The sequence below is a fragment of the Maylandia zebra genome, linkage group LG7 (genome assembly GCF_041146795.1).
Source record: "Maylandia zebra isolate NMK-2024a linkage group LG7, Mzebra_GT3a, whole genome shotgun sequence".
NCBI classification, from domain to species: domain Eukaryota; kingdom Metazoa; phylum Chordata; class Actinopteri; order Cichliformes; family Cichlidae; genus Maylandia; species Maylandia zebra.
The window spans coordinates 21,811,430-22,099,787 of NC_135173.1; the positions used below are offsets into that span (position 1 = coordinate 21,811,430).

A 288,358-nucleotide genomic window follows, 5' to 3' on the forward strand; every position below is an offset into this window, starting at 1 on the left:
CTTCTCACTCCAAGAGCTCACAGCTTAGTACATTCGTAACAGGTGAGTCATATAAATGTGTACCCTCTGCACAATTTTCATGAAAAATGAAATTAAGGACAAAAAAGCTTGATGGACCAATCTGTAAATGCTTTTCTCCCCCTCCTTTGGGCATTTTGACATCTGCATTCATTTACATTCTTATTTTGAAGCCAGCTCCAAGTCTTTATACGATTGGCATTTTTAGTTCTCTGTTGGTAGGTTGGTGCTTGGTTCAGCCTGTTCCAGATATACTTTGATTGGATAACATGACAGTACACCAACAAATGTGGAGGTAAATGGTTGCAATTATGTCTCAGGCAGTATAATTTTGTAGTGAAACAATTTTAAATTTAAGAACAAATGTTCAAAACACAAGGTATAGGTCAAATTAATTTACAAGGAGGATGGAGTGGCTAGAATAGAACTAAAAAACCAAAATAATTCCTGGATATTTTTAATTTGGGGTTGGGATACAGTTGGTCTGTGCACAAGTATCACTGTTATCACTGTTTCTTCTGAAACAGCATTGCTGTTTGTTACTGAAAAATATAACAAAAAATATAAAAATTTTAAAAAATACATAAATATGCTATTTTTAGGTACTTTCTAGATTTCAGTTTTTCAAGCTGGACAGTTAAATTTAAGCGAATCTGACATTTTGGTGTAAAAGCAGAAAATCTGAACCAGCCAGTAGATCCCAAAGGTAAAGCTTGGCCAGTTTATGTTTGCTTGGACAGGTATTCAGTCGGTTTTCTGCCAGTCTAATAATCAGTGTTTGCTCTCAGTGATACTAGACTGGATAAATGGAAAAGGACAAATTCTAGTACTTCCAAAAATCCTATCAACCTAAATACAGGCAGAAACCAGCCCAAAAACACTATTTTCACTTCACAAGTATCCCCTAGTGCTGTTGAGTGCTTAGGGTCAGTGCAGAGCTGCTTCCCTCACTGCTGGCAGTAGGAGAAAACAGTGTAGTGTGATTTATGATGTTAATCATTAGCGGGAGAGCAGTGGAAGCATAGGGGGAGTGGAAAGAAGCTGCAGTGCTTGATGGAGTGTGTCCCCTCTGCTTGAGCCAAGCCCACAGTTTGCTCCATGCAGAGTGGCTGAGCCGACTGCTGTCTGCTATAGCTGGATAGACAGCAACTAGTGGGATGCATACATTTATCACAAGACTGTAGTTAAGACCATTGTTCTTAAGTCCAAATAACATTTAGTGCTTGATTCAATCCAGACATTTAACCAAAAGGGCCCAAAGCCTATTAGGCTGTATTGATGAACAACATAGTGTTCAATTCATTCATTTTAATCTCTCTGACAGCTGTTAGAAAACACTCAGTTTGATACCACTGAGTTAAATTTGTCAACAGCCATTCATAGTTACAGCAAGTGTGATTCTCAGTTAAAATAAATAATAAAAAAATAATAATAAATACAATTTGATTTCTTCTTCTATGATTACTATAGGTACTTTAGTCATTCTTTACCCTTTTATTGGTTTTTGAGGACATTTTTAAGTCATTTGTGTTTTAGGACACCCTCAGTATAAATGTTCTGGCCTCAAAATTGTATTAAGACAATTCCTGGATGAAACCATGACATTATCCCCGCTGCTGCCTGCTCCTGGGAACCAGATGAATGCAGAATATCTGTTTCTCCCTTTTCTTGTTCAGTGTCACCAGGATCAGATCATCATTTTGTTTGTGTGTATATACATTATTGTAGTATTTATCTCTAGCTACTAAAGCACATAGATATAATTTAATGCATTGGTAATATAAAAACAGTGATTGACAACTTGTGTTTTTTGCTGCAGGTTTGCATGAATAGTCTCCATTTGGGCCAACTGCATAAAAACGCGCGAGAATTAAGATATATAAAAAGTAAAATTGATGACAGATATGATGGCTGGAAGCCTTCTGAATCCCTTTTAATAGCAGGAGACACATCAGTGCTCGGTGTGCTTTCTGACTACTTGATACTAAACTGGCAGAATCCAAAGAGGAAAGCCACCCAAAATTTAGCAATCTCACCAGCAAATCCCACCATCTCTTTGTCAAATACCGAAGAGGAACAAGGTCTCCATAGGAAGTCGGCCGCTTTGTGAAGCATGACAAAAGTTCTGGATGGGGAGAGGGGAGCATTTCATATCACACAAGCTGTCAGAAGTTCAAAGAGGGTTCAGAAAGGAGTCAGACTTGATATGACGGGAGCTTTTGGTGCAAACAGACCTGAGACTCTACCTTACGTCTCACATGCAGCAGACATCTCCCTGTCTTCTCAAATGGCAAGTCAAATCGCTGGAATCTCCCGTCTGATAAGTTTTTGTTTTTCCTTCTTTTCCACTGCTATAATATAATATAATGGGCCGCTGCCTTGGCTTGCCAACGCTGGCAGTTCAGGGAGACGAGTTTGTTTAGGAGAAAAGATGGCTGGAGTTCATAACCCGTATTGCACAAAAATAACATAAAATAGGAATCTGTAGGTGGCAAATGCTTTCATGGTTTAAGTGACTCTCTGGTCTCAAATTCAAATCAATGCTGATTTCTCAGTCACTGCTTATTATATTGAGAATCCCATATCCTGTAGTGTGCTCCTTGTCCTTCAATAAATAATACTGAGGCTTGAAATGACTCAGCTGTGACAAGTCTTATTGCTGTCAGCTCTTTTTAGAATTCTCTGCAGGGTTATATGTTCGTGAATCAGTACCCGAAGCTGGACAAAACTGACAAACTGTTCACGAATGATCCATGGAAGTGTGGGCGCATTGATTTTGTTTATGTGTTTACCATATGGATGATAGATGTGGGATTAGGCTGTATCATGAATCACATCAGTGTCTTCTCAGTAACTTTTGAGATTTGAGCACCTAAGACTGTTTTCTGGAGAGATTCTACTGGTGCTAATGGATTCACAAGATAAAAGTAACTGAACAGAAACTGAATCCTCTACAGCATACATGCATAAAAAAAATCTTTTAGGATGTAAGGCAAAAGATAGCCTATGCTACTGAATTTTTGGAACAACGATCCTCTCTATAACATATGTGATCACATAAGTGATTATAACCTATTTTAATATAGTGGTACTTTAAATAATACCTTGTTATTATATAAAGGAAAACACAGATTATCCCAACCATGTTTCAAGTTCTTTAAAGCCACACAAAATCACCTGCTGCATTTTGCACTTTGCACTTAAATGGTTGTTGTTGGCACTGCCTGCTTTTGCAGTCCTCTGTCAGCAGAAAATAATCACACAGATTATTACTGCAGTATTGTTATATAGCCTACTTTGCCAACAACTGCAGACATCTCCTGAGAACACTGATCATCAGCAGACACGAAGCCATTTGCTCACAGTTTACTTTAACACATTAACTTAGAAATCTGCAGATCAAGTTTGCAAATATATAATACACTATAATACACAGAATACACTTGTGATATGTAAATACTAGGGGTGCAACGATACACAAAATTCACAGTTCGGTTCGTTTCGGTTCGATACTTTGGTGTCACGATTCGATATTTTTTCGATACAAAAAAATGTTTATGCCTTTTTAATTTGTCATTTATTAAAATTATAAATATATATTTTAAATCAAAATTACAGTTTTTAAATTTAATGTTGCTGAAACAACAAAATAATAATAATAAAAAAAATCTATCTGATCGAGAAATCACACAAAGCTATACTATACGCTTCTTCTGGGCTATATTCTCAGCAGCACGTTAAAAATATCAGGTCCCCATAAGGAGAATCATGTGCTAACGGCTGTCTAAATGACTCGGGTAAAGTTTGTAGCATGCGTGCTTGTTGTTTTTGTCTGCTTCCACTTGTCTTTGCACTAGGATGATGTCGGCATAAATGTGCAGTCATAGTCGTTGTTCCCACTCGTGATGTCAGCGTTAATCTCATTAAAATGACATTAACGCCATAACACGGCAAATCTCCATTAACGAGTTACCGCGGATCACCCCGTGCGTGGGGCTGGACAGCATCAACACATTAACAAGCTAACTGCGCTAACGCACTAGTTCCCACCAATTGAGCATTGCGTAGCACATCTGACATACTGTTTTACTTTTGTCCATGACGCGCTTACCATCAGAGTCATGCTTCACATGAAAACTAAAATAGGTCCAAAGGCCAGATCTGAATGAGGGTGGGGGAGGTTCAATTTCGGGTAGCGTTGAGGCAGTTGCCATGTTGCAACGAGCTTAGCTTCTGTCTTGCTAGCTTGCACTGCGCTCAGTGGATCTGCACTCGACAGTCCAGCCTAGGTGGAGTAGTCGAACGCAGATCCACTGAGCTCTCAACACAGACAGTATCGTCAGAAGAAAAGTTGATAAAATAAATAAAAAAAATGTTGTATTGTTCGATACATATGCGTACCGCACCGAAAGCACTGTATCGAACGGTTCAATATCGATACGAGTATTGTTGCACCCCTAGTAAATACCAATGTATGACAGGCCATGGCTCTTTTTGCAATTCCTACCTGATGTTTAGCTGTAAATATAGGCTCAGTTATGATTGGTATGGTAACCCAATGACCTGACTAAGTCAGCGTGGCCTTGCTGGAGCAAAGCAGTGTGGATCAGCATTGAAGTACAGCTAAGCGGGGCAACCTTGTAAAAATGAACTGGATCAGAAAGGAAGACCGCAAACATCACGAGCCTTGATCTTGTAATGGAAATGCTTTGCAACAGTGCACCACATGTGAGAAATATTTTCAACAACAACACACCATTATAGCTCGGGAACATTTATTTTCAACACTTGTGGCACCAGTTTAGCATTGTCATTGAATTTATCATGCAATGCAGTCAGGATGTTAGGGAGTGAAAGAGCAAAACAAGTGCGCTGTTAGGTTGATCAGACTGATCAAGGTCATCAAGGTCACTGATGTTGGCTTATCACTGAAACAAGTTGTGTTTTGGTCCTGTAATAAATGTAATGAAGGATTTTTTGGAGAGTGCTGGTGATCCCGTTCTTTCACAAGGTCATTTCTTTCCATCTAATTATCAGTCGTTGATCAGACGATTTATACTTGTAAAATTTGCTAATTTAAAGTGTAAAATGTAAAAGTAAAAACGAGCCTCAGTGCCTCTTGTATTATACATATTACATCAATGTATTATTAATCCTAATTTAGTAATGTGAAAAGCATTTTTTTCTATTGCAGCTGGCTTAGGTAATTTGAAGTGTTTTGTATGGTCATGATTTCTTTGATTTTTCATAAAGTTTTTAGAAATACTGAAACATCTCCATCACAATTACCCAGAATCCCAGGTCACACCTTTACAAAGCCTGTTTTATTATTTAAAAAATTCACTCTTACCCTTTGCTCCTCAGGGTTGCTCTTAATCGTTTTCTGCTCGCAGAGCTACGAGACACTGCTGCCTATTTGTTTTTAATGAAACCACAACATAATTTATTAAAGAAAATATTGCTGTTCACATATTATATGGGTTTTTCTATGCTATGCACTCTTTATCGGTTCGCCTTGGGTACAGTAGGGAACACCAGCTGTATTTATTGCATTGCCATGGTAACTGGTGTTCGGCCAGACAGCAGGAAGATGTCAGTCAGAATGCAGAACTATACCTAATGTTATTCGCTGAACAGGCTCGATCATTTCCTTGCTGACTTTTCGCTGCTAACATGTGACTTTACTGAATCCATCTTACAGCTCCGACCTCAAGCAATAATGCTGTACTCAAAGCAATCTCAGCATAAAAAAGCTTCATTGTTATGAGCTTGCTCCACATTCAACAAATTGATCTGTGAAATACATTACAGAAGAGGGTGTACCACCTGAAGACATGAAACGTTTTCACCGTCTTGATTACTGATTATGCCTTGATTAGCAGGGAGATTAAAGGGGGTGTGCTTGTGTGTGTGTGTATTATCAGCCCATGTGTATATCCATTTCAGTAGACACTATTGCTGTAATTAGCAGATGTGACACTCTTGGGTGCCTCTTGTAGTTAGATTGCTTAGTTTCCTGCATCAGGAGAGCACCATGGTTGGCACAGTGGCTGGCTGCTTCCCAGTGGATTCAGAGGTTAGCGGTGCTTACAGCTTGGTCCTTCAAGTGAGGCGGAGGGATGTGACATACAGATATTATGAAGACAAGCGTGCAAAAAATTAAATGTGCATATTAGGGGTGCAACGATACACAAAATTCACGGTTCGGTTCGATACTTTGGTGTCACGGTTCGATATTTTTTCGATACAAAAAAATGTTCATGCCTTCTTAATTTGTCATTTATTAAAATTATAAATATATATTTTAACTCAAAAGTACAGTTTTTAAATTTAACCCTAACCCTTGTGCGTGTTTTTTATTTTGACAGCGAATGCACACCTGCGGACCACTTATGTGCAGCCCTGGTTATTTAGCTCGTCATATTGCAGCCACAGAAATTCTTTTGTCCATGAAACCATAAAGCTGCACTTTCTTTTTGCCTTATAGTCTGATTTGTCATAACTTCTCCGTTTTGTGGTAAGCTTTTCTTTGGCTGTCACTTCTTCACCCTGACCTGTCTTATTTGGCTCAGCAGAACTAAAATATATATCTGTCTGTGAAGGTTCTCAGTCATCCAGGTCATTGTAGTCAAATATAAATCCTGCTGCTTTTACAGACGCACTCACATAAGCTCAGCGATTCTCTGCGCGATCAACCTCTCACATGTTTAAGCTTGCTGCGGGAGATTTCACTTGTCATGTTTGCATAGTAAGCTAACGATTAATAAGACGATGTCAGAGGAATTGGTGCGCAAATTATCATCACTCACAGATCAGTGCTGTCGCTCTCTATACACAGTTCGCGCGATTGCAAAGTGAAAGCAAAAAAACAAGCGCAAATTCAAACACGATTTCAATATGTCACATATTGACAGTGGCTCACCGATGCCAATGACATAATTACCCAGCTACATTTCTGAAAGAATGCAAAAGCATTGACATATATTTTTCCTTCCTACAATAGCCCGACGGGCAGGGCAGAGATAGATTTTGGTACCCCGACTGAAAAAATCGCTAGCCCCAGGACGTCGGGCTAGCGATATTGCAAGCCCTGTATCTGATTGAGGAATCACTCATCTTTGGAAAAGAGAGTTTATTACAGAGAAATGTCTCTTTCCAAAATAAAAGCTATACTATCCGCTTCTTCTGGGCTATATTCTCAGCAGCATATTAAACATAAGGAGAATCATGTGCTAACAGCTGTCTAAATGACTCGGCTAAAGTTAGTAGCATGCTTGTTGTTTTGGTCTTTGCACTAGGATGATGTCGGCGTAAATGTGCAGTCATATTCGTTGTGTTCCCACTAGTGCTTTCAGGTTAATCTCGTTGAAATGACCTTAACGCCACAACACGGCAAATCTCCGTTAACGAGCTACCGCCGATCGCTCCGTGCATGGGGCTGGACGGCCAACACGTTAACGAGCTAACTGCGCTAACACACTAGTTCCCACCCATGTAATTGAGCATTGCATGGCACATCCAACATACTGTTTTACTTTAGTCCATGACGCGCTTACCTTCAGGGTCATACGCCACATGAAAACCAAAATAATTCCAAACACCAGATCTGAATGAGGGTGGGGGAGGTGCCCTGCGCTCTTCCTTCTGACGATGCTGTCTGTGTTGAGCGCTCAGTGGATCTGCGCTCGACAGTGCAGCCTAGGCGGAGTAGTCGAACGCAGATTCACTGAGCGCTCAACACAGACAGCATCGTCAGAAGGAAAGTTGATAAAATAAATTACAAATTTTGTATTGTTCGATACATATGCGTACCGAACCGAAAGCACTGTATCGAACGGTTCAATATCGATACGAATATCGTTGCACCCCTAGTGCATATATATTAATGTATATATTTACTGCAAGAGATTGGTCTTGTTAATCACTTGTAACTTTGTTAATGGCAATGTTGCATGGCTGTTGTCATGCAGTGCAGACTTTGCAGCTGAAATACTAATACATTGTGAATACAGAGTCTCTGTGGCTTGAGTATATGACCTTATCTCTGAGTTTTTAGAGGTTGTATGTGAAATGCTTTGCCCAGTCTAATATTTTTGACCAATCCATAATTTGCTAAAAAAATGTTTTTTATCTGAAAGTAAAAATCCTCATGTTTCTAATCCCATGAGTGATACCCTGATCATGTTGCATCCTTGTGAGATAAGAGAAAAAAAACTCCCACTGTCAACCTTATCTGCAAGTCAAGTGTCACTCAGGTTTCCTGTGCTGTGTAGCAGCTGTACCGGTAGTATCTTTGCGCATATGAATTAAGGCCACCATGTGTGAGACATCTAATCTGTCTGATCATCCTGCTTTACAGCATTGATACGGAGACTCATATTCAATTATTATACATTGTGCTGCAATGTTGTCATCCACTTAAAAATCCGTCTATTAATTTGGGACAAAAACAACTATGCTGTGTCTGTCACAAATGCAGAGTATGTATCAAACAAGCAGCATAGTAAGCCTTTTACTTTGTTTAGAAATTGCATAGTGCAAAGCAATCATCAAGCTGAATGTACTCCACCAGTTCAATGACTTAGCTACTCTGTGCATCTTAGGGCTAAAAGATAATGGATATCCTAAACAGTCATGACAGAAGCCCTCCATTCTTTGTCATGCTGTGAATAATGTGCCAGTGTTTGGTCCATCAGCTGTGTAAGAGCTAAATGGTGCTGCAAGTATCAGTTTGATAATGAATAGTGACTGTCAAATCTGTCTCAGAAACTTTGTTGAGTGCTCATTACTTCAATACCAATTAAAAGGGAGAACTGTGGTTGCTGATAGTCCAAAACAATGTGTACATGTTACATGCTACATGACATCAAATCCAGAAGACACATGCTTGCAGGCTACCAAGCCCACAAATACCCAGTACAGATTGCAAAAAAAAAAATTCAACAAGCTTTTCTGAAAACTTTCTAACTTGGTTGTAACTATATTTACCATTTTTAAATGGACAAAGGCCACAACTTTGCATCCACTCAAACATGAGTAGGCTTTGCAAAAAAAGTGGTTAATGATTATACACTCTGCCATCCATCTATTTTCTCAACCACTTGTCCAATTTAGAGTTGGGAAGATGATGGAGCCTATCTAATCAGTCATGGGATGAGAGGCGGCCCTGGACAGGTTGCCAGTCTATGGCAAGGCTAACAGAGAGAGAGACAGACAACCAATCATACCTATAGCCAATTTAGAATCACAGATTAATGTCTTTGCACAGTGGAAGGAAGTTTCTAAAAGTTGATAAGAGTATCCACTTTCATTGAAATTCACTGAGATTGCAGTCATCACTGAAATCTGATGACATATGGAGACGAAGGCTTGTGGAGAACATGCCAACTCCACACAGAAAGGCTCCAGGAGTGAACTTTTTGCACCACTTTGTCACACTCCATTTCTATTTTGTTCAATATTTGCAAATTATTGTTCTTAATAGCAGTTTGTTTATAATTGTTTGCTATATTCCAAAATTTAATGTCTGTAGGCATGGGACATCAGATTGCAATGATGACGCTGGAATCCTATTGAATCTTGATGAATCTTGACATTTAGATTCAAACTGCATCACAGAGAACGCATCCTACAAATGTCATGTTTTCCAATGCAAAACAAGATGACTGTATTAACAAAAAGCCTGATGTTTTTTAGGCTGGAGTGCAGATATGTTTAAAAATAGGTCAAGTTTGCCGGGTCATATTTCTCCATTAAACCAGCCAGTTGGCTTGGCACTTGATACCTGTGTCAAATGTGAAAAACTGTGAGATGAGTAACGCTTTATCACACAGCCGTGCTTTTTCGATTAAAAAACTCAAACTCTGCAGGTAGGCAATTTAAAGCAACACTAAGCAAATGCACCTGTTTTATCAGCTACACTCAACAATGGACTAACCTAAAAATGAGACTACTGAACAAAATGTGCAGTACAAATTTAATCAGGCTGGTAACAGTTGAGAAAGCTAGACTTACTAATGTCACACATTTTGCCTCCATTGTCTTTATGATAATGTTGTTAATTTCTCAGTTAACCCCTTTTTTTTGGAAATATACTTAAGCCTTTAATGACTATAGCAACAAGTGCTGTGAAATAGTAAACAGGCTTTCATTCGTGCCCAGAGACTGGATTCTTGGATGTACCCCTTTTTCAGGTATTGTCCCTCCTCACTGTTTCTCTGACCCTTCTCATTTTGAATGTTTGTATAGAAATGTTGGTTTCCTTTAAAGCATTTGAAGATCTCTTCATACTGAAAAAAGACCAAATGAAAAGCTGCTGATAACCACATCTTCCTCAGTGGTACTACAGTGCAAGTTAGCATTTGTAAATGAGCATTGTCATCCATGCTAACATTGCAACCATGTTGTTGTGCATGCTGATATAAGCATACGCCAGTGTTGGGCAAGTTACTTTGAAAAAGTAATTAATTATAGTTACTTTTTTTGAAGAAGTAACTAGTAACTGAGTTACAATATTCTAAAAGTAATTAATTACTTGAAAAGTAACTATTATGCTACTTAAAAAAAAAAGTTTAACCCTCTGGGGTCCAGGGTATAATTGGCCATTTTTAACTACTTTCGATGTTCCCTCTACATTTCACCTTTAAAAACTATTTACTTTGCCTTGTTTGGTATCATTCTTTTAAGCACAACCTCGCCTGTCTGAATTTACAGTTATGTTTTCATTTTGACATTTTTTGTATTAACACAATTGATCTGAAATCAGACAAAAAACAAAATCCGAGTAAAAAAGGTTATATTTTTTACTGTACACAAACATGTTTATTGAATCACATTTCATAACTTTAAATGCAAATATAAATTGCCAATTTTAAAATCATATGCACAAGTTTTGCAAATAACAAAGTTATTTGCAGCCATTTACTTTTTACCCTTTTTTAAAATAACCATTTCAAACTGTTTACATAACAATCAGCTGTTCTGCATTCAATAAGATGCCACACAAATTATTTGTGCCACTCCAAAAAAATAATTTCTGGCACTATAAAGGAGAACATCACAGCCTGATACCTGCAGGTCTGACAGCAGCAGGTGTATCACCGCTTCTGTTTTTTACCTGGAGACAGCAGTCGCCTCATTGTTCTGACACACAACACAAAACTATCCACAACACTACACACTAACTACACAAGACAACACATTAACTACACACTACAAACACGCTAAACGTCACAAATCTCTCACATCTCAAAACTCTCTATCTTTTTCTGCTGTCTTCCTCTCTCCCTCTTTCTCTCTCTCTCTCTCTCTCTCGCCGTCACTCCTAAAACTTCCCCCTCTTCCTAAACAACCAAATGTCATGTTGCCATATAAATTTTGATTGGTCGACATGGTACATTTTTCAACCAACACGAAATGGCTGTTTTCTGTTTTGTTTTTAAATTTTTGGGTCATAAGCAGAGAGTGCTTGCTGGCACTGTCCTTAGACGTTAAACATGATGAAACTATTGGGGAAAAAACGCCGCGTATATATTGTTTATCATGACTCTGGTTTTACGTGGCCTATCAACACAATTTAAAAACTGGTATATATCACCTTGTTGCTTTGTCATCTTGAAGTGGTCATGTGATTGGCTTACCAGGACTACTTTCTTCTTCCTCAGTCAAACAGCAGCACTCATGCGATTGTTTTGCCCCCTACCTCCAGGTACTTAAAGCTGTAGCGCCCAGATTACTTACAGCTACTTCCGTGCAACTGATATAAGGTGTGGGAAGCTGAACACAGCTTCAACCGTCTGTTTGTTGAAAAATAGCAACGCGACTGCATTTTCTTGTTAGTAACGGTAACGGCGTTGTAAAGACAGGAATAGTAATTAGTTAGATTACTCGTTACTGAAAAAAGGTAATGCCGTTAGTGACGCATACACATTGCATACTGGCATACGCATTGCCGCTATACTGCTAGGGACCATTTTTCATTTATAGTTAGATGTAGTTGCAGCAACTATGTTATATTGACTAATATATATTTTATTTAATCCCTTAACATGTACATTTAACTATTATTTCATTAGCTACACGTTGCTAGTGCCAAGTTGGAGCCTCTTTTAGTTTTACTACTGCCTCAATTCTACATGTTGCTGGAAACATGCCTCAGTTATTTTGGTCAGTATTGACATCATAGTGTTACATGCTGCAGATGCCGCATATTTGTCAGCTGTGGATCCATAATGGGAATATCCTGTTCCACCACATCCCACAGGTGCTTTGCTGGTCTGAGATCTAGTGAATGTGGCAAACTAGCAATTGTTTTTTTTTCTTATTCTCTGTAAACTCTAGACATTGTGTGGTAAACTCCCAGTAGATGAGCAGTTTCTGAAGCCTATCTTGCATCAATAACCATGCTGCGTTTACAGTCAGTTAAATTGCTTTTCTCCTCCATTCTGATGCTCAGTTTGAATTTCATCGGGTCATTTTGACCATGTCTAAATGCCTAAATACACCGGGTTTGCTCACATGTGATTGGCTAATTAGATAGTTGCACTAATGTGCAGTGAGCAGCTGAAAATATGTACCTTGAAAGTAGCACCAAGAATTAAAATCAAAACTTAAACAAAAGAAGCTGAGACCTCTTGTTAGCCAATGTAGTGCAGATTGGCAATGCTGCCTTCTTACAGAAGTGGAAAATGTGAAATGAAAAAACGGACACTGAATGAGACAGTGTGTCTGCCAACATAGTCTGTACGAGGTCGGCACTTGATAGCCAAGAATTTCCAACTGCTGCTAATCACATCTTTTGTGTAAGCCTGAGAAGGTTTGGTGAGTGAGTACTCCAAAGTTTTATAGCACACAACAAAGTTTAATTTTGTAGTATGCTATATATGCAGGCAGTGTATTAGATTGCCTAAACATCTCTGACCTGTCAGGTCATGAACACAGGACCTCTGTGGTATCTTGTAGCGTCTGAGAGTCAGACGCTGATAGCATATATTTTAGATCATGCTGATCGCTGGGTGGTGCATTTGAGAAAAGTACTTGTGCCATCACATCTTACAGATGCTTCAGTGATTGGGATCAAGAAAGCAACTGTGTTTGAGGGTGGTACTTGTTAAAGTGCAGATTTGTCTTTTGCATACTATTGTTCAGTGTTTTACTGTAAGAAACAATCACTGCCCCCCACTGAGATCACCTTGAGTACAGTAATCAGTGAAGTGTTCAGTTTTTACAATTTATATCTATGCTGATAAATACTGACTCGCTTGTTGGTGCCAAAGCCTATAAAATCAAGGGCCTATTTAATCACAATCCTGCCATATTAGTCTTTTCCTAGCCTTAGCCCTGTCTCTGCTGAAGAATGGCTGGTCGTGCTTAGGGTCATCCTGCAAGGCCTCTCATAAATTCTACCTGCGTTACCTGTCTTCTGGCACTTGCTTGATAACACTCATTATTGCTCAACGACCTGGAGGCAAAGCTTCACTTTGGGCATCATCACCTTCGAAACTCAGCATGGGAAACTGTCCTCCTTGCAGTTCACCTCTGCTTTTAAAAGCCATAAACTTATGCCTGACAAGTTAGCCAGGAGACAAGAATCACAAGCGGTGATTATTTGATATTGTAAAGTGAATTACATCCTCTACCATCCTCCAGAGAAAAGGAAGGTTTCCAAAGGACCAAAGGGATGTATCAGTGCAGTTTATGAGGCTCCTCAATCACACAGAGGAGTGGTTGAATCTCAGATCAACCCGGGGCGACAATGAAAGTTTGAAGTCTAAGTCAGTGGTGAGATGAAATAATAAAAGGAAATGGAAAAAAAAGCTACCATCTTCTGTGATGTAATTTTTAAACTCTGCAGTGATTATTGCAGTTCACAATGATAAATCGAAAGGGAACGAGTATTCATGATAAAGTAATGAACAGGAAACTGTAGACTTTGAACAGTGCTTCAGTGTGTAGTGTTCGATGAAGCACCTTTCTTTCATGTAAACACTCTTCTTAACGCACTCACACTGGAATATATAGATGTTCAACTGAGAAGAGAAACCATTTCAACGGTCAAATAGAGTGAGAGTGCCTTAGGAGGCTATTCACACTAGTGCTGATAGTTGTTAAAACCCTGTGTGCTTCACTTCAAATGGGTTTAGAACAGCTTGCGGATGTGAACAGGGCAATGGAGCAACACCATAATACACTCTGGGATGTTCACCTCAGGCAAGCATTCTGTGATGCTAAGCATCTCTCTCAGAGCTGCCAAAGAAAGTCCATTGATTTCTCCCTTTGTTTGTGGAGTTGGTTCCATTGTGGGATTTGAAAGAGAAACAGAACTACCGAACCATTCTCAAGGTGAAGGCTCCCCAACAGCTAATGGTTAAAAAAAAAAAATCAATCAATTAACATGTTTCTTTTTTCTAGCAGCAGCAACTAAAACATGCCTCTCAAGGCTTTTTAAAAACTGGGTCAAACTAAGAAGTAACATCCCAGAGCTGGATGCCGTGGACAAGAGGTCTGCAAGCCCACTTGGCTGAATTGTTTTGGGGTTTTTTTCATTAGAAAATAGCATGACAGCTTATCATTTCAATTTTAACTTCATTCAGCTGTCTGGGTCATATTGTTAACATCAGCCATCGTCTATTAAAAGATTATCCTGATTGGAGCCTGTACTGTACATCACAGTCTGCCCCAGTGATACACACTTATGGCTGGCTGTATCAGGTTTTTATCAAAGGCTATGCATTCATTTGATTCAGTTTTCACCTTAGCAGTTGAATTAAGGTAATAAATACTGCAGCTAAAAAGCTAAGCTAGGCATCAGGAAACTATAATATGCTAATATACAGTGTCCTGCAGGATGCCAGTGGGATTCTTGTAGTGTGAGAAAAAAGGAAATATTTTAATCAGCAATACAACTTCTATGAAAAATAATCATTGCTCACTTTGTTCACTGCTGATGCTCTGCATTAACACAACTGAAACTTAAACAACTGCCATTTTTATGTATTTTTGTCTCAGTGAGTTACTCAGAAAGCCATGCTGTCAGCTTAATGGAGCATGGAGTATTTGATAACTTTGATAGTTATCATTCCGGAAGCAAACATCTGTATTTACAGTAGATATTTATAGTTACCTATACAAAAATGCCTGCAATTGCTGTTTGGTAGTGTGCACTCTCCTCTTAAAACCAGGTGTTTGGTGTAGCTTAAGCAGTGTTTTTGTTAACAATACTAAGGTGCATTAGATGTTTTTTCTGGGTGTATGTCTTCCAGCCGTTTTATGTCCTTGTTTTGACAATGCTTTAAGGGCCTCTGTAATCTCACTGTCACATTTTTCACTTTAACAAATTAAGAACATTTCTGTGCAGCTGCACTGGTTGCCTGTCGTAATAGACATTTCTTCAGCAAAAACTATGTCAGCATGACATTTGTGGGACCTATTAAGCTTGCTGATATAGACAATCATAGCAAAATGGCAGTAAACAGTGAAGATTGGTGTTGTTGGTTTAAATTCAGTTCTAAAGTGAGTGCATAGGAAAAGTGTCAATCAATTCAAATTTTTCCGTATCCTTAGCAAAGACGTGGACCATCTGCTCACTGGTACTAAAACACAGATTTGGTTTTGACTGCTGATATCTGCAAAATAAGAATCCCAGTTATAAAAGAAATGTTTTTCTCACTCTGCAAGCTAAATACATAATATTTAAATGTACTTTTTCCGAATAGATTTTATATATCATACCTATTTCAAGATTACTATTTTCTTTTTTATTAGGATTTAAGAGGAAATAAGTGGAATGCCTCATCGATATTATTAAATATATTATACTTATATATTTAATTCCAAGTTTGTGGTGAGTGATCTACAAATTCAGCCTTCAGTAGGTCTCCTTTAGAAATCCCTTATGATATTATAGATTGCAGGACTGCACTGGTAATGAGGGTGTTAAATGTCCTCTTTTACATGAGATATGTAGACTCCTTCACATCCTGCTGTGGTGTAAATGTTCCTAGGCCAGTGTGTCCTTGATCTGCCCTGCGGTCCTGTTCCAATTGGCTATTCTTTGAATATCACAGCTGGACCACACTGAATGGCTCCTTTAAATACGAAGAAAATATGGTTTAACCATAAAAAGTACATATTAATGAACATCAAGGAAGATGACAATATCATCTTGTTAACATTTTGTGTAATAAGTAATGCAATGTATGATGTGAAAAAATGGACTCTATTCAGAATCAAAAGTCATTGTGACTAGATTGGAGTCAAAATGTTTGGCCTTGCTACCCACATAAGCTCCAACTCTGCCCAATATGCAGAATAATTTTCAATTTCTGTGAAGAAGTTAACCGAGGTCACGTAAACATTTGAGCTAATGATCTGAAAGCTAAAGCTCGGACCAACCATCCTACTCTAAAACAGCTGATCAGACTAGGCCTGTGAAAGTAAAATGTTTTGCTCTCCTTGTTCAATAAATGACAAAGCCTATGTAAGCTCAAGCGTTTTCCTTCTTTGAGACTTTTCTCTTGATACAGCCAATGTTTCAACAATTCGGTCTTTGCTGTTATCTCACTGGTTCATGAATACTCCTTTGAGAGGCATCGAGGATTTTGGTAGAAAGTAATATTCTTCTCAGACGACACTGATGAAAGTAATGCATAAATAATCTTGTCTTGTATTTGTAGCTTCTGCTTAGGATGTGTAGAAATTAAAATGCTATCACTCCTTATAAAGAAAAAAGCCGTATTTGAGTCTAAGCTTTGCCGCGGAGTAACTCTTCTTGAATTGACATTAAAAATTAGTTTTGTGCATCTGCTTCTCTGAAGATGAGACCACGTTCGATTCATAGGGTGTCAGCGTAATTCTTTGATAGGAAAAGATTAAACTGGAATTGACACCGAAACTTTGAAGCTGCAGGAAAGCCATGATATCCTTTTGCACCTCAAATATGATGAGCATAGGTAAAATTGACAGACAAATAAAAACACTGCATTGCTAATGGACATATAAAAACATACAAATTTACCAAAGATTATAGCTGTAAAGTGATATCGTTAATGTAATGGTCAGGGTAGCCATCAGAAAAAAGCACATGCATGACTTCCAGCCAAAGTCATCTATCTCACACTGATTCTGAGTATTTAAACAAACTAAAATAACCGTTTTTGAATACAAGTCAACTAAAACTATCCATTTAATGTAAGTTAATAACAGAGCAAAATTTCATCATCATTCATCCATAAATTGTATGTGAAGCTTTGTGGATCCTATCACACACTGTCATTGTTTCATACAGTATGTGTAGCTCTCTGCACATGTTTCTGAGTAGCTGGGCCCTGGGGAACAGTGCATATGTTACATGGCGTGTGTTACCAGCCATATATGACCCTGTGCATAAGAAAGGGTGAAATGCAGCAACCCCTGCGCACCCAGACAATTGCAAATCTGCAAGCCAGGCTCTATTTCATGTTTGCTTTGACCAGGGCACTGACCATGACATGCTGGAGATATTGATGTGACCGTTGGGTTTTTTAGGATTATAGCTTTACAAAAGAAATTTTATATGTGTGTGTGTGTGTGTGTGTGTGTGTGTGTGTGTGTGTGTGTGTGTGTGTGTGAGAGAAACAGTCGCCTTTTTGGACTGTTTTTTTACACAATATCCCAGTGAGAACTGAGGAAAAACATTTTTGGGTGATTTCTTGCCTCTTTGAAGCTAGAACAAGCCACCCAAACACATGAAATATCATTGGAAAGCCCAGGATGTCCTCCACATCAGGACTTAGTAGGATATGTCAAATAAGTGAAAAGATGTAGACCAAAAACAAATGTCCATTACAGAGGACGGCTGGTGTTCAGAGACGCAGACATAGTGCCACAGACATAGCAACACAGACATAGCGCCTTTAAAAAGTTAGGCGTACCGGCACAAAAGTTAGGCGCACACAAATTTTATAATAATTGATATAATATAATGTGTTTTTCTGGATACACTGTGCTTTTTCAGCATTCAAAGATTGATGACACCGTGTCAGAGCACTGGCTATGAATTTCAGAAGGATCAGGCCTTAACTTAAAAGTTAGCAATAGTTCTTTTCCTATTACAGCTACATCCACTTCTGTCGTGCCTAGGCTGCTCACTAGGGCTGGGTATCATCACTGATTTCTATAATCCATTCGATTCCGGTTTTCAAAGTCCCGATTCGATTCAACTTAGCCTCAGACAGTCAGAAATATTATAATTCTGATCCTTTATCAGTACTGACTTCATCAGAATTGTGAACATCACAGCAGATGCCTTTGTGTGAAAGTAACTGAGAATAAAACACAGAAAAACATGAAGGAGATTTTCCTGGTCTGGCTTTTTATAGCAGATAACCTTAAAAATATTCTACAATGTTCTGCATATAAAGTTTAAATTTCTTCAGTATTGAATAACAGAAAAAATAGGCTTTCTTGTCCGAGGTCATTTAAGTGAAAAAAAGAAAAGAAAAAGACAGCAGCCGACAGCGCTGTAAACAACGGTAGACTGGTGGGTAATAAGCGAATACAGAAAACAGAGATTGGAGACGGGAAACTGTTCTTGAAGTACAGAGAGAGAGAGAGAGAGCTAGCTGTGCATGGAGTGTGATTTTAATAGTCGTGGAAGCAAAACAGCAAAATTCATGACCACATTGATCAAATGTGAAGCGCAGTTTGCTGCTTCTTTTGCTGCTGGCTCGGTGAATTTTGGTTGGAGAGACAAAACCTGCAGCTCAGAATCAGCGCAAAAAGACGTAATCACAGCGCGTACCGGACGCATCAGGATCGCTAAGCTCCGGCAGCGTGTACCTCCCACTTCCACCTGCACTTTCAACTGGACCACGGCCAATCAGAGAGGTCCCGCCCCTGACTATCTCTGATTGGTTTAGTCCACGATAGGGGCATAATGTGTGTCTGTTGTTGACCACAGGGAAGGTTGCAGATTTTTTTTCTTTTTGCTACCCGAACAGTTGGTCGCACAGGTGCAACCAAATATTTTTTTTTAGTCGCACCACTGAAAAATTTGGTCGCATTTGCGACCAAAGTGGTCGCACTCTAGAGCCCTGCATAGCAACACAGACATAGCAACACAGACATAGCGCCACGGACATTGCGCCACGGAGATAGCAACACAGACATAGCGCCACGGACATAGCGCCACAGACATAGCAACACAGACATAGCGCCACAGACATTGCGCCACGGACATAGCAACACAGACATAGCGCCACAGACATAGCGCCACAGACATAGCAACACAGACATAGTGCCACGGACATAGCGCCACGGACATAGCAACACAGACATAGTGCCACGGACATAGCACCACGGACATAGCAACACAGACATAGTGCCACGGACATAGCACCACGGACATAGCAACACAGACATAGCGCCACGGACATAGCGCCACAGACATAGCAACACAGACATAGCGCCACAGACATTGCGCCACGGACATAGCAACACAGACATAGCGCCACAGACATAGCGCCACAGACATAGCAACACAGACATAGTGCCACGGACATAGCGCCACGGACATAGCAACACAGACATAGTGCCACGGACATAGCACCACGGACATAGCAACACAGACATAGCGCCACGGACATTGCGCCACGGACATAGCAACACAGACATAGCGCCACAGACATAGCGCCACAGACATAGCAACACAGACATAGTGCCACGGACATAGCGCCACGGACATAGCAACACAGACATAGTGCCACGGACATAGCACCACGGACATAGCGACACGACTGACTGGGGAGACGAGAGTGACTAGACGAGGAACACGAGGAAGGCAAAGTAACAGAAACCTAAATTCGAGGAACTATGAATATAAGCAGAACATAAGCAGAAAATAATGAGACTGAAATAATGAGACTCATAACCATGAATGACAATAATCAAGGAATATAAATTAACCAATAAACACAAACCCCTGGATCACAGACCGAGTACCGTGCCAAAGTGAATGTATACATGTTTTGAACATAAGAGGAATCTCCTCAGCACCTGAAAACTGTTTTCATTTACAATGAATAATCTGGGGCGTATTTGCTGTGAGGTGCTAACCATTGCATCGCTGTGCCACACTCTTCCTGTGTTTAGATATTTTCAGTCTTTTCCAGAATGTCTGCAAATTGTTGCTGTTCTTTGTGTTTTTCTAAAATCATAGTTTGCTCTTCATTTGTAAAATATGGCACTCTGCTGCTACTAGACCAATTCAGGGTGGCAACAATGACACTTTTATGTGAATGTGCTCATAGCTAGGCTGGGAGACCAAGGCCTGATTTAGCAAGCTGATAAGCACCTTTGTGTGACTGCTTAGCATGACTGCTGATGTTAGGGTAAGTGAAACCAGATCACAGGAAGATATTCTGCAAATATTACACTAGCTTCGTAGTGCATGACCCTGATAAGATAAGCCTGATGGACAGGAACATATAGGCGGTATAGTATGGGAAATGTGGTGTAGCTCATGACACCACCAACACTGTATCTGTTCCATGTAAAAAGGCCTTTGGCACTTTCCCAGTCAGTTTCTTTGTGAAACAGGTGCAATGAAACACTTTTTTTCCTTCATATTTTTCAAGAATATGCAAGAGGCTAAAGGGTTGTATATGAACTTAATTTCACCTTGAATGCATGACAATTGGAGTATTTTTTTAATTCAGCGTTGAAGCCCAACAACTACTGAAACACGAGGGAAACAGTTATCGCCCTTATCTGTTATCTAATGAGTCACAAAGAATTACGTTACAGTACATGTTCAGTGTACCAGAATGCCCCGACAATGAATGTAGAGCTTGAAGCTTTCTTGCCCTATTTTTGTGTCATCGAGCCACTGCTGTGTTATCCAGAGCCATTCCACCTGTCTGTGGCATCAAAATGCCGGACTTGAACTGACATATTGAGCGCAAGGAAAATAGGCTCTTAACTCAGAAGCATATCTGAGAAAGTAAGAGTGATGACTTCAGAGTGGGAGGGAAGTCAGCAGAACTGTTCCCAGAAGTGGGATATCTAAGTTTATTAAAGTGCTGCAGCTCTACTCCTGTCACACAGATTCTTGGAAAAATACAAAGAATGTCAATGCTGATGCCACAGAAAACAACAGCGCAATGCATTATTTAACAACTAATTCAAATAACACAAATAATTCATCAAACAGTCTTGGTCACTCTTGCCAGATCCCTTTTGATAATCCTTTCTGTCTCACCAGTTCAGTAATTTTACTTTGCCTGTCTGTTCTTTTGTGAAACATTCACAATCAAAGGCACTTTGTTCATAATAAACAAGGGTGGAAGATTCATTGCGGATGCCAACAAAGAGATGCTTGTTGATGTTTTGACTGGCACTGAATATTTGCATCCATGGTGTGTGGCTGGTTTGGTTCATGCTGAAAGGAGTGGATTGATCTGAGAATTGCTAACTGAGGTGTCTGTTCCTCTCTGCCCAGCTGATGCACACAGGCTAGCACTGTTGTTTGAACAAAGCATCCTGTTGAGACTGGTTTAAGGAGTCTTAATCAGGACAAAAACAAACATTACTTACTGGAGTAAATGGTTTGAGTCTTCAGGAGCATGTGTGAACCTAAAATGTTGGAATATTCTGTTTTCAAGTTGCAACTTTATGCACTGTTAAGAACACACAACAACACACAATTTTGTCCCATTTCTGTAGTTGAATATTTGAAAAATATCAGAGATAACACAGTTTGACAGACATAAAATAGTATTTTGCACCAACAACGTGATTCCCAAAGAGCTATTAGCTGAAAACATGGCACACCTCAGCAGCAGTATATAGTTTTTCCTCCACTTGTTCAGGAAATTGGAAACGTGGCGGTCGAAGAGGAATAGGCAGGCCTACAGAAAACTACCTAGCGGAGAGAGTTGCATCTGACACTCTAGTTGAGCCATCTACTGTTCAGAGAATCCTCGTAAGAAATGGTCTCAATGGACAGCCAGCTGTCAAGAAGCCACTCTTAATGAAGAGGAAAGAGAGGGAAAAGGCTGAGGTATGCCAAATTACACAAAAACCAGACTGTCAGTGGTAAGGTCAGATCTTATGAAGTGGTAAATCAGTTTGGTTCAAACTGAAATTTTTGGTTTTATTTGTCTGAAATATTTATGGAGGAGCTCAGGAGGAGGGTACACGAGTGGGTGTCTACAGGCATCTGTAAAACCACCTAAAGAATGATAAGAAAGCTTGCCTAAGAGAGATCATGCAGTGTTAAAGAAAAAAGGCAGTCATACCAAATATTGATTTTCAAGTGTATTAGAATTGTACAAACTGAGTTTTTCTTTCTTTCTTTAGATGTTTCAATAAGCTGCTGGAACTCGTCCCATTGAAGAGTACTATAGAATACAAAGTAGAATTTATCGGTCAGTCACAACATTAGTTTGATTTTTAAACTTTCACTGTTGTCTGACCAAAAGGTTTTACGTTTTGAAAGCTTTTCCTCCATTTAACTGGAATCTCTTTGGTCAAATAATTTAAGAATAGAGCGAATTAAAAAAAGGCGTATAATATTTTATTTTATAAAATGGATAAAACCTCCAACCTCCAAGGTGTTGACTTCACAGACAAGTCAAGCAGGAAAGATGGAAAAATTGGCCATTTTCAAATTACCAGTAGTTAAAATCCCCTCGAAAGTTAGCATGGCTCTCAGCTGAAACTGTGACATCTCTCTACTATTGTCTCACTACCAGCCTCCTTCCTGGAATTCAATTTGACAGAATATTGCTGTGTGTGTGTCAGCCTATAACAGCGCAAGTGAAATTATAAGTGTAGAATCGGTGGTGGCTCTCCTGTCATTCATAGATTGGAAGACAATAGACAGATGATGAATGATGAAGATAAATGTCATTCCTCCCTGCCAAATGTCGCACTGAACAAATGAATTCCAAGAGCGCTTCTCATCATTTCAATGAGCTTTCCCCCGCTATGTTTCGGCATAAATCATGTTAACCTTCTCATTTTCAAGTTCATTCATTTTTAAGGTGCTCTTCCTCCTGTCTCAGTGGCTGTGGGCCTTGTGGATGCATCAAAGGGATCTGATTGCAGAGATTCCATTAAACTCAGACTGCAGAATATTGTGTCATTTTCCCAGGAATGCCAACTCTACCAACCATCATAACTCAGAGCTGTCATTGCACTGCTCTACACAGCATGCAAATAATAATACCTGGTCAAGGCTTATGTATATATGGAACAAGAGTGTGAAGCACCAGCAGTATAATACTACTTTATATTCAAGGTTCAAGGTTCTTTATTTATCTTTATTTATTATATTTATACATACCATGAAATTAACACCCACATATGGAATATGTGATGCTGTAAGATCTCCCTTTACACTTGTTGTGGAATTTTTGTCACTCCTACAACATAACCTATGTAAATAGCTGACACCATTGCCAGCATTCCTTCTTGAATGTGGTGCAGCACAATATGTGTTAATTACATTGTGATCACATCCCAATGCTATATATATAGTTACTAGTCCTTATTTTGATTGATTATTGTGATTATTGTTCTCTCTCTGGTCATTTGCCAGAAAATAGTACCAGAAATGCATAGGACGAATTGCTGTATTAAACAGAGGAATCACAATAGTTGGGGCCTGCGTGGATAATCCTTTGCACATCAGGTTACGGCTTAGTTACAGCATAGGTTTCGTTGTAGGCTTTTAGATGGGTGGAGTTTGAATTTAACACAGAACCATAAATTCCGTCTAAGTGAGCTCACAGTGCTTGGAACTTAATCAGTGTCTTTTTAAAGATCAGTGATGTCCACTTCCAGGTATTTGTCATGACATCATCTGTACAAAGTTACAATTTCATGGTTATGATTAGAACATTTATGGGGTAATAACAATTAAACTATGCTTCAGATTTGATGTCTAATACAAAGTTTAGGGAAACATTTTTGTTTTTTATTTTTGTTTAAAAAACAAATATTGGTGATTTTATTGTGAATTTTAGCAAACTGAAATCCTATGACGAAGAAGTTATCTATATTTTACATTTCTTATTAACATGTTCTAATTATGTCATCATTAAAAACAGATTTTTTTTTGATAAATGTTTCGTAATTTTACTTAAAAATGTATCACTGGTTAGTCTCTAAATCAGTCACTTTGCGTACTGCACTTACTTACGTGTCCTAAGAAAAACAACCCCACCAAATCAGTCCTCAAAACTGGAACTTTAGTTTCTTTAGTTTCCCGAGTGTTTACTAACCTAGATCATTAGAGCAATTTTTGCTTTACTGGCTCTTCATTCTCACTGGATATATTTTGTAAGATAATATTAAAATTTGTCTTGATGCATGCTCAATCATCCAGGTAAGTAAATCCGAAAAGGTTGATTCTGTTCATCTGGACGTAACGTTTTCAGTGGGAGAAACATTTCGTCACTCATCCAAGTAACTTCTTCAGTCTCAGCTGACTGCAGGTTTCCCAACCTTATAAACAAATTTATAAAATTTGTACAATGACTGAAACCAGCCCACTGAATGAACAATGGGCTGGGAGGTTAGTTACTTGATCATTAATATGCAAATTGTCATGACCATTGATCAACAACCACTGATCAATGGCCATGAGAACCATTCACAGAGAGTTGGCTGCAATCACAGCATTGTAAGATGGTGAAAGATGTACCCTTAGGCCCCCTTTCTTGATTCAAAGATGGTCTTTCCGTCTTCATGTAAATGGCCTTCTTGACTCCGCGCTCGAACCAGCTTTCCTCTCTGTCCAGGATCCTCATCCTTGAAAAAGTGTCCACTGGCCTGTAGGTGTGAATGGACTGCAGAGTCCTGTCCTGACGAGGTAGCTCTTCTGTGTTGTGACATCCGCTTTGCCAGAGGTTTGTTTGGTTTCCTCGATGTATAACTCATGGCAATCCTCCTGGCACTTCACAGCGTACACTACATTACTCTGTTTGTGTCAGGGGACTGGATCGACTCGGGGTTCACCAGTTTTTGGCGCAGCGTGTTTTGGGGTTTCAAAGCCACAGAGACGCAGTGCTTAGAGAAAATGTGTCTCAATTGTTCCGATACTCCTGACACATAAGCGATCACTAGAGGTTTTCCTGGAGTGGCAAAACAAAATATTGTAAATAATGCAACGTGTGCTTAAGTTTGAAACACTAAATTTCAATTGGTAAAACAAACGAGAAAGAAAAAAGATATTGACATATAGGTATGTGTGTGCATACATATATACAGTGGGGCAAAAAAGTATTTAGTCAGCCACCGATTGTGCAAGTTCCCCCACTTAAAATGATGACAGAGGTCAGTAATTTGCACCAGAGGTACACTTCAACTGTGAGAGACCGAATGTGAAAAAAAAATCCATGAATTCACATGGTAGGATTTGTAAAGAATTTATTCGTAAATCAGGGTGGAAAATAAGTATTTGGTCACCTCAAACAAGGAAGATCTCTGGCTCTCACAGACCTGTAACGTCTTCTGTAAGAAGCTTTTCTGTCCCCCACTCGTTACCTGTATGAATGGCACCTGTTTGAACTCATCATCTGTATAAAAGACACCTGTCCACAGCCTCAAACAGTCAGACTCCAAACTCCGCCATGGCCAAGACCAAAGAGCTTTCGAAGGACACCAGGAAAAGTATTGTAGACCTGCACCAGACTGGGAAGAGTGAATCTACAATAGGCAAGCAGCTTGGTGTGAAAAAATCAACTGTGGGAGCAATCATCAGAAAATGGAAGACATACAAGACCACTGATAATCTCCCTCGATCTGGGGCTCCACGCAAGATCTCATCCCGTGGGGTCAAAATGATCATGAGAACGGTGAGCAAAGATCCCAGAACCACACGGGGGGACCTGGTGAATGACCTGCAGAGAGCTGGGACCAAAGTAACAAAGGTCACCATCAGTAACACACTACAACGGCAGGGAATCAAATCCCGCACTGCCAGACGTGTTCCGCTGCTGAAGCCAGTGCATGTCCAGGCCCGTCTGAAGTTTGCCAGAGAGCACATGGATGATACAGCAGAGGATTGGGAGAATGTCATGTGGTCAGATGAAACCAAAGTAGAACTTTTTGGTATAAACTCAACTCGTCGTGTTTGGAGGAAGAAGAATACTGAGTTGCATCCCAAGAACACCATACCTACTGTGAAGCATGGGGGTGGAAACATCATGCTATGGGGCTGTTTTTCTGCCAAGGGGACAGGACGACTGATCCGTGTTAAGGACAGAATGAATGGGGCCATGTATCGTGAGATTTTGAGCCAAAACCTCCTTCCATCAGTGAGAACTTTGAAGATGAAACGAGGCTGGGTCTTCCAACATGACAATGATCCAAAACACACCGCCCGGGCAACAAAGGAGTGGCTCCGTAAGAAGCATTTGAAAGTCCTGGAGTGGCCTAGCCAGTCTCCAGACCTCAACCCCATAGAAAATCTGTGGCGGGAGTTGAAAGTCCGTGTTGCTTGGCAACAGCCCCAAAACATCACTGCTCTCAAGAAGATCTGCATGGAGGAATGGGCCAAAATACCAGCTACTGTGTGTGCAAACCTGGTAAAGACCTATAGTAAACGTTTGACCTCTGTTATTGCCAACAAAGGTTATGTTGCAAAGTATTGAGTTGTATTTTTGTTATTGACCAAATACTTATTTTCCACCCTGATTTACGAATAAATTCTTTACAAATCCTATCATGTGAATTCATGGATTTTTTTTTCACATTCTGTCTCTCACAGTTGAAGTGTACCTCTGGTGCAAATTACTGACCTCTGTCATCATTTTAGGTGGGGGAACTTGCACAATCGGTGGCTGACTAAATACTTTTTTGCCCCACTGTATATATCAGGAAATCAATGGGGATGTGGCGTACAACACTAGAGGCCAACTCCAAGCCCATAGCACAAGTCACCATCATGTGCGGGATTTACCAAGGAGATGCTCTGTCCCCACTGCTGTTCTGCATAGGCCTGAACCCCCTCAGTGAGATCATTAACAAGACTGGCTATGGATACCGACTACGGAACGGAGCAGTTGTCAGCCACCTCCTGTACATGGATGACATCAAGCTGTATGCCAAGAGTGAACGAGACATTGATTCACTGATCCACACTACCAGGCTATACAGCAATGACATTGGAATGTCGTTCGGACTGGAGAAGTGTAGTCGGATGGTAACAAAGAGAGGGAAGGTAGTCAGAACTGAGGGGATTGAACTACCAGAAGGCAACATTGCAGACATAGAGGACAGTTACAAGTACTTGGGGATCCCGCAGGCGAATGGGAACCATGAAGAGGCCACTAGAAAAGCTGCAACCACCAAGTACCTGCAGAGGGTCAGGCAAGTCCTGAGGAGTCAGCTGAATGGTAAGAACAAGATCCGGGCCATCAACACGTACGCCCTGCCCGTGATCAGGTACCCTGCTGGGGTAATAGGCTGGCCAAAGGAGGAGATAGAAGCCACTGACATAAAGACAAGAAAGCTCCTTACCATGCATGGAGGGTTTCACCCCAAGTCCAGCACCCTGAGGCTGTACGCTAAGAGGAAGGAAGGGGGCCGGGGACTGGTGAGTGTCAGCACCACAGTCCAGGATGAGACAACGAACATCCAAGAATACATTGGGAAGATGGCCCCAACTGACCGAGTGCTCAGTGAATACCTCAGGCAGCAGAAACCCAAGAAAGAGGAGGGAGACGAGGAACCATCATGGAAGGACAGGCCCCTGCACGGTATGTACCACCGGCAGATAGAGGAGGTGGCTGATATCCAGAAATCCTACCAGTGGCTGGACAAAGCTGGACTGAAAGACAGCACAGAGGCACTAATCATGGCAGCACAAGAACAAGCTCTGAGCACAAGATCCATAGAGGCTGGGGTCTATCACACCAGGCAAGACCCCAGGTGCAGACTGTGTAAAGATGCCCCAGAGACAATCCAGCACATAACAGCAGGGTGCAAGATACTAGCAGGCAAGGCATACATGGAACGCCATAACCAAGTGGCCGGCATAGTGTACAGGAACATCTGTGCCGAGTATAACCTGGAAGTCCCGAGGTCAAAATGGGAGATGCCCCCAAGGGTGGTGGAGAATGACCGAGCTAAGATCCTGTGGGACTTCCAGATACAGACGGACAAAATGGTGGTGGCTAACCAATCGGACATAGTGGTGGTAGACAAACAGAAGAAGACGGCCGTAGTGATCGATGTAGCGGTTCCGAATGACAGCAATATCAGGAAGAAGGAACACGAGAAGCTGGAGAAATACCAAGGGCTCAGAGAAGAGCTCGAGAGGATGTGGAGGGTGAAGGTAACGGTGGTCCCCGTGGTAATCGGAGCACTAGGTGCGGTTACTCCCAAGCTAGGCGAGTGGCTCCAGCAGATCCCGGGAACAACATCGGAGATCTCTGTCAAGAAGAGCGCAGTCCTGGGAACAGCTAAGATACTGCGCAGGACCCTCAAGCTCCCAGGCCTCTGGTAGAGGACCCGAGCTTGAAGGATAAACTGCCCGCAGGGGCGTGCTGGGTGTTTTATACATATGTATATATGTATATGTATGCTAAGATACAGCGCAGTCCTGCGCAGTATCTTAGCTGTTCCCAGGACTGCGCTCTTCTGGACAGCGATCTCGGATGTTGTTCCTGGGATCTACTGGAGCCACTCGCCTAGCTTGGGAGTCACTGCACCTGGTGCTCCGATTACCACTGGGACCACTGTTACCTCCAACTCCACATCTTCTCAAGCTCTTCTCTGAGCCCTATGTATTTCTCGAGCTTCTCGTGTTCCTTCTTCCTGATGTTGCTGTCATTTGGAACCGCTACATCGATCACTACGGCTGTCTTCTTCTGTTTGTCTACCAGCACTATGTCCGGTTGGTTAGCCACCACCATTTTGTCCTTCTCTATCTGAAAGTCCCACAAGATCTTAGCTCGGTCATTCTCCACCACCCTTGATGTTTCTGTATACTATGCCGGGCATACAAGGTTATGGCGTTCTATGTATGCCCTGCCTGCTAGCATCCAGGCATATTTGAGACCAACAATCAATTTCGGTACATAGGATTATACATTGTTAACCAGATTAATTTAGCAGGACCTGGTATTTAACTTTCAGTTTGTGTTCTTAATTTTTTCTTGTTTTCTTTTCCTTCTTAACGAGTGTTTTTCAGACAAAGCCAATCAGGGTTAAACCAGAACTAAAACTGGATAAGCTGAGTTATGATGAAGTTTGTCCAGGTTTATATGAAGGAGTTATACTATTTATACTCTTTTACATCTTTCATCTAATTACACAGAAATCTGCCAAACTTAATGTGTAACTAAATCATGTTTGTGAGTAGGTTGAAACTAGGCTTTTGTTTAAACTGACACATCAGTAGACAAAATAACATCAAGGTAAATATTCCCAAACTGTTGTTTTGTGAAAGTTTATTCATTTGATTTTAAATTAGGTCAAACTAATATTCACATTTTAATTTATTACACATTTGACTTTTACGTGTTTTTGTAATTTGCAAATTATGAGAAATACTCCTCTATCCTTGATGTTTTTTATAAAAGGCTTTGCACAAATAACAGACCTTCTGTTTCAGACTAACTGCTTATTTCCCATTGGGAGCTACAATTTCCTGAATAAATCTTCAGTGGCTTAATACATGTTTTGATTTAACCCCTTATATTTATAGTATAAATGCGATCTGTCCAGTCAAAAAGAAGGTGAAATGAATGTCATAAGTCTGTGACAAATATTCTAATATCAGAGTGGAAGCTGTGAAAATTAATTGTCTACTTCAAAAAAATAAAAAATAGATGATCAGACAGATCATCTGGAGATCTGGAGATTAATGACTGACAAATTGATGGTGGCTTGAAAACCTCAATACCCCCACGGTTTCCCACTTAATCTACTAACATGCAAATGTGTGACTGATCAATACCACAGAATATTTACTTCGGCCCTTTTTGCTGATATTGCAACTGCTTGAAACATCAGGAGCTGAGAGGACCTTATTTTCAGTACAGACTTGTAAGCTGCAGTGTGGAGATAAAAAAAGGGTTTAAGAACTGAACTGGCTGATACATCTGCTCTAGACAACCTCAAAATGACCCATGAACCATAATGTAGTAAAGATGTCAACTGGTAGATGTAAGCACAAAAACAGCTCCCAGGCATTTTTTGATGAAGCAAAAAGAAAAACAGTTTTGACACATATACTTTACCAATCCTCTTTTTCTTCTTCACCCATAATGGTCTGTTAGAACAAGTCACTTACTGAAACACATTCAAGAAACTGACTTTAAATCAGTGGTAAATAGTTGTCGGTGTTGCTGCGATAGCGGTGCAACATGTGAGTCAATGACTAATTTTAGATATACATGTAATCAATTCAAAGATACTTTTATACTTGATATTTATTGATATAATGTATTTGTATTCATGGTTTTGTTTTTGTACAATAAAACTATTAAAAATGTGAAGGCAATACTATGATTGAAAGGAAACAAGTGGAAGTCAGGGGACCTAAATTAGAATAATATATTAATAAACTACAGCTGCCTACTATAATGTATGATTACTGCATCCCTCTGCATGTTGCTATGGTGAATCAAATATTGCTCTTGATGAAAGATATGCAATTGACTGTAGATGCAGAAATGTCTTTTTTTGTTTTTCAAATATGAGTCACTGAGGGAAGCATTAAAATTTTATTTTGTAAAACTGTACAGATATGGAGATGGATTCGATTCATTATTCACTTTTAAAGATGACTTTAACGGAAACTACCCACAAATCAAACCAATTATGAGAAAAAGACATTAAGAGATGCAGCAAGTGTTTTGCAGTATTGAAAATAACCATAAGTGGCGCACACACACACACGAACATATGAAACAATAAAGAAAGAGGGCTCCATTCTGCTCATTTTAACATATTAGTTTAAATATAAATTATATGATTGTTAATATAATATATTTCAGATTTTTTCACTAGAATAGCATGTATGAATCATAGCCCAGAAAAAAATAACAGATTTACAATACTTGCACTTGATGTTGCCCCTTAGTTCAACCACTGCCTTTTAAGGCTATACTTACTAAAAGACATATTTCTTTTGATGGTTCACCTACTCCTAACTTCTGCAAACAGAAACCAGTACTTTTGAGCATGCCTTCATTCCCACATAACAGTTAGAAGGTTCTAAGAAAAAAAGAGAAAAAAAAAAAACGGAAAAAAACAAACCTGTGAAAAAAAAACTTATTTCTTGTTCTTGGTCGACATTGTTCTTTCTTACAACAGGAACAATACTTTAAGCAGAACATTTCTGTTAGGTGAATATTGCCTCATTACATGTGTATTAATTATGATTAACAGTGTCTAGTACAGTGTTACTTCACTAAAAGCTGAACAGAAATATAAGAGGAGCATTCCTTAATAGCAGTGATGATGGTTGTCCCACTTTTTTCCCATGTAAGCTAATTCTTTTTGCTGCCGAAGCACAGTGACTTTAGTCCGTGCTTGTCCCCAATGACCAACCATATCGCCCCTATTAGAACAGCTTACAGACTTATACCCTTTAAATCAACCATTTTAATCTTTCAGTAACTAACAACAGGGTTAGGAAAGTGGATAAGCACCAATCCATCTGTCAATCTCACGATCCACTCATATCCGACTCACGAACATTCGTGAACAATATACTAAAATATCTCTGCTTGAGGCAGAAACTCATCCCTAACCCAGAGCGAGCTTTTTTGTCATCTTCCAAAACTTGGAGAGTACTTGTAACAGAGCGATATAAATATTTCTGAGTCAGAGTGAGCTCAAGCAGGTGGGCGTGGGTGATATACTCAGAGCTCTGTCTGTTCCAGAGATGACCACAAAAAGTCTCATCACCAGAGTCTGGTGACCAGACTAAAATTAAGACAAAGATGTGGAATTCATCGGTGCATTTCCATCACTGTTATGCCTCAGAGTTTTCAGGAGAACACTTTAAATTGATGGAGCTTGATGCAGTCTATGGCCAATGACCCATGCAGACATGTATTGACTGGAACGGTGCTATTGGAAAGATGTCAGGCTCAACAGAAACAGTTCTGGAAAAGTGTCTCCCCCCTAGAGGCTGCCTTGGTGGCTTCATTAAAACTTATCATGTATGTGTTGGATTTCTGTGTTGGATAACTAAGGTTAGTCCAAGAACACTGTGATTTTTGTGCCCAAGGGTTTTCTTATTTCTTGGCCCTAGGCTACATGTTAGAAGGACAGGGCATGTGCTGTAATGCATTCGATTAGGGCTGGGCGATAGAACGATAACGATATGTATCGCGATATAACTTTTACTCGATAGAGAAATTAAGCTATTGCGATAGACCTCGCCGCTCTTGTCCTCAAAAAAAAAAAAAAAAAAAGGTCAGCCAATCCAAATTAAGTAGCGCAGAGCCGAACCAATCACAGCCGCAGCGTCACGTCGCGTGACTTGTTACGTACAGCACAAGTGCCAAGCCGCACGTGTGTTTGTTTGGGAAGCAGCCAGCGGGTAATGGAGCCAGCGCGTAATGGAGGAAATGAGTGTGCCGACTAGAAAAATCAACCGAGCGTGACCGAAGAGAAAACAGATGATGGTTCCAATGCCGGAGAGATTGTCAAACAGAAGAGCCAAAGAAGTTCCGTAGTGTGAAGGTATTTCGGCTATTTCAAGTCTGACAAAAAACAGAGTAGTGTGCACTGTAAATTGTGCCGAAAGCAAGTCTGGAAATACAATAAACTGGTGCATGCGTCACACTGTGCGCCACGTTATTGTTTCGGTGAAATTAATTTCTACAATACTGTTACTGTTAATTCTACTCTCTGCAGTGTTTAAATGCTTACATATACACACAGTTACTGTCCCTCCACACATACAACTCTGTTCTGCTTCTATGCCCCAGCTTTGTTTACTTTTTCCCACCGAGGCTTCTAGACTTCTGATTGGCCAACATTTCGGCACGGTTAGGAATCTAGCGCCACCTGCTGCTTTGGCATGTTCATAGCAGCGTTTTCCTTCATTTCTGCCTTTATGTGTGGACGGGATTATTTTTTAAAACGAAAACGGAAAATCTCCGTTTTCAAAAATACCCGTGTACGTGTGGACGTAGCCTCAGTCTCTGACTGGAAGCGCTAATTCGTCATTCGGCTTTTGTCAGACTAAAGTAACTGTTAAAACTGTTTGAAAAGCTCAGCTATACAACAAGGAGAGATTGAGAATTTCCTTTTAGCTCTTAGTTTATTTGATATTGACAAAAGTTAGTCAGTTTTGTCTGTTCTTCTGTAAAACAAACTAAGATTTATTTTTAGAATTAATATTTTGTTTCTAAGTGGAATTGACAGTTTAGTCTGTTTTGTTTGTTCTATTTTGAAACTTAAACGCTTTAGTGGCTGCCTTTTGTGTAGTTTGCAATATTTGCCTTTATTTATCTGAAAAAGTCTCATGTTCCTTAAGTACATCTACCCTGTTGAACTTATTATGGGAAATAAATATTTAAATAAAAACAAGCTGCTGATTATTTCACATTTTACTTGTGAGCAACGGCACATTTAAATCTTACAAATATAGTTATTTGGCTTATATCGTGATAGATATCGTTATCGCCTGAAATGAAAAAAACATATCGTGATATGAAAAAATCTCATATCGCCCAGCTCTACATTCGATATTACTTTTTTGTGCTTGTACTACAGGCTCAGATTGGAACACTTACAGATCTGTTCTGGTGGAGCTCATTTAAACACAGAGGTTAAATATGCATCCACAACAATTACAACAATCAGCAACACAGTTTATATTTTCTGCCTTTTCCCATTTTATAAGACAGTACGCTTGCTGATTTCCTTTTTAAAAAAAAACTTTTATCAGTTAATGTCATATGTATACATTTTATAATAATCCCATTCTTTAATGTGAATTCTGTTTGACAGAATTACAGTTTATCTGCATAATTATTTATTTGTTCCTCACAGTACAGTGTTAGCAAATGCTGTAGAGAACTAAACAGCCCAAACAAAGACATGGTTCTGTGTTTATCATTCCAATTTGGATATGAATTTAAACATACAGGAAAGCATATGCAGCATATATCCATTCGCTTCCGCTTCTCCTTTTCAGGGTCGCGGGGTGCTGGAGCCTATCCCAGCTGTCATAGGGTGAGAGGTGGGGTACACCCTGGACAGGTCGCCAGTCTGTCGCAGGGCCAACACACAGGGACAGACAACCATTTGCACTCACATTCACTCGCACATTCACACCTAATGGCAATTTGGATTTTCCAGTTAACCTATCCCCACAAGCTGCATGTCTTTGGACAGTGGGAGGAAGCCGGAGTACCTGGAGGGAACCCACACAAACACGGGGAGAACATGCAAACTCCACACAGAAAGACCCTGGCCTGATGTTGGAATGTGCAATGAGTTGCAGCATATGTATCATAATAAATTTTATTATTGAGTCTACCTAAAACACTGTGAAATTAGAATATTGCAGTTTCAAAAGCCACCTAATCTGTTAAATCTGTGGTGGCAAGCAGAACTGGCATAACGCCTCTCACTTCACCCAGACACTGGAATATCAAAAGATAAGTGTAAAGTGCATTTAGTTTCCACAAAAGTGTAAAAGTCTTAATTAACCTTAAAGTTAACACTTTTCTGTGAGCTCCAGATCACTTTTCCATAATCAAGTGATCTGGAGACTAGCTGACAAAAACTGACTCACGGTTGCCTTTTCTACATGTAATTGAGTGCAGGGGACCATGAAGTGGACAGCCGAGTGTCAAATGCTTTACCACTAGTGGGAATACTGTTTGTTTTAGGCAAGGTTGTAAACTGGGAGCGGCATGGATGAGACATAATTAAAACATCATCATCAAGTTCACTTCCTAAAATTTACACACAGTTAACCGCTCTATTCCAGATGAGACATTACAATGACTTTGTACTTTGTAGCTGGTGAGGTGAAGACTTTAATTTCTGGTCTGACATTCAAACATCTTCATTCTCACATAGGACTTTTCCAAAAGTTTTGTGTTGTATTCCTTATCTTTTGGACAAATAGACATAGCTTATTACATGGCAGTAGTCACTTTTTTTTTTCTACATGTTCTTCAACATTATGTGGGATTGCTGCAATGTATATTCTTATTCTTTTAAGAATAAATGAAAACATGTTTTAAATATCTAAAAGGTTTAAATACCTGAAATCAATTGGAAGTAAATATAAGACTACAATAGCATATTACATAAATGAAGTGCACATTTAATTACATATTTTATTTACAGCAATTAAAGCATATTATGCCATAGGTATTAAAGGTACTGTGCTGCAATGGTTTGAATGTTGCTATCTAATAGACTTGAATGGAGTTCATGGTTCCTGTGAATGGAGCGACCGTTTCACACACTAAGGTTAATTATGGAGTTCCACAGGGTTCCATGTTAGGACCAATTCTGTTTACATTATATATGTTTCACTTACAGGCAATATCATTAGAAGGCATAACATATACAATATACTGTACTGTACTTGTATAGCGCTTTAGTAGTCTCTAAGTACCCCAAAGCGCTTTACACTACATCCACCCATTCAATCACTGGTGATAGCAAGCTACATTGTAGCTACAGCCACCCTGGGGTGCACTGACAGAGGCGAGGCTGCCAGACACTGGTGCCACCAGCAGGGAAGGGGTGAAGTGTCTTGCCCAAGGACACAACGACCGAGACTGTCCAAGCCGCGGCTTGAACCGGCAACCTTCCGATTACAAGGCGAACTCCCAACTCTTGAGCCATGATCGCCCCAATATAATATAGAATATATATAGCATATATATGTTCACTGCTATGCTTCATACTTTATCTATCCATGAAGCCAGAAAACAGACACCCATTATTTAAACAGCAGGAATATTATAAAGATATGCATGACCTCTAACTTTCGGCTTCTAAATTCAGATAAAACTAAGGTTATTGTACTTGGCCCTTAAAAGTCTTAGAAATATGATATCTAACCACATGCTTACTATGGATTGCATTACCTTGGCCTCCAGTGACACTGTGAGGAAACCTGGGATAGTTTATGAGCAAGATATGTCATTCAATGTTCATATTAAACAAATATGTAGGACTACTTTTTTCTATTTGTACAATATGAGAAAAAATCCTATCACAGTGTGACACTGAAAAAATAGTTCATGCATTTATCACTTCTAGGATGGACTGCTGTAAATTGTTATTATTATGATGTCCTAAAAACCTCTTAAAAAGCCTTCAGTTGATCCAAAATGCTGCAGCAAGAGTAATGACAGGCACTCGAAAACCTTCTCTTCACTGGTTCCCTGTTAAATCCAGAATCAAATTTAAAATCCTTCTCCTCACATGCAAGGTCTTGTTGATAGAGTTTGAAAATATTTTTTAATAACTCATTGAATGTATTAGCAAGGAGAGCTCTGACAATGATGCAGAGGGCCATGTCTGATCTAATAAAATAGGCAAGCTGATGACGTGCAGGCTCAGCCAACACTTCAGATTAACATCTATGAGAAAGTTTGAATGTAATAAGTTTTCATATTTTAATTCTCCATGGATACTGACAGTTGCCACACACTGCTCAACCCTGTTAATCCAGCTAATATTTCTTAAATTTATATTTTAAGATGCTTTTCGAAAATCAAGGTGTAGTCCTGCGTTTCTGAGGTCATGAACAGCATTTTTTCATAGACGTGTTCCTCACAGGACAGTTGCCACAAGTATGAGATTTATAGAATATGATGCTGAACATGAAACAAAAAACGTATTTAAAGTGAGATCAGTTTTAAACGTTTGCAGCAGTAATATTAATCTAGTTGACAGTCGTGGAGGACAGGAGGGAGTGCAGAGGTGGAGATGTCCATGTAGAGTGCAGACAGGCAGCGCAAAAATAATGTTTTCATTTTATTCAGTCTTGTTAAATTTCTAAATAGTGGAAGAAGATTGTCTGTGTTTGTGTGTTTACCAGTGTTGGACAAGTTACTTTGAAAAAGTAATTAATTATAGTTACTAGTTACTTCTTCAAAAAAGTAACTGAGTTAGTAACTGAGTTACAAGATTCTAAAAGTAATGAATTACTTGAAAAGTAACTATTGCGTTACTTTTAAAAAAATGTTTAACCCTCTGGGGCCCAGGGTATAATTGGCCATTTTAACCACTTTTGATGTTCCCTCTGCATTACACCTTTAAAAACTATTTACTTGTTTGGTGTCATCCTTTTCAGCACAACCTCACATGTCTGAATTTACAGTTATGTTTTCATTTTGACATAGTGTATTAACACAATTGATCTAAAATCAGACAAAAAACATAAAATCTGAGTAGAAAAACTTGTTTATTGAATCATATTTCATAACTTTAAATGCAAATATAAATTGTCAATTTTAAAATCATATGCACAAGTTTTGCAAACAACAAAGTTATTTGCAGCCATTTACTTTTTACTCTTTTTAAAATAACCATTCCAAACTATTTACATAACAATCAGCTGTTCTGCATTCAATAAGATGCCACACAAATTATTTGTGCCACTCCAAAAAAATAATTTCTGTCCACTATAAAGGAGAACATCACAGCAGGAGGTGTATCACTCCTCCTGTTTTCATTCAGCAGTCGCCTCATTGTTCTGACACACAACACAAAACTATCCACAACACTACACACTAACTACACAAGACAACACATTAACTACACACTCCAAACACACAACTCACAAATCTCTCACATCTCAAAACTCGCTCCCTCGCTTTTCCTCTCTCTCTCGCCGTCGTTCCTAAAATGTCCCCCTCTTCCTAAACAACCAAATGTCATGTTGTCATATAATTTTTTTGATTGGTTGACATGGTACATTTTTCACCAACACGAAAGGGGTGGTTTCTTTTTATTTGTTTGTTTTTATTTTTTGGTCATAAGCAGAGAGTGCTTGCTAGCGTTGTCCTTAGACAGTAAACGTGACGAAACTATTCAGGAAAAAACACGTGTATATATTTTTTGGCCTATCAACACAATTTAAAAACTGGTATATGTCACCTTGTTGCTTTATCATCTTAAATTGGTCATGTGATTGGCTCACCACGACTACTTTATTCTTCCTCAGTCAAACAGCAGCACTCATGCGATTGTTTTGCCCCTTAGCTCCAGGTGTTGTGCCAAAAAGTGATCTTCGGGCAGAAAGTGATTACCGTCCGCGGGAGCGCGCGCAGCTGCTCAAAGCTGTACACCCAGATTACTTACGTAGACAGCTACTTCCGTGCAACTGATATAAGGTGCGGTAAGCTGAAGACAGCTTTAACCGTCTGTTTGTTGAAAAATAGTAACACGACTGCACCGCATTTTCTTGTTAGTAACGGTAACGGTGTTGTAACGAATGGAATAGTAATTAGTTAGATTACTCGTTACTGAAAAAAGTAACGCCGTTAGTAACGCTGTTCTTAGTAACAGCGTTATTCCCATCACTGGTGTTTACATGTATAAAAAAATAAGTTCCCACTTGAGGCTCTGTGTGTAGTGGACTTAATACCTTACAGCTCAGCAGGCTATGCGAGTTTGGATATACTGCCCGCTATCTATCTGTTTGCAATTAGAAGTTAAAAAACAACACTATTTAACATTTTCTGCTTGTTACAATGGTAAATTACTGTTATATAGCACCATTGTGAAACCTGTGAGCCATGACAGAGTCTACAGATCCTCCTGTAATGATTTTAATCTCAAGCTCATTATGTCTCTCACACAGAGGCCACTCAATCACATCAATTGATTAATTAAGTGCCAAGGGCATTTGGGGACACAGGTGACAATATCATCCCTGTGGACCAGATGAAGGGCCTAAAGCAATAGTCGTTAAATAAATGGTACTGTGGGGGTCAACGTGACTGTCAAATGGCCCTGTTTCTACATCCAATTAAAAAGCAAGTAGTCGTTCCAATAAAAACTGATAACTCACTGCAAGGACAGATGTTCTTTCTGGACTTCCTGGTGTTTGTTAATGGCATACACTCCAGTGTTTAGTCATCAGGAGAAAAAGAACAGAGAAAGAAAAAAAGGATTTGTGCAAGCCAGCATCATAGTGAGGCATGTAATACAGGCTAATCCTCCTCTACTCATGCTACTGTGAGGCCCGTAACACTGAAGGAGCGCCGACTCAACCTGCAATAACAGCTGGGTAAATGCATGCCACCCCTGTCTTGGCTATTCCCTGACACTCACTGAACAGCATTAGCACAGGTGGGAGTAGATCCACCTGTTTTGTCTTGCAAATCTTTAACCGGAGGCATAGCTCCAACGCGGCTTTCATAATAGTAAAATAAATACTAAAAATTCACATGTAGATGTCTTAGTTTGTGTTGCCACTGTTTAAATAAACAATTCAGATTAAATTAATATCAAATCAAAGATGTAAAAAGACCCTTAGGAAAAATACCTTTCTGCTGGATGTTTGTCCTAAGCTGTTTCAAGAAAAAAAAAAGGAGGACACAGTGGTTACTATGGTGATGGTAAAAAAAAAAACTTGCAACATGCATCTTCAGATTTGTCTTACAGACTGAACAGTGTAGAAATCAAACATTTTCAGTCTAAGTATTAATTAAGTATTAATGTGGTGACTGACAGTGATTTTATAAGATTTTAGGGTCATCTTGTTTAAACATCCAGTATCAATGTGTTCCATAGTTTAACAGCAATACCAGGCAATACTCCTTTTCAAAACAAGTGCCCTTTGTTTCCAGTGAAATAGGACCCTTCTGGTTCTACAGTGAAAGTCAACGCAAAAGAATGAAAGTCAGCTCGGGTATTGGGAATAAAGATCTGTGAGTTTAGGTGTGCGTATATCTCTGTTTGTGTGTGGGACAGCTGTTTGCATTCCCCTTAGGGATGACCTGTGCCAAATCAGGAACATAGTCACCATGAAAGGAAATCTCGCAGCGTGAGGTCTCCTCCAGATCTAAACAACTCCTCCCTGGTAGGTTGCAGCCAATTATTCCTGCATTCAGCACTGTAGAGGTGACTGATACAGGAGCTGCTGGTCAAAATCCCACAGTTGAATGAGTCACTTCAAAATACCCCTGAGAAGCTGCATTTTTTCCACTTAAATTAATCATTAAGGAAAATTGGGGTTACGTTATTATACCGTATGTGAGATCACATACACCTATTTTAAAACGTCACTTATGTAACACCCTTATATTTGGTCCACATTTCCTCTCTGCATTGACATGAAACTTGGATAAAATGTGGCATGTTTAAGGCTATGAAAATAAAAGTGTTCTACATAACATAAATGCATCATTGTTGGTGTTTTTAACCAAATTGTTTTGGTTGTTTTGGCTCCTTCTCCCATTTCTCATTAATCTTAAATCCATCACTCAGTATATGAACATCAGAAAATGTAAATTACAGAACTCATCTGAATTTTGCACAATTGTGCACAAGTATAATGAATATTTGTATTATTATTAATAAATTAATAGTTTGATGTATTTAATTCTATTTGATGATGCTTCTCAAAAACACCCTTAATCATGATTGCTAATTCTGGGAGAGTGTAGCCCACATTAACATCATTTTTATCTTTTTTTAGAAGAATTTTTCTGTCTAAACTCTTGAACCTATGGACATAAGTAAATGTTGAGTTTCATCTCTTGAGATGCTTTGGGGTTGAGATCAGGTGACTAACCGGGTCATAAAAGAATATTTCTTTTTTTTGTTGTATGTTTTAATATCATTATTATTGTAAGAAATGCCATCCAACCATTTTTGAGCATCTGTTTGATGTGAGCACACAGTATTGCTCTACCCATATAATGTGCTGTACTTCGGATTATAAAGTGGATGTTTCAAAAGACCTTCTCAGTCTTGGGTACATGTTGTGAAGTGCTTTTTCTTTACAAAGGAATTTTCAATAATCCTGTTTGGTTATATATATATATATATATATTAATGTTGCTTATTTATAAAATATGAGCTTTTTGAGATGGCTTCTCTTGAAGTTTATGCTCTCAGTGATGGGTCTCATTTGCTCCTCAACTAATTATGTTCTCCTTCACTTGTATTGACATCTCGTTGGACCACATTGTGAGAGTTCCCACGAACAGCTACTAATGCAAACTCTATAGTTGGAATCAATTCAAGACCTGTTAACTTCTTAATTTGTCATGAAATATCTGGGAAACTGGCAACATCGAGCCATAAAATTGCCTTTCAGTCAATTATCCAATTAATTGTCCAGTAAATTATCAATAATTGTTCCAATTCCTTGTTAATGCACACTTTTTTTGTTAAACCAGTTCTTTAAGAAAAAAAAAAATCTGAACACTAACACTTGAACTACATCTTGATTGCTTAATTTCAAATCCACTGTGATGGTGAAGAGTGTCAGAGTTACACAATTTTTCACTGCCCGAACACCTATGGACCCAAATGTAAGTGCAGATCTGTAATTTTCTGGAAAACAAAGAATAAATACAGAAAAATTGTAATGAGTGCCAGAAAAAAAAATATTCTAATAGAATGCACTGATCAATTCAAAAGGTTGACATTCTAATATTAATTTCATTTTAATTTGTTCTTTACAATTGCTCTGTTGATAATGTGATTCCCAATTTCTTTAGATCTGTCTAGCATGTTAATAGAAAGCAGTTAGTACAAATTATTCTCGCATTAACCTTTTGAAAGAGTCATAAAATAGTGATTTTTCTCATAATTATACTCTCTGGTCAATTACCTCAAATGATTCTTCTATTTATCTTCCTATTACTGGCGAAGCTACAATTGCATGCCTTTTAAATCACAACTTCATAACACATCTACAGACAAGCTGTGATATTTATGGAAGAAACCTTACATGGCCTCTGAACATTACTTTATAGAAAACTCTTGAAAGACTTTTCAGATCTATTGACACTTAGCTTAGTCTGTAGGGGCTGAGCCCAGCGAGTTTCAGCTTGGATAGATTCCATTTAAGAAGATCGCTGTGCCATTTCCTACCACAGTACCTACTCTGAGCCTATCCTCAGCTGACGGGTCAAATGCATCTCCATCCCCCTGTAGTGAAAACCTTGATGTGACCTTCTCCATCTAACTGGCCTTTTAAGAGAACATTTAATCAATAATTCCCATCGTGTAAAGTTTGGTTTCAACAAGAGGCAGAGATATGCCTGTTCCTAGACTTCCTGCTCCTAGACTCAAATCGTGCTTCTCCATTGTTCCCCATATTCTTTTCATCACATTTAACTGACATGCAAAATATTGTAGTTATTGCTCTTATGCTGTATTACCCTTCCATGCCCAAATAAAACGCATGATCGGAAGTGAGTTTGATGGAGATCATGATACGGGTTATCACATTGCTCATTCCTATTCTTATGATGAAACTTTCGCCATATTTTAAACAACTGTTGCACAAGGATTTTATGCAATTAATATATCAAAAAAGGATAATTTTCCTGTTTTTACATTATATGTTGCATATATGTTAACACAAACATGCAACAGCCTTTGCAATAAATAAATCAATGTCATCACTGGACCAAAACATGTCATCATAACCTTCACTGTATCCATAAAAAATCAGAAGCTTTCTGCAGTCTGCAGGCGAAGGAATGGATTAATATTCTGAACTGTGTGCAACCTCTATGTGTTTACTAGATTTTACCCAAGCACTCAGTGATGAATTTAAACAATTGAAACAATTAGACTTTTGCAGTCAAACTCAGTTCAGGTGGAACCTCTGGAATATTACTGTTATTACTAACAAAAAGCCCACCCTGCTGGCAGTTTTTGCCAGGCCTGTGGTGCATTTTCCAATTATTCATACTGTATTTAGTGGTGAGTCAAACAAAATTACATCACGGATACAAATTTGGTGACTGTTAAGTTACATATGGGCCTAACATGTTAAATGTGACACGTTAAATAGATGCAAATTGAGAACTTAAGATTGTATTCGCAGAGTGATGAATCAAAAGAACTGCTCACATTGATCAGATTGGCCCACTCGCTGAAGGAGGAAATGCAGGAACATAAAGACTTAATATACATAAGTATATACATACACTGTCATCATTTTAGTAAGATTACTATTATTAATCTTAATAAAATTTCCCATGTAATACATAGATGACTTAAAGAAGTGTGTTTAAATTGCAAAATACAACATACCAAGACTATACTGAGCCTCTTTTACAAGGGTAGGAGTGAAAAACATCAAATCTACGACACAAATCCACCCAGCTGAGATGACACTCAGCCTGAGGTATGAGACTGTGCACCTCTATCTCGTTTCTTCCTTCTCTCGAACTGTCTCTTCTCTCACTGAACACTTCCAGATGTGTTGTTTCTTGATGCATTTGATTATATCTCTGCCACTGTAAATCGCTCTGTGCCTACACCCACAGGAACTGATATATCAGAACGCCGGAGGGGTCGTGACAGTGCTGTGAGTTTTAAATCCACACCTACAGTTTTGACAGTGCATTCAGGTATTTGAAAAACAAGTAAATGTTCTGTGACAATATATGTTTTGGAATTTCCTTTGAAAATGTAAAACTACAAATGATTTCATATTGAAAGCAATAGCAAAACTTCTCCAGGAAGCAATTAACAAAAGAAGACAATAAGATGCTTTTGTTTGGTTGAGGTCCAGCTGAAGTTTAAAGAAAACTGTTGTTGACAGAGCTAAACTCTACCTGGAACTGAGCCCCGCCTTTTGTAGCGTGGCAAACCTCAGTAATCCATATCGGATTCACACCTCTTCAGCCTGTTCAGAAAGGTGCTTTGGCTTAAATCCAGATTAGCGTGACCCAGTAGCCTGCTTGGGTTCATGTTTACACATACAGTGGGGCAAAAAAGTATTTAGTCAACCACCGATTGTGCAAGTTCCCCCACCTAAAATGATGACAGAGGTCAGTAATTTGCACCAGAGGTACACTTCAACTGTGAGAGACAGAATGTGAAAAAAAAAATCCATGAATCCACATGGTAGGATTTGTAAAGAATTTATTCGTAAATCAGGGTGGAAAATAAGTATTTGGTCAATAACAAAAATACAACTCAATACTTTGTAACATAACCTTTGTTGGCAATAACAGAGGTCAAAGGTTGACTATAGGTCTTTACCAGGTTTGCACACACAGTAGCTGGTATTTTGGCCCATTCCTCCATGCAGATCTTCTCGAGAGCAGTGATGTTTTGGGGCTGTCGCCGAGCAACACGGACTTTCAACTCCCGCCACAGATTTTCTATGGGGTTGAGGTCTGGAGACTGGCTAGGCCACTCCAGGACTTTCAAATGCTTCTTACGGAGCCACTCCTTTGTTGCCCGGGCGGTGTGTTTTGGATCATTGTCATGTTGGAAGACCCAGCCTCGTTTCATCTTCAAAGTTCTCACTGATGGAAGGAGGTTTTGGCTCAAAATCTCACGATACATGGCCCCATTCATTCTGTCCTTAACACGGATCAGTCGTCCTGTCCCCTTGGCAGAAAAACAGCCCCATAGCATGATGTTTCCACCCCCATGCTTCACAGTAGGTATGGTGTTCTTGGGATGCAACTCAGTATTCTTCTTCCTCCAAACACGACGAGTTGAGTTTATACCAAAAAGTTCTACTTTGGTTTCATCTGACCACATGACATTCTCCCAATCCTCTGCTGTATCATCCATGTGCTCTCTGGCAAACTTCAGACGGGCCTGGACATGCACTGGCTTCAGCAGCGGAACACGTCTGGCACTGCGGGATTTGATTCCCTGCCGTTGTAGTGTGTTAAGCTGCTTGCCTATTGTAGATTCACTCTTCCCAGTCTGGTGCAGGTCTACAATACTTTTCCTGGTGTCCTTCGAAAGCTCTTTGGTCTTGGCCATGGCGGAGTTTGGAGTCTGACTGTTTGAGGCTGTGGACAGGTGTCTTTTATACAGATGATGAGTTCAAACAGGTGCCATTCATACAGGTAACGAGTGGGGGACAGAAAAGCTTCTTACAGAAGACGTTACAGGTCTGTGAGAGCCAGAGATTTTCCTTGTTTGAGGTGACCAAATACTTATTTTCCACCCTGATTTACGAATAAATTCTTTACAAATCCTACCATGTGGATTCATGGATTTTTTTTTCACATTCTGTCTCTCACAGTTGAAGTGTACCTCTGGTGCAAATTACTGACCTCTGTCATCATTTTAAGTGGGGGAACTTGCACAATCGGTGGCTGACTAAATACTTTTTTGCCCCACTGTATACTTTATCTGTCTAAGGCAAATGTGTGTGTTTTAGTGTAGTCTCATTCTCATTATAAGTACTCAAGCCAATTTTACAATTTGTTAGCTACTTCTAAAGTAATTAAAACTGGACTTCAGTGACCTCAAGCATGCTCAATGACATCAGAACAGGGTTTATTATCAAGCTGTTATCCCTACACTCGCCATCACTGGTAAAAAATATTTAGAGATTTGAAATGGTGGCCTCATTTCTGCAGTGCAACAAAGATGTTGAAAGGTATTTACACATACAGCAAGAAAGTACCTAAAATAAAATATATACAGTAACAAAGTGAGGCTCCTGTCATAGTTAATGCAAAAAATAATTAACAGAACTTCAAATAGGCTAAATCAATTATAATTGCCTTAAAATTGGAGATCATATGGATCAGTTTGCAAGCAGGGTGATGAAATGTGGCTCCCTGGCATACAGCCCAAAATGAAGCAACTTTGTGCCAGTTCGTTAAGTAATGATTTAGTCATCTTAGACTGGAAGTCTTTACATCATTGCATTGTCTGTACAGACTTTAAAATAATATGTATCTTCAAATCAATAGGAGAAATAATGTTAAAATATTCCTTAATAGTTTATGTGTCATATATAATATAGATTTAAAGTGCGGGTTTTATTACTGCAGGACACAGAGCAGTAAATTCCAGTGCATCCGCAGGGCCAGATTAATTTACGCACTCATTCACTCCAGGATGCATCTTTGAATAGCGCTGACCTGCAGGGCCCATGGCCATCTGTGGCCCTTCTCCGCCCCCCTTACACAGTGAGAAAAACCCCAGCTGCTCTTTTGGCTGTGGCAGAACTCACCAGGAGGAGTATTTAAAAATCCCTAATCTATCACTCTGCCCAGCCAACCCTGTCTCCACTGGCTGGCTTAGAACCTACAACGATTTGCACTGTCCATTCCACAAGAGACACATCATTACTGCTTAGTTAATCTATCACCGGTGGAGGGGAGTGTAGAGAAGGAGAGAAAGTCAACCACAATGATTTTGAGATTTACTGGGATCATATATAAACACCCCTTACTAGGTTGCCTTATTTATTTATTTATTTATTTATTTATCTATCATCAGATTACTCCTGTGTCACTGGATCGCTTTCAATCTGTGTTGTTAATAGTATACCCATCAGCGTGGCACAGTGGGCTGGGAGGTAATCGGACACCCCACAGCGATAACAGAATTAGCAATATTAAAAATGTCCATGCTTGATGTTGCATTAGTGAACATGGCTGTGTGTCAAAGCTGTTTATACAAAAAAGAGGTCTTTTAATCAGCCTTCTGAGATGAATGGGTGTATACATGTTTACACGTCAGGGATTTATTTCCATTAATATTTATTTCCATTAATATACATGGTTCATTCTAGAGGACACTGGGATCCGAAAGGCAAATAATGCTATAAAAAATATCTTACTCATAGGTTCATTACTGCTACATTCTCAGTTGTGCTTTTAAGAAATGTACTGACCTGAGGGCAAATTTCTTATCAACCCTAAACAGCCACCAGTGGTTGTCCAAGGTAGTGGAGCATTTCTATGCCTGTGTATGTAGACACTCTACATTTTCTCTTTGGGTTTTGGTTTTAATAGAGGCAGCCTTTAGTATGCTGGTTTAGGTTCCCTGGTGAGCTAAGCATAGCTGTGAAAGGCAGACTTTGTTTCAACCATTTGACATGTTGTAGGCTATTTCTCTTTCAAGAATGATTGCGATTCTCTACTGCATTTCAAAAAAAGAATCAATGGGACCTCTTGGGGGCGAAATAGGGTAAAAAGAACAGGGTCTGAATACAGCAACCATCCTCCCTTAACAATTATGATGCAACATAGGAAGTCATGAACATGCACTGATTGACAAATTCAGGTTTGTCTCACTTCTTACAGAACTAAAGGTATATCTAATATCTGTATTCCTTCTCTCATGGCGCTTTATACATGAGTATAAAATCAAGCACCCAGCCATGCCTGCCTTTATAAACATCTGTGAGAGAAAGGGTCATGCTATTGATCACTTAATTTGAGTAAGGTTCTGAGGTAATCCTACACTTCATCTTAGTCCGTCTTAGTGTAGTACAGCTGAACATTTAAACAAGCTTTGATTGCTCTGTTGTCTAAGAATAGATGTAACACATTAAGCTGTGCAATTAGAAGAGGCACAGCTAAGACTGTAAAGTGTGAAATAACTGTTTAGTGCCATAGTTGTTTCCCTTTTAGATGACAAAAGATTAAAAAGTATTTCGGTTAGGATTGTGCCAACAGATGATCTTTAGAAGAATTAATGATCAGGGCCGTATTTGGCTAATTGTCTCATTCATTTTTTGAATAATAATAATAATAATAATAATAATAATAATAATTATTATTATAACAATAACAATAACAACAACAACAACAACAACAACAACAATAATAATAATAATAATAATAATTATTATTATTATTATTATTAAGATAATTATGTATTATCTAGACAAACTGTGAGGGTAGGTTGATTTGAAATTTGAGCATGTTGCAATTGTATGTGTGTAAAGCTGCTCGCTGTTCTCCTCCAACCTGCTGCATGTGTTTACTCTTTAGAGCACATGAAGCTGAATGGAAGACAGGTGAAATGACGGTACCATTACCTGAGTTGATGACAACTCATTGAAGAAAAGTTTCCAATAATCCTTAGTTGGCTAAGTTCAAAGATGGACAGATTAAAAATGCACAAACACAATCTCCTTGCATTCAGTAACAGTAACAGGATGTCAGAATTCAGTGCTGATGTCTCAGTTTACTGATACCGTGTTATACTGCAATATTTAACATGAGAGTTTGTTACATGGCAGTGCATGTAAACAAATAAAACAACAAATAAACAAATAAAATTCTTAGCAGTACCTTTAGTCTTTGCATACTTCAATAACTCATCTTCCTTGTTCGAACTCCCCATGTGACTTGACTAACCAATCAGAACTTAGTCCTGGACTTGGTTTTCCCACAGTCAATTCAACACATCATTATAACAGTTTTTCGAAAAGTGTATATATAAGCATTCAAACATAAAAAAAAAAAAACACATTAAATGGAAATGTGTATATAATCCTCTCTCTTAACATCAAAAACACATCTCTGTATATCAAATGAAATATGAATTCACTTTGACACTTTACGCTTTATATCCATCCATCAATCCTTCTCTTCCACTTCCTTGTCAGGGTCGTGGGGTAGAGTTACCAGTTAACCTATCCCCACTAACTGCATGTCTTTGGAATGTGGGAGGAAGCCAGAGTACCCAGAGAGAACCCACGCAAACACTGCACACAGATGGTGGAATTGAACTCAGGACCTTCTTGCTATATTTAGATTTAAAATAATAAATGAAAATAAATAACAGCAAATAGCAAAAAATAAATAATGCTAATATATACAAGAAAATCATGAACCATTGTGAATATACTTGCCATGAAGCTGAAACCGGTAATATAATACTAGCATAAACAAATTAATTGTTCCTTAAAATCGTCCTCCCCATGTGGTTCTTGCGCAGACTAGGGTTGTGTACAGTACAGAGTCATTATAAAAGCAGTGAATGTGTCGTGTAAACACAGGAGAGCCGGTAATTGCAAGTTATTCCCAAAAGTTCCCGTGCGCTTTATTTTCAGCATCATTGCATTATTTCCTAATTATTTTGCTGTGCACTTAGTGGAGTATCTGGACTGGCTTTTGTCTCCAGGCAGTAGCATTGCAGTCAGTATTTTTGTCTTTCTGTGTGTACCTGCAGGCTAGGCCTCACAGGAGATCTGGCAGTGAGTGAGCGCATATGCGGTGAGTCATCTTCACACTGTGGCTCTGATGAGACGCCGCTGCACGTGCTCAAACACATGGTGGGTTACACTTAACTACAGGCGATTAGAGGGCCTCGGTGATCTTTATGCATGTAGTCAGTGCCGTGCGCTGCATGCACACTAGCTGCACTTCTTTAAAGAACATCTGAGAGTGTAAAGTAATTAAGTCTGTAGCATACCTCTGCTTTGCTTTTTTTTTTTTTTTTTTTTTTTTTTAGCTAGCATGAAATGGTGTTTTTACTTCATTATATTTTTAAGGAAAATATATTTTGCTTCCATCTAAATTCTACTGGCATATTTGGATCTTTGTGGATCAGTGGACTTTAGAGAGTCTCTGCTTCCTATAGGTTCCTCTCACAGTTCAAAGAAATGCAGGTTAGGTATCCTGAAAGTTGGCCATCAATGTGTAGTTGTTTATATCTCCTAGTCCACTGACAGGCTACCTCTCACCCACCACCAGGAATAAGCTCTTTCCAACTGCAGCATTGACCAAGATATAATGTATAAGGCAGTAGACAGATAGCACATCCAACTGTAGAGGTGTTTCCCAAAGGTAGCTGAACGGATGTAACAACTCATATCTTATAACTATCTACTATTATGCTTCTTCAGTATATTTTTGTGTCAATTTAAGTATTTAAAATGATTCCACAATGATATTTTTTTACTTTTTAAAGTTTTCTTTCTTTGGCTTTTATTACATGTCACTGCCTCGTTCAAGGAAATGAAGCTTGAGGTGGAAGAATACACCCATTCTTACATCTTACTAAGGAAAAACACTACTGATAACTTAAGAGAGCCGCAAGTCTGAAATAGAAGAGAACTTGTGGATTTTATACAATGGTGGCTCCAAACATCTCTTCAGATCTGTTAAATATAAAACAACAGGGACCGGCAGAACGGGCAGAAAAAAGAGAGAAAGGAAAAGGGAAAAAAGGGTGCATATGTCGATTGCCTGGATCGCCTGCTGAGAAAGAAAAAAGAAAAAGAAAAGAAAAAAAGGAGAAAAAAAAGAAGAAAAGACAAAATAAAAATAAAAATAAAATAAAATAAAAAATAAAAATAAAAAAATATATAAAAAAAAAAATAGGCATCAAGAAGTGACTGAAGCCTTTTGATGTATTGTACATGTGAAATGCAATACTCTTCTCAACACCTCTGTACCGCTGAAAGTACTGAGAGAGAAACGGTATGAGTGCCTCATTAATTTGCCACTGATTTTGATTCAGAGGGATGAGGAAACCTCTCGGCCACCTCTTAGTGACCTTTGAGACACACACCAAGTGGAAAATAAATAAATTAATTAATAAAACATGTTAGGAAAAAAATTCAATAAGGCCACTTATGTGACTTCAAGCACTGTTAGTAGCCCAAATTATAAAGGTCTTAAAGTTTTGAGAACATTCACCAAACTTGTAGATTTGTGATATTTAGCACTCAAACTTTTGGAAATCATCACAAATGGTTTAACACCACATACTGGATCCAGGCGCTTACCCTTTACAGATATTTGTAGAATAGTTGGAACTTGTAAGTCTGTCAAGTGTTATTGTCCCAGTAACACTACATGAAAGCTGTGATCAGACACAGCTTAAGTTTTTTTTCTTCTTCTTTGCACTCCAGTCATTCTCTAAACCTTTATTTAACCAGGAAACTGAATGCATTCTTCCTTCAGAGTCATCCAGGTACTACAAAAAATTTGAAACAAAAAAAAGAAGGAAAGAAAGAAAGAAAAGGACGGAAAAAAAAGCGCTTCTTGCACCTATATGATATGGTATGAACTATCAATCTTCCAGTCATTAATCTGCTTGTGTATTTACCATGTTTCCTAAGTCTTTATAACCATGCTTTTTTCTGAGATTTTACAATGGTCATTGTTCTTTTGGTTGTTCCACTAGTAAGACTAAAATTTACATCAGCAACTATTAATGGATTTGCACAGTGACAAATGTGGCAAAGAGGCCAAACAGAATGTCTTTAAGTCCTCAGAATTACAAGTAATCACGACAGATTCCTTAATTTTTCATTCAAGGCATTCATGAAGTCAAATTTGACATGACATGATATATTTGTAAAAATAAGTGACTTTCAATTCATCATTCATGTATGTGTGTATATATATATATATATATATATATATATATATATATATATATATATATATATGTATGTGTATATGTGTATATGTGTATATACACATATACATATATATATATATAAATTTTTTTTTTCATCGCTTCTGTGACAGTGAACAAAACTCTGACAGAGTGCTTCACCTGCTACAAAAGAACACAGACATTGCCAGTGTGTATACACACTTACTTTGGTCACTGGTCTCTATTTACATTATTTTCTCATGATTTACCAGAGAGCAATTTGTAGTCTGTCATGTCTCTCAGTGATGAAAAGGCAAGATTCTGTGCCTCATCTGAGATGGAGGACAACAGACAAAAATATTATGCTGCCTCAGCCCAACATTAGGTGAAGGTCCTATGACTACCTTGCGCCTGCCAAGGCAGATGTGTGTGACTCTTTCAAAGTGGAGCAGTACAATTTGTGCCCATGAACAGAAATCAATACATAAAATTTCACGAGCATTTCACAAACTGATGTCAGGCTATCCAGCAGCCATTTAGTCTGTGAAAACAAATCGACAGATTAACTTTTGTGACTAAGGGCATCTGAGACAAAGGTGTGAGGGAGCAGTCTTTGAAAAAAGTCCCTCCTGGTCATTTCAAGCTGAGCACATTAGACCTAAGTTGTTGCTATGGCTACAGGCAGGATGAATTCCTGTCGTAGATCAGAGCGCAGTGGACTCAACCGCAGACAGGCTGGCAGGTTGAACTCTAATTTCCCTTAGCATGTTCGACAGGACTGAATGCAAAAATAACACTAACCCTAGTGGTCCATATGGCTGATTCTGGGAGGACCAGCTGCTCGGGGCTTTCAAGGCCATCATTGTTATTTCACATCCTCAGTGAGCCATTTTAATTTCTGATGAGGGGCTGGTGCTTTGGAGGCAAACCGGGATGTGTAAACCACCTGTGTGTATCTACTCTTTGGTATTTGAAAATAGAGCATTTTAAGCATGCTGATTACCAGAACAGAAAGCTCAAACACATTTCTGAACCCGTTTCACACATTTTATTCACTGTTCCCAAACCTGTTCAGATATATGCACATACACAAGTCTTTACCAAGGCCACGCTGCAACAAACCTTTTCACCTGTGCCGTTACCCATGCATTGCTTCCTATGAATAGGAAACAGGTTTTGTGCATACTAAAGCCCTCTCAGGGCTGCATTAGTATTACCAGAGGAGGCTGGTAATTTGATTTTGCCTATGCAAATTGGAAATTTCAGTCAGTCATCCAGGCAGCAAAATAATTTAGAAGAAACCTTGGGAGGCAGGAACAGAGCTATGCCTTGTGTATCACACTATAGCTTCCAAAAACTTTCTTTAACATGCACTAAATGCAAGGAACTAGTATCCCCAGATATATGACCCTTATAAGTCCAAACCAGCAGTTGTGTGAAAACATTCCAAATAAAAATTCAAGAAGAGTACCAGAAGAGCCAGATTACCTAAAACAAACCCATCTGAGTTAACTCGGGTGGAATTTCTGAAATCTGTTGGAAAAAAAAAAGACTGAATTGATTTTGATTAACTGATTCACATTTACCATCAGAGATTTACATATACACGAACGCCCTACAAATGATGAAGGTGATTCACCAACCACTTAAAATTTTCATATGTGAAATATTTCAACCTTTACTGGATCGACTGTCCAAAACGTTACACATTCATGGTTCATGGGATTGATTTATAATGACTTTGCTATCCACTGAACTTGCGCAGAAATGTAATTTATTAAAATCAAAAACAATAATTCAAAATTTGACTTTAATTATGGCCCTAGAACTGTGAAACTGCCAGACTATAAAGCAGCACTAATGGTATTTTACAATAAAGCTATAAAAAAAAAAAGTCTGACTCATTCACACCGCTTCCATTAATTGTTTTCATCACATTGCTGGACTCTGATTTAAATTCAAGCTCACAGCATTGTGTAATAAGGTCCTCTGAGGTCAAGCTAATTTTATTATAAGAAACATGCAGCTACATTAACAGAAGGCAGGTTAAAATTGATTTTCTTTCATGGTAATCTGAATCGGTGTTATTTGAATTTCCAAACAGTCTTATAGCAATGTTGAATTTCATGAAAAGAACATTTCTGTGTGTGTCACGTGTAATTTATAGTAGGAGGTGTCTATAATGTGGATGAAGTTAGCTGTCTCTTTATCACCTCCAACTTTCATATCAATTTGAAATTAGAACTCATGACACTAAAATGCCATCGAAGGCCTACATGTGCTGCAGAGCATATTCCATTAGTCAGCGAGTAAAATGATTAAATATAAGATGCATTATGTTTTTGTTATTGCTTAGCTTGTAAGTCTGGCTATGCTCACAAGAACATAAACATGCACACTTGCGTCTTGTCTCTGCCCATGCCCCGGTTGCTAATAGCACCATTACAGAGTGTACAGATCTGCCTATCCATCGCAAGCCCATATTCCCCTCCTACTAATGGACTGTCATATGAAAACACACAAAGAGCCGATCACATCTTTTATAAATGGCAGGTTTTTGCACTCTGGTGGGAAATGTTGTTTTGCTGTCAACCCATCCCTCTTCCCCAGGCTTATATTTGTGCAGACAGCTCCCAATTAAACACAGCAGCCAATGACACGTATCAAAATAATGCATGCCAAGGACTGGTTGAAATTGAGAAAGTTGCAGCTAAATCCTTCATTTTATATTTGTGATGTGGTCAGAATGAGGCATGGATAGCTGAGCAGTCAGAAAAGAGAAAGCAGTATATTTAGGAAAATCCTTAGACAGATGTGCTATTCTACAGAAAGTGAACAGAGCGGGCAATAGTTTTCCTTGAAGAGATTTAATGAATTTATTATTAAAACTGTATGTGGCATTGATAAACTGCACAGCAGCCTGCAATGGAAATGAAATTAGTTCATGCTGGGTTCCTGCATTATATCACAAGAGGCCAGTCAAATGAAGCTTAAACATTTTTCATCTTTCTTTTTTCATCAGCATCAAAATAGAAACCCTCAAGCAGTACTACTTCCGGAGTAAATAAATCTTAATTTCGGAATCTGGAGCACTACAGTGTGTCTTTGAAATAGCTTGGTTTGAATAGTTTGTACCCAGGGGTATGGCAGTGAAATAATAAAAAGGAATGGGCCATGAAAAAAGTTGGAAAACTTCCTAATATGATATTTAATCTATTTTGTTTAATCAAGAACTGATTCCTAATTCAGGAGGTCTAATTGGAACAGAGCTTGCACAGCATGGTAGCTGAGGCAGAAAAAATTATTATGTAGGACAAACTTCTAGGCCTAGGGCCATAGCCAAATACCAAAGTGAAGTATGTGTTGCAGTAGTTGTTTGCAAAACAAGCACACATTTATGAAGACACATACTAGAATAGCAGTAAAAGTGAAGTTTTAGCTAAAACACGTTATTTGTGCTAAGTATGTCATGACCTCAAAAGGCTTACACGAGTCGTTCAGCAAATTTAGCCTGTTTCCGTGCACCCATAAAAACAGCACTTCACTGAGGATATTATGCCCAACCAAACAGTCACTTCTGCAATGCCAACTCCGAAGGTATTATGCAGCTTTCAAATTGTGTTCTCTTTGCACCTCTGATGCACTGCACAGCCCCCCCCATCTAGCAGCATTATTCAAGGTTTATGCAAAGTCATAATGCTGCTAAATTGCCTGAGCAAAGTTAAGGTGCTTAAGTGTAGGTCCAATAATCTGCCAGTCAGGAAAACATGACAACACTTTCTGAAAATCTGAATTAATCCTAATTTTAACTTTGCTTTGCTGCCTTGATTACAAGTTACATTTTCCTTACAGGACCAAGACAGTGTAAAAACAGATTACATTCTTGCTTGGAGAGAACAGTGGGAGGCTATGCAAATAATTCATCTGATATTTGAGTTTGAATAATGCATTTTATAATCACAAGTGGAACATGAACACTGGAGGGACATGTTATATATATATATATATATATATATATATATATATATATATATATATATATATATATATATATATATATGTATATGTGTGTGTGTGTATTTGACAGATGGAATGTGCCAGGAGCGATCCAAAAGTTTATCAACTGCAGTGCATTTGCTAACACGATGGCCTGCAGTGACACAGAGCTAAAATGCCATTTCAGTATTTCTGCTTTGATTTATTTTCTTGTGGCACATTTCAACGTTAATGTGCGACTCAGTTTAAAGGTTTTGATTAGAGAACACATGGACACATATACTTTTTCCTTTAAGCTATTGGATTGATGCTGTCGAGCTGATCTTCAAATTTCAAAGTAGCTTTCATCTTGCCTCAAAACACATTATTCATATGCAATAGTGTTATACAAACAGATATATCAATTATTAAACAGGTCTTAAGGCTTCTGTTATGGTGAGACAAAAACATTTAAATAAAGGAAAAGTAATAGAATTGTAATATGTTGGTAATATTATGCTAGTTTGCTGGAAATGGGTTAATTTTTAAATATATAAGGTATAACAGATATAACCATATCATTGCATTACATTACCAAAATGTTACTACACTATTAAAGAATTGGCTTGTATTTTATATTTCACAGTTATTTTTTTTTTTCAAATATTGACATGATATTATCAAGCTCCAATGTAAATTATTAGTGTTTCATCTTAGGCAGTGGGAATTTTGAGTTAGATCTTTATAATGTCATGTATATAATGCAGATCTGTAGTTGTGTTAATCTCATAGTAACTACACAACCACATGCGTAACCTTCTATATCAGGCTATTCTAAATGAGAATGTATGTGCTCTGCTTGATGCATCATCATAATCTGCATTATTCTGAGGACTTTACAGAAAACAAATCAGTTGCAGCTTATAGAGCAGACTGGAACAAATGTGCTCTTACTTTATACACAATGACCGCTCTTGCAGTAATCTCCATTAAACTGTTGTATAGTTGTCCATCATGGTATGAAACCAGTCTAAAAATACTGAATGTATACAGCTAGACCATGTACAACTAACTGTCCTTGTCCACTTGTCCACATTTTTATATCATTTAATTAAGTATTAAGTAGTATTTAGGTAAATCCTTACTTTTAAATACTACTATTTTACTTGTAAATGACTGCAAAGGAATGCACAGGACCCACTTTCTCTCTAAGAACTGCAAAATAAACCACCTGTTGTTCATACGAATAATAGAGTTGTTTGCTGAGAAATTCATAACGTTGCTTAGACTGTAAAAGTACAATTCCGTTGTTTTGCTGACACCTGCACAGATATTTTTCACTTTTTTTGTGTATTCCACTGAGCTGGGCATAGTAGAAATACATTTCTACTAGTGTACAGTATGTACTTATTGCAGTGGATCTGTACCTATAGCTACTTCATTATTCAAACACTCTTTCACCAGCGATATATAACAACTACAAACAGCTTTTTAATCGAAAATTACTACAAAATCAAGTTTTCTTTGTATTATTGTAGGATGTTCATCTTACAATATAAAGCACCTTGAGGCATTTGTTGTTGTTATTTTGCACTGTATGAATAAAATTGAATAGAAGCAACAAAAAAATCTGAAATCTTTAAGTGCATCAGCAGCATCTCTACTGTGTTGCTGTTTTCTATACTGACAGCAGTTGGCACTTTTTGCGTATGAGCAAAAAATGTTTCTGAAACTAAGCTACTGTGGTTACTGTGAATGACACCAATGGTTCTTGTTTTGATTTACCTGATTCAAGTGTATAACTCTATATGACAAAAGGAACCTGTGTTTATGTTTAAAGTAATCAAACACCCAATTCCAACAGTTTGGAGAGTATGACAGGGATGCAAATGTGTTTTTCTGTCAATAATATATTTCTTTCAACAATTCAGCAACCAATATACAAATGGTTGGTGGAGAATATTAAGTAATAAAAATTGTGCAAAGATATCCTGTTGGAGGTAGTTTTAATTTACACAGGAATAAAAGTGTCTGACATGGAAGACTTGTTAGCTTATGTAGCTTACCTGGGTTTCAAGGTTATTTAAATTGGCCTGCGGCCTAAAGGTTATTCCTCTTCCATCCACCTGCTTGATTTTATTACATGAATTACCACTTTCTTATTGAGGTTGGTGATCAAAAGTGCTTTATGTGTGATTCTATACCCTTAAAATCTACATTTTGGACATTCTCAAGATCTGGGTAGTTTTTTTCTTTAATTCAAATTAAATGTTTCGAATACTTGAAATGGAACAGAGATGGAATGTTAATTTTAACAAAAATGTGCACACCTATAAATGAAAGAATCTCTCAGGGAACAAAAAAGTTATATATTCTTTATAACAAGTGAGCATGAGCATTATTGTCTGCTTCGAGCCACTCTTACATACATTCTTCTGCTCCTGCAGATTCTTAAATACCAAATGTGTCAATCCACAGAGGTGCCAAACAAATGCATGACTCAGTGCTGAAATGCTTTCCAAAAACTGCAATGCATATGTCTTTCTGTTAATTACTTTTCAAATTATGAACATATAAATGTGTATATTTGTATACTTGCAACTTACGTTAAAAATACATTCGTCAATAATACTTGAATCATAGAAATAAAATCCAAAATCGTTGTGATTTTTATTGGTTTGCTGACACGTCAAAGTAAGTACCACATCCAAAGTCAAAACATGTAACAAAATATTAAATAATGAATCTGGACATTTTGGAGCTTTTTCTTTAGATACTTGTGACCTTCAGGTTTTAAGCCCTTGAAGTCATTTCTTTCTTTTGACATCTGTTTTGCAAAAATGCTACTTGTTTTGATATGTGCACAAATTTAATCATGTAAATATCCCTGAGCTTTTCAGGATTTGGCAAATGTCAATCTTTGCTGTTGTGACACACACTTAAGTATAGCCAGAAGGATGTATCAGCAATATAGTCCACTAATACATGGTTAGTGTCAGTCACTCCTCACCACAGTCAGTAGTTTTCAAAACTGCCAGGTTGAATGAAGAGTAGATATAATACATTTCAATCTGTATGACAAGCTTTGGAGGGGGGGGGGGGGCTGTTTCATTAAGACCTCAGCCTCGCAGTCTGTTGAGCTGTAAGCTGTTTTACTTTCTGACACCTGTGAAAACATCTAATAATGGGGTCAATGCATACATTAATATAGGGGTTCAGTATCTAAACAGAATGTTGTCTTGTATGCTATTTAACCAGTTTTTATCTGGTTAAATAGCTCAGGTTCACCACATGTTTTACGCAGAATAACAAATTTACAAGGTTACGATAAATAAAAAAATAGGTTTAGCACATATTCAGAACTCAATTAAAAGCATAATACAATTACCTTAAAATTTGAAAAGATATGGTTGAACATTCCAAGCACACTTCCAAGAATATTAGAATAGTTGGAATATTGGAACAATTAAGAATGTGTGAATACAGACAAAATGGTTTGGTGAGGAGAAGAAGCGAAGCACCAAAAGAACATCTTTAGTAAGAATGTAGTGAGCTGTGCACACTATTTAAACTAGTTTGATGCAAGTAATCAGTAGTGATCAAACGCAAAAGATTTTTACAGGAAAAAGAACGTAAGTATGCCATACTATGAATGCTTACATTAGAGTATTAAATGGTACTGAAGATATCAGAACAGAAAAAAGGTTTTCTGTCAGTAAAAATGTATCTGTGGAACTTAAAAATGTGCATAAAAGAAAGAAAGCCACCCCTGCTTTAGACTGAGAGTGGAGATGTTCGTTTTAAAACATCTGAAAAATCAATTTGTGATGAGGACACAAAAACTGTTCTTCTACAGGTGTGGCTGCACAGCACCGTTGCAGTGTTTGTTTAATCTTTCTGCAGGTCTTTGCAAAAGATATGGCTTAGACTAGAGGTTCATTTGCTTTTTGAACAATGATACAAGCAGTTTTTCCAAAGTGTTTGCTTAGTTGTTAAGATCTCAAATTAACATTCCCTGTTTATATTGCTGCCATTTCTTTTTCATATTATGAACTGATAAAAAGCTTTGGGCTTTGATATCTCATTATAGGTTCCTCCTGCTTTGTAGGCATCATTTATTTGAATCTTTACTGTGCTGGGGTGGAAACCATTGCTGTTTATTGTTAGGATAAGGTTAACAGGGTCAGAGTATTTAAAAAAAGACTTTGAAATTTGCCTTTCCTGTGACTGTGAATACGCTATAGCTCTAACAAGCTAATTAAAGTATAACCTTGGTAAAAGTTATTTGAGAACTCAAATGACTGGCCAAAGTTTTGCAACTTGCTCCTTTCTAAAACTGTAAAACAAAATGATGCACAATCTTACTTAAAAAAAATGTAAAGAATTTACTTAAAGCTGTATTCATTTGGCAAGTATTTATAGTTCTTTCACGTTAACTGAGATGTGTACAGGTAACTGTAATAATCTAAGTACCACCTAAAACATCTGGCTTTTTAAATTAATTTATGTTTTGTTATACCTGATGTTTTCAATCCTAGACACTGATGCACATCTAAAACCTACTAACATATTTAACCTCCTAGGACCTGGCGTCCACATATGTGGACATCACATTTTGGGTTATTTAGACCAAAATACTAAATCTTGCTCTACAAGGCCTGATATCCACTTACGAGGACATTATACTGCTACTGTTCTATCAAAATTTTAAATTAATATCCTCATAAGTGAAACAAAAAATTTGGTCAAAAAATAAAATCTTAAGTCTTAGGAGGTTAAAACATTTGTCCTTCCTAAGTTATGAGTGGTTGCTGGTAGTTGCTGTGAACCTTAATGCCAAAGTCCCAAACATGCAGGGCTAAACACTGGTCAGTGAACCCAGTCTCTAGATGAGGGGTGGGGAACTGTCACGGCCGGTGTGTTTGAGGAGCATGGACCCAACTACAGTCACACACAGGACAGGGAAGTTTAACAAAAAGCGAGCCGTTTATTTTGCCCGATAACTACCACAGACACAAAAGCACAGGCGAACAAAGGTGAAAAACTAAACGATAACCTAAACTGGGAAGACACTAATGATGGACCTGGAAAAGCTCTAATGATAACCATAAGACCAACCGTGAACATGAGAAAACCGAGAGAAACATGACATCCATGAAACATGAGGTAAGAATAACAGATGATCTGACAGTGAACAGAGGGAGACAGAGGACTTAAATACACAGAAGGATAATGAGGGAAGTGGAAACACCTGGGGAAACACCGCTGACGCAAATGAAGCTGGAGACCACAGGGGAAGTACTGCCATCATTCTGCCATGCTTAAAAAGTCATATCAATCATAATCAAATGTCATTCACGATGAGCTTTATATTTTGACACCTAATGCATTTTGATGCTTGGCAACAAATTTTTTGTAAAAGTATAGTTTGTTTTTGATTCGTTTGACCTACAAAGTATGATTTACAACAAAGCAGGTAGGAATGTGTCTCTATTCCTTACAGTACTATGTTACACTATGTGTAGTGGATTATAACCATCATTGCTGGTTATAATCCTCACTTGCTCACCAGAAATATGTGACTTTTAAATTTCTGGGAAGTCAAATATTAAGATTGCTGTGCTATGTAAGAGCAGGCTCTGGCTAAATGCAGTCCAAGCAAACAAAGCTACTGTGAATTGTAAGTTAAACCAGGAAGCTCACCTCAACTCATCTCTCAGGTCTAATATTTCCTTAAAGCCTCAAGTCTTCCTATGTTTGTTCCCAAAACAATTAAAGCATTTCCTTTTCTTACTGGGTATTCCCAAACCATTTACCCTTCTGTCTACATGTACTTCCAGATCCTTCAGCTAATATATTAATTTACCATTTTTCATCCTCTGCTGAACTGCTGTCATTTCAAGGGAACAAGCCATTGCAGGGCAGATCTCTCTTTTTACAGAAAAAGAAAAAATCAGTTGCTTGTCACTATCTAAGCCAGCCTGGAGTTCAGCAGTATAATGCCATTGCTCAAACCAAATCAGAATAAAACCAGATGGATCTTTAGCTCACTGACAGAGTCAGCATACAACAGCAGCAGCACAGCAGTACTATGGGGTAGTATATGTATTATTGTGTCAATGCCACTCTTGTAAATACATTAAAAAATAAACAGGGACATGACATTATAGTATGAAAATAGAAAAACCCATACAATGTAGCTGTAACTGCTGTCTCCAAAACTTAGTAAGCATCCCAGAGGTAGGATTTGCTGAATATTAATAGGCTGCTGCTAATAGGGGGCAGGGATAGCTCAGTAGGTAAAGTGGTCGCCCCATGATCGGAAGGTCGGCGGTTCGAATCCACTTAATGGCTACCCTGAGGTACCCCTGAGCAAGGTACCGTCCCTACACACTGCTCCCCGGGCGCCTGTTTAGTGGGCTGCCCACTGCTTCACTGAGTGAATGGGTCAAATGCAGAGAAAAACAAGTAATTTCCCCATGGGGATCAATAAAGTATCCATTATTATTATTATTATACAATACCAAGCTGTCTCACGTTTCATTCTCGTACACAAATAGAGTATCAGCAATCACTCTATAGTCTCTACACACTGATAGTAATTTTAAAAAGCTATCACCGATTAGTAATATTGGTATTAGTATTATCTGTTGACATCTGATTTTTTTTTTATGTTTAAGTCTATTATTGGATTTCTGCATAAGATTATCCACAATTTAGCATCAAAGGCCCTTAAACTTGCTAATAAGGTGTCCTTGAGTGTATTGAAAGTCGCCTATAAATAAAAATGTAGTATTATTAAATTATTACTAAACTGTTAAACAGTTTCTAACAACATGTTGTGCTGGCTCAAGGTTGGCACAAGTTCACACGTTCTGTTGTTAAATTTCAGTGCAAAACAGTTAAGGCTTCTGTAAAGTGGAATTCTTTACCACAAATGGAGTGCAATACTTTTAAACTATATGTACTCACATTTATGTGAAACTCTTCCAATCGGACAACTCAAAGTGTTTTAGATGAAGTCACATTTTAACCATGGAGCATTTAACTTTTATATACTTCAAGGTCAAATTAGAATCACCAGCTGCGCAAGAAACAATGTGGACACACTGGCACTCATGGGTGGAATTTTCTTCCACTGATGGAATATTTTCTGTTCTTCTTTTGGGACTGGTGATGTAAGCTATAAAATAGTATTGATTTTTAGGTACTGTGTGAATTGCCTTATTGCTTTAAGATTTGATGCAACTGATTGCTGTCTTTTATTGTCATCTTCATCATTAGGGATCTCTTCCCAAGAACTACACATAAAAATGAACGTTTAGCTATATCTGGTACCAAACACATTTTGTTTGGTACCAGATACAACTTTTTTAATTGCTTTTTTAAAAATGTTTGCAGCATTAAGTACATCATCCCTTACCGCTGTTTTTCCTCTTCCCCCCCAGTGTATTTATTTTTAAAACATAAAATTATTTACCGGACATGCCTAATACTATATGGACTGCTCAAATGAAAGATATCGATTAAACACAATGTCATTATATCAGCTATGGTATTAGCTTTCCTTTTTCTCTGACAGTCTGAAATGGCAGTCCTTTTCATTATTACCTCAATTTGCAAAAACAATCTCTGATGTGAAATACAAGTACATGTCTTTTTCTATTTCTAGCACATGCAGAGAATTAAACTGAAATATCATTTGGCACATTAAGCAATTCTGCTCTTTCGTCCCTCCTCCTGGAGCACAAGGTGCAGCTCCATCATGTGCTTGATGTTCTGCCACAGGCCAGTCAGCTGTTAGCCTCATTTTTTTTTTTTTAGCATCCTAATTTTTAACCATGATGGAGGCTTTTGGAAACTGCGGATAAACACATTGCTACAGCTGCACATGGTTCCTAACTAGTACCAGGGGCGATTCTAGGATCAGAGCTTTGGGGGTGCTGAGCACCAGGAGAGCTGCCCAGCCAGGCAAGATAAACTTTACTTGTCACAATGAGACTTCTTCCTCATCTCTGTCAGTCCCTGCATCCCCAACTCGGGACTCAGTTGTCCCGAGTTCCCTGTGACTGTCTCCTTGGTGCGTTTAAACCCCTGTTCCTCCCTGTCCTCATCGTCTGTTGTTTTCGTTTCGTTATCAGTCATCATAATTTTACCCTCTCTGTGCAAGTCTGCAAATTTCTTCATTAAATCATACGATTCTTAAATTCATCAAGTCTCTCTGTCCCTGGGTCCTCGTCACAAAACATGACATCACTGTTTTGTACATTTTAACACAATTTAATCCCCACATTTGTGAAAGAAAAGCAAAACACTTTTTTTGAAAAGTCTGTAACAAAACCATCAAATCTGATAAAGGTTATTTAAATGCTGCAAAAGAAGAATGGATTGGAATAAAAAAAAAACAAATACATATTCTAACCTTAATTACTGGAGGAGAATGATGAATGATGCTCATAGTGAGTAAAAAGTAAACAGAGCATTTTTTGGACAGAGATTCACTTTTAATGTATATGTATAATATAATACAGATGCATAAAAAACACTCCCAAAACAGAATAAATTATTACAAATAAATTATTACAAAATATTAAAAAAAAAAAAAAACTATAAAAATGGAGGCAACTTTGCCTGTGGTAGATTGTATACCATGTATGAAAAAATCTTTACTGCTGATACTAATTTGACTAATTTAATAATACTAATTTTGTGTTGTAAGATTTATGAGTTTCATGCTTTCATAGTGGTACTTGGGAGAGCTTAACATTTTAGTAGTACAGAATCTTTGAAACAAGCTTAAAACATTTTTAGAATATAAACAGAGCATCTGCTTCTCTTTACAGCTCCTCACTCCACCAGGGCTGTTTGGCACTTTCTGATAGTGCGCAAATGTGATGTACATAATGCAGCAGTCATACAGACAACTGGACAGTCCAAAAGTTGGCCTACCTATTACTGGCTGAGGTTTTAGTAGAGTTGTAGCTGAACCACATAAAAATATATCATTAATTTTAATCTCCTCAATCAATGATAATGTTATGTTGGAATGTTGTTAAAGAGGGTCAAAAATGTTTCAACCCAGTTTGTTTTGCAGATTCTGTATAGCAGCTTTAATATAGGGAGGACACAACTTCCAGATTGTGTGAGTAAAATCAGGTTTTTTTCTCTTTGTCAGTTTAACAGTTTCTGTTGTGCCTGTCACTGTTCCCTGTCTGTTTTCTTACCTGGTTCTTCCTGATCTTGTACTTTCTCCTCACGTTCTCCTCTTTACTCTCTCCCTCTTCGGACTGACAATCATACACAAATAGACTGTATTCAATTAGATGAAAAATTAAATTAATATGAAAAAATACTATTAAGATCACTAACAAAAAGTCCTCTCTCAGTGTACTTTCAACCAAACGGCAAATAACCAAACCACATGAACATCTAATAAAAGATATAAATATTGAAACACTGATCCAACATTATTCTTGATTGACGGATCATTTGATTTTACACTTTTACCTGAATGTGGCTCCTTTTTTTGAAAAAACTTCCTTATATCCATTATGAACCTGGCTGTCTCTCTGTACACACACACACACACACACACACACACACACACACACACACACACACACACACACACACACACACACACACCAATTTAAAACAGGACAGTGGTAACAACAATAGGCTACGGACAATGTCAAGTTTTAAATTATAAATAGGCTGTATACATTTAAATGGGAGCAACAGAACGGTCAAATGTCGCTGATTTTACTACAGAGCAGGACGGATTGTAGGGTAGCAAACATCGTCGGAAAACACGTTTTCAACCCTGCAGGTTACCTGGTGTAATGTTGTCATGGTCTGACTCCTACCTAACTATATAAAGAGTAATTGAAGGTTAAATGTAGCTAATATGTCCTGTTTTAAGCCAGGCACTTACATCTCTGCTCCGCTGCATCTCAGCCACCATCTCTCTGGCAGAAAGGGCGCTAGAGCCAGAGTAGGGGAGAACTGGAACAAACCATTTTGGGAGGGGGGGTGGTATCTATACTTTTGTTGCTAAAATGTTACGTCTCAACCAAGTACTGTATGCTTTTTATATTTTTAGTAGTGTGTCACACAAACAGCAAATATTGTCAAAAAAGTAAGAAATCTTTGGGGGTGCTTTGATTCATTTTCCCTGACTCGTACCAAGATGTGAGCTGTGGATGTACAGTATGCTTGCATTATAATAATAATAATAATAATAAATTTTATTTATGAGCACCTTTCAAGTCACCCAAGGACACTTTACAATAGGATAAAACACTTAGTAAAACAATGGCAGAATAAGAACAATAAATAAAAGCACAAGATAAAATGAACAAACAGTGGATTCACAGTGAATATGCAGATTTGAACAGATGAGTTTTGAGTTGGGATTTAAACTGGGGGAGAGAACCAATATTTCTTATTTCAGGGGGCAGAGAATTCCACAACCTGGGAGCAGAGCAGCTGAAAGCTCTGCTTCCCATGGTGGTGAGGCGGAAGGAAGGTACAGTAAGCTGGACAGAAGAAGAAGAACGAAGTGAACGGGCAGAACAAGTGGTGGTTAACAGGTCAGAAAGGTAAGAAGGAGCGAGGTTATGAAGGGCCTTGAAGGTGAGCAGAAGAAGTTTGAAAATTATCCGGAATTTCACAGGGAGCCAGTGAAGTTCCTGAAGAACAGGGGTGATGTGCTGGTAGGAGGGCGTTCTGGTGATAATGCGAGCAGCAGAGTTCTGAACCAGTTGAAGCTTATGGAGGGATTTTTGGGGGAGACCATGCAGAAGAGAATTGCAGTAGTCAATACGGGAGGTAACAAGACTATGTACAAGAATGGACGTAGACTGGGTGGAAAGAGAAGGAAGCAATCTGTTAATGTTACGTAGATGGAAGTAGGCTATGAATATCACATGCAATAACAGTTTGCATTCAGTTGGAAAGGAGAATTTCTGCTGATCTCCTACAAGTTATTTAGAACTTCTTCTTCTGATCATCAATATTATTATTATTCAACTCAGTCAAGATCACACAAGTAGGGTATTAATGGCAGAGAACAGAACAATGTCTTTGTATCCTGCAGTATCAAGATAATAATCAGTAGACAGCCCTAAATGTGATAACCTACAACCAGCGACAGTGTTTCTGTTATCACCGTGACAGTATCTGTGTTTAGTAAATGCTAATCAAACAAGGCCCACTCGTCCTTTGCAGTCCTGCTGAAACCATAACAAGTTTTTTGGTAAAAAGCATTTTCAAGAATATTTCCTGGCAGGTTTGACATTGGCCAATAGTTATTTATTACTGATGGGCCTTTTGTAAAAGTCATTCGATTAATATTGTCATAGGAGCTTTTGGGGAAAATGCCTGACCAGAGACAGCTGTTAATTATCTGAAGCACTTTTTCAGCCATGCAGGTGAGAGTATCTTTAAAAAAAGTTTGGAGGCAGGGTATCGAGGCAGCACGTCGTGAGACTCATACGCTAAACAATTTCTGTTAAACAACAGTCTGTGAAGGCTCGGGGCCCGTCATTATATTCCTCCTGTTATGGTTTGGCTTATTTTCTGGACTTTTTGGTGAAAGATGCAAAATCATTAGTGGACTTAGTGGATAAGATTTCTGGGGGAACAGTTGCAGAGGAACCACAGAGAATAATGTGTGAGCACTATTGCTATTGTAATTAATAATCTCTGAGAAAATATATATCTGCCTTGCCTGTTTTAATTCAAGATTAAATGTACAAAGTCTGTAATTATAAATGTCAAAGTGACTCATCCATGGTGCTTTTTGCTTCTTATCAGGAATCACTTCATAGGAGCAATGATATCAATAGTATTAACTTTAAAATCAAAGCTGTCAGCAAGCTCACTGTAGACAGAGATGATGTGTATATACTGTAGTTTTGGCTGAACAACGTGCCAGTGTTTTTTTTTTAAAAGCACTTTCTGATTACTCCGCTATTGCAATTATCCATGACTGGGTTAGGCTTTTAATACACATGGCTGATAGTAGAATAGTTAAGTAAATTCTTCATAGAATGTTGGGGGCCTATTGATGTTTCCAAAGCCATTTGGCAGGAGGATCTCGCAACATGTTCAAAAGTCAGATGTCCCATATGACAACTGTTTGCGTTGGTGGTCATTCTTTGTGTGTGTGTGTGTGTGTGTGTGTGTGTGTGTGTGTGTGTGTGTGTGTGTGTTTGGAGATAATCCCAGCCTTTTTTTAAAAATAATTTAAAAAAATGGGCACAATTTTTTAAGGGCAGAATACATATTCTAGCTGTGGGCCTTTGTTTTATCTTCTAACTGTGTCTAGTCTAACAGTTATTCAATTAATGACACGTGAAGGAAGCTGCATCCTGTAGCAGTCTGCAGTATTGCTATGTTGCTAACTAATCAGGTCTTCATAAATTAACTTAAACCAGAACTGACCGGCCGATTTTTCAACTTTAACATTATGGTTATCTGTATGGCTTTAAAAATTTTAAGAAATCGTATCGTTATTAAGGGAGAGAAAACAGAAATTCAAAAGTCACACAAAAGGTGAAAAGATTGGATCTGGAGAAACATCCACTTGTGTATCTGTCCTTATTTTTGCCCTTGCCTTGTGACAGTGTGTTTGCAACACTGCCATAGAGACAGGAATACCAGGCACCACACATAGCAAACAATTTATGAAAAATTAAAGAGCAGATCTAAAAATAGAGAGAGAGGTCCCTGTAAGATTACCCGTAGTGTTGGTGTGCAGCTTCCACAGCGGTGCTTCAACAAACAGAATATCTATTTATGCCTCGAAAAATTAATTTAAAACGAAAAAAAAAGACATGAGGTAACACTTTGGGCATTACCTTATGAGATTCACTGGTGACATTGAGGATGACGTGTGGCACACCTGTGACATGAGAAGGATGAGTTGTGAGTTCTGCTTGAGAAGCTTTCATTTCTTCCTATCCTTAAACTACTGGCAAAATGCATATTCAGAAACACCAAATCAAAAGGAAAAACAATGTTTAATGAAGGTCACAGGGTTGTCTAAAGTAGCTGAAATATGAACATACACATTAGGGATTATGTAAATCAGTACACCACTAATACTACTACCATTATTTTACTTATTTTGGTTACAGTTTTGACTAAAAGTGCTTATTAACTAGGGGAGACATCTGGAATATATTGAATTAGATGCCAAAAGTGTAAATAATTGTTTCTTTTAAAGGTTCAAACAAATCCTGCAGTCTAAGCACTAAGCACTCAGTAAAGGTCAAGTGTATTGTTATCTTGTTGGTGGCACAATTAGTTCTGCAATATTTCACTACATTGTGTTGAAAAGATGATTGCGGCTGGAAATCTCAGAGCTCCTCTATTTATTTACCTAGTAGTTTTCAACTGTCATTAATGTTTTTTATTTTTTGGCCTGGGTACAAATCAATCTACTGCCCTCATTGACACAAACAGATATTTAAGGCTAGAGGTGTTTGAAAAGAACCAAAGAGGAAATTGCCTATCACTTTAGCTTGAAGTGTTTGGGAAACTTCTGTTTCTCATTTACTTGCACCCACTTTTATTGATGTTCCTGCTCCTAATACACTCATATCAAGTGAACCTGAGCAGTGTTAGCGCGCTGAGTTGGATGGCTTCCATCACAAAAGCAGGGGAACAAATATATTCCTAGAGCTTTTGCAAGATGGAAATTTAATCACTTGAAAACAGGTCAGGGGTATGTTATTGAATGCTTTCCACTGCAGCACACAATCCAGACCCAGTGCCATTTGCAGGTGGAAACCTAGAATAATATATCACAAATATGTATAGACTTTCATATACAAGACTCACATGTTGGGATTTTTCTAAGACAAGTTTGTTATTGTTTCATATTCTTTTTATACCAACAACAATAACAATGGCACATTCTTAATAGATGCCTAACAGTGGAGCAACATACAGTACACCTAATTCAGCAACAGAAAAAAGCTAAAGTCAAAATATGAATCCATAAAATGATTCATGGATTTACATAAATGCACATTATCAACCTAGAGCTCAATATAGGCCTTAATACCAGCAATTCTGGCTACCAACAGAGGTAACATGTATGTTACAGTAAGTGCTAGTGGCTAAAGTAACAGGTTTGTTGATCAGGAGACCAAAATTACTATACTATTAATATACTATTGAACCAAAATTACGAATGACAATTTTTTGGAGGCTGGTTTGCTTCATTTTTCACACATTTGTTAGTTTTAGACACACTGAACTACTTGGTTAGGTTTGGTTTTGCACAAACGTAACCAAATACATTGAAAGTGACAGGCTTGTCTCACTAATGCCATAACCTAGTGCATCAGGACTCAGACACCAAAGAATACCTTGTGCAAATACAAGCAACGCCAGCGGCTTTGACAAAAAGCAGCTAATTAATGCCCCGGGGATGTGAACGGGCTGCTATGTTACATAATTATTGTCCTGTGGACATCGACGCGTGCCTGTGAAACTGATGAGATTTTGAAATCTTTAATGAAAAACACATTTTGTCATTTCCATTTCCTGCAATTGAGACAAAGACACTTGTGAGTTTGCATGGATGACAAAGTGGAATAAAAAGCAGTAAAGTATAATTTTCTTAATGTATTATATTTGGAACATTAAATGCAAACTACAGACCTAGATTTTTTTTCTATGCGAAGGGAATTTCACATAGAAATTAAGGAAATTTCACTCATTTGTTTTCATTTTCTTCCCCCTAATACATCAAGGTGGGATGCTGGCATTCACAACAGATGTTCTTCATTATGCTGTTGTTTATACAGCACATCTTGCTTTAGGCTGCAGCACACCGAGCAAAGGGCTGATTCCATTTATTGGATACACAAGAACAACAAACCTATTAAAAATGATTGTATGAACAACAGTATTGCAAGCCCAGAGGAAACAATTTCATTAATATTATTACACAACCAATGAAACAGCAAAATGTCCCCTTGTTTCCTTTGTTTGAGGGACTGATCATTACTCCACAGCTTGGTTGGCATACCAAACTTGGAAGTGCTCACTGCAGGCAATATCTGGTGGAGCTGTGATCTCTTCACAGGGGAGTAGTGAGGCTATAAAATCCAACAGCCTGCAGCTGAAGCTTTGCAGGGTAGACTAATATGAGCTTCCTCGATTTAAAAGAAAAGGATTCCTCTCTGACAAAATGAAGAAAGCACAACCTAAAGTGTACTGTAAATGGTGATACTTTCTAAATCCTACTTTAAAGCATTGTGGGTACATCACTCCTTGGTTAAAAATGAAACTGAGTACAAAAATGGAAGCTAGTGAAATATTGGTGAGATGTCAAGTACTTATTTGTGTGCACATTATTTTTTTTTCACATTTAGTACAACTTTGAAACTAATGTACTTTAATATTTTTGCCTTAACCTCTTATGCTCTTTTGTACTTTTGTATTCTAATACAACTCTTTAAACTGGCATCTTATAAACAGGTGGAGTCAAAACTTAAATGAAAACCATCATCTGTTCCTAAAGTTAAGTTAAGTAAAGTTTAAATTGCCATAAAGCAATTGAAATGAAACTTCTGCGGGGAAATCAAGACTCCCATTTGGGATTTTCGGTCTCTTCAGAATGGAAGACCTAAAACTTGTCTACATGATCAGATGTTATAACTGCTGCTGGACATTGCCATGTGACTGCCAGAGGACATGGCAAGTTTCCAAAGGGTGACAGCTATTGCAGAGCATGCTCTGGAATTTAAAAAACTTGTTGCATCAGACCTCACCACATGCATGAGAATGACAGAAAATATTGTGACTTTTTAATATGAGGAATTTCGTCCTTAACACTTAATAATGAAATCTATTGTGCAACTCGTCATTTCTTTATTCATTCCATTTTCATTCTACAGACTGTTTTCCTCTTTGTCAGATGAGATAGCTCATCAAAGAAATTCTCTTTAATCTGAAAAAATATATAGTAAATTCACTTTCAAAGGGGCCAAAGTTATTTTCAAATTTAGCGTGCACTCATAATGTTTTATTAGAATACTCCTGGTGGTGGCTTGCTATCGAATCACTGCAGTACTGTATCACTCTCTGTTCCTTTTGCTATGCACAGTGGTGATTTTGTGCAGGTTAGTCAGTGTAGCTTATTAAATTAGAAACTTACACTATGAAATAAGTTTTATGTATAACTTTCACCAGAAGCACACTTTTTGCTGAATGATCTGCAAATTAAATTAATTTTATTGACAGCATTCACTTCTGAAGATCACAAATGATCTCTTGGGCTCTTACATCTCTCTACTTGTCCTGTTAGACCTCAGTGCATACAGTAAACCATATTTTACAACAGGGATTAGAATGCACTGCAGGCATTGAAGGTACTGTGAGCAGTGGTTTGAATCACATCTATTTAATAGACCCCAGTTTGTTCACATATATAAGGAGTCTTCTTTACACTCTAAGGTTAAATATGGCATTCCACAGGGTTCTGAGCTAGGACCAATTGTATTTACAGAATGCATCCTTCATCAGTATTACTAGAAGGCTCAGCATATATTTTCATTGCTATGCAGAAGACATTCAGCTTTATCCATCGATGAAACCAGATGACACATACCAATCAGTTAGACTGCAGGAATGTCTTAAAGACATAGAGGCCTGAATGACCTCGAATTTCCTGCTTCTAAGTTCTGATAAAACTGAAGTTATTATACTCGTCTTAGAAAGTACAATACAGATATTTCCCAAATACTTCACATTTCCTTGGCCTCTAATAACACTGAGTCATTTTTGACCAAGATGTGTCCTTCAATGTTCATATTAAAGAAATATATAGGACTGCTTTCTGACATTTATGCAAAATCTTTGAATTTTGGAGTACCTTGTCTCAGAGTGATGCTGAAAAACAAATTCATGTATTTATTACTTATTATTTATTACATAATTGTGAATAATCAGGCCCTCTTATCTTAAAGACCACACAATATTTTTGGTTCCTGGGGTAGTGAAAAAGAGAATGGGAGGCAGAGACTTTAGCTTTCACACTTCTTTTCTGTGGAACCACAACTCTACTTTAAAGTTTAGCCTTTTGAAAAATTTTGATCAAACTCATATTTAGGGCTGAATCAGGTGACCCTAAACCTTCATTTGGTAATGCTCTTATTAATCTCTGGCTCTCTTCAACAGTATGTGTTTTGTCCTGTCTCCCTCCCATCCCCAGACCAGCAAATGGTTTTGGTAAAAACAAATGTTGTTTTTTTAAAAAAAATTATTATTTCTCTTGGTATTACATTGTTAGCTTTCCCATTGAATGTTAACATTACTCACTTTCTTTGCAAAACAGGTTTGGCAAAACGCTTTGTTATCAACTCAAGAGGTTATTCTGCTGTCTTTGACAACTGATTTTATTTTTACAAAATCATTTTCATTTTCTAGCAGATTGCAGACCACTTGAAATTATGGCAATTCAGATGGTGACCTTCGCTGTCTTGGAATACACATTCTGACATTCAAATGGTCAAATAGCTATTTCAAATGTGCAATTAAAATGCACAAAAACAAAATAAATAAATAAACGGTGCAACCTTTGCCCCCACTTTTTATGTGTCAGAAATTCGTTGACACTAACTCAAAGAAAATAACTTAGTGGCCAGCCATATCTGATAGATAAATGCCACGTCCGTGTGTGTGTGTATGTGTGTGTGTGTGTGTGTGTGTGTATGTGCATAAATTAATATAGTGTGATTTGCCACAGCCAGACTTCAAAAAGCATCTATTACTCACATTTACTGCCCTAATTTTGCACTGTTGTTTCCTCTGATCTGTCCTCCCTTTGGATTTCAAACAAGGACTGTGTTGATTCTCCATTTGAATATCAAATTAATATGAATATCAATCAGTTGCCCTCAGCCAGGTTAAGAATACAATAAAATACAAAGTGTTTCAGTGAAAAGCAAAACCTGCTTGTAACTGTTACATACAGATACAACAAACAAAGAAATAGAAGAAAAAAACAACAACGTATGGATAATAAGTTAGCACACTTTCACCTCTTCACCTTTTTTTTTTTAAATCTACCGTCAGGTTATAAAGAAGTCATAGTAAAACATATGTAGGCCTTATTTCTCACATTTACCAGTCATGTTGAATATGCTGATGCAATCTTCTGCCCAGAATTTCAGATAAGACAGGGGAGCCAACTGGCAGGGGAAAATCTGTTCAAACTTCCATCAAACAGAGACAGAATGTGAAAATCCACAGATTTGAAGAGGTGCTAAAATGAATTCATTACCATTACAACAGCAGTTGCAGAAGTTTCTTTAACATGCTGTTAATTGTAGTGGTAAAAAAAAAGCAGTGTTAGTAGGGAAATGTTGAGCCTCAGGTTTGTTTCCCATAGGAGGGGATTTAATGTGCTGGTTTTAATGCAAACGTTCTGTAGGGAATGTGCATGGTGTGCAGAGGTGCTTGCTGAGGAATGGAGGCTGTGGAGTTGTCTGGCAGCTTGGGAGACCATGCATGCTGCTGTACCCAGTGGGAAGCTAATGACCAATGCACAGTGGCTACACAATAAGGATCTCTAACACAGCTCATCAGCTCTCTCTGGCAGAAAGGATTTTCTCCAGTAATTGAAGCTGAGAGTGGGTGCATATACCATTTTGGGAGTATATGACTAAAGTAAGATGCTGAAATGGATATGTGATGCTAGAATAATTCATTTTTAATGTGCATACAGCATAGTGCCTCTCGTTATCAAGGGTGGAAATCACAGAATAACCCATGAGTAACAATGGTACCAAAATACAGACATTCAGTAATTTGTAATCACATCTGTGTGACTGAGGAGCAGGGTGCTGATTTCATTGTGAGATTGAGTGTGCATCCTGATTATTATTTATCAGTTCAAGTCGTTCACTCTGCTTTCTGCTGTCCACACTATTTTTTTTTCTCCATGAGTTTTATCATTTTCACCTCATGTTAGTTGACTTCAATTTACTTTACCGTCACTAAAGGATGGCCACTAGAAGTCATGGTGTTTAATGTTATACTTATCTGATTTTTACTGTACTATGTGCTCTCTGAGTGCTTCTTTTTTATTGTTGTTTTTATTTTAATAGAAAGCCAAAGCAAATTTCACTGTGCTGTTTATGATGACAAAAGATCATTTATTCACTCATTCATTCATTCATGCATTCACTTGAATGCAGTTCTTGCTGCCAAGGGACAACGAGGCATTATGTTTAGTACTTTTCACATAGTGCCAGGTAAGTTTCACTAGCTTTATTTTTACTTTTAGTTAAACATATAGGAAATCACTTAAAAACCTAATGTTTTATTAACTTGGGCTTTTTATCTTTTTTTCTTTTTAGAATATTATGATCTGAAGCATCCAAGTGCGCTAAAACAACACTGCTAGATCCAGAGACGAGGCCTTTTTCTTTTAGCCGCTTAATTTTTTTAATGGTGACTTTCAAAACAGCAAATGTCTACACCACAGCACTTCTTCCACTGTGTAAAAACACAGTAGGAGGGGATAAACACATGTTTTGCTTCTGTCCTAACAACACAATAATTCTGCTGTAAAAGCTTCATTGTTAACTGCATGAATGAAAAAACCTTGTAATTTCGTTACTAATGTTTCATTGTTTCCTCCATGATGCTGTAGTTACAGTGCTTTGAAGGAAACAAAACTCTCTCTCTGTTAAAACTATACATAAAAGGTGTATAATTTTTCTTGACCCCTTCAGTGAATGTGGTTATTTCTTTTGTGTTCATTTCTCCATGTGCTGCATTGATGGTGGTTGCTAGGTTACAAGGAAACTGAAGAGTGATGTGGTGCAGCACAGCACCCTCTTTGCAGCAGCCATGCCAAAAATGCTAGGGGTCATCTATTGTCACTTTAACAAACCGCTGCAGGGGGAAAAAGCACAATAAATTAATTTAAGGAGTGCCAGTCTAACATGAAAATGTCAAACAAAACCTTTTTTTTAATGTATCAATGGAGGTTACAGCATTTTGATCATTTCACATAGATCTAATGTTTAATAAACTTAGTGGAGTGGACGCTACCAATCACGTTTCAGTCGTCACCTTCACCATTATCGATGGCTATATCGCTACTTTTAATTTTAGACAAACTTTTTTTATTGGTGAAATACACTTCAACCAAATTGTTTGCCCCTAGTTTGTGAATTCTTGTATAATTTTTTAGTCTCTCGTTTGGCACTTCTTAGCAGGTGTTAACACAGAGGCCCCAAATTGAATTATCTGTGTTCTTTGTTTGATATTTTTGCAGCCTAAATTTTAACAGATTTTTTAAAATTGTAACTATAACTGAAATGAAACCAACTTGGATCCTTTGTACTTAAGATAACTTTACACAGTATTATTTTTTTTAAATTTACATTTGTTTGGCAATGGTGTATAATGTTCACATGTTTACATGAGGGGCTAGCCTCAATTCTTCACTGCCAGTGCCATTCTGCTTCTGCTTTGGTCATTACTGGGGACTTTCAGCTGATTTGCACTACCACTTCCTCACGTTCAGCTAGTTTTATTGTTTGTTTTTAAGACGACTCTCAATAAACACAAACGTAAAACCATAAAATACACAGCAGCTGCAGTATCTAAATTGCCATGCCAAGATTGATATGAAGCATTCATGTTCGCTTTTAAGATACCTGCTATATTATTCATTAGAAAGTTGGATACATTTAACCTCTCAGTAAATTCAGAACAATATTCAAAAGTTGTTAAGTGATAACAAACTTAATTTCACCATACTGTAAATCCAAAATAGAACTCAGTAGAATCCATAGAACTCTAAGCTATGTTTTTTCTAGGAGATACTTTTTTAGCTTGTATCATAAATGACATTAAAAAAAAGAAACATAATACTCCCAGCTTAATGTTTGAATAAGAATCTTTTTTATTGTCAAACACTTTGACTCATCATAGAGAGAAAAGCACATGTATAGCTACTGTAAGTACTAATGCACTGAGTCAGCATCGGAACTCATGCCGCCATGACTTCTGTTGCTGAAACATGCAAATAGAATACAGTCATAAGTCATGTAATTAGTCACAATTGCATTGGACGAGACATAATGTCCACTGTAATGAAAGTATCCTTCAGGCACATTGAAACTACCCATCTTCTCCAAAACTCTCCAAACATGCAAGTTGATGAGTGATTTGGTAGAACTGCACATTACTGTGGTGGTCTCCGTCGCACTGAGGGATCTGTCTCAGTCTGCAGTGTTCTGTACATCCTGTACACACTGTGTACATTATGTTATGGCTGTCAAAGAAGCTTCACAGTTCCTTGTAAAATTCAACAATAAATAATCTACTTTAAATCTGATCATACCCTGATCATGGAGTGTAATCTGGGGTTTTGGTATTTATTAGTTTTCCAGAATTCGGCTGCTTCTGAATACATTGAGATTATGCACATAATTTAGTGGTGGCCATAGATCTTTTAGTGCACTGAGCAGAATTTCAATGAATGGAAGAATATGAACCAATGCTTTACACATGTACAAGGGAATCCTGGTGATGTATGCAGAAGGCAGAACTCCACAGCGATAGAGCACCTAGTATAAACGAAGTTTTTGACCACTAACGTCGTTCCTGTATTCTTACAGTAATGCGCTTCCAAGTAAACTGGAAGTCATTGAAAATGTAGTGCTTTTTCTTGTTTAACTAGGTTTCTTTGCTCATTTTAACCACCAAACAAAGGAAAAAGGAACGAAAAAGGTGAAAATAATGCAGACAGAATGATTTTACCACAGAGATCTGATTTTTTACAGCCTTTGTTAAGCAGAAACAGCCATGAAAAACCATAATGGATGCATATGCCAAAATAACAATTAGTCCGCTACTTCAGGGGTGAACCTCATGCGTCAGACTATTTTTAAATTGGTTTACAGGCCTACTGTTTACTAACAAGGAGCACTGAGAACTGCAGTGACACATGTTAGGCGTTAGTGTGGCTGGTGGGACAACAATTTCATCCAAGGCTGTGGGTTTACCTACAAGAGCCATGTGGAGATTCATTTTTATCAGCTGAAGAAAATGAGAGTGGTGGGTGGTCAGAGTATGATGGCAAAGTGAGGACTGGGAATGTATTTCTTTAAACATCGCCTTGACACGGTGCATATGATAGATGTAGAGTCTTGCATTCTGGAAAACATGGGGGCTGCAGAGTGCGTAATGTGTTTTGTGTGTGAGAAGTAATGGAGCTAAAACAATGATGAATTCAAGCTTCCGATCTATATTTTCTTCATCTGTTTGCACTGGAATCTATACATTCCTTATGTATACTTTCCATTTCCTGGAAAGAATAAAGTACATTTTTAAATGGGTGTAACTATGTTATTGACAGTCGACTTGTTCTCTTCACAGGAAGATATCAATATTCATTTCCATGTCCCTGCACCTTGCTGCTGGCAGAACCATGCTTAGGGCTCATTTGTGACTCTGAGGGCTAATGACACAGGTTGCTGTGATACTGAGAAAATGCCTGCTGGCCACAAACGAAGAGTGATGGAGCTTATACAAAGGTATCTGACTCTCCCACGTGAATCCATTAATTCTGAAATATATGTATTTTAACATATTTTAAGATTTTTCTTGCCATTCTTTGTAAATGTCCCCTACATATTAACTCATTCACTGCCATTGACGTCTATAGCCGTCAATTGCAGTGAATGAGTTAATTTCTTTTCATCTGACACATTTGCTGGAAAGCTAGCAAAACATTTGCTCATATGAAATGTGTAAATCAAACATTTTCTGTTTGTTTTCCTCTTCCAGCTGCAAAGTGCAGAGCACCTACTGAGAATGAAAATTAAACCTCTCATTAATCTAGTAATAAGAAAAAAAGAATAATGTAGGATTTGCTATTGTTGCACTGGGACATCGGCTGGAAATATTACAATAAAAATGGTACATAACACTGTTTGTTATGCCTTTTGTTTAAGATGCAATAGATGCAATATTATGTAAGCATAAAAAGTCCTAAAAAATAATAATAAGTAACTGAAATGGCAAAAAGTAATTTGACAGTTACTAAATTTTTAGGATGTGTGGTTTTTTTTAGTCCATGAAAGTCCTTATAGTTAAGTGACTTAAAACAAGCTGGTATATAGATGAAGCTGATGCACTCTTCATAGGTTTATTTTGATAAAGAGTGGTGATTGTACAAGACATGTTGCAAATATAATGAGCAAAAGTCTCTCCATGTGGGCTGCATAGCAATAAGCATGTGTGTTTGGTTTGTCTATGATCAAGGCACGTGTTCATGATCAGAAAACACTTGAAGAAGAACATATTAACCAGAGCACCCACATTTAGCAAAGTGCGCCTGTTTTGGAAATGTAATGTCAGAATTATATGATCAATATCATTAAAAGGAAAAAACATTTGATCCTCAATTCTAATTGTTTCAAAATACATTTTGGGGACATTATACCCTAACTGGATTTTATGAAACTGGGTTGGTGTTGGCAGTCAGCCCATGAAGACATCCGACTTTTATCTTTTTGTCTCCTGACCTTGAAAAAGCCATATTAGGTGAGCTCTTTGAAATAGCTTTTGGAGAGTGGCATTAAACTCCCCTCCCTCGCCACCCTAGAAAAGCGCTGGTCTGATCCCCTTGTGTTATCCAGCGGAAGGCAGATAGTGACTCCCTGACAACATTGAGACTCAATTGCCTGTGCTTATTATCCTTTGGCATAGAAACATCTCACGTCTTGGTTGCTGCACACGCTGACCTCTATTCCATCACTTAACTGCTGATGATAAGATGGAGAAGGCTGGAGCTGACTTATTCATGTTCAACCAATCGAAGGTGAATACACAGCATGTTGGAGATCCCGGGTCAATCATGTTGACATGTGTCAGTTGTTCAGTGAATTTAAACCGTATTGGTGAAGGTTAGTTCTACATATTAAAGTGGCAACATCTTTTTCACATCTGTTTCAGTAGAAAATTTGCATTATGGGAGACAAATGCTCTTTGTCGATGACAAAGGCTTTTTTTTATATTGTTAAGCACTTTTACATTGATAATAAATCTACCTATACCTTTGGAATAATGACTACGTGTACAATTAAACATTCAGTATTCTGGAGTAAAGGTTAGAGGTGTAAGGTTTGTTGAGGCAACGATGTACAGTAAATAATCTACCTGTAAACCAGTCATTCTTATCAGGGTAGCCTTTAAATACAGAGTGTAAAACAGTCTCACATATTAATTTTGAGATTGTTTACACTGTGAAACCATATGGCAAACCAGATTTCAAGTACAGTGGTCCCTCGCTATAACGCGGTTCACCTTTCGCGGCCTCGGATTTTTGTTTTGTGCAATTTTGCATGATTTTTTTTAAAAAGTTTAATTTAATTTTTTATTTTACAGTGCATTGTGTTCTGCGTCCTGATTGGCTGTAGACCATTGTCAATCAATCTTGTGCCATGTCTCTTGTCCAGTACAGAATGCATTCAGCTTGTCAAATTTACACTCAACAAAAATATAAATGCAACACCTTTGTTACTGCTCCCATTCCCCATGGGATGGACGTAGAGACCTAAAATTCATTCCAGATACACAATATAACCATCCCTCCCAAACAGTGGTCACAAATCAGTCCAAATGTGTGGTAGTGGGCACATCTGCTATATTGAGATAATCCATCCCACCTCACAGGTGTGCCACATCAGGATGCTGATCTGACATCATGAGTAGTGCACAGGTGTACCTCAGACTGCCCACAACAAAAGGCCACCCAGGAATGTGCAGTTTTGTCTCACAGCAAAATGCCACAGATGCCACAAGCAATGAGGGAGCGTGCAACTGGCATGCTGACAGCAGGAATGTCAACCAGATCTGTCGCCCGTGCATTGAATGTTCATTTCTCAACCATAAGCCGTCTCCACAGGCATTTCAGAGAATATGGCAGCACATCCAACCGGCCTCACAACCGCAGACCTCGTGTAACCACACCAGCCCAGGACCTCCACATCCAGCAGGTTCACCTCCAAGATCGTCTGAGACCAGCCACCCAGACAGCTGCTGGAACAATTGGTTTGCACAACCAAACAATTTCTGCACAAACTGTCAGAAACCGTCTCAGGGACGCTCAACTGCATGCCCGTCGTCCTCATCGGGGTCTTGACCTGACTCCAGCTCGTCGCCGTAACAGACTTGTGTGGGCAAATGCTCACATTCGATGGCGTCTGGCACGTTGGAGAGGTGTGCGCTTCACGGATGAATCATGGTTCACATTGTTCAGGGCAGATGGCAGCTGAGATTGTCCCAGTTCTTGCATGGCCAGCATACTCACCGGACATGTCACCCATTGAGCATGTTCGGGATGTGCTTGACCGGCGTATACGACAGCGTGTACCAGTTCCCACGAATATCCAACAACCTCGCACAGCCATTGAAGTGGAGTGGACCAACATTCCACAGGCCACAATTGACAATCTGATAGACTCCATGCGACGATGTGTTGCACTGCATGAGGCAAATGGTGGTCACACCAGATACTGACCGGTTCTGGGTCCCCAGACCCCCAATAGCGCAAAAAACTGCACATTCCAGGGTGGCCTTTTGTTGTGGGCAGTCTGAGGTACACCTGTGCACTACTCATGTCGTCAGATCAGCATCCTGATGTGGCACACCTGTGAGGTGGGATGGATTATCTCAATATGGCAGATGTGCCCACTACCACACATTTGGACTGATTTGTGACCACTGTTTGGGAGGGATGGTTATATTGTGTATCTGGACTGAATTTTAGGTCTCTACGTCCATCCCATGGGGAATGGGAGCAGTAACAAAGGTGTTGCGTTTATATTTTTGTTGAGTGTACATAAATCTTCGATCGCTAGAAAAGTGTAAAGTGTGTATTGAGGGGTTTTACAGACCTGCCTTGCTCGCCTCAGTTGAGGTCAGTGTTCATGATTCAGAAGAAAGAAACTTGGCAAAAATGGCATTTATGGGAGTGTCCCAAGGAGAAAACTGCTGCTAAGCATTTAAGTGAGACAAATATGCAAAGAACTAAGAAATCAAGAGAAAGCCAAATACTTTTTTAACACCACTGTACATATAATTCCTTCTGCCAGTAAAAGACATAATAACCACCAATGTTCTGCTCCCCCATAATGGAAAATGTTGCCTTTTGCTAACACTGAATACCACTGCAGTCTAATTGTAGTCATACAATTCTGTCTTGCCATTTAGCAGAAACATGTTCACTGGGTACCAGCTTGCTTTTTCAGTGCTTTACTTGAAGCAGTAGCACAAGCCAAAGAAAAGAACGGGTTTCAGAGTAGAACAGTGACTTTGTCACATTTTATGTGAAGGCTTCTAAGGAGGTGAGTAAGGACAGATATCGGCAACCTCCGCTATCAAAAGAGCCATTTTTGAACAATTTTTACCAAAATACTTGCCTGAGAATATTCGACTCTTGCAAGAATAATCATAAGAAGAATAAAAAAAAAACTTCACAGTAATTGTGATTAATTACACGCGTAGCCCAATAGTTTTAAAACTAAATATCTGCCAAACTGAATAGCTTCAGTTTCAGGAACGGGGGAAATGGGAGTCAGCGGGGGAGCTGAGTAAAGGGAACCATCTCCTGGGTCTGGGTGTGGATTGCCCCTCTGGGGATGTTAGTGCCCAGACCCATATATTACATGGGGAGTGTGAGTCTGTGTACAGCATTCATTTCTGTGTGTCTCAATGTTGGGCAAGTGTGTGAATATTGCATATGTGTGCATGGGGGTGGGAATGCATGTTTGTGTCTGTGTGTGTTTGTTTGTCTATGTCCATGTGTCAGGTCAGGTCTTAGACGCCACCTCTCTTAGAAGAGATCTCAGGCTCTCTTCCCACCACACTCCCTGCCAGTGGGTGGTGCCCCCACCTGCCGTTGTAATGGTGGTTCTCGATGTCTGGGGCTGGGTGCTCGGGTGTGTAGTGGCTCACTCCTGGAGGCTGCTTGGGAGGGACTGGCTCCCCTAGTTCTGTTGGGCCCTTGCTCTGCAGGGGAGTCCTCAGGTCTCAGGGCCCAGGGCTCGGTCTGCTCTCGCATAGCCGGCTGCGAGCGGAGCCTGTGGGTTTTGAACCGTGGCCGCTGGGGAACCACCATCCTGGGGTCTCCTCGACTCTTTTCTAGGTGGGTACCACCATTGCCCTGCAGTGCCTCTCCTGGGGCTGTCATGCTCTAGGGGACCACTGGATGTCTGTGGCCCGGGTCTACTCCATGCCTTCTTCATATCCTGGGGGGCTCTTCACACCTAAATGAAAACCTTATGAACACAAATGCGCTCACACACACAGGTGTGCACATAAATATTCACACAGTTGTCCAGACAGGTACTCACAAATGGACACTTTCTTGTTCGACTGCTGCCTTTAAAGATGTGTCATGTATCAATAATACCGTGTGATGCTCAGTAACATTTAATATTTATTATTTACTGTTGCTTATGCTTATGTTGGTTGTTGCTATTGTCTCCCTGCTGGGTTTTTTTTTTTTTTTGCTTGTTTTTTAATTCACCCCAAACTTCTCATTCTTTCTTCTTTACGGTCCCCTGGTCTTGTCTTTTCTGATTGTAATAAAAATAATATAATAAATAATAAAATAATAAAAAATAAAATAAAATAAAAATAATAATAATAATAATAATAAAATCCTTAAAAATCTAATAAATTATGACTATCAAGTGGACCAGTATATCAAATGCCATAATGGTCTACCGGGGAAAGTTAATCTGTTGGGCATTTTCTTGGCCTTCAGACAACAAATCTGATTGCTACACTGCTGTCCTTACCTGGATGATTGGGCATGTATCAAGACATTAGAGAAATGATAAATAGTTTATGGTCATATTTATCTTTCTTTCTTTCTTTCTTTCTTTTTTTATACCGCAGCTCAGAATCCAATCAGAGGAAGGAGAGAACTAAGTGAACTGATCGCGCTCTACCTGTTCAGTCCTTGTACATTATTGACAGTGCACTATGCTGTATCGTAATCCAGTCAAAGAGAAAAGAAAATGTAATTTTGGTCCACAGCATCTTGGTAAACAATCCAGTAGCTTTAGCAAAATAATTCATTTCCCAGGTGGGAATTTCTTTGTTGTTCTGGTCCATTCAAAACAAATAGTTTGCGCTCAATAGAAATGTCCATGCACATTTAATATCGTTCTGTTATTTATTTTGGGTTAGGCAGTCTACCTGGATTCACTTTTCTAAAAAAAAAATGGTCTTAAGGGGTTTTTTTTGTTTTTTTGGCAGTTAACATCCATTTCTCATTGGCCTGACAGTTTAGCATGAACAGTAAGGTAACATGACTAATATAATAATTTATATTAGTCTCTTATGGCAACAGTGACAATAGAGTTGAATACAGTTTCATTTCAACTATGTTGTCTTTGAGATACCATATGCAACTGCTCATGTTTCTAATTCTATTTATAGACTTAAATAAGAGAAAAATGCTCGACCAAGGATTAAACAGAAAGATAATCTCATCTAACAACGCGTATCATAGAGAGGCTTTACTAATAATCCACAGACTCCAAAGTCTTATGTAGCTCTTTTGCTCCAGCTAGCTTTGTGAGCTTCATATTTTCATGTAATAAAAAAACCCCCAATACTCATATTCAAAATGGATCCTCGAATACATGAGATTTATTTCACTATCTCAGGAAATATGTTTTCCTTTAAATGACTGTTGGCTCGACTATCTGGTTTCGCTTCACAAGAGCCTAATGTTGATAAATGATGCTGTCTTGTCAAGGTGGTTTATTTATGGTTAGACTACTGTGCCTGTTGTGTGCTCAGCTCAGTGATTTGATGGTTTGACCCACCTCCACCATCTTACATTTCAGCTCTCCTACTCATTCTGTGTCTGCTTGCCAGAAGCAACTCTGCCTGCCTCAATAACATACTAATAACTTCTTTGTACCTTTGCTGAACTTCTGTGTAGAATAATTGATTATCTTCATGACATTTTACTGACGTTTTGGGTGTTTTTATTGGGTTTTTTTGTAATATTGAAGCAAATAAAATATAGAGAAGTGAGGAATGGAATAGGCGGGTCAATAGTAGACTGTAAATACCTCAGTCATTTTATTCTCTTTCTGAACCCCCAACAAAAACTGCAGGAAGCCCTTCCTCCAACTTGAGCCCTCCCTTTGTGCATAGTGTTTATTAAATCATAGCGCACATGGATGCTTTATTAAATGAGAAAATATTGAAATTCAGACATTCCTCTCCAGTTCAGTTTGTTCTCACACTCCTCTGCTCTTAAATTGATTTCACGCTCTATGGCTATATGCATGGGAAATAATGTGCAGCATTATTAACCAGGAGAAGGGGAGGAGAAAATCACAGGGGAAGACAGGAGGCTCTGACTAAGTATTTGGGCCCCAAATAAATGCTGCCAGTCTGTCATCTAAAGCTGAATCCAAATCTAAACTAGGTATTCAGCCCAAATTAGCATTGTTCACTTGATGCCATACTTCTCCTCAGAACTGAACTATCAGGGCTTGGTGTTTGTTTTGGGATGGCTTTGTTGGCCTTCTTAGCCTTTTGTGCCTGCCCCCGTCTGGACCAAATTGATTTTTAGTCCTCTCTCTGAAGATGCAATTGCTCGGGAAAGTCACTATAATAATGGTAAATTACACGAGCACAATTGTGCTGCCAGCTCATATTCATTTTCCGCAGTCCTAGCTACTGCAAGCTCTGTGCATCTACAATTAGTTCAAGTCATGCACACTTTTTGGTGCTCAGAGAAAATACTCAATAGTAATTGTGTAACTGTCCTTAAAGCCTACACTGCACGCTCCATTTCCTAGTTTTGTAAGATAAACATATTGGATCATTTTAAAACTAAAACAATTAAAAAGTCTTTTCAATAGTCACTAATAACACATTCTGTACTCCTTGAACTATTTTATTTTGCTAAACCGAGGAAAAAATACAGTTTTTTTTAATGTATAAACAGATTCCTTATTTAGTATGTACCATAGTGTATGTAGTTATTAATGCTAACAGACTGTTATTGTTCTGGTTCTTATTGTTCACCTCAGAAATGTTGCTGCTAAATATCTAACTCTAGTGTCTTTTTGCGTCATTTTTAGTCATTTGAGAAGTGTGATTGGTCACTCCAGAGAACACACCTCCACCAGTGGCGGTGTGCTTTACACCACTACATCTGATTTTTTGCATTGAGCTTGGTGATATAGGCCTTGGGTGCAACTGCTCGGCCACTGAAACCAATTCCATGAAGCTCACTGTGCATTGTTCTTGACCTAACCTGAAGACCACAAGTGTGTAGTAACTTGGGCGAAGTGGGCTTGTTACACAGGTGATATCTTATTATGGTATCACGCTGGAATGTGCCTATGTGCTTGATGTTATACACCTGCAGGTGTATAACATCAAGCACATAGGCACACAGACTGTGGCCATGGAAGGCAGAAATAAATGGTAAATGGCCTGTATTTGTATAGCGCTTTACTAGTCCCTAAGGACCCCAAAGCGCTTTACACATCCAGTCATCCACCCATTCACACACTGGTGATGGCAAGCTACATTGTAGCCGCAGCCACCCTGGGGCATGCTGACAGAGGTGAGGCTGCCGAACACTGGCGCCACCGGGCCCTCTGACCACTACCAGTAGGCAATGGGTGAAGTGTCTTGCCCAAGGACACAACGACCGAGACTGTCCAAGCTGGGGCTCGAACCAGCAACCTTCCGATTACAAGGCGAACTCCCAACTCTTGAGCCACGATCGCCCCCAAAAATGGAAAGCATAAGGATTGGACCTATTGGTCCAGCACATCCCACAGATGCTCAATTGGATCAAGATCTGGTAAGCTATGTACATAAATAGCTTACATGTATGTACATAGCTTACTGGATCTTGATCCAATTGAGCATCTGTGGGATGTGCTGAACCAACACGTCCAATCCGTGGAGGCCCCACCTCGCAACGTACTGGACTTAAAGACTCTGTTGCTCACGTCTTGGTGCCAGATACCACAGCACACCTTGAAGGTTTGAGTGGAGTCCATGCCTTGATGAGCCAGGAATGTTTTGGCAGCTAAAGCAAGACCAACACAATATTAGACAGGTGGTTAGTGTATTTCCACATGTTTTTTTTTTTTAAAGATTCCTGAATCAGCAACGACTCCACAGTACATAAACTAATCCATCTGTCAAGGCCCTTCTGCTTTTGATTCAGTTCACATATCTCTGCCTGTCAATCTGTCAATCTTTGATGCACTGTTGGCTCTAAATAATTTTTCACAACAGTGAACAGAACATAAACTGAAAGATGGAAAGCGTGAGTAATGAAGAAGAATAACGAACACGATGTGGTCAGCCACAAATAAACGGCAAATAAACAAAATAATAAAATAAATAAACACACACCAAACCTTACAAGCTGGCTCGTGATGACACAGAAAGTGCTTTTTAATCTAATAGAGAGCTTTTGAGCAGTGAATTAATGCGTGTATGGAGTGGAGGTAGTAATCCTCAGTCTGGCATAAGCTGGTGCTCTGAGTCCTCCTACGCCGCTACAGGGTGACACAGAGTTCTCTCCGCAAATTCTCTTTCACTCTTTGGCTTGTTAGCCATGTATGAGAATATTTGTAAACAGTACTGAGCGGACCCACTGTGTCTGGTCAAATGCTACATAATATTTGTTGAACTCTTCATTGGCCTCTTCAGTATTTGACCATGTGTCATCTTCACTGCTAACACTGCTTCTTTAAAGAATAGATCTTGTGGTAAATTTGTGAGCAAATGGACTCAGTTTAGTGAACTGACCTTAAAACACCATGATATTGCATGCCTTGCTCAATGGCATGTTGATAATGATAGTTTGTGTAATGCTAGATGCTCTGCAGACACTAGCTCACATATTTGGCATGCATCACTGTCACCACCCGCGTCATCATATAAATGTTTCACCTAACATACTCTCAGTTGCACATTTCCGTTTGCCTAGATTCCAATCTGAGGAAGTGGAATTCCATGTTTTTCTTCTTTTCAGTTTTTTTAAACACGGTAATTTCCATCACTGAGTGACTCACTCTGTCCAGGACGCATGGCGGCTGAGGACAGAGTCACAGAATATCTCTCAGGGGAATTGGAGATTGCTTTGGAGGGTACTGAGTGACTCTCCAGAGCCAGCGACTGCATTCTTGCACCGATGCAGATATCTCAGCTGCTTTGCTCAATGCTCTCCTGTGTCTTGCTGTTCTCTCACTTTGTCAAACTGTTGCATCCCAGGAGACAAGCAAAGTCTGCCTTTGCAGACTCTACCCTATTCTAATATACTCTCTTATTTCACAAAAAGGAAGAAGCAAAAAAAAAGGTCATTTCCAATAATAACACAAACAATCAAACAAACAAAATTATCATTAATTTGAAACTGCTTTACATTGTTCTTAAACGAAGAACAAAGATACCATGTCAGTCATCTTGTCTGTGCAATGTGTACCCATACAGTTGATGGACACAACAAACTAACTAAACCTTTAAATATTTATGGGTGCACATCTAAATGGTACCCGTGAGTCAAAGCAAACAAAAAACATGCAAACTTTTTATTGCTGGATTGCAGTAAAATGCCATTCCACAAGTTACTGCGCTTGTAAATCAAATACACAGACTCAGTCTTATAAGCCAATGTGTATTCTTTTGGTACTACAGTCTTTGAACTGCTTCATTTAACTTAATCGAATGACCTATTTACTTGTCTCTTCAGTACCAGAACCAGTATTACAACAACAGTGCAGCTGTTTGCAGTTTTAATCACACTGTTGTTTTCAGGTAAGTGCTCACCTAAGTTTATTTGTATGTAATGCATGTGCACTATGTCAAATTTATTTATTGCTTCTTTTTTGCACATATTTAAACTACAGACAGCAGGACCTGCATGGGGATCAATACATTTTAGCAGTAAATATGCACACATTTCAAAGACAGACAATATTGCAACTGAATGTTTTAAGTGTCCTGTTTTCAATAATCTTCTATGTAAATCTCAAATTAATCCATCTTTTGCTCGTTTCCAGAGGCAATAGTTTTTATCACATCCAATTTCACATCTTATCCACCGTTTCACAGAAATTAGTGACAGATAAGGTGTCTCAGATCACTCAGTAGGCTGAGAAACACACACCTTTCCAGTAACATGTAAAAATATTGCCTCAAGCCAGATTCATGAGAAAATTTCAGTGTTTTCATGCTTCTTGGTGAGAAAAGAATGGTAGCACCTAGAAAGACCAAGAAATGGTGAATCTCTTTGAAAGTTATTACAATGCACAGAAAGCATGCATAGCTTATTATCTGACAAACGTTTCAGCTTTGAACTATGGTTTCAGCAACAGCGATTGAGGAAAGACTGTTAAATATTTAAGATATGTTTCTTTTTTGAAATGAGGATAAACGCAGTTATTGACTGGAGTTGAGGTTTCAGTGGTACAGAGAAACTGTGCTGTACCGTACTGATCACATCATACCAATGAAAATGTTTTGTCAGATCCTACAGATAAGTAGTGTTTACTTCTTTGGATTCAAAGAAGGGACTCATGTTTATACATGTATTTGCTTTTTAAGACTGAAAACACCATGCCTCTCACACCTAAGCAGACACACATAGAAGAGATATCTTCGTACAAGGTGCCAAGTGGGAATAAACCACTGGTATATTAGTAATAGGGAAAAGAAAGAGGTCATGCTAAATATACACTACAATTTTTTAGATTTTTGTGTACACAACATGTAGCATATAGGAGATTTTTGTCTTCTAGCCTTCACCACTCTGTGTAAAATAATTTCTTTGTCTTTGTCCTAGCTGAAAGACAATTGTCTCATTATAGATTAGATTACTCAGATGCCCACAATCTTTTAACCCTCCGGTTATAAGCTATAAGCTAGTCTACTATGTAGAGACTGTGGCCAATTACTTGTTATTTTAGTCATAAATCCATGTTCATGTTAAATCCATGTTAAATCCAAAACAAATTTCCCACGTGTGGGACTAATAAAGGTTATTTTATCTTATCTTATGTTGTTGGTGATTTTTAGGGCTACTTGAGCAGAAAGCAGAAAGACAGGATTTTCTTAGAACGAGTCAAAGAAAACTGAAGTAAAGGTGAACTACTAGTACCAAAATTGCATATCATAAAGTAGTTTTTCATAACTAACCATACCTAATTTAATTCATGATAAAGATTTTTAATATATCGTAGTTTTAAATCCATTTTCTCTGCCTGTCCTGTTCTGAGCCACAAGGGAACCAGAACCTATCCTGGATGTCGTAAGGCAAAATGCAGGATAAACCCTGGACAGTTCAACAGACTGCTGCAGTAATTAACACAGAGAGACAGGCAATCATTCTTGAGACAGCCATTCTAGAAATACCAATTAACTGAACCCATGCATATCTGTGGGAGGAAGCTGGAATACCCAGAGACAACACAGGAAGGTCCCAGTAGGCCAGTGGATTCAAACCAGGAATCCACTTCTGAGACAACAGTGCTAAGCACCACATCACTCTGATATTCAGGTTTTTGTTTTGTTTTTTAAATTACAGTTAATATATATAAAAGGTATTATCTCACATTTCCGTTCATATTTTTCTGTTGTATAAAGTCCAAAAGCTAAAATGACAGTTGAGCATGTTATGATGGCGTACATATTTGAACATGTGCAGTCAAAATATGAGCCGCATCTTCGTGTTTATCATACATTCTGGGTGTTCAGTTTCTGCTGAAACTAATTAATTGTTGGAATGAAGAAAGCCATATGCACAGTCTGAAGGGTTATTGCAGTGTTGTGTTATGGTGTTGGACAGGTTTGCATGTTGACTTGTTTGGCTGATGTATCAAACATGTATTTCTCTGACGGGGCTAAAGCAACTGAGATTTTTGAACGCTTTGCTTAATTAAGCATCAACTCATATTCAGTTTAGATCAGTTTCACTAACATAGCATTTTTTCAGTTAATCCTACTGAGGGGCAGATGGTCAGATGATTGGTGAGCTGAATGAGTCCAGACACAAACTAAGCAGAGGCACATTTCAAATCAGTGTTAGCCAAGATCACAATAAAAGATCATGTATGGAAAGCAGTATATTCCTTCAAAACATAATGCCTTAATACCAGTGTTGGGACTAACGCGTTATTAAGTAACGCGTTACAGTAACTACGTTATTATTGTGGTAACGAGCACAGTAACTAGTTATTATGCCAAAACCGGGAACGCGTTACTCGTTACTGGGATTTAGATAGGCTCGTTATTCGTTACTTCGTGTGGTGGCTATCGCGGTCGGAGCGGATGAAACCAGGAGATGTCCTCACTGAATCATCAGAGCTGTGATGGAGAAACAGGTTTACCTTTTAGGTGACATGAATGAGTTGAAGGGAAGTTATGAACTGTTTCTGAGAGACAAATAACACCAGGATCCTTTTCTAAGTAGCTGACAGCTGGTAACTGTGCAGGGGCGGGTCTAGCAAAGTGTTGCCAGGGGGGCATGTAGGGAATTAAAAGGGAAAGGGGGGCACAAGGAAATACTTTCTTATTCTCATTTAAAATGTCTCACTTTTAAAAAAATAATTATCTGCGTCTTACAACAAACGATTGATAGATTGATACATATATACCATCAGAACAGTGTACATCACTGTCACAACAGCGTTTGTTTTCATTCAAAGGCTTTATGATTTTTCCTATAATGGTGGGCCAGTCTCTAGTCAAAATGTCCGGGCCAATTTTCTGTCCCAGTCCAGCCCTGTATGCAGCTCATCTGCAGTCTGGTGTTACCTACATCTTCCTATTCAGAAGGCAGAATTTCCGAGTTCTGAGTACAATCGAAAGCACCACGACTGCAGTTTTTGTGTTGGATGTAAAAAGCGAGGATAGAATGGCTAGGATAGAATCAGGCGTGGGATTTCTCTCGTAGAAATGTGCACATTATTTTTTCCTTTCTATTGGTAGGTGGCACAGTGCACTTGTGGCAAGTAAGCAAGCTAGAAGACTGGCAATCTTGCTGGGTATCCAGTTACGGAAGCAACACATTAACAAGAGAATTCTGAGTTAAACCAAAGTTACTTTCCCTAGTAACTAGTTACTCTGAAAGTAACGAGTAACTTGAAGTAACTGAGTTACTTTTGATAGAAGTAACTAGTAATGTAAAGTTACTAATTTAAAGTAACTTACCCAACACTGCTTAATACACTGTTGTTAGACAGGCTGATTAATTTGCGTTGACTATTCAGAACCTCCAGAAATCAGAGAAACAGAGATTTGATAGATATGATGAATACACCCCTATTAAAATAATTAGCCATTTGCCAGCATGCCAAAAATCAAACCAGTTGTATTTTGAGTTGACCTTTTGTTGTAAATTCAGCTTCTTTGGCTTTGCTGTTGGCACTATTTGTCAAACACAAATAAACAGAAAAGTCTAAATTTGATGCAAACCTTTTTAATTTGACTGAGAGAGTAAACTCATACAGCCCCACCCTCTTTATTTTATCTCCTGTTCTCAACTCAGATCTCTCAATATGCAATACATACTTTACATACATTGTCACTGTACAGATCTCTTGTATGTATGTGTGTATATATATATATATATATATATATATATATATATATATATATATATATATATATATATATATATATATGTATGTATTTTATGACTATTGTTCCTTTTATTAATTGTGTTTTTTGTAAGGTGACCTTGGGTTTCTGAAAGGCGCCCTCAAATAAAATGTATTATTATTATTATTATTATTATTATATGTACCACCGGCAGATAGGGGAGGCCGATATCCAGAAATCCAGTGGCTGGACAAAGCTGGACTGAAGGACAGCACAAAGGCACTAATCATGGCAGCACAAGAACAAGAGGCTGGGGTCTATCACACCAGGCAAGACCCCAGGTCCAGGCTGTGTAAAGATGCCCCTGAGACAATCCAGCACATAACAGCAGGGTGCAAGATGCTACCAGGCAGGGCATACAGGGAACGCCATAACCAAGTGGCCGGCATAGTGTACAGGAACATCTGTGCCGAATATGGCCTGGAAGTTCCGAGGTCAAACTGGGAGATGCCCCCAAGGGTGGTGGAGAATGACCGAGCTAAGATCCTGTGGGACTTCCAGATACAGACGGACAAAATGGTGCTGGCTAACCAACCGGACATAGTGGTGGTAGATAAACAGAAGAAGATGGCCGTAGTGATCGATGTAGCGGTTCCGAATGACAGCAATATCAGGAAAAAGGAACACAAGAAGCTCGAGAAATACATAGGGCTCAGAGAAGAGCTCGAGAGGATGTGGAGGGTGAAGGTGACGGTGGTCCCCGTGGTAATCGGAGCACTAGGTGCGGTGACTCCCAAGCTAGGCGAGTGGCTCCAGCAGATCCCGGGAACATCGGAGATCTCTGTCCAGAAGAGCGCAGTCCTGGGAACAGCTAAGATACTGCGCAGGACCCTCAAGCTCACAGGCCTCTGGTAGAGGACCCGAGCTTGAAGGATAAACCGCCCGCAGGGGCGTGCTGGGTGTTTTTTTTGTTTTGTTTTTTTATATATATATATATGATGATACAGCCACTGGCTTTATAATGTCTCATGACACCCAGTTCTTACTTTCTTTATATTAAATTCAGGTTTGAGGCTCTGGTAAAACATAGGTCAATTGCTTTTCAAAGTAGGAAAATGAAAATATGAAATATGTACAACACATTGATGCTTGTTCTAGGGCAGATCAAGGTTATTTATGCGCTGTCTTTCTGTGGCTGTGCTTGCATCTATGCTGTAGTTGAATTTACAAATCTGCATAAACATGAACTGAAGAGCCAATCTTTATGAATGCTAAGTTTGTCTGTGAAGGTTCTCAGTCATCCAGGTCATCGTAGTCAAAGGAGCTTGCAAAGAAAAGCGTCTGGACTTCTTTAAGTTACTTGAAGACGTTTCACCTCTCATCCGAGAAGCTTCTTCAGTTCTAAGGTCAAATGGTGGAGAGTCCCAGATATAAACCTAGTGGGAGTATCCCCCCAAAGAGGGACAAAAGGACCCCCTGATGATCCTCTAATCACCTGAGCCAAGGTGGGCGTGGGTCCCAATCAGCCAGAGTTTCGGGTGTGTTCATTGTGAAACCTGGCCCCACCTTATCATGCGAATTCCTGAAGTCAGATGGCCCAGGATGTGAGTGGGCGTTAAGGCTTCTGGGAAGGGATCTCATGCTAAGTTTGCAATGTCATCTTAATAAATGCTTTGTAAGACAAAAAAATGCAACAGTTGCAACAGTAACACTATGCTGTATGAATGCTGTTTCACCTAATATATATTTTCAGTTTTAACTTTACATGTGATGTATTGTACAGCTTTCAAAATTAATGCCGTCATTTACACTTGTATTTATATTTGTTTATTTACTAATTGCAGCTGTGACAAAACTTCTCATGTGACAAAACAAGAGAAATGAAATGATCGACACTATTATCTAGCATGAAGTCCTAAACATACAAAGGTAACAGAAAAATATGTAGCTTATTCTGAGTTAATTAGCAACCTCAGAACCAAGAGTGATGAGATTGCATCACTCTGGAAAGCTGAGTGAATGTTGACCCCAGCCCAGCAGTCAGACCCTGAATGTGGGACCGTACCCTGCTTTGTTTTGTTAAATGGTAGTCGATGTCATTTTACAGAAAGCGCAAAAGTAATGTAAAGAGAGTAATCAATAATAGTAATACATTAAATTTTTTGAGTAATGACCCCAAAACTGAGTACAACAAATTGGTTAAATATCTCTAACATATGCACTAATGTAATGTCTTTGATATGGTGACTTTCAAAGCCAAGCCAATGAGAACCAAATGAGAATCCGTAAGGAATCTAATTGATAAGTGATAACCATAATGTAATTGGAATTGCTAAATTCTTATCAATTCCCATCCCTATTTATGGCTGCTTTCTTGAACTTGGGCAGGAACAGGATTTTTTTTACCTTTCTGGTTTTAATTTGTTTGTTTTTCTTTGGTTTTTTAGTTTTCCTTTTTACCATCCATCGAACTTTTGCTGCTTGTCCAGGTTGCTGGGGCAGCAGTCTAGATGGATGACATAATCCCTCCATCGTGTCCTGGATCTTCTGTGGGACCTCCTGCCAGTTGGACATGCCCAAAACACCTCACTTAGGAGGGGCCCAAGAGGGAAAACTAATCACCTTAGTTGACTCCTGGATGTGGGAAACTCTAAACCCCTTCTGAGTGACCCTATCTCTAAGGGAGAGTTCAGGCACCCTTTGGAAGAAGCTCATTTCTTTTGCTTTTATCTGCAACATTATTCTTTTGGTCACTACCCACAGCTTGTGGTCACAGGAGTAAGAGAAAAGGAGATTGACAAACTGACAATTTTGCTTTCGGACTCAGCTCTCTCTTTACCACATCAAAGCGCTTGTCCACATTACTGCAGATACTGCACCAGCCTATTCATCAATCCCACATCCCCATACATGTGAACAAGACCCCAAGGTCCTTAAAGCCTTCCACTTGGGGCAGCAACTCATTTCCAAAGGAGTGGACATGCAACCTTATTATGATTGAGAACCACTGCATCTTGATGCTAATGTTAGTTCTCATTGTTGCTTCACACTAAACTGCAAACGTCACCAGTGCAATCTGGAGGTCAAGCCGACCGAATCACATCATCTGCAAAAAACAGAAATGGGTCTTCCCCAAGTGCCATGTATGCCCTGCCTGCTAACATCTTGCACCCTGCTGTTATGTGCTGGATTTTCTCAGGGGCATCTTTACACAGCCTGCACCTGGGATCTTGTCTGGTGTGGTAGACTACAGCTTGTTCCTGTGCTGCCATGATTAGTGCCTCCGCTCTATCTTTCAGTCCAGCTTTGTCCAGCCACTGGTAGGATTTCTGGATGCTTGCCACTTCCTATATCTGCTGATGGTACATACCGAATTGAGGTGAAACCCTCCATGCATGGTCAGGAGCTTCCTTGTCTTGATGTCAGTGGCTTCCATCTGCTGCTTTGGCCAGCCTATTATCCCAGCAGGGTACCTGATCCCGGGAAGGGCGTGGGTGTTGATAGCCTGGATCTTGTTCTTACCGTTCAGCTGACTCCTCAGGATTTGCCTGACCCTCTGCCGATACTTGGTGTTTGCTTTCCTAGCAACCTCTTCATGGTTCCCATTTGCCTGTGCCAGGTACTTGTAGCTGTCCTGAATATCTGTAATGTTGCCTTCTGCTAGTGTGATCCCCTCAGCTCTGTCTACCTAGCCAGTCTTGTCAATGTGGGGTTCAGGCCTATGCAGAACAGCAGTGGGGACAGAGAATCTCCTTTTTAGATCCCACACTTGATGGTGACTTGTGCTATGGGCTTGAAGTTGGCCTCTGCTTTTTTAACACTATGTGACATAATAGACATTTAACTAAATTATTTCACTTATCTAGGTATGTTTGTTTCAATGTTTTTAGCATTTTTAGTTTTTAAACACTTGTTACTGTGTTACTCATTCTTCCATTTACTTTACATTTACAGTATCTTATTTTGGAAAACTTTTTAGGGCACAAGCACAATTAATTGGATAGTCCTACATCATTTTATTTGGCCTCAACTTCAGAGCAAATGCATTTACCTTGCAAAGATTAGTTTTGAATGACGCTTATATAACACATAGCCAAAGCAATCAGACCTTTCCCCATAGCTTCCTGCAACTCATTTCTTTGAGCAAGTTTAATTATCTTTAATAGCAAAGTCGGCCTCTGCATATCTGGTAAGAAACAAGGTCCATACCTCATAAATTCATTATACTGCTGGGCCTGGGTAGGAGGTAGTGCTTAAGGCAAGTAAGCTGCCTGTGTCACTTATAGAAAAGCACAGAATGAAGTTAGCTGTGGTATTTTGTTTTGATTGGACTGCAAAGAAAATTATAAATTGAGACAGAAATACTTAATTGTAATCAACCTGTATAATAACCATTCACACCCTGAGGGATGGACGTGTTTTTAGATATATCCTGATTTGATTAGATTTTTTCCTTAACTGTATTTGTGACTCTGCGACTGTCATGAAGCATCTCTGTCTTTGTAATCACAAATATCTTGCATGCACCAATAGAGATTGACAGACCACGTGACTTTCGCGCATTGCATGCCGGTAACTCGTGGCAAAACAATCCAAGTACCTGCATCAAATGCAAGCATTTGCAGCACCGCAAAACGTTCATTCTTCGGTTCCAATAAATTCTTGCTTTTTCTTTGCCGCACAAAAAGGTATGTACAAAACGAAGGAGAACAATGCCGGTCCGTACAAAGACAGACTTGATGAAAATTCAAAGAAAAGATACGAGGAAAAAAATCAAACCAGTGAAAGGGTCAGACCCTTACAAGCACACAGAGGAACAAAATACGTTAGTGTGCTGCCCAACTTTCACCACGCTCATATTTATAATCATACGGTTCTTGGAGTGAGTGCATACACTCGTGAAGTTTAGTAACTTCAGGTCACTGCAACAAGCCCAGGTACAGTTTACCGATGGATGGGTACAGGACCTTGAAATGCACCGTGTAGAAAGTAAAGACCATCGTACATATCATAAGTTTACCAGTCTCACAAATCGTCTTCATAAATACACATTCGTTAACCGTTTATTAATAGGACCTTTGAGCTCAACGGTAATTAATTAGTAGTGGAAATAATTTCTGGTAGCGTCACAGAAATGTAGCAGTGACAACAATATTGTATGCTGTAATCGTACTGGGCAATTAGTGATACAAAACAACTGTTTTATCCTGTGAATAAAAGTATATGTTTTTGTCAATGTACCATAATAACAGAAGCGAAACGCAATATTGTGTCAGGACAATTCACTATTTATGCACAATAAATAAAGGAGCATAGCGCGACAATTTCTGCTCAGCGCCAGACTTGCTTGTAACCTATATCACCAATTATGTTAAGAAAAATGACGCATTAACTACAACAGCAGACTGACCTTTGTGGAAATGCTTGGAGCAGACTAACCTGTGAGCTGGAGTGTTCTGGGACGTTATATTTTGTCTTTGAATGGCTGCAATCCAGTCGCGTCTTTGTTACTTCGGAAACATGGCTCGAACAATTTCTCTTCAACGACGTAATCCGAAAACAACCGATCTCTTTACCCGTCGGCTTCCCGTGGCTGTCATGCGACCGGCTATTGCAGTTAATAATACAACAGCTTCTTGCCAGTTTTTGTGTTTCTTTTTATCGCTGTATAACTGATTTCAATTGAAAGCCTGCGTGCGCTAGTACCTCTTGCCACGAGTTCCCAGGATTCTTTGCGGTTTTACCCCTGAGTGACGTCACATTTTCAATCTCTATAGTACTAACTATAGTGTTGGTTACTTTTTTTAAAAACTATATCTCAGTCTGCTCCTGTTTCAGTAGTACCAGCCTGTGTTTCATTGTACCTTCAAGCTCTCAGTTAATAATGCTTTCTTGGTTTCAGAAATCCTACAGCACCCAGTGTCTTGAGTTGCTCTTTAATGTGTCAAGAAACATGTTTTCTGGTAAATTCATCCCAGGGCCATTTGGTCTCTGTGGTGGCATAGGTCACAGATCCTGCCAGAACAAGCAATATGGGATTAGGAAAGAGTGTCTTCGTTAATGGCTGGCTCCATTGTTCCAGACTGCTAAGTCTAAGATAAGCAGTTAGCAGGTAGATATTCAGATCTACTGTCTCCAGGCTGAATTTGTTTCGCTTAAACTTCCAGTTCAGGATGCTCACATCATTTAAGCCAGTCGTTCCCAAACTTTTTTTGCTGGGCCCCCCTTTGTTTTACAAGAAAAATGTACAAAATATCAGCCTGATATTATATGTATCCCACTGTAACGTTACTGTATAAAGAGCTAACATCTCCAAGATGTCAGGAGTAGTTATTTATTACAAGTGTTTGTGAACTAAAAGTCAAGAATGTGGGATACTGTTTGTCTGTGATTTGGAGAATCCTGCGCGTGCTCCCGACAGGGAAAACCAATTCTGCAGGGGAGACCTACCTTGGCACTTGTGCAGGTGAGCCAAAGGGAAGTTGTGGGGTGTCTCTAAAACGCACTGTTGTTATGCTAGTTATATCGTTAACCAAGTCATTAACCTGTGAAAGCTGTATATGTTTAAAGCAGCTGAAAATAAGTTTTATGGTAATTGTAAGCAGACTATATGTTGCTTCCTGATACTGTTCTAATGTCATTATAATGTCATATACTCAGTATTGAACACTTGGAGGTAATTTTTAGTATATTTCCACTTCTACTAATAGGCCTATGGTACAAGCTGGATTAAGCACATCTATTGTAATACTCCTATCTGTAGACTGAGTCCTTTTGTTTACATGTTATTGAAACCGCACCTAGTGCTCCGGTTACCACGGGGACCACCGTTACCTTCACCCTCCACATCCTCTCGAGCTCACACACTGGTGGAGGCAAGCTACAGTTGTAGCCACAGCTGCCCTGGGGCAGACTGACAGAAGCGAGGCTGCCATATCGCGCCATCGGCCCTTCTGGCCAACACCAGTAGGCGGTAGGTGAAGTGTCTTGCCCAAGGACACAACGACTGAGACTGTCCGAGCCGGGGCACATTTTTATTTTTATTCAATTTTTTTTTTTTTTTTGCTACTTTGGGGAAAAAAAATTATACTTGAAGTTCTGTTAAAACCTGTTGTAATTCAGTGTTGGTTACAACATCACTAAAGTACTTTTAAGCCACACAACTGTGTTTGTCTGGTTTCTCTGCCAATCATGTACCAGAGCTCTAAGAGTCGTTCTTAATCTTCTGATACTAGCCCAAAATTCTCATTACCTTGGTTATTATCCATTGGTACTGTGTATAACTCCACGTAAGTGCTACATGATCTTTCTCTTTATATCAGCAAAAAGGAAAAAATATGACATGACGGGAGGCCTTTCTTATATATAGTGTATTGTGTGACAAGACTTTATGTAATCATGTAGTCTGTAATTTCAGGTGATAATACTAGGTGGTTCCTTGAACCTCATGTCATTTATAACGTGGTCCACGCTTAAACAAAAGTTTCTTGAGACAGAAATTATTCCAAGGATGACCGCTAGATTACCATCTGTAGGCAGATCACAGCACAGATCAAGTCAGTGAAACCACTAAATCAAGAGCCACAAAGCTCATCTGTGAACAAAGGGAGAATGAATAAAAAAAAAATATGCATCTTTGTTCAAATGTGAGAAAACTTCATATCCGATCCACAATTTTGTGTGCATGATACATGAACCTATTAAATTTTAACAAAAAAAGGACCTAAATGTGAGTGCAGCTTACTAATATTGTCCTTTTTAAAGATGCAAACTCTGCAGAGAATCAATTATGTGAAATAGAAAAAAAGCAGCAATTCACTCTGTGAATGAAGGCGACGCGCCACAGAGAGATTTGCATTGTGCTTGTCCAACTTGCAGAACCAACCTGCCAGAGATGATTTTGTGTTTCCTTAGAAGGAAGTACTGTCTGTAATACAAATGAACATCTTTGGTGCAGAGTTGTAACCTTTTTGTACTTAATGTGTTTTGACATTATGTATTATCTATATAAAGTATAAAAAGGGATAGTCAGGGAAATGAAGAAAGTAGACAGACTACTGAGGGATTGCATGTATAACAAACAGAGACATGGCAAAAGTAAAGGAAAAGGCTTACAGTAAGTTGCAAATGTGATTGCACATTAAGGAAGGAGAAAAGGACTTGTATTGATTAACCGCGCTGAGAGATCGAGCTGGAAAGGATGTGCAGTAGGTTAGAGTGGTTAAGAGTAGAGATGGAAATGTGCTGACAAGTGATGAGAGTGTGGTGAGAAGATGGAAGAAGTACTTTAAGGAGCTGAAAAATGTGAATCTACAAAGTCCAAATCTCAACCTGATTAAAATGCTGTGGCGGGACCTGAAGAAAGCTGTTGATTAGCAAATGTCCGCAAACCACAAACCTCAATAAAGTGAAACAACATTGTAAAAAAAGAGTGGGCCAAAATTCCTCTAGTGATGTGAGAGACGTCCATAAAATGACTACTTTAAGTTTGTCTTGCTATAAATGGTTCTGCAAGCTACTGAGGTCTATTTCTTTTTTCACACAGTGCTTCTGCATTTTTGGCTAACTTTTATTTATGGAATATGTCATATATTTTTGTTTGTTTGAGGTAAGGACTAGCTATTTATTCTGTCCTGATATATAAAACCTAGGCACTGACAGAGGCTCTGCTTTGTTTTAACATATGATAACTCATATACCTTCAATAAGGGTGAAATTGGTATGGTTTTGATAACAATATTACTACTGCCACTTCTACTACTACTATTACTAATAATAATTCAGTTTCATAGTCATATAATGACTGAAAGCCATAAAAAAGACAAAGAAAAATATTTCAGAGAACTCTGTATTATTTTATAAGACAACTGAGGCATCTCTGGAGGTTTCCTCTATGGTGTAATTTGAGAGAAACAGGATTTTCTCACCCTCATCTTCTTCCTTGTCACCCCTTTTAAATAATTGAAAGCTGAGCAAAGCTGGGCAATTCTGTCCCACTGAATAAGAGAAAATTCTTTTGTGCACTCCTGCAGTGAGACTGCTAAAAAAGCCAAAACAGCTTAGATTTGTAATATCTTTGCAGCTGTGTGGTGCCTTGCCATTGTTGTATTGATCATCCCCAGGGCTTTGCAAAGAGAGAAAGTCATTGCTGAGACATTCAACTTGTTTGTGTTATCCACCCTTTTTTCTCTGAGGGATTTGGGTCATAGAGAACAACTGGATTGATCACAGCTCCCTTTGTATTGTCAAGTACGCCTGAACATTTCTCTATGAGAATTTTAAGATATGAATTGGCCTTTTAAAGTTACCCTGTCATACAGTTATTACCTCTGGAGATAATTAGTAACTGTTCTAGGAAATTGCTTTATTTGATAATGCACACTCCATGTAATAATAATACCGCTGTCAAAAATAAGTGATTCTGAATAGATCAGCTCATTTGAGAATGACCTGTAATTAACATCAATGTATATGGAGTCCTTTCCTTTCTACATCGATGCCTATATGCACCTCTAATACAGGGAGCACACTTTATCATAATGATGACACAATTTTGAACACAACCCATCATTATTTTAATTCATAGTTGAATATGAGGCATTTGCAAAGCATGCCACTGAGTGGGAACAGCTGTGCTGAGGGAATTGTTTGTTTGTAGAACACAAGCCACGTGCATTTCATGCACTTCTATCAAGTGTTCATGAACTGTTTGGCTCAGAACTGTAATATACAAATCAGTCTGTCTATTAAAATTTTAAATGTTTGATATGCCCCAATGAGCTTCCAAGTGCTAGCAGCTTCATATTGTAGATGACAGTTCCAAACTATCTAAAAAATTTGAACTTGTTCAGAACCTGGATCCTGGTTCCTTGAGCAAAGGCAAGATACTTGGAACATCACCAAGATGTACTTTGTTAATTGTTGTTCTTCCTGTCTTCTCTGGGATTGCACTACATATGGGAACATTAGTTAGTGAACAAGTGAAAGTCAGTCAATAACATTAGCTGATTAACTAAATGCTAAAGAGACTGAAAGAACAGTTAGCTATAGAATGCATACATAATGCTGTTTTAGTCTGCTTTAAATAAATTACAATTATTATTATTATCATTTCTTAAACAGGACTTTCATATACAAACTCATTGATTTATAGTTCAATGAAATTAATTTGTTGTTAATTAAGCTTCAAATTCAAGTCAAAATATAAATGGTAAATGGCCTGTATTTGTATAGCGCTTTTTTCTAGTCCCTAAGGACCCCAAAGCGCTTTACACAACCTGTCATCCACCCATTCACACACACATTCACACACTGGTGATGGCAAGCTACAATGCAGCCACAGCCACCCTGGGGCGCACTGACAGAGGCGAGGCTGCCGGACACTGGCGCCACCGGGCCCTCTGACCACCACCAGTAGGCAACGGGTGAAGTGTCTTGCCCAAGGACACAACGACCGAGACTGTCCAAGCCGGGGCTCGAACCGGCAACCTTCCGATTACAAGGCGAACTCCCAACTCTTGAGCCACGATCGCCCCTGAAAGGCTCACCCCTTTGATTCGACATGTTTATATTAGCCTACAGGTCATTATCATTTTATGCCTAAAACTATAATACACTATAATGCCTGAGGTAACAAAAATGGACTCTGAGCTGAACTATAGGGATGAAAACATACTATATTTTGGAGATAAAGGTAAACATATTTTGAATTAAACACCATAATTTCCCACCAGTATTCTTGTAATCTGCCTCTTAAAAGCTTTAAGACCAGTAGATGTATTGCCAGTTCCATATGATTATACAAGACCTACCAAATATCTCATATTTATTTTATTTCACTCCTCCTACAAATCTTTCTTGTGGTCCTTATGTTCAAAATGTTGAACCTTCAACATGAATGAAATAACATATAGCAGGGCCTCTGAAAAACTACAGACAGGCAAAAACACAATATCAGAAAACAGATGGAGAAAATAATGAAAGATGAAACCCGCACTCACCTGCAGATATCTTGAAACAATGCTGACAAATGGGAGTAGCAGCCTGGCTATGCTGTTTCATCAGATCACATTGTCTATCTCACAACAGCACCTGCCTCAGCTACCCCATCAAATTTCTGCAACCTGCTGTCCTTGAGGCAAGTAGGCAGAAGCCAAATTATTTGCAGAATAGCTACCCACTTCAAGGTGAAACAGCAGCTGAGATCTCAATTATTTCACAGCGGCATATTCAGGACTTGTGCAGGGGAATTGGAAATGGAACACAATTATAGGATGGATTGGCCCCTTACCGTCTTACCTATTTACCTGCATAATAATTGCCCAAATCACTGTGGTAATGCATTTGCCTATAAACAATCAGCTGCCCCATAAAGTGAGGACAAATGATAGGCTCAGTAGAGAAATTTCCTTTCATTGGGTTTATTTTAGCAGGTTGCCAAAGACCTGGTTTTAATGGCAGACAGATGCAGTCTTTTTGCTGTCACATTTCTTTGAACTGGGAACTCATGACTCTTTCATGGGGTTGTTAAATAAATAAGAAGGCTAGATTGAGTCGCCTACAGAGATGTGGGTTGTGGCATATGGTCCAGGCCAAAATGGGCCTCAACAGATTGCACTTTTTGGATGCCATCTTTGTCCATGTTTCATAGCCACAAGCTGGCCACAACAGTAAAACAATAGCAAAGCAGCCTTTTAAAGAACGCAGTGGGAAGTGTGTGTGTATGTATGTGTGTTTGGGGGGTGGGGTGGGGGGGAGCCAGTGTTTTTAACATAGCAGGGCTCAGGGTGGTGTTTACTATGACTATGCAGAACTCTACTAAACATCAAAGCAACAGCTAAGTCTCCTCATGGGAGCCGCACCACACATAAACCCCTGAACTCAGAAGGATCAAAGACTCACCCACTATTCAACTAAAGGCATATTAAACAAATATGAAAATTCTTAATATTTTGTTAGAAGTATAAATAGACAGGCCTCCACTTGGAACACACTTTTTACGATGATCATCTTATAATTACTGAGGATATTCAGAGAAAATGTTATGGGACTTAAGCTGCCTCTTTGTTTTTTGCTAGATTCTCTGCTTTCTGTAGTACTCTCTTTCTAATTTTATCTACCACTCTGTATTTGCACTTATAAAAGCTTTCATGTCTAATTTCGAAACAATTCTGGAAATTATAAGGAAAAAAGTCACCATATATTACATATACTGGAATCCATATATTGCTGAAAAAGGACATTTCTGCTTTGACAGAATTCCATTAAAATGAGACAAGAGACTCTTACCTTGTTCCCTTAGAAGAGCCAGGAAATGGTTGGCCTTGGTTCTTTTCAAATACCTATGTATAGACTTCATGTTCACATTAAAAGTACAAACCTTTATCTGGCAAAAAAAAAAAAGATTGCTGGCGATGCCTATTAAATAATCATTATTATGATGATTCAACTGATTCAACTATGATCATTCAACAGAATAGCATGGCTCTGGTGGGGAAGAAAACTGCACATGAAGCTGAGGGACACCTGGGTTCTGGAACCATTTTCCTGGTTAAGGCCTGGACTCTTTTCCACTCTGGAGTTTGCACTTGTGCATTGACTGACAGCTCAGCGTACCTTCTTTGAGCCTTCTTGGAGTCACTGGTTGGAAAACTGAATTTTGCTCTCAGCAGGAGACTCCTTTATCCTGCTGGAAAATTTCAATGACAGTGAAACTGGAGGATCATGAAGGGGCTGAACAGAATATGAGCCCGAGTGGAGTTTTGTAATTGGACTTCTGCGCTCACCACAGACTGTCCATAACTATAAGATCCATGGACATATGTCTTCGACACTTGAGTGCAGAAAGGGACCGAAGAGTCAATCCCTATCCCCATCTGGTGTAAAACTTGCCCCATCTGGAGGCAAGTTTTACACATGACCCTGAGCCTCTTAAGGGTTATTCTGAGAACCTGTGCCATTTCATTTGTAAATGCAGTTTCTACTTTCTCAACTTCGTACACTTTTTTCTATGTACATTATACAGGATTAAATATAAAAATCATATATGTTCCTGAAGCATTCAGGTCTTCTGAGTAAAGGCACCTTATAAGGTAAAATTGTAGACCCTCTAAAAATATGTTTTCATTTAAAGAACATATTCCAAAAATTAGAGCTAGCATTAGCAAATAAACATACCTTTGTGATTTATCATCATTGATACGTTTTTCCTGATAACCAACCGTGGCCAAGCTGTGAAATCTAGAGGAGGCTGCAGTGTGAAAAAGGTCGTAATAGCTGCTTTAGCACCTTAGCAAAGAAAGCCCCAATGATGAAGACTGGATGTCAGCTTTAATTTAAAAAAAGTACGTTAAACAGACTGAGACACTACCAGTTCTCTAAAATTAGTATCTATGAAAAATGACGTGGTTAACTGAAATAAATTAAATAAATAAATAAACGCATGAAAAAATACAAAACTTTCTATTTTCCAGAGTCACCACCTTCATTTTTCATTAATGCTTTTAATCTGTAGATATATAGAGTTGCCCATGTCACACAGTGTTCAAGACTTTTAGAAATATATTCATACTTTTTTTTTTCTAAATCAAAATGTTGGCCTTTGCTTCTGAGCTTTTTAAAATCGATTTAATTAGAGGCGCGGACCTATATTATTTGCCAATAATATAGTTGTTTATGCAGTGACATTTTTTCATAGTGTTTTACTTCTTTGCTAAAAGAATGGTCCTATAAAGTTCCTCCATTTCTAGGGACAGTTAGCTAATAGGGAACACTTTGATGATGACTACAGAAGAAGTAATATATTTCAGTTCTTCAATTCATTCATATGTTTGAAAATGGTGCTATTTGTCAATGCTGTTAACCAACGGATAACCAACGAAGATCTATTTACTGTTTTGCTAGCTTTAACTCTGTTTTGCTAGCTTTGCCTCAAGTTATGGTAGTGTTTTATTTTAAGCCTGGTTATTTCACATACTATACTTTCACTCAATGTAAAAAAACTGTGTATATTTTAAGCATATGTTTAAATGATTAGAGGGTTCAAGAGACTTATTACTACAATATAACATTTGTAACACTGTTGGGTACGTCGTCCTTAAAATTATTATTCAGTTTATTCATTATTAATTTAATTTGATTTAAATACATTTTAAGATGTAACCTTTTTCCATTTTAAATCAAATTAAAAGTACAGTGGTTGTCCCATGTGTACTTTGTTAATTATTGAATTGGAATATTTTATGAAATATCACATATAGGATTTAGAATCGATTTTAATCAGGACTGTGTATGGTTTGACTGAGAGTGACTGAAATAGATTCAGAAATAGGTATAATATAGAAACACATATAATAAGAGATGTTTTCATCCTTTGATATGAATATGAGAGACAGCGACCTGCCATGAGTTTAGATTCCACATCAACATAAAAATCTCAAATGACTTGCTTTTTATTTTAGGCATCTGAAGCTTCTACTTTCTGATAGAAGTGCAGCCAACAGCAAATTCCCACTTTTGTTTGCTTACATGCTGTGTTTCCCAGATGTTGTTAAGAGCGTGGATTTGGATGAGTGCAAGGAAGACCCAGAGGTGTGTCTATATTTTCATGCTCAGTTGAGGAAAGACAACTTGTCGCATGGTGTCAGAATCCATCAGCCTGTTCCTGACCTAGAATTTTAAGCACAGATCTAATATCTGAGGAATGAAAACAATGGATGTCTCCATTACTCCCTGGAGCTCTTGGGCCTCAAGAATAGCTTCTTTCCTCTTCTATTCTGCCTGTCTGTTTTTGAGTCAGAAGATAAATGAGCATGCTTTGATACAGCTTGAGGAAAAAAAGAATGTCAAAAGTCCCCACGGAGTCCTAAAAGGCAGCAAAGATATGGAATAAAAGGGAATGGGACAGAGATTCAAACTCACTGAAGGACAGAAGTATTTTATGAAACCAGGCTGTCCTAGTCGTATCCTTGGTCATTTCCCATAATCGTCAAAGGGCAACCTAATTTGCTACTGTTTTTCTAAGACATATCACAGAATAATAGTGTTACTCGAAGTGAAACAGCCAGTATTTGGTTATATTTCGAAGTTCCCTAGCTGATGACTTTGTCTCTTTTAAAATTACAATTGTGCAGAGTAAATTAAAAATATTTCCAATATGCAACACAGTGCCAGTGAACCTTTACTAATGGTGGTTAATAAATGTTTAGAAGCTAGGCAAATGAACAATTGGACTACAATTTTCCCTGTAAACAAGTAATTAGCACTGAAATATATGATATTAAATTTCCCTTCAGTCTGAATCATCATGTAATGAGCTATTCAATTGAAAAAAATCAAACATTAAGTTCCTCATTTGGCCACTGATACACATATACTTGGTAAACAGAAGTTTAGAAAATTATGCTAAATTAAAAAATGAAAAAAAAAAAAAAGAATCTGGTAGCTTGTAAATGAAATAATTAATGGAAATTGTGGCAATTTTACATAAGTGATGAGGAGCTTCAGCACCTGAAAAGTCATCAGTACATATATCTGAGCTGAATCTACCGATACATAGCTATGACATATATATTATTTCTATAAGAAAAAACAATTGAAACTTTAAAACCAAGATAAAAGCATCACTTTTTTTTTTTTACAAAAGTCCATAGATTGTTTAATACAACATACCATATTCTCAACAATTCAACATCAACAAAATTTTGTTAATTAAAAAAAAAATCTGCATATTACCTTTATTGCACAGAACAATTTGAATGTATTTTCCATAGATTTCTTTTTTAGTATATATATTTTTTTGTAAAAAGTTGGCTTGGACTACATGGTCAGTATAGTCCATGGTCAAAATCAAAAAAAGGAATAACATATACCAAAATCAGAACTTCCCAAACCACTTAGGAAGGAAAAAAAAAAAAGGCTAGGTACAGTTGCCACACTTTGAACAAAGAGAGCATTCATAATCAGCAAGAGGGAGAACCATGAGCCATATCCAGCGTTTTTTTTTGTTTTTGTTTTGTTTTGTTTTTTTCTCCTTTATGCAAAACGGATTACACCAAAGCTGCTTCAGATTGCTCCATGGGTGAAACCATCTGTGTCACTTCAACCATCTGCATATTCAGTTCTTACTTCCAGCCATTACTGTGATGTAATATGCAATGTCATCCATCATAGATAACTTGGCCTTTATCCTCACATGTTTTCAAAGCCCGGCTGTACAACAGTGTGTACTTGAAAAGGTAACTTTTGATTTTATTTGCAGAACCAAGTGGGAGCATAATATGCTGCAGTTTTTCCCCCTGACAAATAAATGCACATTTCTAGGAAAAAACGAACATATAAATGATTCTGGAAGGTAATTTTTCCATGGCTTTGCTGGGGGAGGCAGTATTGTCATGAATAAAGCATTAATTTCATTAAATTTAAAAAAAAAATCAAGAAAGAAATGACAGAAATGTTCTTACAGCTTGAGGAGCACATCATATCCAAAGCGTGAGCACCGCAAGTTTTATTCCATCTAATCATGTTGAGCACAAACTAATACTATTACATAAGTTTTTTTGAAATGCTATTTAAAAGCTTAGGAGTAAGTACTTAAGTGCCAGAGTCAACCATTCTTTTGGATGGCAAAACTGCTGTGGATAGGTGCATCTATTGTGAGAACAGAGCATGGTTTCAAACACTTTTCTCATTTCCTTTTTGTGTCAGGTCCTTAATCTATCTGTGAGCACTGTCTGGGTAACATCTGAAAATGGACTGAGTGGCACTGGTGCTAAGTACTCACTTCAAACCATTATGTAAAAATGTTTAATACTCACATTTAACATGATTTTATGCATTTTTTTGCATTAATTATTTATGTGAATATTGTCGGTGTAAAAATGCAATTTTTCTTATATACCTTTTGGCTGTTTTTTAGCTGATTTTTTAGATCGGTAAAAATGGACCGATTGCCAAAAATTTGCACCAAATTACTGCTGTAATCATCATTGCGTTAACAGGGTTATAATCTGATTTTACAGACTGTTAATTGTTTTTTCTTGGTTATGAATTGGGTGCTGTGAAATTAAGATAACATTTTACAGATGTTAGTAACAGTTTTGTCTCTCGAAGAATTTGCTGTGTTTTTTTCATAATATGACACAATAAATTTCCTGAATCACAGAAAAACCATGGAAAAGAAAAAAAGGAGGCACAGGAGTATTCACAATGATATACAGTGATGAAGATGTACTTGAATTGGCCAGTGTTTAAGGTGCTCAACAACCCATACAAATATCATTCATAAGAGAACACCTAACTTCAGAATAAAGCAAACACGAAATAAAAAAAATACGCACAAAAAACAGAGACGGCCAAAATATGATCTGCCCCTCGCATTCTAGCTTTTAAAATGTTTTATTTTTATTTTTGTGATATAGTTATCTCATTAGAAATCCACAGGAATAAGAACTGCCTATGACAAATCTGATTTTCAATTAATGCCCCCACAGGCCTTGTGGAAACCACAGATGCCATGTAACACTGGGTGTGGTTTCATTCCTTGTCCATCAGTCAGGAGAAAGAACATTTTACTCTATGTTAACAGACCAGGATCCACAGGTTTGTAAGAGAGGAAAGGAAATGTCTTCTTTACCATTTGTCTTATTTTAAAGTTCAAAATTAATAAATTCCACAGCTCTGTTAGATCATTTTCATGTTAAATTTGCGAGGAGCATCCACTGTGGTGCTGCTCATGCCAGCGTCTGATTTCCGTGGCACATACTCAATCTCAATGTTGTGTTTAGTGTTGCCTTTACCTCTGCTCCAGAGGAACAGCAGTACCAGGCAAAAGAGGACGACACCAAGAAATGAGATGAATCCCATTGTAGTTGCAATAATCAATGTCTTTATGTCGAATGGGAAAGGGGCATTGACTCTTGTATCATTAGCTCCAGTTTCTGTCGGCTGGTTGGATATGAAAGCAAATGTTTTGTTGGGCTGGTGTGGCCAGTCAGGCGAATAGCTATGAATATGAAGGTGTGCAAGAGAGGTGTCATTTCCACCTGCGTTGCTAGCTATACACACATATGTACCGTTGTCTTGAATCTGGGCATAGCGCACTTCGAGAGTACCATCTGGCAACACAGACAGCCTTCCAATCATCTTGGTGGTGATAAACTTTTTCTGTGGAGATCGCCACATTATCACTGGAGCGGGATCCCCATCTGCTTGGCAAGCAAAATGAACAATGGCTCCCTCGTCAACAAATTTTTGCTGAGGTTTGCGATCCCTAATCCTAGACTTGCGACACGTGAAGTAGTTTGGCTGCAGAACATCTGGGAAGTCTTTGAACTCTTTGCCTTGGACGAACTCAGGGGAGGCACAGGTGGGCTGCTGCCTGTTGAAGTTCAGTCTCCAGCGCCGGCGGAAAACCCACAATAGTCGACAGTCACAGGCCAAGGGATTATCATACAATGCCAGGGTTTCCAGGTTGCCAACTGAATGGAAAGCAGACTCCTCTAAAGTACTAAGCGAGTTCCCAGACACATTTAGTATTTTCAGGTAGTTTAGACCTCGGAAAGAGTAGGGTTCAATCATTGCCAGTCTGCCTCCCACAAGGTGAAATTCCTGCAGACGCAGCAGATCATGGAGCTTATTTCCTTCAATGGTATGGATAGGGTTGTATGAAAGATTGAGGAAGCGCAAATAAACCAAGTGCTGCAAGGCTACATAAGGAATTGTGGTCAGGTTGGCATTTGCAATCGTCAGGTAGGTGAGATTTAATCCATACAAGCAATTTGGGGTCATCGTATCCAAATATGGCCAATTTGCTATTTCCAATATTTTTAACCGATAGAGCCGTTTAAAAGAATAATCCCGTATGACATTGATATTGAGGTGACGCAGCCTGAGAGTGATTAAACTGTGGAGGTGGGTAAAAGCCTCTGTTGGCACAGAAGACAAGTTGCACTTCTCAAGACTCAGGTGCTCAAGACTACTTAGGCCATGAAAAGCTCGATGGGAGATGAAAACCAGATCATTATCACCCACTTCTAAAGAGCGGAGGTTATACAAATCCTGGAACATGTAGTCCAACAGGATGACAATCTTGTTCTCACTTATGTCCAGCTGTGTAAGATTGCTCAGACCTGTGAACACACCGAGCTGGATGAGCTTTAGCTTGTTGCTACGTAGCCCCAATATTCGCAAGCCATAAAGGTTGTTGAATGCTCCAGGCTCAATAGTGGAGATTGTGTTTTCACTCAGTTCCAGGTGTTCAAGGTTGGGACAGTTGGCAAACTCATCTGGGTTAATGGTTCTGATACGGTTCTTGCTGAGGTCCAGCAGTCTTGTTTCTGCAGGAATGCCTTCAGGAACTGTTATGAGTCTCTTGCGGTGGCACATCACCGATCGCTCTTGAACATTGCAATCACACCGGGATGGACAGCCTGTTGTGGATCCAGACAGAACGGTGCTCAGCATCAGAATCAGAATAGGCTGCCAGAAAGCCACCAGGTAGCTGTGCCCAGTCGCTTCCCTGCCCACCATCTTATCGGTTACCTAGAGAGACGCAGATACATAGCAAAATGTTCATGATGATCTGTTCAGTTAAAAGACAAATACAGTGCAAATTGTGAAAAACTGAAACATATGAGCTAAAACAATAGTTTTAACAGTCTTGAGCAATGAGTTGATTTGTCATCATGCAGTTTAATGATAAAATTCTACTATTTTACATTATATGTGGGAGATGTTCAGAACAGGAGTCTGAATTAATAGCTCTCAGAACAATTCTCTTTGGTTATTATGTGCATTTTCTGGCAGTTGGCAAGTTCAACAACTGCATGTGCTAAAAGGACAACATTCTGATGCGACACAAATGCTAACAGAACAGAGAAGAGTAGAGAGAGTGTGTCCTGCTGCAATATTCATGAACAGACTAAAGATGAATAGAGGTTACAAGGAATAAGGTATGTGCATGCAATTATAAATTCTGCATCTTGAACTTGCCAGTGCAGAGTTTCAAAAGGTATTTTAAATCCGAGCAGCTCCTGTAAATACACAGTCGTCCATGAGACCTTGTTATATGAATAAAAATACTGATCCAAGGAAGAAAATCAAAGGCAAAATCATTCTAGTAATCTACATACATCTTTCACTACTGTATACCCTCTTGGTGTACGCTGTGGAGTCCTGAACATATCTACACTAAACCTGACAAATAATCAATCAGTCAATGCTGTCTCCGTGACATAAAGCAAAGAGACGTGTCTAGTGGAATTAACAACATATTTCTGTAATCCAAGTCATGCTGTGTTGTAACAACTTTTTCTGAGCACATCCGTGGTTTAGTGTGGTATTTTGAAGTCTTTTTCTTCCTATTACTTAAAATGTAAATTTGCTGTGTGAGGGTTTGCTGTGTGAGGGTGGAGCAACAGTAACAAAATGATACAATCAAAGATAAAAATGGTGGCAACTATGACGTATGTGCTATGGATGACAGTTGCTCACAGTTAAAATATAGACCATCAGTGAATTAGAAATGGAGAGATACATATGTACAAGACAGGAAACAAAACCTGTTTGATTTGATTCCACTGGTTAGCGTGAGTCTATCCTTTCTAACAGCAATGAAATGATCCATTTGTGTCATAGCAGAACACCCATTTACAAACAAACAAAAAAAGAGCATGTGATCAGCATTAATGCTACAACAATTTTGAACTATATTACCACACAAGGAGTTGGATGAAAATAAGAGGTAAAAAATGTAAAGAAAAAACAGGCTGAAAATTTTTTTTTCACATATAATTTGCACTCCTCTTTAGACATGTCCCTGGGAAATGCCTGTCAATGTGTGATCACTGTTGTCACAATACAGTGAATATTCCCAGTGGTATGCAGTTTTATCTCTTCTTCTAAATTAGTCTTTAGGATCCCCAGCACCTCATCTGGTATAGCATGCGACTCAGATGCCAAGGCTAAGTTCTCACTACATTAACCCATCCTGGTCTCTGTATTGCGTGTCATTCCCCGTCTCTGTATCCCAATCTTTCTGTCTCTCTGTGAGGCACACAAAAGCCACCAAAAAAGAAAAAAGTCAATTTCTGAGTGGTTATGTGATTGTTCTTCCAGATGCCCAGGAGGTCTGTGAAGATGGATAATGCACCTTTATATTTCAGCAGATTCAGTGGACCACAATACATTTGACAGATTGATAGTGTAGAAAGAAAAAATCAGTGATATCCAGCTTGACAGTTAATTATGGGGTAACCTGTTACTACTATTGTGGCCACCAGCCACTGATAATTTTTACCCCAGTGAGCCCATAGTCAACTGGACAGTAGAATCATGAAAAAATGGGTTAGATTTACTTTGCTCAATTTCATTTTATTCGCTCTGAGGTCAAAGTTCAGATTGGGGATTTGATGATACCATCTGTAATCAAGTGATGCCAGAAACAGTTGAGAATTTGTCTGAATTCAGAGACCTGCACCGGAACCTGCTGTGCTTCATGCTGCCTCTGGATATACTTAATATTTCTTGTTCCTTAATGTACACTGATTAAGTAAGTGGCCTGTGAGTGACATAGTGTGTCATAGGACATCGCAAGAAGTCTATGAAAAGTGAAAAAAAAAAAAGGCCTCATGACAGGCTCAGACTCTATCTGTTGGCCTACATTGTGGGGATATATCACATATTGGCTATCACTCAATGAGATGCTATTATGCCCAGCCCTAATGCCACTGACACGTTAACACAATCATAGAAATATTCAAAGTATAATCCCCTGTTGGTAAAGCTCCTTGACTACAACTTCAGCAGGTTGTGGATTGCAGTAAGGCTTCCGAACAAGTCCCTGCACTCTTCTATACATCCCAACAGTGCACGTGATTGGGCAATATTAATAAGAAATTTGAATATTTAAGTAAAGTTTTTGATGAAATTGCATTTTTATGACTTAGATGCATCTAAGTCATTTGCAGCACAATTTACAATTTATAGCACACGGCTTCAGCAGCAAATATGCAATGAAACATGAAAAGATATGGACACATTAAGATGAAGAATGCTATCCATGGGTAAACATTTGCAGCTCTGTTTTGTTAATGATCTGGTGTTATCATCCCCTCACAGGCATGTATTCTGAATGTGTTCTTCATTCGAATCAGCACTCCAGTGAGCTCCCACAGAATTACATTAATTGAGGTGAAGTGAGAGGGGGTGTGCTGCTCAAAAGAATGAATATGTAAGAGAAATAAGACAGTGGGGCTCAATAAATGAGGACTCACTGGTCCAAGACCAGTAATAACTAGATCAATGAATAGAGAGATTAATGCCTTTATGCCAGGATCCGCTGGGATGCTGAAGATGTTGCTTCATACGTAAAGTAGATGGTGCCCTGTTACAATGGAGTAGGTGTAGGCAGTTCAGTGTAGCATTAAAACACGGTCCAAGTCGCTATAATTAAGTAAAGTTTAATATGACATTTTATGGTTTTGATATAGAGCCCAATTTTAAAATAATTTTCAAAACCCAAGAAAGAGCAGGTAGATGAAGGAAAGATGGTCTTCAGATTCTCGACACACTGAAGCTAACAGTACAGCACTACAATCATAACACAGTAACCGAAACATTCAGCCAGTTCATGTAAAAAAAGGTTCACGTTAAACTTTAACATCTGCACTGTAGCAAGCTAGAAATTATTTTCTTTTCCATATCTTATCATTCCTTTTTTAACAATTAGCACATTCGAGAATATGCATGTATCAGTGTCATTAAGTCCTAATCATCACAGAGTAATCCGAGTCACATTTTAGTTTACCTGTCAGAAGATATCACTTCTGAGCCTTGTTAAATACCATTGTTAAATACCTTTAAGCTTCCTGGAAATCCGTAAGATGATGCTGACCTTATCTGTAGCACAAAGTGTTAAAAGCCTTTAAAGCCCATTCCTCTGCAAACCGCTTAGTCAGCTGCCCGTCTAATCCTTAATGGCCAGACCAAGGACTGGAATCTTACTTCACCACCTATTTACTCTTCTTTAACATGCCCTCACACTCTTGTCCCCAGTGTTTACAATTTCATATGATGCCTATTAGTGGTATCAAGCATAAGTAATTCCAGTCATATTTTCTTTGTATAATTTGCAAATTTATATTTTTGTGTAAGTTGACAAAAGTGTTTTATTCTCTTTCTGCTATCACTTTAATCACTTCTAAGATGCTTATTGGCTTTCTAACTGCAAGTAGCATTGCAGGTATTAAAGCATAAACTAAAAGTGACACCATGACTAAATGCAAGTTTTTTTGACCTTTAGCAAGTGGTAGTAAGATCTGTCTCACACTGTCCTGGATGAATTTGAACAAAATTGTTAACCTTGTGTCATTGAGAAGCTACGCTGCCTGCTGGCACTGTTGGCTGGGTTTGAACCTGTGATATGGCAGGGCTTAAATGTAAGCTGACGCCCAACAGATGGACAGTAAAGCCCTAATCCAGGTGAAGAAGCTGGTTGGTGCATCGAGGTGCAGAATTCCAACAGTGGCCAGCTGTTGTTCTGACAAAACTCTGCCGTAAAACCTGTAGACATGTCCCTCCTGAACTTCACCTCTCAAAGGGGTCATTATTGCTTCTGCGCAGTGTTCTGTTCATTGATGTCTCATTCTGTAGTACAGCAACAAATAGGAAACTGGGAAAGAATTACCAGTACATTCTGCATATGTAGGGAATGACAGGAATTTCTGATGTTGAGTCTCCCTTTACTGATTAAAAAAAAAAAAGATGCAAACAAAACTACTTTCTAATTAAAAGAAAAAGCCACTTACACAAAGCCTGTCAGGAGACCAAACTTACACCAAAGGAAAAAACAAAACAAAAAAAACAAACAAAAAAAAAAATACTGGGGATGGGTTTATACATTAAAAGTTGATTACTTGGACCAGTCATATTGAAAGGGATTGTTTTGTTGTTCCAGCTCGTAAAAGATGTTTTTTTTTCCTTTTAATAAGACAATCAACAGGGCAATTAGAAAGATATTAACTCAGTTTTATAATAAATAGTGAATTCTTATTGTTTTGACATATTTTTAAAAATCATTTTATAAAACCCTTACTTTTAGCTCTACTTTAGAGATGTTGCCCTATAGTCATAGTAAAAGATTTTGATGATAGTAGACAGTTGCCAATGTAAAGAAAATACAATTATAGTTGGATAGATAATATTATTTGGGTTTGGTTCAACTGATTAGCTTATTGTTAAACTAGAAGGGATATCTATTTCAAATTCAACAGCATGCTTTCAGGAACTGTAAGCTCTAAAATAAAAACAGTGTAGCCAATAATAATAATAGCTAATGATTCTGGTCAAATTTTTTTAAATCATGTTTCATTAAACATTAGTTTATCGAGGCCCATAGCTGGGGCTATTGTGTATTTTCTTTTTTCTTTGTTGGGTGTTTGGTGTGCAATTTAGGGATCGTGATGTTCTATCATTATTAAACTATTCAGCTTGCCAGCTCTCTGCAGAGAATCGTGATTTTTTTTTTGTTCTTTCTTTTTAAGGAGATAAAGTGTATTTTGGAAAGACTCAAATAAGACTCACTAATGAGAGCTCACATGTTTTTCACAGCATCCAAAACAATTACCGTAATAAAAGGAAACGAGCCAAACTTAAGCCTAGAGGAATTACACAAAAAGGTCTAAAAAAAATCATTTTCTAATTAAAAGCATACTTATAATGATGTCAATTATCTGAATTTGGCAAATTATTTCATCATATATTTTGTTAAGACTGACAAACAAAACAGAAAAATCTAATAAATGCGGTGAAGCTGACAAAAACAAGAACGTAGGCTATTTTTCACTCAGCAACTTCACTTGGATATGTCTGTTGTTTAATAGTTATCCTGTTTAGAGCTTAGTTAAACTATCATGTGAAAAAACATGTGTAGGCCTTTAGGAAGAAGTCATTAGCAATTTGGATATGAGAGCTATTTAAATCAGCCCTGACAGTTAGAAGACGATCCTGATATAATATTGATGAACTGATAATGTAAAGCGTGATGTGCTATTTATAACTAATATCACAGTTCAGACCGCCCAGCAACACTTCAAAATGAATAAAAGGGAAACTGATTATAAAAACTTACTTATTAGTGAAAAAATAGCTCAGTGGATATCATTCCAACTCTATCCATGTCTTTTTCCCCCCATCACGGGGCGACCGTGGCACTGGGGGTTGGGAAGTGCATCTGTTGGCCAGAGGGGCCGATGGCGCGATATGGCAGTCTTGCTTCTGTCAGTCTGTCCCAGGGCAGCTGTGGCTACAACTGTAGCTTGCCTCCACCAGTGTGTGAATGTGAGAGTGAATGCATAATGCAATTGTAAAGCGCTTTGGGTGCCTTGAAAAGCGCTATATAAATCCATTATTATTATTTATTTTATTTGACCTCCAAACACTGAGCGTAGAATGAAACACAATAAATAACAACTTGGGTTGTGTGTTTGTGTGTGTGTTTAACTTTTCAAATGGTTAGCCAATTAGACAAGTGTACAGCAAAGATGTGGCAACCACTTAACATAGCCTTTATCACTTTGTTAGCTAATGTTGTGGACCCCATTTTGAGTCTTGATTTCTTTTGCTGACAGAGACTCTAGGGCTCGAAGCAACTAAGTCAGGGTCGCACACATCTACACGTGGGCTCTTCTCCCAGCAACACAGGAGAAGCCAACACCCCGAGCTCCAGAAGCCAAACTGAAAACAATGCAGACATTGCAATAAAAGTAGAAGCACTAACTGCTGAAGGTCACAAGGCTTTAGGTTTCATACAGAATACTGATTTCATATGAGTGTTTTAGTGTTGGAGCTGAACCTGGCCTGTTCTACTTTGTGTAGTTTGGAAGACTGAGAGCAAGTCTGCACTAACAAGGCCCCGTGAGGTACTTGAGAAAGTCTGTTTGAAGCAATGGGCCAGAACCATTTTTTTTTTCCACAGTCAGCAGAACTTGATATATCGCTGTATACAATTTTTGGATAAACACTATTTGTTTCAATTGGGGGTAAACAGTTTACAAACTTAAATCTGATGCTCATAAATAAGTCAATCAATTGTTTTATCGATTATGGATACATGATTAATACATGAGTAACCATGTGGTTCATTACATCATGTTAAAATAAACTGAGAGACTAACAATGAAGGCAACAACAGCAATAAAATAATAATGATAATGATAATCAGCAGAAATAGTATTAGTACAGTGAGAGTATAGCTCAAGCTAGCGGTACCAATGTAAATGCACAAGTAGGAAGTTTAACCTAGTGCCCAAAATGGAATAGGAGGCAGGAAATTGAGCTAGATAAGAAGAAGAAAAAGAACATAAAAGGAAAAAAAAAGAAAATGGATGAGTTATTGTTGTTATTATTGAAATTGTAGCTCATATGTGAGGGCAAATAATAACCACTGAATGTAGCATGCTATTAGCAGACAAACTGAATTTGTATTAAAGTTTTTCTTGATCAACTTTTGCATTGGTTTAGTAAACAAAATAGTGCTCGAGGCAATTAAGTTTCACGGATAATATCCCAAAAGGTCTTCTGTTTGATTTGCTGAATGAAAAACATGCTGTGAGTTTTTGCGAAATAGGGTAAACATGCACTGAGTAGTATGAGCTCAAACTGACCAATTGAGATAACCTGTAGTTTAGGTGCACTTTGTCTGTTATGGACTAATTTGCTCTTCTTATCCAGAAACAAAGAAACTGTTTCCTTGGCTACTGATGAGCAAAAAACACTGAAATCTCACCAATATTCTTGTAATGAATTTGCAGGATGATGTGCAAAAAACAAATGAGCTTAGGCGAATAAACAGGTCTCCCAATGCTCATCAGACGCCATGAAAACATTTGGTTATGTAATCATCCATCCATCCAATTTTCATTGAAAGTAAACTTCAAATCCTGAATATTCTTTCTTTAGAGTTCGTCATTTGTTTGTTGTTATTATGCACAAAGTTTTATTTATGAATATTAATGTTTCGTTACAGTGCTTTCATCTAAAGGTTTGAGATGTAAAAGGTAAAGTTTTCAAAAATAAAGCTGTAAAAAGTATATATAATTTTTTATATATACTTTTTAGATATACACCAGTTGATCGATAACGGCAAGCTGAAGGACATTTAGAATTGGAAACAAACAAAATCCCTGTCAGCTCAATCACATATCCTGCCAGAACATCCAAACCTATTTGAATAATCCACATTTTTGCTCTGAATTAATCATTCTTGAGTGATGGGTTAATATTATGCTGCTGAATCAAGCCCTTACCTCTTCTATGGCGCATAAGCATTTGCCAAGACATAGTGTATGATTTAATTTGAGAATGACAGTACTTATGCAAATCAAAACTGTCCTCAAGTAGTGCTATGGGGGAAGAATCGTTATTTAGAAGGTGAAGATGTTAAAATTGTAAAATTCAACATAAGGACCCTACTGAATAGCTTCCGAAATTTATTCAAGGTTAGAGGGAGGGTAAATGAACGATTTGCGAGGGGGATGAACATATTGCTCTTCTCACTAAATTTGTGAGTGAATAATTTTTTCCCTCAGATGAAGTGAGCAGATTTGGCAGTTACCCTCAGAGTGTGTTGCGGGTGGGGGTAATCTGTTTGTTGGTGAGCTCCTTTGCAGGCTTATGGAACAACTAGTATATCAACTTCCCCAAATACGTAGCCTTAATAGCCTCGAATAGACTGAAAACTGCACTGGTTCTTCAATTAAAGAAGTCAACATGGAAACATGCCTTCATCTCGTAATGAATAATTAAGGGCATATTTTATCAGCTGCTAGGAAGTATGACGGGCACAGTGTGGAGAGGCTCTCGGCTATATTGACTTTAATTGTGACTGGCATCTGAAGGCTTTCTTCCCAGTGTGGCGAAGAAAATGTCCCTTTTGCTTAGCTGTGCCTGCAGCTCACAATAACGGCTTTTAAAGGGAAACGAGCTGTAATTAGTGGATAGAGAGTTGACCCTCATGCATAAAATCCCCAACTAATGCACCGGGATCAGACTTTAGAGGGTACTGTTGTTGCACAATGTAGTAGGGAATGGCCTATATTAGTGAAGCTCCAACCACACAGGAGTTGTTTACAAAACCCATTATTGTGTGTCAGGACTTTTGTTTTTACAACTTGCAGTCACCAGGAAATATATGTCAAGTTGAGATGAACTTAGCAGTATTAAAAAAGATTATGATATTGCCAACACAATTTGCACAGTGTGCTTAATCAGACTTACTGTGTAATAGAGGGTTGGGTAGGAAGGAAGACGCCATAAATCTTTGTAACTGCTTGACGTGAGTTGAGATGACAGAAGATTTTAATCAATAAAGCATACATTAGTGTTTGCTGATGGATTGCAATTGCTTAACATAAATACTCAAATATGTTCAAAGTACTTCATCCATGTCTAATTTCCAAAACTGCCTTAATTTTCTGTTCTCACAGTCTCAGTGTAGCTCCAACTATTTCCAGCAGGGATTAGAGTGGGGGCAAAAAAGCACCGTACTTTGAGATAGTTCCCAATGCTTAAGATTTCTTTTTATGTATTGGCAAGGTGGAGCTGACTGATGATCTCTTTGGTTCTCCAATAACTTTCATCTATAATGAAATGTAGGAAAAGTATATCGAAAGTCTTTGTATTTTCTATCTCAAATACTACAGGGGTATCTCATCTCTAAATTACAAAATACCATCATAAAGGTGACCTTTAAAATCCATATTTTAATAAAACCTTTTCATAAGTGCTAGTACAGTGGTAGAAGTCAGAATCAGAAGCTTTTTCCAGAAAATCTAATCTTTTAAAGCAGTTGCAATATCTCCCTCTGGAAATTTCCAAGCGTCTACAAGAATATATCATTGAAATGGTGTTGAAAAACCGACATAATCCTATACTTGTGTCTTCAACTTGGGAGCAGCACCTGCACAAAGACACAAAATTTAAAAGTGCATGATACAACTAGATGAAACAACACGTGGATTTGGAATGTACCACTGTTGGCCATGGCAGTGGTGGATATAATGGGGCTTTAAAGTCTCATGTTTCTTTTCTATAATTTGTATTTATTCTAACTAAAAAAGGAATTATTATTGAATTCCTACTATAGCAACCGCTATTCAATAACGTATAACTCGAGCAACAAACAGACAAAAGCAATAATCACAGAATCTGTCACCCACGGCTTCCATCTAGTTCCAGTATTTACATTTCACATTCGCCATCATATTTGTGATATGATTCAACGAAAATAGGTAATAAGCTGTTTCCCCGTCCTCAACCCTGGCTCAGGTTTTTTTGTTTTTTTTTTTGAAATGGCTTAGTTCTTTTAGATCTTCATTTCTGTATAGCATCATGAAGAAGAGGATTTCATTGACTTGAGACCTAGTGTGTTCATTTGCAAAGTCCTAAAGTACAAGATTGTAGATACAATTTGACCTTCAATGGAAACACTAAAAATTAAAACAAACAAAAAGAAACAGATTTTTTTTTACTTTTACACAATTCTTGATTAATGGCTGTCAAATGCACCAACTGCCTGTGCAAAATAACTTCATTTTCCTCATTTGGGATTTATTTCCTATAATGGCAAGGGCTCAGACAAAACACTGACTCACAAGCGCTTTATCAAAAAAACTGAAGTACGGTATAAGAACTGTGACAGTCAGTTATTTCAATGCTCTCATGCAGACTGTGTTTATGCGGCATGACAAAAATGGTATTTTTTCACCTTTTCAGTATGGGAAAAGTCAAATGGTAGATTTAACCTCCCAAAATAGTGACAGATCTGCACAGTGCAGTTTCCCTATTAACAGTTTCTTTATATGGGAAGGGAATTCTGGCATTTGTTTTAATGAGTGTTGATGCAGACTTTCATCTGGTCATTTTCAGTACTAAACTTTAATGAGCAGGAACTCAGAGCAACAGCGTATTTGATATTCATTAAGTACTGTTTTTGCACTGGAAACCAGTGGCTCTGGATCAGTGCTTTGAATAAAACAAATCATTTGATTCTCTATGCAGACAAAGCAAACTCTAGATGGCTCTAAATTAATTGTCAAAAGGCTACAGCTGATTAGACCAACAACGCAGCTTTCTCCTGATAAATACACCTGACATCTTATACACTGCCCTGAAAACACATTTATTCTTACAGTTTTACCATAAAATAAACCATAAAATCTTAAGCTCCATTTTATTATTCCTTTGTTACATTGCAGCACGGTGGCACGGTGGTTAGCACTGTTGCCGCACAGCAAGAAGGTCCTGAGTTCAATTCCACCATCAGGCCGGGGTCTTTCTGTGTGGAGTTTGCATGTTCTCCCCGTGTTTGCGTGGGTTCCCTCCGGGTACTCCGGCTTCCTCCCACCGTCCAACGCCATGCAGCTTGTGGGGATAGGTTAATTGGATAATCCAAATTGTCACTAGGTGTGAATGTTCGAATGAATGTGAGTGCGAATGGTTGTGTGTCCCTGTGTGTTGGCCCTGCGACAGACTGGCGACCTGTCCAGGGTGTACCCTGCCTCTCGCCCTATGACAGCTGGGATAGGCTCCAGCGCCCCCCGCGACCCTGAAAAGGATAAGCGGAAGCGAATGGATGGATGGATGGACATTGCTATTAATCTGATCCCTTCACCACAGATGGGACGGATGTTAACATATACTTGTTAAGGTAGAGCTTTCTATCCTGATAACCCATACTCTGTGGAGCAAAGGCAAAAAAGGAAAAACATCAACAGTGAGAAAGACACACAATGGGGAGTTTATTTGCTATTTCTAGCACCATGAAAAAGAACCTATGCCATACCAGTGAGAGAACCTTGTTCACATAAGATAAATGATTTAGCCTACTGTAATTAGTGACCATGAATGGATGGCTATCAATTGAACAGCTAAAATGGTATTAGATCATTTATCTATTTTTATACGTGCAAAATGATTCACCAGTTGTTCAGTCTTCAGTCTTTTACCAGCAAACGCACACAATGAACTAGCCTCTCCCTAAAATAACAAAACAAAAACCACACAGTTTCATTTATCTCTAATTTAAAATCTATGCAACACTTCATTCTATTTTCCTCTTGTTTTGAGATGATGGCTCAACGCACATTCATTTTAAAGAACGCAGAGGTGGATGGGCTTGTTTGTATCAGTTGACATGAAACTACACATGAACTTTAAAGCTAATAGTAGCAATTCACTGCATTATTTGGGAAAAGAAACTCTATTTAGATGGCCACAGCTACAATGTTGGTCTGTTTTCTCTCTAGCCACAATCCACGAAGGATTGAACAGGTCTGGTCATCCCCACAGTGGCTTCAGAGCAGAGATAGGGGAGCTTAATCCATGTCCTCTGAGAGATTGCCCAGAAAGATGAAGCCTTAATTAGCCAGATAAAACCTCACATAATGACGCTATTGATATAGACTGAGAAATGAGGTCTAAGCTGAAACCCTCTCCCCCAAATAAAACAAAGACAATTGCGCATAAGATGGTTGAGATGGGCTGGGAAGACACTTTGTAAAGTGACTGCGGTGGATGGAAAAAGGGGGCAGATCGCTCTCACTCTCAACTCCAGCAGGGGAGCATTGTCTCATCTCTCTGAACAATCCACCTGCTCCAAATTCTCTCATAAGAAGCTTAGAGAAAAATGCTGACCTTCATATAAACAAAGATTATGTGGAGGAAAACAACAACAGTTTTGGAGTACTTAAGCAATAGCACTCTGGGGAGGTTCAAGCAATTAAAGGCAAAATTACTCATCTGAGCTGTCCTTGTATCCTCCCATTCCATATCTTTGCTTTTGTGTAGTAAGACGAGGTCATAGAGATAGTGAAAAGAAAGAGAATCACATCTCTATTCTTCTGCTAATCCTAGGGGTACTAGAGGGAACAAAATCTTACTTTCAGAAAGACAATCTAGGTATTTCACATGCTATACATGGATCAATGACAAGGTGACCCAGTACAGTAATAGCAGATGGCTTTAAGGTTGGCAAAGACACTGCAAACCTCTTCAATGCTTGTTCTTCGAAGAAGTTACAGACATTAGCACCAGATTCCTTTCGTTTTCTTATTATTAAATAATAACTCCTACAACTGACTTAAATTTGTAGAATTTCATGTACACTATACGTAGATTAATATATCTTAACACTAGGAAAAGAAAGCCTCATTATATTTGAGTGCAACTGATATCAAAGCACATCCAGCCTCAATCTGTAGAGTTAGGAGGTGAGATCCCTTCTGCCGCTCATGCCTTAATTAATGAGAATGGCTGTCTGTTTTCTTTGTTTCCCTGCAAAGAGCAGTGCCTATGTTGAAGCACGCTGACAGGCAGACGCTTGTGGACACACGTTTTAGAATTTCATCTTTGTACTCTTGTCATGTTATTCTTGTCGTGATGTAACTTGTATGCCATTTACAGAGGACATGTAATTGCCGAAATGAAGCCAACTGTGCTGTAAAATCCTGTTTTTTGGTTTTTTTTTAATTCACTTTATATGTTCAATCTGGATTGAGAAACACATTTTTATTTACAGAACCAGCTGAAGGGATCAGATAAGATGAGCCATTACTTAACCAATAAGCATTTTCCCGCTGTGGAAAAAAAAAATCCACAGCAGATTTTAATGACATGTTAATTCACTATTTGAAACGGAAACGGTCTCATAACCAGTTAACTGTACTGGACATTTCTCATATACATAATTTTACTTTTCACTGTATTTCCACTTATTATTAGTGTTAAAATGTGTTTGACAAAAACAAACTGTAGAAAGTTGTTACAATGCTGTTTTACAGGCAAAATAAATAATCAGTCATTCAAAAAGTTGATTCATCTATAACCAAATTAACTTTTAGTCATCTGATTAACTTGACAGAACCTCTGATGATGACTTTTTTGTCTGTCACAGGTAAAGGGAACACTAGCTTCTTTAATTTTTAGAGCCTGTTATAATTTATTTTATTTTTTTAACCTTCTGCCCACTTTTCAAGGTCTTTAAACCTACGTAACTTCATTACCGTTTGTGTTAGAGACAAAATTCAAGTGGTTTTTGAAAGCTGAAAAGATGAGTGGCATACATGATAATTGGGTGATAAAGGGTTTTAATGTTCTAAACTCAAAAGTAAGAATTATGTGAGATGAAAATGATCCCGTCTATTTCTCGAATGTATTTGAATTTTATTCATTTTCTCATCAAAATCATTTCTGCTCACCTTTTGCACTGTTTTCTAAGTCAGTTATGAGATGTGTGGGTTAAATTGTCTGGACCATCCTCTCACACCACATCAGTGCTCCTCAGACCTGATCTCTTTCCCCTCCTAATTCCCACAGGTTCCCAAACTACTTTGCACTTCTGTGGCAGCGCAACACACGCCGGCATCCGACAAGGTCAAATGCCATTTCATTTTCTCATCTTTGATCGCTGCACGGCTCTTTCATCAGTCTCACCCTCCCCATCCACCCGCATGCTACCGTCACCATTTTGCCAGTTAAACTGACCTTTCTTCTCTCCCTCAGTTTTGAAGAATGGCAGAAACTGGAATTAAAATACATGCTCCAGATGTAAAATATTATCAAAACCATAAAGCTTGTGAGAGTGTCTTTATTTAAAGAAAATAATAATGATGTCTAGGGAAAAAGAATTAAAAATAAAACAAGTCCACCTTGAAAATCCTGGATTTCTCTCTTGTATCATTTTTAGACTTCCGGCATGTTTAGGCTTAAAGGACTAAAAGGAAACAGCTGCTGAACTGTCTGTCACATCAGAATACGGTGTTAAAATGCCAAACTGCAACATTTATATGCGTTTTTCCTGCTAAAGATAGACTTTCAGTATCCTACATGTCAACTGACTTCGGGGTCTGATTGAAAAAGATTTAAACGTGAATGCAAAGTCTCAGAATTTCTACGAGATGCGAGACAGCACCGTGCAGGAGTCTAACTGTAGGTGGGATTATTACTGCCTCTTCGTGTCTAGCAAAACAACATCTCTTCATGCCACTCAGTCTGGTCGATAACCTGAAATCTGACCTCTTGTTTCCTCCCTGCACTTTCCCTATCCTCCTTCAACAATATTAGCAGTTCGTTGTTACATTGTTCGGTTATTCTCTCTCTCTCTCGCTCTCTGTTAACAGCCAGAGGGTAAAAGAAAGTCGTAGTGAGGAAGGGAAACGGAGAGACAAACCAGACTGAGAGAGCTTTTAGGGAAGTTAAACTGAAAGAGTAAGATGGAGGTAGAGCACCAAAGAGATGAACGAGGGGAGCTTTTAGGGAACTAAAAGCTGCTCCCCCTTATACCTCAAAGCAAGGCCCCTGTTTTCTTGAATCACATGATGAATGGGAACAGACTGTCAATGGATAAAAAGCAGCTTCACTGATCTCACGAAAGGGAGGGATAATGGACTTGAAGCACAATAAAATACTTGAATTATCTTGAGTCACTTTAATCCATGTGTCATGGAGGATAACCTCTCTATACTTTGGCACTAAGGTGTCACTTTCTTAATGAATCCTAATGGGATTAGTGGCTTTTAATGGCGATTTTAACTTGTCAAGGCCCATCAAATACAAAGAAAAACAATGCAAAATCAGAAACACCTTATTCAGAGCTCACTATCTCAATGTAAAGTAGCTTTGAAAAATATGGCAACATTTTCCAACCAGCCAGTTCAACAACCAGTTAACCAGAACTAACCTATTAGATTGTATTGTATCTACTCTATTTCCATGTCAAAATGCACAATACCGACAGTTTAAAGGCTTCAATTATCAGATAAAGGGAAAACCTTTACTACACAATATTGTTGGTAAAAAGATAACAGCACATGGCTCTTTCTTAGCACAAGCTCTGGCATAGTTTATGAACTCATACACATGTACTCTGTCATACAATACCAGGGTCTGCATGGCACTACATCTGTCAGTCAAACCTGGTGAATCAGTGTTTGTGTACAACTCTCAACACTTCACAACAAAAAGGAAGGAGGCACCACCACCACATGTTGCTATACTGCAATTATGCTTTGAGTTAAATCCAGTTTTTCAGCTAAAAACTACACACAAAACAATCCTTAAAAAACATCCTTAAAAAACCAACAATGAACTCTGCCAATCACTGATTACCATTTGCCCAACCATAATGTAAAAGAAGATCTGTATTGTTGTTTAAATGAGCTCAGCACTAGCCAAAATATTCTTTTTTTGAAGACGTGACTTTTACGCTACTACATCAATTTGAAATCACAGGAGACATGTAGCAGGTTGGGTGCAAATGACAACTCCGTTTCTAAGTACTTCCTCAGTCAGCCTACTAGACAGAGGGAAGAGAGTCGAGAGTACTAGCACTGCACCTAAACACCGGACTCTGAACTCTGAATCTCAATGGGCTATTTTAACAGCCATTACATCAGGGAGGTGGGGCACAAACACAAATCTTGTTCCCACTTATGAAAAATATCATATGCTCCATTCAAGTGAGGCTGTGAAAGTGGAGCTGCTGTTGTATCACAATTGTGTTTCAAATTGCCACCAAATAGCACTGTTTGAATTGCTGCTTTGAATATAAAGATGCAACATATTGTAATTTTGCCTCACAATAGTAATCATCAGCGCTGCTACACCATTTATTCAAACTCCAGCCATGAATGCATGTGACATTATCAAATGGGTCAATAATATCCATTGTCTACAACTGGAAAAGAAGGGAAGACGGCTTAAACGACGGACAGGGAATTTACATGTCAAAAACATCACATTTTCGATGATCCCGGTTCAGTGTGTTTTGTGGCCTGCTGATACACCTAAAATGTAACCATTATTCTCCATAAAAGTATATATAGTGCGCAGCGTAGCTATACACTAGATCACCTGTTTGCCATATGACTATAAGCTGTAAATAAGTGAAACTATGGAGTACGTTTTCAATGGCTGAGGCTACCTTGACTGACTTCTGATCGGGTGTTTTCACCCCAAAGTCCCATCTGAAGCTGTCAGTCTTAGGCCATCAGCTCACTCAGTCAACATAATTTAGAGCCCACTAACAGTTTAGGAGAGTGGCATTTACACGCAGTCATCCAAGAGGTGAGTGTTTAAGCCTTCTTGGCAACAGAGTTTCATTACTCTTTCATCATTCATGACTCCACTCCACAGGGTTGGTAAAAATCCTTAGCAAATACAAACCTTTGACCAATAGCTTCATCTGGCATCAATAAAGGCTAAATTGTTATTGAAATCCAAATTTTTAATAAAAGTTGATGGTAGGCATGCAATCAATTTTGACTGCTTGTTGCTATTCAAAATCCCACCTCTTTGTGAAGATCTTGATCTCGCACACAAGCACAAAATGGTTCTCTGAAAGCCCCTTTGGAGAATTTCCCTAAAGCCATTTTTCACACCGCTGTGAAGTAGATCAGAATTAGCTGCACTTGTCTGATTTTTTTTTTCAAACGCGAATTCTTTAAATGTTAATGAACCCCACAGGCTAATGTAAATGCATGACATTTACACATGCCTCTGACATGCCTCTAACAAGATTGTACACTACAATGACATTTTACTTAAGGAGTAAGCAGTGGGCAGAAATCTAAAACAGCCTGAATTTGATAGGTATCTGCCCCCCTCCATTCTAAACCTCTCCCACCTGACTAACACGGGCACAAACATGTGCTTCATGCACTCTGGAAATAAGTAAATCCTGACTTCAGACTTAAAAAAAAATTAAAACCCCAGTCTTTTCAGATACTTTGCTTTTATGCTACTTTACTGTATGTAGAACTGCACAAACCACACCCCTGCATTCCCTCTCGGGTCACTTGAAATACAGTATGCAAACAAAATGCAATATCCAATTTTTTGGGGGTGTTTTTTCTCAGACGACAAAAATATGTTGCTTATCCAAGTTTTAAAGCATCCATTGGCTGCTTATTTGCATTAATTTTCTCTTTAGTTTCCTGCTTTTGATTGCAATGAGCCATGAAAGATATGTCATGCAGTTAAATATTAATGTAAAAGCCAAGTCACAGCAGGATGTGAATATTGTCTGTTAGAATTCACACATCAAGACTTGAAACCCGTGCATTTCTGCATATTAAGTGTATGGTGGTTGCAGCTTTGTGACAGGTATCTGTGATGTGACAAATAAATGGTTTCCATTCTGGTGTAAATTCTGGATTAGTGTGCACAATAATCACGTTAATGTTTCTACCATCGCAGGATTAAGGGCAATGCAATTAGAATTACAAATGTGAAATCAGATGCGACACAGTGAAAGCCATTTTCACTAAAATGGTAAATGGCCTGTATTTGTATAGCGCTTTACTAGTCCCTAAGGACCCCAAAGCGCTTTACACAACCAGTCATCCACCCATTCACACACTGGTGATGGCAAGCTACATTGTAGCCACAGCCACCCTGGGGTGCACTGACAGAGGCGCGGCTGGCCCGACAGTGGCACCACCGGGCCCTCCGACCACCTCCAGTAAGCAACGGGTGAAGTGTCTTGCCCAAGGACACAACTACCGAGACTGGCCAAGCCTGGACTCAAACCGGCAACCTTCCGATTACAAGGCAAACTCCCAACTCTTGAGCCACGATCGCTATGCTGCCCTCACCACACGTGACCATGTGAAGCTAGACAGCTAGCGAACAAAATAGACGAGATCTTCCACACAAGGCTTGCTTTTCTTGCTTTTAATGAAGATCCTTTAAAGCCTTATCTCTCTCAAGGCTTCTCCTTGCTATTTCTTATTTGTAACTGAAATACACAGAAAGTGAAAATAAATTGCTAGCTAATACACATCCTAATGACAAACTTAAAGATTAGCCTAGCTTAACACGTGCGTTACATTAGCATAGCAGTTCACTCCAGGTAAACACATATAAAAGTTGTTTCTTAACACATTAATATTCACAAAGACGAACGTTTCCCAAGGTACAAGCGTGTACATGAACTCGTTCACTCTTTTAATACGGAGAAAACACGTCAAAGATATGCGAATGAACCGAGCGCTCCCTCGCTCCCGTTTCCGCACATACAATACGAAGATCGCTTGTGATAACGATGTCTCACTCTGAGCAAATTTCGAATCCATACATTTTAACTGTTGTTAGCATGAATTACTTAGAATATTTCTTAACTTTGAACTTATTTATCACTTTGCTTATGTAACTTAATCAGACTATGCACTAACTACTGACCTTTGACCAAAAGGCATAACAATCGCCCTATCGTGGTAAAGTTGAGGGCACAGCAAGGGCCACATATCCTCAAATATCTTTAAACAGCGAATCATTTACAGTAAGAATTGTAGAAATTCAGAATAAATTAACAGATATTCTAAAGAACGTTTTTTATAGTAACGTAACACATTAAACATGTGCTTCTTTATCTTTTTGGAGTTTTTTAACAAACCCTGACACTGCACCACCACAAGACCAGTAAATATATAATATGTGCACAACTGCAAAGAAACACAAACACAGAGTGTAACACATAAAAGTAGTTTAAATCTGCAATGAGACACAGCCCCTACATGGCAGACAGCTGCTACATTATAAAAAAAATTACACTGCATTTCATAAGTTGCGTTTGACTTGGGCAGGTTAGCCTTATGGGAAAGAAAAGAAATAGATTGCTGTTGACACTGTTGAGGAGCTGTTTTCAGCACCTCTGCTATGCTGTCTGGGACACTTTCCCAATTGATGGAAATACTTACATGAAAGTGATTGCACTGCTGGAACTACAAAAGCAAGAATAAAAATGCTCATGAGTTTTTGACAGCACATATAGCTGTTCCTTCTCCTTACCCACTTCTAAAGATATCAGCCAAGGACAAAAGTGACATGTGAACAAGATGCTTCCTCCTCCCATCAAATAGCCACTATGATCCCACTACAGATCTTTTATAACCACACCACCCAGCCTCGGGCAAAAAGTGGAACGACAGCCGGGGGCTTATAAAAACAACGTAATTGCAGTCTCATGTGAAAAGTCTCAGCGCTGCCATCCTAGCATTATGTGGGCACCATGGCCTCACAACTGGGAGCTAATAAACACCTTGTCAATGCAGTAGGTGTTAGCTTTACACCCAGGATGAGTGTCTCCAGGATACATGTTAACACATCATAAATCCACTCACTATTGGTCACTTAGTGTGTTGTGAGAAAGCAAGCCTGTGATCAGTCATCATACACTAACATCATGGTCCACACCATCACCACCCACTTTGTCTTGACTGCTTCTCTGTCCCAGTCTGCTGTCTATGATGAGGCTGATCTCTACCATGAATGAATAATGCTGCACACATATTTCAGTCTGATCTCATTAATTTACTGTTCCATTCTCTGTCTATATCTGGTTACATTTCAAGCATGGGCTACTAAGACATAACCATTCTTCACTGAAATATAATGGTGTTACGAGGATCAAGATTTTCCTGTGATATCTGATACTCTGTATTATACTGCCCGCTATGTAGAGATTTAGCTTATTGCAAACATTGATCAGCACGTTGTAATTCAATACTGCATGCCAACAGCAGCATGAATTTGTAGGCCAGAATGGAGAGGAGCGTTTTCTACATGTGTGTCGTAGCCTACTGTACTGTAGGGCAAAGAGGTTAATCCTACTGAAAAAATGTAGATAGTCAAGGTCAGTGGCTGCACATTTGTTTAATGAAGGCAGCCGGGGCGTCTGGACAAAGCGGATCACACACTTCAGGAGCCTCTTAACTGCTGCAAAGCAGCTATGATTGAGTCAGCAGTGTGCCAATCATCAATGAAAACAAAAAACAGTAAAACATGACAGAAATAGGGCTTTAAGCCTGGGGATGAAATTAACAACCACAGGGCAGGATTAAAAAAAAAAAACAGAAAAACACTTACTGTAATGGGGTCACTCTAAAGTCATTACTGAGTCCAAGAAGCAAACAAAGGTACCTTGATAGGGAGAGCACATCGGACCATCCAACCAAAGCCCCCCACTCACCCACACACATACAGGTGCCACACCCTTGTGGCTGTGTGATATCTCAGTGTACCCCCTATCTATCACGTTAGATTGTGCGCCCAGATAATGCCAGAGAAGCTGTGCTGCTGCTGTTGCTGCTGATGGAACGACTGGAGGCTGCTCCTGTTCGAGCTGGCTGTCCGCTCCTTCCGGCTATTTATAACCAATAGAGCTACAGCACTTTATGAATGTCTGCAGGCACAGCATCACAGAGTCTTCTGATGCTCTGCCTCAACAGCTTTTGTGAGAATTATATGCATATAACAGTACACACATTATAATAGGCTGTCCTGCAGAATAAAGCGGGAAGACATTCAGGGGCCGCTGTCACATTCCCTAAAAATGCAGCCTCTAATAACAAACAACAGATGGAGTGTGGCACCATAAACGCACAAGTTTCATCTTGTGGACTGCTTCGTCGCAATTGGTGCTATATATAGATCCCACGTCTGTAGTCTAGTTGAAAACAAAGAGTCCCAAGTCGTTTCACAAAAAAGAAAAAAACAAATGCACCACCACACCGCTGCAGAAGCCTGCTTGCTTTTTATACGCTGCCCATTTAACAGATAGCCATCTTTGCAGATGAATAAAATGGCATAGGAGGGAGGATCACGACTGCCTCACACTTCAACACAATGACAAATGTTATCTCAGCAGAGCCTATACGTGGTCAAATAAAGGCTAGATGAAGATAACATTTTGCAATTCACTCACCTCCCTACACACACACACAGACACAGTCCATGTTCTGCCTCTCTCTCTCACGAACACAAACACACACACACGCACACATACACACAGTCCATATTCTGCCTCTCTCTCTCTCTCTCTCACACGAACACAAACACACACACACGCACACATTCGCGGGACAATTAAATTTGATTAATGCTTTAAGCTTTCGTCCTCTCCGACGAGCACACGCACACGCAGAAATGAGCAGAAAAGCAGATTTAAAATGTGCACCGATAACAAAACTCTAAATGAATTTGGAATGTGTCTTTATTGGATGTTCTGATACCTGCAGAGGACGCGCCTAATCACACTCAAGTCCCCGTTTGCTTTTCTGTCCTGTCAACAAATTCTGTCCTTATCATTTGGGACTTGCAGGAATATATGTGTATATGTATATTGTTGATTTGACATCGGAAAGCGCTCCTTGGAGTTACAAATAAACCTCTCTTATGAACTGATGTCGCCACTAGCGCACTAGAATTCACATATTTGATGGATGTTTTCTTCAAAGTAGCCAGGGGGAGACCAGGGTTTGGCTGCATACTATCCACCTCTCTAAAATCTTGGCCTCACCCCACATTAAACCGCAGTGACATAAGCACGGAAACCGAAATGTATCTGCATTATTTTATTTATTTATTGATTGATTGATTTTAAAAACAGTTTTTCCTAAATTATTTTATTTTATTTCACTGGCTTTATTAACCAAATACTCACCTGCTGTAGCCCTCACTGCTTCCAAGCATCCTTTCGCATTTCTTCCCGACGGCAACTCCCAGCCACCAACACTTAAACTGAGACGCACTATCTCAAGTCCATCTCCTTGATAGATAGCTTTAAAAGATGACAAGGGAGAACAGACACCAGGCAGCCGTTTCCTGCTGATTTCCAACGACTTTCTCCAAAACGGCACTGCTGCAGTTCTGAGACGATAGCAGTAGTTAAAACAGATAACCCACACAAACGCGCACATACAGCGCGATCCTCCCTTGGTAATGGGGCTCCTTGTGAGCCCGAACTCGTCCGATGAGAATAAAGGAGGAATGCAAATGGCAGGTAGAGAACAACTCCCACGCACTGCTCCCGATCCAAGCGCACAGCTCCCTGATGCAGTCTCTCCACAGCACACTCTCGGTACTGTGTGACTGGCTGTCGTCAGTGGCACAGGCAATCCGATTGCTGGAGGGAGGGACGGAGATGATCAGCGGAACGCACTCTGCCCGGTGTCCTACTCAAGTGTGTGTGGTAAAGCTGTGTGTTTGCCTGGGCGTGTGTGCCGTGTTCTATCACGTCACATACGCAATTCGTCCATTTAGTGGTATATTCATTTAGACCCCACGCGTTTTGTTAACCTTCCTTATATGTCCAGATATGTCTTTCCAGATTTCAGCCTCTCCTCTGGCGCGCACAGAAACGTTGACGCACACGGGCACATGGGACATAAAGCAGCAATATATTCTGAGGGTAAATATGAACCTAATTTGTCCGCGACACCTTTGTAACGTGCAAATGCTTCACCGAAACGTCATGGAAAATACGGTTATATATAATTATATATGTGTCTGAGAAAGAAGTGGAAACCAAAAGGGAACGTGAGACGAGGAAGGAAGGGAGTCTATGAGAAAGTAGCAGTTCCCTTTTTAAAGGCCTGATGGCACTGTGGGCTTCGGGTACTGCAGTCAAACATACACAGGCATTCACAACACACTGCTTCTTCCATGAGGCAGTCTATGCAGTATGCTCCCTAATACATACCTGATATTTTACCTCCTGTGATTTTTAAACGGAGTCTATGGACAATCACTTAGAGATGGTAGGTGATTTAAAACTGGAAAATAAAATTACAACCCCAATCAAAAAAAGGGTTGCTGTGTAAAAACGCAGTGATTTCTTGTAATCACATTTTTCACAACAAAACATAGAAAAAATAGATATTTAAACTGAGACTTTTTACTGTGTCACTGAAAAATAGGTATTTATGAATTTGATGTCGCCACACTTTCTGAGTAAAAAAGTGGGACAGAGCAACAAAAGGCTGGAAAAGGAAGTGGTAGAAGGAAGGAAGAGCAACTTAGAGAGTTTCTCAGAAGGAAAGATGGGCAGAGGCTTATTAATCTGGAAAAAAAAAACTGCATCTACAAATAGCGGAGCCATTTCAGAGTAACCTTCCTCATAATGAAATTGCTAAGACTCTGAATATTTCATTCTCTGCAGTAACACAATATCAAAAAAATCAGGAGAATCGCTGTGTGCAAAGGACAAGGCCAAAAAACGCCAATACTGGACACTCATGGGTTTCAGACCCTCTGGTAGCACTGCATTAAATACAGGCATGATTCTGACATGGAAACCATTGCTTTGACTGGGGAACACTTCCAGAAGTCACTGTCTGTAAACACTGTCCAGGATCCAGGATAAGAAATCTATCATACAAAAAAAACATATGCTAACATGATCCAGAGCAACTTATGCTCCCTTTTAGATGATGTACTTTTCATGGATGGTCTTGCATTCAGTAAGACGTTGCTAAACCACATACTGCAGCTATTACAACTTCATGGCTTTAGCTGGTCTGCCTGCAGTCCAGGCTATTCACCAACTGAAAATATTTTGCACATGAAATGAAAGATATGAAAAGGAAACACACTGCTGAACACCTAGAATCCTATATAAGAGAAGACTGGGACAACATTCCTCTACCAAAACTCCAGCAGTTGGTCTCCTCAGTTCCCAGATGTTTAGAGTGTGTCATTACAAAAAGAGGGGATGCTACAGTAGTAAGCCCTGTGTCAACTTTTTTTTCTATTGCTGTCATGAAATTTAAAATGAGCTAAAAATTTTCACAAAATAACGAAATATCTCAGTTTAAACATTTGGTATGTTTCTATGTTCGACTGCAAAATCGGACTTATTCACCATAGACATCTGTAAGTTTACATGGTGCTTGCACTGTCTGCCATGACATGTTCCATTTATGAATCCTTACTTTGCTGTTAGGTGTAACCCTTACCAATGACCCATTTTAAAAAATTATATATATATCATTAAAAACTTTTATCAATGTCATAAACAATAGGACCTTAACTCACTGATTGGTGAAAACTTGCAAAGCACTGTGCCCATGAGTTAATGAATGGTCTTAAATGTAAACCAAAAACCAAAACAATGGATTTTACATTGTTTCAGGAAAAACACACACATATTTATGTGCATATAATACAAACACAATTATGAGTGTTTAATTCATTTTCAGAAATAGAGTCACATTAATCTTGTCTAACCTCGAGTGGCCATAAAGTTGAACATTAGCATGTTTGTTAGCATGGCAAAAATAAGTTGTTGAAATTTAGATTTTTCAGCAATTTTCTCAATTTTCTAGTTTTTCTCAATTTTGTGCTCATGATGAAACTTATTCATGCGTTCAGTATAGAAGATCTGTAACCACCCATTTAGCCACTTCCTTGATGTCCACCTGCTAGTCTATTCTTTACTGCACTTCCCACGCTGTCAAAGTCAATGCTGACATCATTACTCAAGACCAATCATTCTCTTGCCCACCTTCAGTGAGCCAATCAGCTCCAACCCATGTGCTTTAAATCTCAGTGCTCTTCTGTCTTCCAGTCTGTCATTTGTACAGCCACCTCCTCCCCATCTCTGCCTCACCCTGCTCAATCAGAACCCATCCAAGTCCCCATCTTCACCAGCACCAGCGTCTATCATTGCTGGGATTCTGTTCTGCCATAATGAGTCTTGGCAAATAAATGAGACCAAATAGATTAATTAATTTCTGTATCACAGAAAATCATGTTCCATTCTTACAAACGATCTCTTGAACTACCTGTTATCTTTGAGTACTGGATGCTGGTGTTAAATGATTTGGTTGGTTTCGTATCACTGATGAACATACTAGGAAGGCACTAACTTATTTTTTTTGTGATTAGCTGAGGTGTAATTACAGTAAAAAATAGAATATTTTGTAACTGAAATATGATTTTGATGGTGTTTACGTCTGTGTACATTAACTGCAAAAGGTCTTTAAAGTAAGCTATAAAATGAAGTTATTCCTATTTTGAAGAGTTTTAGGACTTAGATTTTAACTTCGATTTCAAAAACTATAATGTACCCTATATTATCTGCTTACACTATGACAAAGTCACACAAAATATTTGTCCAGCAGTCTTGAAATCTGTCACTTTTGCATGCCTAAAGCAACTCTGCACAGGAACTTAAGCCATTCTGGCACCACAGCTACTTGTCAATGTCTTCAGCAGCAGATCACGCATGGCCAAGGTACCCTTGCAATGAGTAGAAGGAATTTTGCCAGTATTTTAGAGTTATTTCCACGCTGCCTGGCTATAAAACCATTCTGTTAGACAGGGGCTTTTTCTTTCCAGATCACTACCCTAGAACTGACAGTATATTTCCCTATAGATATAAAGTTAAAAATAAACAATTGTAATACGTTTTGTGTACTGGTGCTTGACATGTTTCATCAATATATATTACTCATCAGCTGATCGATATGAGTAAAATAAAATTAATAAGTAAATGCACGATTATACTCAGATTTGCAGTACTAGTCAAACATGCTCACTGTGTTATTAGATGAATAAAACTCAGAGAAAATTAGATTCCAAAAGGGAACATTTGACTGTGACATGATGCACCTCATAGGCGGGAGGAGAGAGGCGATATATATCATTCTTCTCTACTTCGTCTCCATCCTCTCTGCCCTGCTAAGAGCTGCAAACAACAACAGAGGTAACAATGGATACCTAGTGACGCCACAGACTTTGAAAGGATCCCATCAATAATTAATTTGTTCAGCTGTGTTCCTCAACACTGGCACGCATGCTTGTCCTTAATCTTCTCTTATACTTGGTGTGAGGGGTTTCTGTCAGGTGGATAATCATGACACTGCAAGATGAATGACTCTGTGATTAGATGATAAAATAACCATTTTCTTGTTATGCTACAATTGTTCTTGATAGGTGAGTGGCTTTGTATAGCAAGTTTCAAGGTTGTCATTCTTGCTGGGTAACTATTGATAAGGCTGGCCCCCCAATGAATTCTGATACCGATACAGTCTTTGGCATCATTTTAAGAGTCACTATTTCAACAGAAATAAAGAAATATATTTTTGAGAATGAATCATGAATTGTGTCTGCAAGCTAGAATAACTTTCACTCTGACTTAATTTATGTTGCCAAATTAAATTCTGGTGTTCAGAATCTTTTTTCCTTCACAGTAGGAGACAAATGAAAACTTGGGAATGAAATCTTAACTGTTTTCAACATCAAGTGAAAACTGAATTCACCAGTTGCCGACAGCCTTTTATTTTTGTTGTTTTTGTTTGTTTTTCAGTCTTTGGTCCCTTTGGTATTTCTTTTTTCAAAAGGCAGATTGACTCTTATTATGAGTTGCAGCTAACCATTTAGCGTGTGATCATATATCCATTCAGCAACAACAGATAAATATTAAGATGCCAACAAGTAGTTGAATCTTTCACTGCTGCGCAATTGTCTGCTGGGAAACCTTCATGCATCTGGATGCTACAGACCAAGCACACCCACATGGTGATGGCATTCCCCAATGACAGTGGCCTCTCTTAGCTGGACATTGCCTCATTTCACAAGAGCTGTTCAAAAAAGACTCAAGAAACAGGACAAAGAGCCCATGGTATTGATCTAGACTCCAGACTCTCACTTTGTAACCCACAGGATCAAAATGATCCACTGCCAGCTTTCCCTGCCAGCCATGGGACGCCCATGGTGGTTTTTAAAGTTGTGGCTGATTTGTGTATTTACATGTGTATTCACCTGGTGGGCTGCCAAGGTACTGCAGGAATAATAACAAAAACTCAGGTTGAAATTACAACTTGGTACAGTTATATATTTATCTAAATATATTTGTTTATTTACTGTTGGCTGTGCGACAGACTGGCCATCTGTCCAGGGTGTATCCCACCTCCTGCCCTATGGTAGCTGGGATAGACTCCAGCTTCCCTCTACCCAGAGACTGGGATAAATGGAAGAGACTGTGAGGGTTGGTTTGTAAATTAAAACTGATAATAGGAGGTTAGTTTGTTATATTACTCATGGTCCTCATTTACTGCAATGGCAGGTCAACTTAATATCAGAGCAAAACGTGCAATAGACATGTTGGTCCGCTGTGTCCATTTCACGCTTTGCCTCTCCAAAATCTGAAATGGAGATGCGTGAAGAAGTTGCATTACCAGCAGGGCGAGATAATATATTTTAAGACACGAAGTCGGTGGTGAGCAAAAAACGTACTAAGGATATTTCCGGGTCCTTAATTGTCAGAATCGATTAAGCTAGGGGGCTAATATGTATTTACGTGTAAATGTGACAGTAATGTCTGCTAAATGCTTTCCTGTGATTATTTTCATGTAAAATAGCTCCCTTTGCTGCAATGTTTTGGAGACCAAAGTGTGAAATTGACACGGTGGACGGGCGTTTCTGTTGTTACACACTTTGTCGTGATATTGGGTTGGCAGGTGGGTCACACATTGGCCTCAACGCTTGACTGAGTAGTATTAGCAATTGATCATGTTTTTAAAAAATGAAATTTTCAAGGAAATGCAGTGCTTTATCTTGTATTTTGATTCGAGTGAAGATGTAATATTGGGTGGGTCCCAAGGGAATTTTCTGGTTTTTAAATGTGCTGTAGCACTCTTGACTTTGGGAACAAGCTGGGTTTATTTATTCATACAACAGCAGTCTCACAAAGTGGCTTCATTTTATAGCACATTAGTATATGATACGCCCGTGAAATACAAAAATAGTTAGAAAGATGGAGTTTTTATTTTTTAAAGACCTTTAGGAGTATTGCTTATTTTCCTTTGTGTTACAAATCTGCATTTGCTGGTTGTTTTCTATTTTTAAAACTTTACAACCGTGCAAAAAATACTTGGGTATAGCAGGAATCTGTGGTTTGGGCAGAAACCCTTTGCACATTTGCTGTGTGCCACAAAATGCAGCAGCCAGAAACTCTTTGGGGGGGATATGTTAGGCAAGCATTGGTCCTGGCTGGGACCAAATTTGACATCTCATAACACTTACTTGCTCCAAAGTAATATCGATTTCTTTTCCAGAAAAGAAACAACAACAATATAAAGCTAAAAAAAAACCAGAACCCAGACACAGCACAGCAAAACTCAACAGCAAGAAAAACCTCTTGAAACAAAGTAAACAGGACTTACAAACCTATAAACTTTCCTTCTCTGTTTTCCATCAAACTTTGTTGGCTGTTAAGTTGGTCAAAGTAAAGAAGCATAAATATTTCTTTCTTGCCCTGTTTTTCTTTCTTTCTTTTTGCGGCACTTACCTAAAATCCATCTCTTTACTCACTATTCTTCTAATCCTTACAAATGGCAACACACTCCCCACTGTCACTCAAACGTCCTCACACATAAATAATAGGCACATACATCGACTCACTCATTGTCTCTCAGTCTCACACTCACACTCATTTGCCCTGACTTGTGTTATTGTACTGCTATGTAAAATGGCTGGTGCAGTGAAAATGGAAAGCAGTGAGGTTGGAAGGGAAAAGTCCCTCAATGGGCTTTGAATTGCCAAGGTCCTGAATAAGCATTGTAATATGGGCTTGCAGGCAGCAACCAAATATGCAAAGAATTGGATTTGGCATTACTGACATCTAGTTTTACCCTCGCAAATGCGCAACCTACAGAAATACAAAATCATAATTTAGCGGTAATGCACACTATTAACAAGCTTTAACAATGTAAAGGATATTGTTCTGGGACTGCGTGTGGTTTAGGGAGTGATTGCTTTGGTTTTGTAGCATGACATCCTCAGATATAGAACTATGTTCATAACAAATAATTGAAACTCATAATGTTGCAAGAGTTTCAATCCAACATGAAAATGACAGCCATCAAGATCATGAAATCTGTTTGAGATGACAGCAGTACACCAAAGGAATATGTAATGGTCATAAAAATGATGACATATTCACATTGATAAGTCAACTAATGAACAGCTCAGCACCCATAATCATTGCTGAACACATTTCTGAACCTTGTTATAGTAGCTTTGACACAATTGCTCCCACAGATGTACTAAGTGGAAAAGCATACAGCAAGAAGGGATCCTGGATACTAACTCTAAGGCTAGTGTTTCTTTGGGCTTACTAGCACAGACCATACTGATATCAGAGGTATTATCTGGCCTATCATAGTAATGAAGAATAAATACTGTGGCAACTTGGACCTAGATCTGGACCTAGACCTAGCCCAGTGGTCATATGAGCAATACTTTGTCTTCAGTGGTTTATATTTCCCACAAAACAATTGGCAGGCTGCTGCTCTCTCACCGCTACTCAGGCTCAGTGCAGTGCAAGAAAGACTGCAAAGAAAAATGATGCTCCCATGCCACTTGCACACACTGCTTTGGGCAGACTATCATTCCCATTAAACTAATAACAGTTAGCTTCTTATCTCACAGTGTCTTGGCAAAGTCACTTCCACCCTTGAACACATTGCCTTTGAATGCTGGGGCTTAATCTATCACTGAGGCCCAAATGAGACCGCATAATCCTCTGCAATTTTTTGTTCTTGTATTTCACATTATCACTGATTTCTACTGCATTTTTTATAAACTTTTTTTTATTTTCTTCCATTTTGGAACAATGATGCTGTCCTTCAGTTTCATAAGCAGACAGAATGTTCAATCAAGAAAAAATAGCTGATGTCAGAAGCTAGTACATGAGTGGGTTTATTCTTTTGTTGAACCAATTTTCATTATCAAATTACTATTTGAAACTATTCAGATAGTGGAAATATTTAAAGTTTAATGTAAAATGTGACAGTGTCAATGCTCCCATCCACAACCTTATACAACACTTGATTCTGGAGAATCAGTGCACAGGTGTTTCGATGCTTTAGAGGCAAATGAAAGTCCAACAGGTCCCAGGTCAGTTCATATTCTCTCTTGGCATTTAGGACTTTGGTAAAGATCAATTTTCTTTGTTTTACCTTTAAATAATGCAGCCCACAGAAAGACTAATTTAAACAACACCACTAACAGAATATAATAAGAACTTTCTCAGCAATGAACAACAAAACAGTTTGACCTGGAAATATTCATATTATTGAAAGCTCAATTATGTTTTTTTTACTTTTCTTTTTGCAAACAGGATAACATTGCTAACATGAATGAAAGCTACAATGATCTCACTCGTTTTTTTTTTATGTTAAAGTTCAAACTATCTTCACTCATTAAGAAGTGTCAGCCTTAACAAACCAATTCAGCACCACTGCTGCTAAATTTGATCAATAATACCATTAACAATAGCTGTCAGTTTGCTGGGTGTGGTTGAGCTCATGCTGAATAAAAAGACAGAACGTAAAGAGAATTAAAGAATATTATTTCTTGCTATCACCTTAAGAGTCAAAAGAATATACTTTGGATTAAGACTCATTTAATTTACTGAGGTACTATAAATAAATCCAGCCAGAAGAAAAAAAATCAACAATGTTGTTTTTTAAATAAATGACTTTTTTTTTTTTAGTTTTTTAAAGTAAATTTAAGAGTGAAAGCATTTTCTGTCTTGCCGACTTTGACTTATACCCATTGTCATTTCTTGGACAAAGGTCAAAGACCTTTTCTGATTTGTGTTAGTCTCTCTGGTGGGGGTTACCTTCTTCTTGGTGTCTCTCTGTGGGCCTTCATCTATCTGATGTTTCTAGTTCAGCGTGTACTCCACTGTCCTTGATGCTCAGTTCTGGTTTACAGATCATATGATCATTGCATCTCTGCTGCCTTCTTTTCTTGTTCAGCAGGTAATTGGTGACTCTCCTGTCTAAGACAGCTATAGCTGAACTCATCTGATCAACCAATGCTGCAGATTTTTCTAATGCAGATTTTTACAAAGATATTACCCAATAATATTGGGTAATATTATTCGCTAGTTTTCATTAATCTGCAGGAGCTTTGTCACTTTGTATATTCTTCTCTTACATCTTTTGAGACAATAGTGTTTGATCTAATACTGTGTAAACAGGACTGAATGTCTTTCTTTTTGTATTTGCTTCATGATCCAGTCAGTGACCAGCATGGCAGTCCTTTTGTCGGACAGAATGCAAATATTACAAACACTTCATTCAACAGTGCCTTACATAAAACATAGTTACATGGCTAACATACAGAGAAATACCGTACTTGTTTGACAAGCTTCGGAACAAAATGAGCAAAAAGTGTGACCTCACCTGTTAATTTGTGTTTAAAAAAAGGTTTTAGGATGCATACTTTTTGGAATATAGTCAGTATTTAAATAAACAAATATACACGTAAATAACTCCAAAATGTAAGGAAACGATCCTATGAACCTCTTAATGGCGGCTGTACAATTTAGTGGTCAACCACTGTAGTTGCTCTTTTATCTTGTAGAACGAGCCGTTTGGGTTTTCATTTTGCCAACAAGACAAATGTGACAAATGTGTTTCCCTATAGACAAGCTATTACAAGCAGTGGTTTGGCCTCAGACCCCTGCAGATATTCTGCTCATGGCCTCTGAAACAATGGCTCTGTTTTTATTTATTTTTTCATCTGCAGGGCACCATCCATTGCCAGGGCTACTCGCTTGTCATCTTGGCATACAGACAATGGCTTCCGGACACAAGAGCTCCTTGTAAAAGATGTTGCCACCCCTCGGTCTCTGTGCAGTACAGACACACATAAAAATCCCAGCAAACACTTGGACACATAAACACAGGCACACACAAAGCTAATCTAGGACTGAATCGAATCGTATCCCTTTGTTTTTGAGATGGTAACTGAAGGTGAGGGAGTGGTATTGGGAGATTGGGAGTAGGATACACTGGTAATCACTATTTCAAATAATTTCACTATCCCCCCACCGCCCATACACTCCTCACTAACACTGCACTATTCCAAAGGGCAGGGAGAGATTTCAATCTCTTTACAGCTGCCACCATGACTTTAGTAAATTGTTGACAGCCAAATCCATGTCGATCTGCTGAGTGATTGCATGCTGCAAAAGGTCTAATCTCATTTTCTCTGCAGCTCACACTGGCTGTAAACGAACAGACATTAAGTTGAAGTTAAGTTAAAACGTTCGATCATAGAAGCCACGCCTAGTTAAGAGTATTATGGAAAATCAATCATCAATAAGCCTTCAAAGCTGTTTGGTACAATAAGACTATGAAATGTTAAACTGTCCATTGTGAAAACTGTATCTGATACAAACAGTGTATGGCCTTATAGTATACACTTCACAGAGGATGTAGATGGCCTGTGTTATTAGACTTTGCTGATGTCAAACACATAAAAATGCTCAAAGAAGCTCAGCGCCTCTGGCTAGTTTTTCCATGGCATGCAATCTTAACGCTATTCATGCATTTAACAGTGTCACTAAAAGACATGAGTCATGAAAAAAATATAAGCCGATGTATACGAGCTGCGTAATTTAAAAACAGGCCTAGAACAAAGTATTTCATACAAAAGTCAAACTGGTTAACAAAAAGTGTTCAATATTATTGCTAATATTGAATCCATGTGTTCAAGGAAGTACTTAAACACTAACTGCTCTAGACAAATAAATAGATTAAATTTGACCACAAGTGTGTTTCAACAACACTTTCAACCTGTGAACATATGCAAAATTTACTACTATCTACTATCTACTCAGCCTCCTTTTTACAGCTTAGATTTACTTCACACAAATTCACTCTCTATCTATTCATCCAGTATTCATCAGTCGGTCCAGGCAATCTTCTCATCTAATATATTCTAAAAACACTCTGAATCCACTGGTTTATAAATGCCATCATTTTATTTTAAAATATTTGTCACATTGGTATCATAGCCAAGTCAAATTTTCACCCTCACCTAGAATATTTTGTTGCAACATGTCTGTCTTTAACACACCAACCAATGGTTTGTGATCTACTGCACATTAGAGCGCCACCCGGGCAACGAAAACCTGTTTCTGTTAAAGAGAGCATGAGAACATGTTCATGCCAAGCAACTAAAAGGCAGCTTGCTTTTTAATTCCTCACACATTTCAGGGTCAGCCTCGTCAGGCGATTTCCTTTGCCTGTGGAGGCCTCTGGACAAAAGTGGAAAATGAGAGGAAAAAAATACTGATGAGGAATGTGGCAGTTACTCTGGACAACCAATCGCAAACCAACACTCACTCCAAGCTCTCACAAGCCATGAAAAACAATACAGCATATGAAGTATCTGGCTGCTTATATAAAAAGTGAAGATTTGGGGTATTTTGATGAATCAAATGCCCAACAACAATACCCCAAGGACATCATGGAAGAGTGTCATAAAGTCCTATCAAAAGATGATGTTAAAGACTGGGAAAAAGTGATGCTAGAGAGAAATCACACAAAGTTAGATGGTTTTAACAAAGGACTGAACAAGATTTCTATTGTACACTACTGTATATAAACAAAGGTATCAGATGATAAAGGTGTTTAGGGCCTAGCCATGCACTCTGCCTTTACAAACATTTGTAAAAGAATGGTTTGTTCTAAAGGGCCATAGGAGTCAAGTCAGTTGATGCAAATTCTTCCATTTAAAATATTCCATGATCAGCTGTAATTTGCATTACTGAAAAGTAAAAGAGTTTAGGAACCATAGCAACTCAGCCACAAAGTGGCAGACCACATAATGTTACCCAACTGGGGTTGCTGAGGCGCATAGTTCATAAAAGGCACCAAAGCCCTACCTATTCAGGAACGACAGAGTACCAAACCTAAAAAAACGTTGTGCCAGGAGCTTCGTGTGTTGGGCTTCCATGGCCAGAAGCTCCTGTAGGTGTAATGTGTAGGTGGCCGTGGACTTTTATCTATATAGTGTAGATGCAAAATCAGTAGGGAACAGGCCAAGACAATGAATTGAGAATGAGTCATAGCAGTAGTTTCCTCTTATGAGGTAATGTGTATGCAAAAACTGGCATTCCACATAAGCGCATATGTTGTTTGAAGAACAGTAACAGTTTGCCTAAACTAGTGAGGCTGATCTGACAGCTTTATGGCTGGACACATATGGAGAGTAACTTCAAAAGAAATACATATTCACTATTTACGCAAGGACATACCAAATGAAATGACAGCAATGCAAAGCATCTCACATTCAGCAGGAAATTCTCACAGTGCTGCGGTCAGCTAAATGCTGCTCCATATTTTTAGACTGTGCTCCTACTGTGAGCAGAACAGAACAGATGACTGTGATTGTACACTTTGTTACAACACAGAGGGAGAAGCGCAGAGATTAGAAAGCATTTTCTGGAATTCGCAGAGATAACCGATTGCACGCATCCTTGCACGAATGATGTCACTGGGAACATTAGTGGACAGGATGTTGACATTATGGACACGAGCGGTCAAGGACAATAACGGTAGATCAAATGAGGGGTAAACATAAACATATTCAAAACAGAGTTTGTGAAACGTGAAGGTCAGGTACACATGTGCTCAAACCCAGTTAGAGGCAGCATGAGATGCAATGCTAAAAGTGTCACAAGATGAAAGTCCAACTGCTGCTTGTGAAGCTAAAACTAGATCTGAAGCTGAAGTCATTACAGCTAAGATCAAAAGGCAACCATTCATGCGCCATCATAACATGGTATAGCATTTTAAATGAGATAAATATTACTGGTAAGACTCTGCAGACACTGTGCACTTAGTGCAGTAGTACAGCTGAATGTGACAAAATGATTCCTGTTGGACAATCACACTGACGGCAAATTTGAAAGCATGCAGTCAAATGAAAAATATCTGGCGCAGGAGTTGGATGCAGAGACCCGATTTCCTGAAACAGTGCACTGTGACACCCTCCCCCAAAAAAGGAAATATCTTCAACTACAAGGGAGACAGTGAGGTAGTAATGGATCCACACAACAGGTTTACAAGCTGTTTTACTGGACTACGCTATTGATGTTATGGAAGAGTATTTTTTTTCTCACATCCAGGGCACAGAGACATACTTGGGGAAGTGAATCTGATCGCATCTGTCAATAAGAAAAATGCTAGAACTTTTCCCCAGGGAAACATTGCACTGGAAAAAGCCGTGACACATCGTGACACCAGACACATTAAAAGCAAAGGATATCCTGCAGAATTGAATGCTTTGAGCAGACTTCTAGATGCTGGAACTAAACAACTACAGAAACTCGAGTTCACCTCCAGTCTCCAATAATCGAATCGAATTTGGTTGTCCCACTGCTTTTTGCACCAGTTGCTGAAGGAGATCACAGTTTCCTAAAAGTGCAACAAACAAACAAAAATATAAAAAGCTACTGAGTACAATGACACAAGACAGACTTAACAGACTGCTAATGATCTTCATAAAGGATAATCCGGCACAGAGAATCAAACCACAGGGTCCAGTTAAAGTAGCAAACTCTACTGGTAGCTACCATTTAGTACTTGAGAAACCAAAGTTTGATTATTTTTAAAAAAATACAATAAGTGAGCTGCAGTAAGAGAAGTAAAGAATTTGAAGACATTATTATGAGAATTACTATTATCCTTTTTGTGCTATTGGTGTAATTAGTTGTAGTGGCAAAAACCTCCCCTACAGGCAGTTTTTGCCAGGCTTGTGGCATTTTTCCAAATTCTTCATTCCATATTTACCAATAACTCAAACAAAATTATGCTGCAGGTCCAAATTGTGGTGTCTGTTAAGTATGGGCAGCAGACATTGATCCAACAAATGGGGAAGGAAACATCACATTTGCAGGGGGCTGATGAAATGAAAATAATATATAGGAAAATCAAAAAGAACTAGGACTTATAATAAATCTTTAAGAAAATATGATATGATGTTAATGCAAAATGTTGTTCAGATTGGCCTACCCATTAAGGAGGAGCTAGAATACATGCAGACATACAGTGGCTTGCAAAAGTATTCGGCCCCCTTGAACTTTCCCACATTTTGTCACATTACAGCCACAAACATGAATCAATTTTATTGGAATTCCACGTGAAAGACCAACACAAAGTGGTGTACACGTGAGAAGTGGAACAAAAATCATACATGATTCCAAACATTTTTTACAAATGAATAACTGCAAAGTGGGGTGTGCGTAATTATTCAGCCCCCTTTGGTCTGAGTGCAGTCAGTTGCCCATAGACATTGCCTGATGAGTGCTAATGACTAAATAGAGTACACCTGTGTGTAATCTAATGTCAGTACAAATACAGCTGCTCTGTGACGGCCTCAGAGGTTGTCTAAGAGAATGTTGGGAGCAACAACACCATGAAGTCCAAAGAATACACCAGACAGGTCAGGGATAAAGTTATTGAGAAATTTAAAGCAGGCTTAGGCTACAAAAAGATTTCCCAAGCCTTGAACATCCCACGGAGCACTGTTCAAGCGATCATTCAGAAATGGAAGGAGTATGGCACAACTGTAAACCTACCAAGACAAGGCCGTCCACCTAAACTCACAGGCCGAACAAGGAGAGCACTGATCAGAAATGCAGCCCAGAGGCCCATGGTGACTCTGGACGACCTGCAGAGATCTACAGCTCAGGTGGGGGAATCTGTCCATAGGACAACTATTAGTCGTGCACTGCACAAAGTTGGCCTTTATGGAAGAGTGGCAAGAAGAAAGCCATTGTTAACAGAAAACCATAAGAAGTCCTGTTTGCAGTTTGCCACAAGCCATGTGGGGGACACAGCAAACATGTGGAAAAAGGTGCTCTGGTCAGATGAGACCAAAATGGAACTTTTTGGGCAAAATGCAAAACGCTATGTGTGGTGGAAAACTAACACTGCACATCACTCTGAACACACCATCCCCACTGTCAAATATGGTGGTGGCAGCATCATGCTCTGGGGGTGCTTCTCTTCAGCAGGGACAGGGAAGCTGGTCAGAGTTGATGGGAAGATGGATGGAGCCAAATACAGGGCAATCTTGGAAGAAAACCTCTTGGAGTCTGCAAAAGACTTGAGACTGGGGCGGAGGTTCACCTTCCAGCAGGACAACGACCCTAAACATAAAGCCAGGGCAACGAGGGAATGGTTTAAAACAAAACATCCATGTGTTAGAATGGCCCAGTCAAAGTCCAGATCTAAATCCAATCGAGAATCTGTGGCAAGATCTGAAAACTGCTGTTCACAAACGCTGCCCATCTAATCTGACTGAGCTGGAGCTGTTTGCAAAGAAGAATGGGCAAGAATTTCAGTCTCTAGATGTGCAAAGCTGGTAGAGACATACCCTAAAAGACTGGCAGCTGTAACTGCAGCAAAAAGTATTGACTCAGGGGGCTGAATAATTATGCACACCCCACTTTGCAATTATTTGTTTGTAAAAAAATGTTTGGAATCATGTATGATTTTTAAGATAAGATAAGATAGAACTTTATTAATCCCTCGGGTGGGTTCCTCTGGGAAATTCGACTTCCAAAAAAAAGCACAGCAACGTTCCACTTCTCACGTGTACACCACTTTGTATTGGTCTTTGATGTGGAATTCCAATAAAATTGATTCATGTTTGTGGCTGTAATGGGCCAAAATGTGGAAAAGTTCAAGGGGGTCGAATACTTTTGCAAGCCACTGTATATACACACATATGCTATAATCGTTATAGTAAATAAATCCTACATCCTAAGCATGTAGCACTCAATATATTCTATTGAGTTAATACATTTTATTTTACGAGTATATAAAAATAAAATACACAAATATGAACAAGTAAAGCAGACCTTAATAAATAATGTTGTATTTATTTATTTTCTCTTCCTTTCTCTATTTTCCGTAACCTTGATCAACAAACTCAATCTCTTCTCTTTCTTAAAAGCTTGTTCTTGCTGCAAACAAATATAAAACTGCCAACTTCTAAGAGAAATTATGGCAGCTTGGTGACCACAAAGACATGCCACAGTTATTTTGCTCTTTGATTTCCGCTTGGGGGCACAACTGCCAAGGAATAACATTAGAGAATGAGTCTTTGGCTTGGGCATATGGGTGTCCAGACACAAATTAATTCAGCAGTGATTGCAATACACTGTATCTCTAAGGGCACTATTGTGAATAATTTATGTATGTGTGTGTATGTATGTATGTATGTATGTATGTATGTATGTATGTATGTGTATATATATATATATATATATATATATATATATATATATATATATATATATATATATATACGCTATTAATTATTGTAATGCATGACTCAAAATTCTTCAGTGAAGTTAGTTTCTCATCATACTTGCATTTTCATCCTCGGTCTGGGAAATTATTTGAAGTCCTCGAGTGTTTTTCTCTGACCTTGCTAGAATTCTACCAGCTGCTATCTGAGTTTAGCACTGCACCACATGGTGTATGGCTTATTAATCACAATGAATCAAATGAAAAACAAAATCCACAGTTCTGTCTTGTTTGATTTACAACAATACACATTTCAGCATGGGCAACCCACTGCGATCCAAAGTCTGTCAGAAATGCACTCAAACAGAGCTGCATCTGTCAACATTCGCTGGAAATGGTTCAAACGCAAAGTAGTAGAATTTACACCACTGAGACCAAGAGCTTTTATTTAGTCACACTGAGGGATTTAATGTTTTTGAATTTGGGGTTCCCAGAGGTGTTATCAGCATTCTTTCATGATTAATTTTATTGACTGTAATGCTGAATTGTATCTGAATTGCTAATTTTTGTGCTTGGTATTGAAATTTTCTTCTTTCAGTACACTATTCTGCCTATGGGGAGGTAGGATGGTGTAGACTGGCCCTGGGCAAAACACTGGACTCAAAGCAAAAAGTGAGTGAGTGTAAAGGCCAGTCTTATGGCAGTGAAATAGTTACAAAAAGATTGATAATTTTTTTGTGTTCACACTGTAAAAAAGAAAAAGTTGAGAAAACTTAAAATTTCAAGGCAACATGATGCAAGAGATTTTTGAGTTTTCTCAACTTCTGCCAACTGTAGTTGACTTAACTAATATTTTCATGTTCTGCCAACTTGGATCTACTTGTTCACCTAATTAGGATAATCCTGTAAGTCTAACAAAGAAATTCTGGTTTCAATGCCATGTATTTCTGCCTTCACCAAACAAAGATATTCCTGTTGAATTAACATACAATTATTCCCTCCAAGGCCATGTATTCCTAAATTCACCAAACGCAGATATTCTTGTTGAATAATCATACAATTCTTACTCCAGTGAGTTGAAAATTTACCAATATAAATAAAGAAAAATGTATGCTGTTATCGTACTTGAAAAAACACTCAAACAGATATAGAATAAAACAAAGCACAACTGAATGTTATGTAAAAACTTATTTATTTTTTTCAACAGTGCTTTCAGTATATTTCAGAAGGTCATGGGCAGTGGGGTGAATTTCTGTAAAAAAGCAAACAAACAGAAAAAAACGTGTTGCCAGTTTCTTTAGGGTGCTTTGAGCACCCCAGCAGAGACATTAAAATTCCAGAGTCCAGAAAAAAAGAAAAGTGTCCAGCAGCTTAGTCATTCACGTTCACACCCTGGCTGTCCTGTAAAAGCTTAACTTAACTATTGCACACTAAATAGGGTAGTGCAACAAACAATTGCCTATGTACCCAGACATCGACATTTTACATGGGCTTACTATGATGAACTACAGAAGTCAAAAGTTATTAGAAATGTTACCATCAATGAACAGCGAACTATCAGGTAAAATACCAGTTCCATACTTCAGGTGGAGTGAAAAACACTATAACAAATCTTATAAAATCCTACAAGACAAAATTTCACCATAGATTCTCAATAATACAGATTCATCTGACTAATATTTACATTTCAAATAATCCCTTATCCACTTCAACTTCATATTGACCGACCAGGTCAAAATGAACCATTCTGTTTTGACTGTTCCTTCTTTTCTCCCTTCTTCCTTTCCTCCCTCTTTCCTTCACTTATTCCTAATTAATTTTAACAGTTCAAACACTAAATATGCAACTCTTTGTAACAGGTGAACGATTATATAGAGGGAAAGGGGTTGAACTACTGGGTTTTTTTTTTTTTTACATGACTCTACAATGCACTTGAACATGTTTAAGAACAAGTTAAACTCATGTCTGGCTTCCCCATTAACAGTCACAGCAAAAGCTTTGTTTTTAGAGACCTTATGCGCTGTGAGCATCGAGAGCCACCGAGTTCAAAAAAGATGCCCTGAATTGCTTCAAAGGTATAACTCATCTGCTTTGGATAATCAATGTTGAGGGCATACAGAAGGCCAAAGAGGTATGCCAAGGCAGTAGAGAGGTCTGGAATGTTATGTAGCACGATGTCCCCTTCCAACACAACAGCATGTTCTCGCACAGACGTATCGGCATCGTCATCTTGCAGGATGGTGAGGATGGCAACTGATGCACCGTTCAACACTGGTTCCAAAATGTCAGTGTCCTGAAGAGAAGAAAAGTAAAATATGAATTATTGAAAGCTAAGAAAAATTAAAGACAAAATACATTTCTAAAGATCTTAACTTTAACCTCTATACCATGATGCTCATTTGACTCATGGAGGTTTTAAAAAGAAAAAGCTTATTTTCCTTTAATTAACAGCACAATATCTTTCACCAACCAACCTTGTGATGAGTTTTGTACAAAAATATTTTCTGCTGTTGAACACCCACTAACAATGCCCAGGTGCTCCTCAGCAGAAAAAAAAGCAGCGAGAGTTATGACAACTGCAATCCTCACCATAAAATTATCTGGACTGCACTGAGGAAGTGGACATTTCCATTTTGGATTAAATCATCTTTTAAAAACATCTCATAGCAATTAGTTTTGCTTGCATTACTTTTTTGTACTTACTAAGCACTTCAGGAAAACCTGTGTTGCATCCTCTCTGAGGAAAATGGGCAGGCCTCTCAGTGCTGCTGTCTTTCGGTGGGACACAATGTCAGATGTCTAAAGAGCATTCAGTGGAAAACAAGCATTTAAATTAGTATAGTAACGTGGTGTACCTACACACAATGCAAAATCAGAACTCTTATAGTAATGAAAATAAAATACAGATCAGGCCCAGCAACATGTAAAACTTAAAAAAACAAAACACCATTTTAACGATTTTACTTTCTTTTTACAAATTAAATAAAATACCGCCAAATAAAAACAAAGTAATGACTGATTACATTCATTTCCATTGATGTGTTTTGGCTGAAGCCAACATTTTTTTCTGTTATGACAAAGGTATACTCTCTTCTAAAAATGTCAGGTAAAGGAGCACTTACCTGTTCATCAAGTTTATCCAAGAGGTCTTCCATGTCCTCACCAAGAGCTCCCTTCTTAGACCGGTATAGTTTCAGCAGGCCAGGCACAAATTTGTTGAGGGATGCATTGAACGTCCCTAGGAGGTCTTTGCTTGTGATCCGATGAAATTCTTCAGATATCTAAACAAGACAATAACCAAAATATTGCCATTTATTCAGCACAGAAAATTTCTGGGTAGCTGCCTTGTACAGTCTGCACCATGTTATATGCCTGACTGTGTTATCAACCGCAAAACCTACTTCAAAAATCTCTCATGAATACACATTTTGCACAGGAATAGAAACACCCTCCACAAAAAACAGTATCAATATGCAAATACATATTATGTTCTACGTTGCACCAAAATCTGTGACGAATCAGATTATGTGACCTGCCTTAGTATTCTTTCCCTAAAAATCTCAGTCTATAGAAGTCCTATTTCCAGCACTAAAATAAAAAAAACATACATGCTAAGTCAAAAATTATGTGATTGACTTTCTGTTTCACAGGAAGAACAATTTTGATTTAGCATGGGGACTCTTTTCTTGTACTGGCAGAAATGTTCAGGGTAAGAATATTATGACAGGTCAAATAATCTAATGGGTCACAGATTTCAATGTGGACTGGTTGCACAAGGTATAATAAAGTTGGCCAATGCATTACACCAGCAAATACTGTACTACTTCAATAATAGTCCATCTAGTATAAGTCATGCCCAATTTGAATAATAATTAAATTATAAATAAATTTGGACACTCTTACCTCCTCAGAGGAAAACAGCCCAGGCCATCTCTCCTGGACCTCAGATACCATAGGTTGACACTCCACAACCTCTCTCCGCCTGAGAGAAAATGTCAGCGCCATCTTCTGCTGTATGACTTTCAAGTTCTTTTGTTTCTTCTTCATTTCACTGACCAGAGCAACTCTTTCCTCTTCAAGAGTAGAATCATCATGGTGCTGTGGATAATCTGGGACATGATTGACCTCTCCACGTTTGGGCTTTTTAAGGGTGAAAGGACTGCTGGCTTCATCTTCTCCTTTCCTTTTCCTGTTTACATTTACTTCATTGCAGCCTGCCCGACGAAGCTTTGATCTGTAGTTTCCAAGTTTGTGCTTGATACTTGCTTTCCATCCCTCGTAGCCTGTGATGCTACCTGGCTCCTTCAGGCATGGATATTTGAGAACCAGTGCAGAAGCCACTGACTCAACCTCATCTTTCTCAGGGTAGGCTTTAATTTCAAACACTGCCTCTGCAATTTTATCCAAAATCTCCATCTTCATGTCTCTTGTTACTGCAAGGCCCTTCTTAGATTTTTCATATGTCACATTAGCCTTACACAATTTCAGTTCAACATCATGTGAAAACTTGGGAATAGAAAATGGAGAGGGCCACTCTGACACATGTCTTAAGTTCATCTGGATAGTATCGGTCCAGCTAGGCCTGAAATCATCAGAGTGCACACTTATTGTGTCCTGGGAAGAGACTGAAGCAGAGGACACTGAAGCAATGGATTGGTTAAGTGTAGATGAATCACAGTTCCACATTATATGCAGGACTGCACGCTCAGCTGGTAATTCAGATATTGCTGTAAGATTGCATATTGCATTTCCGAAATCTGGATCCTCAAACTGTAGTGAGAAGTCACCTGCAAGTTCAAGTCTTTCTTTAAGTATATCAATCAATTGTCCCACAGATGCTGGTACTTCAGGAAGCTGGACTCGCCGGGCTTCTCTGGAGGAAAGAACTACCCGAAGTAACAAAGTCTGAAAAGAGGAGAAAAAAAAGTTGGCAGAAAATCAATAGCCAAACACAATTAGAAGACAGTTGACACCTATACCATACAGCTGCCTTTTTCCAGATGAATCTGCTGACTACATTTGATTTGCAAATGATTTAGTCTACAAATGTAAAAAACACACACACACAAAATTTTTTTAAATAAAGCTCAAGTCTATATCCAAGTTTTCATTTTCTTCAGCCACTGTACTCAACTGGCCTACACTTGGGAAAACCTTCAATTCATTCAGCACAAAACTAATGCTTAATGAGGAGAAAACAAAGGAGAGAGAGATAATTTGGTGAGGATAGCAGAGTGATAGAAGAAAGAAGTGTGTGGAGAAGAAAAGAAAAAGCAAGGGGAAATGAGTTTTGAAGTAGAGTACAATAGAGAAAAAGGGTGGGTGAGAGGGGAGATCAGAATAGGAGACAGGGTGGAGGGGAGAGAACATACCATTATAAAGTTGCTTTAATAGAGAAGGTACGTCCTTGGGGTCACCATCAGCTTTCCACCAACTGTGTATGCTGTTAGAGGGTGATAATCCGTCAGCACATCTGGATCCAGCACAAGAAGGTCTGCACAGGTGTGTTCAACAAGCTCATAGGACCTGAAATGTTCAATGTACCAGGAACTCAGTCTTTTACAAATGAATGTCACCTCCTCTGCATTGACAAGAATGGTCACAATCTTGTGGAATTCTGGGAGGCCACTGCATTGCCCAGCAGATAAAATCATGCCCGCCACATACTGTGTCCCAAAAAAATGAACGGTTTTAGACAGAGACACACTGTCTAGATGAGGGTACTTCTTTTGTATTTCACACTTGATTGATGGATCCAATTCTGAAACCCTGACCACTTTCACATTGTCAACATAGAGCTTTGGTTTTAAAAGGTTCCCACTATCCAGATGGTATGCCATCATTTGCTGGTGTTTCAAGGAAAGAGTTAGCAGCACATTTTTCCAGTTGTGAGTGTCATGGACCACCTTTTTAAAGAAGCTATGTTTTGCTTCAAATCTCATCGTCCACAATTCCACTAACGGCCCATAGCAGCGTATAAGATGTGGGTAGTGGTCAATGAAGTGGTGTTTTGGCCTTAGTCTGAAGTCCGGAAAGGTACTGGTAAGCAACAAGCGATGATCCAGTAGTTTGCAAGATAAATAACACAATGCTTCCTCAGTGAGTCTGTTTGAGACAACAATGTCAACAATTTCCTTGAGGTCCATTAAAATCTCCCAAGCTGGCTCCTGTTCTGGTATCTTACATCCAATTATAAAAGGAAGTAAGCGCAGCAGTGTCCAATTTTCATGTCCATTACCAAAAACTGTTCCTTTCTCAAAGCTTGTTTTTGGAATTTTTTGAGGCTTGTTTACTTTGTCCGAATATTTGTAGGGAAATGATTTTATGAAGTTGTTTAATGTATCAAATGTAATGAACCCTTTTGAGATCAGCTTTTTTAAACATAAGGACAACTCCAAAGGAATGACGCCTTCAAAAAGGTCATGCAAAATATCTGGAGGAAATCCGGTTATTGGGTGAAAGAATAGTAAATGTTTGCTCAGTACACATTCCCTTTTTACCCCATTAACACTTTGGAGGTTGTCAGTTTGCCTAAGCTCTTCCAGAAATGAATTGTGTTGATCAACACCCCTCAATTGGAAGTCATTAACTTCAGTCGTTGCAATTTTGTCCCGACTTATCAAACAAAAGCGACAGAACTTGTCAACAGTAAAACTTTCATAAAAGCCTGCCAGACCATGTGCACCAAGGTTATCTGCGCTCACACAATATACAGTGCCCTTAATAAACTGGCTTACAACTTCCACAAAAATTCCCTCTTCTTCTAGACACCTTATATCTTTAATCAGTGGCTCAAAAAACTTTTCATAACCATATTGTTTGACATCCACACTTTTACCTAAGAGAGCAAGCTGAATTGAACAAAGATTAGATCGAAATCTGGGTGGTAAATTAAGAACTACCCAATATACTGCAGTAATCTTGTGACGTTTTCTAGAGGTGCCCAGTGGGTTACAAACTTCAAAATCATCAATATACAACCCCAAACTGATACATAAGTTTTGTTGTCCCAGTAACTTATTGCCCTTGTAGTACTTGCCGTCTTGAAATGACTTAAAGTGTCCAGATAAAGCTTCTTGATTAAATACAATTTGGTCCAAAAAATCTGCCCGTCCCAGTAAAGTCTCAAGTATCTTAGTGACAGATATATAAACAAAAGAGTTTTTATGAGCTGTGTTGTACAGATACTCTGTGGGTTCTACAACAGAAAACTGCTCTTTGAAATATATATTCCTTCTGTGATCTGTAGATAGGGAACCTTTCTCCGATGTTGTTAAAAGCAGTGGATTAGTTTGAACTAGGGCATTAGAAATGTCTTGCAAAACACAATCATTTACTTCTATTTCATGCTTTGAAAGGATCTCTTTTACACTGGTGAGAGTATGAATGTTAGAGAAAGAGAGCAGGTTATGGAAATCCTCTACAATCTTTTGTGTTGCAGCTCGAGAAACATGCAACACTGTTTGCATACACAGAAAGAGAGATGCCAGTTTGTGTTCAAGTGTCTCACTATCCACATCCTTTACAATCTTGTCAAGCTCATCTGGTCTCACAAAATTATAAGCTGATGTTCCTGCTTCACAATCAGATTGCTCACTTTCAATTATCTCATCTTCAGAAACAGTTCTTGCAATTGTTCGAAAATCCTCAAGTGTACAATTTTTATGGTTTCGACTTCTGTGAGAACTGAAGGTTGGGCGAATGTTTGTTTTAAAATTACACCTTAAAAAGGGACATTGTACGGTTTCTCGGTTCTTTAAATGATGTCCAAGATGGTTCCAAAAGGTTTTCTCACTGCAAATCTCCTTAAAGTCACACAATTCACACTGAAATGTGGAATTTTTGTGGATTTTTACTATTGAGTGTGACCTTGAGAGGTGTGATCGTAATGCTCCAGGTGTTTTAAATACACATACACAGTCTGTGTGAATGCATGGCCAATGTGCACCTTGTCCGTGATGAAGGCGGAAATGTTTCAAAAGAGTCTCTTGACTGGAGCTTGTGAATTTGCAAAATCGGCACTGCATGAAATCCACCCCTGAAACACAAGAGACATAGTCAATTTTGCCAAAAGCACTTTTGCAATGGGATAAAACATCCATATCTAACACACAGAAGGAATCCATAGATGCAGGAGCTGAATACATCAACAAGCCAAAACCAGAGACATCATGAAAAAAATATGTAAGGAATCATATTAACTTACATATGACCACTTGTCTACTATATCAAGTATATGATTGATAACATACATGACATGTAACATAAATGCAAGCTTGAATTCAAACATTTTTTTGTTACTATGATAAAAAAAATGCAATAACTATAGAAAAAAATAATACTATCTGTAACACAATATACATCAGCAACACACAATCATTCCTTAAATATTGTCTCCTTCCCCATTATGTAAAAAGCTCTGAAAATGTAGCAATCTTATAATACAGAGCATGAAGTACAACTTTAATTTGCGTGTGACATTAACTTACAGTACATTAGGCAATCTTACACCAGCTGACAAACTGTCAAGTCAGCTTTAAACATTACTTTAAAGTAACAGTGCTGCACCGGATAAACGGTGACTATTGAAAAAGTGAAAAAACAATATTAGACAATATGCAAGTTACTTATATCACTGTCATATAATTGGCGCACATATCCTACACCGACCCATGAAAGCGTCTCCATGACAACGCGTGCTTGGCCCAGTTTGTTGTCAATGTTAACATAACGTTTTCATGCAAAGATAACATTGAAACTGGTTACAAAACGGGTAATAAGCTAATAAGTTTTACCATGGCAGAAGTGCTGTAAAAAGCCAGTGTGAGATACCGTCATTTAGTGATGTCTGTCTAAATATCAGAGTGTTTAACATTAAACATTACTTTTTGCGCTGGCCACTACTCTGAGCTAAAGCCTTCAGAGGCTGCTTGTAGCCCGATTACGACACAGTGGCGCGACGAAGGCTGCCCAAATTCATAGTGGACTCCTCTAAATTTGTCCGAGAAATACGTCCTCCTTATAATAAGCATCTCTTAAAATGTTTGCAATATTGAAACATTTCAATATAATGTAGAAAAAAAACGAGAGAAAAAAAGTTACGGATCGGACTCCCCGATCCTTATTGCGCATGTGCAAATTCTACCTGTGGAATTAGTTTTAATATTACTCTTTCTGGGTCACAAAATAAACTTTTAAGATATTTTCAGGCGTTAATGTAGCTATGTAAATTGCTAATATCTGTTCAGTTTATTAAGACAACATATACTTGCAAGAGTGCGCCGACGCTTTCGGAGACGTCTGTTACCCACCAGCTCGATAGCTAGCCAAGGGGGGGGGGGGGGGGGGTGTGTCAATTAAGTCACTTAGATAACTTAAAAATGCTATTGTTGGCCTTTTTCAGTGTTTTACTAGTTCCATTCTCCCGGGTCCTCAGGAGGATGCAGCCTAGGCGCTTGTAGAAAATCTTAATAACACATGTAGTTAGCTTACCTGCTAGGGTAAATGGTCGGCAGCTCCAGCACCTGTCCAAAAGAATTATACACTCCAACTGCAGAAGTGAAAATCCTCAATGGTCGAAAAATTGCAATTTGCATCCAAATCCAGCCACGATGGTTCAAATTTTCTTAGGAGGTTTTTAGTCTAGAACACATGGTAAACCACTATCACACAGCTCAGGTCTGCTCAGGCTCAGTTGAAAGTCCGTTTGGTTTAGTTCAAACTTGTTCAGACCACATGTGCCAGTCATCTACGGGGTTTCCCACTGGTTCCCAACTTGACTCAGAAACTCTGCTCAAAAGTTGATAATCTTTGTTATGCTGTCTAGAAAATCTTAGTTAGGACAACAATGAAAGAAATTTGTTGGGTAGACAAGCTTTTTTAGGTTGTAAATAGAAAGTTTTATTTCTAAGTCAGTTTAATTTAAAAACTTTAGTGAAATCAACAATTGCTAGTTATCGTTTTTACAGTGCATAGACATGAATTGCTAAGTTTTTCTCGTAGAGAAACCAGGGATGTGTCACTATGGCAACCAGAAAAGCAAAGTTTGAAAAGATGTGATCACAACATTTTTATATGACTAGCTGGAAAAAAAGGTAACACATGGAATTAATAATGTATTTCAAACAATAGTTGAACATGATTCATCTTCATGAACTCAAAATAATTTTAAGAAATTTAAAGTGAGGAACACGAAAAAGTTTCTGCCCTATGACTGTGACTGTATCACCAACTGCCACGAGGCCGGGTATTTTATTCTACAAGCCCTCGCGTTTTGCAACATATTTACTTTGATAAGCATGTGTGAATGAGAAACACACTGAAAATTTGTAGTAGCTAGCAAAGATTAAAGGGTGCTATATTAGTGTGCATCATTTGACACTTCATTCTTCCTGAATCTGTAATCTGTATCATCACCAAAACATTTCTTGGTTTTGGTCTTCACAGGAAAAAAGATGTGGCTGACCTTCAGATTTGATCCCTGACATCCTCATTTAAGGAAGAGTTTCATTTTACTTAATCTTCGTGCTGCCTTCAAAACTGTATAAATACTTTGAGAAGTTTTATTTGGTGACTTTTGAGAACTGCTGGATTAAATAAATAAATTATTGATATAACAACAAAAATGTCTAATTTATTTATGGCTTTAATCTAACATCACATTTTAGTTATATTTCAAAAAGGAAAAAAACAATTTTAAACGACAGTCAGCAACATGAAATCTGTTCTCAAATCAGTGTGGTTTGTCCCAGCTTTTCACAGGTTGCAGGATAAGCACCTCTATGATGCTGTACAATAGCAGTTCCACTACAGCATGGCGATCAACAGAGTAAATGTGCAGTAGCAAATAAAACCATTTAACCTCTTCAACCTACCTACCCTTCAGAGGCAAATGACAAATACATTGATATTTGTACATACATTAAATCCTGTGCGCACATTCACAGCTGCTGAGGTACAAAAGTGTCGCATTCAGACTAGCCACGGTACTCAGCTGAATCTCATTATTTCAATGCCATTTCTGAGGCAATTACTAGGTGGGGAAATGCTAGGTCTGTATTGGGTGGCTTTATTTGTTCCAGGGCTATGGCCATTTCTCACTGTATGGGTCAGGGCAACTGGCCAGCTCCCTTGCAGTGTATGTTTAGTGTTTATGTGTCTCCAATGAGTAGTATTTGCGGATTGCACTGAGGTCATTATTAGCAGTTTCAGTGACAAAAAGCCAATGTCTGAATGGTTCCTTGGATTGCTACTGATGGGGTGAAATGTCAGAAAATAAATCTGCTTACTAGTAATAAAGAATGTTGGAAAAAATACAGGGAGCTTCAAAATGACCTGATGTTTTTGATATTTCATGAAATAATGTCCTTGCTATTCAGAAGCTGATTTTTTATTTTACACTTTTGCTTAGTAGTTTATACTAGTGAAGCTATACATCAATTGAAAGATTTTTTAAATTCTTCTTCAATTTTGCTTTGAAATTGAAGTATAGTAATCACCGTCAGCTGTGTGTGTATGATTACTCTATTTCGATTTCTTTTAATTAATTCATTTTGATAATGTCCCAGTACAAAAGCAATGTTATCTCTGATCACTTTCTACTGTAAGGTAACCTCCAGTTCAGCATGCTAAATGAAGACCCAGTTGAAGAGTAGAGACAGGTGAAGTTAGAAAAAGGATTTTTCTTCTTTTTAGTGACAATCACATAGAACCCTGAAAACAACAGACACCACTGCCGAGCAGATGATTTAGCACACAGAGGTAAAATCTATTGAACATGTAGCTGGAAGTGATGGAGAAGAGACGAAGATGCGGCACTTATTACTTTTTCATGCATGCATACATTACAATGTCTATTTATACAATTTCTCAAAGACTTTTTTCTCTTTTCAACAACATTCATGGTATAAAGTATTTCCGGTATCACTACAGTTGAAAACACACAAAACAATTGAAGAATGATAAAGTTCCTCAGCTCCCAGAAACAAATGTAGCAAAAACACATTTAGTATATCCTTCAGAATTTCTTTTAGTACATCTTTATATTTAGCTGTTCTCATGAATTGTAATCTTATTTTACTTTTTTATGGTTTTAATCCACGTCATAGTGACTCTGATGCAATGTGGATGTGTCTCCGGTGCGTGCTTATAGTGACTGGGTTCACTGTTCTGGCCTTGAGCTGAAGCATTTGAAAGTAATAACTTTGGCAGCACATGCTGTCAGATATTAAAGCCTTTCATGGTGGGAGGACTTTTTTTTTTTAACTCAGAAGAACTATTATAAAATAGTAGGTAACTTCTTTCACACAAGGAGCCCCCTGTGGTGCTAGATTTAATTTATAGAATTATTCTTGACACTGATGAGTGAAATGATGATTGAAGGTTAATTATATGCCAAGACCAAGGAAGGAAAGGCATATAACTATTCAACTATTTCTGCTCTAACAATGGTGTTCTATGACAGGTATCATAATCCCAAAGTTTAGTTTTGACTCCTATGTTGTATCCAGGATATTATACTGTATAATTAATATAGAGAATATTAAATACACCTTAGATTAATATGTTATTTAAAAAAAATATTATATAAGCTCCTTGACCCATTTTCCAAAGGAAGTTTTGACCTTTTAATTGCAATGCTTTGTCAGACTAATTAGTGTAAACAGCATAACAATCGGACAATATTTCACCATTCTATAGTTCTTCGTCAGATACAAAGATTTTTGAAGTCATGCTTGTATTACAGTCTTTCCCATAATTATTAATAAATGATATATAATACTTAAGTAAAGTCCAAATAATGCAGTAAGGATCTAATTTTTTTGGTGTAAAAACAAACAAACAAACAAGAAAAACAAAAAAACCAGGACCAGAATCCTCTGGGACAGCTGTGGATATGCCTTTGATTTATTTAGGATCCTCACATAGACTTACATTTTTACTTCAGCTGAAGTCAAAGAGTTGCTTGTCACAGCCTTGGGAAGAATCTAAGAATTAAAGGTGGGGCGGGCCACTACAAGTATCCCACTGATACCACAGCCAATAAACACTTGCTGCTCACAGCTGGAGACAAGCCAATGCCACAGGGAAGTCACTGGATTAAAAGGTCTCCAGAACAATTGACAGGGCAAGGTAGGCTCTGCAAACCATGTAGAATAATACATGTTGTAGCCCCCTGTTTACGCTCTATTCCGTTTGCAAAAAGCATGACAAATAATTTCTTTCATCATGTTTTCTATTCCTCTAGAAGTAGATAAACATTGTTGTTTATAGGCAAATCAAGCACCTCACTCTGGACTATGTATAGATGTTGCTGTATCTCATTCTAATTTTTATGACTTTGTCAACAATTTTGTCCCTAATGATATCATATCTACATGTTCTTGTTTCTGTCTTTATTAGTGCTTATTCTAAAAATAAAATGTGTTGCAGTCCCAGTCAAAAACACCTAATTTTGCCCTTGAAGATTTAATAAATTATTTGGTTAATATCTGCCATGGGTCCTAAAATAAAGTATCATACAGTATCAAGGGAGATAAGAGCTCTGTCAGACATTTCAAGGAATATAAAATCAGATGCTATTTCTGCCTTTGTTAAGTGGATGGGGAACTTCCCAGAAGTTAAAAGGACACTGGGGACACCTCCAGATCTACCTGAGACAGCTTGGGCATACCCTGGTCATGCCACGCATGAAAAAGAAGACCTGATACTGATAAACTGGAAGCCCCAATCCAAGCAGCAATGACACTCCTGGGAGAGAGGAAAACTCCACCTACTGATGTGAATGTCCAATTTTCAGCTGGAAACTCTTCTTGAAAAAGGTGTTTTCCCTTTGCTCCTGAAAAACATCTAACTGCTTGCTCCTCTTTTCACGTGCCAGGGTGAAAAGAGTGAGGCAAACTGTGTGTTTTAGTGTTTGGCTAGATAGTTTAGCTAGATAGTTTTCGTATTTGTCATATTTCATGTCGTCTCCAAGAATAAGTGGTTTCACTTTGTGTATGTGTGTATTTATATGTATGGCATCAGAAAGAACCTGTATTGGTTACACTGTTTAATGTAAAGAGAATGAACTAGCAAATACGGCTAAATCAATATGTTTATGATTGAAATGGATTACAAATTAAAGCACCAGAATGAATGTTTTCATAAAGCCAGTCCTGTGTGTGTTTTTCTTCCCTGACCTTTTTAGGAAATCATGAAATGTGTATTACCTATAAACAGTAAGTGTGTTTCATAACGCTTTGTGGCGTGTTTCTTTTTTTCACCGCTGATTACATTCATTTTTATATCTGGATTATTTTTGAAAGGAAACAGCAACAAACTCAAAGGACGACCTTGTGTCTTTATTTGGGAAGAAATTAATTGCTCATCATCAATTCAGTCATTTCAGGTTTCGTGACAAGCCTAAATAGCCTTGAACAGAGGTTGAGAGTGAAAGGCAGTGTGCTTTTTAATGTGAAGTAGTTTGTTGTTACAATGTACACAATACACCCTGCAGTATGAAACAAAAAGATTTTTTATTAATAGAATAGACAAGTAGAATCGTTGCCATTGTTTAAACATTTAAGTTGTTATGTGTTTATACAAAATTACAAATGTATGAGCTTATTTGTGTCATGCTTTAAAACGGCTACACCTTTTTCTAATTTAACCTCCTAGGACCTGGCATTCACATATGTGGACATCACATTTTGGGCTATTTAGACCAAAATACTCAATTTTGCTCTACAAGGGCCTGACATCCACCTACGAGGACATTATACTGCTACAGTTCTATCAAAATTTTAAACGAATATCCTCATATGTGGCTCTTATTTTTCTTAAAAACAAAAATAAGGTAAAAAATCAAATCTGGTAATTCTTTGTTTTTACATTCATCGGGCCCCAATATGCCCAAATATCAAAGAGAAATTTAAAATGAATGCCATGGAAGAGTTCGGGTCTTAGGAGGTTAATACGCATCCTTGCAAGGCCATTATATATTTTTGGAGGAATTTTTTTTGTCTTTTTTTGTCATTGACATCAAAAGCTGTTTTGATGGATTAACTTGTAAGAAATTGTCTGTTGAATGTGCAAGTGAAATCAGAGTATGAAACTCATGGCTTTTAAAAGACTGAACATGTAATTTATCCTGACTCTCTCCCTCTGTGTAATGCAGATGTTTACTCCAGTGTACTGTGGCTCCACACTGTGTGTCTACTGAGGCTTTTAAAGCCTGTGCCAATCTTTAATGTGACCCTGTAATTAATCTTCACGTCCTGAAAAAGCAGAAAACATCCAGCTCTTTTACCACCTTTGTAAACTACCCTTCTCGCTACAGGAAAGTCTAAATGCGACCTTCGGTGATATTTTCTACAGCCCCTTGAGCCCTACTTAGCTATTTACTTTTAAGGTTATTGACACAAAGTTGTGGGATAAGAAAGCTCTGAGACGAACAAGCTGCATAATTGCTTTTGTAAAGAACCCTTTTTGAAGTCTCAAGGGTTCTAATGTAATTCCCTTGATAATACCATTATCTAACATTGCTTTCTCCTTCCAACCATGATATTCACAGAGGTGTGAGTAATTGTGGTTTGAAGGAAAGACTGGGAGCTGTGCTCTAAGGGTTTGATCTGTGATCTATCTTTTTTTTTTCCTTTTTTTTCAAATGATTAATTGCCAGTCATTCTTTTTCAAAGATCAGCAGTTCAGATCATTAAGGCACCTCTGCATAGAACTTGGTGTGGCACACTTCATCTACTCTACCTCCCACCCACAGACTTACATCTCCAGTATTGTATAACCATACTTCACATTCTGCAAAAAAAAAAAAAAAAAAAAAAAAAGACCAAACAAATTGCTTCTCAATAGGGAGTAAATGACTCTCACAATCAATGCTATTTTCCTCAGATGCAACACATTAGTTACTGCCACTTGATACCATAGAAGGTTATTTGTCAAACAGCTAGTTCATGCTTTCACTGAGGCTATATTTCTGGACTGGTTTTCCACTGAAAAAGACCGAAGAGAATAAAGACTAATTTAAACATGAAAGCAGACATGATGAAAAATATCACATCACATGTGCTATTAAGCACTCTTAAACCTTGCCGAGAACATATAAATCTTCTGCATGTAGGCGGCTTAGATGATGTCACTGTAAGAAGTGTGTTGAAAGGCTACATTCTCACATTGCAAAATACAGTAGGTTTGGATGTAATGGGCTGTTGCTGTGATCGGTGTCTTGTATCATCACAGCCAACTGCAGTATTCTGCTCGTCAAACTCCCTGAAACCAGGCCGGGGACACCTAGTCTCATTAAACCGATTTGCTTCTCACTGTAACTTGCCACACTTTGTTGCCAGCAGACAGAGTAATTGGCGGAATCAATTAAAGTCTGCTTACTGTCTTGCCATTGTACTGGCACACTCCACAGCTCTCCAGGGTAGAGAAGAACAAAGAATGTACATCTTCACCTGAGTAAAGCTGAAGCCAGTAATTTTAGAGCAAATTGTAGTGTTCATTAAAATACACTTAAATTGCAAACAACTGGCTGTTTTTTTTTTCTTTTACATTGAGAGATTTGTATTTATGTATTTATTTGTTACATTGAATAAAGCCAATGAGCAATATAAAGAATATAAATTAAAGGGAATTTCAGGTTTTTCCTTCACCTTAGAGCACTACTTTTCTTTCTATCTTTCTATTTTATTTGATTAAATTTTTTTTTTTTTTTTTACAGCAAGTAAACCATGATGGTAAAAAAAAATGTGAGGAATCAAATCACAATTTATTTAGATTTACATTTTTCACTGTGGATGAAAAAGTAATTTCTTGACTTCTGTTTCCTCTACTCTTGACCTTCAGGAGGAATACCTCTGTGTCTTTTATTCTCGGGTGTCTACAGTGCCTTGAGAAAATGGGTTTCTGCTTGAAGAGACAATAAGCATAGCTTGCTGGGCTGCATATTGGCTGTTATTTGTTTATCTTTCTCTTCTTATGTAAGCAAGTGAGACACACAGAGAGAACTGGTTTATTGTTCCCACCGTGTATCACATGTGACAGAATTTTCTGTCATCAACTTTGATTATTATGCAGGTAAAAGGAAGATTGAAAAAATCCAGGGCTGATACGATTTAAACATGCAGCAGTAGAAATTGAAAAATGGGAGTTTTCTTTTCTTTTGTTTTTTAGCAACCGATGATGTATTTCATGGTCGTATGAACAGGCCAATTGGATTAAGATTTTAGAAACTATTCAGTTCACTGTGAGTGTCAGCTAAGTTAGCCAGGAGCTGACAATAGAAATGAGCTTGATGCTGTTTAAAGTCATGTAGTTTAACCAGTTTTTCTTGGATTGCACATTCAAAGTAAGTATACTTTAATTGATCCTGCAATAATCCTGCATCTGGAACAACCACAAAACTAACTGAAAAATGGGTTTCATACAAATGCTCAGATGAGGGGTTTTTTTCTATCTTGTTTATTTTTTGAGACTCCTCACTGGATATGTTGATGTGGCAAAGCAGGGCAACCAATTCCCAAGATTAACACTATGAGAGTTTGTATGCCCTGACAGAAAAATAATATTTAGATTTGAAAGCTACTTTAAGAGGAAATCTGAAAATAAAATTGTCCCTGCTAGATTTTTTTTTTCATTTTCACAGGTACTAGTGTGTTAGAAATTACATGTTAAATTATGCATTTTCAGAGGTACCATATTTCTGGTTGATGCAGTATCAAATAAAGTGGCTACTTCCACTAAACTTCAACACAGAGAAAAAGCAGATACAGTGGCTCATACACAGAAACACGAAAAGTGAAGCTCTTCAGGTGCCATACTTCATACAATGGATCTGGTAAACTATTTCTTACAAAAAACACTTCCAACAAAATTACAAATAAATTAATAATAACAATTGAATGGCTGTTTTATAATTCCAGTCCATAGTAACTAAAGTTACTGTTTCATCAACAATTACCTCATGACTAGGTGGACTGAAACAGGCTGGTGAGGTACACTAACGACTTTTACTTTTTGTGAACTCAAAGTCAGTTGAAACCACCAAGCAATGCAGTGTAAGTCTTTAAAATGTTGTTTCTCCATTTGGTCTTAGAACTGAAGAAGCTTCTCGGATGAGAGGTAAAAACATCTAAAAGAAACTTAAAGAAGTGCAGTCGCTTTTTTTCTAAGCTCCTTAGACTATCATCACCTGGATGACTGAGAACCTACACAGACATCTTTGAAATGTTATGTAATACATGCCATGTTTTCTGTCTGCAGCTATTCAGTAGTTATATATGAGAAAATATGTTCTGTCAAAAGCCATTTTCACCAGTGTGGGTGTAGATTAAATTAAATTAAATTAAATGTGTTTGTGAGACAGGATGCAACAAGGTATGACAAAAATTTATGAAAGGGCAGGTAGTATGTGCAAGCTGAAGAGACAAGAAAAAAATACACCTAAGGTTTTTGCAAGGTCACATCCAAAACAAAACGGAAATGATTTCATTTTTCTTTGTGTGCTCAGTGAGTGGGACATTAATCAGGTAACAGAATTTTTTGCTTGTTGCATATTGCTTTCTTGCTGACGGTTGTGTGCAAACATTCAAGGCTCTATTTGGCTGTGTGTGTAACTGTGTGTACAAACCACACGCTGACACTCATCCTGACTGGGAAAACTCACAGTAGCAAAGACTACACCTGTCATACGTCAATAACTGGTTTTCTGCATTGTCACTGGTAGTCAGTTGCCCACCTCAAAAAAAAGTTTTAGAAAAGTTTATCTTGGGATATTCCCATTTTGCATAGCCGTCTTTTTTCCCCTTCCCATTGTTACTTATTAACTTTCATTAACTTTCTATGGTCTCTGGTTACCACACTGCTGCAAACTGCTTACTGTGTGGACAGGAAAACATAGAAAGGTGTTCAGAATCTGTTCTGATACGGGCTATTTCACTTCCAATGTCCCACTGTAAAATTGCATTGTTAGTACCTTTCTCTTATACTTTATCTATTCAATTCAATTCAATTTTATTTATATAGCGCCAAATCACAACAAAAGTCACCTCAAGGCGCTTTATAGATACAGAGAAAAGCCCAACAATCATATGACCCCCTATGAACTATTATGTTCTTTAAGACAATCAGCCATTATTCATTGTACTTTAAATTCATTTGTGGTCTGTCTGTCTGCTTTACGTGACAGCTATTGTGCAACCCTCCTCTTCTCAGTGTACACATCATTTGGGTCGTCCAACGCATCCCAATCAAAGTCTCCATCAACCATCTGGTTACTTTGCTCAATCAATCAATCTTTGCACAGATCATGTTCATATGTTGATCTGATCACTGGTTTTCTTGAGGTTATTATCTACTGAAGCATATTTTCAAAGTGATTATATGCAATAAAATCCATATAAATTAGGGAAAAAAATCCACTTACTTTTTCTGTGTTCCAACGTCAGTAACTTTGACAATGTCATATTTGCACTTTGATGAAATTTTTATTTTGATACCAAGATTGTTTACACAGAGTTTGTAATTGAAGAGAACTACTCTAATTATTTTTGGGCATGTCATTTTTGAGCAGGAACCTCAGTAAGACCTTTGGGGCTCAAGAGGATAAAAAGGCAACCACAGGCCCTTCTTCTTATATGTTGTATTTATTTTCATTTATAATTCTCCACTAATTATATGAGAAATTATTTTCTGTCATGTTTAATTTTTAATGACTGGATCATTTCCAGAAACTATTTTAAGACAGAAGTATCCAATCAGATTTTTGTTGACAAAGAAATCTTTTCAGTTGGCTCACTGCAGTTAGACTGTCATAACTGAAATACTATCAAAGCTATATGTGTTTGTATTTTGGGTTACACTGAATGGGATCAAAAAGTCATCATCCTAGGTATTCCTGATTGTAGTTAACACAAAACAGTGAAGCCAGCTTAGCATGTCCCTGTTGCTAAGACAACTTTCATTTAATATGTTGGCCTGACTTTTGTCCATGTTTTTCTTTTTTAAAATCACCACCTCACCATGCACTGTAAGCCATTACTTATCTGTTAAACACACCAATATTTATATGTAGCTTTAGCTCCAAATTATCGCTGCCAACCTTGGATGAGACTCAGTAGTATAATCTTTGGTAGCATAAGGCGCTTGCCAATATGTGGGGCAATGACCTTCATGCACTAATGCTTTTCAATCATTCTAAAAGCTGAGTCTCACCCCAACAGCTTTTAGACAGATAAAACTAAACCTTGGTGCTAACCCTTGGGTCTGTTTACAAACTAAACATATTTCCAACAAACTGCTATACTTCTACAATATCTGACTCCATTACTCACTTCTCCACAGCTGTATTTTTTTTTGTGATATAAGAAAAAAAATAATGCTAAAAAATGATCACCCCATTCCCTTTTGTGATTACACATTAATTTTGGAAAAATACATTGATGTCCTGCTGTCATTTCTTCTGAGCAAAGTCCTTGTGGAAATGATTACAGAACCCATTTCATATGTAAGACTAATGACTACTGAATATCCATTTAGGGGACCATTAAAACATACATCATAAGCAATAGAGATTAATTCCCTCATCTATTTTAATATCATTCCCAGTAATGATGCATATGTAATACACCTACACATGCATTCACAAAGAATGCAAATTCCTGAAAAATCATAATGTATCTGAATTTCTTGTCTACTGCGTGTCAAGAAAAGCAGTCACCTTTACAGAAAGAATTTTTCAAATCCAAGTTGTTCCCTCATTAGAAATGAGCTTCTTCATATTACATGTGATGATGCACAAAAGAAACCTGTATGCTTTTGTGTTGTATTCATGTACATAAACACAACACATTCTTCCATAGCAGCACCTCATGCCAAAACCAACATACATACATTACAAAGAAAAGAAAAGCCTGGGTGGTTTCATTCAAGCATGCACTTTTGCTTTGTGTGATATATTGGAGGCTGCATACCTGCTTATGTAAACATGCAGAGTTGGTGTATATTCTTGAGACAATGGAAGCAGAAAAGCTACACACCACAGAGCTCCACTGTGTAAATCCCTTTATATGATAGAAATATGGCCCCTGCATCCCTTGGAAAGCTGACCTTGGATTCTTGTTTTGCACTTAGCTGCAAGGATTAGAGGAAATCTTCCACAAACACACTTTTTGCTCCAAGAGATCAAGGCCTATTTTGCCTCAGCTTTATTTTAAAAAGAAAAACAAGGCTACTTTTGAACTGCAATCTTTGCCTATTGACAGAGAGGCAAAATGCTGTGCAAGGGGGTGATTTTTCTCTTATCATATTTTGCACGTATGTATGTGAGTGTGTGTCAAAAGTAGGTTGATAGTAAGTCAAGCTGAAAGGCAAAAAAAAAAACCTTACTGATATTCAGTTGTCTGAATAGAAAAGACTTCTCGAAAGTCAAATTAAACTCTTGGGCAACGTGACCTCCCCTTAAATTAACAACCCTTTCCCCCAAGCCTTTTAGCTCTTTTTCACCACCACATCAGCCTGTTTAAACAAGAACCACTGAACTTCAGATATGCTCTGAATAGCTGGATGACATTTGGACTGGACAAACTAAACGTCTCAAATTATTTTTCCATTAAAGGCATAATCCTAAATCTTATGTTCTTTCTACAGCTGTTTGGGGTTCATATCAAAATCCAGAGCTAATAGCGAGTTAAAGATGCTGGAATGTATTTTACATATGTAGCTTTAAGGTTAGAAAAGCTCAGTGTGGATGGATTTAATAAAATGACTGCAATAGTCAGTTTGAAAGGTTTGCTGCAAGGATACTAAAGATTTCCAACATACTGTGCTAGAAAAATCCCCCCGAAACATAAATGACCATAAATCTGAGATGGAAACTCTATACCATTTACTGGTAGCTGTTTTTATTTAAAGTTTAAGCAAACAAGGCTATCATGTTATTAAAGTAATACAGTTGGTGTAAATGCTTTCAGAAAGATAACTGAGGCTGGTAAAAGATAGGATTCTAGCCCTTGTTAAAAGGGAAAACTTCTGAAAGTATTTATTTGATATAAATAAACTAATGACAAAGTAACAAATGAATACTGACTAGTAGACAGTAAACATCATCTTCCCTTTGTTTGTTTTGGTAAATTAACATGATCTAAAGTTTAATTAAATAGCAGTTTACCATTCGTTAACAATATTCATACTTATAAAGTGTTACCATGAGTCAACGTCATGAGTAAACTTTGAAGCATGTCATAATCTCACACAGAAACATAAGCAACCTGATTGGCTTTTCACACAATAACGAGCTGGTTTAACAGCATTTCAGATTTTTTAATATAAGATGCTTTAAAAGCTTTTATATTTTTTTCTTTACTGATTTTATATTTGCTCCCCTTCAATTAAATGCAGGAGAGAATTTTTGGGGACTACTAACACTGTAGACACTACTCATGCTCCTGAATTTCAAGACCACAACCTGTTGCGTCCTGTTCCTTCATCAAATCTAAGGACAATGAAAGGTCTTGGTAACAGACATTATACGCTCACTGCAAGCTTATGTGCTTAACAGCTAGAATACTAGGACAGGAATCAACAATAACAACCCTGGCATATTCATTGCCTTTGGCAAAGTCACGACTGAAAAGATTTTTATTCGTTACAGGCGAATGTTTTTATGTTTGTATGCTGAAGGACAGGGACGTGTTGCCTTTGGTGCCATTCTTAGATATTGTGTATTTTATGAAAATACAATCTAGAAGCAGAAGACGGGTACTTTCTAACAGAAAAAAATGTCCTTTGCACTTATTACTTGATCAATGAAATAGTCAAGTCAATAAACTTTTAACACGAAAGGAAACAGGGATTCAGAAGAAACGGGAACTGCATATGAAAAAAAGATGAAATTACATGGTACTTTTCTAGCAGTAAAACTAGTAGCTCTGGCAGCCACGTAGACATGGCTGCCAGAGCTAATGTTTTTTTTAAACTTACTTTAAATTTTCCTGGAATTAAATACAAATGATCCTTTTTTAAAAACAAGTTTTAAACACCATAGTATTCATTTCTGTCGAGATTACTATTCGTCAAAAAAGCTATGAATGTCAGTCCAGGCGTAAAATATTTTGTTCTAATAGATCAAACAGAGTTTACATGAAATACAAACAGAAATTCCAGTGTAGCTTATTTGATTTTAAATGGTTGGCCTAAAGGTATCCTTTGGTGAAATTAGAATACGATCTACTTTTGACAACTTGTAGTGAAAATGAAAAGGTCCAACTGGAGGGAATTGTCTGTAATTAGACAAAAAACTATGTGCTGCCCTAAAGCATGAGAAACCAATTATGTTGCAGGTAGTGAAAATACACAGACGGCTTCACTCAACCATTCTTTGAGAAGTGATTCATCAATTTCAAACCAAGTAAAAGCAGACATGGTGTCAGATATAACTAAAAAACCTGACAGGGTATCATGTTTGAAATGCAGTTGCTGTGACGAAAACAAGGAGCGGTAGAAGCAGATTTTACTTGCATACCAACAACAAATACTTTTTTGTTTTTGTTGTAAATGACAGACATTAACTAAATGGGTTTTGTATGCATCTTTTTTTTTTTAACTTTATGTATCTCACTTGTCTTGCTGATGGGTGAACTTTCATGCAGTGAAGAACGTTAACAATTAAGTAACCAAGTAAGTAAGCAAGCAACTGAACAGGAAGCATTTCTCATTAGAGCTTGCTGAGAGGCGTCCCTTTGCTTTTCTTATGCAAATGATAAATCATTTTCTGATGCTGTACATGGTTATTATCCTCTGCAGCAGAAAATACAGTAAAATGTTCATTGTTGAGGTATAACAGCTTCTGATAGCTTTTATGCTGACGTGCAAGAATAACACTGGTAAATGCACAGCTTTAACCTCTTTAGGAGGATTCAAAAAGTGGCCATGTAGTTTCTTTATTTTATCGTACTGCATTCTAAAGGATTGCATACAAACAAAGACAACCTGAATAATGGCTTGGTTCAGCTGGAAGACGTTTATAAGTGTAAAGCAACTGAACACAGAAAAGTAAAGAGACTGATGGATGGACTGATTGTTGCCAAAATTTGCACAAATTCCACTTTGATTTGATTCTCAACTACTTTCAGAACATTTTCACAAAAGATGTACACATGCCATTCTTCTAAAACTAGGCTGTACTGCAATAGATCTGAAAATAATTCCCTTTTAAAAATAGGTTTGTTGTTTAAATCAACACTGTTTCTGCTTTGATATAAGAACGCCTCATAACATCCACAAAATAAAACATCAGAAAGTCACTCTAAAGAATTCCAAAATTCTTCAGTCATCGGCATTCTAAGTAATGCTATTTTCCCTCTTGGCAGCTCTTGGCGGCACTGAAAATATTATAAATAAATAAATAAATAAAATCCCCACTAGCTTGCCTGCATGTCTCATACATCTTCAGTCATGCGGAAGGCCGTCCGTCAGTTTTACTGCACATCGGCTTCCTCTAAACGCAGCATCGATGACTGATGGCCCTAAGTGCAACTAGATAACTACGGCTGGGGATGATAAAAATGTGAAAACACACATCCTAGACAGGAAATTGGCCATTTTGGAGCAATTGGCACAGAGGAGCTGAAGCGATGGCACTTCCTTCAATGCTCCTCCCTTGAAAAGCGTAGATGTCTAGTCATCCGCAGGGAGATAGTTACAGTCCACTAGACATATTACTGAGGTACACAAACCTAATAGATCGTAGTTTTTACTCCTTATCCCTTTCTTCTATTTCTTGCTGTAACAAGGTCAAGATCGCATGAGCCTGTCATGAAAAAAAAATGTGGTCAATATGCTGGCAATGTGCAGTAAAAAGAGTCAATTGAAACAAGCAAGATAAAGGTAGCTTAATGTGTGTTAAAGTCATGAAAAGTCATGAAATGAAACAACAGATAGATGAAAGTAAGGCAGTGAGGAAAAAAGTGATGGCCTATGGAAATGGATCACTGGAGATTAGTGAGTAGAGTTACACAAGAGGTACACAAGTGTATACAGTTATGATGCGGCTCACAGAGAGTGTCTTGAATCTGTGAATATCTGTTTCATGTTTTTTATATATTTTAGATACTTTTCTTATCGTCCTTTCTCTTCAAGGCACAGCTGAAAGTAAATTAAACTAAACCATATTGATTGTCAGTAATTGTAATGGCACAGCTGTTCTGCAGGAGTAATACGCATATTTTAAAAGTCAGCAGTTTTAAGTCGTTCCCCTTTGGATGCCTTAAAGAGTTTGAGTTGTTGTCAAATTATGACTTTATGGGGGAAAGAGGTAGCCTCTCTTGACTTCACCTCTAGGAAGTGAAGTCAGAGTGAATGAACTGTATACCAGACAGTATCAGGCAAAAACATTTTTTCCCTAAGCCAAAACAAACTAAGCTGGACTTGGTTTAATGTTTAATGTCTTATATGTCTGGTATCAACAACAAACATTTCCTCTTTCCTTTCCTCTTTTGACTCAGATACATTTCATAAAATGAATGTTTTATTAACAGAAAATTAACATCCAGTCATTAATTACATTGTAGACACCTAAATGTAAATGCGAGAACAATTTAGTTTTATAGAGAAGTACACTAATGAGTAGAACATAGGGTTCCATCAGGATAACTTTCTTACTGAGTGCTTTATAAGTTTATTGTTACTGACCAGCTATAACATAGTATTTAGTTTCTGGTGTTTAAGGGAGGCAACATGCAGTGAAAGTGACTTTGCAGGAGTCCCAGCAAAAACAAGGCAAACTATGTTTTAGTACACTACTTAACTTATATTGTTTCTGTGAAATAGAAAGCACAACTTAAATGTGGGGGCTTTGCTACAACATACAGTAAACACTTACATGCAGAGTATGGTAAAGTGTATCCTGCGTCCCAGAAATGATCTGTCTACAGTATCTACACAATTATTTTGCAACAGAAGAGTGGGCAGTGTTGTCTGGTTTATTCTATTAAGAAATCTGTGAACCTTTTAAATGAAAGTATGTGAGCAAGTATAGCAGTAATGTAGCAGTAACTATAAACTAAATATTCACTGACATGAAATTTTAGTTCTTAGCTACCAACAATTAAACCAGCAAAATTTCGGCAACTAAAAAAATTGTGTGTTTACTGGAAAAAAAAGGTAAGTGTTATTTAAGACAATCCACGACAATAAGAGCCGTACCCAACAATAACAGGGACTGCAAGACAAACCTTTCAAAAAACAAGTTTGAATTAAAAAAAAATCACTAGTGTTTAAAAAAACACGCATTTTTTTGAGAGATCTGTAAAGTGAATCAAGAAGCTGTGATGTATTAACACTAATTAAGCCAATGAGATAAAGAGATCAGCTATTTCAATGCTCAAAGCGTCTCTTCTGATTGCTATGCGGTGAGACGTCTTTGCCAACTACCTATTTATATTATCCTCGCACATTTCAAATGTCAAGTTTTTTTATTCCTAATTTGATTTACTCTGTAAATTGTTGGCTGGTTTAAAAGGTATCAGAGAAGGTCCGCAGATGCAGTGCTTTTTATAATGCTGAAGTTAAGAGATGATCTCACCGCAAAGTCAGATTCTTTATTCTGTGTGACGATCAGCGTGAGTTTTTAATAATTCTGGGAGTGCAATAATACTCACGGGCAGTAATTGCTGGCCTGCTGATTCCAAAGAGCCGCTGGATCTGCTTACTGTGCAGAAGGTGGGAGGCTGAAGGTGTGAGATGAGCAACGTCTCCCCTTAATCCACATACCCTCACAGCATTCCCTCTTCAGTTGATCAGCCACCTGCATGAAGCAACCAACACAAGAATCCTTACTGCAAAGCATATAAATTATGTGTTAAATGTGATGTTCTTTAAAACATAAACCAAACTTAATGTCATTAGTTGGCCGTGGAAACAAGCTGTGAATTCAATGCTGACATTATTCCTTTGAAACCAAACACATCCTACAGACATGAAAGACCATTATTATTTATCTGGAGTTGTGTTTCTGGCCACTTGATGAATTTCAAAACACAAAGTCCAATATTTCTGCTTTTGTTTAACTCTGTTTTCACCACCACCAGCTCCTGAGGGAAATATCTGTCTCATCAGCCGCTCCTCGCACCACTATATTTAACAGCTAACTGCATCTGTCTGTTGTTTCCGGCTAGGCAGATATAGCATATAGTGTGCCAATAAAGGCTGTTCGCTTAAAGTAACATCTTGTTATTGCTGGGAGCTGTGGGAGTTAACCAGAACTTTAAAGTTGTGGACCAACAAAACCAACGTAATTAAATAATAAAACTGAAACGCACCGCAGAAATAAGTTGAACTCTCGAGTTGGGTCATAATCCTCTGTTCCTTCCACATTACAGAGAGCGATTTTTCAAATACACATATAATCAGTCACATAATCCATTGTTAGTATAAGAAATAGAGATTACAAAATTAAAAAGATATCCTTATATCATCCTTAAAATGAGTGGTTTTTTTAAATGTACCTAAGGCTCAATTAACTATAAATAATAAATGGCAGATTAAGAAATGAAAAACTAAACAGTGATTATCAGTGATGTCTACCAGTGACTTCACACTGAAAATGCTCTTTCCTAAAGAGTACAACAGTATTTCAGTTTTGCTTTTGGATTTCACATCAGAACATCCTGCCAGTAATAACCACATGCTCCATTTCCCTCTCTGTGGGTGAGAGACGATCAGACTTTGGAAATACCAGAGATTTTGAGTATTTCAGAGGTAATGGATACCAAAGTTAATTTGTTCCTTCATTATATGAAATAAATAATAGGAGATTAAATTATTGGTGGTGAAATTATTAACATCCACGGTATCAGTAACTGATTTGATTTTGAATAAGAACATTTTACCGCTGAAACTCGTAAGATCAACCTGTGACATATTTGGTCCAAAAAACATGAAAGCATTACGTACAAAAATCTGAAAATATACAAAAAACCCACTAAGATATGTTTGCATCTGCAAATGACTTGGCAAACATTTGATCTTCCACATTCCACAAACGATCTAATGCATTAAAATCAGAAGGGATGTAACTTCCCTTTGATTTTCTGGCTGGGAAAAGTCAGACCTTGAATCCAAAGCAAAGTGTTCTGGTCCAAAGCATCTGTGCTGGTGTAATTTGTCTGCAGAGTTGTTGGCAGTAACAGAGACACCTTGTTCTTCCTCTGCAAGATGTTCTACATTTCATCTGCCTCATTACTCGCAAAACAATTAATTTCAATGCATAAAATTTGGTTTCAGATTATTTACTAGCACCTGTGTTACAGTGAAAATGTTGCATAATAATATAGTTCAGAACTTTGCAGAAGACTGCAAAGTTACTTGATTATTTCATGTGTTCTGTACACTGCAGTATTCACACACTTCATGTAATTGTATGGGAATGATAAAAACAACAACAACAACAAAAATATACAGCAGCCTTTGATTAATGAGCTATTGACTGATATGGATATAGAATTATAAAGCACACTGCAGTAATAATTATCAGGCGTTGTACTGGTTGGGTGCGTTGGGTGGCAAAGGGAGCAGAGTCCTTTCGTGTCCTGATCCCCAGCTATCGAGCCTGGCAACTGGGACATGAATGTAACCTCTCTGGTGGTAGTGCGTAAAGTTGAAAGATTCTGGTTAGATATAGTCAGGCTCACCTCAACACACAGCATGCCAAGCCAAGCTCTGGAGGGACTGGACTCTATCCTTGTATCCCATTGGCTTGCTGCCTGTATAGTGGAGTTTTCACTAGTGGACAAGAGAGTTGTTTTTCAGCGTATTCGGGCCCAGAAACAGGTTCTGACTGTCATTTGTTTTTATGTACCAAACAACAGTTCAGAGTACCCAGCCCTCTTGGAGTTGCTGGTGGGATGTTAGAGGGTGCTCCATCTGGTGACTCCGTTGTCCTACTGGGAGACTTCAATGGGCAACAACAGTGAGACCAGGAGGGGCATGATTGAGAGGAACAGACAGTTGTTCTGTTATAAGACTTCTGTGAGAATCACAGTTTTGTCAAAGGCTGGCTGGGCTCTCCCTTAGAGATAGGGTGAGGAGTTCAGACATCCGAGAGATGCTCAGATTATAGCTGCTACTCCTCCACATCGAAAGGAGCCAATTGGTTTATGATAAATAAACTGGTTCTTATACAGTGCTTTTCTACTCTCCCAGAGTACTCTATACAACATGCCACCACACCCATTCTCACAAGCACTTTCTCTATACTGAGTGCTTTTTTAACTACATTTACACTCCAATGGATGCATCGGACAGCGATTAGGGGTTAGTATCTTGCCCAAGGATACTTGACATGCAGACTGGAGGAGCCAGGGGTCGAACCACCAACCTTCCAATCAGTAGGTGACCTCAGCTACCTCCTGAGCTACAGCCACCCCAGATGTTCCACCAATGTGCTCCTGGGAGGAGGCCCTGGGGTAGACCCAGGACACCCTGGAGGGATTACATCTCTTGGCTGGCCTAAGAACATCTCAGTTTTCCCTCAGATAAGCTGGAAGAGGTGGCTGAGGACAGAAGGGTCTGGGCTTTTCTGCTTAGACTGCTGTCCCCGCGAATGGATAAGCAGAAGAAAATGCATGGATGGATTGGCAGATCTATGGACAATTATATTTATGACTTAGTTTGAGCTGATATTGTCATTAATAAAACAATTTTAATTGATTGGGGCAATTCTGATGACATCAAACAAATATATAAGCATGAAGCTATCCATGATGAGAAGAAACAAAACTGTGCAACATCGTGTGAGATATGATATTCTCCCTAAAGAATCCTTTGAGTGGTAAAACCTTAATGGCATTATTTGCTGAAGAAACATCTCATGCTTGGTTTCCCACTGATAGTGGGAAGTCATTTCCACATGAAAATTGCTGCTGGGTATTTTAAGAGTGAAGCAAGCTTGATAAGAGAATTAATCCATTGTTTTCCCACACTGAAAATGGTCAGTTTTGTCAGGGAAATATACATTCCTACCACTTGTTTACATTTACAGAAATCACACAAACCAGTACCAACATCACACAAAAGTAGCAACTTATATGTTGTCTGTCAAATATAGTTGAGAGTCCAAAGCAACATTAACAATTAACTAACATATTCTTACATCAGGGGGAAATAACAGAAATCACAAACTAACCTGAAAATCCCAATCGTCACGTCAAAATTGTTGGGATAATAACAGCTAAAAGTCAGAACACATGAATTACTGCAGCAGGAATTTAACCCCAGACATAAACCAGGCTATTGGGGAGAGAGATGATGAGTCATTGATAAACACCATCTGCACAGCATTTAACATTTAAACATTTAAAATGGAGAGTGGGAAACTAAATGAAATTAAGAAGTAGGGCATGACAGACGTCAGAGTTCTTGTGTAACTCTTTTCAGCAGGATTGACAGAATGGGAATTTTTTAAAGTTAAGAGTGTATGACGATATAATACATAAATGTATACAGTGAATTACAAATCAGCATAACAACATAGGTTTGGGAAGAAAAAAAACAAATGCTTTTCTCAGTTTTCATCATGTGCTAGTATGATTTTACAAATCAACTCCATTCTGTCTTTGCTACTGATACCTAGAGACTTTCACTTTTTCCCATGTGTCAGTGACAAGATTAGACTGTTTCCCAATGTGCACATAGATGACTGATTCCATGGGGCTGGTCATGTCGCTTTTGCACTCCTTCCCCCCATCCCAAGGCAGAAAACATTTCTATTTTCAACAGGATTAGTTCTCACCACAAGCCACCTGTCAGGCAAAAGTATCACCTGTGTGGTACACACACCCCAGGCATCCAGCAGAACATATCAGGGCCTCAGTGACTAACAGGTATCCTGGGGAGTTTACCTTACAGTGGCATGCACAGTGGGTAAAACAGTTCTGACCTCTATCCAACATCTTTCAACTGTCCCTGTCTAAAACTTTATTCCCGTGGGCTTTCCGAGTCCTTTCTCTCATACTGTAAATAAATCTGTGGCTTGTTCAGGAAAGCAGAGACACTTCCTCGGCAGAGGCAACAAACAGCACAACTTCCATTAACTTTAAAGGATGAGCAGATTAATAACCTATGCAAATAAATTGTAGACTCATCTGTTAGGAACAAAAGTATATAAATACACAAATAAAGTAACATACTAAGATGACTTCTGTATAGTGCTGACTGGGTCAATGGACATGAAGTGTTGTCTTTCATAACAATTAAGAGCTTAGACAGTGGCTTTGACCTGTAACAGAAAGACGCAAACATAAGACACCAGACACAAACTGCTTGTGCTAACTAAGTATTTTGGTGAGCTTCAGGGGAAACTTTGATAAATCTGAACAACGGGCATGGATACAGTTACTAATGTTGTTTTGTTTTATTGAGCAGGACTACCTGTCAGCATGTAATTTGTATTTACTGTGAGTGACTTTGGTTTCGTTCATGTGCTTCAAGTTTTTAGTAGAAATGTTGTATTTTCTTCCTTGCCAAGGCAAAGAGTTGCAAAACATGGCATCATCCGTTTTTAATTCTTCTTTTAATTTGCCTAATAGAACCAGCAGGTTTACATCACCACTTTTTGATACACGTTTAATATCATCCTTCAAATGTTCTTGCAACATAATTGAATCCATAGAGGAGTCATTATTTGTTTTTTCTCCTACCAGGCTGTGAAAGCCACATTTGAAACATCCCACATTTCTTAACACATCAGTGATTTGTGCTTAAACAATTTAATGGAAATATTAAACAAGAAAATGTTTCTTCTTGAGGATAACAACGGGGAAGTTGGTCAAAAAGGATTACTTTGGATAAGGAAAGACTTTTTTTAGCAGTACCGTGTGGTTGGAAACATAGGCTGATATTAAATAATCACGTGCAATAAAAAATCTCTGTAGCTATCTAATAAGCTAAATAAATAAAAAAGGGGGGGACAAACATCCTCATGGTAAAGGGGCATGATGCCTCCTCCCATTTTATTGTGTATAATTTGCCTGACAGGATTAGCTGTTTTTACTGTTTAAGCTAAACTAAGCTGACACATTTGCACAGTGAGTTAACATTAAACAGATATCACAGGGTAATCAATAATCTCATCAAGTATTGGAGAAGGAAGGAAACAAGTCTGTTTGCAGAATTTTCAAAGTTTTCCTTTAATTGTCATTCCTTGTTTGTCTCTACTAAACAGCACAATATTAAAAATTGATCAGAGCATAGCATTTGTGGAAAGAGACCTACAAAGCTTTTGCAGAAATCCCACATTTTTACTCTCTCCAGGATTACAAAATAAGTAAAATCAAATCACCACTGCACTGGATAATGAAGATGAGCATTTCTGAGTTTAAATTTAATTCATAAATTTATGTGTGTATGCTTCATATTATTACTGTTATTATTATTTATTACCATTATTATTTTTGCAGCAGCTACAGAAACAGGTAGAAAAAGCTGAAAGCCACAGCTCATGTGAGCCACCACTTAAATATGTCCAGTAGCTTAGGTTTTTAAAGTAATTAAACCTTGGCAGTGTGAATTTTGACCTTTTATTTTTATTCAACCAGCTGTTCCCCACTGCAGTGAAAGTATGCAGAGTGTTGTTCAATAAACAAAAGAACTGAAACAGTAGTGACAAAGTAACAAAGTATTACAGTTGTTTTTCCACATTCAACTTTACTATGGACTATAAAGTAACTGCGTAATGCAGAGAAAAATCTGTAATTTCCCAGTAAACAGGTGTAGTTACACAAGTTCTGGTCATTTAAATTTATAACCATGACATGATCTCATTCACTGGATTCGAGAGTCAACTCTCACAAGTGTTCTGAGTGCTACACAACACTCACTTCACAGCACTCAGCACACCTGGTGTGGATCTAACTTTGGCATTAGACATCTCTGTGTCAGAGAACTAATTAATTGTATGATGCTGTCTCTTTTTAGATCACCTTTTCCACTATCCCCGGCTTTCAGTGAAACTTCCAGCAATTCAGTCGTCTGGATAATTACTTAGAAAAATTCACCCTGATATGTGAAGACAAATGGCACAGAACCTTAGCTGTACCGTAAGTGCAAGATTGAGATCCAAATCAATACCCACTTGTGTATTTAGTGTCCTGAAGGATATCTTATGTATGTAGTCCATGTTCAATATTTGTGTGTGCACAGTGCTGGATGCAAACATATTCTTTGGCACCAGTATTGTCAAGCGGGTCATGCAAGCCCATTGAACTTAAGATCTTAACTAAATAAAACAATAATAGCACAAGCTTTGGAGTGCCCCAACCTGTTTGGCTTGGTTCCAGTAGTCATTTACCCATTTTATTTGGCTTGTTGAGCTGGGTCTGTAAGCTGATGATCAAACTCCGGTGTCAGCTACATAGCCACACCAAAACTGTCTGAAAAGGGGGGAATCTCTTTGTGTCACCTCATTTTCCTCTATCAGTCAATAAGCGGATGATTGTGCTGTGGCTTGTTCTACTTTTGGCAAGAAAAACAATGGGTTTAACACATGCACCTTGCTTCACCACAAAATAGTACTTCAGCTAGTAATGAAAACATCCAGTTACACTTTTGATTATGTAATTCTCAGAATCGCTTCATTTATTTATTTATGAGCTCTTCCAACTCCCAGAAATAACCAGATAAACACATAAACAATAAGATGCTGATGAGTCTGATTTCCATTTGCATGATGCCCTGCCAGTCACCAAAACTGTATTCAGTGAATTACTAGTCTGTCCATGTGGGGAAAAAAATGTTAATACTCAAGGAAATACTGTGACAAGATTTGACTTTCTACTATCAGCCCCATGTCTCCTCTAACAATAAGAGAGCTTTATGTAGCAGCAGTGCAGTGCAAAATCACAATCCAAATAACCACATTCAACCTACCACAAGGCAGTGAAAAACCTTTTGACATGTAAAAGCCATTAAGGTCTCCCTGAGGCTTTGTTTTCATGGTTTACGATTCCTGCCTCCCTGCCTCCACCCCTATTCCCCTTAAACCTCCAAAAGTAGTGTGGAATAGCTGCAGTGACTTCATTTAAAAATACAATTCAATCAAGATAATCAGAGAAATTTAGCAAAGTTTGGGTTGGCTGGTTTTAAGTTTGTGTCACTGAGCAAAAAGATGCTGCAAATGCTGGTCGTCTTGTTATTGCCATCTGCATTTAGTGGCAGGAGTTTAACTGAGACAGATGAGAGGGGTGTCCAGGGAGCATGGCAGGTCCACTCTAATTAATGGATAAGTAATTTATCAATTACCCATTTATGAGGGGCAATTAACAACATTTCACCTAATCTAATCTTAATTGTGGTCTTGTTTAGTTTAAATGTGGTTTGTACCTTTGCTGGTTTTATTGAGCTACAACTGTGAAAGGTCTAGTGGTGCTTAAATATATACTTCAGTATGTTTTGGTCATTTCAGCGCACAATGAGAAAACCGAGCTCTGTCACGATTCACCATTTTTACTGCTCTATGACAATTTATAGGTAATCCATCATATAATTTGCCTCACACATGCAAATTAATCTTTGGTGGATAATTATAATATCATTAAGGAGCAGTGTATCCCTGAAAATGATGCCTAAATGATTTCATGAATCATTCCATCTGAGGTGAAAATAGAAGCCATCGCCTGACACCAAAGGAAAGTTCAGCTTTGTTAATTTAGTCACATAATACATTAGCACAGAGATTTCTTGGGTCATGAAGCATTATGCTAAATTGCCTCGAGATGTTATGTTCCATATGGTCTATACTGGGCACCAAATTTTACAATAACAAAGTTAAAATTCATGCTCAGCGAGTGGAACCTGTTCAAGTAAAACTTTACTACCTTTCAGTCTCACTAGGTGAGTTTTATGCATATAACTTTTGTTTACTGTTTACATTGTAAACAATGTACCTCCTTTATTTTTAATTAAATCGTTTGAATATTTTGAAAAGACAAATTCTTAGCTGTATTTTGACTTCATTACTTGCCCAATAAATTATACAGACTCTCTAGCCCTCCTGCCATCCTTTAAAAAACTCACACCCATCACCCTAGGGACCATTCTCAGCCACGCCATAAAAAGACCATATATCCATATCTTATTCCACTTTAAATTAGCCAACCTTGTAAAACTACTTCTCCCTGAAATATTCATGTAAAGTTTTAATTATATTTTCGTTGTTTTAACCCTTCAAATCCCAGTGTTATTACATGAGCGCCCTGTGTTATAAGCCCCAAAAACCAAAAAACGAAACTAAATATTTCCACAAAAAACCAGTTGAAGTAATATGTGATTGTCATTATAAGTAGGCCTTTAGATGGACCAAAGATTGGCACCAACATACATTTTGACCTGCCATTATTTTTTTGCATTTTTTTTGCAATTTAAAAATTAAAACTTCAAGGCCCTGAGTCTTCATTGACATCCAAGAAAAGAAGAAAAAATAAAATCATATGATGATAATTTGGGGTTGAAAAATAGCATTTATAATGGAAGTCAATGGGCAGAAAATGGTCCCCAGGGTGATGGGTGTGGGGATTTCTGCTGCTCAGCCATTTTAGGCTGATTTAAGGAATTCACACTGGAATATTAACATTGACAGGTAAAAACTATCCTGTGGCAAGTTTGGTTATATTCCACTGAACACAGTGGAAATGGCAGCCATTTAACACATAGCAGTGGCACAAAAAGGTCCCAAGAAGGCAGGAAGGCTAGGCTATCCAAATGTACCCCGCGTCTTTCTACTTATGAAAGCAATGGCTCTAAGTGAATGAGTCACTCTCAATGAAGTTTCCAAATATGACGAATTTTTCAGATAACTTTATTTTGGAATTTAAAACTCATCCACAGTGATTATGCATAAAGATAGCCTCCTACCTGTAGCACTTCACACAGTCATACCATTAGATATTTGATCTCAGTCTTTCAGGCAGTTGCAAGGTTCTTTTTATTTAATTTATTTATTCTTTTTTGTTTTTCTAATAGGTTACTGTCATATAATAAAAGTCTGAAATATTGCCCTCATTTACTTTAATTGCAGTTTTTGGCTAGCATTTTTTCTGTGAAGTCACAAATATAATATTAAGAACTTTTCTAATGGGATTAGGTTGCTACACTTCTTAGTGTCTTTCAGACAGCTCTAGTGTTCTCTCAGCATAAACGAGCCAGTATCTCTTTGAAACATAAATTAATTTACCTTTGAATTACGTAAGACTGTTTACACTGTGTTGGACACGCTAGACTCTTTAGCAGCAGAGAACCACTATGAGAGCCGAATCAACAACAAAAGCAAAATGTTATTTTGTTATGCGTCTCACATGAGACTTTTGAGTAAGGGCAGCTGTCAGCTTTCACACCAGAATGAATCAAATAAATAGATAATTCTATTTATAAAATTAATCTAAAGAAAATACAGTAGATTAACACTCTACATACAGGACTTATTTCTCTGAGACTGACTTTGACAGCTATCAAGATGCTAAAGGAATGTGAGTTAAGGACAGCCTTTGGGAAAATTTACAACTTAGCAGATTGGCAGAACGTGATTGCACAATTAAAGTGCACGATTCATTAATGCGTATCCACTACGTGCATGTGCCCAGAATGTTTTTTTCTGATGGCTGTCTTGACAGGCACAGTTCATGTTGACCTGTGGGCCTGGAGTGCAGCCATGAATAATAATGATGATACCAGGAGACATACGAGGTCATTACTGCAGACTGTAGTCTGAATACTGAATATTGTAATTACCGGTGCTCTGAAATTGAAAATATAGATTACAGAAAGGCCAACAGAAAACAACCAAATTAATAATGGTAGTATTGGATTTGATATTATAGTGCAAATTTAATAATAAAACAAAACATACATCTGCAGTGTGCTTCTAGGAAAGTTTGACAAATGAAATAGATTTGATTCAGTTTTCATTGTACAGAGTGCATTTAGAGGCACACAGATTCTTTCCCTCTAAACAGAACAGCAAATATTACAAATGCACAGCAACCAATGCACTTTGCATTAAAACATGCAGTATATTTGCAAAGATGAGTTTTTGCACTTTTTGAACTCTAGAGCTTAAAAACATGTTGTGCAATTTTTTTTTCAAGTTCTTCAGCCTAAAAAAACACAGACTGATGATGTAGAAGTCTCAAAAACTCATAAAAACTGTATGTATCAAATATAATGCACTAGATGTTAAGACTGTGTCTGTGTCCTTGCATACATGTAGAAGATGGTCTCATGATTAATTTGCAGCATCATAACAGCTGTTTCTTCCATCATCACTGCAGAAAAAATAACCATGAAGGATGTTGTGTGTCCCCCGATGCCAGATGTTAATGTGACATTACACACAATCTTAGCTACACACAGGGCCTCACCTTGAACTATCCTGTCAGCTACATACACTACATTGATTTCTGCTGACTCAGGATCGTCAGTGATCACTCCATCACCAGTGTAGTATCTTGGACTAAATTCTCCTCACTCTACATCGATTACCAGGTTGGCTGATTAAACCATCATCATCGTTTAACAGTGATTTTAAGGTGATGCAAAGACACAAACATGAACTGTTATTATTCCCTTTATTTATGTTAGCACTGAATCCAGCTACACAGTTTACCATGTGGCACCACAGGCGAACTAGTCACATTTATAAACGGGGCATTTTATTTAGAAATGGACTGAGGAGTGGTCCTAGGAAACAGACAGGGGAGAAAAAAAAGAGGCAAATTCTAGCGCAACAGATGGTGTAAAACTACTTGAGATTTAGTGCATGACTAACAAAAAACTTCTGCCAAAAGCACTTGTGTTTATTTCATAAGCATAAATGAGATAAAGTGCAATGGAGTGGCATTTTAGGGTCTTGAGATTAATGGCTGATGTAAATTTGTTATTATGTAAGATGTTCAACTCCTGACTGTTTGGGGCTCAGAAGTACAAACAATCTGAATAATATGAATAGTAAGATAATAAGATGCTGACACATTTCCATGCTGTCTTTCTCGATGGCTGAAATACTGACTGAGTGTTTTCATCCTTGTTTTCAAATTGAGATGGGTAAGAAAAAACCTTATGATTGGCCAAAATAAAGTCGCTCTCTTGGACAAAATACAACAGAATTAATTATAGGAATGCAGCTGTTACTGCATATCTCAAAGTGGAAAAACTTGAGGGACAAATAGATTTACTTCTAAAACAATTGTTTATTGACACCAGTTCAAGGTCTTGATTGGGCTGGAGGCTATTCCAGCTGTCAATCCAGTGGATTCAAACCCAGGACCCTCTTGCTGTGAGACAGCAGTGCTAAGTGTTAGTATTTAATATATTCAAACACAGTTTTTAATAATAATCCATCCATCCATCCATCTTCATCCGCTTTATCCGAGGCCGGGTCTCGGGGGCAGCAGCCTAAGCAAAGAGGCCCAGACCTCCCTCTCCCCAGCCACCTCCTCCAGCTTATCCGGGGGAACACCAAGGCGTTCCCAGGCCAGCCGAGAGATATAATCTCTCCAGTGTGTCCTGGGTCTGCCCCGGGGCCTCCTCCCGGTGGGACATGCCTGGAACACCTCACCCAGGAGGCGCCCAGGGGGCATCCTTGTCAGATGCCCGAACCACCTCAACTGGCTCCTTTCGATGTGGAGCAGCAGCTGCTCTACTCTGAGCCCCTCCCGGATGGCCAAACTTCTCACCCTATCTCTAAGGGAGAGGCCAGCCACCCTTCGGAGGAAGTTCATTTCTGGCGCTTGTATCCGCGATCTCGTTCTTTCGGTCACTACCCACAGCTCGTGGCCATAGGTGAGGGTAGGGACGTAGATCGACCGGTAAATTGAGAGCTTCGCTTTTACACTCAGCTCCCTCTTCACCACGACGGACCGGTGCAGCGTCCGCATTACTGCAGCTGCAGCCCCAATCCGTCTGTCGATCTCCGGCTCCCTTCTCCCATCACTCGCGAACAAGACCCCGAGATACTTTTTAATAATAATGATTTCTTTATTTTTTGATGAGTGAGTTTTTTTTTCTTATTGTTTTGTTGAGTTCCACATTAAAATGCATTTTCTTTGCTAGTTGTCCATGTTTGGTCCATGCATTAAACAACTTAATTTTGAAGCCTGTCGCTTTATGTTAGCAGTTTTTTTTAGCTGAACATTATAAGACCTTTGTAACTATGTGGGGGGGATTTCCTATTAGATTTGTAGGAACTCATTAAACTGGGAGCAACAGAGACAATCCAACACTGATATTCAAGCCTGTGCTTCTACGTCAGTCTTTGAAACATTCACATATTGGTTGAGTTACAAAAACCAACATGAAATGAATGAATACAATCTCTTTAAATCTCAGATGAGTTGGACACAGAGGTCCTATAGGAAGCCAACCCCCACCCAACCCCTGCGCCCATCTCAATAGCCTTATCTGAGATGTGCAGCTGATGAACTTCTGAAAGACTCCAGGTTAAACCAATATGGATGAAGTGACAGAGAAATGGGGTGCTTGGTTCATTTCTCTCTCACTGACAGATAAGCACTGTCTGTCAGCTTGAGTGACGTATCAAAGAAGGGCAGCGTCTCCCATTGGGTGTGTGTGTGGGCTTGACTTCTAGATAGGCTTTCTTGGTCATTCTCTTGACTACTTTCTAATGTAAACAAGCCACACAGAAAGGCATGTCTGCTTTGTTTGCAGCCACAAGGTGTTTTTGTAATGCTGTCATATTTATAGTACAATAATACCGGAAACGAAAAGCAGACTTCAGCAAAAGAGGGCAGAGATAGTACGTAAGGTGCCAGAATGGCCAGCAGTGGGTAGTTCAGGATACATGTCTGGAATTATTGACTGCAATGAAAAACAAAGTACATGATGACTTTCCAGAAAGCTAATCAGTTTGAGGAAAAATTCAATTATTTTTCATTGAATTTTTATTCTACAGTCCACTGCATTCTGTTTGAGGCTCTCTCTCTCTCTCTCTCTCTCTCTCTCTCTCTCTCTCTCTCTCTCTCTCTCACTCACACACACACACACACACACACACACACGTAAAAGAAAACAAATGAAACAGTGGCGACGAGCAAAACAGCAGCCACTAACTGCTGCTTAACTAACTGAACAAACAAGAGCTTTGAGCACACCCTGAGTTATCAATATTAATCTTGGCCATCATTTAGACAAAAAAAAATGTTATCTGCAGAGGCCCGTTTACTTCAAGACATCACAAGTAAACATAAGCTTCTAAATACTGACCGGGGCAATGTCACACAGCAAGATCGAGTGAGAGTTTCACAACCAAGAGCAGCTCTTTCCTTTGATAGAGCAGCAGGCAGTCGGCCAAAAACACCCTTATCCGCAATTCACCACAGCTCAAATAAGGCTTCAATTATTTAGCCGGAGACCAACAAGGAATCTTAAGAAGACCTTGGGCAAATTTGACTTCTGACAAGGTTGTGCATTGAGTTTTGCCGACTTTTTGACAGATTTCTAAACACCTGATGCTTTTCCAAAAATGCGAGGAGTACATTTTGCTGCAGGGAGTCACATTAAACACACTCACATCACAATGCCAAGGAGGTTTGCCTGACAGAAGGTGACATTAAGTGTTTCAAACCTGCACTGACTTCCTGGTCTGTTGCTGTTTTACAATACATAACATTACAAACAGCACAACATAAAGATGTGAGGAAAGCAACTCATACCAAGAGCAACTGAGGGCTCACTGGGGCTTCATACATCAAAGGGTGGAAGTGCCAGGCTGCTGAAAATCACAGAAGCTGTTTTGCATTCACCTCTCCATCCTTCAAAAGCTGTACGGGTACCAGCCCGGCTGGAGAAGCCCCAGAAAAGTAATTGGAAATTCAGCCCCACACTTGGAGCCACCATTTATCAGACAACTGTACAGGAGTATTTTACCTAGATACTTTAGTGTTGACCTGATTGATGGTTTTTCATAAATTGTTTGTTACAGTTGTGTCTTGTGATGTGGTTGAGCAAGTAGCATGTATTCACATTTGGTCAGTCATCGCTTCCATTCAGCAGATGATGTTTGTTGTCTATGCTGTGGTTCTTGGCTAATTGAAAGCTGATCAGACTGTGACAAAAACACAGTCCTAAATGCTTCCAAACTTAAACTCTTTGTTTTGGCTGCTATCTTTACAGGTGGCCACAGTGGATCATCTGCCTCCATCTCACCCCATCCTCTATCACACCAACCCTTTGCATGCCCTCTTTCATGCCTCCTTTTTCTTTTTCTCCTGCCTGCCACCTCCATTGTCTAATTTGTATCCAGCCTATGCACAAGCCAATATGGTACAACCATAAACCAATTAAACACATCAGAGGCACCCCCCCCCCCCCCCCCCCCCCCCCCCCCCAATGAAGGAAGTAATTTCATCCCATGCAAGAACAACTGGAGTGAAATTTCCCCAGATCAGTCATACAACTTGAAAGCTAGAGAGCTGTTTGCATGGCAGGGATTTCTGCAAATGTATAATTCTTTGACCAAAGCAAGCTGGAGCAATAAGCACTGATCAGCTGTAAAACAGCCTTTAGATATCAGTTAATGAGCAGCTCTAAAAAATGTCACAAGCTTTGTTGTGTGATATTTTTAAAAAAAAAAATCACAGCTCAAAGTGAAACAGAAAATCCTGTTTTCTTTCTGTCTCCCTTACTTCCTATCTGTTTTCTGTTTACTGATACTGCTCATCCCATCTGTGAGCCATTATCATTAAAAATCAAAGAGTGACAACTTGATGGGATCCAGAGTTGAGAAATGACAGACCGGAAAGGAGAAAAGACTTTTTATCGTAAACACAGACTTCAAGGTGACAGGAGAGGTGTAACAAATGTGATTGATTGTGCTCAGACCTGATAGTCTGATAATACACAGTAGAGGCAACCCACCTGGATCAATAGTTCCAGTTGACTGAGGTTCAAATGTATTTTTCTGGGAAAGTAATATGCAATACATCAAATGTAATTGGTAATTAGTTCATATGCTAACTTACAGACATTATGATTAGATTGGGAGTCATATTTGTTAATTATAACGTAACTTCAACATAAACAAGGGGCTTGTTTTCACATGATGTGCAACTTGTGAATACTCAACATGCAAGACAGGAAGTGAGATGGGAAAAAACACTTTACCAAAAAAAGAAGAAAACTTTTTTCTGTATTCCACTGAAGCCACGGTTGGAACAAGTAATGGCACGTGGACTGGTGTTTATATAGCACTTTCTTCTCTAGCGGTATCATATTCTCCTCCAAGCCTCAGTCACCCATATACACAGCACTTTTACTCGTTGGCTTTGACTGCTTTGTTTTATACATTGACCCAATGGATGCATCAGGAGTAACTTGGGGTCCATGTCTTACCCAAGCATACTATGACATTCAGACAGGAGAAGGCAGAGAAAGAACTGCAAACCTACTGACTACTGTATTTTTCGGACAATAAAGCGCACCAGATTATAAGGCGTACTGTCGGTGAACGGGTCTGTTTTCATACATAAGGCGCACTAAGAAAAACAAAACAGTCGGACAAGTCAAATTTTACTCAACTCTTCTTGCTTCCTCTTCTTCCATACCTTTGATTCATTAATGTTGAATTCTCTCGAAGCTGCTCTATTCCTGTGTTGTTGCAGTTTTTTAATGACTGACCTTGTATTGTGGATGGATTATCCAAGTTGTTCTCCTGACTGAAGTTTACAGCATCCTGCCATGCAATTGCATTTGTCCATAACCATCGGGAACCCTCAAGTTAACTTTTGTAGAGTGGAAAAAAGTTTGCATTCATCCTCCAGCTTCACTATTTATGTTATGCTAACATTAGGGTGACCATATTTTGATTTCCAAAAAAGAGGACACTTGGCCCAGTCATGAAGAACTTTAAGAATACTGTTTGCTTAAAGAAAATTTTAACATATTTTAAACAATGCCTTCTCTGTGCAGTTAATGAATGGTGAAACAAAAAATGTCATATAGGCTTTTACAAGTCAGCAAGGGCAAAAAAATAACTTCCTCCGCCCCGGACAGAACGTGAAAAGTGCATATGTCCGGGGAAAAGAGGACGCTTGGTCACCCTAGTTAACACAGCTGTGCCGCTGGGGATCACGTAGCACATCATTATATACCAGCTAGCCCAACTTCAGTAACACTACAAATGTCACTGCTGTTCAATTTTCTGTCTTTATTTATGTTGGAAGTGATAGCAGAGCTGTACATTTTAATTATTTTGCAGAAATCCTCCTGACTACGGTAGTCGTAATGCTCCGGCAATCCATCAAGAGGTGCGGCTTCGTAGCTTACCAAAGTCGTACTAAAACATTTTTTGACAGATTTTTGAGCACCGTGTGCCACATAAAATCGGATCGAGGTCAGTAATCGGTTCGAGGAACAGCGCACCTGATTATGAGACGCACTGTGGATTTTTGAGAAAATTAAAGAATTTTAAGTGCACCTTATAGTGCAGAAAATATGATAATAGATGCCCAGTCAGCCCTTGGTATCCCATTGTCCACTGCTGTGAAGTGAATTACTCTACACATTAATGACTGACTGATATAACAGCAAATATACTCTAATGCAATGGTTCTTAACCTGGGTTCGATCGAACCCTTCTAAAGGATTCCCTTCTAAAAGATAATATCCTAACATACAAATTGGCTCAAAAATCAGTTTTATAGGTACGTGTTAAGGTAACTCTAGTTTTTTAAGGCCTCTGGTTTGAATGATGGCCTTCTGATGAATCATGTTTACTACACTGTATTTGTAAGCCTTGGTTGCTGTTGCTAAGGAGAAGAAGCCAATAAGAGGTGCAAAAATAAGCTGTGTTAAAAAACACCTTGTTGTTGCAGCTGTATGCATCCTCATTTAGAGCCACACATGGTATAATCCTGGAGTAAGATAATATTTCTTTTATCACTCCTGACTGTGCCCTGCCGTGATATGAAAAGCTATGCCTGTAGATTCTGTGAGCCAAATTTCTTTATTCTTTAAGTTCTTTATTTCCAGATTCAGCTGGGAAATATTAAGTTCTAGACCAGGCTTAAATATTTCAAATGTCAGCCATGATAAACAACACCTGTAGAGAAACTGAATACAAGTTTTACTCCTGATACTGGGGTTTCCCTGTAGCTTAAATTTTACTATATGACAGTGCATTACCTTTGTGCATGTGAAACTAAAATGGTTTATATGCTCAAGATGCCCTCAAACAAAACAGCAAACTCTTATCAATGTAGCATGCATATGTGTAGTAGACCTAATATTCTGACCTTCTCATAGAGACGACTGATAATTTTCTAAAGTAAGCAAGTGAGTTTAATGCAGCTTAGATGTTAGAGTTTGGTTAAAAGTCTTGTTTTTGATAGGGCCTTACAGATTACAGGACTGCCTTATGTTAATTAATCCATGTTAATTCTTGACATTAAGAATTAAGCGCCTGTAAAAGAATGGAATGAGTAAAAACTCTTCACAGCCTTGCTTCCCTTCTCTTTCCTCCTGCCTTGTCTTCAAAGCTCTCAAGGGAGGTCTTGTAGAGAGGGAAATGGGATATTTTTAGCAGGTTCCACAATCCCTCCTGTAAATAATTACCCTAGCTGGTGCTGAAGCTGCCAGCTCATTGGACTGGATGAACATGCAGTGTCAACTACCAAAAAGAAAAACAGGAAACGGGAATGGCAGTTTCATATATATATATATATATATATATATATATATATATATATATATATATATACATATACGTGTGTGTGTGTGTGTGTGTGTGTGTACACACACAAGATGCCCGCCCCGACTACAGCATAAAGGGAATACTGGAGTAATGCTAAGTAGTAAAACTGGTGCTGCACATTTTAAAAGCACTAGTCAAGAAATTCCACAGAAACACTATTGTGAAAGATGAGGACGAGAACTAGTTTCTCCAGTGTGATTGGGAGCTGTTGACTGGAGCTGAATATGTAAAAATGAACATAAACGATAAGACAACAAATTCCATTAAATGAACATTTGAACACCAAGAAATGCTGTAGTGAAACTGCTTGGTGGCCAGCTGTCAACCGCCATTGCACCAGTCATTTCCCAAATGTGTTTATGTGTGTAGCACTGCCTATTTTCCCAACTACTCCCCTAGGCCACTGCTGTAAACAAGAATATGCTCTTAGCCAAGTTGCCCGGTTAAATAAGGATGAAAGAGAAGAAACTCCAACAAGCAGAACAACTAAAGGTTCTCTGCTTTGTGGTGAACTGCAGCAAACTTTTAATAGCATACATTAATAATGATACTGCAGGGTCAATATAGGTAAAGATGTTTCCCTTTGTTGTTGCTGTGTTGGTATGCGTGTGTGCAGGTGTATAATTATGAACATGGTGAAATTACATGTGCTATGGAATAATCTTGGGACTCAGTAGCACAGCAAGGAAAGTCAAGTTTAATTTGTAAGGACAGATTTTGATTTAACTTACTTATCAATGCAGATTTTTTTGTTGTTGTCTGTTGCCTCAGGGCAACATTATTTGGTCAGGCTACTTCTCTTTGGGCATTAATAGTAGATTCTCAACTGTTCTCCTGGGGACTGCTTATTTAACTGCTTGCTTGCTCGAACACACTTGATTTAAATGATCATATTGCTATCAGGCAGTCACAGTATTTTATACCTAGTTGACCATTTGAATTAGGTATGTTGGAGCAGGGACTGGGATCCCCAAGAGAACCTATGTTAATATTTTGAGAGCACTGACTGAAGGGCTATATAAGTAATCAAACCACTAACTGGACTTGTACTAATTTACAAGAAATTACCATGAGAACCTTTTAATAGGAGGAAAGATAGAATTATAAATACAAGATTATACATATTAGATTCAATTTCTTATATTTCTGTCCCTGTGACACTTTTTACTTTTACATGTTTTACTCAGTCTAAATGTGGTTTTGAAAGCAGTGACAATAAAACAACTCTAAGAAACAATTTTTGTCTTCATGACAAGCTGCTCAAACTTAAACTGGATAACATTTGGCGGCCAAAAATAGGAGGGCTGTGATAACAAATGCACTGTCAATGGATTCTCAGGGGGGCACCCTTTTATCACGAGAATATGCAGTCAACCCTCCTATGGTATTTTATTAGAACTGTTTGAAGAAACTGACGCAATCCCCCTTCTGCTGTGATGTCGATGTTAACTAGCTAGCTTTCATCTTTTCTGGCTTTACTGCCTTAGTAGTCACAGCTGCATTGCTGCTTCATTTCTTTCTATCTAAGGATGTCTTATTTCTTTGTGTGTAAGGCAATGTGCTGATATTTACATATCCTCGGGGCCCGCATAAAAGAAACCTAATTTGGCCAAACAATGTCAAATCCTCCAGTGACATGTACCGAGCGTGAACCTGATATATCAGATCAATTATGAAACGAGGAACATCAGTCATTGACTTTCAATACCAACTTGTCCAAGAGAATTTTCTCAGCTGTCTATCTAAGCCTTCCCAAATCAAAGTCTTCCCCTCTAAGCCTTGGCACCGTCCATCTTTGCTACGCACAAGGAAACATTCTTGTGGTATTCACGTTATTTCTATGAGGTCAGTTCTAGAGAAGCAAACATTGTTTTTGCTTCTTTTTTTGAGTGATTTTGTCTGCACATTTCACTACTGTACTAATTATACCATATAATAATTTTGTTATACTGAAAAATAAGGCAAGAACACAAATGTTTGTTTCAGTTAATGTATGAAACAATTAACCCACAATGAGTCATAGTTTTTAGATCTTAATTAAACAGATCTGACAAATTGCCATCCTGTCAAATCAATATGAGTTCTGTTGCTAAAGACACGAAACAAATAGTTCTGATACTTATGAATAATATCTTGTCACAAAAAGAGCACAAACAGAAAATAATACTCATTTCCAGACAAAAACTGTAAAGCTTAAGACTATCAAGAAGTAAATAAAAACGTGACTTTGTCTGTTTAACCTTCAGTTTCCTGAATAAATTTCACTTGAATGAAGTTTGGCTTGTAAGTTGAAGTTTAATGGGGACATTTCATTATATTAAAAGATTTAATCTGTTTTGGCAGTGAGTCAAGCATAGCATCAAACAAGCTGGTGATTAGATGAGTGACACAGACAAAAGTAAAGTCATTTAATTTAAGGATATTTCTCTTGTCCTTGTTGTTTGAACAGTTGAATTCAAACAGTTGAGTTACAGGCTAAAAGAAAGTATTAAAACAAGAAAGAGATAATACAACATCAGTGCTAATATATCATGTTCTTTATAACTTGACTTTACTGCGATATGGGCTTAGCTACCTTAATTGTCCCTGCTGGGACAGTGAGACTTTGTTACATGTAACATTTACAGGAGAATTTTAGCACCATGAGAAAGGAAAGGAGGAGAGTTGGGGTTTGGGGAATTATGTTACCTTGTTTTGTTACAGCAAAATAAATACATTTTACATTAAAGAAAAGTTCAAACACACCATGGTTGTCAAATCAGTTACACACTGGAAATGATAAGAGTAAAGACATAATGGTAAATTATATTTGAAATATATGAAAATACATTTTGTATCCTGCAGTTCTTCAGTCTAAGGAAAGTCGGGTATTTTGTATTTTTCAAATGTGGGTTCATTTTATTTAGAAATTAGCATGTGGCTAATTTGTACTCATAGCCAACAATGCAAAAACTGCACTGACTTCAAAGAAACCATATCTGTGGTACTTTGTGCATACATTTAGGAGAAAAAAGTGCTAAACATTTCAAATATTGTGCATTTTTTTTTCTGCAAGTCTTTCTTTAAAAACTTCTTGTCATAACCATTTTACAGGTAAGCAACAATTTCATCAAGAGGCAAAGTAATACTGCTCTAAACAAAGTCATCATGCAGTGTGCTCATGGGCTACCCTGTGGCCTCCTAGCTAATAGAACTCTTAAGGGTCTTTGTCTTTCTGCCAAACAATAAATTCACCCAAACAAAAGCCTTTCACTGCTCTCAGCAGGTCTTTTACATAAGTGGTCTTTCTTTTCTTTTTTCTTCTTTTTTGGCTTTTTGCAGAACAGTATAAGACAAATTGAGTTTCCTCAGTAATTTGCAAATGTAATCTTTTTTGCCACAACCAAAAGAGTGCAAAGTAAGAAACATTTGCTTATGGCTGGTGCACACGTGCTGTGTGATGTAGTTTTTAAAAAAGTGAAAAAATTGTCATGAAATGACAGGAGGGATGTGGACCTGGATGCTGGAATTGAGAGACAAGAATAGCCTCAAAAAGCAGCATTAAAGCTGAGCTCTCATAAAACACAAAATATTAGCAGGCCATGAACAAGACATCTAACTCTATGAACCTTGCAGGAAAACACAGAATGAACAGAAACACAAACGTGAAGGAAGATGCGACAAAGGACAACAGATGACACAACAAAGTACACGTGGAGGCTGAGACAATAAATACACAGATACCAGACAACAAAGGGAGAGGACACAGATATAAGCACAACTGAAACTAATCTCACAAGGTGGCAGAAAGGAAGTAGAACTATACAGAGCATGAGTAATCAGAGACCTTCAAAATAAAACAGGAAATAACACCGAGATGAAGACTCAAACATAAAAACTTGACATTCAGACAAGATTGAAGGAACAGAGTGGGAACACAAATGGGGATTGATTAAATGCCCTTTCTGTTTCTTCAGAACAGAAGATCAGAACTAAAGGCATGAAAATAACAGTGCCAAGTATTAAGCATAATCCAAAGCTAACAAAAAATACCAAGGTAGACAGAATCTAAAATCCCCCAAAACTCAAAACCACAGGTACAAGACCCAGAGACCATGACATATATGGTCCATGCACCAGTGCTTTTCATTTCTATTTGTTCACTACTATAAATGGCAGCTTAGGTGTTTTTTTTCCCCTCTACTTTGATTACCTTTAATGCAGATATATATTGACCTGTGTACCCTTGATCCTTAATAACAAATGCAAAGTAAAGACTGATAATACTTCATACTTCATTAGAAGCTCTTTGCATAAGCTGCAAAAACATGTTTATGCAAGTGAAGGAGGCTGAAATTAGACTGAAAAATGAAGAAAAAAAATAAGTGATAGCAAAAACTTCAGCAATATATATATATATATATATATATATATATATATATATATATATATATATATATTTGGACAGTTAAGACCAACATGAACTTGTACCAGAGTAATAAACAGAGAGACGTGAGGAGAAGGAGAGAAGTTTGGGAAAATCACAGTAGATTAGCAAGTTCTGAACTTTGGTTCCATTTGGTACCAACAACCATGCCATATTTAAGTCACTTAAACCACCTTTCCAGATCTCATGCTCAGTTCAAACTTCAGCAGGTCGTCTTGCCATATGGTTTGAATTGATACGGGCGGATTCGTTTAGAGTGTGTTAATGAGCCACTGAGCAGGTGTACAGTGTGGGTATGCATGTATGTCTTAAATTATTTATTTGATTTAGGACACTTAAGGTGCTACTTTAAATCTAATGTTAACTCTGGTATAACAGCTGTTACATTAAAGGCAATTGTGTTGCAACCCTTGATAAATCCGACTGAAAGAAGGACATGCATGTGCCAAATGTTCTGTTTTTAAGCCAAGGACAGTGTGTCAGTTCAAAATGTTACCAAACTTATCCTTTTTTCCCCTAACAGACACAGTGAATTCTTCCCTCAAGGGTGAGACTGTCAATGCAGACCTCTACTGCAACAGCCTAAGACATTCTGGGAGAACAATAATCTTAAATGACTTGAACTTGCCATTGTAGCCATCTTTTGCCTGCATGAAGTGCAATGAAAACACAGAAGTTTTTCGGCAATGCCAAAACCATCCTTGTCCATCCCCTTGCCCAGTCACAAGATGTTCCTCCCTGTAAGTTCATCATCTTCCCCAAAATGAAAATCAAATGTAAGGGTTGATAACTGAACACTCTAGGCAAGGTCCACTAACACTGAAGAAGGACAAATGCAAGTGGACAATACAGGAACTCTGGTGAATTAAAACAACAGTGGATAAGACTGAAGGAAAATAAAATGTATATATCTATTCCATCCATCCATTCGCTTATCCTTTTCAGGGTCGCGGGGGGCACTGGAGCCTATCCCAGCTGTCATAGGGCGAGAGGCAGGGTACACCCTGGACAGGTCGCCAGTCTGTCGCAGGGCCAACACACAGGGACAGACAACCATTTGCACTCACATTCATTCGCACATTCACATCTAGTGACAATTTGGATTATCCAATTAACCTATCCCCACAAACTGCATGTCTTTGGACGGTGGGAGGAAGCCGGAGTACCCGGAGAGAACCCACGCAAACACGGGGAGAACATGCAAACTCCACAAAGAAAGACCCCGGCCTGATGGTGGAATTGAACTCAGGACCTTTTTGCTGTGCGGCAACAGTGCTAACCGCCGTGCCACCTATATATATATTAAGTTAGGTTTTATTTATTTATTTATTTTTTGCCTATTATAGGCTGGATAGCCTTACTCATCTAACATTTGTACTTAGGACAGAAAGTCTTTTAAATTGACATTATGTACAGATGTTGATACATAACAAATGCATCCACACTGGTTAATAAAACTTTAATTTACTCTACACAAACTTTATTTGCACACGTACTGATGTGTTCATTATATTCCTATTATGCCCCTGTAATTTAATGACTGTTGAGCTATTGAAGCATCTCGCTCATGCTGTGATGTTGTAAGGTACACAGTTCATCTTCAGACCTGAAAATCAGAGGTAAATTAAAACAAGCAATTCACTGTATGATTACTAACAGCATAAACAGTTTTGCATAATGATGTATGTAACAACCCAAGCCTCTTGTCAGACATCACAGGTATGGATCGTCTGTCACTTCCTGTCAGACACAATACAGCAACACTTCCAAAGTGTGACAAAGCTCAGCATGAAAGGATCATACCCAAACTGTTCAGTGTACACTGACTAGTCAAGGTTCTAGTCTGTGTTCTAGATGAAATGACATGAAATCATGTGCGCGTGTGTGTGTGTGTGTGTGTGTGTGTGTGTGTGCGTGTGTGTGTGAGAGAGAGAGAGAGAGAGAGAGAGAGAGAGAGAGAGAGAGAGAGAGAGAGAGAGAAACACTTATGGCAAAGGAGTTTCCTAAATTGCTTTATACCTTCCTGTAAAATTCCCTAAACAAACCCCAGATGTACACACCCAGCGGTTTTTGATCTATGGTGAAGCTTATGTGTAAGTTCAAAAAAGTAAAGATCTGTAATCAAACAACGGCATGCTTTCCTGGGTGCTCAGCTGCTAGTCTGTTCTTTACATCATTTCCACTTTCCCACACTGTTAGAGTCATTGCTGACATAATTGTTCTAGTCCAATCATCTTCTTGGACGCTTTCTCTGAGCCAATCAGCTTCCATGCTGTGTACTTTAAATCTAAGTGTTCTTCTGCCATTCTCCCTACCACACTCTCATTTGTGAAATCCACCCCTTTGTTGATATGTACTGCACAGAGATTTTGCTAAAGAATTGGCTGCTTGTAGTAACGTCTCTTATCTATGAATTGTTTTAGATCCCTTTAGCTTTTTGTTTTTGATTTTAGAGTATCTGTACTTCAGTCTCAGTGCTCAAAGCTCACCACCTTCTGAGCAACAGGCAGCTGTTGACAGTTAAAAAACAGGAAACAAACAAAAAAACAGTGCTTTAATCAAGTTCAGTTGTTGAGCAGAAAAGCACGGATGTATAATTTAGCATGTAATTAGCAGTTGACAAAAATGAAGCATCAAGCAAGACCTAAGAATCATTTCATGATTAATTAGTAAAGACCAAAACAAAACAAGAAGAATGAAAAACAGATTTACCAGGTGACTCAAAACTCGGCTCCAGTATCCGAAAACTGTTGCTCTGGGTGTTATATAAGGCCATATAATTCTGCTACAAGGTAACGACCTGTCGGCACAGCGTGTCACTTTGTTTCACAGCATCCTGGTGCCAACAAATTACTTACAGCTTAAAATCTTAGAGCTGATTTTGAATTGCATTTATGTTGTTTAGTTTTTATGACACTATGCTTTCCTGGGTTTAAACCCAAATAGGGTACTCCTGCATGGAGTTTGCATGTTCTTCCCATGCTTGTGTGGATTAGTTTCTCCTGCAACTCTACAAGATATGCTAGGTTAATGATACTTATGTCAGTCCAGAACAAGAGAGATTCTTAATCTAGTTTATCTGTGGAGTGTAATGTACTTTTGCCTGTCATCATAGAGCTGGGCAGTGTTACTTGCTGCTCTTTGGAGGATAAACTGAAAACTTCTTGGAACAACCATTTAAGCCTCCAGAGAGTGTTCCACAACAATTAGCAAACCTCCTTCCAAGACATGGATCTTAGATTGTTTGAGGCTGGGTGAATTCTTCCAAATATACATACATTATATCCAATAATGCAATGACCCACAGTTTAACAGTATTTTAAAGTATTTAAATGTGATCATGTCTTAAAAAGAGGAACATAATCATAGGAGCTGAAGAAAAAAAGAAAAGAAAAGAAAAGTAGAGACAGGTAATCCTGAGAGCTTGCTCACTAGAGAGAGGCAAGGTGGGAACAGGATAAAAGACATTGTGGGAGAGAAGAAAGTGTGAGAGAGGAGAGATAGACAGAGCTAGTTGTGAAGTGCACGAGGGAGGGAGTAAAACGGTAGAATGATAAAGAGATGGCACAACATCTAAGACTAGAAGCAATTCACACTGTCCCTCCTTCCCTCCCACTCCCTCTCATTATCACTGTGTTCTAGCCAGCTTCTCTCTAAGTGTCAAGCATGAGGCAGCATGTCGCTGTCGTTGTTGTCAAGATTATTTGTGCACATAGACGCAGTTATAGAGGAATGTGGGTATCTTCACTGCATGTAGACAGAAAACAAATGTCTGTCAGTCAGCCTGTTGGGAAAGCTAGAAAATACAGCATTTCAGTAAAACTCAGTCCAAAGCCAGTAAGAACTTGGTGGACATCCAGTATATATTGATCCATTGTGTTAAAATTGTAAACAACAGAAATTAGAGCCAAGGAAAACTCCATCACTCTGACTGAGATGAGCTTGAGGATAGTATTGGGATTGCACATGTGCTTACTTACAACCTATGATTTCAAATTACATCTTGAATCTAACAAATTATATTTTAAAAATATCTTATTGATATAACCTCCTTCTTGAAAAAGCAACCGTCTTTGCAAAATATGATCAAGCTGTTATCGACTGCTAATTTGCTGCTGCTCATTTACAGCCACAAAGCAGCATAACCAATCCAAGTAATGGTACATATTCTGAATGTGAAGTCAAGTAATACTCCTTTACAACAAGTACCCATACCTAAATGGATAAATAAGAAATGTAAATGTGCCCTTGAAAATAACACTAACTGTATGGGCAATTTCAGCTACAACCACATTAGTGTTAATGCTACATCCATGAGTATATTTCTAAATTATAGTGGGTAATGTGAAAAGGGTCACATAAATGAGGGTTGAAAAGATCTGTCACCTCCCCCTGCAGCTTCCCTCAACCCTTTTACCTTTATGTTTCGCTTTTTCCAGTGTGCAAACTCGACCTGCATCAACTTTGTTTCCAGCCACAGCAAACAGCTGCTTTAATCACAAAAAAGAAAAAAGAAAAACAGCATGCCACGTGCACAGCATCAAATGGCTAATGATGGAGAAGCAAAATTAACAGCTTAGCGGCGAATAAATGAGCATCTCGCAGGTAAAGAGCTTGTAATTTTCCCTATATAAAAGCCAGCCTGACACATGACTCTAAACTATTGCATAATTGGGCTCTAGTATATCTGCTGAATGTGTATATGTATTATTTTATTTATTTATCCAACATGCAAGCTATTAGAATGTTTTATACCAATAACTAATTGCTGTTTTTTTTTAATCAACAGAGCAGTCTATTTTGTAGAACACTCGAGAAGTAAACAAGTTGTTAAATCTCAATTACCCCAAAATTAACCTCCTTTGTTGTTGCCTTGCAAGGTGACTGGGAGCATTTTTAGACACTTGGTCACAAATAATTGGCTCTTTTTACACATCCACATAGTAAATCCATAAATAATTGCACATCTTACTCACTGAACAATATGTGTGAACTGATTATAAAAAACTGTAAAGCCTCAACCCAGTGACTCTTAATACTGCTTTTCAATTATGCTGATAAAGAAGAAAATGAAAGGAACCATTAAAACTCAATGGAATGTCAGCTTTGAATCCCAGATTACATCTCACCTTTTTCACAGATAGAGGAAAGCCATTTGAAAAACAATGAATGTATTTAGAAAGCACCAAATTTTGTGCGCTCAAATAAAAAATAAAAAAAAAGGGGGGGGGGGGGGGGGGGGTGAAGGTGGTGATGAAATGTGTCTGTTAAGACAAAATACAAAATACAAGCATTCATGTGAGTAGTGCATACACTTAATGTTCTGTTATTTAATCCGTATCTCGCCTTAATGCCAAAGCACAATTGTAATTTGTGATAATTTTTCATTTCCTCTGGTAACCTTTGTGCCACCCTTTCCCCCCCAAATGTTTCATAAATAAGAACATTAAAAAAAAGATTGTGCTTGTTAAAAATGGTGTAGATTTATACATATTACCAGGCTCTTGTGTACTGAGGCATTAGATCAGATAGTAATGTTTCTTTCTGAAAACCTAAATGACTCTGAAACCATTTCTTATGCCAGTTTTTTTTTTTTTTTTATCCTCATAGCATAAAATTGCTGTACTAAATCTTGCATGGCCTTTAGCTGGGTGCTGCTGTGTGTCAACATAATTATGTATGAGGACGCCACCTAACCTGCTCTTCGTGAGGAGGCTGATTGCTGGCTCTTATTACTTGACTTCATATTGATTTCATGCCGTGTCAGTGTCTGATCGTGATTCGCGGGCGTTACAAGTGCTGCATCAACATTTTCGCTTTACTGTGACCCAATATGACTCGATCGTGTCCTTGGGTCAGGTTTGGAACATTAACTGGAGCTTACAGCTGTCGCTATCTTAGACTAATGATTAATATGGCATTTATATTACAACCAACATGGACTCTTCTAATCATTAACCTTCAACAAGGGATACGCTGCAGTAGTTACGCTGCACTATGAAACAACTATTTTACCTTAAAATAGGCAGAACACAATAAAAACTGCAGGTAGTAAGGCAAGTAGGTAGTCTTGATCCATGAAGTATTCTATATGTAACATGGGTAAGCAATTAAGGCATGAAAAGTTGTTTTGATAGGTTGTCTGATTTTAATATATGAAAAAGTTAAACTGGCATCTCATAGAAGACAGAGTCAGATACAGAAATCAACAACATCGTTTTCTTTAAACTATTTCAACTATTGTAAGCACTGAGCCACACATTATTAAAACTGAAATGGATCTTTACTTGAGTTCTTTTAAGACAACAAAGACTTGTTACCAGATTATTCATTAATAACACCTGAACTGCCAGGTGAGGAGACTTTGACTCCATCCTGCAACAACAGCAATAATGACAAAAAGCATAATTTCTTGAAGAAGTAAAGAAGTTAATTTAAATCAAATGTTCACAATATTTAATTAACATTTGAAAAAACAAGTTTTATTAGTTTTATAAATCATTTAAATCATTTCAGTACAAATCATAAATGTAAAATACACATTAGCATAAACCAATAAACAAAAGGTATAACAAATGACAAAATAAGTAACACATTTAAATAATTTAATGATTACAGAGGAAGTGAAAAAGTAAATGTTTAAAATTAATTTTAGGTAACGTGCGGAATTAGTTGAAGACAATATAAAGATGATATAAAAACTGAGCCTCACTTTGAAACAGAACGATTTGCCGATAATTTTACTGATAATATTTGTGCTTCATTTTTATGACATTCTTTGTGCACTGCTCGTGTTCGTGGATGCTGTGTGTTGGTAAAAAGTCACTTAAACACCAGTTTCCATAGATAATCTTTGTGCTACATAAAAGCAGTTTGTTTTTAAATGAATGATTGGATGGATAGAAATTTGCAAATGCATGGCATCACTTGGCCTCGTTGGTACTGCTACTGGCAGTATGGCTCTTTCAATATCTCCATACCACAGCTCCAACTGTAGACTAAGTAATTAAAAACCTACTGAGGCCTTTGTGCCCTCTCTCAAAGCTTATGAAATCTTGCATTTTTTTAATGTAATTATAATTACATGACAGGCTATAAAAATATGTACATGTGTGTATACATGTGTGTGTGTGTGTGTGTGTAGATGCATCTGTGTGTGACTGGTGTAATACATAATTTACAAATGAAGGGTTGGCTACGTTGTGGAACATTTTCATTAGAGCCGGTAGTCTGTCCATTCCCTGTCATGTTGCCATGGAAACAGATGAAGAACACAGGAAATACATTTAGATTTTCTCAGAGAACATGAAAAGTACAGAGGCCGAGTGCTTTAATTTAAAAAAAATAATTATACACATATGACTCACACAATTAGACAAAGTAATCAAGAAAATGAATAAATATTGCAATAAAATACAATGCAAATACATTGCATATATTTCCTTCTCATAATATAGAAATATAGATTAACGGGTGCAGAGGGTAGTCAGTGTTATCTGTGATGAGCAAGTGTTTGTTTAATGGCATCCTCTCAATCTAGGGATGGGTATTTAGGTTTTATCCGATACCGGTGCCAAACCGGTACTTTTGAAACGGTGCCGGTGCTTAAACGGTGCTCAAACCGGTGCTTAAAGAATGCAGAAGACAAAATTGGTCCAAAAACCTCTCATGTTCAGCTGTTTTTTTTTTTTTTGTAAAAAGATAACAATGTTAGGAATTCGCATGATAAGGTGGGGCCAGGTTTCACAATGAACACACCCGAAACTCTGGCTGATTGGGACCCACGCCCAGTTTCACACCTTGGCTCAGGCGATTAGAGGATCATCAGGGGGTCCTTTTGTCCCTCTGTGGGGGGACACTCCCACTAGGTTTATATCTGGGACTCTCCACCATTTGACCATAGAACTGAAGAAGCTTCTCAGATGAGAGGTGAAAAGTCTTCAAGCAACTTAAAGAAGTCCAGACGCTTTTCTTTGCAAGCTCCTTTGATAACAATGTTAGCCTTTTCTGCAGCTATGGGGCATATATGGTATCACTCTTGGCTGGAAGCAGTGCTTAATCAATGGAAAAAACACAAACTTTGTCCAAAAGCCTCTCATGTTTAACTGTTTTCCACTTTTTCTTTGGTTATTTTAGCCTTTTTGGCCAGGGTGAAGGGAGTATCTGCCATCAAACAAGAAGACAGCCGCATGTAACTATGACTGTGTTTTAATAGTTCACCTTACATGCATTAATGTAATAACGTGGTTAGCCTACTCAACGTAAATTATACACGAACAACATTAAGCTACTCACGCAGAGAAGAACGGCTGCTGCTGCCATCATCATCCTCATCATTTCTGCTACACTGGCAGGGCTAGGGGTCAGGACATTACTCTTCGGGTTTTTGGGGGATGTTGCTAACTCCGGGTCCGATAACAGGCGCCACACCCGCAGTAGATGCGCTCGTTGTGAGGTCTCACAGCAAGCTATCAAATAGGGCGCATTTTTCGGCTTTTAAAAAAAACGCTATGCATCGCCAGGTGTTTCATCGGACTTGAGGTGTTACTTCCTTTGACAGTATCACAGTATCAGCTTAAAGCACTTGTTGCAGGCTGCTGAGTTTGCATCTTTTGCTGTGAAATACAGCCAGACTTTTGACCGCTTCGCCTTGGGCATTTTTAATCTGTAGCTCTGCTCTAAAAGAACGTACGTACCTGGACCCGCCTACTATCCTCGGAAACATAAAATGATTGGCTAGAATTTAAAGTGTATGACATCTCAGGGGGAAAAAAAGCACCGAAATAAAGCACCGAAATGTGCGCTGCTTTTCAGTCTGGTTACTACCGTTTATGTCAGAACCGGTGCCATCATGGCACCGGATACCGGTACCCATCCCTATCTCCATCCCAGCTTCAAATATGTGCAGTTTGTAACTAATCACAGGTCAGCCCTCTACATGAGTTTACCCAGCTCTGATGCTGTACCTCAGTAAAGAACACTGTTATTGCCACAACTGACTGATCTCCAACATTTTGCTGCATATTGTAACAACCCTTTTGGGTTATAGCACCACACCATCTTGGCTGTTTGTGGAGGTAAAATACATCCGCACATTACTCCACTTATGCCCAGCCATTGTTGTGAGTTTGCACACCAAGGGGCTGCGACACATTTATACAGCTGTATTTCGCACATGACTATTAAAGTAGTCATGTAGTTCCTTCCAATGTAGACAATCCAAATGATACAGTTTATTTCCACTCTGTTTCTGGTAATGATAAACTACAAATTTACCCTACATTACTAAAATATCGATAGTTTAATATGAGAATCGTTTCTAGAACATAAATGACTGGTATCGGAGGAATCGATATTTCAGTATCGATCCGCACATCACTAGTTGTTAGCGGCAGCCATTCCATGCTGCTCATGTTCTTTTCTCTCAAAAGAAACCTTACTGTTGTGTCAAGCTGGCGCCGGCGATACCAATCTCCGCGCATGTATGCACGGACGAGTACAGCCGTGGAGACCTGGCTCATAAGGTGTAATGTTGCTAACAGCGAATAAAGGTCTGTTATTGGATTTAACCGACTGGCTTCGGGTTATTCGGCTAACCCCCACACCACAGGCTCGCTGGACCTGCTAGCTGCTCCTTTCTCGCCAGACTGCTGTTACAATATGTTGAAATGATCTCAGCTTCCTTAGAAAACAGATCCTGCTCATCACATTCTTTTATACAGACTTGTACTCTTTCACCACATTGTCCTGATATACACTCACTTGGAGGGGAGACAACGATAAAGCAGTTCTTTCAGGTCACTAGTAATCCAGGGCTTGTTGCTCACAAAGCAACAAATATACAATTTGGACCGGTAAGGTGGTGTGCTCACAAAATTTGATATATCCCACGATGCAACCAGTCAAACCAAGTTGACTGACTCAAATTAGCCCTGCAGTACTTCTGTAGTCTCATTTGTCAATCTTCTAACATTGCTTGTTGATAAAGGTTGCCAACAGCTTGTGTCAACAGGATGACACACTGATCATTGAAATAACAACAATATACATATATATATAACAACTATATATATGAAATGATGCTTCATGGCAAAGGTATAGCAAGGTGCTACTTCAGACAAGGTGGAGGTCTAAGATAATATCCTAACTGTGGGATTATCTGTTGTTCATCTTGTGTGTGCCACTTCTGCACCATCCTTACCGTGCCTATATTTTTCAAAATGTTTGACTACAATCAGCATAGAGATAAAAATATATATATATACAGTGATTACAATTTTTATAGCATTTTCTTTCTTTTGTGTCTAACATAAGAAAATGTGCTTAAAGCTTATTTATACAGGATATTGTTGCAGTTGTTTTTTGTCAGCTGATCAGCGATGCAAACCTCCCATTTCTGGACTGCTGGCAATGAGCCGACTATAAAAACAGCAGCTAGTTACAAGCTAGTGTTATACCAGCTAACATTTAGGTGTGACTACCCTAAAATTTTCCTCAAATTTTCTCTTTGATAGACAGTTTGTCTGAATTCTCACGTTGTATGAGTGTATTCAATAATTGCCAGAGTCTAACAATGTCAGATCGCGTTCAAAGAAAGATTCAGTAACACCAGTGTTTCAGTCAACTGGTTTTCACATTACATGGTTATACATATATTCCACTCTGGTTGCAGATGTTGCATGTGCAGAGTTTTCATTTCAATGAGCAGTCACCTCTGCCGCTGCCTAATATTGCATTACATCATTTGACAAGATTAAAGTTGATATCACCAATCCAAATATTGACACATATGTACAAGTGTGCAAGTGCAAATGCCCAAATGTTTCAGTGTTATCTTGAGATAATGCAAATTATGCTTAAAATAATTGTATTAAATTTAAATATAAAATAAAAACTCGTACCCATGTGTTTCTGTCACATAAATCACAAGCTAACATTTTCCCTGTGCCGCCAACACCTCAAAGACTCAAGTTTATCTGCCTATATTTTGTTCACTCTGTCAGCTGTTTAACACCTGCAGCTAATTTAAGAAAGTGGTGATAGTCACAGTTTAACACAGGCAGACGAGTAGTCAATATAATGTAATAGTGTGGCAATATTTTGCACACAACAGTATATGTGCTTCATCTTTCATCAGTACAGTTTGGCTTTTTCACACCTTAGTAATTGATCATGTGATGAATGCACATTATTCATTGTGAGTAAACAACCAAACCCAAACCCCTTTGGAGGTGGTGGTCCCAGTCATTTAAACCTCCACTAGGATTTAAATGCCTGGAAGTCTCCACCTTTTGGTTTTTAGAACTGAATCTTGACTGAGAAACACCTGCAAAAATGTTAAAGAAGCCCAGTCACCTCAAGCAAGCTCTTAAGGCTGTTGCTTTTGTTCACCTCATGGATCCAAACAGTAACTTCTTTGATTCAAAACTGATAAATGGTGGACGTTGTCGTGATCAGGGGAATATCAGTCAGCTTGTTAAGGAACCATGGATAACTTTACTTTTTTCAGCAGCCTTTTATTTTTGAAAATAACATGACGAGATGTCAGACGATCTGTCTCACTCTGTCAGATGTGCCAGCATGTAAGCACATGCAGTGATGAGTTTAGAGTGCTCGCAGTTGAGCAGTGTTTTCAAATGAAGATGCAGAGCAAGTGCAGTGGCCCTTATGGAAAAAATTGATGGTAATTCGTATTTTGGTGCACATTCACCTGACAGACACGCCTTGTATTTTCAGTGTAACATCAACCGTGCCTTTGGTTACAGTTTGCTGTGGTCTGTATCATTCAGGCTGTCAGTCACGGTCAACAAATGTTTCTAGAAACCATTTGCTAATATCCTAGGTGACAATCACTGTTATGCAATGTGATGAATAATATAAATTCAAGAAAAATTTCCTATGTGTTACTTTAGTTATTTTTAACTCATAAACAGTAAAACATGAACAACGCTATTAAAAGATGCAAAACTCAATATTTTGTTTAAATAGTAGTATGAATGATGTATGAAATTGCTGTCACTAACGATTTTTCTTTTTGCCTCAAGGAAACAATATATTTTATAACAGGGGAAAAAAATTCATATTCAATAGCAATTTTTCTCAAAAGGTTAAATGAACAAAAGTCACATGACAGTGGCTAAAATCAATTCAGTAAAATGTTTGTCCCAGAGAGTGAAAACATGCTCCTTCTGTCTTATGACATCTTATAAAGGCACAACAGCAATGCTAGTCAGCACAACGATTCAGGTACACAGACCGATTTAGATGCAGACTTTATTAGTCCCACAATGGGGAAATTCATGTTACAGCAGGACAAGGGTCAGGAAAATAAATAAGGAAAAATTATTTACAAATAAAAAAAGCACTAAAAAAGTACTATACAAAAGTAATTTGCATTATGTACAAAAAGGTTTTAATGCTATTAAACCAGAATGGTTTTTGTAGAGCCACTTGGTCACATGTTTTTGACTTTGTAAGTAGTTATCATTCTAAGAAGTGTTTTTATAGTCAGGCAAATACTATTGTATGAGCATTTGTTTGTATTAGGAATGCAAGCCGAACCTTCTGAGTCAAAAGTCAATAAATAATTGAAATGCTGCTCCTGAGACACAGTTTTCCCGTTGTTTATTTTGTCTGTAATTAAGAGTCTGGACCTGCTAATCGTGATGCTTGGTGTCAGGGAGAGCAAAGTCACGCAAGAGGAGGCAAGTCTTTCAAGATGTAATTCAACTTTAGCAACAAAGGAGCATAACGGTGCTGGCACAATAACAAGTGGAGTGATTATGAGAGTGCACCTGTAGAAGCAGCATAATTATAGTTTAACTAATAACAGAAAACCCTGGCAACTGGGCCCCAAAAAGGTCACAACTGGATACTGCAAAACCCTACTACTACTTTTTTTTATATGTCTTCAAAGTGCACAAGTTAAAGACTGAAAATAACATACAGTATGCTATACTGTATACTACTATATTGTAATATACTCTATAAATCGAATTTAATAATGTAAAGAAAACGGTTTTATCTTCTATAATATTCTATTATCATTTGAATCCATTGTTAAACAACCAAATCCTTTCTATACCAACATTTTATGTTGGCTGACTTATTATAAAGACTTAATAATTAGCTTTGTAAGATAGAGATGAAGTATTTTGCTGCTCACTGAGAGACTCCTACTAGAAAATTCAGACTTAACAACTGAGACTACTGAGCGATTGCAGTACTTTTTTAGAATTGAAGGAACTCTATTTGGGCAAAAACAAATAATACAACAGGAAATACTGCATGTTCTCCTTTGTTTCCATATGCATATGCATTTCCATAATATTTCATATTAACTATCCTAGATGTCCTGTTCATTCTGTTATGGCAAAAGAAGATAAACAAAATCCCCAAAGCAATGCAAAGCATAAAAGTAATCTGTATTATATTGGGAGAGTTCAAAAATAAAACTGCTATTTTTTATTTCTCAGTTTTTGAAATCTAGACTGCACAACTAAATAAATGGTTTCATTGGTAAAGCACCAAGCACTTTTGAAATTAATGTTATTTTTTGGTATTCCAGCAAAAGTGAACAAAGCTAAATGAAAAAAGTATGATAAAAAATCTCGCTGACAATGAATTTCTTATACCATATTGTCAATATTGTTCCCCCTTTTTAAAATTGGAAGGTAGAGGTAGTAAGCTATTGAAACATGCACAAACATATATGGAAATACAGTTTATAGTATATCACATCATTAGAAAAAGTCAGTTTGATCACTTTTCTCTTCAACATAGCCTCGACTCTCTTAGGCCAGCTGTCCTGTAATTTCTGTAAGCAGTCTTCAGGAATCTTTCTCCAGGATTCTTGAGGGAGATTCAAAGATCTGCTCTGGATGTTGGCTGTATTTGTTCTGTTCTCTGTCAGGATGATCCCACATTGCTTTTAACAAGTGTGAGGGAGGGGAGGTCGTCCATAACTGATAGCATGCCTTCCTATGTATATCTATTTTACTCAACTGACAGTGCTTTTGTGATCACTGTCAGACACTTTCCAGATGAAATTACATGGTGGATCAAAATCTGACAGTACTTTTCTACGTACACAATTTCCTCCATTTTGAAAAGATCCACAATACCACTGGCTGAAATACAGCCACTGATTTTCAGTCCAATTCTTCCACAATTTGGAACACATCTGCCCTTTCTCCACGAAGCCAAGAATGGCTTCTTGACAGCCAACTCTCCACTGAGGCCATTTGTTATGAGGCTTCAATTAAAAACAGATGGATCAACTGAAGAGCCAGCTGCATCAGATCCTGTGTCAGGTCTTCGATGTTCTTGGCTGGATTTTGTCCTGTTTCTTAAGGACATGAATTTCAGATACTGCTTATCTGTTTTAGATCATTTTTAGGCCTTCCACTTCCTTTTTCATTATCCACAATTTCCTCAAACTTTTTAAGTACACATTGCACACCATGCCTTCATTTCATGTCTTTAACCCTTTCATGGATATTATTGTTTTCTTGTATTTGTGTCAGTGTTGATGGTATACTTGCACATAAACCACTACATTGGACACTGATGTGTCACTGAATACCCTGCCACCCACTGGTGCTGTCCACTTAAGTTGCCATGTAAAAAAACTCTTTAAAAAATGAAGTTTAAAAGTCTTTTTTTCAAGAGAGTAATATTATCCTGTCAAACTTAAAACGACTTAAACTGCTGTGAAGGTAAACACTTTTTTAAATGTGAATAATATCTACTACTAAATACCTCTTGTTAAATGGAAAAAAGTCGGGTGAAGTAAAAGAAATATCTCAGACGTCTTTCCTTTCTGAATAAATATTCCACATGACTGTTCATTAGCTTTCATCTTTCCACACAAACTGGAACTGACCTTTGTATTTCAAACAAGGGTTGAGACCTGTCAAATGAATTTGTGTCATCTTGCTGAACATAATTTAACCACCTTTGCCTTGAACCTTCCCACAAGTCTAAGACAGACACAACAAAATAATAATTTTCTTCTGCTATAAAAGACTTATCTTTCGCATAGCTGTATTTGCATTACCATGCCTACCTGCACATAATTAGTCAAATAACCTTGAGTCAGCCAGCTGAATGAGATGTAACTAATTAGCTGCCTTTTGCGCTGATACCTTTGGACAAAGTCAGTGAAATGCTAGAGGCACAGAAATACATCTTCAGATCTTAGAGCGAAGTCAAATTTAGTAACATATCAGTATAATATGATTAAAATACTTTAACTAGATGTGGCAAATAATCACCCTTTTCGTGATAAATTTGATCTTATATCATGTTTTGTGTTGAGCGTTTATAAAGAGACACAATATTTTTGATGTTGGTTTCAAAATTTATTTTAACAATCAGATATTATAAGTGAAACAACGAAAATGGTGGACCCTGATTTGCAGGTATTACCGGAACAGCAGATCTTGATTGGAATGAAGGAAACCCACAGAGTGAAAACATTCTGGAAAGAAATGACAAGGCAAGTACTGCATATCGAGCTGATTGGAGGGCTTAGACTGGTTGTTTAGTGAAGGATACCAATTAAGATAAACACAAACCAAAGTCACTACAACATGGTTTTTTTTTTTCACCAATCTGGCTACATTGTTATAACTGTAAAATTCCACACTCTAATTTAATCAAAATTTTAACAATTGTGATCTGATATGATCAGTTCCTCCATTTCCCCATCAATAAACTGTCAGGCATAATAACACTACATACATATGTCTGAAAGCCACTGAATGAAGCACAAAAGAAATATTATTATACAACTACAACATTTTAAAATCTGTATCTCTTGTTTAGTTATCCATCATCCATTCAGCTGTCCATTTCTTCACTGGAATAAAAAAAACAGTTTATCCCTTTGTCTGATAATTTTAGGGGATCGAATTAGTGTACTTGCACCATTAAGAAAGACTTTAAAGAAAGCAGGAAAGTCACGTATTTATTTCCTTTGGCTTCTACTGAACAGATGGTCTAAAACTAAGCTGCTGCACAAGACCTTATGAACTCTAGGGTGTCATTAATTAATAACCATCCATTCAGCATTTTTTAAGGTCAAGGCATAGATCAAACAGTATCTGATATGTGCAGTTTTTGTAATCTCTTATGCATTGCCGTCAGCAATGCAGATACAGCCTGAGGGATGGACGTCACTATAAACAAACCAACAGAAGAGCCATGAATTCCTATGAGATCCCTTCAACAACATTATATCTAAGACACCAAGAACCCTGTCCAAATAACCCTGTCCTATGATCATATCATGGGGAAATACTGGAGTGAGGTAGTCAAATGGCAGTTAATCAATACAGGAGACTGATCACTGAAAAGGATGTTGTGCATGAAAAAGGAGACAATTCAGCCTCAATAATAGTCGCCTCACCTTAGAGGAGGAGAATTATTGGACTGCATAAATAAACGAGAAGAAAGGACCAAGAGCTTCTGTATGGTGAGTGAAGGCAAAGTAGATCCTGGCATTTGGTCATAGTGGTGGTAAAAAGAAAAAAACAAACAAACTAACTAACAACCATGTTATTTTACAGAAACTGATACTTATGTTTAACCACACAGAGGGTTTTTCAGACCCTATCATGGGCCATAGCCTTGCAAAGGATTTAAAAATACAAATTTTCCACAAATTTTATCATTTATTGGGAAGTAAAAAATTCCTTTAAAATGCGTTTTTGCGGTCTTATATTCGCGTATATTCAAAGTAATGTGATGAACTGACCTGTAAAGTTCCTGGTGCTCTGAAATTATCTGCTCTTTGTGGATTTAGCCAGCTGAATTACACAGTCTATATGGCGTTTGCAAACCCCTTGACACCATAAAGCTGGTATTGCAGGTAAAATTGCAGTAAAATTCAGTGAGTGAATGTAAACATCAGCATCAGCTTAAATATAAATTGTAAATTGTTGCCTGCTACCCTTGAGGAACACTGACCATTAACACTACGGCCTGCTCTGCACCAAACTTCAACACAGTACTGGAAACTAACAACTCTAGCCTGTACTAAACTGCCCAGTTTTTCATTCAGCCGAATGACACAAAATCACTATACTCTAGTTTATTTTGTAACATATTTTACAAAATCCAGAAACACATCATGATAGATCCTATATAAGTTTTTTTTTTTTTTTTTTGGAAAGAAAAATTTAAAATTAAAGGAGACACTGAATTAACATTTCGGTTTTACTTAATCTTTTATCTTCCTTTCGAGACTTTCTTAAGTCTTTCTCATATCTTTTTTTACTGTGAAGTTCAGCAACTATACATTTAGCTGCCAAGATACGCTATATGTATAGTTGCATAGTTTTTGTGTTTGGTGAAGTGCATTTCAAATTACCTGCTCCTCAAAAAAAATAAAAACTCCGGTTTATGTTTACTCCTCTTCGGTAGCATGAAGAGGGCGACCGTGGCTCAGGGGGTTGGGAAGCGTATCTGTAACCGGAAGGTCGCCGGTTCGATCCCGGGGCTCTCTGTCCTGGTCGTTGTGTCCTTGGGCAAGACACTTTACCCTACTTGCCTACTGGTGATGGCCAGAGGGGCCGATGGCGCGATATGGCAGCCTGGCTTCTGTCAGTCTGCCCCAGGGCAGCTGTGGCTACAACCGTAGCTTGCCTCCACCAGTGTGTGAATGTGAGAGTGAATGAATAGTGGCATTGTAAAGCACTTTGGGTGCCTTGAAAAGCACTATATAAATCCAATCCCTTATTATTATTATGAGTGTGATTTTGACATCCGCACCTTAAATGCATCACAATGACAGGAGGGAAAAAAGGCTGCATTGAGGGTGTAACCAAGAACATGAAATGCATTTTCTTATTCCTGCTCGTGTATCTTCATGCTGTCAGCTGGAAGTAGCAGTGGCTGCAGCACATGAAAAATCACTTGATAGTGTTATGTTCTAAATCTTCCTATCAGATTTAAAATTCATTTACTGAAGATGCTGGATTAATATTCCAGATTTTTCTGCCCCTCTTTAATCCTTACCATCTTGTTGATATTTAATAAGTAGAATATTTACAGTAGTTACAATCTTACCATAATGTATTTTATGATGGCATTACCCAATCAGCAGGAAATACAAACCATAGATGCAACTGGCCTGAAGGCTGCAGGCTATATATATATCTATACCTCTATCTGTCTATCTAAAGATGGTTAAGATACGCCAGATTATACCACAAACTGTGATCCATATCCTTCCGTTCCCAACAGTCCCAGTATTATTAGTAAGCACCTGACCTCAGCAAGAAAAAAAAGTACTTTCTATGAACAGTTTCAAACAAATGAGGTCAACCAGAGTGAAATAATAAAAGTTCTATTGTTTTCACGGGCTTGTAAACACAGGCTGAGTCAGAAATTAGAAAAGCATATGAAAATAGATCATACAAGTGTACGTTAAAGGTAGGCCTCCGTGGAGGACAGAGTCGTTATACACTAATGGAAACGGGCTTCAGTATTTGACATGGTACAAACTAGAACTGTAAGCCGTACAACAATATTTTGTTGCGTTCTGTAGTATTCTTGTTTTCTTAGAATTTCCCCTAAAAAGTGACACGACAATCCCAGTTAATATAAAAGCTATTCCTCAAGATTCCTAGCGCTTAAAAGGGCTCCTAAGGCGAGATCTGCTAAGAGCAGGGAAGAGGACTTTTAGTGGCTTAGGAGTTCCCCTAAGCAGCTGCACAAAATGGCCAACAGAAGAGGCAGGAGAGATGTCCTGCAAACACTGGATGACAGGGAATTATTGAGACGCTACAGATTGGATCGTGCAGGAATCATGTTTGTGGTGGATCTCCTTAGAGATGCAATTACTTCACCAACTCGACGCCACAACGCTATTACACCGAAGACGAAAGTAATCACAACCCTGAGGTATTTGGCAACTGGGAAAATGCAACAATGCAGCAGTGATGACTTGGGTCTGTCCCAATCCTCTGTCAGCAGAGTCATCACCCAAATACTGACAGCTTTGTCACAACCTAATATTGTGACACAATTTGTTTCATTCCCGTTGGATGCCCGCACTTTACACACACATAAAAGGGCATTTATGGACATTGCAGGATTCCCTGGCGTTGTGGGTGTAATTGATGGAACACATGTGAGAATAATTGCGCCATCAGAGGACGAGGCTGTCTTTGTTAACAGGAGGAATTTCCACAGCATCAATGTGCAAATAGTCTTCAGTGCGGCCTGTAAGATTTTGGACATTGTGGCTAAACGGCCAGGCTCCACACATGATGCGAGAATGCTCTCCGAGAGTGGCATCAGACAGCTTTTTGAGAGACGCTATGTGCCAGCTAATTGCCACTTGTTAGGGGACAGTGGCTACCCATGCAAACCATGGCTCCTTACACCTTACCTCCAGCCATGCCAAGGGCCCCAACTAAACTATAACAGGTAAGCCAAACAATACAAAAATCATGGAAATGAAATGCAAGCAATATGTTAGAGCATCCACGTAGTGCAATATTTCCATCAAATAATTAAAGGTCTCTGTATTCTATTGTAGGGCCCACAAGACAACAAGAGCGGTGGTGGAGCATGGCATAGGCCAGCTTAAGAGGCGCTTTCATGTTCTCCACGGAGAGGTGCGGCTGAGGCCTGAAAAAGTCAGCAAAGTCATCATAGCCTGTGCAATATTACACAATATTTGCAAGGTTAGACAGATTGCAGAACCTCTGGAGGATGGCGATGAGGATGAGGACAACGATGAGGATGGTGGTGAAGAAGATATTTACATTCCACAGGGGAACCTAGCCCAGAGTGGACTGCCTTACAGGGCAAACTTCACAAATTTACATTTCAGGCAAGCTGTAGCCCCATGTCTTTTGAGAACTTGTGATGGTATTAAGAACTACCACAGTTTTACTGCACATCACCTGCAATTGTTAAATGCAAGACACAGAACACAATCTGTAAATGGTTTATTTTTTAGGTGTTCAATTTTAAGGTGGTAGTACTCCTCCTGAAGGGAAAGGACTTCTTTTTGTTTTTCAAACACATCAATTGTGAGTTGCAATCTGCTCTCCTGCAGGGGTGCTGACGGAGCAGGTGCTGCAGATGGGAATGGTGTTTGATCCGCTGGGCTATCCTGATATTGTGTCCCAGGCGCGCCTCTTGCCTTGGCTAGTGACAGTTGGGCCAAATTTTCCTCGTAACATACCTTTATGTTCGTTCACCAACTGGGCCAGCAACAAACCTTGCTCCTCAGTCCAGTTCGGCTTGCGAGTCCTTTTTTTTTTCTCCATTTTCTGTGTTTGTAGGATATTTGTTAACAAGCCTTTATAAATAGACCAGCCAGCAATCACAGACATTGATAAAAGCTGAGCCGTGTTACCCTCGTTAAGACCACACTGGACTTGTAACGTTGTGATTTCCACTTCATTAAGGACAGCCCCTTGAGATAGGCCATCTTGTTTTCAATGGGGTCCATATGGGAGTGAAAGTACAAAATATGCCAGCTAGGATATTAATATGAGCAAATAAGACACGAATCATTATTTGAACAGGGTGTAATGAGTTTAAGTTTTCACATATTTTAGATTCTAATGTTAGGCCCCTACAGCTTACTATTCATTTTCCAGATATTTTCTTGAATGTGAAATATTATTTACAATTCCAGTCAGCATAAGATTAGAGTGTATAATTATGTTTATTGATTTGAGGGTACATCCTTTGCTCATTATCACCAAAAGCTCATTTCCATCAAACTTGTAGGATCAACCAATCACGGCTTTTGAAATGATGACTCATACCTAGCAACGGGGTCAACCACACCTCCTCACTAAGATAGGATTTCCCAACCATTCCTTGCTCAGAGTTCAATGAAAATGTTCTGGAATCACTTCGAAGCTAAAACTCCTGGCAAGGAATTTTTAGGCTAAGTTAGGAGCTCTCTGAGAGGATTCTCAGAATCTTTAGGGATACGGGCCCAGATCTTTTACAGTACAGTTAATGAGAACCTCTTGTGCTGTCTATGGTTCTGAAATTATATGTTTGAGTGTAATTAAACTTAATTAAGGGGAAATGTGTTTTCAAACTGATGTCCATCCAAAGCCAACTTTACTTTAAGGTCCAAAGTCAAAGCCATTACCTGTCTGTTCTCTCCGTTCATTAACCATTTCCCTTTGAACCCCATTGCATAGGCTGTAAAAGTCCTGCCACAGAAGCCACAAGACGTTAAAAAGAACCCAATGCCAAAAATGTTGTTGCCGCTGGTATTACTTGAGTGCTTTAGGTCCTCAGCTAATCTCTGAGTTCATTGAGAAAATTTAGAATTAGGTGGATGATAATCTATATGGTGTTATCACATCTTTGTCCTGGATTCCAAATTCACACAAGTGGAGAAATGTCTCACTCTTTTCCTGTTGCAATAACTGCAAACTGTCAAGTTTAAAAAATAAGACAAGCTTCTTTTTTTCCCCTGTTGAATACTGGCACAATTAGCAGTAAACTGTCTGTTGCGAACATAGTCATTCAATTTGCATGCTTGATTTAAAGATATTTTAATCAATATTTATTTTGCACCTTGAGAAAGGAACTCTGAGGTCCCAAAACCCACATGTAAGAGGTTCTTTTATGAATTGTAAAATGACTCAGTTTTAAAATTTTACACAATGGCAAGCATTCACCTGTCATTTTAATAATAATAATAATATGTTTATGTTAGTCCTCGTAGGGAAATACTCCTCTGCATTTAACCCATTCACCCAGTGAAGCAGTGGGCAGCCACCAATGCAGCACCCGGGGAGCAGTGTGTAGGGACGGTACCTTGCTCAGGGGTACCTCAGGGTAGCCGTTCAGTGGAGTCGAACCCCCGACCTTCCGATCGTGGGGTAACCACTCTACCTCCTGAGCTATCCCTGCCCTTTTAAATACATTTAAAAAATTAAAAATGAATTTACAACTGAAAATTCTAATCAGTTACGGCAAATCTGAGACATCAGGTAAACTGATATCATAAGTCACTTCCACATTAAAGACAAAGGAACACAGAGAGGAACAGACAGTACCACCAAAGATAGTTATATTTAGGGATACAGCAGAAGCAATACTGTAAGTTTATTGGTGAGTACACGGTGTCTATGCTGTAAGAACTGACTGAAACTAGAATTGGGACTGATGTCTTTCCTGTTCATGCTGTGAAGTTGCTTTTGTTCTGTTGCCTCTTTGTAGTTGGTTATGTGGAACAGATGAGACCAATGCAAATATATATGCGGTGTTAGACCTTCACCAACTTCACTTTTTAAATCAGGAGCAACAACAACAAACATAATCAAACGTATAAATCAGCACCAGTGGCTGAAAATTCATCACGACTTCTAGACTGCGCTTATTGCTATTTTAGTCTTATCATGTATTTCAGGTAGCAGATTGTTTAGTACTATTTCGAGCTATGAGGTGTGCAGTGACTGCCTCTGGAGCTGTTGGCCAACAGGGTGTCAGTGGAAACTGTGCTACTGTTGGCCAAAGTCAAAGGTGAAGGAGACAGGGAAGGTGTGTTAGGAGATCAGGAGAAGGAAGGAAAGGTTGAAACATGGAAGTGAGAATAGGGACTTTAAATGTAGGCACTATGACTGGTAAAGGGAGAGAGTTAGCGGATATGATGGAAGATAGACTGTATGTGTCTTGTGTGTGCAAGAGAACAGTTTGAAGGGAAGTAAGGCCAGGAGCATTGGTGGTGGGTTAAAGTTATTCTACCATGGTGTAGACAGGAAGTAAAACAGAGTAGGGGAAATATTGAAGGAAGAATATATCAGTAGTATTGTGGAGGTGAGGAGAGTTTCAGACAGGATCATGAGTTTAAAACTGGAAACTGAAAGGGTGATGTTTAATGTTGTCAGTGCATATTCCCTACAAGTTAGGTGCCAATTAGAAGATAAAAGGCAATTGTGAAATTGGATGAAGTGGTAGAGTGTCCTTGAGTGTAGAGAGCGGTGATTGCAGAATATTTCAATGGACATATAGGTGAAGCAAACAAGGGTGATGAGGAGGTGTTGGATAAGCAACAGTGACTTTTTAACCAGTTTTGTGATTCTAGGGACGGAGCACTCAAGACCAGCTTTGTGATTTTCCCACAAAGTAACAAATCACAAACAAATCTGTTCTCTAATGGGAATTTTATAATACAGGTTTTGGTGGACTCAGTCATGCTAATTTGCCCTGAGAAGAGGCATTTTGAGAATGAACGTAAGTTAAATAGCAAAGCAAACTATTTAATCTTTTTCTCCTTGGCTCTGAACAAGAACTGTGATGTGTTTGACACAGATAACTGCATGGTTAGATAAGCTGGAGCTTAAATGGGACAAACTGACAGGTGTTACAACCGATGACTGTTCAAATCTGACAGGAAAAAATGGTGTACTTTTGAAGTGGATACAAGATAAAGTGACTGAAATTATTACAGAACTGAAATTGGTGTTTTTGCATTGTATTTTACACCGGGAGGTTTTGTGTCTCACTAAAGGCAGAGCACTTCAAGTCAGCATCACTGGCAAAATTGTATTCTTCTCTCAAATAGAAGAATTTTCCACTTATAAGAAGAGATGCTCTGAAGATTTTTGTTCTCTTTGGATTTACCTTTGTATGTGAACAAACATACTCAGAAATGACATTTAACAAAACCAGATTCAGAAAACCAGAGAAGCTGCATAGAAGTGGTCAAGAAGGACATTCGGAGGGTTGGCGTGACAGAGGAGCATGCAAGGCATAGGCTGAGAAGGATGCAAATAATCCACTCTGGTGACCCCTAAAGGGAGCCGCTGACAGAAGATGCTATGAATTATTTGACAAAAATTGTCATTTGATGGAACTAAAATAAAAAAAGATTCCATAAAATTCCATAAAAAAGAAGTTGTTTTTTTTATTTCAGATGCAGTAGTTTACAATGTTATATTAGCTTTGTTTCTATATATGTTTTTAACGGTGACCACAGAAAGCTTACTCCATTACAATTCTTTAATCGGTGATGGATTTTAGATTAAGTAACAGCACTGCTTAGTGTTCCATTAAATTAAATGTTGTACTCATTCTTTTTAACAGAAACAGCAATACTTCTGTGCTGTTTAGCAGCTCAGGAGTACATTTATGTTATCTTTAAAAGAGAAACAAAAGAGAGAGAGAGAGAGAGAGAGAGAGAGAGAGAGAGAATGAATGCTGGCCTCCTTGCTCCAAGAGCTACAAGGCACATAACTTCATTCCTGAAAAACCAAATGCACAAAAGCCATTTAACATTGTAAATAAGTTTTTGATATAACAAACGTCCAAGCAAAACTGTCAAACAGGGGAAAGTAACTCAAGCAAAGAGCACAACAAAAGCTAATGTTTTCATGTCTTCACAATTATCCTGTGAAAAACTGCACTCTTCACTCTTACTGTTTCCATTGGAATAAGGATGGTAAGTAGAACCTATTTGACTTACTCAGTTGTGTGTTAACACAATTTCTTAAAGCAAATTCACCCAATGTCAAACTGTCATACTAGGAGGAATTGCAAAAAAATTCAACATCTAAAGCCAAACACAATATATCGGCACAAACACCTCAGCAAACTGTGAAGCACAGAGGTGGGTGATGGTTCTGTACTGTTTTGCAGCCACAGGGCCTGTGCACCTGAAACACTATGGCAGGACTTTAATAGAGTTATGCAAAAGAAATACCTCAAATGCAAACCTCAGTGTCTCGAAGTAATGTTGTAAAGAGAAGTCCAAAGTTTCTCCGCAATAATGTAAAAGCTGAAGTCATACAGAAAATGATTGCTTCAAGTTATTATTGCTAAAGGTGGTTCTACAGGCTACTGAATCATGAGGTGTACTTACTTTTTCATTGGACTGGATAGAGTTCTGTGAAAACTACAACTTGTTTTCACAATTGTATTAAATAACATGGTGAAGAAAAAAGTTAGATTAGTTCCTGACTAGAACATAAACCATTCTGACATTACATTACAGGGGGGAAATAAGTTTCAAAATAAAAAATAAAAACACCCCTAGATACAGATTTAGAAATCAATCAACAAAGTTTGTTATGTAACGCAAAAAATTATTTGATGTAAAGGCTAAAATATTTGTTATAAAGTTACTGAACATGACCCTTCATAAGCATGATAGTGCATGAGCACTGTTGAATGATGAGTAAGCACCTGACTCGTTAATACATATTCACAAAGTGTGAGTAACAGTTATGTATTAATTAATACACATAATCCTCAGTGTGACTGCTTAACTGCCATGTTCCAGTCTGCATCTCTGGGACAATTCCCCTCTTCTAAATCCATGTCCACCTAGCCACGTTAACTGGGCCTCACAACGTTTTGTTGCCATTGTTTTTGCCACACTTTGAAATAAACATTGAAAAACGTTCTACTGTCTCTGCTCTGGGTTCCTGCACTTGAGTCCAGTTTCTGGTACCAGCCTTTCAGTCTTGTGACAGTAGTTCTTTTCAAATTCTTTTGAAAGTAACTTCCTATTGGATGTTTTCTTGGTAAAGACAATAAATTGCAGCAAGTGGAGGATTTGATTAATTAAATAATTTCAAGTTCAGTGCATACACGACTTGCAGTGCAAATTTAACACCATCCCTCTATTCCAGATTTGTGAAAATCATTGAAAAAGGCAAGTGATAAAAGATATCACTTAAAGAAGGTAGTAAAAGCTGCATCCTCTTCAGCAGCAAACTCTACAAAGACCAAGGAAAACCCTGGTGATGTGTTAAACCTGTTCCCTATGGTAGAAGATAGTCCATCTGTTTGCAGTAGCTTTGAGATGAGATGCAACTTTGATGATTTTTACCAGAAAATTGGGCCACTGCAGCTGCCAGACACAGATATTTTGTGTAAATAAGAATACATTGAGGTCACTGGTGTTTATAATGAGCTAGAAGAGCATGCTATTATGTAAGTCAGGACAAGATATCTTGCTTGGAAAAAATGCATATCTAAAAATCTTAAACAGAAAAATCAGTTTGTATTAATTGAGAAAAATATTGTACTTTATTATTTAAAAGGCATGTTGTCAATTTATTTCTAGTCTAACACGTATAACACAACCTTCAGGACAAACAAAACTAACAGTATCTAGTTATTCCTAAATATAGCTGATATATTCTCATGTAGGGAGGAGATATAATTCATGAGATAAATATATTATTGATTAGCTGCTTCTGAATGTATCTAATCATCACAGAATAATTTGGAACCAGCAGGTCTTTCTTTTTGCTCAGTCATCAATAGCAAATGTTTATTGAATGAATTATCTGAAGTAATTAGATGATTGCTGTGCATGTGCATGCTGCAGGAGAGAAGTAGAATTAAAGCACAAAGACTGCTGATTTGCCCAGAACTTGATCTAACATGACATTATGCTAGTTTAAAAAATTAAATGTTGCATTGGTAGTATGAGTAATTGTAAGGTTTTGATCCGTGTTCTACTTCCTTCCTGTAGCGAGTTACTATTACAATTACAAAATTTTGAATACAAAAGTAAAACAATTTGAAACACACAAGTGATCATGCTCATTTACACGTTAAAAAAACCCCTGTAAATACAATTTGTGTGTGAGTGTATGAGAAAAATATGCACTTAAATGACTGCATAGCCAGCATGTGTTATATTGCCTTTCCTTCTTCCTGAGGTGATAAAACATATGTATTGATAGAGGTGTATGGCTTCACTATATGCAGCAGTAAGTCGTTTCAAAGGTATGCAACAACTTCAGAGAAATTTCAAAAAGACAATTTTCTCAAAAACGTAAAGTACAGCATGGCTGAATGTGTTCAAGCTTGTGACTGGTAGTGCAGTAGTTTAGAAGAGATTGCGTATCTGTGCTTTAATGTAACTGCTGTCAGCAAGAAGTGTGTGTTGTGTGTAGCTACAGTTAGAAGATAAGATCGGACCAGAAACAATTAGCTTACAGTTCAGATACAAAATGTACAGCAAGAACTCTGAAGTGTTGAAGAATATGTTGTGACTGATTCATTCATCTTGACTTCTCTAAATACAGTTGAATTTGTTGAATTCAATTACTAAGAATTTTTCTCTATTTTAAAAAACTGCAACATTTATAATACAGCCATGAAAATAAATAAAACAAAATAAACACAAAAGAAAGAAACTGTGTGATCCGTGAAGATGTGTGAAAAAATGGATTCATTAGCCTGACCTAGAAGAAAGTAGAGATGCACTAAAAAGGAAAAAAATGCCCAGGAGGAACATCTAAAAATCATTTTCCAGCCAGTTTCTGGCATCAAATTGAAAGTGCAATTGTAGTACAATATCACAATGAATGTTAAGAAGTTGAAGCAAAACAACATTTTATAATCTTAAGCTACTAACAATGGGGCGATTGTGGCTCAAGAGTTGGGAGTTCGTCTTGTAATCGGAAGGTTGCCGGTTCGAGCCCCGGCTTGGACAATCTCAGTTGTTGTGTCCTTGGGCAAGACACTTCACCCGTTGCCTACTGGTGGTGGTCAGAGGGCCCGGTGGCGCCAGTGTCCGGCAGCCTCGCCTCTGTCAGTGCGCCCCAGGGTGGCTGTGGCTACAATGTAGCTTGCCATCGCCAGTGTGTGAATGTGTGTGTGAATGGGTAAGACCCTGAAAAGGATAAGCGGAAGCGAATGGATGGATGGATGGATGGATGGAAGATACTAACATAAGTAATCTTAAAGCTTAGCCAACATATAAGGGATTAAAGTCCTAATATCCAGCTGGGAGAATTATTCAGCATTCTGCACTATTTCACACCAATCACTGAAAGGTAACATCTATAAATGCTACAAGCACTGTAGCTTCGCCATGTTGAAAGCTACAACATTGAAGGGACACAGTGTTATTGCTTTCTCTCTTCCTCCTCTCTCTCTCTGCACCTTGAGGGGTTCGTCCACTTTCTGCTCCTGCTGTAATGATTTCTCCACACTTGTTCGGGCACATGCTTGTGTTTGAACTTGAATTACGAAAGAAAGTCGCTCCGAATGTGCTTTCACGTTGTCTTTAAGTTGTCTGGCTCGGATTCCCATTCATAACTATATGAGAATCCACTCTTATTACTTATTATTGAAAACAATTTTCTACACTCTCTCACACGCGCACACGGTTGTGTCCTCTCATATAGTGGAAGTCAGATTAAGAGCAAAGTGGGGGCACCTCGATTACAGCAGTAAAATGACCCGCTTCACACAAAGTTTAACTCATTTTGGTTGCAAATTAAATGTCGGCTCTGGTTTAGAGAGTGTTAAGGTTCAAAATTGAGGAAGGAGAGTACAAACCACCCATGGTCCAGAAGCTCATGGTCAAACAATGATTTTAATGACTACACACGTGTGGGAAGACAACTCTGTACGCAGACAGCAATTAGTCTTCGACTTCCTCAAAGCATAAACAGATATTTTATAGCATCAGGGTTTGATTTACTGACGCCCCTTCATGCGTCACAGATACCTTTTATACATAGATCAGATCAACACCACAATGACTTTTAACCCAGAAGATCATCTTCTATTTTCATGGCTGGTACTTTCCGTTCTTGTCTTAAAGTGAATTGTTCCTCTTTCTTGCCGAGACAACAAGGACGGTTCCTCTTTTACCGAGACATGACTAATCTCTCCTCTAAATAAATCTAACTCATGTGTGTGTGTGTTGACCTCACATGCTCTTTGTGTCACCTCTTCACCTACTAACTGTCTGTGTCTCGTCCTCAAATGCTCTTTCTCAATTCACCTGTTGCACTTCTGACCTTTCACCAGACCAGAGGCTCACTGAGACTATGTGTATGTCTTCTACTAAATAAATGTTTTAACCAAGAACCTCTACTAAAACCTTAATATAAAATGACCTGATATAAGTGTTTTGTAAGCATGTATTGCAATTCCTTCTATGTTCTAGTTTTCCCTCAGCATGTATCACCTGAACAGTCACGTCAGTGAAGCTTAAGACCTTTAAAGAACCTGAACATCAACTCAAATAAGCACAGATATGCATTGTGTACACAATAGTTATAACTGCATCTGAAATACAAAATTAACATCATCATAAACATCTTAAGGCCATCTTAAAGCTATCTGTTACATTGTCAAAGCCTCGTCTTAGCCTGCTGCTCAAAATAACTTCCTGCTTCTGCAAACTCTCTGCAAGCCTGTTTCCTGTCAGCCTGTGACTTTTAGCCTTTCTGAAAGACACACACTGTTCAACCCCTGAATGCAATATAAACTCCAGATTATATTATTAATGCAATGGTAATAATGATGATTATTTAACAATAGCAGTAAAATAATTTCCCTGCTCCACAAGAGCTGGGTAGGTAAGCCTTATAGAATACCAATATACTGTGGCCATTCTTCTACATTAATTTTGTTTAACAAAATCAATTCAACTCAGGTTTTGCTGTTATTTTTATTGTTATTATTATTATTATTATTATTATTATTATTAGGCAGTGTAGCGGTTAGCACATTTGCTTAGCAAGTGGAATGCTGATGGTTTGATTCCAGCCTGAGATACAAATCCCCCTTTACGGTTGTGCCAGGATGGACAACTGGTGTAAAACTCTGACAGATCAAACATGTGGAACTGCCTGTTGTGGTGACCTCTTGGTCAAGAAAGCAGTTGAAAGTGGCTTATATATCACTGGTAACTACTCATTACCAGTGATTCACCTAGGCTTGTGGCGTGAGCCTTGATCATAGTGTAATCATCCTACACTGAGACTTGGTCAGGACCTCTTGCTGTTCCATTTTAACAGAGTGAGCCCCCTTTTGCACAAAACTTGTCTAACTTCTCACAGGAAATTAACATTGTGAAAAGGGAAACTATTACTTACTGCCCATAAGCCTATGTAAACAGCGAGAATGAAAAGTCAAAACCTCTAAAGCAGTGATCCAGGACAGGATTTAAACCCCTATGTTATGTTAAAAGGGTAAATATGGTAATAAGATGGAACACCAAAGGACGACGACAGAATGTTATTTTGTTCAAAATGTGATGAGCGAAAGTGTTTTTGAGGGGAATGCATTTTTTAATGTGCTTAGTCCATCGCCCGTCAGGGAATTAGGTCTGCTGACCTGTAATGGTAACTTTTAAAATGAAAAACACAACCTTCACAGTTATTATTCTTTTTCTTTTAAAGAAGACCACCTGTGTATGTATTTGTTATTCTTTCACAGTCTACAGAATAATGTTTTTCTGAAACAACATGGAGTTCTGTCAGTAATAATACTCTCAAACCCCCTTCACTGTTAGATCTCTACTTGTTCACCAGTGGCACTTATCCCACTGCTGTGATGGTCCTTTCCAATTTAGCTTGAATGTGTGAGTTGACAAATCCATTTGGAATTATTGCCATTTCTGAAACATGGATCAATGCGGAGAAAGGAATGGACTTTGGACTGGAGGGATATGAAGTGAATTTTGTAAATAGAAGGAACAAGAGTGGAGGGGGAGTAGCTGTGTATGTGGATAAAAACCTAAACTACAAGGTGGTAGAAAGTATGACAACTGTAATTGATAATTTACTAGAATGTATAACAATTGAAATTTATAAGGAAAAAGAAAAAAATGTAATAATTAGCTGTATATATAGAACACCTGGCTCTAGTATTCAAGTATTTAATGACTTCATAGAGGAAATATTCTCTAAAACAAATCAAAAAGTTATGTTTATCTGTGGTGATTTTAATATTGACCTGTTGAATCCAAAAAAGCATAAAATGAGCGACGAATTCCTAAACACTATGTACAGTTTGAGTTTACATCCTAAAATAACCAGGCCTAGCAGAATTACACCACATTGTGCCACCTTACTTGACAATATTTTCACTAACAATATGGAAAACAACATTGTGAGTGGATTATTAATTAATGACATCAGTGATCACCTACCAGTTTTTGCAGTTTATGACACTAATTATAAGAAAAATCAGCATGAAGAACAACTGAGATACAGACGTGTAAGGACAGAAGAAACTATGACTGCATTTAAGAACGATCTATTAAATCAGGACTGGGACAATGTGTACAAAGAAGCTGATATTGATATTGCATATGGCATATTTTTAAGAATATTCATGGAGTTGTACGATAAAAACTGTCCAACAATAAAATACAACAGAAAGCACAAATATTCAGATAGACCATGGCTCACTAAGGGTTTACAAAATGCATGTAAAAAGAAAAATACACTCTATAGGGAATACCTAAAACAAAGAACAAAAGATGCTGAAAATAAATATAAAAAATACAAAAATAAGTTGACCAATATTATACGTGTATGTAGAAAGGAGTATTATAGTAAAATATTGAACAACAATAAACATAATATGAAAGGAATATGGGATGTTTTAAACGGTATCATTAAAAATAATTCTGGACAACAAAGTTATCCACAATACTTTATCGATAATGGCAATATTATGGAAAACACTGCTGATAAGGTCAACAGCTTTAATCATTATTTTGTAAATATTGGACCAAAACTGGCAGAACAAATTCCTGAGTCACTGCCATCAGTAGACTGTAGTGAAAACCTGATTGATAGGAACCCTAACTCAATGTTCCTCACATCAGTGGAGGAAAAAGAAATAATTGACATTGTACACATGTGTAAATATAAAACATCTACTGATTGTAATGATATTGACATGAAAATCGTCAAGAAGGTCATTGAAGGAATTGTAGGACCTCTAACATATATTTGCAACTTATCATTTCAGACGGGAAAAGTGCCAAACAAAATGAAAATAGCTAAAGTTGTGCCGCTGTATAAAACCGGGGATAGACGCCACTTCACAAATTACAGGCCTGTTTCTTTACTACCACAATTCTCCAAAATCCTAGAAAACCTGTTTAATAAACGATTAGACAAATTCTTAGATAAATATAAATTACTCTCTGACAGTCAATATGGATTCAGATCAAAAAGATCAACATCTCTGGCATTAATCGAATCAATTGAGGAGATTACGAATGCTATAGATCAGAAACAGTATGCAGCTGGAGTATTTCTGGATCTCAAGAAAGCATTCGACACAATCAATCATGACATATTAATTAATAAACTGGAACGGTATGGGATTAGGGGGGTTGTACTGCAATGGGTGAAAAATTATTTAAGTGACCGGAAACAATTTGTGAAGCTGGGTGTCCATTCCTCATCATGCTTGGACATTGCTTGTGGTGTTCCACAAGGCTCTGTACTGGGTCCAAAATTATTTATTATTTATATAAATGATATTTGTAAGGCATCTGATATATTAAAATTAGTATTATTTGCAGATGACACAAATATTTTTTGTTCTGGGGGGAATCTAAAGGAGCTGCTGGATACAATTACTTCAGAAATGTGCAAAATTAAAAAATGGTTTAACAGGAACAAACTATCGCTAAATCTAAGTAAAACTAAAATTATCTTATTTGGGAATTCCCTTAGAAATGCACAAGTGCAGATTCATGTAGATGGTGTGGAAATTGAAAGAGTACTTGAACATAAGTTTCTTGGTGTGATTATAGATGATAAATTAAACTGGAAGTCTCATATAAATCATATACATAACAAAATTTCAAGAAGTGTCTCAATCTTGAGTAAAGTAAAACACATTCTGGACCACAAATCACTCCACATTCTCTATTGTTCCCTGATTGCACCGTATTTGAATTACTGTGCAGAGGTTTGGGGCAATACTTACAAATGTTCGCTATCATCAATCTTTATATTACAAAAAAGGGCCATAAGGATAATCCATAAAACTGGTTACAGAGATCATACAAATCCACTATTCTTAAAATCAAAAATTCTAAAATTCACAGATCTGGTTCATTTTCTCACAGCACAAATTATATATAAAGCAATAAATAACCTGCTTCCTGACAATATTCTAAAAATGTTTTCTAAAAGGGAACGGGGATACAATTTGAGGGGGGAATTAAATTTAAAACATCCTCGTATCCGTACAACATTAAAAAGTTTTTGCATCTCTGTGTGTGGAGTGAAGCTGTGGAACAGACTAAGTAAAGATATGAAGCAATGTCCAAGCATGGCGCAGTTTAAAAAGCGGTTTAAGGATATGGTTTTTACAGGGTACAGGGAAAAGGTAGAGATTTGATAGGGTGTTCTTGTCTAATATTTTCATGTGTGTGCGCATGCACGGGTTTGTTGGTATGGATATATATATATAATTGTAGGCTGTGTATCCTTGAGGTGTTAATGGGGTTATTGAAAATGTGTATATGTGCGTATGTGTGTATATACGTATGTATGGATAGATAGAAACATATATGTGTATATATTTAAAAAAAAATAAATAAATTACACATAACATATAATGTAATTGCAAGGAGGTATTTCTGTAGTCTATTGATACTAGATAGTGGAAAAGGGGTGGGATTAAATAAGCTTATGCTTCTTCCTGCTCCTTTTTGAACATGGACGTTATTTGGAGTTGTGGTTGCTCGTTTTCCTTTTGTTTGCTTTGTTCATTTGTCTCTTTTAATTCTATTTTTTTTATACTTTTTCAACATGTTCAAAATAAAGATTCAATCAATCAATCAATCAATCAAGCTCACCTGAGCCTGCTCCATTTAATGTCATTATATCGGAAGACTGAAATACACACTCCCTTCCACTGCCTGCGCCTCCCCTCTAACTAAATCTTCTTTTGGCAACTGCTGACAACGTTTACTACTTGCTGAAGAAGATAATGAGTAGTAAAGTGCATGTTAATTAGGGCTGCCACAAACGATTATTTTGATAGTCGACTAGTCACCGATTATTTATGCGATTAGTCGACTAATCAGATCATCATCCACTGGACGTAAAACTACAGCTTATTGCACCAGCAGCATCTGCTCTTATATAACTATCATTAGCTTACAGCTTTAAGCTTTTAAGGTGCTAACTAAAAATAAAGACAAGATGATAGTTTATTCAATTTTAATGAAATTTGCAGATTGTTTCGGTGAAGTTTAATAAACTCCTTGCTATCTAAAATATAACAGGACACCGGAGTATATTCTCCAGCATCTCACACTTCTGATAATCAGCTGTCTGCTTGACGTTTATTCAGCTGTGTAAAAACTATAACTTTAATCTCAGACAAACTGATTTACTCAGGAACAAATAAAATACTAAAAAAAAAAAAAAAAAAAAAAAGCCAAACAACAACATTTTTAATTTATCTAAGTGACTCATATATATTTAACCTGAGTCGCAAAAGACGGCGGTGGGTTTGAAAACAATTTGCCGGGAGTCCGGTGTTCTCACGGCGCTAGTGACCTAGCCCCCGGCTAGCTATCGAGCTAGTGCAGGGGTGCTCAATCCCAGTCCTCGAGAGCTACTGTCCTGCAGCTTTTAGATGCATCCTTGTTCCGACACAGCTGAATCAAATGAATGGCTTGTTATCAGGCCTTTTCCAAACTTGATGGCATGCTGAAGAGGTAATCAAACATTTGATTCAGCTGTGTTGGAGTAGGGATGCATCTAAAAGCTGCAGGACAGTAGCTCTCGAGGACTGGGATTGAGCACCCCTGAGCTAGTGGGTAACAGACGTCTCCGAAAACGTCGGAGCGCTTTTGAAAATATGTGGTGTCCTGATAAACTGAGCCGATATTTGAGGTTTACACAGCTACATTCTCGCCTGAAAATATGTTAAACGTTTATTTTGTGACCCAGAAAGAATAATAAGAGTAATATTAAAACTAACTAGCTACCGCCATTGTTGGAAACTAAGCTGGGCCGCGCTATGAATTCTGGGACACAGCTGCTTCTTCTTCTTCGGGGTTTAACGGCAGCTGGCATCCTTGTACATGCAGTGCTGCCATCTTCTGTTTCAGTCCGTTATTACACTCTTAAATCCTGCTATTATTCCTGCGTCTTTTGCGATCTTACAAAGCTTCAAACGACACGTCGACTATTAAATCAGTCGTCGACGATTTTGATAGTCGACGTAATCGTGACTAGTCGACAAATCGTGGCAGCCCTAATGTTAATGCCATCATATATAGATCAGTGGTCCCAGGTAATGATGGCACCGATTTGCAAATGCAAACTACTAACATGTGCAACCAGACATGCTTTCAGCACATGCATATGCACATTTAGCACACTGCATGTTACAAAAAAAGAAACTGCTTTAAGTCTTCTGTGACATATGTACATATGCACCAATATGTGCCCATTGTAAACAAGACTGTTCATGAAATACCTTAGAAATACTTTTAGATGCTGTTCACCAACTGCAAACTGCATATATATAGCCTAATTTGAAGCTGGTGAGAACCAACTACAGACTGTATAAACTATCAGGAAAAAATCTCTGGAGCTTCCTCCAAAGGAAAAAGAAACTCTGCTATGAAATCACAGCCAAAAGACTAGACTCTTGGCCAGAAAGTGTCAATTGCAGTTTCTTATATGGTGTCTGGTATGTTAAATTATTATCATACGAATGTGATACATTTAATATACACTGCTGAACTATCCCACGGTACCATACAATTAAAACCTACCTTGCTGCAAGATGAAGACAGATAAGTTGGACTGCAAAGAACTGATAAACCTAAATTTCTTTCCAAGTATGTTGGACACAGGTGTTTTTGTTTTATTATAGACAATTAGACTCAGGTGGTCATGAGTTATGCAATGACTAAAATTAAGTGATACCAATAAAGTCCATGTACTAATCACATTCATGAAGGTGTAAAACATCCACCAGGTGCACCCAACAGGTGCAGAGAAACTAATAGCGGAGAGATGAAGCTGTTAAATAAGCACGTCTTTAAACACCAACACAGTCCTGAATAGAGATATAATCAGGCACTGTTAGTGGAAATGCCAGTGTGGGTAGACCACTGGTGTATCGAGGCTTTAGGCACTTGAAATTTGTCCAAAACTATTTATTGAGATCAGTTTAAGGATAAAACATTGGCATGAATAATTTGTAACCATGGAAAGTGAGATATACTGCCATTTTAAACACAGTTATTGGTAGTACAAATGACTTGCAATCTTGTTGCCTTGTTTCCTACAGTCAGCTCAAAGGGACTTTGGTTCATCAAGACACTAATAAAATCACAATCAGGGGGACTAGCAGTCTGTTTTCAATTATATGCAGTCTATTTATGATATGGGAATGAGTAAGATAAACTGGAAAAAAATTTACAAATCTTTGTTGTCTATGGACACAGAAATTGACATTAAAAGGTAATCATCTGCAAACCTTTGTCAGTTTGTCAACAAGTGACTGCAGTCAGTCTTAGTTGGACTGTGACTGTTTGGAGACAGGTTGTCCCCCATCACCCAACCTCTGCAATCACCTTGCATTTGAAAGTGGTTGCCCAGAGGTTGAGGGTTTGACATGCTTTACCTATGGGCGACCCCCTTGACTCACAAAATTAAAATTCACAAGGAATGTTGACTGTCTTTTTATTGAAACCTAAGCAGTTTTTAATGATAAATACTAAAATATCTCATAGATGATGCTTTTAATATGATAAATGATAATACTGATTGTGGTAATGACCAAAAGAAAATGAGTGTAAAGCACTGGCCAAAATGCAACACGACACAGAATGGTCTTGGAATAAAAACAAAGAAAACCCAAGTTTGGACACTTGTTTTTCTTGAAATCTTTTAAAATAAAACAATTTTTTGTTTCAGTCTGAAACATTCCACTTGCTCAGGTGAATGGTAACAATTTGGCTGTGAAAGTGAAAATATACATGTACCATATATAACAAAATGTCATCAAGTTAACTACATGAATTTGTTGGTCCCTCCTTATACTGAATGTGAAAAACAAGCAAGGGTAGTCCTTATCTTCTAAATGTCATTCTACCCCTGCTCAGCACTACTATTTATGTTCCACGATACTGTGGTCTTGAAAGTTAGAAACGATTAGGTAAAACACTGACTTTCACATTTTGCATGTATACATACATTTTTTCTTAGGCACTGATCCAAAAATAAAACTGTGTGCATCATCCACGATGATTGCAAATATTGCCAGTTTGATTTAGCCTATGTTTTCACTCTCAGCTGATGTTGATTATAGTGCATGCAGACTTCAGTATGCTTGGGAGGAGGAAATGATGCAGGAATCTTTCTTCAAAGATGATGGATGACAGTTGTCTGAAATAAATACCTGTGGTGACAGAAAAATATTCCACATATTAAGACTGGATCATGTTGCACATTGTATTGCCTAACAGGTGTGGAAATCTCTATGCTCAAATGCATGTCAGAGATCGTGCATAAACTGGTCTCAGAAATTGATTCTGATGTTTGGTCCCATGCTTTTTTGACAAATGCAAATTGATGCTGGGCTAAGCCAAGCACCACAGGAAAGAAAATATGAAATTAAATTAAGAGAAAATCTGTTACTTGGCAACTATTTAATTTTTCTACTATTTGACTAAGGCAAACTATGCCACTCTTTCAGTATACAGTTTCAGCTGAGCAACAAGTTAACTCCAGTCTGGTAAAATTGCTTGTTTTTCGCAGTTATTTGTGTTCCTAGAGGAAAAGACAATGAATATAATGGCCTTTTCAATGATACAACATAACAGTGTAAATTTTAAATACTCATATGGTGCCTTTCTACTTAATTTGAGCATTCAGTGAACATTTCAGTCCTACACAATCCCTGCAGTTACATCCTTTGCAAAATGCCGGGAGCATCTACAGTAGATGGACATGTAGTATTTGTCAAACCTAACCTCCTCCCAAATTTTGTAGGTGTTTTGCTATGTGGTCCAGGAATCAGAGACACTCTACTGAAGTTAAACAAGTGTTGTTTGCCCTAAATGATGAAAGTAAATGCTTAATATTTAGCTAAAAATCAAAGGTGATTTAAAGCTATACCTCTGAAAATATATCAGTCAAAGCATTCATGTACAAAAATCTGTATTTTTCCATAGGTATATCTCCCCAAATGCATTCATATCTCCGCTTTGAGTAACATTCTCCTGGAAGCAGTTTCATTCGAATATGTGACATAGAAAGAAGAAAGCTAATGCTTCCGTTTTCCATCGTGAACACAGGCAGTGTTGACTCATCCGCTTCCATTTTCTGGGTATATATACAGTACAGGAGAAAATATATTATTACCAGCAAATTCAGCAATGTGTTGTGTCACAGTAATTACATTGTACATGGCTTTTTTTCTTGTTTTAATGGAGGCCAGGCTTCTTTCAAGAGGTGAAATTAGATTCTTCAGAAGTAGATTAAATTTGATGATCATGTCATGCAGTTCCTAAATCATGCCAAATGAAAATTCAGTCTAAGATGTAATGATTTCTTTAGCCAAACTTTAATTAAACTGATAATATACAGTAGAGCAGGGCAATACGACCAGAAATATTTATCACAATATACATTTGAAAATTTGCGATAACGATATAACTGACGATATAATTGACACTAGACAAAATACTTTACAACTCCACAACTTTATTAGTGCAAAAACAGCAGCAAAAAAAAACATCAATGTATTTTCACTTAAACAAGCAGCTGTTTTTTTAAGTGCATAAAAGTTATATAAAAATGTAACAGTGCAAATGCAAATTCCTTGCTGACAGTTTAACCAAAAGGCATTTCAGTGGAAATTGTCCGACATATCCTCAGCATAACCATGTATAATATCCACAAAACTTAAAAAGAGGTTATACACACACAATACGGTAATATTATGTTGAAGCACCGTACGTATCACTCCGCGAGGCTCCTGCCTACGATAGCCGTAATGCTCCGACAATCCATCAAGCGGTGCGGCTTCGTAGCTTAGCAAAGTCGTACTGAAACATTTGACAGATTTTCGAGCGCCGTGTACGACATAAAATTGTTTTGAGGTCAGTGAACACAACCAGAATTCATACATAAGGTACACGGGATTCTGTCGATTTTCAGAAAAATCAAAGGATTGATTTTAAATGTGCCGTATTTTCCAAAAAACACGGTAATAACGACGGCCCACTAGCATGCTCTACCAAAAATAGTGCTTTGTTGTGTATCTGACGGACGAAAGCTAAACCAGTTCCACACCACTGAAGTTGCAGCATTTTTACAAACCAATTCTGGTTCATCTGTTTCATTCAACGATCCGCTTTCGCCCTTCTCATTCTGCGTTGCCGTCATGCTTTTTCTGCCATATGCATATGAAAACAAAGGCACTGCGCATGCGCATTTTACCCATATTCAATCACGATATTTCATTTTCTTATCGTTGCCCAACATTATACCGGTATTACCGTGAACGCTATGATATGGCCCAGCCCTAATATACAGTGCACTTGGTGAGTTGCAATATCAGGAGAGGGACACACTTATTAATGTAACATAATCTGCCCCACATAATGCAAAAAAACCCCGCCAAAATGACACAGCCACAAAATACTAATACTGATAAGACAGAGAGACACATCATCTATATCATTCCCACCTACAAGTATGAAGAAAAAAAGCTTGTCTATATCTTCCCCTGACAAACACTGGCTGATGAAGTCTATGCAAATATATATTTCTGTTACCTCCAAATTAAAATAAAAACAACTGTTAGAAATACTCTAACTGTTTTCTCGCAATTTAAATTAATGATGTATCTATGTAGCCCCCCACACATACATCGTTGCAAGCCTGACCTTGTGTTTGTGTGCTTATGTAGCCCACATGTCTGAGTCGTAAAGGCCAGTTAAATGTGGCAATGCTGACATGAAGCTATATTGAGGCAAATTAAATTTCAGATGACTCTAATGCAATATTGTTTCAATGCATTCATGGTTGTAAATTCCAAAATGTTCAGCATGTGACAGGGATGGGGGGAAAAAAACCCAATCTGTAGTGATGTAATGGTCTAGGCATTGCTCTATATCAGTTGGATGAATGAAGGGACAGGGCTATTAATGCAGAGTCATAATCAATATCTTAAGTCATCATCAACAAAAACAAAAATGCCAAACCTTACAAGTGATTTACAACTGAGTTACTTTTCCATATGTGCAGTATATCTCAAGTATTATTTCTCTTTCTTTCTTTTTTTAAAGGGGGTCAACGGAGAAGGAAGTGAGGTCAGGGATTGGTGAATCATGTGCCAAAACTGTAACAAACAAGGATCAAATGTTGGCTTAGTGATGGAACAAAATATAGAAAATAGAAAGGAGTTTCTGAAATATTTATACGATTTCCAGTTTAAAAGATTTATATTCACTCAGCAAGCCAAAGAAAACTTAGAAGGGGAAGAGAAGGGTTAGTGTGCATTCATCCTTCCTGGACAATTGCTGAGTAATATCCTTAACATCAAGCTGCTGTGAACTACATTTATAGACTCATGTGAGCACATCAAGAAGAGTGGAGACAAATACTATCGACAAAACAATAGTAAAACGAAAGTAAAGATTAAAGATTTATTTAAGAAATGAAGGCTGATATCATATTTCCGTATCTATGTCAACTACAGTGCAAAAAAGACTGTCATGGGGGAAGGTAGTGTTGAGGGTAGGACTCATTACAACTCATCAGAACTCATTATAATAGATAAATGACTTTAACATCAAATAACAGCAGTAAGAAACCCTGCAGATTTCAGTGTTGTGTTTTCTCTACGAGCTCAGCAGAGAAAACACAGTTAGTCTCATTTTTCAAAAATAATAGCAGCTTTTATGATTACTGTACCTGTGTTATTATTCCCAAAATCAGGTATCTATGGCTGGTAGCTTTACATTTTAATGTCTAACTCATATCAGATGTATACCACTATGAATACACTGAAATATGCCTGCACTGATAAAATTAAGAGTAGATAAGATTATTATGTTAGACAAGTTAAATACATTTTTCTTTTTTTTATAGAAAAACTGGTGTTTTGATTAGTCACAATCAAACAGGCAAGACTTGGAATATACACCTAAAATCTGTTTTAGTCTGTTAGGAGTTCATTGGGTTTGTTTGCTGGTCATTCACTGGTACAAACAAACTGTAAAGGTTGTTTTTTACTGGATGGTTATTAAAGATAATGATTTACAGCAGTGTGCAAAAGTCTTATTAAGCTACCACTCATTTCTTTGTTGTAAAAATGTGTGATTATTGGTTACTAATGTTTATCTAACAGGCCTGGATATTGTATGGCTTTAGGTCATGAGTAAAAGTGTCTGACTGAAAATATGACTGACTGCATTTAGTTTTGATTATTATTTTGAGAGTTTTATATTTACACACAAAATGCAGTTAGTATTTAGCGTTCAAAACAGCTCTAACCACCTTTTCATGTAGCAGAAGTGCTAAATAAGATAAGATAAGATAAGATAACCTTTATTAGTCCCACACGTGGGAAATTTGGTCTAGCTAGAGAGTACACTTGGATGAGAAGCTCCAATTCCCCCAACTTTTCGATGCTAGTCCACCACTACGGACACAATTAGCTGTCAATTGCTGCAACTAATTTGCCAACTTCATTTCATGGATCATGGTAAATCATGAAACCACATCAGTAATAACTGGTATTTGCTATAATGGACTTGAGAATAACTGCCGTGAAATTTGAGGAAAAATGAGTTGTTAATTTCTCATTTGGTGATGGGCAGTATCAGGACTTCTTTGCTGTGGGTGGAGAAGCTTTCTTGGGCAGCATGAGTCACTCTTGGATGCAAGTCATCCACTGCATGACAAGCTTATACTGCAGGCAAGTAAGGTAAAAATGACTCCTGCTAGCCACATTTAAGTCTATCCCCTGCTTGTGTGTATGTGTGGATGAGAGAAATGGGGAGAGGCTATTTAAAAATTACCAAACAAACCAATCAATATGTTATTTGAAAATATAGAGTTTTGAACCTTTAACTTTTCAGCTTAGCATTTAACAGTAATGCATCCTGGAATATGTTCCGGATGCAGTCTTTCATGAGCCCTAAAACGCTCCTAAAAGCTTCACTGAGTAAAATCATATCCCTGTTGTCAATCTGAAAACTCATAAATCCATACTCGTAATGCATGAAGACTTCTCAGCTTCAATACTCACCAATAATCTGGTTGAATATATATTTTAAAAAAATGATTTTTGATTACCATTGTCAGCATGACAGAAGATGTGCAGAAGAATCAAATAAATGTGAGCCACAGTTCTGCACCTGTTTTTCAATAAGCAGCGGTAACAGCCTGCCTTGCCTAAGTGCTGCAAAGGAATTATAAATGAAACAGAAGCAGAAGGTCTACCCAAGGTGGGGTAATTTGATTTATCTTTTATTATTTTTCCATCCTCTGGCGTTATCGTGGTTTCTTCTCTGAAATGGGAAATGTGATAAATATTGATGTCCTTTACAGGAAATGTAGGCAGGCATATGCGAGATGCAGGTCTTGGCCTATCTATCACATGTTTTCCTATGGAGAGTGTGGATATTTCTGTAAACTGACCCTCTGCCAAAAGAGCCTCAAAAGAGGTTTCCATGCTTTAAAAGCTCTTTCTGAGGCTTATTAGCTCATCCGCACACCTTCTCAGTCATCTATTGTCTCAGGCTTCCTGTCAGTCTTTCACCACTATATTCTCTCTCATTCTCTCCCTTTTTCAACCTTCCACAAGCAGTCTTCTCTACCAATATACGTAAGCTTCCCCTGCACAAGCTTTCTCTTGGTTACTCTCACCTCTCCCTTCTAACAATAGCTCCTCTCCGTTCAGAGTTTATAGACACAAGAGTAAAAGTGGAACAGTGAAAAGATTAAAAAAGAAGAGCCTCATCCAGCCTATAGAAGGGTCCAAAACAGCTGCCTCAGCTTTGCTGATGCTTACACAGGGTTTCCAGTTGTGATTAGCTTAATGTAATGCTAAAGATAATTTACAACCAACACAGACAAAAGTCATACATGGACATCTGCAAGTGAATCATTTAAATGAATGCTTGATCACTTTTTAAGTCTTAGATATTGGATAAAGGTAATCAGGTAAATCAACATGCCACAAACCCCCCCCCCCCAAATCCACCATGCATGCACACACACACGCACACACGGACACACACACATTGTTCACGCCAAGAATATCTTGACTAGAATATAGGTATGAAGGCAAACGTCCAAAGAATCGAATCCAAGTCCTGTCTTGTTGTATCACATGTTCATTAGCAAACAGACATACATGTTGCATAAACAGAAAAAAAGGGGCCGCATACGTGAGAATATATTTGAGTGCACTGAATGTGATGAATTTTTTACACTTAGAATCACAAACTGTCTTCTTCTTATTACAAAGTATTGTCCTGTCAGCATTTCTGAACGGCTAAAACTAATGCTATCACTCACAGTTTAGACCATGCGAACTTGTCTGGTTCTGAAAATAACAGCAGATCAATAGTAAGTATCAAGTGGAGCATTTTCCCCCCCAAGCCTCTAACAGCACGAACAACACTGCTGGTGTCGGCACACATTTTTGTTCCCTGCTTCTTTTTCTACGCCTGCTCATACTACCCAGCTAGCCTATTTACATTTCACCTCCTCTCCATGCCCTCAATAGCTTTCTCTGCATCATTTAACTGCACCCCATTCCATAATCTCTGCTGCCTGCACCTGTCAATATGTTGTGAAAAGTAAATAAGGTATGAAGTGCAAGGAAAGGAGACAAATATGTGGAAAGAGAGTAAGTGGGAGAGAGGGAGACAGATCTCCTTACCAGAGCTCTAATGAAGAAAATCCAAAAATTACTTGTTTCATTCCACAGTGGCTGCTCATTAAATCCAGTATACTGGGGAAAGGGTTGAAGATTCCATCGAGATGCTGCCTCAAGAGGAGGAAAGATGAGATTCTTTAATGGAAAGATTCTGGAGAGATGTTAAAAATGTGGTAAATATGCATAAGGAGAAGGATCTGATATCCAAGTCTTGAGCACTTCACGAGTCCTTGCCGTCAGCTGCGAAGCCACATGTCTGCACACACTGACACATGCAGTTCACATGGGGAATCGCACACATACAAACACGTAGGGAGGGTGTATCCTGTGTAAGTCTCAGCTAGGCTGAAAGATTGGAGGAGAACGAAGGAGGGATAGAGACAGAGAAAGAGAGAGACGGAGAAAAGCAGGGAATCTGGAGAGGGGCAAGGTGGAGGGAGGAGCTGCAGCATGATGAGAGATTGAGAGAGGGGAGGGGAGCAAAGAGTCTCTCCATTCCTCCTCATTTCGCCCTCAATCTGAATTGCAGTGTGAGTTGCACAAATGTAACAGCAGGAGCTAATGAAATTATTTCACCATATCTCCATCTGAATACACTGTGGGTGATGTTAAACAACTAAATATGGGGATGAAAGTGAAAAGCATGGAAGCTGTTTTAATCAGATCTGTTTGTGCATCTGAGGGCTGAGTAATGTCCTTTGCTCCTGCTCACAGATAAACAAGCTGGAAAGATGGCTGAGAAAGATGAGAAAGAGAGGAGGCTGATGCAATGAATAGATAGGCAATATCTAAAACTGACTGGGTGGACTAGTGAATCAACAAACTCCATATCAACTAACTTTGCAAACAATTATTACAGCAGCTCAACTCCCAGCATCTTCCAGCTCTCACTAGGATTTGCCGTTTATGACAGTAGATGCTGTTTGATTTATGCTCATGCAGTGTATACAGTGCATAGCATACAAAGCTTTAACAATCACAGAAAAAGGAGCAGGAGATTTGATCCGAGACTGCACAATTGGGTCAAAAATATGTCAGATATAATCAAATTTCAAGCATTGAGTTATATTGAATAAAGCAACCATCAGTATTCTTCAACGTGGTATTCCCGCTACCATCTTGAGATGAAAGTGAAATTGGGCATGATAAATTTATCTTTGGGTCATCGCCCTCACAGGAATGTGTCCTCCAGTATTGTCCAAACCACCACGTAGATTGTGAAATATTTCCGCCAACACATTCTTTGAAAAACGCAGCGGGCATCCCTCGACTGACATGACTCACTTTAAACAATCCTACACTGATGATTCATGCTCTAAATCGGCGTACGCTTCAAGGCAGGGGTTAAGAGTATGGGTGGCATAAGTGGTCAGGACACCCCACTGCGATGAGCTTACAGACAGGATTAAGAAGTAGTGGTGGATGGATGGAGGGCTTGTTGTAGAGCGCTGTCAAGATATCTCTCGCCTCAGTGGAGCCATGGATTTCAACTGAAGCATTTCAGCGGTCGAGGATCTTTGGTCGACCTTGCGCAATGAAAATGACTGATTTTTACAGTGTGATCTGAAAGAAGCTGATAAATACATGGTAGAAACAAATATGGAGATAAAAATATGGTTTTTGTTGTCTTATCAAACTTCCATACTAAGATTTATTGATCTTAGTGGACACTTTGAGGTTTTTACCCATATAACACAATGTTTACTAGATTAATTCGCCTAATTATGTTGCATGAGAAAATGTGGAAGTTACTATGTTTAAGATTAGACTATATTATAACTATTTACTTTTTATATTTATATAATATATGTGTACTTTTCATATTTATTCTTCATATGGGAGATTTTAATTGAAAGGATTCAGTTCTTCCTGTTAACTAAACTGTTACACTTAATCATACTTTTGCAGCAGTAAAGCCTGTTATCCTTCTTCTAGCTTATAGACAGCCACAGAAACAGCTCTGTGAGCCACTAGGGGCAGTAGTGCTTTTAGCTTATAGCTGCCAGCATGCTCACAAGTACAGTTACGATACTACGAAACTTAGTATCTTAACATGTTAACAGTTGCTAGTTATTACAAACCACAGCTAAGGCTAATTTGTGGAAGTTAGTATTGCAGGTCTTCAATAAAAAAAAGTCAGTATTTAAAAAAAATGTTTGTTTAGGAACAGGGGAAGGTAATCCAGATGCACAGACTGAATATGTTAAATAATGCTCTGGATATTCATGGTTGTATTACACATAAAATTTAATTTAGCACACAAATCACCACACGCCTGCCGCCGCAGAGCCTGCCATCATGGCTCCACGGCTTTTGCTAGACAACTGCACACATTGTTGCAGACTTGACTGGATGTATGTGTATTATTAACAAAAGGCTCTTCTATTGAAGGAGCTAAAGTGCAATGAGCCTTTAATGTAGGTAATGTTGTGTCACCGTGTTACTCACTAGAATAGCTGTAGAGAACAAGCCCAATAGACATTAATGTCAGGATTACATTTAAAGGTCATGATAACCAGCAGAGACCCCACCACCAACCCCTGACTTCTATACTGCTTTGTTATACGCTGGAGTTAATTTTCCTTCTGCAGCTCAGAACACTGCTTGTGACTTAAAGTTCTCACCCAAGGAAAAAAATATAAACTTAGCAAACAAAGTAAGGAAATTTGTGTTTGGTCGATGATTTCTTTGTTGAAACAATCCGTCTTGGAAATAAATCTTGTACTGTTGGAAAGACTGTTTGTTTGTAGTTAAATGGTGCCACATTTGTAAGGAGGTATTTGTAGGTTGAGCAGCAGAGTTGAGTATGTGGGTTTTGCGCATGAAAAACATCTCAAATCTTCTCCGCTGGTGTCAAACAGCTTATTCTGCTATTAACTCTTGCTCGGTGTCTTTTATTGGATTGGATGATTGGAGTCTGATGAAACAAAAAAATTTTTAAATTTATTAATTTAACAACGTGGGATGGCATCTCATTCTTCAACCCTCATCTTCAACCAGGACTGTGGGCATGCTATTCCATCCTCTCCACTCCCACATTCTGGAGGTAGTCTCTCTTAAAACCTGCTCTGTGGGGGTGAGTGTTGTCATCTTGGTGCCAGGCTATGGAGACATGGGATGGCCACAGGTTGCAGAATCTCATCTTGTTGTCTCACCGCATTGAGATTGCCTCCAATGATGACAAGCCTTGCTGTGCTAGTGACCGAGATGCTGCCCCACGCCATCACACTACATCCACCAAAAGCTGCTACCATATCAGTGCAGCAATCAGCATAGCATTCTCCTCTTTACTGTGTCTAAGGTAAAGACCGAAGAAAACAATAAGTGACCCGACCCATCAGCAAGCACTTTGGAAAGGTGGGAAGAAAAAAAAAACCTTTTAACAGGAAGAAACCTCTGGCAGAACCGAAAAGTTGGGGGTGAGGAGAAAGAGAAAAGAAGAAAGACGGCATAGGGAGACAGGACAAAGCACAGACTAAAGGCGAGAGAAGACAAAAATGTAATGACATGCTTCAGTGGTATATAAACATGTGGGGAATGAAAAGAGGTGAGTGGAAAAGTGCTCAGTACAGCACGTGTAGTCCTGCAGCCCTAACTATAAGGTTTATCAAAAAGCAACGTTTTGGTTCTAATCTCTCTTATGCCTTCTTTTTATTGATTGATATGTGATGAATATATAACATCTGTTTTAAAACAGCAAAGCACTTAAGGGATTCAGCTGCCACAGCAAGCGACACTTGTGTAACACAAGGGTGTGTTCAACACAGTACAATTTCCATTTAAATAACATTTTGTCAGGGCTGAACATGGCCCTGTTGTCATGATTGTGTGACCATGTAAAGCCTACGCTTGGCTGATACTTCCCTGACTCTCAGCTTAGCTTTTGGTAGAAGTGATGATTTTATCAGTACATGGAAATCAAAAGTAAGCATCTGGCAAAGTGCTCGCTCATCTTCTGATTTATGCGTTTGAAATCAATCCTCATTTTGATATTTATTGGCTGTTTTTCTGCTGTGGATTGTCTAAATTTTAAATGGATAAAATTCACCTGGTACAAATGGGTGTTCATTATTTAAGGAATAGTACGTATATTATGGTGGCGTGATGTCACTGGTTTTCACTGGTTTCCTCTTTGTAGTTGCTACAGTGTCTGCATTTCACTTGTTTGTTTGTTTTTTGCTTTGTTTGTTTGTTTAATTTTATTTCTAAATATTTGCATGCTATTTTCTCTTGGACACATTATTGTTCAAACCTACAAGTTTACTTTGAATTTAAGCTTTCAACAATAGTTCAACAAACTAGCAGCCATTTTGCCTTTTTATGGTTAATAAAAGGGAGAGTAAACTGAATATCTTGGGTTTTGGAGTGCTGGTCAAAAAAAAGGATTTTCTTGGATTGATGTAATTGACAACAAATTTTTCTGATGTTAGACAAAAAAGAATAACCCCCAAAATTAAATAAATGTGTGACAGATCATAAAATGGCATTACTTATCCCAGCATTATCCCAGTAATGACTAATAAACAACAGGACAAACAGAAATTGCCGATGTGTTTGTAAAATCAATTTTTGCAGATTGTGCTAAGCTTGGATATCGATTTGATTATTAGCTGTTATTGTAGGCCAGTGTCTGCAATGCATACTAACACCCAGAGACCTACACACACAGTACATTCCACTCTTTTGTGTTAGTATAAGCTGGGAACCTCCAATAGAAAAAAAAAAAGATTTGTACTTTATTTCTGGTAGGCAAATAGATTTTACTGCAGGCATATGGAAAACGGTTGGTGCTTGTAGTGAACCATACACAACCATAAATGATTAAATATCACTTCAAGAAAAGCCGGGACATTTTCTCCATCCACGTACTGTAGTACAGGCATTACCTTGTGTCCTTAGCATGCGCTGTGTGGTCCTCGGGGTAAAGCACATACAAAATTGTAGTTCTGAACATGACCATATTTCTTCCCTCTCAACACCACCGTGACCCCAAGAAGCACTAAGCTCCTGAATTTCCACAAAGATCACACGGCCTATGTTGTCTGAATGTGTGTGCATCAGGAAATCTGTGGATCTGAAGTATGTGGTTGGTATTTGGTTCAGTAGCTTCACAAATTGCTGTGTATCCGCTGCTTGTGCTGAGAGGCTCTAAGTTAACAGAGGGATTGAAGCATTGCACTAATGTGATCTTAGCTCGTGGTAACAACTGCACTCAAAAAATTGATAGTAAAATTTGATGTTGTTTAATCCACTTGTTTTTGTTTTACTTCTTCATCCAGGTGTTACTACAGTACGCGGTTTTGATCTTTGAGGCCTACTTGGTAATAGAGATAAACTACGAGCTACTTTGTTTGTAGTTTTGACAGGACAAAACACCAAGGTAAAAAAAAAAAGTCTTATACAGATTGCCTTATAAAAATGCAAATGCATTGTCAATGATGATGTGCAATACAAATTAGAAGTAGATTATTTGAAATCGCCTGATACAGTTGCACAGTGCGTCATAATCATTTTTGCCCACACAGCAATTTGTGCTGGAGCGATTAGTCAGCACACCCATTTGGCCTTATTACTTGTTCTGCTCTTGTGAGAAATATCACTGCTTCACTGATAAAATCGAAAATAAAACAACAAGACTGGAATACGGGATAGACGCTGTCTTTCCTATCCAGTGACTGAGATTCACAGATAATGGGAATGTTGTCTTCCATTTATTGGGTCTAGTACAGTAAACAAACCAAAAGCAAAAAAAAAGACATGTCCAAGTTACCACTTGGTGCAGTTTCCTGCACAGTCAAACTGGATGTGTTTCTGTTGCATTTTTCTGTATTCAAGCTCCTTTATGTATTTTTTTCTTGGCTTTAGCACAACCACTAAAGTCTGTCGGCCAAACAGACAAACTTTCAATAGCAGGTAAATGTATTTAATGAAGAAACTTAATTGACCTGCACCTTTGGACTGTGGGGTCAACATCAACATCTCGAATGTACAGAAACTGAGATGCTGCTATCAAATTATTATAAATGTATCCACTAAGCCACCAGCTATATTTCAAGGAATCATACATATTCAATACCATTTCACCTCCTGCACAAGCAATTAATTATTTAATTCAGAATAATAGTCTCAGGAAAACACACACACACACACACACACACACAGCACCCTATAATTTCTAGAAACAAGAAGACCTTGACATAGTGCAATGAGCAAATGTGAACACTTTTCTTAAGCAATAAAAAAAAAAAACTCAAACCTGAATATTAAGTCAACCCTAATGGTAATGCTAATGCATCTTAAGTGCAGGAGTTTTTTCTTTGTTTGTTTATTTTGGAAGAAAAGATAGGCCACTATCTCCAGAAATACACAAAGATCTAAAAGAAAAAACAGAGCAATAGATGTTAGTTTTAAATAAATAAATAAATACACCCTTACTTATAAATCAGTTTATTAAAAAGTCAACATATAGGAATATTCTTTACAAAGCTTAAATAATAATTTGTATGGCATTGAACAAGTTTATGGCTAATATGATGTTAGTGACTAAAATTATAATAATCATAATAATAATTAATATCATCACATTACTAAACTTTTGTTCTGTGCAAAGCACTTGTTCTCTACCTATTATCTTCTTTTTCTTATCGTGTGTTAGTCCTTGTTTCAAATCAACTTTGATGTCCAAACTTCATTTATTTTTAGTTTTTTAAACTTTAGCTGCTTTCAGTTTCTCAGGGGGGAACTCTATTTAAAACATCTGTTATTTCACGCTGAGCTGTGCCTCTTATAATTTATGACTCTTAAAAAATTGTTACTGTCTTGGAAACACTCTGTAAAGGTGCACATTTTCCTTGAACACTATTGTTTCGGTTTCTTCAGTGAGACTTTTTCCCATGGATGTTTCTTTCTTACATCATCCCACTTTCTCAACTTCATCTGAAGGTAAGTGTGCCTGTTGAGTTAGAAAGGCATTCACTAACATGCACGTGGTAGTCAGAACAAAGGTGTCTGGTGTGCAGGTTTTATTTTGCATATGCTCTTCTTATTTGTGTAGGGTAAGAACATTTCTACGCACCTATTAAGTAAATTAAGCCTGTTGAGAGGGAACTGCCTGGACTGTGGTACAAAATGTATATAAATCACAGGAGCTGGATAAACTAACAAACATACTTTTTGCTCATCACCTGAGCCACTGGTAAAAGTGTAGCTCCCTGTCTTTCTAATAAAAAAGTCAAGTTGAAGGGTGACATTCTGACACATTGAAGGAAATCTAGCCCACATCACAGACGTACTGGTTCCGAAAATCCCCAGATGTGCATAAGAATACAATCTTAAACAGAAGGCTGGCTAAAAATAAATATAGACCCATTCCTATTCCCAAGACTTTGTGACAGCTACCTAATGTTCCTATTGAATCCCCATCTATTTTTCCAACCCCCTAAACTGAGATCTCCTGAGAGAAACTATTCTTTGAGTAGATTTAACAAATACTGGAAACACTGGCTTTTTGTATTATCCTCGCAGTGCTGGCAAGCATTAGTTTACTCTTCCATTGTGTGAAAACAACCTATGTTTCAGACACCTGGCCTTGCTAATTTCTGTGTCAGTGGCTGTGCCTTCCCCTCAGCTTCCTCTCATTAGCTTGACCTCTTACCCTACAGTTTTAATAATCCACAATATTACTACCCCTTGTGACCTATGCATATTTATAAAGCCCTCATTATGCCATCACTCAAAGTAATCATTATCCTGGGGCCCATTATTGCAGATTTTTGGCACTATCCGCCATAGGACTGTTTTCCAATAGGCGCAGAGCAAACGAGTGTGTTTGGCAGACATTTACACCTTGGGGGATCACAGGGATCACAGGTGGCACTGAAGAGTGACAGAATAAACCTTGCATATATTGTATTACTCAACATAAACAAGCAACATAATATATTAAAATGATCTGGTCGAAAGAGCACAGGGGATAAAGTAATGTAGCTTGTTGGGATGGCACAAAACAGAAAGGAGAAGCTTGGCTATAAACCTGGGCAATTTCATGTCTTCTATCCTTTAAGGACTCTGAGACAGCGTTTTGTATACTTGTGCTCGCTTTCCAGCTCAATAACTGCCGTTTTTATGTTTGTTTTATTTGCTTTTAGCTGGATATTGATTTCTCCTGTTCTTACGTTTGGCTGTAAATCAAAGATTGCCATTCCCCAGTTGTATCCTGGTGTTCTTATTGTTTATATTTGAATCAGTAGTCTTTGTTTTATTGTTGTACTTTGCTTCCTTTGTTTATTGTGTGCTTTAAAAGTTGAATTCTATCTAACACTTTGGGACGTACTTCTTGCTTAACACAACAGTTACATTTGTTCATTAATGTTTATCCCTGGATGACTGCAGCTCTCACTATAACATCATCTTAACCAGTTCTGCTAGTTTTTATAGAAGTTGTGATTTGTGTAATGGTCTCAGTTCTGTTAACGATAGAGTGGAATCTCACACTAATCGTGGGCCTGAAGGTCCACAGGTCTTCCATTCAACATGTCCAAATGTTGCTAAGAAAGAAATTAAATTCCAAACCTTCCTGACGGTTTGGCCACCAACGTTCAGAATGCCAGTGATGTGTGAATGGGTGTATGAATGGAAAATTGTAGAAACTATTTAGCAAAGGTTAATTTTCATATTGAATAATCTCCTTTTTTACAACTACAGTAATATTGAATGACTTTATCTCTAACTCCATCCAAGTTCAGAACAACTAAATTTTACGACTGACAGGACTTTGGGAAAAAGAAAATTTATCTTTAATAAGAGGTTGGATATTTTCGATAATGACATCATTTTTGTAATTTTGCACAGATACAGTAAATCTTAAATAAAACACACAAGATGTGATCTGAAATAGAGACCTTCAGCTTTTATTCAAGGTTTTGAACAAAAGTATTGAATTAACTGTGAATGAATAAGCTTTTGAGATTTTTATTTTATTTTACCTCTTTTTAAGAGGCTCAAAAGTAACTAGACATTTCATTGTTTCATAGCAAAGTCTGTTCCCTCGTGGTTACATGAAATTGTATCGTCTCTCTATATACTGTACTGTATATAGCAGAGATTACAATAAAGTTTACTTTGACTTGGACAAATTAAGGAGCTTGGAAAAAAACGTCTGGACTTCTTTAAGTTGCTTGAAGATGTTTCACCTCTCATCAGAGGAGCTTCTTCAGTTCTAAGAGCAATTGGTGGAGAGTCCCAGATTTTAAGCCCTATGGGAGTGTCCCCAAGAGGGTCATTGGCCTCTAATGATCCTCTACCCAATCACACGTGTGTGAAAACGGGTGTACGTCACAATCAACCAAGGTTTCGGGTGAACCCCTTGTGAGCCTAGCCCCACCCTTTCATGTGATTTCCTGAGGTCAGATGGCCCAGGATGTGAGTGGGTGTTAAGGCGTCTGGGAAGAAATCTCAAAACTGGATTATAGATGGCAGACAGTTGGTGTTGTAAACCACCGCCTCTGTTCAAAGATGGTCATTCACAGTGGACATAGTGGACATCCTTCTCTCCTCTTTCAAGCCATCTGTCCAAAATTTGAACATTGGCATCCTCGAAAGAGTGGCATTTGTCCTTTAGATACAGATGGACATGTCACGGGTTGCTCTGAGGATCCACTCGCAGGACTCCGGAGTTGAGTTTTAACAGAGATGGTTTATTTACAAGATCTTCACCAAGTGTATTAACAGACAGTGCGAGGATAGTGCTATATACAAGATGTGAGAGGCAGGGTTCCAGGGCTCCAGGGAAAACAAGGGAATCACACACGCGCTCACTCCAACCTCTCTCTCTCCGCTAGTGACCAGTCACTCCTTCCACACTCCACACGGGGAAACATGGGGACAGGTCCGGGGAATCTAGAACACAGAGACACACGTTAACTTTCTGAGACAGAAGCATGCGAAACTTGGGCTTGACGTGTACTGACTAGAGTCTTCACAACAATCCAGCGTTGAACAGCTGATCTCCTCCTTCTAATATACCAGCTGGTCTGATGAGGCCCAGGCGTGCATGATCCAGGAAGGCGTGGACCGAGGGCGTGAACCCGCCATGAGTTCCGCCCCGGCAAAACAGGGGAGAGGGAGAGGAAAAAGAGAAGAGAAGGAGGGCTAGGAGTGAAGAGATGCTGATCAGCGCCTTGCCGATCCTGCAGGTTGTGACAGGACAACCGAGTCTTGTCCCGTCGAGGTGGCTCTTCTATGTATTTTCTGTCCAAGCTCCTTAGACTGCGATGACCTGGATGAGTTCACAGATATGACAAACTAAAGTTCTAGAGCTGATTGCAAGTGTTGAACAACACCTGATCTATCACCTAGCCAAGTCAGTCAGCTGATCTCAACCACAGAGCATGCTTTCAATCATTAAAGACAGAACTAAAGTTCTTGTAGTAAAGCAACTACTGAAGGTGACTCTAGTAAAGGCCCAGCAGAACATTTTCCAATAAGGAAACTCAGCCATTAGGTTAGTGCAGGGGTCGGCAACCTGCGGCTCTTTAGTCCTTATAGTGCGGCTCAGCGTGGTTTGGGAAAATAAATTAGAAGTATTTAGCTGAAGCGTATTTTATTTATGTTAGTTCTTTTTTAACTTGTAGTTCTAAATTGGAAGATTATTGTGAAATTAAAATATAAATATAAAATTATATTCTATTATTTTTTCATCGCTCAAAATAAGCGTCACACTCGCGGAAGCCGATATACCCGCCGAAACACCGTGCATTTATCGAGACTTTCAACCCCAGGTAGGCCAAATATGGATCTTCGGATCCACATTATGTCAGCAGCTGTTCTCCACCGTGAACTATGTTAAAAACAAACACCGCTCACGCCTCACAGACAACAGCTTACAGTCCTGCGTAAAGATGAAAGTGACTTCGTACAGCCCTGATCTGCAGACGCTGTGCGCAGAGGTTCAGGAGCAGAAGTCCCATTGTAAACATATCACGGCAGACCCGACGATGTTTCCATGAACATGCTTTTCAGCATCTCTTTATTGACCACTTTTCACACACGGTTGCTGTACGCATACAGCCGGCTGTAGCTTTGCAGCTCACAGCCTGAAACACACCAACACAACAGCATAGATGGCACAGACGTAAAGGCAGCGAGGCGTGAATGCGGGTCACGCTCAGGTACATCCACGTCCCCTGCAGTGGCGCTGCAGACCACGCCCCGCCACAGACATTAACCAGGCAAAATACATATTTAGGCAGAATTTTGCAAATATCTATTTTTCATCTTTTAGCAGCATAGTGCTTTTTTTCCAATTATTATTATTATTTTTTTTTCTAAATGACATCAGAAACAGCAGTATGCGACATTACGTGATGGCAGAGCTTCAGTTCATCCTTTGTCATTTTTTTTTTTTTTTTTTTTTTTTTTAATAAATAGGACAGGGGGAATGAATGAGAGAAAGAGGGGGAGAGAAAGAAAGAAAACCAAAGGGGAGAAGAGACGGTGAGAAGGGGGGGGAAGAGAGAGAAAAAAAAAAAAGAACTCCTGGGTCACCTGTCTGGAAGATGTGTGGATGGTGGGGTGGGTGCAGTTTTCTCTGTGGTGGGGTTGGGTGGACTGTCCAGGGCTCTGTGGAGCCGGAGGGCGCTACTGCACTGGGCCCCGGTCTGATGGGCCTGGGCCCCCCTTCCCTGGCGGGTCGCGAAGGGTGGGAGTGCCTACTGGGGTCAGCGGGGGAGCTGGCCCCAGGGAGGGGTTACCTGCCCCTCCCTTCCTTCCCTCCCCATCTCCAGCTGCCTCCCTCTTCCCGCTCCTCCACAACCACCCACACATGCAGGGCCTTGGAGTGGGGGTATGTCACCAGGGTGCAGGGGAGGCTACCCCCCCCCCCCCCCCCCCCCCATCCCCTTCTGGCTGCCTCTGCCTCAATTTTATCCCACAACTTAGACATTCACATTATTCACACTCTCATTACACATACATATAGGATCTTGGGGGTGGGCACAATCACGGAGTCCAAATTACCATCAGGGTGTATACCTCACCCCTGACGTCGTTGCCCACCTCTCAATTTTAAATACACTTAGTCATTGAGGGCTAGCAGGAGGGACTATGCGCTTACCTGCTGCTCCTTGGCAGGTAGCTCCATGCCCTCCTGGGTTTTAATTGCACCTTAGAACACATATGCATCAACACTACAATGAGCGGGTGGAGGGAGGTTTGGAGTCTTCTCCCACCCCCATTCTCTGCGGCCTGCTGGAGCGGGAGGGCTAGTAGGAGGAGTTGGCCGTCCGACTGCGGTCTGGGGTGTGGGGCCTCCCTGCTGCTGCGGAGTCGGGGTGGTCTGCCTCTCCCCACCGCAGGGAAAAGGGTAACACCACCTGGGTCTGGGTGCAATTCCCCCCTCCAGGGGCAAGGGTACCTAGACCCGGTTTGTAGAGTACGCTTGGGGAGTGTGATTGTGTGTACAGCGTCTCTTTATGTCTGTCTCCACGTTGGTTGAGTGTGGAGTAAGTGCATATGAGAGCATGAGGGTGGGAATGGATGTTTGTGTCTGTGTGTGCCTGTATGTCTGTGTCTATATGTCAGGTTGGGTATCAGACGCCACCTCTCTGGGGACACCTCAGGCCCTCCAAGGTTTGGAGGCCTATCTCCACCCACCACCACTTCCCCTGCCGGTGGCGGACTCCCTCAGGTGTCGGTGTGTTGGTGGTTCTTTGTATCTGGGGGTGGGCGTCCGGGTACACACCGGCTCACTCCTTGGCGGCCGCTTGTCGGGGCCTGGGGCCTGGGGCTCGCTCGGGCCCCTTTGGAGGTGGGGTGCCCCCGGCCTCTCGGCCTGGGGCTCGGTCACTCAGGCACAGCTGGGGGCCGGCGGAGTTCACGGGCGCGTCACTGCAACTCCCCCTGACTTCTGCTCCGCGGCTGCTGGGCGAGCCCTCATCTGGGACTCTCCTCAGCTCTTACTGGGACAGTGGCGTGGCTGCCCCTCTGTTGGTCTTCCATGGTCTCTTGTGTTCTGGGGGCCTCTGGATGTCTGGAGTTTTGATCTCCTCCATACCCACTTCACACCCTGGAGGACGGGGCTGTGGCCCCCCCACACTCCCTAGCAGATCATTACATGGAGAAACCTTTGGAATGCAAGCATGCTGATCCACACAGGTATGCACACATGGGTATTCACAGACGCGGACTAAAGCTTTCTTGGCTGCTGCCTCAAAGCACACTGTGCGCTGTCTATCTTGCGTGCTGCACAATATCGTTTATTATTTAGTAAATATTGATATCTATGACTAGCTAGTTTATTGTGATGGTGCTTTGTTTTCTCTATTATTATGTTGCTCTTTGTTGTTTGCTGTCTCCTCTGTTTGTTTTTTTTGTTTGTTTTTTTTTTTTTCTCCATACAGGTGACCAATTATTTTTTTAAAAGTCAGGTCAAGGCTCCAAAATCCCAAAGGCGATATAAGGGTGGCGGCTCACAACAGTTTTTGTTTGCTGGATCATTTTAGTTCAGCTGGGTGTCTTTCCTTTTGTTATATTTCTTTAAGAGTTCAAAATGTGTTAATTACATAAATAAAATGTAATTTTCTCTGTAGCACTTCATGGATTTTTATAAGCAACACACCTTAGTTGGTCACACAAAGCATAAAGGTAAAAAACAATATATACAGTGTTATCTTCATTTTAGATGTCAAAATGTATTTGTGGCTCCCAGTGTTTTCTTTTGTGTGGAACCCGGGTCCAAATGGCTCTTTGGGTGTTAAAGGTTGCTGATCCCTGGGTTAGAGGGTTCTTGACTTCAGGCAGTCATTGATTACGCTTACATTTTGAAAATTGTGTTAGTTTGTTTTTCACTTCACAAATTACTTTGACAAAAACTGCACGAATTCTGAAACAGATAACTGTTCAATAGGCAATCTTGATATTCTATTTATGAAAATACTGTACTTTTTTCTACATTAAAATGTTTGATGCAGGATATGCCTAACTAAACTTATTGATAGTTTTATATAAATAAACGTGAAGACGAAGAAGGGATTTAACATTGTCATGTACAATGCTCTGTAAAATTGGTTTGTATCCCCCAAAACAAATATCTTCAGAGTACAATAGAGTGGATTCAATTTTTCATTAATTTACTCAGAAATATGAAGGTTTTGTCAGGAAAGCTCTTCAGGGTATCACCTGCTTCACAATAGAGGGGCTGATTAAATGAAGTGGCACTGTCACACACAATGGTACATTGTGCATTCGGTGACACAGCAGAGGCATTATGGCTATTTTGGAAACGTAACCTTCAGTCTGTACCAAGGTTGCACTGTTCATCAGTACACAGTGGTTGAATTTTAATTTACTTGGATGAATCGCTGTCAAATATCTGAACTATTTTCATATGTTTGCGGTGCTTTTTTTGCTTTTATTTTGAGGCTCATTTTCTAGCAAGAAAACAGATGACTGAATGCCTCTGTGCTCACAGATAAGATGACTTTAGTGTGCTGTAGCTTTGACAAGGTTGACAAGGTTTTCTTTATTCTATGTCCGTTAACTCAAATGTCTAATTAGCCAATCATATGGCAGCACCTCCCTATTTTTAGATAAGTAGTGATGGTCAGGATGATCAAACTGATCAAACTGAGCATTAGAATGGAACGAGAAATACGTTTGTCTGAACATTTTAGAAACTGCTGATCTAAAGTATTGCAATTTTCTTGCACAATCATCTCTGGGTCTGACAAAGAGAAAATATCAGCCCATCCGAGTATTGTTGCTAACCTTACCCATCCCTTTATGACCACAGTGTACCCATCTTCTGATGGCTGCCTCCAACAGGATAATGCACCATGTCACAAAGCTCAAATGATCTCAAACTGGTTTCTTGGATCACTGTTGTCAAGTAGCCTCTGGGATAAAGTGGATCGTGGATGTGTAGCTGACAAATCTCCAGCAACTGTATGATGCTATCGTGTTGGTATTGACCAAAATCCCGTCATATAAAACACTGAGGAATGTTTCCAGCATCTCGCTGAATTAAAGGAGTTCTGAAATGGCCCGACCCATCATTAGCAAGGTGTGCTTAATGGCCAGTATATGATATGGCACCTCTGCCTTTTCTTCATGCTATATACTGGGTGTTAGCTTGCAACCATGAACTCAAGTACTGAAGCTTCTAGATTATCTGAATCAGGATGGCTCACTTCATTTATATTTATAGTCAATATGATATGATGAGATGTATCTGGGACACATGAACATCTGTTTGTGATGCCATGGATATTGTATGTTATTTTTCAGCTGTTGTTCTTGAAGTGTAGCTTACTTATTAATGTTAAAATTCACTTAGCTTCATGCTATCGACTATTATAGATGATTTGGCTGCTTGACCACGTGTCTGTAAACAAAACCCTCATGTAAAGCTATTTTATTAATTATACATATTCACACTATTAGATAGTAAACGTGAAGACTGCTACCATTAATGTTGACACATTTTCAGTCCTGTTATTCACATTAATTCTCAGAGGAACTGTATTTTGGTGGGTGTTTTGAATGATGACAAGCTCATTAAAACTTTTCACTGCATTGTATTTTATGCAGGAAAAAGCAAACCGACTTGTTTCTACCTTTGGTTGCTATGAGAACTAAACTCTGCAGAGCCGCTGTACAAATACCGTCAAGTGTCTTCTGTCCATCTGTTGATTCATTGCCTCAACCAGTCTCACTGCATTGTTTGGTCCCATTGAGATTATTTCTTCAGCAGGAAGTGGCTTCAATAAAAATCACTCTCAGTAAAATATGGAGACATGTAGAGAAAACTGATTTAGAGAGTTGTACTTTAAGTTGTTTTGCATCTCTTTAAACACTTTCACTGTTCGTGCATAGTTTGGCAAATAAGTAAAAACTAGATTTGATGTTAAATTTAGTGAGAAAATATCATATTTATGGTTAATACGTTAAATTAAATTAGAGTTCTGTACCATTCTATAATCTAAGTGCTGACATCAGGGTTGACACTTGGTTAAAGTAGAACACATTAAATGTAACAGGAAGTCTGATGGACCTGGGTTATGATTTACTGGACTGAAAGTATAAGAGAGCTTTTTGAAAAGGGGCTGGTCAGTGTGGCACCAGTGTTCATTCTGTTGCACCAGAGCCAGAGGATGTTAGCCTCTGGGACATTTTTATGTGTATAAGACTTTGTGTGTGCATGTGTATGTGTTTCAAAAGGGATGCACTGAACCGCAGCGTGGAGCCATTCCAGATTATCCTTTTCTGAGCTCCAATAAATTTATGTGTGTTGCACCCATACAAACAGACACACAAATAGATGGACACATACATCCAGCAGTGCAGAACTGCTGGATGTATGTGTCTGAGTGAATGAATGACTTTTGACTGACTTGCCACTGGGTTCATAATAGTCTTTGTGGCCTGCTTTAAATGTGTTAAAATTGTGTAAAATTAAACTAGTGCAGCACACGCTGGTCGCATAAGCCTGAGAATAACCTAAACTGTGATGAGATGGATCCAGTATTGAATACTTGTTACCTAGGTCTGAGTTATTTGTTTGCAATAAGTGAAAGAAAAAACAACAACAAAAAAAAAGATAATGTTTAGTTTCCACTGTTGTATATATGGTTATCAGTTAGAGCTCGTGTCTCAATTCATGTATTTTCATAGCATCAGTCTAATTCTCTTTACATCCTGACAACAATCAACAAATGAAGTGATCTCATAACAAAATGACTGGATGTCTACCAACCTGTCTGCTTTCTTCCCTGCCTACCTGTGCTGCACACTGCTTCTGCACTCACTGCGCATCAGACCAAGCCTGACGGAAGGCATGGCAGGCAGATAGCTACCAGCTGGATGCACAAGACTGGAAGACAAAATGAAGCCAGTTTTCACTTTTCAGTTCAACCCCTCCTTGGATCATGTTGACCTGCTAAATTACTTCCACGGCTTAAACATGGAAAAGCAGCTAAAAAGAACGATGTCTTTGGGACACTGAAAGAATTGTTTTGTCTTTCATTTTATATTTTATAAATGTAAACACCAAGCTAGGAAGGCTACAGTTCCTTAGTATCATATATGTTATGATACTAAGATACTGCAGCTTGCCTGATGTTAGCTTATCATTCCTACATTAGTAGGTAGGATCCATTTTTATTTTGGATAAAGACTAAAAGTAGTTCTACAAGGCAGTTTGGTCAGTGTCACTGTTTAATGTAATGCTACTACTCCTATACTACTACTACTAACAACAACAACAACAACAACAACAACAACAACAATAATTATAATTATAATAATAATAATAATTATTGTTGTTGTTATTATTATATTAATGATAATAATAATTATTGTTGTTGTAAGTTCAAAGCATCTTCTGGCAGGCCTGCTTTCTGTGTGACAACTGTTTTTGTTCTACTTTGACCTCATAGTGCCTTTTTGTGTACACTGCCATGCTCTAGAAGATATAAATTTGCTCCTATACTTTAGTTTATGATCATATAGCAACAACTACTATATTTTCTGAATTTACTGATAGATGCATGGATGGATACACATACATACGTATTGTTCTCATATTCTCATTTGTTTATATCCTGCTCATTTTTTCAGCAGTCTTGTTCATGAAATGTCACAAAAACAGAATCTATTTTTCATGCTCATGGATAATAATTTTCACTTTTTTTCTTTGTTGTTGTTGTTACTGGAAGTGGGTTTTGTGTGTGTGTGTGTGTGTGTGTGTGTGTGTGTGTGTGTGTGTGTGTGTGTGTGTGTGTGTGTGTGTGTGTGTGTATGTGTGTGTGTGTGTGTGTGTCATTGAACATGAAATTGTAAGTAGTGCGTTTCAACAGAAAACATTTCGTGTCGGGAGCACGTATCTTTTGTAGCAAAAGCAAAGAGAAGGAAAACACATTCCTCCACATTCCTCCAGCGACTGAATGTGGCTTTTTTTCTTGCCTTTTACTTTATATATAGACATAGTTTAATATTTCGGGTAAATAACATTTTTCTGAATTTTTGATTTTAAAATGGAATTATTGCCTTGAGAGACAGGGTACAGTGAGACATTTTGTATCGGCTTGGTTTGGTCAATTTTTGTTAATTTAAAAAAAAAAAAACTACAATCTTTGCTGTTGTACACAGTGAACACTTCAACATTGGGAAATTCCCAATGAATAAAGACAAGGTCACATCAGCTTGCATGTCTTTATTATCCTATTTGTAGGCACTGCTCTGAGCACTCTGCAAATACTGAAACCCTGAAAAGCAGATACAAAATCTTCTTTCTACAAATAAATGTTTTTTCTGCTCTCTTCCTGGCAACAGATCTTTTACAAGCATGTCAATTGTCACTGCTACCACCCTTTAGCGAGACGTAGGATGAAAACACTCTTCATGCAACATCAGTAAAGTTCTCCCAGAACCTCTTTCATGTAAAATGTCGAACCAAGACTTAAAAAATAATTTATCACATTTCAGCTACATAAACACAATGCAGCTCAACTTGACCAAGCCACAAAAAAGTCAAAGCCACACTTCCATGACTATTAAATTTAAGTGAACTTTCCTAACCATTTCTCTTTAGAAAAACAAGGAAAAAAGTTCTATGGTAAATTAGTAAACCATCATTGCAAAAGGTAAAATTACTGAAATCCTTTACATTAAATAAGAGTCAGGTGGGACAACCAGAGCATAGAAACCAGTCAATCACAAGGTTACTATAGAAAGACACACACTCTCTTCCATCCTGTCAGCCACCAGTCACCATTAACCTAAAGACAACCAGAACCCTGGTAAAAAAGACACATCTGCTGCTTCTTAAAAAAATTAATGGCAGCAGAAGAATTTCCTCTATCTATATCAGATCAGGCATTTGCATTCACAGTTATTGTCCAAAATATGCAGTCAGAGTAAAATAAATAAATATCTTTATCAACAAGAAGAAAAAGGATTATTACAACCGTTGTGGCCTCAACATAGCTTTGATTTTAAAATCTTGGAATTAGCCTTGGATTACATTAGAAAACAGACGCAACTGAGCTGGTCTAAATCCAGAGAAGAACTGACAAGGTGGACCTACCTGCCAAATGCCCTGAAAAACAGCACACTAACATGATTCCAAGGATTAGCGCAGTTTTATAGGCAAATGATGGTGGCATTGAGTCAAAATACTTTTTTGCATTTTTAGTTTTACTCTACATATTCTAACTTGGCTCTGGTTAGTTGGTAAAACTGCTCACAACATTATTTTTAAATAGCAGGATCCCTCATTCCTCAGCTCCACAACTTTTTTTGGTCAACACTGTGTATAATTTTAACACGGGTCCAGAAATGAGGTGTTTTTCTTTTGAAGACAGCACGAAGAAAACTTTCTCAAGTTTACACCTACAGCTGGAGACTCTACACGGCTGTCTGAATGTTGCATTATTCCATATCACTTAATACAGTCCGAAAGACCTGTCACAACTGGGATAAAGTCAGTTTATTCTTAAAGGCACCCATCCCTTTAATGCTTACAGTGATAACGGAAGGTTACTCGCTGAATGGAGCTGCCATGATAATTGACATTTAGTGATGAAATGCCTCACACAATGAATGCTAAAGGGGGAACTAATTACTGCCTATCCGAGTGTCAATAGCATCATCTGCTCTCTTCTAAATGTCAGTTTTACATTGAAATGCTGAAGGCATGGCTGCCAAGCACTAATGGCAAGTCACTGGATGCACTAGCTTTGGAGCACACTCTCAGGTAGTGTGTGATGGACAGTTCACATTCCCGTGCTGCTATTTGTCTTAAAAGTTTCTCTAAATGGATCTAATCTGTAAATGATGTCATTCAGAGGTTTGTTCAGTGTCTCTTAGTGTTTCAGTGACTTTTTCACAAGATGATGATGATAATCTATCTAATATAGCAGTGCTCAGCTGCTACTACTGTAGCTTGTCCTCTATGTCTTTCTGTAGTGTATAGCGAGCCAAGCTTATTGCACACCATCTATTCAACTAGTTAGGGTTTAAGTGTTTAATTTGGTACTGTAGAAAGCTCTCAGTTATATATAGATCGATACATATAGATACAGTGTATTGTGTTGAACCTCAGTGTATATACGTATTGTCACACCTTCGTAAAAAATGACCATTATGGTCATTGTGCACATAATACTAATGATTATTTCCTATGGTGGTTAGACTGTGATGTAAATCATGACTGTTTGTGTAATATTAGCTAGTCAATGCTCAATGGTAAAGCCAAAAGATGCTTACTTGATGTGTACTTTACCTGTGGAAGTACAGAGGACATGCCTACAACAGAGGTGGAATCATGGCCGCTCTGTACTGCTTGTAAGGTTCCCTTGACAAGGTTGGTATTCATTCAGCATATTGAACATGTGTTCTATTTAAAAAAGTCAAACCTGCATCAGTGTACAAAGATGACTAAAACTGGTAGTTGTAAAACCCTGAACCAAGGCTAAGCATGTATTCCAGTCCAAGGACAATATCTACAAACTATGACCAAGTTACTTACAACCATAGCTTTGTCTCAAAACTGTTCAGCAAAAGAATGTTCAGCAAATGAGTTCAAATTGTTCAACAAACGAGTTTCATTGATTTCTCTCTACTACATAGAAGGCATTCAAGAAGTTCCCTGGGACTAATTAAATCGTCTTAAACTCCTTCTGAATTAATCTGCTGTGTACAGAAATACAACTAAAAACATAACTACTAATAAATCATCTACAAGTGCGCCTGATGTTATAATATATTTTAAAGGCTACAACAGATTACCTTTGCGTCCAGGTGTTGACTCTCGCTGGAAGGCCATTTATCCTGAGCTCGTGTGCCTGACTGTCATAATTGTTGCGCCATTGGATTTGTCTCTAATCTGACCCTTATACCAAATACACGGCCGTCACAGTTGAGATCCTGGTACTCATTACAGGTTGCAACAAAGGGTCACAACCACTCTGATCCTGGAGATCAAAGGTCAGGGCTAATTATGGTGACATAGTAATCATGTCACTTGTGAGAAAATGTTGAATGTCAAAGCTTATTATGCCAGCAATGATATTGGAGGCACGTTAACAGTGAGTGCACCCTTTCCTTGGTCTCTCACAAGTAGTTTGGCTGTGAGTTTGCTCCTTTTCCACATCAATTGCAAAAAATGGAGATGATAAACATAAAAATTAATATTAGATGGAAATCAAAGACAGATATTATAATGTGGAGACAGGGAGTATAAATGTTATTTCTTGTTTTTCCTCAGCACAACTGAATATCTTCTCTTACTGTTAGTTATTTTAAATAAGTGTTTAAGAGCCTTCTGTTTGCCTCTGCATATTCATTGTGGGGTCCTGATTCACATTTCTCATTGCAGTCTATTCTACCATAACACATGCATTTCTGCTCCACTTCATTGTAACTCGTTTTGTAATCAGTGAACTATCTAAATAATCTAAATAATTCCCTTTGGATCCTTACAACTGCAACACTAGTGCACTAGAAAGGCTAGCAGTGTAACACACATATTTCTGTGGATTCCACTGTCAAGTACCCTTGTGTCCCTCAAGGGCTAAGACATCTTAGATCAAGTGGAGAACCATCAAAGGTGGACATATTTAAGCAATAAGCCGACATAATTGTTAGTTCCCTTTTGACTGAATAGGGTTTTTTTGCCATCATATTGATTTCCCATGTTATACTGATTGCTAAATGATTACAGCATGTAAAATAGAGAACAAGGTCAAACACAGCACATTCTGGTCATTCATGTCCAAGTCAAGTAATAGTTCTCTTTATTTGTCTGTCTGATAGAGGTGTTTGGTGCTTGCATATATAGCGTCAGTGACATTAGCTCTCATTGTTTCAACCTTACATGTCTGTTTAAGGTGTGTCATTGTGGCAAATTGTGCTCTTGGTCATCAACGCTCTGCTACAGGAACTGCCACTACAGTGATTTTCAATTCTCTGGCATGTGTTTAACTGTAATATTCCCAGCAAGGGGCAGTTTGTCCCCTGTCTACTTGTTTATTATCCTACAGTCAAAAATATAGTGAAAATAACATATGTATTGTAAGTGTAAAGGGAATGTAAAACCCTGTCTGAATGGTTACAATACATTATACTACCTGCTCCTAAAAGTAAACATATGCAATCAAGGAAACATCCTATAACTTCAGTTTATTGTCTTGCATAAAATATTTTTGCTGAATGCAGAGAAGGCAAATAATCTACTATAAACAGTCAAATATATGTTCTTATCATGTATAGTGTGTGAATGAGTGTGTGAATGGGTGGATGATTGTGTATAGTGTAAAGCGCTTTGGGGTCCTTAGGACCAAGTAAAGCGCTATACAAATACAGACCATTTACCATTTATGTATAGATACCTTATGACTAATATAAGGCATTCCACAGTTGTCTTGTTTTTTTTTTAAAACTCTAATTATATGTGCTGAGTGTTCATGTATACAGCATGTGTATAAAATGAGATTGAGTTTATAAAATCTACCTGCACAAATCACAGTACTTGCCTAACAGGGTTATGATAAGAGTAACATCCAAGAGTGTCCCTAGTACGAGCCAGGACAGAGTGTTCTTGCTAAATTTTATTTCATGTTTTGATAGATGTCTGACAGATTGATGTCTTGGAAGAATTATAGACTGAGACTCAGCAACAGGGTCGTTTATCTATTTCATGCCATGTCAGAGTGTTCTGCGATTTTTATTAATACCACACAACCTCACCTGGAGTCACTGAGTTGATTCTTTTATACAACATGTAATACAAATATTTTCTTTACCACTGTTTCTTTCAGAAGTAGGTAAAACATAGTTCTCTTATATTCAGCTTTTCTTTTCATATATGAATTTACACTAACCGACCTGTGTAGGTCACTTTTGCATTAACTTATTTATCCAATTTTTCACAAATAAATAGTACCAAGTTTTTTCTCTGTATGTATTATTGTAGGGTCTACCTTACAGTATAAAGCGCCTTGAAGCGACTGTTGTTGTGATTTGGCGCTATATAAATAAAATTGAATTGACTACCAAGTGTTATGTGTCCACTGTTGTTTTTTTGTAAAACAAAAGTTATTGCAGGCCAAAATCACCAAATATTTAAATGCAGTAGTCCTGAACCTTTAAAATAGCTTGGCAATGAAAGATGTCCCATTGAGCACACTGAATCGTTTAAGAAAGGGTACTTGGCAAGGCCAAGTAGAGTGAGCTCATGGAAAAAAAGTCAAGTGTGTTCACAAAATAAGCCATAATATCTGTTCTTCCATCTTCTGTAATTAGATACATTTACAAAAAGACAGTTTTTTTTAAAGAAAGACTTGTGACTGAAAGCAGAAGAAACACAGGAAGACCCAAAAAGACCAACAGCAGATTGGACTGCATAATTATAAATTTAAAAAAAATATATACTCGAGCCAACCGGAGACCTTTCAATCATTCCAAAATGGGATTAACAAGAAAGAGTGATATTTCGGAAAATATAAGCACAAAGAATAAGGCAGCTAGACTTGCAAGAAGAACATATGCAGAAAAAAACAGATTTTGGATGTGCTATTTTCAGAAAAGCCCAAATCTAACATTTGATGCTAGAAAGTTTGTGTGGAGGAAGCCAGGAAAAAAAGATTCAAACAGATCACACAAAGAGTATGGCAAAAAAAAAAAAAAGAAGTGGAAAGTCCAATGTATGGGACTTTGCTTTCTTGTATTTACAGAAAAAATACTATAATTTGAAGTACTAATGAGAATTTTGGATGCAAATGTAATCAGACAAAGAAAGAGAAACCAGATCTCAAACAGTGTTCTGACCTAAATAATGAAAAAATCATGTCTAAACCATTATAAATGTAATCTTTAGCAAATCAATTAGTGAGTGTCCACATGCTTGTTTTAAGTTTACGTTATTATTATTATTATTATTAGTAGTAGTAGTAGTAGTAGTATCTGAAACAAATTTCTCTTTGTGGATTTTTTCTTTTTATATTTAAAGTAAATTTCTGCCATCTTTCTCTGCATTAGGTACAATGACATTAATCTTTGTGAGTAGCTTGTGTGCCCTTTTGGGGCCTGTGCATTTTTGAAAAGCCAGTTTTTATCACCCAGGGCTACATTATAAGCTTAGAAGCTGTTCCTGAGACTCACATATTGAGAGCTATTGATGATTAAGCTTCTGTTTGGTCTAAATGAACACATCAGCTAACATCTGGTCGAGAATGAGTTAGATAATGCCTTTAAATTTAGGCATTGCATACACATTTCAGCATCTGTGCTGTTCACTAATTACTGTCATCATCACTAATCTCACCATAATTTCAAGCTAAGACGGCTGTAAAATTAGTGTTATGCAGCGTCATTGTTATAAACAGTAACAATTACAAGTAGTTAATGTTTTGTGTGTTAGACAAATTATGTCACAAGTATGCAATGTTTGATGAGATGATTTTTCTTTTTTTATGGATAAACTCTTTTTTCTAAAAATTTGCCTATGATTTACTCCAAATGCTGAACCTCAGGCTATCTAAGTGTTGACTTAAATATAGATTATTTTAGCTATACAGTTCAAAGAGATCAAAGTAAATTACAGTATTAAATGTACACACAGTTTACTGTCTTGCATTTGACATAGTAGAAGTATTGCCGACTGCTTTAAGTCCATAAATAACTTTACCTGATGTGGTGATAACTTACTGCAGTACACTAGAGAACACTATGGGGGTCATTTTTAATATGGCAGATGCTGCTTCTAGTTTAATTTGTTTAATAGGCCTGTGCAGCAATGGTCAAAGACACATTGCACTTTCATGAAGTCATAAAATCTTTCCATGAGCTTTATTTTGCTGTTTATTCCCACCTTGGCTATTGTGTTGGTCATAAAGCAAAAGTAAGACCTTTATAGTGGTTATACTGCATCTAATTTCACTGAAGTCTTCACAGTTCATCTGGGCTCCATAGAGGCTGCAAAATGATGCAAACAAAGTATAAAGGAAATATACCAGAGGAAGGTTAACATTCTTTGCTACCTTTCCTTTGGAAGCTAAACAGCAGTGATGAACTTATGTGACATCTCTCTGTCTCCCTAAGGGCGCTGCCACTGGAAAAGACAGACACTGAATTAGCCCGTGCTTTACTTTTGATCAAGTGGCAGATCAGTAGCAGATTGCTCATCACTGTCTTTTCAATATCCAAGGGCTTAATTATTTACAAGTTTGTTTGAGTTACAGCTGACTGATTATGAAAACGAAATCTTTACTTAAACCAATTGGAATCAGAAAATAAATAGAATGGGTCCTAAATATTCACTCGCTGAGCATCAGTGAGATCAACAGCCTTGAACTTTCCGAAAAAAAAAACTAATATCTGCTGGGCATAAATGCAAATTGTCTTTTCTCTACAACAAAGAACTGTCTGAAGGAAACCCTACATGAAACTTAAAAATAGATCTTGTTTACATTAACCTCCACATCTTCTCCACATCTTTCTATTTTATGTTTTTTTTATTGGCACATCTGACCATTTTTGAAGTCACTTCTTTATACAGAAAAAATTATAATGAAATAAATACACAGCAGTAAAAAGTGTGGTTTTTCAGCTCTGCACTGTCCAAAACCTTCTGCTATTTAACCTATTAGAGTCTAATGGAAACTTCATGGCTGGTTAGTAGTGACTAGAGCTCTATGTTGCTGTCCATGCTACATTGAACATGGTCAGCCAGTCTCCCCCTGCCATATGGACCGCTCTCTGACCTCCACATCAGACATCACATAGTCACCGGACCATGCTGCCTATAGTGGTTCATTCATTTCTTTTTCAAAATGATTCCAGCTCAGGCCTTTTAGGGTGTAATTTACCCAAGGACTGTCAATGTAAGGTTGATTGTACAGTCATGAGCAGGACTTGATAACAGAAATCCAAGTCAGTGAATGACTTGATTTCTAATATCTGCTCTATTCTTACAGCTGATTACTGATGAGATAATCATGCTTCAGGTAGTCTTTGTGTTTTCAACAAACTATTAAATTGTTATTGCTATTTCTTTTTTCAGGCAACTAAAGACAGAGGGAAAAAATCCTAAAACCAAATGAAAGAACATACTCTATGCTTAACATTTGCATAACAATGACTGCCCTTTCTCTGGCATTTAATATAGCCTGTGAATTATAATCAGCCCCAATAATGAGATGAGAAATGCCAAGTGTGTCAGTAAAAGGTTTGCCTCAAATGAATCGTAGTGAATTGCAAGTCCCAACCCAGGTAATGGTGTTTTATGTATCCTGCTAAACAGGAAATTTTATGTGCCCCAAAACTGCTCTATCATGAAATGCAAACATGACCTAAAAGGCAGAGTCCATAATTTTCTTATCAAAGTCTTTTCAATACGAGTGTCCAAATGGGACTGGCGACTGCCTGAGCAAATGTTAAGTATTTTAAAAAAAAGAAAGAAAGAAATTAAACCGCTATTCTGTATCAGGATGAAACTGTAATAAGGTAGTGAATAGGTGAGCAGGTGTCAGGTGTAAAAAAACAAAAAACAAAAACAAGTTGGATGAGTTGGGTTCACAGTTCCATGTGGCTCAGTGTAAATGCTGTACATTACTACGCTGTGAGTGTCTCAGTGTAAGTACTGACATTGACATTGAGTGTGTGGTATCCTGCTGGAAGCAGCCAATGAAAGACGGGGAGAGTGCGGTTATAAAGCGACGTGTTTTCAGGTAAAGACTATGACATTTAAAAATGTTCAGTTGGCACTAAGGCTGCCCAGTGTGTGCCAAGAAAATATTTCCCACATCATTATACTGCCACCCTGCTTTTATGTGTTCATGAGAGGTGCTGACTTATGCATCCAGATTTCGCAGCAGAAATTGAGGCTCATCAGACGAGGCAGTGTTTTGTTGACCAGTTCTAGTGAGCCCTTGTGAATTATAGTTTTCTTTTCTTAGCTTACAGGAGGGACACCTGGTGTGGTCTTCTGCTGCTGTAGCTGATAACAAAGCATTTTCACCCACTGAACCAACAATTTTCATGTCAGCATTTCTGCATTCATAAATGCTTTGAGTTGTTGGGAGTACACAATCTGTCGTAAAAATAGGAAAACAAAAATATATTATAGCTGCATAAAAAACCTGTTTAAAAATAAAAATTACTGAATTTTCTGACTTGAAGCCACAATTTTATGGTAAAAATCTTAAATTTGTTAAGCACAGTATTAGTGGTGTTATATCAGGACAAGGAGGGCGTGCTTGCCTAGTGAAATCGACAAATAGAGATGAATTAATATGTACCAAAATGAAAATGACCCCTCTCCTTTCATTTCAAACAATATTCTGTCATAAAGCTTCTTGCCTTCATGCATCCATATGCATCCTGCCATCTTCTGGCCACAGTTTGCTATTTCTGATGGAAACTCTGCTTGCCCTGGATCCCACTGGAAACTGTAGCCTCCATTTCACAGGCTCGTCCATGTTCTGCTAACCATGGCTGGAGCTTGTCAAGCTGAGAAGCCAGTAGTGTTTTTCTAGTTACCCTCGCATGTGCATTGTGAATAAACCCTTTATCTTTCATAGTAAACTAACAGGAGGCAAGAATCTGAGGCAAGCTACCACTTTCATTACTCAAGATCAAGTACAACCAATGGAAACACAGCAAGTGTCAGCAAGTAGATGAGCGTCTATCATTTGTCATTGTAACATGCAGGTTTTCTCTTACCTGACCAACATGTTACATAGAGAAGCTGGAGTGCAGAGTGTCAAGGTGTAAGCAAGGGAAGCTTTAATGAAATTGAGATCTCAAATCAAGTTTAATAAAACAAGATGAACTTTCAGATCTTCTCTTAGAAATCACTAGTGAGTTTAACTAGCTGTTTTGCCAGCACACCAACTTCACCTTTCATTAATATTGTGGCGAGCTCAGACAAGGAGGAGACGGAGATATCATTTGGTCTTGCTTCCCGTGAGCTAGGCAGGGCGCACAGCCGTTTATTAACACAGGCAGACCAGCACACCACCACAACAACAAATAAAGGCGCTCTCTCACCCGGAAACACACAGTCGCAGAGAGAGGGTCACCTGTAACCATGGCAACAGAACAACAAAACATAACTGTCAAAACAAAACCCCGAACAGCCCTGACCCACTACATAGCCCCACCTAAGGGGTCAGTCGTCCCCGACAACCCCATTACCCAACACAAAGTCCTACAAATGTCCAGGTGTCTTCTTCTGGCGCACCGGCCGATCTCTCGAAAAGTCACTCGGTTCAGAGCATGGGGTGCCACCAGCATCCCCTGCTCCGGCGTCTGCTGGAGCAAGCGGTCGGTACGGTGAGAGTCTGTCCCAGTGCAACACCACCATGCGCCCCGGGCCCGGCATGCGGATACGGTACACCACTTCTGTTAGCCGCTCCACGACCTCCGCCAGCCCTTGCCAGTGACTGCAGAGTTTGGGGGACACTCCTCTCTTGCGAACCGGGCAGTACACCCAAACCTTGTCACCAGGCATGAAAACCCCCCCTCGGCACTTGGTGTCGTAGGCTCTTTTCTGTCATACTCCAGCGCTGGCCTGGGCCTGGCGGGTGTAGTCATGAACCACCTGCAGCCGCTCCCTCAGCCTCCTGTAGTAGTCCATCTCTGGCCCACCATCAATCTCCGGCTCGGGGGGGACCCGAACACCAGATCCACAGGCGTCCGGAGCTCCTGTCCAAACATCAGAGCGGCAGGTGTGCACTGGCTGGACTCCTGAACCGCAGTCCAATACAACCAAAGGACCAGGGGCAGATGTCGGTCCCAATCCCGCTGGTGGCGGCTGGTGAGAATGGCGAGCTGGGTGGCCAGCGTGCGGTTGAAGCGCTCAACCAAGCCATCGCTTTGCAGGTGGAGCGGTGTGGTTCTCGTCTTCTCCACCCCCAGCCGCCGGCAGATCTCCCCGAAGACCTTCGATTCGAAGTTACGCCCCTGGTCACTGTGGAGCTCAGCCGGGACCCCAAAACGGGTGAACATCTCCTCCACCAGCTTCTCGGCCGTCGTCGTTGCGCTCTGGTCCAGCACCGAGTAGGCCTCTGGCCACTTTGTGAAATAGTCCATAGCCACAAACACATACTGGTTCCCTGATTCTGTGACGGGGAAAGGCCCTAGGACGTCCACTCCCACTCTTTCCATTGGGGCCCCCACCAGGTACTGCTGAAGGGGGGCATTGGAGCGTTGAGTTGGGCCCTTCTGAAGTTCCACATCCCGTCGACAGCGAGGCCAGGAGAACCGTCCCCTGAGACGGCGGAGAGTTTTGGCAATCCCATAGTGGTCGGCCCCCACCGAGCCGTGGACAAGCTCGAACACCTGCAACCACAGCGACCGAGGCACCAACAGCTGCAGGAGATCTCTGCCCTGACCGGGGGCCCGCCATCTCCGGTACAGGAGGCCGTCGTGGGTCTCCAGGTTGTTGTACTGGGAGTAGTAGGCCTGCATTTCGGGCTCCTGTCCCGACACCCCCATCCAGTCTGGGCGTTGCGTCAGGCCCCCACCTGAACCAACGTCGCGTCAGCCTCCTGCTCCCGCTTCAGCTGCTGCGTGGTCAATGGGAGCCATCCCCCTCTGCTGACCGCGGCTTGAGCAGTTGCCATCCCCAGTGCCTCCTCGGCCCGCTCCTCCTGTTGCAGACAGTAGCAGCACTCGACGGCCATGCAGGGCTGCCTGGAGAGGGCATCAGCGTTGCCATACTGTCGACCTGCCCGATGCTGGATCTCAAAGTCGTAGCCCTGAAGGACCTCCAACCTTCTGCGTGTTTGAAGTTCAGGAGCCAAGTCAGAGATGCATGGTCAGTGCGCAGGAGAAACCGGCAGCCGTGCAGGTATGGCTGGAAGTGCCGCACCGCCAGCACTACGGCCAGCAGCTCACGCTGAGTCACGCATTAGTTCCTCTCGGCTCGCCCCAGAGCACGACTGAAGTATGCCACCACCCGTTCTCCAGCCTCGTCCTGCTGGGAAAGGACCGGCCCAACTCCTACATTGCTAGCATCAGTGTCTACAATGAAAGGTTGCCGGGCGTCGGGGTAGGCCAGGACTGGGGCTCTGGTGAGGGCCCCTTTCAGCTGTGCAAAAGCCGCAGCACAGGCATCCCCCCAGCCAAACAGCTGTCCCTTGCCAGTCAGGCGGTGGAGGAGGCTGGCCATCGTCGCGAACCCCTTGATGAACTGACGGTAGTAGGAGGCTAGGCCCAGGAAGCTCCGCAGTTCTTTGACGTTCGAGGGAGTTGGCCAGTCCCAGACCGCAGCCACCTTTGTGGGGTCGGTGGCGATACCTTGAGTGCTGATCACATGGCCCAAGAACGTGGTCTCTCTCGCCAACAGCTGGCACTTCGCAGGGTTGAGCCGCAGCCCTGCTCGTCGGATGGCACTGAAGACCTCGCTCAGGTGAGACAGTGCACTGTCGAAGTCACCACCGTGCACCAACAGGTCATCCAGGTACGCAACACAGTGGCTACGAGGTATGTTCACGAGCACCCTCTCCATCAGCCTCTCAAACGTCGCTGGCGCATTGCAGAGCCCAAATGGCATGACCCTGAACTGCCACAGCCCCTGTCCAATGGTGAATGCAGTCTTAGGCCTTGCTTCGGGGGCTAGCTCCACCTGCCAGTAACCGCTGCATAGGTCGAGGGAGCTGAACCAGCTGGAGCCGGTAACGTAATCTAGGGCCTCGTCAATCCGCAGAAGCGGGTACGAGTCCTTCTTGGTGACTGCATTGAGACGGTGTTACGCCCCACTTAAAAACGAAGTGTTGACTGGAGTGAGGGGTAACACAAAGGGAAAGAGAACACATGAACTACTGGAGAATAGATGTCATTAAATGTGATTTATTGCCCAAAACTACTACAGTAAAAATAAACACAGGGAAGCTCTTTTCGTCAGGGTCTCCAAGGCCAAAACAACAAACAAAACACCCCCTTTAGCTAGAAATCAAACCAAGAACTCACTAACCAAAACAAAATACAATGGCCGAGTTCCCTGTCTAACCAAAAACAGGAGAAAACAGTTGAAACAAAAATGGCAGAGAACACCTACCTGCTTCCACAACGACGAACTAATTAACACAGTAAGGGCACACCTTTGCTTACGACAAAGGAAAGAAAACCAAAGTTTCACAGAGTTCAAGTTCTCTCTCTCTCACACACACACACACACACACACACACACACACACACACACACACACACACACACACACACACACACACACACACACACACACACACACACACACACACACTAAGGCCTGCTGCCCAAAACACTATAGCTCACAGCTCTGGCAAAAATGGGGGAAGTGGTAGGGGTGTGGCAGTTTAGAATGGCAGACTATATGCCGTGGCTGACGAGCTGGAACACACCTCAGCTGCGGCTCATGAGGCAGACCTGCAACACAAGAAAAGGAGAAAAAAAAAACCTTCTACAGAGAGACAGCCACTATAGGGAGTGCAGAATTATTAGGCAAATGAGTATTTTGTCCACATCATCCTCTTCATGCATGTTGTCTTACTCCAAGCTGTATAGGCTCGAGAGCCTACTACCAATTAAGCATATTAGGTGATGTGCATCTCTGTAATGAGAAGGGGTGTGGTCTAATGACATCAACACCCTATATCAGGTGTGCATAATTATTAGGCAACTTCCTTTCCTTTGGCAAAATGGGTCAAAAGAAGGACTTGACAGGCTCAGAAAAGTAAAAAATAGTGAGATATCTTGCAGAGGGATGCAGCAGTCTCAAAATTGCAAAGCTTCTGAAGGGTGATCATCGAACAATCAAGCGTTTCATTCAAAATAGTCAACAGGGTCGCAAGAAGCGTGTGGAAAAACCAAGGTGCAAAATAACTGCCGATGAACTGAGAAAAGTCAAGCGTGCAGCTGCCAAGATGCCACTTGCCACCAGTTTGGCCATATTTCAGAGCTGCAACATCACTGGAGTGCCCAAGAGCACAAGGTGTGCAATACTCAGAGACATGGCCGAGGTAAGAAAGGCTGAAAGACGACCACCACTGAACAAGACACACAAGCTGAAACGTCAAGACTGGGCCAAGAAATATCTCAAGACTGATTTTTCTAAGGTTTTATGGACTGATGAAATGAGAGTGAGTCTTGATGGGCCAGATGGATGGGCCCGTGGCTGGATTGGTAAAGGGCAGAGAGCTCCAGTCCGACTCAGACGCCAGCAAGGTGGAGGTGGAGTACTGGTTTGGGCTGGTATCATCAAAGATGAGCTTGTGGGGCCTTTTCGGATTGAGGATGGAGTCAAGCTCAACTCCCAGTCCTACTGCCAGTTTCTGGAAGACACCTTCTTCAAGCAGTGGTACAGGAAGAAGTCTGCATCCTTAAAGAAAAACATGATTTTCATGCAGGACAATGCTCCATCACACACGTCCAAGTACTCCACAGCATGGCTGGCAAGAAAGGGTATAAAAGAAGAAAAACTAATGACATGGCCTCCTTGTTCACCTGATCTGAACCCCATTGAGAACCTGTGGTCCATCATCAAATGTGAGATTTACAAGGAGGGAAAACAGTACACCTCTCTGAACAGTGTCTGGGAGGCTGTGGTTGCTGCTGCACGCAATGTTGATGGTGAACAGATCAAAACACTGACAGAATCCATGGATGGCAGGCTTTTGAGTGTCCTTGCAAAGAAAGGTGGCTATATTGGTCGCTGATTTGTTTTTGTTTTGTTTTTGAATGTCAGAAATGTATATTTGTGAATGTGGAGATGTTATATTGGTGTCACTGGTGAAAATAAATAATTGAAATGGGTATATATTTGTTTTTTTGTTAAGTTGCCTAATAATTATGCACAGTAATAGTCACCTGCACACACAGATATCCCCCTAAAATAGTTCAAACTAAAAACAAACTGAAAACTACTTCCAAAAACATTCAGCTTTGATATTAATGAGTTTTTTGGGTTCATTGAGAACATGGTTGTTGTTCAATAATAAAATTATTCCTCAAAAATACAACTTGCCTAATAATTCTGCACTCCCTGTAGAGGTCAGCGACCGTAACAACCCCCCCCCCCCCCCCCCCTCCCACATAAAATATCACATACAGTAAACAGACACTTTTAACAACTGCCACCAAGTCCGTTACTGGGGTTAATACTGGGTCCTGGACAGTGGATCAGCCACCACGTTGTCCATACCTCTCTGATGTCAGATGTCTATGTTGTACTCCTGAGCAAGCAACGCCCATCTCATCAATCTTTGGTTGTGATTGTACATGTGTTTTAGGAATACCAGAGGGTTATGGTCAGTATAAACCATAACAGGGGTGGTGGTTGACCCCACGTACACGTCGAAATGCTGCAGAGCAAGCAACATGGCCAGGGTTTCCTTCTCAATGGTGGAATAGTTGAGTTGATGAGGCTTGAACTTAGCTGAGAAGTAGGAAACCGGGTGACTGATGCCATCAACTCCATCCTGTAACAGTACTGCTCCAGCACCAGTAGCGCTTGCGTCCACTTCCAGCTTGAAGGCCTTGCTGAAGTCCGGAGCAGCCAGTACAGGGGCACTGCAAAGGAGAGACTTGGCACGGTCAAATGCATGTTGGCACTCAGCAGTCCATACAAAGGGTTCCTTTGGACTGCACAGAGCCACTACTGTCGAAATCAGAATCAGAATCAGAATCAGAATACTTTATTGATCCCTGGGGGAAATTATTTTTTGTTACAGTGCTCCATTTTAAACCAACATTAAGACAAGACAGACAATACACTAACTAAGAATAGTACAATATATACATATATATACATACATACATACATAAGTCACTCATAGATAAATAGTTGGAAAAGAAACATATGTAGTTGTAGCAGCAAACAGTGTGTTAAGTGGATGCGTTGTACAGGGAGATGGCCACAGGCAGGAATGATTTCCTGTGTCGTTCAGTGGTGCTTTTCGGTAATCTCAGTCTCTCACTGAACGAGCTCCTGTGACTGACCAGCATGTCATGGAGTGGGTGGGAGGTGTTATCCAACATTGTCTTTATCTTGGACAGCATCCGCCTCTCCGACACCACCTTGAGGGAGTCCAGCTCCATCCCCACAACATTGCTGGCCTTACGGATTAGTTTATTAAGTCTGTTGGCATCTGCGACCCTCAGCCTGCTCCCCCAGCATGCAACAGCATAGAGGATCGCACTGGCCACAACAGACTCATAGAAAATCCTCAGCATTTTCTGGCAGATGTTGAAGGACCTCAGTCGCCTCAAAAAATAGAGACGACTCTGGCCCTTCCTGTAAAGTGCTGTGGTGTTTTTAGCCCAGTCCAGTTTATTGTCAATGTGTACTCCAAGGTATTTATAGTCCTCCACAATGTCAACACTGACCCCCTGAATTGAAACAGGGGTCAAGTGTTTCCTGGTCTTCCTGAAGTCCACGATCAGTTCCTTGGTCTTTGCCACGTTGAGCTGCAGATGATTCTGCTCACACCACGTGACAAAGGAGTCGACCACAGCCCGGTACTCTGTCTCATCATCCCTGCTGATGCATCCAACCACCGCAGAGTCATCAGAAAACTTCTGAAGATGGCATGTCTCTGTGCAGTGGCTGAAGTCTGTGGTGTAGAGGGTGAAGAGGAAGGGGGAGAGGACAGTCCCCTGTGGTGCCCCTGTGTTGCTAATCACCTTGTCAGACACACACTGTGGGAGACGTACATATTGTGGTCTTCCTGTCAGGTAATCAACAATCCAGGACACCAGAGAAGCATCCACCTGCATCGCTGCTAACTTATCACCCAGGAGGGTCGGCCTGATGGTGTTGAAAGCACTGGAAAAGTCAAAAAACATGACCCTCACAGTGCTCGCCGGCTGGTCCAGATGGGTGTAGACACGATTGAGCAGGTAGATGATGGCGTCCTCAGTTCCGAGACGAGGCTGATAAGCGAACTGAAGGGGATCCAGGTGTGGTCTTACTATGGGTCGCAGCTGGTCCAGGATGAGCCTTTCCAGGGTCTTCATGATGTGGGAGGTCAGTGCCACGGGCCTGTAATCCTGGGGGCCACTGGGACGTGGCGTCTTTGGTACAGGGACGAGGCATGATGTCTTCCACATCACCGGGACCCTCTGCAGACTCAGACTCAGCATAAACAGTTTATGAAAGACTCCACACAGCTGGGGGGCACAGGTCTTGAGGACAAGGGGACTCACTCCGTCTGGTCCAGCAGACTTGCCTGAGTGAAGTCTCCTCATTTGCATCTCAACCTGGTATTGAGTGAAGGTGATGGGTGGGGGAGGGGTGTCAGGAATCTCACAGGAGGCAACAGCGCCATGTGAAGAGAGAGGCTGGCACAGTAGTGTGGTTCTGGATTCCAGGCTGACTACAGGTGAGGTTGTGGGGGTAGGAGCAGACACTGTGGTGTCGAATCTATTGAAAAACAGATTCAACTCATTGGCTCTATTCTCACCTCCCTCAGTTCCCCTGCTGTTGGTTGGCCTGAATCCAGTGATGGTCTTCATGCCCCTCCACACCTCTCTCATGCTGTTCTGCTGGAGTTTCCACTCCAGCTTCCTCCTGTAATTGTCCTTAGCCTCTCTGATCTTGTCCTTTAGTAACACCTGGATCTTCCTCACCTCCTCTTTGTTGCCCCCTCTGAAAGCCCTCTTCTTGTTGTTGAGGAGGGCTTTGATGTCCTTAGTCACCCACGGCTTGTTATTTGGGTAACAATGAACAGTCTGAGCTGGAACAATGGAGTCGGTGCAGAAAGTTATGTAGTCTGTGATACACTCAGTAAGCCCATTGATGTCCTCGGCGTGAGGCTCACAGAGTGTTTCCCAGTCAGTCACCTCGAAACAGCCCTGTAGTTCTGCTAAGGCCTCCTCTGACCACCTCCTGACAGTCCTGGTGGTCACAGGTTCCCTCCTCACAATTGGCAAATAGCGGGGGGTGAGGTGAATCAGGTTATGATCTGACCTACCAAGTGGGGGGAGGGAGGAGGAGCTGTATGCATCCTTGACGTTAGCATACAGTAAGTCTAAAGTTTTCTCTCCCCTGGTGGGACAGTCCACATATTGTTTGAATGTTGGTAGTTGAAAAGTTCCGGCAGAAAGATCTGTAGTAGCCCACTAGACCCAACAAGCGCCCAGGCTCTCCCCCCTGGCCCAAATCGCCTCTTGAGTGCCATGGTGAGGGCCTGGAGCTCATGCTGCTCTGCCGGGGCTAGGTTAAGGAGTATCATCTCCTTCCAATGCTAGTGCTAGGTGTGTGGCAGCCTCTTTGTCGCTCCAGCCACTATGCCTCGCGGCTAGCCGGACTTGTGAGAGGTAGGGCTCTAGCGGGTTAGCCTGTTGTATTTCGCGGTTGGGGGCTCGGCGTGTGGGTCGACAGAGGTAGCCCATGAAGCATTGCCCTAGTGTCTGTTGTGACGGGCCGCCGCCGCGGTGCGCTCGCGCCGTCGGGACCCGTCGGGGGACTTACATGGCCGCCCGCTTCCTCTCTCTTCAATCGCCAGCTTCCCAAGCAGCGAATGCTCTCCTCGACGGCTTGCTCCAGCATCCGAATGTCTCTCTCCATTACGGCGAGGGCGAGCAATCCCACTTTTGACACCAATGTGGCGAGCTCAGACAAGGAGGAGACGGAGGTATCGTTTGGTCTTGCTTCCCGTGAGCTAGCCAGGGAGCACAGCCGTTTATTAACACAGGCAGACCAGCACACCACCACAACAACAAAAAAAGGCGCTCTCTCACCTGGAAACACACAGTCGCAGAGAGAGCATCACCTGTAACCATGGCAACAGAACAACAAAACATAACTGTCAAAACAAAACCCCGAACAGCCCTGACCTGCTACAATATTTTTAATTTCTATATTGATAGTTTAGGAGGAACCGGGAGGAGGCTCTGAGGCAGACCCAGGACACGCTGGAGAGACTATATCTCCCAGCTGGCATGGGAATGCCATGGTGTTCCCCTGGACGAGCTGGAGGAGGTGGCCGGGGAGAGGCAGGTCTGGGCTTCTCTGCTTAGGCTGCTGCCCCCGCGATCCAGCCCTGGATAAGAAGAAGAAGATGGATGGATGGATGGATGGATGGCTGGATGGATGGATAGATGGCAGGATGGATGGCTGGATGGATGGATGGCAGGATGGATATTGTTAGTTCACCGTATCACATACTGCAAATCTTTTAATTCAATTAATTAATTTTTTAATTAAATATATTTATTTATTTAATCAAGATGTGTACCTATGTTTCGGAGCTCATCAACAGCTGTAGTCCTCAACTATAAACACAGAATTTCACTGAAAATGATCCTGGAAATTAAAGAAAATAAAGCATTTAAAATGAGGTCAAATTTAAACATATGCAGCAGTAATATTAATCCACACAACACTGATGGGGAATGTTTTGCTGCAGAATTATTACTTTTACTTTTGATAATACACACAAAGCAAATGTGTGTGTGCATGTTTATGTGCTAAGATTCTCTCATATTTTCTTTCTGTTTGTATTGTTGCTGCAGGCTCAGCAATCCATCTCTGTTGGCTGGTTCCACATGCAAACTTAATCAAATCACAAAACAAAAGAAGAAAAAAAGCTCTCGGAGAGCTTTCCTTCTTCCAAGAGGTTTTATGTAATAGTATTAGATTCCATTGCACAGAATGATACTTTCATTCACCACTGTATAGAAATAGTGTAGATGCTGTATTCCATTTGCCATTTATAAAAACATTTATATAAATATTTAATAAAAATTGCCATATTTACACTGGATTATTTGTCATAAAAAGCTTAATAAATGTTTGTTTTTGGTGAGGTAGAGTGGAGAATCAGTTAAAAAAGTTATGAGTGATTTGATAGGTAGGCTTGAGTAATATTTCTTTCTACACAATTTAAATATAAAAAAGAAAAATTAGCTGCCTTCTTTTCACAGATCATTAATCACAGAAACATTTACATGCCTAAAGAGACGAGCAGAAGTAGAATATATTATATGTTTATTTTCTCAACATTTTTTCTCCAATACCATACTTGATACAGTGAAATCAGGTGGGTTTCTTTGTCATTGTTTTTATTAGGGCATGATTATTGTATATTTTCTCACCCACGTTCGTCAAAAGGCAAATGACAAAAAGGCAATTAACTGCTTCTACTTATCAGCCTCAGAAATTTGTGCAACCAGCAGTTTTGAGCTTTAATGATGGTGTTCTTTCATAAATTATGTATTCATGGCATTCAAAATACCAAAAAGCATGACTAAACAAACAAAAAAATGGTTATCCATGTCTTTTCTAGCATTGCTCAACTTAAAGTGCACTGCGGTTTGAGTCATTTACTGCTGCTGAACATGTCCCTCCAGAGCCGTGAAAACTTATGTATGCATATCGCCCACTCATTGTCAAATCTTGCTCAAGGTTGGTTACAGAGAGAAACAAACCTGCGACCTTCCAGCTAGAGAACCGTCCCTGTCATCATAAGAAATATGAAGCCACATTATGTCAGGGCCCGAAAGGATTTGTACACTTTTTCATAAGAACATTAGACACAAGATTTTTTAGATTAGAACACCAGTATGTTTTTTAGTCATATTTGTGATGCTCTCTCTAAATGGTACTGAAAAATGCATCTAACTATTGCTGTTGTTTAGATGTGATGTATGTTAATATTAGTGTCATCCTATTAATACCAAGGACTAAAATAAACATAAGTTGCAAACGTAGCATCTGTCAATTTTAACTGGCTATGACTAGTGATTTTCCTCTTAGTCTTATGTGTAAAATGAAGATATAACATGTTAAAAACTGAAAAATTATTACTATTTCCTTTTGTTTTACCCAAATTATTTTTGTATCTTGTTTTTCAATATTTGTAATATGTTAAATTAGTTACAGTTTTATCATGCGTATTTCAGAACACAAGGTAGACTATAGCACCTGGTTGCTCTCAGTAGGTAGCTTCATAATCAGCCAGAGGAACAGATTGTTCACTCACATTTTTGTCATGTCATCATTTCAGGCTGCTAAAAGAATTGGCTGATTTTAGCACTGTTGGGAACTAAAGCCCAGTCACTGTAGGCAGACTTTCCTTAGGAAGGTGAGGTTGTGTTAAAAGCAAATTAGAAACATCTTCCTATTATGGAGGTAAAAAACAAAAACAAAAAACCCTTCTGGTAGAGACTTAGTGTATGTCAGGAACAGTTTTGAGGTTTAAAATGTTTCTGTTTTCAGCCCTCTCCCCTTTGTTTGGTCACTCTGGTATCAAAGTGTTTGAATAATTGCTCTGGACTTGTGGGTTATTATTAGCTTTCCCTTTTTTCATTGTCATTCCAGGTCTTGTCCCAACCCTTTTCGCATATAGTTTAAAACCATAGCACCAGAAAGTTTAAATGCATAGATGCAACACTGAAAATGCACCATTCCTGTTAAATTATGTGATATTATGTATAAGTTAATTTTCCAACTATGTTATATTTTAACCTGGGAATTGATGTTCATATATATACACAAGGATGATAATTACCAGTTATCAAGTTTAGCACTAGCTACTAACTCTTTACAATATCCAAGGGCTTAATCATTTTCTCAAGTCATCATTTGTTTGTGATTGCTGCTAAGTTACTAGCAGTGTTAAAAAGGAAAAAAATAATTAAATTTCCCCATATGCTCAATAACCCCATTAGCACTTTATTCTTGGAAGGTACCTTAGCCTTTGTCTACACACAATTCACAAAATCATTAATTATAATCACTTTTAGTGTTTTCTTGGCAGATAAAAAATAATTTAATATGTTTTCATGGTGGCAGCTATGCCAGCTATTACAGTTCTACAAACTTAAAATTAAGCACAAATAAACAACAGTTCCTTCTTTATCTGAAACATAAATACTGGTGTGGTGGTTAATGAGATGTTTAAATCAGCAAGGCTGTGTTGGTGTGTATTGTCTACGGATATGTGTAAACCTGTCACAGAAAAAATTTGGTGAGCTTTGTGAAGCAAAGGAAAACTGACAACTCATGACCAAGATAGATGACTGTGTATTTACCTTGCTTTTCCCAGAATTTACATAGCCCTTAACAATATTTTGGTAATTTGAGAGCAGACAGTGGCCATCTTCACCCTCCACATTCCTCAGCCATGGGATGTGGTAAAAGCACCTCAATCCATAGGAGCTGTAAGGTAGCTTCAGTAGCTTTGGGTCATCGTCTCTGTGAAGCCTATCCTAGCTGTCATTGGCTGAGAGGCTGGCTACTCTCTGTAATGGAACAAATACATAGAGATACAAAGCTATCCACATTCACAGCTTGATTTCTGTACAACCATGGTATAGGCAACCAACCTGCTTAGCTGCTGATGTGACTGTTGTTCTTTTCTAGCTTGCTTTGTCTTGGAGAAAGTGTAAACAGAAGGAGAGAGTGACACAACGGGGACACCAATGAGCGGGAGTCACTCACGCTTAAAAAGGTCATGAACCGCCGCTGACTCCCCACCCACAGACACTGTCAGTTGTGTCTACTAAGCCCAGTCCGGAAACTATGCTGCCTGTAACTAAACTGTGCTAAAAGGGATTCTTCTTTTCCACCAAGCCAATCAGTGTGCTACCCTAAGGGGTATAGCCAAGCCTGAAACAGCACAGAAGTGCACCTGAAGCTGTTTTATGCCTGATCAAATCAAATATTTCATGTGCAAAATATCTCTCATGTGCAAGTTATGGAAACATGAGTGTGCACCAAATGTGCACAGTATCCAGCAGAAAAGTAATCCTGAAATTGGTAAGAGTTAGATGTGATTCTGAAATAATCTGGAGAATACCATTTTTATTAGACCAAACCTTGGTCACCATTTCATAAAAGCCAGCAGCAAATGTCTTGTTGCCATAGTTACTTTATTGAAAGACTGAATGTGAATAATACATGTCACTTGAGTTTATGTTTTTTACTCTACAGTATACAGTAGTGGGATTTCCTCTGCAAATTGTGCTACAATGAAACAACGAGATAGTGACTCAGGTTTAGCTGCGGGGTTATTTGTCCTTGGAAGTCCAGCCTTGTGTGCGCTGCTTAAGAGACAGCCAATTAAAAGTGGAAAACAAGAAAAGCGAAGAAAGAAAGCATCTCCAGGCAGTAACACAATAGATGCAATTCCCTCTAATTACGTTTAAACACAATTAATTACCAAAGTGGAAATAAACATGAAAGCTGAACAGACTTCACACTTTGAATGACAATTTTTTTCATTTACATCTTACTTCTTGCACTATAATAAATTATGTCATTTAACTGGCACTAAGAGAAATGTGCTTGAAAAATCTACACAGAATCATGTATTTATTTAGAGGGCAAGTGCCCTTTAAATAACATGTGTTTTCACATAATCAGATATGTGATCCATGTGTTTTTGTGCATTTTGCTGAAAAATAAATTACATTTTCACAACTTTAATAAGCAGCCACTGAATATTTCAGTGCCAAGAAAATGATATCAAAACGTGCTAATCAGTGACATTATTTGAGTCCCATCCTTTTCATCTAAGTAATATAGTACTGATTACTCTTTAGTTTACCTAAATGTGTATTAATAGTTCAGTCAAGGTTGACAATATGATACAGTCGTTAGCACTGTTGTCTCACAGTAAGAACCCACTGGCTCTAGTCTTTCTGTGTGACATGTGCATATTTTCTCACTTGGGTTGCTCTGGCTTTTGGTTCACTCTGGTACTCTGGCTTCAACCCACGGTCCAAAAACAGGCAAATTATGTTAACTGGTAATTTTACATTGGCCATCACTGAGAATATGAGCATAAATGATTGTCTGTCTTGCTGTGTTGGCCTTATGGTAAACTGGTGACCTGTCCAGACTTGGGTTATTCTCCTATGACACCTGGGACAGGCCTCTATCCCTCTGCAGCCTTAAACTGGATAAGTGGTTAAGAAAGAAGAGGGAAGAATAGTTCATTCACCAGTGTCATGTTTACATAAAATCCTGTTTTCAGATTGAGAGAAGGGAATAAGGAAAAATATGAGCTGCATACCGAAGGCCTGTGTGAGAATGGAAACATCTGTAGCTGAAAGCCTGAATAAATGAAGAAAGATGTTTGAGGAATGATTACAGAAACACTCAAATCTGCTGTTTCAGTGGACATATTGATGTGATTTATTTGATGTTCTAAGTATGTTAGTAAATGAATTGAGAACCCCTCCCTCTATGTCATTAAGGCACAATGTACATTTGCACACAGACAGACGGACGCACATATGATTTTGCATAAAAACAGAAAATAGCAATTGTTTCTCAAAGCACTCATGTGCTTGTCTATTAATGGGATAGATTATGCTGTGTAGCCATCTACAAACAAAAAAATCCCCTTGGACAATAGGCTCAATCACGTACAGTATGACGTCCATCAGATAAACTCTAATATGATTTTATGTTCCCCCTTTTTCCCACAATAGCAAGGATGTGAAGCTGAATTTGAATGTTAACTTTGCTAGCCTGTCATATTTGCAGGCAGCTCTATTGCCATCCGTGAGATGAACAAGGATAGCTGTCATATTGCCATGTTCTTGTTTTCCTGCTAACCCCAATAGGAGGTGAAGCCTTGTCCAGTTCTGGTTTTGTTGCATTTGGCTGTTTATGTGTGCAGTTTAGAACTGCTACATGCAAGTTACCTGCCCCTGCAGTTAAACTGTCATCATGGTTGGTGAGATTATTTTTGGGGGGTTTTCTTCCTTTTTTTGGTTTGGTTTGTTTGTTTATGTTTTTTTTTTAACTCGTAAAAAAAATAAGGATTTAAAGTTTTATGGTGTGTGTGTCTGTATGTGTGGATTCCCTGGAAAAAGTGCTCTCCAATTTAAGTCTGAGTGAAGTGTGCTGGTAATGCCAGTTCCCACTGCGGCAGCTAGTGCGAGTTCATCATTCAGAACAAAATTAAATTGGACATGGGAAGATGGGAAGTTGTTGGTCCAAAGGAAGGGTACGAAACCAAATGGCCATTGCCTCTGCAGCAGTCTTGTCTGATGCATTTCATTATGTCTAACAAGCACCTAATATAAGTCCAGTTAATTTATACTGACCTGTTAATGCACAATAGCTGTAGGAGTTTGTTGAGGGAAAGGGAGAAAGGAAAACACAGCAGGTGTTGTAGGATTTTATCCTCCATGCTATTGAAAAAGTTTTGTATATTGTTTATTATGATCAAGTTGTTGCTTTATTTTTCCATATGTTTTGTTTTTAAGTAAATGGCACTATTTAGAAAAAAACATCAGATATTAAAATACATTAATAATACAGCTTAAAATTACTAAAACAAAATGTTAAATTAATATGAGAGGCAGTAACAGAATATAAAAAACTGTCCTTGACAGCCAATGATCCAAGTGAGATCTGGAAAAAAAAACTAAAATAAAACTAAAAAAAATTCCTGTGTGCTTTTCAAATCTCACTTCCTGTTTTACTTTGGGGTTTTTTGCTTCATGTGTTGATATACCTCACCGCCTGTCTCATTGTGTTTGATTATTCCCACCTGTGTCTTATTACCACGCTGTGTCCTCTTTCCTTATTACTCTTTCCTTTGTCTAACACATGAATTATACTTCAGATCTATATCATAACTTACACCATAACCAGAACCCCGTTTTAATCCTACACCGCAACTTTTTCCATAATGTGCACATCCCAAAAATGTAACGGCACATCAGATCACTGCAGACCCCAATGACTTGAATGTCATGGTAGGTTGGGGTTTGGGGATCAAAGGACCTTTACTTAACTTACTATGTAAGTTAGGGCATAAATTTCCCACAGAAGTCTAAATCAAGCTTTATTGTGCAGTTCCCATGTGTTTCCTTCCCTGTTGTGGAATATCTTTTATTAATGGACTTTTGTTTTTCTTCCTTTACATCTGCCTGGGAGTGAATCTACATTTAGGTCCCTTTAGCCTACAATTCGTGTTCTTTTCATTGTAAGGTAAATTTCATTGATGAGAAAATTATTTGATTCAAAAGGCTTGATTAAACAGGCTTTATTGTCTTCATTTTAATTTGTCTGTTGAAAAAAATAAAACTTCTTTCCTTTCTGATAAATCATATTGGAACAATATTACTGAATACCATGTTTGCTTTTTTTTTGTTTTTTCCTGGGGTGAAGGCTTTCAACCAAGACCTGATGATGCTGATGAGAATACTCTCTTCACATAACAATGATTACATCTTTGTTATTTGTCTGTACATTTCATATGCACACAAAGTAAAGACAATTCACAGATATGTGACCCTCCACATTTTTCACTTGTAACCCATAACCAACAGTGTCGCCTTAGCATTTAGCCTCTGACAGCTCTCACACACCACCAAAGCTCATTTCTAAAGAGAGGCAGTCGTGTATCAGACATGCCTGAGGCTCTGGATTAATGTGTTGTTGTCACTGTTAGTTTTAGGATTTCCAACGTGTTGTTTATTCAGAGTTGTTTTGGCTCCATGTCCATGCAGTGCTATATTAACAAAATGAAATGATTCCTGATAAATTACAGGGGTATGTAACTGTGTTCACGTATGAGAAGGATGAGGCCTATTTAAAGCATGAAGCAAACATACCACTTTTGTTTTTTATGCATGTTTTATATATGGTCTCCTTTCATTTATTACTATCAACAAACCTGAAAATACACTGTAGTTTTCTGTATTCCTTTCTATTACAGTGGAACTTAAAGTAATTGGGTATTTCAACTGCTTATAACTGGTTATTAGTGTGAATGCTTGAAAAGCATTCACAGTATTGTTCTTCTAATCTTTATTCTTATATTTTATTATCTATTCCGTACGTTTTTTTGAAAGCCTACTCCTTCAGAACCGTTCAACTTAGAAAAACCATTCAAACACCATTAGATTCCTATTCTTTTGGACATGATTGCTTGTATTTTTCTCATTTTTAACATTTATATTTTTAATTTTATTCAACTTTATTCAACAAAAATTTCCCATGTATTTCAATGGGGAGACCCTTCAAATTCTCATTCAACTTACTCATTTTTAAACTCTTACTACTTCAACATACGTTCACATAGAGCCACCATTCAAACTTTAAAACGAAGACAAGACATTCAACTATTCAACTTGTATTTATCTTTTCAATATCTATTATACTTTTTCTTCAGTTCCAGTTTAAGTTTCATGATGTTTTTTCACCCGTTTCAGAGTTTATAATGGGTGTGTATGGGACGGAATGTTGGGGCTAGAGTGAGACAGCTCAACTGCTAGAGTGAGAGGAGCAAAAAAAATAATCTTAAAATCTTTTTTAAAACTGCTGCTGTGTCCGCAGCGTTTGCTCTACAGGTATGATTTTACCCTCAAAACGTAGCCATGGCTGTCCTCTTTCATCCAATGTGTTTACTATTGTACTAGGTGTTATGGTTCTTTCATAAATGTCACCAATGCACAGCCTCCTCCCTCCAACTCTTCCATAGACTCTAATGTTAAAATGGCTCAGAAGGTTCGTTTGAAAATCAGAAGAGCATGGTGTCTTTCCACTGTCACCACGTCCATATAATAAACTCCACAGGCATGAAAACTGAGAATTCAGTAGACTAGACATTGCTGTCACTCACGGTGAAAGAATTTTGTCAATACGACTTTTACTTTTCATTTGGGAGCGATTTGTTTCGGCCTGACTTTTCTGTTCATTTTAAGCAGCAAAAGTGAGGTGCATGTCTGTGTACGTGTGTATGGAGCCATTGGGTGCGGTCACTATAGCAACCAGGCTCACACCTGCCTGCTTAACGAGCTCTG

The 288,358-nt window shown here is 38.7% G+C and overlaps 2 protein-coding genes across 4 annotated transcripts; both read right to left on the reverse strand.

The window, feature by feature from the left end:
* Positions 1-107,493: 107,493 nt before the first annotated feature.
* lingo1a (leucine rich repeat and Ig domain containing 1a) lies at positions 107,494-242,971 on the reverse strand. 2 transcript variants are annotated; one of them, XM_004570283.4, is made up of 3 exons: positions 242,615-242,971; positions 176,432-176,577; positions 107,494-111,420 (listed from the first exon to the last, which is right to left on the reverse strand). In XM_004570283.4, exon 3 carries the CDS (start codon positions 111,406-111,408, stop codon positions 109,561-109,563), a length of 1,848 nt encoding a protein of 615 aa, XP_004570340.1. In that variant the 5' UTR covers positions 111,409-111,420; positions 176,432-176,577; positions 242,615-242,971; the 3' UTR covers positions 107,494-109,560. The 2 variants fall into 2 exon arrangements, with proteins under 2 accessions (XP_004570340.1, XP_004570339.1); XM_004570282.3 differs by lacking the exons at positions 176,432-176,577; positions 242,615-242,971 and adding an exon at positions 133,376-133,900.
* LOC112435769 (sterile alpha motif domain-containing protein 3-like) lies at positions 150,969-159,763 on the reverse strand. Of its 2 annotated transcripts, XM_076886062.1 has the most exons (7): positions 159,270-159,763; positions 157,726-157,815; positions 155,150-155,303; positions 153,681-154,682; positions 152,900-153,058; positions 152,481-152,576; positions 150,969-152,070 (listed from the first exon to the last, which is right to left on the reverse strand). In XM_076886062.1, exons 3-7 carry the CDS (start codon positions 155,150-155,152, stop codon positions 151,762-151,764), a joined length of 1,569 nt encoding a protein of 522 aa, XP_076742177.1. In that variant the 5' UTR covers positions 155,153-155,303; positions 157,726-157,815; positions 159,270-159,763; the 3' UTR covers positions 150,969-151,761. The 2 variants fall into 2 exon arrangements, with proteins under 2 accessions (XP_076742177.1, XP_076742176.1); XM_076886061.1 differs by having other exon boundaries at positions 155,150-157,815.
* Positions 242,972-288,358: the final 45,387 nt, after the last annotated feature.

Coding starts and splice junctions, on each gene's coding strand:
- lingo1a (XM_004570283.4), bottom strand. CDS start 111,408: ATGGTGGGCAGGGAAGCGACTGGGCACAGCTACCTGGTGGCTTTCTGG.
- LOC112435769 (XM_076886062.1), bottom strand. Junction 153,059..153,680: donor GGCTGTTTTCCTCTGAGGAG/GTAAGAGTGTCC, acceptor TGTCTTGTTTAG/ATATCTGAAGAATTTCATCG. Junction 152,577..152,899: donor TGGATAAACTTGATGAACAG/GTAAGTGCTCCT, acceptor AATGCTCTTTAG/ACATCTGACATTGTGTCCCA.